The 260,647-nt window shown below is 39.0% G+C and overlaps 4 protein-coding genes and 4 long non-coding RNA genes across 25 annotated transcripts, besides 23 other annotated features; 4 read left to right on the top strand and 4 right to left on the bottom strand.

Annotated features, from left to right (window-relative positions):
* Nucleotides 20,374-20,875: an enhancer, noted in NCBI's record as "NANOG hESC enhancer chr8:86316751-86317252 (GRCh37/hg19 assembly coordinates)". NCBI's record gives its function as "activates a minimal SCP1, AML or CMV promoter by ChIP-STARR-seq in naive H9 embryonic stem cells {active_cell/tissue: H9 hESC(naive)}" and the evidence as "EXISTENCE:reporter gene assay evidence [ECO:0000049][PMID:30033119]".
* Nucleotides 45,532-46,132: a DNaseI hypersensitive site, noted in NCBI's record as "DHS-2; erythroid cell-specific; the nucleotide coordinates are approximate for this feature". NCBI's record gives the evidence for it as "EXISTENCE:in vivo cleavage assay evidence [ECO:0001075][PMID:1463458]".
* Nucleotides 45,532-47,446: a biological region, named in NCBI's record as "CA1 upstream erythroid promoter". NCBI's record gives its function as "regulatory_interactions: CA1".
* Nucleotides 46,465-47,256: a promoter, noted in NCBI's record as "SstI to +14 fragment for CA1-SspI-H2K (Ss) construct". NCBI's record gives the evidence for it as "EXISTENCE:transcriptional activation assay [ECO:0000170][PMID:1463458]".
* Nucleotides 46,677-46,974: a mobile genetic element.
* Nucleotides 46,846-47,446: a DNaseI hypersensitive site, noted in NCBI's record as "DHS-1; erythroid cell-specific; the nucleotide coordinates are approximate for this feature". NCBI's record gives the evidence for it as "EXISTENCE:in vivo cleavage assay evidence [ECO:0001075][PMID:1463458]".
* Nucleotides 47,003-47,440: a mobile genetic element.
* Nucleotides 47,093-47,323: a conserved region, noted in NCBI's record as "conserved_region". NCBI's record gives the evidence for it as "COORDINATES:sequence alignment evidence [ECO:0000200][PMID:8406018]".
* Nucleotides 47,284-97,789, top strand: CA1 (carbonic anhydrase 1). Of its 7 annotated transcripts, none has more exons than NM_001128830.4 (9): nucleotides 47,284-47,351; nucleotides 82,572-82,648; nucleotides 83,738-83,798; nucleotides 86,948-87,145; nucleotides 88,334-88,452; nucleotides 91,777-91,872; nucleotides 92,845-92,907; nucleotides 95,553-95,708; nucleotides 96,721-97,789. In NM_001128830.4, exons 3-9 carry the CDS (start codon nucleotides 83,762-83,764, stop codon nucleotides 96,835-96,837), a joined length of 786 nt encoding a protein of 261 aa, NP_001122302.1. In that variant the 5' UTR covers nucleotides 47,284-47,351; nucleotides 82,572-82,648; nucleotides 83,738-83,761; the 3' UTR covers nucleotides 96,838-97,789. The 7 variants fall into 7 exon arrangements, with proteins under 7 accessions (NP_001122302.1, NP_001122301.1, NP_001729.1 ...); NM_001128829.4 differs by lacking the exon at nucleotides 82,572-82,648 and adding an exon at nucleotides 75,512-75,586; NM_001738.5 differs by lacking the exon at nucleotides 82,572-82,648 and adding an exon at nucleotides 73,613-73,666.
* LOC124901970 (uncharacterized) lies at nucleotides 52,659-63,826 on the bottom strand. Its single transcript, XR_007060986.1, has 2 exons — nucleotides 59,819-63,826; nucleotides 52,659-53,256 (listed from the first exon to the last, which is right to left on the bottom strand). It is a non-coding gene; the product is annotated as an uncharacterized LOC124901970 (long non-coding RNA).
* Nucleotides 53,527-53,606: a silencer, noted in NCBI's record as "silent region_19337". NCBI's record gives its function as "represses an Ori minimal core promoter by ATAC-STARR-seq in GM12878 lymphoblastoid cells {active_cell/tissue: GM12878}" and the evidence as "EXISTENCE:reporter gene assay evidence [ECO:0000049][PMID:35858748]".
* Nucleotides 53,677-53,726: an enhancer, noted in NCBI's record as "active region_27595". NCBI's record gives its function as "activates an Ori minimal core promoter by ATAC-STARR-seq in GM12878 lymphoblastoid cells {active_cell/tissue: GM12878}" and the evidence as "EXISTENCE:reporter gene assay evidence [ECO:0000049][PMID:35858748]".
* Nucleotides 107,947-108,478: an enhancer, noted in NCBI's record as "NANOG hESC enhancer chr8:86229148-86229679 (GRCh37/hg19 assembly coordinates)". NCBI's record gives its function as "activates a minimal SCP1, AML or CMV promoter by ChIP-STARR-seq in primed H9 embryonic stem cells {active_cell/tissue: H9 hESC(primed)}" and the evidence as "EXISTENCE:reporter gene assay evidence [ECO:0000049][PMID:30033119]".
* CA13 (carbonic anhydrase 13) lies at nucleotides 141,324-179,939 on the bottom strand. The gene is made up of 7 exons (NM_198584.3): nucleotides 179,532-179,939; nucleotides 174,460-174,657; nucleotides 165,858-165,976; nucleotides 158,694-158,789; nucleotides 157,433-157,495; nucleotides 156,770-156,925; nucleotides 141,324-144,167 (listed from the first exon to the last, which is right to left on the bottom strand). Exons 1-7 carry the CDS (start codon nucleotides 179,566-179,568, stop codon nucleotides 144,048-144,050), a joined length of 789 nt encoding a protein of 262 aa, NP_940986.1. The 5' UTR covers nucleotides 179,569-179,939; the 3' UTR covers nucleotides 141,324-144,047.
* Nucleotides 179,135-179,244: an enhancer, noted in NCBI's record as "active region_27594". NCBI's record gives its function as "activates an Ori minimal core promoter by ATAC-STARR-seq in GM12878 lymphoblastoid cells {active_cell/tissue: GM12878}" and the evidence as "EXISTENCE:reporter gene assay evidence [ECO:0000049][PMID:35858748]".
* Nucleotides 179,605-179,684: a silencer, noted in NCBI's record as "silent region_19336". NCBI's record gives its function as "represses an Ori minimal core promoter by ATAC-STARR-seq in GM12878 lymphoblastoid cells {active_cell/tissue: GM12878}" and the evidence as "EXISTENCE:reporter gene assay evidence [ECO:0000049][PMID:35858748]".
* A 1,972-nt stretch (nucleotides 179,940-181,911) lies between the features above and the next one.
* On the top strand, nucleotides 181,912-202,970 carry LOC105375936 (uncharacterized). Of its 2 annotated transcripts, XR_929125.3 has the most exons (4): nucleotides 181,912-182,052; nucleotides 196,287-196,430; nucleotides 198,758-198,888; nucleotides 202,544-202,970. It is a non-coding gene; the product is annotated as an uncharacterized LOC105375936 (long non-coding RNA). The 2 variants fall into 2 exon arrangements; XR_929126.3 differs by lacking the exon at nucleotides 198,758-198,888.
* On the bottom strand, nucleotides 187,527-204,850 carry LOC124901969 (uncharacterized). 2 transcript variants are annotated; one of them, XR_007060985.1, is made up of 4 exons: nucleotides 204,272-204,850; nucleotides 200,102-200,442; nucleotides 195,197-195,312; nucleotides 187,527-187,678 (listed from the first exon to the last, which is right to left on the bottom strand). It is a non-coding gene; the product is annotated as an uncharacterized LOC124901969 (long non-coding RNA). The 2 variants fall into 2 exon arrangements; XR_007060984.1 differs by lacking the exon at nucleotides 187,527-187,678 and adding an exon at nucleotides 194,681-195,104.
* Nucleotides 198,980-199,479: an enhancer, noted in NCBI's record as "H3K4me1 hESC enhancer chr8:86138147-86138646 (GRCh37/hg19 assembly coordinates)". NCBI's record gives its function as "activates a minimal SCP1, AML or CMV promoter by ChIP-STARR-seq in naive H9 embryonic stem cells {active_cell/tissue: H9 hESC(naive)}" and the evidence as "EXISTENCE:reporter gene assay evidence [ECO:0000049][PMID:30033119]".
* Nucleotides 203,234-204,003: an enhancer, noted in NCBI's record as "H3K27ac hESC enhancer chr8:86133623-86134392 (GRCh37/hg19 assembly coordinates)". NCBI's record gives its function as "activates a minimal SCP1, AML or CMV promoter by ChIP-STARR-seq in naive H9 embryonic stem cells {active_cell/tissue: H9 hESC(naive)}" and the evidence as "EXISTENCE:reporter gene assay evidence [ECO:0000049][PMID:30033119]".
* Nucleotides 204,487-204,726: an enhancer, noted in NCBI's record as "active region_27593". NCBI's record gives its function as "activates an Ori minimal core promoter by ATAC-STARR-seq in GM12878 lymphoblastoid cells {active_cell/tissue: GM12878}" and the evidence as "EXISTENCE:reporter gene assay evidence [ECO:0000049][PMID:35858748]".
* Nucleotides 204,776-205,547: an enhancer, noted in NCBI's record as "H3K27ac-H3K4me1 hESC enhancer chr8:86132079-86132850 (GRCh37/hg19 assembly coordinates)". NCBI's record gives its function as "activates a minimal SCP1, AML or CMV promoter by ChIP-STARR-seq in naive H9 embryonic stem cells {active_cell/tissue: H9 hESC(naive)}" and the evidence as "EXISTENCE:reporter gene assay evidence [ECO:0000049][PMID:30033119]".
* Nucleotides 205,023-211,349, top strand: RBIS (ribosomal biogenesis factor). Of its 8 annotated transcripts, none has more exons than XM_011517528.4 (5): nucleotides 205,023-205,091; nucleotides 206,037-206,074; nucleotides 207,895-208,011; nucleotides 210,360-210,476; nucleotides 210,766-211,349. In XM_011517528.4, exons 3-5 carry the CDS (start codon nucleotides 207,898-207,900, stop codon nucleotides 210,835-210,837), a joined length of 303 nt encoding a protein of 100 aa, XP_011515830.1. In that variant the 5' UTR covers nucleotides 205,023-205,091; nucleotides 206,037-206,074; nucleotides 207,895-207,897; the 3' UTR covers nucleotides 210,838-211,349. The 8 variants fall into 8 exon arrangements, 7 of the variants coding, with proteins under 7 accessions (XP_011515830.1, NP_001093141.1, NP_001093142.1 ...); NM_001099671.3 differs by having other exon boundaries at nucleotides 206,037-206,161; NM_001099672.3 differs by having other exon boundaries at nucleotides 206,034-206,074.
* Nucleotides 205,037-205,166: an enhancer, noted in NCBI's record as "active region_27592". NCBI's record gives its function as "activates an Ori minimal core promoter by ATAC-STARR-seq in GM12878 lymphoblastoid cells {active_cell/tissue: GM12878}" and the evidence as "EXISTENCE:reporter gene assay evidence [ECO:0000049][PMID:35858748]".
* E2F5 (E2F transcription factor 5) lies at nucleotides 210,879-248,243 on the bottom strand. Of its 3 annotated transcripts, none has more exons than NM_001951.4 (8): nucleotides 247,743-248,243; nucleotides 223,141-223,250; nucleotides 222,142-222,303; nucleotides 219,177-219,220; nucleotides 217,908-217,972; nucleotides 215,988-216,255; nucleotides 213,193-213,240; nucleotides 210,879-211,644 (listed from the first exon to the last, which is right to left on the bottom strand). In NM_001951.4, exons 1-8 carry the CDS (start codon nucleotides 247,974-247,976, stop codon nucleotides 211,535-211,537), a joined length of 1,041 nt encoding a protein of 346 aa, NP_001942.2. In that variant the 5' UTR covers nucleotides 247,977-248,243; the 3' UTR covers nucleotides 210,879-211,534. The 3 variants fall into 3 exon arrangements, with proteins under 3 accessions (NP_001942.2, NP_001077057.1, NP_001077058.1); NM_001083588.2 differs by having other exon boundaries at nucleotides 213,193-213,237; NM_001083589.2 differs by lacking the exon at nucleotides 247,743-248,243 and adding an exon at nucleotides 237,601-237,732.
* Nucleotides 224,738-224,797: a silencer, noted in NCBI's record as "silent region_19335". NCBI's record gives its function as "represses an Ori minimal core promoter by ATAC-STARR-seq in GM12878 lymphoblastoid cells {active_cell/tissue: GM12878}" and the evidence as "EXISTENCE:reporter gene assay evidence [ECO:0000049][PMID:35858748]".
* Nucleotides 235,448-235,517: an enhancer, noted in NCBI's record as "active region_27591". NCBI's record gives its function as "activates an Ori minimal core promoter by ATAC-STARR-seq in GM12878 lymphoblastoid cells {active_cell/tissue: GM12878}" and the evidence as "EXISTENCE:reporter gene assay evidence [ECO:0000049][PMID:35858748]".
* Nucleotides 247,383-247,772: a silencer, noted in NCBI's record as "silent region_19334". NCBI's record gives its function as "represses an Ori minimal core promoter by ATAC-STARR-seq in GM12878 lymphoblastoid cells {active_cell/tissue: GM12878}" and the evidence as "EXISTENCE:reporter gene assay evidence [ECO:0000049][PMID:35858748]".
* Nucleotides 247,783-248,312: a silencer, noted in NCBI's record as "silent region_19333". NCBI's record gives its function as "represses an Ori minimal core promoter by ATAC-STARR-seq in GM12878 lymphoblastoid cells {active_cell/tissue: GM12878}" and the evidence as "EXISTENCE:reporter gene assay evidence [ECO:0000049][PMID:35858748]".
* E2F5-DT (E2F5 divergent transcript) lies at nucleotides 248,356-253,320 on the top strand. The gene is made up of 3 exons (NR_134311.1): nucleotides 248,356-248,566; nucleotides 252,925-252,959; nucleotides 253,080-253,320. It is a non-coding gene; the product is annotated as an E2F5 divergent transcript (long non-coding RNA).
* Nucleotides 248,413-248,582: an enhancer, noted in NCBI's record as "active region_27590". NCBI's record gives its function as "activates an Ori minimal core promoter by ATAC-STARR-seq in GM12878 lymphoblastoid cells {active_cell/tissue: GM12878}" and the evidence as "EXISTENCE:reporter gene assay evidence [ECO:0000049][PMID:35858748]".
* Nucleotides 253,321-260,647: the final 7,327 nt, after the last annotated feature.

Raw genomic sequence — 260,647 nt, 5'->3', positions numbered from 1 at the left:
AAACTAGAAATCAAAAATAGAAAGAAAACAGGAAAATTCACAAATACATGTAAGCTAAACCACACATTCTTAAACAACAATTGAGTAAAAGAGAAAATGAAAAGGGAATTTAAAAAATTATCTCAAGACAAGTAAAAATGAAAATATAACTTACCAAAACTTATGGGATGCGACAAAAGCAGTACTAGGAGGGAACTACTTTAACACCTAGTATTAAATGCCTATGTTAAAGGAGAAAGATATCAATTTAAAAACCTAGATTTATATTCCGAGAAACTAGAAAAATAAGAACAAACTAAACCCAAACTTAGCAAAAGGAGGAAAATGATAGAGTGATGTAAAATAGAGAATAGAGGAAAATGGATTGGTTTTTAAAAAGTTAAACAATCAACAAATCCTAAACTAGGGGGAGGAGCCAAGATGGCCAAATAGGAACAGCTCCAGTCTAGAGCTCCCAGCGTGAGCGACGCAGAAGACGGGTGATTTCTGCATTTCCAACTGAGGTACTGGGTTCATCTCACTGGGGTGTGCCAGACAGTGGGTGCAGGACAGTGGGTGCAGTGCCCCGTGCATGAGCTGAAGCAGGGCGAGGCATTGCCTCACCTGGGAAGCCCAAGGGGTCAGGGAATTCCCTTTCCTAGTCAAAGAAATGGGTGACAGACGGCACCTGGAAAATCGGGTCACTCCCACCCTAATACTGCGCTTTCCCAACGGGCTTAAAAAATGGCACACCAGGAGATTATATCCACACCTGGCTCGGAGGGTCCTACGCCCACGGAGTCTCACTCATTGCTAGCACAGCAGTCTGAGATCAAACTGCAAGGTGGCAGCGAGGCTGTGGGAGGGGCGCCCGCCATTGCCTAGACTTGATTAGGTAAACAAAGTGGCAGGGAAGTTTGAACTGGGTGAAGCCCACCACAGCTCAAGGAGGCCTGCCTACCTCTGCAGGCTCCACCTCTGGGGGCAGGGCACAGACAAACAAAAAGACAGCAGTAACCTCTGCAGACTTAAATGTCCCTCTCTGACAGCTTTGAAGAGAGCAGTGGTTCTCCCAGCATGCAGCTTGAGATCTGAGAATGGGCAGACTGCCTCCTCAAGTAGGTCCCTGAACCCCGAGTAGCCTAACTGGGAGGCATCCTCCAGTAGGGGCGGACTGATAGCTTACACGGCCGGTACTCCTCTGAGACAAAACTTCCAGAGGAACGATCAGGCAGCAGCATTTGCGGTTCACCAATATCCGTTGTTCTGCAGCCACTGCTACTGATACCCAGGCAAACAGGGTCTGGAGTGGACCTCTAGCAAACTCCAACAGACCTGCAGCTGAGGGTCCTGTCTGTTAGAAGGAAAACTAACAAACAGGAAGGACATCCACACCAAAAACCCATCTATATGTCAACATCATCAAAGACCAAAGGTAGATAAAACCACAAAGATGGGGAAAAAACAGAGCAGAAAAACTAGAAACTCTAAAAATCAGAGCACCTCTCCTCCTCCAAAGGAACGCAGCTCCTCACCAGCAGTGGAACAAAGCTGGACGGAGAATGACTTTGACGAGTTGAGAGAAGAAGGCTTCAGAGGATCAAACTACTCCAAGCTACAGGAGGAAGTTCAAACAAATGGCAAAGAAGTTAAAAACTTTTAAAAAAATTAGACAAATGGATAACTAGAATAACCAATGCAGAGAAGTCCTTAAAGGACCTGAAGGAGCTGAAAACCAAGGCACGAGAACTACGTGAAGAATGCAGAAGCCTCAGTAGCCAATGCAATCAACTGGAAGAAAGGGTATCAGTGATGGAAGACGAAATGAATGAAATGAAGCGAGAAGAGAAGTTTAGAGAAAAAAGATTAAAAAGAAACGAACAAAGCCTCCAAGAAATATGGGACTATGGAAAAGACCAAATCTGCGTCTGATTGGTGTACCTGAAAGTGACAGGGAGAATGGAACCAAGCTGGAAAACACTCTGCAGGATATTATCCAGGAAAACTTCCCCAATCTAGCAAGGCAGGCGAACATTCAAATTCAGGAAATACAGAGAATACCACAAAGATACTCCTCGAGAAGAGCAACTCCAAGACACATAATTGTCAGATTCACCAAAGTGGAAATGAAGGAAAAAACGTTAAGGGCAGCCAGAGAGAAAGGTCAAGTTACCCACAAAGGAAGCCCATCAGACTAACAGCTGATCTCTCAGCAGAAACTCTACGAGACAGAAGAGAGTGGGGGCCAATATTCAACATTCTTAAAGAAAAGAATTTTCAACCCAGAATTTCATATCCAGCCAAACTAAGCTTCATAAGTGAAGGAGAAATAAAATACTTTACAGAGAAACAAATGCTGAGAGATTTTGTCACCACCAGGCCTGCCCTAAAAGAGCTCCTGAAGGAAGCACTAAACATGTAAAGGAACAACCGGTACCAGCCACTGCAAAAACATGCCAAATTGTAAAGACCAAAAAGGCTAGGAAGAAACTGCATCAACTAACAAGCAAAGTAGCCAGCTGACGTCATAATGACAGGATCAAATTCACACATAACGATATTAACTTTGAATGTAAATGGGATACATGCTCCAATTAAAAGACACAGACTGGCAAATCGGATAAAGAGTCAAGACCCATCAGTATGCTGTATTCAGGAAACCCATCTCCTGTGCAGAGACACACAAAGGCCCAAAATAAAGGGATGGAGGAAGACTTACCAAGCAAATGGAAAACAGAAAAAGGCAGGGGTTGCAATCCTATTCTCTGATAAAACAGACTTTAAAACAACAAAGATCAAAAGAGACAAAGAAGGCCATTACATAATGGTAAAGGGATCAATTCAACAAGAAGAGCTAACTATCCTAAATATATATGCACCCAATACAGGAGCACACAGATTCATAAAGCAAGTCCTCAGTGAACTACAAAGAGACTTAGACTCCCACACAATAATAATGGGAGACTTTAACACCCCACCATCCACATTAGACAGATCAACGAGACAGAAAGTTGAAAAGGATATCCAGGAACTGAACTTAGCTCTGCACCAAGCAGACCTAATAGACATCCACATTAACTCTCCACCTCAAATCAACAGAATATACATTCTTCTCAGCACTACATCACACTTATTCCAAAACTGACCCCATAGTCGGAAGGAAAGCACTCCTCAGCAAATGCAAAAGAACACAAATTACAACAAATGGTCTCTCAGACCACAGTGCAATCAAACTAGACCTCAGGATTAAGAAACTCACTCAAAACCGCTCAACTACATGGAAACTGAGCAATCTGCTCCTGAATGACTACTGGGTACATAACGAAATGAAGGCAGAATAAAGATGTGCTTTGAAACCAATGAGAACAAAGACACAACATACCAGAATCTCTGGGACACATTCAAAGCAGTGTGTAGAGGGAAACTTATAGCATTAAATGCCCACAGGGGAAAGCAGGAAAGATCTAAAATGGACACCCTAACATCACAATTAAAAGAACCAGGGAAGCAAGAGCAAACACATTCAAAAGCTAGCAGAGGGCAAGAAATAACTAAGATCACAGCAGAGCTGAAGGAGACGGAGACACAAAAAGCCCTTCAAAAAATCGATGAAACCAGGAGCTGGTTTTTGGAAAAGATCAACAAAATTGATAGACCGCTAGCATGACTAATAAAGAAGAAAAGAGAGAAGAATCAAATAGATGCAATAAAAAATGATAAAGGGGATATCACCACTGATCCCACAGAAATACAAACTACCATCAGACAATCCTATAAACACCTCGATGCATATAAACTAGAAAATCTAGAAGAAATGGATAAATTCCTAGACACATACACCCTCCCCAGACTAAATCAGGAAGAAGTTGAATCCTTGAATAGACCAATAACAGGCTCTGAAATTGAGGCAATAATTAATAGCCTACCAACCAAAAAAAGTCCAGGACCAGAAGGATTCACAGCCGAATTCTAACAGAGGTACAAGGAGGAGTTGGTACCATTCCTTCTGAAACTATTCCAATCAATAGAAAAAGAGGGAATTCTCCCTAACTCGTTTTATGAGGCCAGCATTATCCTGACATCAAATCCTGACAGAGACACAACAAAAAGAGAATTTTAGACAAATATCCCTGATGAACACTGATGCAAAATCCTCAATAAAATACTGGCAACCCTAATCCAGCAGCACATCATAAAGCTTATCCAACTTGATCAAGTGAGCTTCATCCCTGAGATGCAAGGCTGGTTCAACATACGCAAATCAATAAACATAATCCAGCATAGAAACAGAACCAAAGACAAAAACCACATGATTATCTCAATAGATGCAGAAAAGACCTTTGACAAAATTCAACAGCCCTTCGTTCTAAAAACCCTCAATAAGTTAAGTATTGATAGGACGTATCTCAAAATAATACGAGCTACTTATGACAAACCCACAGCCAATATCATACTGAATGGGCAAAAACTGGAAGCATTCCCTTTGCAAACTGGCACAAGACAGGGATGCCCTCTCTCACCACTCCTATTTGACATAGTGTTGGAAGTTCTGGCCAGGGCAATCGGGCAGGAGAAAGAAATAAAGGGTATTCAATTAGGGAAAGAGGAAGTCAAATTGTCCCTGTTTGCAGATGACATGATTGAATATTTAGAAAACCCCGTCGCCTCAGCCCAAAATCTCCTCAAGCTGATAAGCAACTGCAGCAAAGTCTCAGGATACAAAATCAATGTGCAAAAATCACAAGCATTCTTATGCGCCACTAACAGACAAACAGAGAGCCAAATCATGAGTGAACTCCCATTCACAATTGCTTCAAAGAGAATAGAATACCTAGGAATCCAACTTACAGGTGATGTGAAGGACCTCTTCAAGGAGGACTACAAACCACTGCTCCATGAAATAAAAGAGGACGAAAACAAATGGAAGAACATTCCATGCTCACGGATAGGAAGAATCAATATCGTGAAAATAGCCATACTGCCCAAGGTAATTTATAGATTCAATGCCATCCCCATCAAGCTACCAATGACTTTCTTCACAGAGTTGGAAAAACTCCTTCAAAATTCACATGGAACCAAAAACGAGCCCGCATTGCCAAGACGATCCTAAGCCAGAAGAACAAAGCTGGATGCATCAGGCTACCTGACTTCAAACTACACTACAAGGCTACAGCAACCAAAACAGCATGCTATTGGTTGCTGTTTTGGTTACTGTAGACCAATGGAACAGAATAGAGCCCTCAGAAATAATACCACACATCTACAACCATCTGATCTTTGACAAACCTGACAAAAACAAGAAATGGGGAAAGGATTCCCTATTTAATAAATGGTGCTGGGAAAACTGGCTAGCCATATGTCGAAAGCTGAAATTGGATCCCTTCCTTACACCTTATACGAAAATTAATTCAAGACGGATGAACGACTTAAATGTTAGAGGTTAAACCATACAAAGCCTAGAAGAAAACCTAGGCAATACCATTCAGGACACAGGCATGGGCAAGGACTTCATGTCTAAAACACCAAAAGCAATGGCAACAAAAGCCACAATAGACAAATGGCATCTTATTAAACCAAAGAGTTTCTGCACAGCTAAAGAAACTACCATCAGAGTGAACAGGCATCCTACAGAACGGGAGAAAATTTTTGCAATCTACTCATCTGACAAAGGGCTAATATCCGGAATCGACTAAGAACTCAAACAAATTTACAAGAAAAAACCAAACAACCCCATCAACAAGTGGGGGAAGGATATGAAGAGACACTTCTCAAAAGAAGACATTTATGCAGCCAACAGACATATGAAAAAATGCTCATCATCACCGGCCATCAGAGAAGTGCAAATCAAAACCACAATGAGATACCATCTCACACCAGTTAGAATGGCAATCATTAAAAAGTCAGGAAACAACAGGTGCTGGAGAGGATGTGGAGAAATAGGAACACTTTTACACTGTTGGTGGGACTGTAAACTAGTTCAAACATTGTGGAAAATAGTGTGGCAAATCCTCAAGAATCTAGAAATAGAAATACCGTTTGACCCAGCCATCCCATTACTGGGTATATACCCAAAGGATTATAAATCATGCTGCTAGAAGGACACATGCACACGTATGTTTATTGTGGCACTATTCACAATAGCAAAGACTTGGAACCAACCCAAACGTCCATCAATGATACACTGGATTAAGAAAATGTGGCACATATACACCATGGAATACTATGCAGCCATAAAAAAGGATGAGTTCACATCCTTTGTAGGGACACGGACGAAGCTGGAAACCATCGTTCTTAGCAGACTATCGCAAGGACGAAAAATCAATCACTGCATGTTCTCACTCATAGGTGGGAACTGAACAATGAGAACACTTGGACACAGAAAGGGGAACATCACACACCGGGGCCTGTCATGGGTGGGGGGAGGGGGAGGGATAGCATTAGGAGATATACCTAGTGCTAAATGACGAGTTAATGGGTGCAGCACACCAACAGCACATGTATACATATGTAACAAATCTGCACTTTGTGCACATGTACCCTAAAACTTAAAGTATAATAATAATAAAATTTTAAAAAAATCCTAAACTAGACTAAGAAAAAAAAGAGAAAGTCTCAAATAAATAAAATTGGAAATGAAAAAGGAGACATTACAATGGATAACACAGAAATTAAAAAACTTCATAAGGGACTATTGTGAGCAATTACATGCCAACCAAGGAGTTACAAAACTGAGAAGAAATGGATAAATTCCTAGAAACATACAACCTACTACAACTGCATCAAAAATAAATAGAAAGGCTAAACAGACCAATAACGAGCAAGGCGATTGAATTAATAATCAAAAACCTTCCAAAAGGCTAGTGCGGTGGCTCACACCTGCAATTTCAGCACTTCGGGAGGCCAGGCTGGAGAATAGCTTTAGCCCAGGAGTTTGAGACCTGCCTGGGCAACATAGTAAGACCCCTATGTCTACAAAAACATTAAAAATTAGCTGGGTGTTGTGGTGCATGACTGTAGTCCCAGCTACTCAGGAAGCTGACATAGGAGGATTATTTGACCCCAGGAGGTCGAGGCTGCAATGAGCTGTGATTCTGCCACTGCACTCCAGCCTGGGTGACGGAGTCTCAGGCTTAAAACAAAAACAAAAACAAAAATCTTTCCAACAAAAGCCCCAAACTAAATGGCTTGGTAGGTGAACTCGACCATATATTTAAAGAAGAGGTGATACCAATCCTTAAACTTCCATGAAGTAGAAGAAGGAACAATCCAAAACTCATTTAAGAAACCAGCATCACTCTGATTCTAAAGCCAGACAAAAACAACACAAGACTATACTAGCAAACCAAATTCAATAGCACATTAAAAAGATCATGGAGCAGGATCAAGTGAAATTTATCCCTGGGATGCAATGATGGTTCAATTTATGAGAATCAACCAATGTAATACACCACAGTAGTAGAATTAAAGACAAAGGCCACGTGATCATCTCAATAGATGTGGAAAAAGCATTTGACAAAATTCATTATTTTTTCATGATAAAAAGTCTTAACAAAATAGGTATGGAAGAAGCTTACCTCAACACAATAAAGGCCATAGATGAAAAACCCACAGCTAGCATCATAATCAATAGGGAAATAAAGACCACATACGAAAAACCCACGTAATCATCAATGGAGAAATAATAAAAAAATTTTCTTGTAAAATCTGGAACAAGGCATGGATGCCCACTCTTACCACTGCTATGCAACGTATTACTGGAAGTCACAGAGCAATCCGGCAAGAAAAAAAAAGAAAAGGCATCCAAATCTAAAGGGAAGAGGTAAAACTATCTGTTTTCAAATGATATCTTTTATGTAGAAAACCTTAAAGATTTCACAAAAAAGCTATTCAAACAAATAAATGAACTCGGTAAAGTTGTAGGATACAAAATCAACATACAAAATTCAATGGGATTGCTATGCACCAACAACAAACTATCCAAAAAGGAAATTAAGAAAACAATATCATTTACATTAGCAACAACCAAAAAATAAAATACTTAGGAATTAACTTAAGCAAAGAGGTGAGAGACCTGAACACTGAAAATTATAAAACATTAATGAAGAAAATTTAAAATGACATGAATAAATAAAAAACACCTCATGTTCATGGATTGGGAGAACTAATATTGTCAAAATGTTCATATTACATAAGGTGACCTACAGATTCAATATAATCGCTATCAAAATTCTGATGATGTTTACAGAAATAGGAAACAAAAATTCTAAAATTCATATGGAACCACAAAAAGTCTTACATTTATCTGAACATAATTTTTTAATTTTAATAGCTTTAGGGGTAGGAGTGGGTTTTGTTTACATGGACAAATTGTGCACTAAAATCCCAGTTCACCCAATTCATGTACATTGTACCTAAAAGGTAGTTTTTCATCCCTCACCGCCTTCCCCACTTCCCACTTTCTGGGTTTCCAATGTCCATTACACCACTCTATATGCCTTTGTGTACCCATACCTTAGCCCCCACTCATAAATGGGAACATGTGGTATTTGGTTTTCAATTCCTGAGTTACTTCACTTAGAATAATGGTCTCCATCTAATTCCATGTAAGTTGTTGCAAAAGACATTATTCTGTTCTTTTTTATGGTTGAGTAGCATTCCATGATGTGGAGATATATATTATGCATATATATAATTGATATAATGACTTCTTTTCATTTGGGTAAGTACCCAGTAGTGGGATTGCTGGATCAAATGGAAGATTTACTTTTAGTTCTTTAAGAAATCTCCATATTATTTTCCATAGAGGTTTTACTCATTTACATTCCCACCAACACTGTATGAGTGTTCCCTTTTCACCACATTTATGCTAACATCTATTGCTCTTTAACTTTTTAATAATGGCTATGCTGGCTAGGGTGGTGGTATCTCATTGTGGTTTTATTTTGTATTTCCCTGATGATTAGTGATGTTGAGTATTTTTTCACCTGTTTCTTAGCCATTTGTATATCTTCTTTTGAGAAATGTCCATTCGTGTCATCTGCCCACTTTTTAATGGGATTATTTGTTTTTTTCGTGGTGATTTAAGTTCCTTGTAGATTCTGGATATTAGTCCTTTGTTGAATGCAAATATTTTCTCCCATTCTCTAGGTTGTCTATTTACTCTGATAATTATTGCTTTTGCTGTGCAGAAGCTTTTTAGTTTAATTTGGTCCCATTTATTAGTATTTATTTATTTATTTATATATTTATTTATTTATTTTTGAGACGGAGTCTCACTCTGTCGCCAGGCTGGAGTGCAATGGTGTGATCTCTGCTCACTGCAATCTCCGACTCCCTGGTTCAAGCACTCCTCCTACCTCAGCCTCTGGAGTAGCTGGAATTACAGGCACAAACCACCATGCCCAGCTAATTTTTGTATTTTTAATAGAGATGGGGTTTCACTGTGTTGGCCAGGATGGTCTCAAACTCCTGACCTCACGATCCGCCCATCTCAGCCTCCCAAAGTGCTGAGATTACAGGCATGAGCCACTGAGCCCAGCCTAGTATTTATTTTTGTTCCTGTTGCATTTGCTTTTGGGGGCCTTAGTAGATTCTTTGCCTAGGCCAATGTCCAGAACAGTTTTTTTTTAGGTTTTCTTCTAGAATTTTTATGGTTTCAGGTCTTAGATGTAAGTCTTTAATTCATCTTGAGTTAATTATTGTATATTGTGAGAGACAGGAATAATAGGGTGTCATTTTCCCAATTTATGTTTTTCTATGCTTTGTCAAATATCAGTTGGTTGTCAGTATTTTGCTTCATTTCTGAGTTCTCTATTCTGTTCTATTGGCCTATGTATCTACTTTTATACCAGTACTATGCTGCTTTGGTTACTATAACCTTGTAGTATAATTTGAAGTCAAGTAATGTGATGGCTCCAGATTTCTCCTTTTTGCTTAGGACTGCTTGGGCTACTCAGGCTCTTTTTTGATTCCATATGAGTTTTAGGATTTTTTTTTTCTAATTGTGTGAAAAATGATATTGGTATTTTTACAGAAATTACATTGACTCTTTAGATTGCTTTGAGTAGTATGGTCATTTTCATGATATCGATTCTTCCAATCCATGAGTATGGGAAGTATTTCCATTTGTTTGTGTCATATATGATTTCCCTCAGCAATGTTTTATACTCCTCCTTGTAGAGCTCTTTCACCTTATTGGTTAAGTATATTCCTAGTTTTTTTTTTTGTTTTTTGTTTTTCGTTTTTGTTTTTTGTTTGTTTGTTTGTTTTGGTAGTTAGTGTAAAAGGGGTTAGTTTTTTATTTGATTCTCAGCTTAGTTGTTGTTGGTGTACAGCAGTGCTGCTGCTATACATACATTGATTTTGTAACCTAAGACTTTACTGAATTCATGTATCAGATCTTGGAGTCTTTTGAAGGAATCTTTAGTGTTTTCTAGGTATAAGATCATATCATCAGCAAACAGAGATAGTTTTACTACCTCTTTTCTAACTTGGAGGTATTTTTTTGTCTTGCCTGATTGCTCTGACTAGGACTTCCTTAAACATAAAATTTGGAACTGTAAAATTCCTGGAAGAAAACATAGGGAAAAACCTTCTTGACACTGGTCTTGGCAATAATTTTCTGGGTATGAAAAGCATAGGTAACAAAATTAAAAATAGACAAGTGGAATTGCATCAAACTAAAAAACTTCTTCACAGTAAAGAAAATAACAGCAACCTATAGAATTGGGAAAATATTTGCAAATAATATATCAAAAATGTATTAATATCCAAAACATGTAAGGATCTCATTTAGCTCAATACCCCAAACACAAATACCCTGACTAAAAAATGAGCAAAGAACCTAAATAGACACTTTTCAAAAGAAGAAATTCAAGGGATCAACAGGCAAATGAAGATGTTCTCAACATCACTAATTATTAGGGAAATGAAAAATCAAAACCACAATGAGATAATTACCTCACACCTGCTAGTATGACTATTATAAAAAAGACAAAAGATAACAAGTGTAGGCAAGGATGTGGAGAAAAGAGAACCCGTTACACTGTTGGTGGGAATATAAACTAGTGCAGCCACTATGGAAAACAGTATAAAGCTTCCTCAAACATTCAAAATAGAAATACCGTATGATCCAGCAATCCCACTTCTGGGTATATATCCAATGAAATTGAAAACAGGATCATGGAGGGATGCCTGAATTCCATGTTTATTCCAGCATTATTCACAGTAACTAAGATATGGAAAAAACTAAAATGTCCTTCAATGGATGAATGGATAAGAAAATGTGATACACACACACAAACAATGGAATATTATTCAGCCTTTAAAAAAAAAAGAAAGTCCTGCTATTTGCAACAACACGAATGAAGCTAGAGGACATTATGCCAAGAGAAATAAACATGACACAGAAAGAGAAATACTGCACGGTTCTCAATTATACGTGGAATTTAAAATAGTCAAACATGTGGATGCAGAGAGGCCAAGGGAAGAAAGAAATGGGGTGATGTTGGTCAAAGGGCACAAAACTGGTACCTATATAAAGGTGACATGTTAATTGGCTGGAAAGAGACGATCATTTCACAATGTATATGTATATCAAAATGTCAAGTTGTGCAACTTAAATATATACAATTTTGTGTCAATAAAATTAGATCATCATGAAGTAGAGAATTTAAAAGACAAAAAACTCTTTAAATACAAAAAGTTTTTTTTATTTTAAAGATATTATTATACCTCATCTCCTAAAAATGGATAAGTCAGATAGAGCTATCATTCAAGTCTAAAGGCAACGTTTGCCTTTTGAATTCTGGGCAGTGTGTGTTCCTTTTGTTCTCAGGACGTATTTAAACCCTAAGGCTTTTTCTGTACATGTCCACTGAATTGGCCAGCCTTTATAAATGATTGTGAATCATCTCAAGGTTCAACAGGTGGGAATGGTTAAGAATAGTATAGATGCAAGAAATGAACAATTCAGTAAACACAATCCTTATGATAAAATTTATTTAATAAAATGAAAAATGCTTACAAAAAATAAAAGTAACATGCTCAGCATGCTACCTAGAATTTAGTAAGCATTCAGTAATTATTAACTTACAAAATAGAAATGTAAAGTAGATAAAATTCTGTTTGGGGTAATCAGCACCTAATCAAATGAAGATTTCATTAAAGCAGTAACAAGGACTGTTTTGTTCATAACTGTATGTTCAATACCTAGCCCAGTGCTTGACGGCAAGTAGGCATATATTAAATATTGTTGGAGGAAGGCAGGCAGGTAAGAAGAAGGAATGCAGGAAGAAAGGGAAGAAGGGAGAAAGGGAATTTCTGACAAACAGAAAGTGAATTGTCTGAAGAAATATCCTCTCTCATACCAAGGAGAAGGAATGGCTTCTGTTTAAGAATGTCTGATAAAAGACTGAAATGTATTGAAGATTTTTGAGATTATACAGAACCGAATAGGGATTGGAGAATGATTTGTATGCATGTGTTATGTACCTAAAATATGACACATATGTATAGAGTCTACTCCAGTGTGTGAGTACCTCCAAAATATGCCTCCACCGCTATCATCCTAGTCCAAGCTGTAGACATCCCTCATATGGACCGCTGCCATCTGTTCTGTGTATGACTAGAATGTGCTAAACTCCTCCCAGCCTCAGGGCCTTTCAGCATGCTGCATTCTCTATCTAGACTGATCCTGCCCTAAGCTCTGCACCTGCAGGTTCTTTCCCAACATTAAGGCTTCAGCTTAAAAGTCACTAGCACAGATTGGCTTTTTCTTACTATCCAATCTAAGCACATTCCCCCTCTTAATTTTTGAGAGTTGGTATTTATGTTCTTTCTTCCATTTATCAAAATCTATACTTTTTCCTTTGTCTGTTTCCTTGAATGAATTAATCAATTTATTTCTGGTCTGCCTGTCCAAAAGTTATTCTGAACAAGGAAATAATTTATTGAGGAAAAATACTATACTGCTCTTTTCTTCATCCAAAAACTTAAACTTTGTAGCAGGGCCTTCAAATTGAAATCAACCAGATATTTTCAAAACAGCATACCATAGAGCACCTGTTGGGCACTCATTCACTATTTACAGAAAAATAAAATCACCATGCAAGTCGCAGAAAAGTCCTTTGCCTAACACGAGTAAATACGGTAATTTCCATCCCTTACTCATTCCATTCTTTGGTAGGCATCTCCTAGCATGGCATGCATACTGAAATCTCAATTCAGGAATGAAAATCTGAAACCAAGCTATCTACTTTTGTGTACTCTGGCATTGTCTCATTTAAAATAATCCAAGAATGAAAATATGAGCTAAGCTGTTTGCTTTTTTAAACACTGAACGTGTCGATCCTGAAATTCCATTGGACAGGCATTTACTCTCCATGAAGATAAGAGTCCCTGTTGACCTTGAGTTACTCAAATGTCTTAACTATACAACACCCCTCCCCATATATGTATGCACTCTAAGCAGGTAGAATTCTAGCCAGATTATCTAACTGCAATCAACCTATTATAACACATTAAATAACATAGAGACCAAAAGAGTTTTAGGAAAGCAGTTAAGAGCTGAAGTTCTGAATTAGAGTGACCTGAGTTGGAAGTCTAGCTTTAACATTTACAACTCATGTATCCTTGAGAAAGTTACTCGGCCTGTCTAAGGCCTCAATTTCCACATCTATAAAATGGGAGTAATAAAATATTGTTTTTGTCAGACTAAATATGATCATGCATGTAGAATATTTTTATAACAGTTTTCTCAATTTATATTAGCTGATACTATAACAATAATGTTATAATTATTATTGGCTCTTTGAGCTCAAATGGATCTTGTAAGACATTGAGGCAATCTTCAATGAAGTTTCAGTAATATCTCTCAATTATTTAATAGTGTTCATATAGATTACTCTTGCATAATTCCCATGAAAAACTGCTCACTAAATTACAAAGTAGATTATTCCATTTTCTACAACTCCCAATTATCTGAAAATAATTCATGAACAGAAATTTGTCTCCCTGTCTTGTTTGAGTTTGAATTCTACTAAAGTAAATAGAATTGAATTAAACCATCAGCCCCAAGACATCCCCTTAAATCTTTGAAAATAGCTACTTTACTTCCCTTCTCCCCACTCCCACTGCACCATCCAGATCTTCCTATTCCAAGCTAAACACCCCCAGTCTTCACATGACACAGTTTCACTCTTCTGGTCTCTCTCTGAACATGCTCCAGTTTGTCAATATCCTTCCTAACAATAGCCACCCCAAACTGAACAAAATGCTTCACAATTTGTCAGACAATAGCAGTGACCAGAGTGCAATTACATTCCTTTTCCTAGACACTATATTTTAATGCAGGATAAGAATGCCTTAGCTTTTTTGGCTAACACCTTTGAATCATATTGAGCTTGCTGTCAATTAAAATATCCAAGTCTTTTTCATGTGAATTCCTGTTAATCCAGTTCTCCCTCAATCCCGTATTAATTTCAGCCCATAGTTCCAGTCTAATGAGATCTTTTCAAATCCTGATTCTTTCTTTGAGCATATCAACTATCACTTCCAGCTTTGTGTCAACAACAAATGTGGTCATCCTGCCCTCTGTCTTCATTTATGTTGTTGATAAGATTATCAAATGGGATCCAGCCATTCTCAGAGCCCTGTGACAACTCTGGGGATGTCCCTCAAGATTGAGATCAGTCCATGAGTTAACATTCCCTGCATTCAGTTATTCAACTCTTTGTGACTATCCGGAATTACATCATCACTCAGTTCCTATTCTTACCCACAAGCACGCTGCTATTGGAAGCATGCCATAATGGAACGTCATGGACTTTTCAGCCCCATATAATTTAGTTCAAATTCTTTGTTACTTTTTAGCTGTGTGACATCAGGAGAGTTATTTAACTTCTCTGAGCTTCTCTTGCCATATTTAAAGCATAATTTTTAATTAGTAGGCTAGTTCTGTAAAGAACTGTCATATTGATCTCTGAATCTCCAATAGCCAGCACAATTCAGGTACATTCTTAGTAAATTTCCAACAGATAATGAATTACTAAACAAGCAAACAATCAATGACTGGATCCAAATTACTTACTTAAATCATGATACATTGTCTATAGGTTGTTTCTCTAATCTGCTTGTCTAGTTTCCTTATGAAAAAATGGTAATAAATTATGTTAGTCAAGTTATTCTTAAGTGATTCATTGCTGGTTCCTAATAATCATCATACCTCTTCATTTTTTATTGGTACATAATTCATATATTATAAAGCATATTCTTTTAAGCTGTACAGTTTAGTGACTTTTATTCACAGAGTTGTGCAAACATCGCCAGACTCTAATTTCAGAACATGTCATCAGCATGAAAAGAAATTCTATACCCATTATCAGTCACTTTCCATTTCCTTTCTAAACCCCGAGCCTAGACAACCACTAATCTACTTTCTGTTTCTACAGATTTGCCCATTCTGGATATTTTATATAGATGAAATCACTTACTAGGTGGTCTTCTGCAACTATATTCTCTCACTTAGCATAATCTTTTCAAGGTTCATCAAGGACTTAGCATGTATCAGTACTTCATTTCTTTTTAGGGCCAAATAATATTCCACTATATGGATGTACCATGTTTTATTTAACCATTCATCAGTTGATAGACTTTTGAGTTATTTCCACTTTTTGGTTATTATGAATAAAGGTGCTATAATGTTTGCATACAAGCTTTTGTGTGAACATATTTTTCATTTTTCTTGGATGTATACCTAGTAGTAGAATTGGTGAGTCATATGGTAACTCTATATTGAACCTTTTGAAAAATGGTTTTTCAAAAGCAGCTGCACCATTTTAAGTCTTATCAGCAATATAAAAGGGTTCAAATTTCCCTACATCCTAGCTACCACTTTTTATTGTTTGACATTTTTATTATAACCATCTTAGTGAATGTGTAATGGTATCTCGTTGTGGTTTTTATGTGCATTTCCCTAAGACTAATGCTGCTGAACATTTTTCATGTGCTTATTGGCCATTTGTATATCTTCTTTTAAAAACGTCTATTAAAAGTAGTTGCCCATTTTTCTGTTGCACTGTCTTTTTTATCGTAAAGTTGCAAAAGGTCTTTTATATTCTGGATAGACTAGTCCCTTATTAAATATATGATTTGCAAATATTTTCTCTCATTCCATGAGTTGTCTTTTAACTTTCTTGATAGTGTCTTTTCAAGTACAAAAGTTTTCAGTTTTATGAAGTCTAATTTATTTATTTATTTTGTTGCTGCTCATGATTTGATGTCATGTCTAAGAAACCATTGCCTTATTCGAGAAAGTTTTGTTTTCTTGTAAGAGTTTAATAGTTTTTGTTATTAAATTTAGGTCTTTGATCTGTTTGGAGTTAATTTTTTGTATGTGGTGTGAGTGGTCCAGTTTTATTCTTTTGCATGTGGACATCTAGTTGTTCCAGCACCAATTTTTTGACATAACTATTTTTTTCTCCATTGAATATCCTTGGAACCCTTCCTGCAAATCAATTGACCATAAACTTGAGATTTATTTCTGGACTTTCAATTGTTTTCTAACGCTCTATATATCTGTTTTTATGCCAGTACCACATAGTTTTGAATACTGTAGCTTCACAAGAAGTTTGAAATTGGTAGTATGAGTCCATCTTTGTTGTTTTTCAAGATTATTTAAGCTATCTAGGTTTCCTGCACTTTCATATGCATTTTAAATTAAGCTTGTCTATTTCTGAAGAAAAGACAGCAAACAGCTGGAATTTTTATAAGAATTGCATTGATTATGTAGATCAATTATCATCTTAATATTAAATCTTGCAATCCATGAACATGGGATGTCTTTCCATTTATTTAGATCTTCTTTAATTTCTTTCAGCAATGTTTTAGTTTTCAACACACAAGTCTTAAACTCCTTTTGTTGATTTTGTTTGTAAATATTTTATTCTTTTTTATACTACTATAAATTGACTTTTAAAAATTTTCCTTTCAGATTATTCATTGCTACTACATAGAAATAGAATTAATTTTTGCATAATTATTTTGTATTTTTCAACTTTGTTAAGCTTGTTTATTAGCACTAGTAGCTGTTGTTTTGTATCTTCCCTAGAATTTTCTACTTATAAGATCATGTCACCTGCAAATAGAAATAGTTTTACTCTTTCCTCTCTGATTTGGATGCCTTTTATTTCCTTTTCTTGCCAAATTACATGGAAAAATCTCCAGTACAATGTTGAAAAGAGTGGTGAGAGTGAACATCCTTGTCCTGTTCCTGATTCTGGTGGGAAAGCTTTCAGGCTTCTACCATTAAGTATAATGTTAGTTGTGGGTGTTTTGTAGATGCTATCAGGTGGGGAAATTTTTTTTCTATTCCTGGTTTGTTGAATGTTTCTATCATGAAAGGTTGTTGAATTTCATCAAATACTTTTCCACATCTACTGAGATGATCATATGAGTTTTGTCCTTTATTTTATTAATATATTGTATTATGTTGATTCATTTTCACATGATGTAGCAACCTCACATTCTGGGATAGATCCTACTTACTTAAGTGTGTAATCTTTTTTTCTGTCTTTGGATTCAGTTGACTAGTAATTCAGTGAACCAATATTTTCCAAATGAACAAAGAATGATACTATGAAATCATGCATGGGTAAACAACCTATTTAAAGTACAAGATAAAATCCAAAGCCATGGATTTTAATGCAACAGAGTGTGGATAGTTTATTAATATGGTTTCAGATTCTACACTGGATCTAATATTTAGAAACCTACAACTTGTTGAGTGTTAGGATAATATCAAAAATAGCTACAATTCCATGAAAAAGCTAACAAAATTCAGTCAGTTCTGCTTTCACACAGAAAAATCTGAATTTGTGCAAGCCAGAAAACAAATCTGTTTTGTTTTGAAGGCCTGAATATTTTCCAAAGAGAACCATTAGGTGAATGCAGAACCCAAAAACTCCAGACACACACCTCATGAGGACATTGAGCCACATCATCTGCACTCAGTGTCACAATTGTTCCATGTGATTTCAGATCACCTCTTGCCACCCCTTTACAAAAACTTTCTAGCTACAAGCTTGAGTTTTAGGATAATATAGCCACAATTATATGGAAAAGCCCCTGCCCTAAAGACTCTTTCATTTTCCCATTTCCTCTTGGCTTATTATATATTTTTTCTCTCTGCTCTCATCTCTCTTCCTCTCTCCTTACCCTTGCTGCCTTGTTCTTTTATTCTTGCACACATGATGGTGGGTGAGGAAGCCAGTCAGGCAAGCCTGGTGGGAGTGGGAGTTCAGGCACCCACTTCCACAAGCAAACTTTAGATATTTTTCAAGGTAAAATACCATAAGTATTATAGTAGCCATTTATTTCTTAACCATTTAGAATGTGTAAACTGTGCTCCCGTTTTATTAGATTCCATTCTGTTTAATTAAATTCCTACCTGCTTTTTATGTGTCACTAAGTTTTTGAGTATTATCTCTTAAATCCTATTTTCTCATAAACCTTGTGATCTATTGTATTGGGATAATGTGACTAACATTAAATTCACCATTTAAGCAATTTTAAAACATACAATCCAGTGTCTTTTAGTATATTCACAATATATGGAACTATCACCACTAATTCCAGAAAATTCTCATTACCCCAAAAAGAAACTTCATACCTATTAAGTAGTAACTTCCAATTTCCCCTCCACTACCCCCTTGCACTGGCAACTATTAACCTACTTTCTATGAATTTCTTATTCTGGACTTTTTAGATAAATGAAATCATACAATACATCGACTTTTTGTCTGGCTTCTTCCACTTAGCGTAAAGTTTTCAGGTTCATCTATGTTTAGTATTTATTGGTACTTCATTCCCTTTATGACAGAATAGTATTTCATTGTATGAATATATGACATTGTGCTTATTCACTCATCAGTTCGTGAACATTTGGCTTGTTTACATTTTTGGCTATGATGAATAATGCTTCAGTAAACACTAGTATATAAGTATCTGTTTTGAGTCTCTCTTTTCAATTCTGTTGGGTATATAACTAGAAGTAGGATTGATTAATCAGGTACTAATGCTATGTTTAACTTTTTGAGGAGCAGCCAGACTCTTTTCCTTTCTTTTTTAAAAAAAATTATAGCCATCTTAGTGGGTATAAAGTTGTATCTCATTGTAGTTCTTATTTACATCCACATTCATAAGGGATTTTTATCTGAAGGTATTTTTTTGTTGTGATCTATCTTTCTAAGTTTGGTATAATGATATTATTGGCCTTATGGAATGCATTTAGAAGTGTTGTCTCCTGTTCCACTTTTTGGAAGATTTTGAAAGGGTTGGTGCTAATTATTCTTTAAATGTTTGGTAGAATTCACCAGGGAAGCCATCTGGCTCTGGGCTTTTCTTTGTAGAAAGTTTACCAATTACAGATTCATTCTCTTTACTTGTTATAGGTCTATTCACATTTTCTGTTTCCTTTGGAGTTACTTTTGGTAATTTGTGTCCTTCTAGGAGTTTGTCTGTTTCATTCAGGTTATTTAATTTGTTGGCACACTGTTGCTCATTGTATTATTTTATAATCCTTTTCTTTGTTCTACCTTTTACAATTTAAAGATCATTCTCCTTGTTAGAAAAGAATAGCTGATTGTTTTTAATTTATTCCCTTAAAATTTCATCAAACAAAATTTGTTAAACTGGACTACAGTTACTAATATTTATTGAATGATAAAATTTATGAATTTTTTACTAATGTTTATAAGCAGGTCCTTTTTACTGTTCTGTCCTTTTGCAGGCAGGCAGAAGGTGGAGATGGAAGTGGAAATTGCCTTTTTACAATATATGGCACATTGAAATCTGTTTGTGTGTCTCTCTTTCTCCATTTGAGAAATACTGATTCCCAGTATTTGTGTTCTCCTCCAGGATTTTCTGCCTTGGTCTTTTTATATCTGGGACATGCTTGCTGCCATTTTTGTATGTATCAAATGGAGACAGATGTGCCATGTCAGTAACATTTACACTGGGAAACAAAAAACAAAATGTTCCAAAAGCAACTTGACAAATAATTCACTCTTACTTTTTCTGGGTATCTGTTAAAATAAGAGTTTCATTTTTGGGAGAGCTCCACTTCACATTCTGCCAATGTTTATGCATGTGAGCATATAACTCAATAAATGTGTTGAATAGACTTCACATGTATAATTCCCTCCTCCTAGAAGATACCACCTCTTCTACCCACAATAGTTTATTCATGTGGGCATTCATTTATTGACTGATGCAAGAAATTTGTGTTGCCATATGCCAGGAATACAGAGGTGCACAATAAAATAAATGGACAGATGCACCTGTCCTCATGGAGCTTACGTTCTACTGAGGGGAGACAGACAATAAACAAAACTGATAGAGAAATTTGATAGCATATCAAAATGCAACTAGTGGTTTGGAGAAAAAAGGAAAAGAAATCAGAAGTGTGAGAATAATTTCACAAAGGGTGTTCATTTGCTTCCCTGAAAAAGTGGCATTTGCACAAATAACTGGAAGATCTTTTCATGATATGATTCCCCTGTTGAAACTGGTATCATTATAGGTTTCCTCCTTCAAAGTCTCCCTTTGACATGCAGCATCTGCTTTCCCGCCCCCTGTCATGCACCCCACTGTTTCTTATGTGCCGCTCTTCCACCTCCGACACTTCCATGCATACTTGTCCCTTTTCCAGTCCTCATCAAATATCTTTCCACTGTGCTTACTATGGAGGATGTGTCCTCCCAGCAGGAGAGACATTTGTTCCTCTAAGTGACATTTTAAAAAAGTATTTGACTTATATTGTGAGCCTCTTGTAATAGATATATGTCCTCTGAAGAATTTTCCCTTTGGGACGTGCTCTCCAAGTTCGCCTTTCTACATCTTCTTCACATGCTGCAATATATTCCAAAACAAGGTTGCCAATTTCTATTATTTTCATGTGGGTCATGATTCTCTACAGCTAGAGCAACCTGTCTTTTCACATGGCAAATAATAATAATAATTAAATTATTTTTAATTACTTAAAATGTTTTTAATTCCAGCTAATTTTGAAAAACTATTTAATTAACAAGTGTTAAATTCAATACTTTATATGTACAAATAGAAAGCAGCCTACCAGTTTTTGTTTTTAATTTCCTTAAGACAGACACCTCCTATTGAATTACCAAAAGAGTCCCTAAAATCAAAAACCTGGAGAAACCTGGTGTTCCTCCAGGGATATTTATATTATCTAAAGATATTTGTATTCAAGGATTTTGTTGTTGTTGTTAATGAGAAGTTTTATGAGGGTAAGATAAATTTTTAAAATTGTAGAGTAGGGCCGGGTGCGATGGCTCATGCCTGTAATCCCAGCATTTTGGGAGGCTGAGGCAGGTGGATTGCTTGAGCCCAGGAGTTCAAGACAGCCTAGACAACATGGTGAAACTCTATCTCTACTAAAAATACAAAAATTAGCCAGGTGTGGTGGTGCACACCTGTAATCCCAGCTACTCAGGAGGCTAAGGCACGAGAATCACTTGAACCTGGGAGGCGGAGGTTGCAGTGAGCCAAGATCGTGCCACTACACTACAGCCTGGACAACAAAGCTAGACCCTGTCTCAAACAAAATAAAACAAACAAACAAAAACAAATAAAATTGTAAAATAGGAGCATTCCAGAGGTTGAGTTATATTTTCTTTAGCGGGATGCAAGAGAAAGAAAATTATTTGTTGAGCACCTTACTAGAATTAAAGCCTTGTGATGAGTCTTACAATGACATAAAGAGTTGAACTTTAATGTCTCCATTTGACAATTGATATGACTGAGGCCTGAAAAGGTAAGTAACTTGCTCCAGGTCACAAAGCTATAGACCAGCAAAGCTGGTACTTAAATCTGGCCTGTTTGGCTCTAAAGACCATAGTCTATTTTTCTAGTAGTTGGTGTCATAATAGAACTCAAACTGGGCTCATCCTGAAGAGTAGTTGTTATAGAAATCCAAATTATAAAAGCTTACTAACCAAACAGAGAGTGACTGAGTTATGTGTGACTTGTAAAGTACATAAGGATAGTTAATTGAAGAACAATTAATACACATGAAAAAAATAAATGCATGATTAGTGACAGGAAAAGAGCCAAAACCCAGCCCCACCCCTCACCCACAAAAGCACAAAATGTTTTGCCTTATTACCTTATAAAATTATCTTTAAAACTTTTATTTTCACTATATTTTAGGAAGCATGACAAGTATTGCCAGTATATTTTAGGAAGCATGACAACTACACAAGTATTGAAATTGACATGGTGGTGAGAATTCAAAGTTGGTATGTGAATTATAATTCTAGTGCAAAGTGTACTGAGGGGAGTGTCTCTCCTTCCCTTTGCCAAAGTTGCAATTATCAAGCTGTTAACAGAGCCAGTTTCCCTCTTGGCTCATGCAGAGCACTGATGGGTTCCCATGGTCATGATCTCTACACAGAGTAGTTAGCTCTACTCTGAGAAAAAGTGTTGCACAACCACAAACAGCACTTTTAGTCTAGGCCAGACATCATAAAAGTTCACATCCCTGATAAAAAAGGAGACGGGATTGTGCAAGACAGCATGGATAATTTGGCATCCACAAATAAAGAAATCACTGCTGGGAAACCAGCTCAGTTGCTCATTTTGCTGAAAATTTGTTGTTAGTACAGTGGCCATGTAATTTATTATCCAAACCATAACTCTTGTGAGGGGGGCGTTATTAACAAATCCTCTGGGCCAGGCACGGTGGGTCACACCTGTAATCCCACCACTTTGGGAGGCCGAGGTGGGGGGATCACCTGAGGTCAGGAGTTCGAGACCAGCTTGGCCAACATGGTAAAACCCCATCTCTACTAAAAATACAAAAAAAAAAAAAAAAAAATAGCCAGGCGTGGTGGCAGGCACCTGTAATCCCAGCTCCTCAGGAGGCTGAGGCAAGAGAATCACTTGAATCCAGGAGGCGGAGGTTGCAGTGAGCCGAGATCATGCCATTGCACTCCAGCCTGGGAAACAAGGACGAAACTCCATCCCCCCCCAAAAAAAAAAGTCTGGATAACAGGCCTAAACTGGAGTTGCACAAACGAGTGAAGGACTTATATTACACCAGCTATTAGTATCATCTTTGCAAATGAGAAGACAAACATCTAAATGATATATATGCACTATGTAGTGTTACAATCTCCCTGGAATTGTTTCCTTTAAAAGAAGTCTCTGTGTTGGTCTCAGCTAGAATCAGAGCCTATTGTGGAGGTAACAGAAGTCTATGATTAAATGATCCTCAGAAAATGTTAGTGCGCTGCAAGCAAGAACACTTTTCCTGTTTTGCCTTTTGTCCTAAGAATATGAACTCCAAGACAAAGGGACTAATATAGAGAAACTAAGGCTTTCACTCTCTCACCTATGGTTTCACAGCATTTTGTTCACAATTAGGAACTAGAGCTTAGCAAGAACTGTTGCCATTTACCTTATTCTGTGTCTATCAATGAACAACTTAAGAAGAAAGATCACATATTACTCATCTCTGCAGCCCCAGTATTTAACACAGACCTACACAATGCATTTCTGTAAATGTACATACAGCAAATGAAAATGGTAGGATAAATTTTCTTAATCCTGAAACTATGGAATTTACTACATTGACTAACATTGAACTTGAAATAAATTTCCCAGCCGGGTGCGGTGGCTTTGTATTTTAGTTAAAATAGAAGAAAATTAGCTGGGCGTGGTGGTGTGTGCCTGTAGTCCCAGCTACTCAGGAGGCTGAGGCAAGAGAATCGCTTGAACCTGGGAGGTGGAGGTTGCAGTGAGCCAAGATTGCCCCACTGCACTCCAGCCTGGGCAACACAGTGGGACTCCATCTCCAAAAAAAAAAAAAAAAAAAAGAAACAAAAGAAAAAAATTTGCCTCTTGGTTTAAAAAATATACATTGAGTTTCAGGAAGACTCTTCTATGAAAATCTAAGAAAATCACTTCTACTTGGCTTTCATATGCAGATGTGAGAGTGAAAGCAAAGCATAGCTTTTCAAATTTGTTCCAATATGAGCAACTAGCTGAAAAGCAACCTAAACTTTGCCGGTTACTTGTTCAGTCTGTGCAGGGCCTTTTTGTTATCTCAGCTTTGTTGTACAGGCAAGCTATGACTTTTACCAGCTTATTTTTGTGTCTGCTAAGCAGAAATTATTGCAGCATTTCCTAAGATGCCTGGAATGGTAAATATTCTTTTTGAACTAATGCTGCCAGCCATACCTTTCTTTCTCTTCAGCTACCATGGAATCAGAGTTCTAAATAAAGAGCTTACATGTGTTTTCAAACAGCCAAATTCACCTCTGTTTATTTCGCCTCCAGGAATATTCTTTGGCTAGAAGCTCTGGGAGTTTCATTTACTGGTTGCTCAGTTAAGTCAGACAACGACATACTTCCAAGATGGCCTTTGGGAAGAATTCAAATAGAGCTGCTTCAAATTCTTTTTAGAAGTAGACAGGGCATAAATACATATATTTTTGAAAACAACTATGGAAGAGTTGTGGTATTATATCATTTTTGGAATGAAGTGGGATATAAATAAACAGATAACTAGGCAGAGTTCCATCCCAGATATTTGTTTACAAGGGAAAGGTTGGATCCCTCCAATTCATCCTCTTTATTGCAGCCAGTGTTACTTTCCTAAAGTGAGAAACTGATCCTGTCTCTGCTCTGCCTCCCATTCTTCCAAGCCTCTCTTCCTCTACCAGTCCACATTTCTTACCTCCATTTACCTGGGGTCCTCTATAACTTCCCAGACTCTCCTCTCACCAGTCACATGCACCTTCTATTCCTACGTGTGACATGGATTGATAGCGCAAATGACCCCAGTTCCCCACCCCTCCACACCCTTTGCAATGTGACTGTGCAGCAGTGACTTATTTTCCCCCTGTGAATCTGCACTGGCTTACTGACTTGCTTTGCCTTATGGAAGGTGATGGTGTGCTGGTTCTAAATCCAGTCCTCAAGGGGCCTTATGCTGTCTCTTAGAACCCTGCCTCCACGATGGAAACAAGTCCAGGCCAACTTGCGGGAGGAAGAGAGTTCACACAGAGCAGTGACAAGTCATCCTGACTGAGGCCATCTTAAACCCACCAGCTCCCAGCTTCAGGCCAGTTGATCACAGATTCAGGAGAGAACTCAGCTTAGATCAGCAGACTACAACCAGATCAGCAGAAGCATCCAGCCTACTCACAGATACACGAGAAAGAATGAATGATTGTTGTTCAGCAGCCAGATTTGGGATGGTTTTTTACACAACTTTTTGTGGCAAAAAGATAACTGATACGTATACCAAACTACCTATAGTTCCTGAACAAAAATATTCTTTCACCCTATCACTCCTTTTAAAGATGCTATTATCTCTACATGGAATAAGTCTCAATTCAGTCCATAGTCATTAATATGTCACCCATATGCCCCAGTGTTTTTCTCCCCGGGAATTTATCTGCCAGGGACAACCCTACCTGGATATCAAGATCTTGCAGCTTGGAATCCCCCGTCAAACCAGCAATAGTGTGGAGAACTGAAATCGCCCTTATTCCTCCTCCTCCTCTCTCTCACCTCACAGCTACTCACTCTCTCCTCTATGCTGCTTAGTACTTTGCACCTATATGCATTCTGGCAGTTGTCACATTATTTTGCATTTATTTTACATCTTTGTCTCTTCCACTGGACAGTAAGCTCATTGAGAGCAGAGACCATACCATTTATTTTGGAGTAGCCAGGGCCTGAGACAGGCACTGCTCACATTTGCAAGACTGCATTAATTTTCTACTTACTGTGAGTTTGTTTCTTATCAATGAATCTCTGTACTAATAAAAAATGGAAAAATAACTCAACATAAGTGAAGACAATATTTAAGTTTATATTCAATCAGGTGCTAGGCACTATGGTAGCATCAAGGAAATAAAAAATAAATAATAATTAAGTCCTTTATTAAAAGGATGGGTTAAGGTCATCATAAAGATTTGCGGGTTTGGGCCAGGTACAGTGGCTCATGCCTGTAATCCCAGCACTTTGGGAGGCCAAGGCAGGAGGATTGCTTGAGCCCGGGAGTTTGAGCCCACACTGTCTCTACAAAAAAATTTAAAAATTTATCCAGGTAGGGCGTTGTGGTGTGCTCCTGTAGTCCGAGCTACTCAGGAGGCTGAGATGGGAGGATCGCTTGAGCTCAGAAGGTTGAGGCTGCAGTGAACCATGATCATGTCACTGCACTCAGCCTGGGTGTCAGACAGACAGAGACCCTGTTTCAAAAATGAAAAGGAAGATTTGTGGGTTAGGTAACCCCCCACATGATTTGGTTTATCCAATTCTTACTTCATTCAGAAACCAAAAGGTATATGCTATTTGGAAATCATACATTTAAGAAGGAGGATATGAGGCAGAAAGGTTCAGGCAATTCTGTCTTGGCAAAAGTGTTTGATTCCTATATAGAATTCCTCTCAAAGAACAGATCTTATGACCAGGAGAGATGACTTGCTAAATTCATAAAGTGGATTAAATTTGTTTTAATATTACAATGTACTCTCTTCTTTTTTATGATAACCATGCTAGGCAGGTTATTTTGGATGTGTGGAATAAAGACTCTATCAGGATAGCTCAAGTGACAGGGGAATTATAAGAATTCTCAGTCTAAGGCTGACAGGACCTTACTTGAATAAATCTGAGGAAAGGAACCATAGGACAGATGTATCACAGGGAAGAGAACTAGAAAGGTGACAACTTATATGATTTGTCATCAGCAACAGGAATTCATATGCCATTAACTCAGCTCTGGTCCACCCCTGTGGTTCCACCCACCATTACTTCCTCTCTTCCTCCCTGCCTCAAGGTCTCTGTTTACACCTAAATTAGAAGTCTCATGACTTTGGCCCAGCCTGCCTCATGCCCTCTCTCACTGTGGCTGATCAACTTCTGCTCTTGTGTTAGAGTACTGATTCCTTGCATGTTTCTAAATTCTAATTGCTAAGAGAATAACATGATGGCATAGCTATTTCACATTTGGCTAAGCCTTCCCACATCAGGTATCCTAACAAGCTATGGGCCAGCCATGAGATTGGCTACCTTCCTCCTCTGGAAGGGAACACTGTGTCAGCACAAGACTGAAGAGTGAAATTTACACTTTCTCTGGGGCCTTTGATACATACCATTAGCTTAGCCTTTGTTTCAAAGACAAGAACTGTAACAAAAATTTTTAAGATTCTGATTGGTTGGCTTTTTCTGAAGTAGACTCTTTATACCAGCAGTTTTAGTTCACAGAGAAATTGAGCAGAAAGTATTATAAAAAGTCCTTGTATGCCCTCTGCCCCTACACGTGCACAGGTCCCCAGCTGTCAGCCTCCTTCACCAGAGTGATTCATCTGTTAAAATCAATGAATGCACATTGACACATTATTATCATCCAAAATCCAGTTTACATTAGAGTTCACTCTTGCAATTGCACGTTCTATGGGTTTTGACAAATGTGTGACATGTATCTACCATTATAGTACATTACAGAGTAGTTTTACTGCCCTAAAAATCCCCTGTGCTCTGCCAATTCATCCTTCTCTTCTGCCAACCCCTGGCAACCATTGATCTTTTTACCATTTCAATAGTTTTGCCTTTTCCAGAGTGTTGTATAGTTGATAGTTGGATCATACAGTATGTAGCCCTTTATATTGGTTTCTTTCCTTAATAATATGAATTTAAATTTCCTCTGTGGCTTTTTATGCCTTGATAGCTCATTTCTTTTTAGTGCTAAATAGTAGACCCTTGTCAGGATGTTCCAAAATTTATGCATCCACCTGCTAAAGGCACATCTTGGTTGCTTCCAAGTTTGGGCAATTATGACAAAACTGCTATAAATGTTCATGTACAGATTTTTGTGTAGACATAAGCTTTCAACTAATTTGGGTAAATACCAAGGAGCACAACTGTCAGGTCATATGGTAAGAGTACATTTAATTTTGTAAGAAACTGCCAAACTGTCTTCCAATTTGTTGACTTCAAAACGTTCTGCTCTCAAACACTAATAGAATTGGCAATCACATAAAATAATTTGGCTATGTTCTAATCAGACACAAAAATCCTCTTCTATTGCCTTTCTTACCTCTTCTTGTTCTTCACCACAATCTTCCCAATCTCCATACCTTACCTACCACCCATTTACCATCCAAGATGGGGATTGTAGAGAAAATGAGGCTACAGACTTGAGCCTCTTCAACTGCTTGACATCTCCTAGATGCAAAATTACTTGTCTCTTTGCCTCTTTGCATTATCTCCTTTCACTTTGTCACACACACACACACACACACACACACACACACACACTCCACAGCTCTCCTCCAACCAAACATAATCCATCCATCTGAGCTCTGAACCTCAATCTTACACACATACTTTTCTACAGTTTACTTTTTATGTCTTACCAATTTCCTTTTCATCTATTTCCTCTCAGCAGGTAAACAAGCTTACTTCACTTACATCTGAAAACAAGAAGCAAAACAAAGGCCTCCTATCACCCTGCCATAACTCTCTCTTCCCTTCTCTCTTCTTTCCTCTATAGCAGCAGTAGGTCTATCCTGTTAACTCAACTTGCTCCCTTACCATCCAGTTTTCTGTACCCGTTTTTGACTTTTTAAAACTTTTGCACCCCTACTCCTCTGAATTTGTGTTCTGTAAGGTCAGCAGTTACCTACTAAAAGCATAGCCTAATGAACACTTTTCAGCTTTGCTCTGGCTCTCTTCCCATTATTTCGAGTGCTTATTTTGACTTATTTCCCAATTTTTACCCACTCCTACCCTTTGATCTCATCTATTGATTTGGCTCTCCTGGCTCTCCTGGTTCCTATATATTTATGTTACAGACTCTTCTCCTCTTGCTCTTTCTTCTCCTCAAGCTTCCAAGACAGCTGCTTAGACCTAGCTGTGATCCTATAGGATTGACCTGCATTGCTGACACTCCAGCCTAGCACACCCAAGCCCCACTGATGGGTGGTAGGACACCTCAACTCTCTATTATCTCATCAGATTACTTCAACTCCCACTTACATACTAAAGAATCACAAATTTATGTCTCTAGCTGTCTCTTAGAAACATCCACCAGTATGTCTCACAAGAACTTCAAATTTCACACATCCCAAACTGATCACCTCATCTTAACTCCATATGTGTGTGCCTCCTCCAATATTCTCTTTCTTTATAAACGGATTTCTTGTCATTCAAACCAGTTGTGTTTTTGCTTCAGTAATGCTATGGTCTGAATGTATCCACTCAAAATTCCTATGTTGCAATTTAATTGCCAATGTGATAGTATTAAGAGGTGGGGCCTTCAGGAGGTGATTAAGGTGTGAAGGTAGATCCTTCAGGAATGGGATTAATGACCTTATAAATGAGGTACAAGAAAACTGTTAGCCTTTTCAGTCATGAGAGGACACAGAAAAGGCACTCTCTGTGAGGAACAGGCCCTCACAAGACATTAAATCTGCTGGTACCTTGATCTTGGACTTTCTAGCCTCTGGAACTATAAGAAAGTACACTTCTATTATTTTTATTACCTGGTCTAAGATATTTTGTTATAGCAGCAGGAACAGCCTAAGGCAAATAGTGTTAGTGCTATTGCAATTGTCTCCTATGATTTTCTCTAAACTCAACCCTCCCCAATTCATCCCCTAATGCACTGCCAGTTGTACACTAACAAACAAACCTGATCGACAATTTCTTATTCAGGAATCTTTGCTAGCCCTCTGCTACCCAAGGAATAAAGCACACACTGCTTGAAGGAAAGCGAGTCCTCCATTATCTGGCCCTTCTCTGCCTCTCCAGCTTCATCACTTGCCAAGGTCACTTTCACACTTTATGCTCCAGAAATATTAAATTATTTATAAATATGTGCTGTGGAGGACATTTGTCATTTTGGAAGCTATATTATTCAAACTCTAATATTTTAAAACCATACTAATTTTTTTAACAGGAAGAATGTAACATAAGAATTAGTTAAATGGGTGTTGGGGTCTAAAGAAGGCAAAGGTACAACTGAGGTGACACAGAGATAGTAACTGTGGAAGCATTTGCCACCTCTGTGCTTGGAGCAGCAAATGGAAGAGGTTGGCCTTATGAGAACCTGAAAGCTTAGGGAGAAGGCCCTGTAGAGTTGGAACCCAGACATCTAAGGAGAAAGGACAGCCCCCCTGGTGCGTTAGTAGCTCCTAAGGGAGTCACCACCGAGCTAAGACCCAGGTCACTGAAGATGGAGCACGGGCTGATTGGAGTTAGCCTCTCAGGGTAGGACGTGGGCAATTATGAGGTTGGTTCTTGGAATATGGGAAGAAACTCAAGACTGGAATCGACTGCCCCAGACAGGGTGAATAATCATTCCTGGGGAGAGCCTGACAGGCACATGGAGCAAATGAAGAAGGAACAAGTTTCTCCCCTCTCCCCTAGCCTTCTCATCTCCTTCTAGTGGCCCCCTATTGGCAGAATCTGACAGGGGGCCAATTGGCAATGGAGGAATGTGGTTCACACAGTCCCAGCCCCAGTGCCACTAAGCAGAGAGCAAAGAGACAATTGCTTAATAACCAGCATCCAGACAACTTTTGTATGAGAAGAAACATCAAGACTAGTAGAAAGTGGAGCCCTGCATCTCATCTGAAAGACGAAGGAGGTGGGAGGGTGCTACTCCCTTTCTGAGCTCCCTGTAGCTAGAGGACCTATGTTCAGCCAGAGAAAGGTCTCATCTGAGACATTATTCCTAGAGTGAATGATGCAATCAAGAGGGGACAGTGCAGAATTCATTTCAGTTGTGACTCTGGCAGCAGAAGAGTCTAATATTAAAGGGGAGTGGTCTCAGAACAGGCAGTAATGGTGACCAGCAACAGAGGGCCACTCATGGCAGGATTGCCAGTGGCGGCAGCCAGGGTCCATCTCTACCAGCTCTGGCCATCCAGTCTGTCCTGTTTCTTCCTTTATTATGAGTTTGGTTCTTTAGACTTCCAGAGGGTTTGGGAGCTACACAATATTCCTTCAATATATCACCTTTCTGCTGAACTAGCATCATTTTCTAATGCTTGAATATACATAGATATAAGTAATAATAGAGGGATCTGAAATGACTTTTTCCTTTTTCATGAGCCTCTATAATCCCAGGGTAGAGAAAAGGGCCTGTTTGCAGGCCATTTATGGACACACTTCTGTGTAGTTAGCTGATCTCTCTCTTCCCTTCCTAACCCTCATAGTGTTATTATTGAATGTGCTATTGTGGAATGCCCAATACAGGTTTTGGGCCACAGCCAACCGTGGGTGGCTCTGGAACCTGTCCAGGGCTGGCAGCTTCCTTCTCTTTTTTACAAATCTGATTTCTCGAATCTCTATGATACCCCATGCGGGAGGCTTCCTAGAGGACAAAGCTGGTCTCTGTGCCAGAACATGCGAGCATGCTCTGCAGGCTGCTGTAGAACAGAACTTAAACCTCTGCGCATTGACACTCCTAAGCCAGTGGGTTAAGAAGACTGATAGCCTTTGAAAAAGTCGTAACTCAGGAGAGAGTTCTAAGGAGCAAATGCCATAAGGACATTCACTGACCAAGCGCTTATTAAACATTTACTGTGGGCCAAGAACTCTGTCCCCCGCTCCCTATTTGACTTTGAATATGCCTAATGGATTCACCACCCTCTTCTTACTATGCTAGTGGTCTCTGCTTCTGATTTATCTAGGAAGAGCAGAGCCATCTATAAGACTGGTCAGAAGTGAGTTAGAGTTCATTTTTGCCCCTTCCAATTATGGAATCTATATCTAAGCTTACCAACCTTTGAGACTTGTTGAGAGTCTACCAGTCACAAAGAGACTCCAGAGGACTGAAACTAGAGAAATAAAGAAATTGTACAGGTTTTGGCAGGTCTTCTAGTACAAATTTTGTAATTTTATGAACAATAGTCAAAATCCTTCCAATATTATACTTTGGTGAATTTACATGGGATCCCATATAAATAGATGGTTATATTCACTTTATAAGTCATTCGCATCAAAAATATTTCTTGTATCCCAACCTAAAATGAAGCATAGAGTTACAGGAAAAATAGAGTTGACAACTTCTTTATTTGTTCCCTTTGCTGTCTCTAGAGCAGAGCTCCACAATAAATTTTTCCATAACTGAATTATAATAATGTATTTGCATTCTTGTCCCTTCCACTTTTCTGCACCTCATTGAGGACCAACTCAGGGTCTGATTCACCTTCATGTATCGAGCACTTGGACCTGAGTGTCTCAGTGCCTGAGACAATAAATGGTTTGTGAACACATAAATAAAAACATCTTGAGAAACAAAAGAGGTAAAGAGAGAACTACAGAAAGCTCACACATGGTGCAATTGGGGAACTACTGTAAGGTGAGTAGTAATGTATGAGATGATGGTCTGCATTTTTGAGCATGAGGGTTGGGAGAATTTCAGGTAAGAAAAAAAATAAACATTTAGGGTTAAAATGGTCTATGCAGGGTTTCATGGAAGAAAGCATTGAGGTGGACCTTAAAGGATAGGATTTGAAATGACAGAATAAAAGCATTTTTAGTAGAAAGGCAAATAATGCTATAAATGGAAATTCATAGAAGGTATCAATGATTGTATTATAAGTTTGCTGAGTAGAGTAGTGAATGAAAGGGGCTTTCTCTTGCTTGAAATCTCCCTCCACATTTTTTTTTTTTGTAAATAGTCCACCTGTTCTTCAAAGTAATGTTCGTAACTCACTCTCCTTCCTCAGCTGACCCAGACTGACTCTTGTTACCTCCCATAAAATTATTCCTGCACATTATTTTCTTGTCCCATTTGATACGTAAAGTATACTACAGTGAAATGGTGAAAAGAAAGTCCCCAAAATGGACATTTCAATATTAGCTCTTCAACTGACTGGTTTGGTGACTTTGACTAATCGTTAAGCCTCCCGGGGACTCTGTCTGTTAGACAATTTCTAAGATCCTTTGCAAAATAAGAGTCTAAAATTTGTCTTTTTGGCCGTTTGGCATCAAAAGGAGAAAATATGAGACAGAGCCTTCAGTCTGACCAGTTTCAGAAACTCATATGCATTTTCTAGCCCAATCCATGTCTTGTCCTGGTGGGGGAGGTCTTCTGTGGCCTTCTCTAGCTACACAAAGTATTCATGTAGAAATTGACTCTCAAGTCAGACTGCCTTGCTTTGAATTCAATGCTATTACTTTCTAAGTGTTTAATTTGGGCAAACTGCTTAACCTTACTATGCACAAAATAGGGCTATCAGAGTATCTACTCCATAAGTTTGTTGCAAAGATTAAAAGAGATAATCCATAAAGAATTTAGCACAATTATTCTCAAAGGACAAGCAGAATGAAGTGATTTTCTTCCTCTCTTCCAGTTTGCTGAAACACTGCTGCAAGAATCATGACTGCCCCTAGCAGCCATTTGAGCCATTAACATTGCTGTACCTGGCGTAGTATAAGCTGATCTTGCCCACATTCTTGGTCCTTCAACTTCCAAGCTAATTTCTAGGTGTCATTCAATAAGAAATGTTTAGCTTTCTCCACAGGTAGTGATGGTCAGAAGAAATAAGATTAACATATATATATTCAACCCTAGGTTCGAGTTCTCCCATCACTAAATGTAGGAGTGTTCCTGACATGTTCTAACGTTGTATTGCTCTATCTTTAAAGATCTTTGAGTTAATCAGTTTCTAATCAATGAGGCTGAGGCGTGGATGACTTAATTTTGTAGCAAAGAAAAAAACTGTACATTTCTTCAGAGACTAATGAACAAGGAAGTGATACTTCAGGACAAGTGAACAGGCATTGTGATACAAGAGGTACTGAATCTGGGGAAAGAAGAGATTTTTGTTCCCAAATGTGTGTGTTCCTTATGGAATTAAGATGTATTATATTTAGAAACACTTTGGAAAAATAAGATCTCATCCAGGTGTCAAAATCTAATTAATAGAGTTCTGCTCTCAGAAACAATTCAAAAGGAAGGGAGGAATATGTAGAAGGAGGGAGTTTCAGAGGGAGGGAAAGACCCAAGAGATGCTTGGTTTGTTTTTTTAATTTTTTAATAATTGCCTGAATAGAAGTTATAAACAGAAATGCTAGTTTCTGACCCAAACATATTTTAAATAATAAGATTTTCATGTATGCCTAGGTTCTAGAATCCACATTAGTATTTTAAAATCTGTAGAGTGAGTTTTCAAATCACTGTTTTAATGGCATCTCACTTAAAGAGGAGCAAACAGACTGAAATTTTGAACTAGTATGCTTCATCTTCAGTAACTTGTCAAGGAGGCACCCAGTAGGTAATGTGCGTTCTGGAAACTAAAGCCAAAACTGAGTTGAATTTGGTAAGGAAAAACGTTCTTAGCAACTATCCAAAATTAGCAAAGCGAAGTTTCATTTTCCTCAACCAATAATGGGAAAATGAATAAAAATAAACTATTATGCAAAAAAGTTCTGGAAAATAATAAAGTCATTTTTCCCAAATATAGCACATTTTAAAAAAATTGAATTCACCCTTTGAAAAAACACACAGGCTGAATGCAGTGGCTCACGCCTGTAATAACAGCACTTTGGGGGGCCGGGGCGGGTGGATCACTTGAGCCCAAGAGTTTGAGACAAGTCTGGGCAACATGGTGAAACCCCATCTCTATGAAAAATGCAAAAAATTAACCAGGCATGGTGACGTGCACCTGTGGTCCCAGCTACTCGGGAGGATGAGGCAGGAGGATCACCTGAGCCCTGGAGACTGAGGTTGCAGTGAGTCAAGATCGCATCACTGCCCTTGAGCCAGACCAACAGAAAGAGACTCTATCTCAAAAAAATAAAAAATAAAGAAAACACACAACTTTAATTCCTGAAACTTCCCTAATCGCCCTTCAATTCAATTGCTATTCAACTGATCAAAGAATACAAGTTTTATTATTTATAAATTCAGGAATATATGTTGCTTTATTGTGGTTGTTTTTTCATAATTATAGTGAATTAAATGAGGAAATATAGCTCTGGTGTTAAATATAAAATATTATTTTCATATTATATAGGAAACATAAACTTAATTCAATTCAGAATGAAGTACACACTTAAATATGTATGATTTCACATATGATCATTTTATTTTTAATAAGAATTTATATTCATATTTTACTTTTTTATATCTAAAAGTAATATGAAGCTGTTTGTTTATATCATCTCATAACTTAATATATGCATATTTATCTTACAAATTATATTCCTTATTCACACTCATCTTTTCTTCTTCCCCCGAGGAGAGACTGTATGTGAAGAAAGCATTAGAAGGAGAGAAGGAACAATGGCTTTTCAGGAAGAAGAGAAAGAAACCTGATTGGTAAGAAAAAAGCCCAGGGTGGGCTGGTGCTCTCAGCTTCCTATTGGAGAGGCACAGCACTGATTTCTAAGAAGACTTTGAGAGAGGGCAATTGTCAGACAGAAATTCCTATAGTCCTATAAAATAACCTGACATACAAATGCTGCAAGCATGTGTCAGAGTAATCATGTTGAGGTGAGCCAAACTTAAGACAAAAGATTCTAAAGAGGTGGTAGGTACATTAAAAAAAATAAGAATTTGCTTCCATAATTTCCCACTCAAGTTGCTTTATTTTTATTGACATCCGTATTTCTTCCAATTTGCTATTTGGTTTTTGTACAATTAACTTAAGGTGTTTTTGCCTTGACAGAATTTTTATGCAGTCGAATTCATCAATCTTTTCTTTTGAATATGGATTCTTAATCATAGTTTAAAAGTGTTTTCCTATACCTAGATTATAGAAGAATTCATCCATCCTTTAGTACTTTCACGGATTCTTTCTTTTTTTCTGTTTTTCATGTGTGAGAGGTGAGGAAATGATCTGACTGTGTCTTTTGTCAAAAGACTTAACTCTTTTTTAAAAATTTATTTTATTTATTTATTTTTTTTTTGAGACAAGGTCTCACTCTGTAGCCCAGGCTGGAGTTCAGTGGCATGATCTCGGCTCAGTGCAACCTCAACCTTTTGGCTCTAGCGATCCTCCCACCCTCGCCTCCAGAGTAGATGGGACTACAGGCGCATGCCACCACACCCAGCTAATTCTTTGCATTTTTGGTAAAGACAGGGCTTCGCCATGTTGCCCAAACTTGCCGGTCTCAAACTTCTGGGCTCAGGTGATCTGCCTGCCTTGCCTCTCAAAGTGCTGGGATTACAGGCATGAGCCACTGCACCTAGCCAACTTTCTTCTTTTCCCAGCAATTTATTTAAAAGTCTATCTTTAGTCCAGTAATTTGAGACATTACTTTCATTAATAGTAAATTTCCATATTTATTTTGATCTATTTCTAGACTTTTTATTCTATTTCACTAGTCTGTCTGCCTACTCATGTGACAGTACCACACGGTGCTAATTACAGAGGCTTTCTAGCATGTTTTAATAGATGGTAAAGAAAGTCTCCTCATAGCTTTTTTTTTCCAGTATTTTACTGGCTATTCTGGTTTTAAGATTGCATTAAAGTTATAAACTACCGTAGAGAGAAATGACATCTTTATGATTGAGTCATCTTACCCAAAATTAATGGATATCTTTTCTTTTTTTTTTTTTTTTGTTGTTTTTTTTTGAGACGGAGTCTCACTTTGTCGCCCAGGCTGGAGTGCAGTGGCGCGATCTCGGCTCACTGCAAGCTCAGCCTCCCGGGTTCACGCCATTCTCCTGCCTCAGTCTCCCGAGTAGCTGGGACTACAGGCACCCGCCACCATGCCCGGCTAATTTCTTTTTCTATTTTTAGTAGAGACGGGGTTTCACTGTGTTAGCCAAGATGGCTACGATCTCCTGACCTCTTTGATCCGCCCGCCTAGGCCTCCCAAAGTGCTGGGATTACAGGCGTAAGCCACCGCACCCAGCCTCTGTTCAGTTTTAAGTATTTATCTTCCTTTGCTATGTAAATGAAGTTTTCTGTATCATTTTATCTTTTAGCTGGCTATTTTTATTTTGTATATAAATGCTATTTCTACATATTAATTTTATATCCTGCTACATTACTGAATTGTTTTATTATCTGAGTCCATGGACATTCATTTGAAAGCTACATACTACACACATTCTGACAGATGACATTGTCTAATTGAGGATGCTGTACTTCGGTCAAGGGTATGTGATGTTATTTAGAGTTGAAGGAAAATAATCTACAACAATGTTGAGCCTTAAAAATCTGTTTGTTTCAAGAAGAAATCAGCATACTTCCTGATTTTAAAACGGTCTATGAAGAAATGGTAATGAAAATAGTGTGATACTGCTACAAGAATAGACATCTATACCAAATAAATAGAATTGAGAGTCTAGATATAAAACCATACATTTACAGAATGGACAAATGGAAGCCAGGGCCAGAAAGGAAATTATGATCTGCTGCATAGTTCTGATTTTCAGAAAGGGGCGAGCAAGTTGGCCGGGCGCGGGGGCCCACGCCTGTAATCTCAACACTCTGGGAGGCTGAGGGGGGTGGTGGATTACCTGTAGTCAGGAGTTCAAGACCAGCGTGGCCAACAGGGCAAAACCCCATCTCTACTAAAAAATACAAAAAATTAGCCAGGTGTGGTGGCCGGCGCCTGTAATCCCAGCTACTGGGGAGGCTGAGGTAGGAGAATCACTTGAACCCAGGAGGCAGGCTGCGGTGAGCCAAGATGGTGCCACTGCACTCCAGCTAGACAACAGGGCGAGACTCCATCTCAAAAATAAAAATAAAAAAGGAAAGAGCAAGTTGATCAGTTCCTGGCCACATAATCTTTTTATCTGCCACTAAACTCTTGAAAGTCTAAAAGAAATTTTATAAAAAAGGCTATTGAAGAATTTAACATGAATATTCCATAATATGCATATTTATGGTAATAGTTACAATTATAATTGTTCTAAATTACTTAAACTAGAAATATATAGTGTCTTATTAACATGTATTATATCAGATTTCAGGAGATTTTGTTGAAGGTAAGGAAAGAATTATGTGAGAATCACCAAATTTACGAACAAAATGAAAATTTGTAGGAGTTCTTTAATCTTTAAATGGACTCTGGCCTCAAAATTGTGATTGTGAAAAACTGCCATTCTTCATCAAATACTTGAGACAGAAAAACTAGTGAAGCACAAAAGTCATGCATGCAAACGTACAAAGTCTTTATATTTAAAAAAAAATAGTAGCCACAGTTTATTGAGAACTTGCTAGGTTCTAAGTGTTGTGTTAGTACTTTAAAACATTATATTACTGAAGCCTCACAAGCACCTAATGCAGTTGCTGTTTATAGTCACTACTTTACAGATAAGGAAACTAAATGTGAGAGGCAGTGGGAGCTTTGTCAATGGTCCACAACCACAGCTAGTCCATGGTTGAGCTTGTTACTTTAGCAGATGACTTGCTATCACATAGCAGGGCTCCCAATAATTAATATTTCTCAACATGTTACCAATGAATAAAATAACTAAAAATGTAAAATTGTGTATATAAAAGAGGAACATTTTCACCATATTGTTTATCTTAGGTTGCTTTAATTTATTATTTATCTTCTAAAAGATTTGGCTGATCCTTTTCACCTGTCTCTCTTTTGTCAGAAGCAAACTCAGTGTTATATAAAAATATGATCACATTTCCCAAAAGGCAAGGTAGTCAGAGAAAGCCAGTGATGATGATATGATACTGGACATTAAATATAGCCTTAAGCCAGACTTAAATTTCAGGTGGAGTCACTTGTCTGCCGAGAGAAATGCCATCATTGCTGATAAAGATTTTTAGACCCTAGCTTCAGAGTCCTGAGTTCTGAGTGATAGTTCCAAATGGTCAGTTAAAATCTGAGATCAGAGCCTAGTGTGAATTCTATCAAGTCATGGCACTGAGCCCAAGAGCAAGACTGATTGTACATTTGCAGACTTGGCAGCTTTTGAGATGATGATTTAGGGTAATCAACTTTCACCTCTTCCTTTCCTCTGAGATTTATGGAGAACATATTTAGTTTTGGAGGTGTTTTTGTTTTGTTTTGTTTTGTTTTGTTTTTGTTTTCTTACAGAAGAAGGATGCTTAGCTTTAGTGACACTCTAACTTCAGAACTAATTCAGAAAATCACACTAAAGTCTTTAATATGTTTGCATAATAACACATATTTAAAGCATTATAATTACAAAAAAAGTAGGATAAATCACCTTCTGGGTATTTATAACCAACTTTAGACTAAAGTAAAAGCTGAACATACAGTTTGCAAATTATTTAGATTCTCTGTTTCTTCCTCTGTGGTTTCTACCTGGCTTTCGGTTTGTTGTTAAAAGCTGCAAAGAGTAGAAGAAAATAGCTTTGCAGGTATTATTTTTAAAAAGAAGAGAACTTGAAGTTAACATGATTGCATTATAATTATTTATGGATTAAATTTTCTGTGTGCTGGTTGCCTATTCCTGCTAACCTCTGAAGAAGTTTAGAGAGACTTCATTGAGCATATATCTAAACTTGTGTCCTAAAATATAAATACATTTATATAAAGATGCATTTTAGTGAGCACACACATTCCCTTTAAGAAATCAACAGGGAAATCACTAAAATATATGGAAAAAAATCATTGGATTGAGTCAGGGTCCTTTTTTATTTTTGGTGACAAATGGATCAATAATCTCCAACATCAAGACTCCTACTGTCTTGATGTTGAAGCTTTTCCTGTCCTTTGAATGTCTGCCTCAGTCCTAAACCAATGCATTGTCATTACCCCTAACAAGTGCAGTTGTCTATGGCTCTCAAATATTGCCCAGGTCAAATTCTCTCAGCCTAGCTTGTGTCCTCTCTAGTGACCTTCAGCCAGCCTGGTCCTGGCATTTACATAAGAACAGGATATTAAAACATTCCCTGTGCATGTTTGAAGTTGATACTCACTGCACAGTTATTTCAGAAACTTTTTAGAACAACTGCTCTATCTTTAAAGTGTCTGCAGACAGGTGTCATAAATGGGCCATCCAAGAGTGTCAGAAACCATCAAAGCATTATTTGCAAAGTCAAAGCACTCTAGTGATGTTATTCATTGAACATAGTCTCAAAGCTTGCAGGTCATCTAGTCCAACTCTCTATCTAATTCAATAAATTCTTTCTCTAGCATTCGTGGAAGGGGGCCTGAGGGGAAAGAGCACACAATATTTGTGAAGTCTGAAGGCCTGGGCCTGAGTCCTAGCTCCAGTTCATTCTACCTCTGTGTAAGCAAAATACAAACCCTCTGAACCTCAATTTGCACATGTTAAGTACTTGGGTACATAGTAAGTGCTTAATACATAATTTTGAATGAATAAACATGACAACAACATTAGTCTCTCAAAGTTGTAATTTTCCAAATCATTCTCTTTCTCTCAACTGTGCTTTTGCATAGCCTATATTCTGCCTGGGATTGCCTTTGCACCATTTCACCTGGTTAACTAGTACCTGTCCAGAGAAATCTCTCCTGACAAGAGCCTCCTACCCCAAGCACCTGAAGCCTGTCTAAGGTACCCACTTTAAACATTCTGTGCTTATCGAATTAATCATGTGTTACAATCACATGTCTCTACCTATGTCTGCCTACCAGGCTGTGAGTTTCTTGAGGACAGGGACTATGTTTTATTCCTTTATTTATGTACTTTCTGCAGGTGCAGAAGGTCAAGTTAATCACATCTCTCAGTTCAGGGGAAATTGCCATTATTTCTGTGAAAGTCCCTTTCTTCTTTTCCCCCTTTTTTATATTACTTTTTAACTTATTCTTTTCTGTATCCCCATAACCATCTCCCATTTTTCTCCCCTGCACAAGTATCCATTATAATGCAACCATATGTATCTTTTTGTTTGCATGTATTTTCAAAATGAGCTATGTTGTTCTATATAGCTATGTCTTACTTAATTTTAATGAATTGACATATTTTTGTACCAACACTTGTTTCCTGACTGGCACATCTTTAATTTTCAATAAATGTCTGTGGAATTACAAAGGAATAAGTTTAAAATGTGGTCACTGAATTTACTGTGAATCTGGCTTAGAAAGAAAATTGTGAAATAAAGTATGTGAAATTGATGTACAAATAGCATATTACATTACAAGTGTTACTTGTAACTAGTAATCTTTTAGCTTTTTCTAATGTAATTTGAAGGGCAGGAAACTCACTAGCTCACAAGAGAGTACATGGTAATCTAAAACAGGGATCCTCAACCTTTTTGGCACCAGGGACCAGTTTCATGGAAGATAATTTTTCCACAGACCGACGTGGGGGTGGGAATAATTTTGGGATGATTCAAGCGGATTACATTTATTGTGCACTTTATTTCTATTATTATTACATTGTAATATATAATGAAATAATTGTACAACTCACTGTAATGTAGAATCAGTGGGAGCCCTGAGCTTGATTTCCTGCAACTAGAAGGTTCCATCTGGGGGTGCGGAGAGACAGTGACAGATCATCAGGCATTAGATTCTCATAAGGAGCACACAAACTAGATCTCTTGCATGCACAGTTCTCAATAGAGTTCATACTCCTATGAGAACCTAATGCCACTGCTGATCTGACATGAAGTAGATCTCAGGCATTAATGTGAGTGATGGGGAGCAGCTGTAAATACAGATGAAGCTTCCCTCGCTGGCCTGCTGCTCACCTCCTGCTGTACAGCCCTGTTCCTAACAGGCTAGGGACCTGTACTGTGACCTGTTAGATCAGGGGACTCCTGATCTAAAACACAAAATTTGCATCATTCATTCTTAATGAACCAATGCTGGCTCTTGGTGATTACCTCCATCTTTTGGTTTGTAATGTTTATGAGGGTATTTATGCACAGAAATAGTCTCTTAGTCTACAATATAGGGTTTTCTTTTCTTTCTTATTCTGTTTTTTTTTTTCTTTTTTTTTGTAATTGTGCTGTCTTGACCCAGTTTGAGGCCCTGGCTAAAGGCTGATAAATTCCCTTTCTCCAGCAGTTGAGTAATTCCACACCTTGAAGACTTTCCTTATCATGCTCTCACACTCACATCTGCCCTAATCTGCCCTGGGACCTAGCACCAAACAACTAGGGACAGTCCCTAAACCCCAGGGCCCACCAAAATTATTTAAATCATCCAATCCACAGAGAGCCTATGAAACCAAGCTAGCCCCACCCTGTGTGCCATACGTAAGCTGCCCCCTGTAGCTTGCAGTTACTCACTCAGTCCCCGACACAACTCCTGTAAGTGTCCACCATCAAAAGTCTTCAAATCTTATAAACAATTGGTGCTGTGAGCAGGAAGGTGTGGCCATGATTGTGGACTCTTGGGTAGCTCCTTGTGGGGCAGGGTGCAGGGTGTGAGGGTCTGCTCTTGGCTTACTCATTGGCTCCAGACCCACACCAGCACAACTAGGGATGTAACTGCTGCCTGTTGGTGAGCTGCAATTTAGCTGGTGCTGCTGTGCCTGCCGGTGGTTGCCAAGTCTCTCCGTATCCACATTCCTGTGTTGGAACATTAAAAATGATCATTGCTGACTGGCTAAACTCCAAAGCTATACACTAGTACAGCTGGGGCCCACCTTAGACCATTAGGAGTGATGAGCCACTTGAGCTGCACTTTGCAGGGTCTGCATTCCCCATGCTTCTGCTCATAGCCTGTGTTTGGCAGAAGCCTATTCCAGGAGTCTGTAACTTCTTTGGCAGCAGTGTTTCTTTATTATTATGGAGGGCAGAATCCTGTTTGTCTGAGTGTTTCAGGTAAACTCTTGTGGAGGAAAGTGTTGGTTGGGCTCTCCCACAATACAGAAATGGCACCCGGGTCTCATTGTCAACTGGACCAATTTAACCAATTACTATAAAGGAACTATAAAGGAACATAGAAATTGGTTAAATTGGAGGGCTTCCTACAGACTAATACTGGAGTTAGAGCCTCAGCCATAGATATATTAATTGGCAAACAACCTGACACCCTATTAACCATATGCACTCAAATCAGGCCATATGATTTAAAACCTGTGTACAGCAGAACCCCTCTCATCACACGTCTAGAAAAACCAGGGACTGTTGAGAGCTTTTATATTCAGCTGCCTTTATTTTTATTAATTTAATTTTATTTTAAGTTCTGGGACACAGGCGCAGGACATGCAGGTTTGTTACTTAGGTAAACCTGTGCCATGGTGGTTTGCTGCACCTATCAACCCATCACCTAGGTATTAAGCCCCACATTCATTAGCTATTTATCCTGATGCTCTCCCTCCCCCTGCCATCACCCCCCAGAAAGGCCCCAGTGTGTGCTGTTCCCCTCCCTGTGTCCACGTGTTCTCATTTTTCAGCTCCCACTTATAAGTGAGAACACGAGGTGTTTGGTTTTCTGTTCCTGTATTAGTTTGCTGAGGATAATGGCTTTGAGCTCCAGGATACAAAATCAATGTGCAAAAATCACAAGCATTCCTATACACTAACAGTAGACAAGCAGAGAGTCAAATCATGAATGAACTCTCATTCACAACTGCTGCAAAGAGAATAAAATATCTAGGAATACAGCTAACAAGGAAAGTGAAGGATCTCTTCAAAGAGAACTAAAAACCACTGCTCAATGAAATCTGAGAGGACACAAACAAATGGAAAAACATGCCATGCTCATGGATAGGAAGAATCAATATCATGAAAATGGCCAAAATGTCCAAAGTGATTTATAGATTTAATGCTATTCCCATCAAGCTACCGTTGACTTTCTTCACAGAACTAGAAAAAAACTACTTTAAAAGTAATGTGGAACCAAAAAAGAGCCCATATAGCCAAGACAATCCTAAGCAAAAACAACAAAGATGGAGGCATCACGTTACCCTACTTCAAACTATACTACAAGTTTACAGTAACCAAAGCAGCATGGTACTGGTACAAAAACAGACACATAGACCAATGGAATAGAATAGAGATCTCAGAAATAAGACTGCACATCTACAACCATCTGATCTTTGACAAATCTGGCAAAAACAAGTAATGGGGAAAGGATTCCTTATTTAGTAAGTGGTGCTGGGAGAACTGGCTAGCCATATGCAGAAAATTGAAACTTAACCCCTTCCTCACATCTTACACAAAATTAACTCAAGATGAATTAAAGACTTAAATGAAAACCCAAAAGTAAAAAAAAAAACAAAAAACCCTAGAAGAAAATCCAGGCAATACCATTCATAACATAGGCATAGGCAAAGATTTCATGACAAAAATGTCAAAAGCAAAAATTGACAAATGGGATCTAATTAAACTAAAGAGCTTCTGCACTGCAAAAGGAGCTATCATTAGAGCAAACAGGTGACCTACAGAGTGGGAGAAAATTTTTGCAATCTATCTATCTGACAAAGGTCTAATATCCAGAATCTTCAAGGAACTTAAACAAATTTATAAGAAAAAAAATGAACAACCCCATTAAAAAGTGGGCAAAGCCCATTAACAAACACTTCTCAAAAGAAGACAAATATGTGGTCAAGAAACATAAAAAAAGCTCAACCTCACTGATCATTACAGGAATGCACATCAAAACCACAATGAGATATGATCTCACACCTGTCAGAATGGTGATTATTAAAAAGTCAAGAAACAACAGATGCTGGCGAGGCTATGGAGAAATAGGAGTGCTTTTCCACTGTTGGTGAGAATGTAAATTAGTTCCACCATTGTGGAAGACATTGTAGCAATTCCTTAAAGACCTAGAACCAGAAACAGCATTTGACACAGCAATCTCATTACTGGGTATATACACCCAAAAGAATATAAATCATTCTATTATAAAGATACATGCTTATGTATGTTAATTGCAGCACTATTCACAATAACAAAGATGTGGAATCAACCCAAATGCCCATCAATGATAGACTGGATAAAGAAAATGTGGTACATATACACCATGGAATACTACGCCACCATAAAAAGGAACAAGATCCTGTCCTTTGTAGGGACATTTAGCTGCCTTTAATTGAGACTTTGATTGTACCATTCAGATTCTGGCACTTTGGTCCAATTATAGGAGTATTCTGGATGCCAGCATCTTTGCTAGCTGTGCACCCACAAAGCCTTTGACTTAAAAGACATTTGTGAATCAAGCTCCCAGGACCCAACATTGTATTCAAATTCTACAAATGACTCAGCCCCATTATAACACCACAGAGTCACAAAAATACAGCCCACATCAACCCTAGTGGGTATCCATGTGGGAAGGATACCCTAGTCCGACACTGCCCTAGCTCAAGACCATGCCATTAAAGATGACATGCCCCCTGCCTCCCAACCAACTATGGGCAGTGCCAACTACACTAGCACATGGAATGTCTTGCCATTCATAGGAGACCAGAGGCTCTTGGTTTTCCAGTAGCTGGTTACACTGCTGACTTCTGTTTTAAAAAAGCAAGACCCACAACACTGGAGTAACTTTCCAGACTTTACAGACACCTATAAAACTCGAAGTTCTGCTCTCTGTGATTGTAATTCCACTCTATACCTGGCTTAGCCCTTATGAGACCAAGTCCAATACCTCCCTAATGCTTCTAAGATTCAGGTTCCTGCTAATCCCACCCACTTCTCCTGCCTAAAGGGTAACCTGACTGAAGTATTCCACCCTGTGTGCTCTCCTAGGAGTAAAAGGAGCATCTGCTGGTCTCCGACTGTCAAACCATTTATTCCCTTCCATCCTCCTCGCCTTCCCTTTCTCATTGTCAGTATCCCTACTCCCACCCCTATCTTTTCCGTCCTAACAGCATCTTCTCCTCTTGCCCTCTAAAAGACTACGTAAGTAAAATTCAAACCCACTGCCCCAGCTTCTCTGATATTTATACAGACATCCAAAATACAAACACATTTGACTGAAGTAGGCTCTTCTGCACTGACTATCCATAACTCATCACCCTGCTTCCACATATCCCACATCACACATTTACCCAACTGATAATTGCCCCAGAGATGAAAAATACTGAGAAATGAAAACCACTTCCAAACGGCCTTTTCTTCTGTATTGGGGTGCCCCCTCATGGCAAGTGGCAACTGCACTCGTATTTCCTCAATACATACCACAGATGGGCTACCCAATGAACAACTGCATATTCTCACCATATGCCCAACAAAAGCCACTGTCTTCCTCCAGTCCCATTCTTTAGTAATTTCCCTTTACCTAAATCAAGGTACAATTTTCCAGTCTAATGGTAATGCCACAAAACTATATTGTGTCCCAACCAACAAGGGTGTTTATCCCCTCTCCTTTGCCCTTCCATTACTCTGAAACTGGAAGCCACGAGATGCATTCTGGCCTCTCTTGGCATTCCTATTTATATAAATGTTAATTATTCTTTCCCTACCCAGCCAAATGTCATTGATGTGCCACATTTGTACCTATAATACTGGGACTCACCACTGCTCTGGGACTTGCTGCGATGGCCACAAGGACCATTGCTTTAGCCCAACAGTCAAAAATAATTGATGCTACCCTACAAATGTCCAAAACTCTAGTATATCATATTTCTAAGTTACAGCAAATATTAGTCCTGCTAAACCAGGGAGCTTTGGCAAAAATGTTTTTTGACAGTAAATTTGTCCTTGATTATATATTAACTAGTCAAAGAGGTGTTTGTAACATTATTAGAGCTTCTTGTTGTAGGTGGGTTAACACCACCAATCAAGAGGTCATTCTAACAGAAAGCCTGGATCAGAAAACCATCACCCTAAAAAAACATGCCTTACATATTTAACACACTCTGAAATCCAGTCAAAATATGACTAAAGGCCCTTGCCATGACTGATGTATTCTCCTGGCCAACGCCAAACAAATGGGAGCCTGGTTACGAGTCAGCCTTCAGGGACTTGTCACATTTCTACTTGGTTTCTTCCTTGTTATTGTCATAATAAAATGTTTTCTATGCTGTTTAGTGCAACTTAGGCCCTATTCTGTAGAAGTCTCCTCTACTATTCAGGCCACTCAAACACCCCAAATAATTGAGTTCAAAATCGACATCAAGATATAAAGGAATCAGTGACTAAATATATTTCATATATGGTATTTTTATTGATTATTGTGCTGTCTTGACCTAGTATGGAGGCCTTGGCTAGAGGCTGGTCAGTTTCCTCTCTTGAGCAGCTGATTAAATCCACACCCCAACCACTTCCCTTATCAGGTTCTCACACTCTGGGGCCACTATGTACCCACTCTAATCACCACAGGGCCAGACATCAGACAATTAAGGACAGCGCCCATGCCCCAAAGCCCGCCAAAATTATGCAAATTATTCAAAATTATTCAACCTAGCTAACCCCACCCTTTTTGCTGTACATAAGCTGCCCATTCCCCCTCCAGCCTGTGGTACCCAGTCCTCAGGTGCAACCCCCTGCGTGGTCCTCTGTGGCAGCCTTCTCTCATTCAGAGCTGTAAGTAACAAAGACTTCTGCCTTTCATCTAGCTGAGCATTGAAGTGTTTTATCCGACTGCCAAAAGAATCTTTAAATCTTGTAAAATACAGTCCTACCTACATCTTAATTACTATTCAATGAATGAAAGCTGCAAAGCTTAAAAAACCTTTATAGTTTTTCTAAACCTTTTATATTTATCAAGCAGATCTCTGTAAATCTGTAAATCTGAAAAGGATAATATAAATTACCTTTTTTTTTTTTGAGACAGAGTCTCACTTGGCAGCCTAGGCTGGAGTGCAGTGGCACCATCTCTGCTAACTGCAACCTCTGCCTCCCAGGTTCAAGTGATTCTCCTGCCTCAGCCTCCCGAGTAGCTGGGATTACAGGCACATGCCACCACACCTGGCTAATTACTGTATTTTTAGTAGAGGGGATTTCACCATGTTTGCAAGGCTGGTCTCGAACTACTGACCTCAGGTGATCTGCCCTCCTCAGCCTCCCAAAGTGCTGGGACTAGAGGCGTGAGCCACTGTGCCCAGCCAATATAAATTACCATTTAAAATTATTCCATGACTAATGTTCAATTTGACGTTAATTCCCCTAAACAAATAATGCAATTGATAGACTTGGTTAATTAAGTTCCTTTAAATATTATATATTATATCAATTACAAATTTAGTCTACCTGAATCTCTCAAGCATTTCAAATGCCTGACACATTAGTATCTTTTATACATCTTGCAAGTTTATAAAAGGAGGGAGGGGGCTCTAATAATTAAAGCAATTCCAGTAAAAGTAATAAACCAAATTTATGCAGTAGTAAGTTATGTTCTCTTAAACATTCAAACACTGTGTATAGACTGAAGAAAATGCTCTTGTACTTTAAAATTGAAATTATATGGTTCATATATCTGATTTTCTAATATATCAGGTTATATTAAATGCTTCAAGTAACTTAACAAACAATCTTTCATAGGTTATCTCAAGGATTAAATAATTAAATTTCTAAAGTTAATACAAATGTGTTAATATTGTGGATTTGACTAACTTCAACATTCTTATAGTTATTTCTCTCTTCTCCCAGTATTGTAAATCCACTTATGCAAATAAAGAGAATAGATAGATGTATGATCTGATTGGGCTGAGGATACTGTATCAGAGAATCAAGGCCAGGGTTGAAGTGTCAGTTAAAGAATTTGAGAGAGGGTCAGGGACCTAATTAGGTACCACACATGCCCAGGGTGCCTCTACACGACCCGAAAGTCAATCTGCTGGGCATCTCCTTGAGGTAACAGAGCTTTCCAAATTCACACTGTTTCATGCAGTCTAGTATATCATGTGTACCCTTACCTAGTTTTATTTATTTATTTATTTATTTATTTATTTATTTATTTATTTATTTATTTTTGAGACAATTTCTCTGTCACCAGGCTGGAGTGCAGTGGTGTGATCTCAGCTCACTGTAACCTCTGCCTCCTGGGTTCAAGCAATTCTCTTGCCTCAGTCTCCGGAGTACCTGGGACTACAGGCATGTGCCACCACGCCCGTCTAATTTTTGTATTTTTAGTAGAGACAGGGTTTCACCATGTTGGCCAGGATTGTCTCAATCTCTTGACCTCTGATGATCCGCCTACCTCGGCCTCCCAAAGTGCTGGGATTATAGGTGTGAGGCACCGTGCCCGGCCCCCTTACCCAATTTTTAAAGTTACCTCTTTTATAACTTTTTTGTTTTTTTGAGACAGAATCTCACTCTGTCACCCAGGCTGGAGTGTAGTGGCATGATCTCTGCTCACTGCAACCTCTGCCTCCCGGTTCAAGCAATTCTCGTGTCTCAGCCTCCCGAGTAGCTGGGATTACAAGTATGCGCTACCACACCCGGCCAATTTTTGTATTTTTAGTAGAGATGGGGTTTCGCCATGTTGGCCAGGCTGGTCCTGAACTCCTAACCTCAAGCGATCCACCAGCTTGGACCTTCCAAAGTACTGGGATTAAAGGCATGAGCCACCATGCCCAGCTTCTTTTATAACTTATAACTGTGTAATTTGATAGTTGAAATTCCCTCTATAGGATATTATTCACTACTCGACTGAATTCAATCTCTTTATTGCCTGATTGGAGTCAACTTGCTTTTTACATGTTTTATATCCAGTTCAATATCAAGAATCCTTTTGTCATTTTATTGACCATTCCCTACGTGATTAACACTATCTACTGAATACTGTATCTCAGAATATTACCTACATTTGCATCAAGCTCATGATCTATAGCTCACCTACATCCACCATTCTATTTTTGAAATTTGGGATAGCATGTGCCAGGATACAGTTGTTCTGCCTGAGTCTTCACTGCACCTCGAGTTATTTTGAGGTTCATCCATCTTATCTGAACTTTCTCCGTGCTCTGGATTTTATTCCTCTCCAAGAGACACAAACTCATTTAGAGCATGTAGATCTTCCCTTGGGATGTTTCTGCCTATTTTATTCCTTGTTTCTATCATGCCAACATTTGTTCTAATCTTTCTATTTGTTCTAATCTTTTTTTTTTTTCAAAAGAAAAGGAAAAAAACAGGTATTTTATGGCACCACTGGTCAGTGTAGGGCGGGTGGGTGGCACATGGCATTAGATGTGCTAGTTGGGCAGAGCTGTGCTGTTAATTTTCTGAAAGTGGTAACAAAATACATAAAATAAAACAGTGCAATGCCAGGACAGGCCAGCATGCGATAGGTGAGTTCTTCCCTCCGAAGCCTTCTTTCCAGGCTGTTTCATGTGTCTTTCTTTAGTGTGTCCTTCCTGTCTAATTAGGTTTCTCTCATTGCCCTTGTCCTAATGTTTTACAATTATCTAAGGTGGAATAGCACAGTGGAGAGAAGCAAAAATGTTGGAGTGAGACAGACTTAGGCAGAGGTGGCAATATTGTAAAAATAATGATGCTTAAGCTGTAAGACCATTCATTGCTTGATTTACTTCCAAGATCCCAGAAGGGCACAAGAAATGTGTTCACACAATCATATGTTTTATATAAAATTTGCAAAAGATATTTAACCACAATCAGTCAACCCCATTATCATTTTACTCTGACTGTACGGCATCATATTTCCTGTATCAGGTGGTATTGGAGGGGCTGTGGGCATTTTTGAGACCCAAATGGGGAAAGTTGAGTTGAGAATAATTTTAGTTTGGCTTTAGTGGGTCATATTTATGTGGGTATCAGTCATTTCTGTATATTGATAATTTATTGCTAGCCATTCAGGGTAGCATCCACTATGCCAAAACAAATATGCAGGGCCAGAAGTCATATTGAAAAGTGAAAGTGTGCTTCCTAATGGCTCCCAGGTTCAGAAATTTGTAGGTTATTGAAGAGAAACAGATGGTGAAATGCACAGAGACAGAGCTAATCGAGGGAAAATAATTTCAATCATCCAGTGTGTAAAGCTGCAGGCAGAGAATTTGGTTTTAGAATTTGACCAGAAAACCTAGTTAAGACAGGTTCTCTCAGGAATGTATCTGATAATGTCTTACGTACGATTAAAACCACATCATATGTTACAAAATTTTTTTGATGAAAATAGTACAAAATTAAAGAATCCTGTGTATTAAGACACAAACCTATAGCAGTACTTCAAATGTGTGTGAAGTTTTATGAATCCCAGTATTAATAAGAACAAACAAAAATTTTAATCAACCATGCTTGAAATAAGACTGAAATATCTTTCTATTCTCTCTACAGAAAATAATATAAAATTTTTGCTATATGAAGAGATAATCCAGAATTATGAAATTAAAATATAGATAAAAGCTCTTAGAGGATTGTGTCTGGCAGTGGCTGAATATGAAATATTGTTTTTTAGATTTTGTGATATTTTTGATATTTAACTTTGTAAAATATTTGATTTATTATAAATCATTTTCTTGTTCTAAATAGATATTCACTTTTGTCACTAATTTTATTATTAATTTTGTATTCTTTTTGTGGTAAAATTAAATTTACTACTTTAAACATTTTAAGGTATACAGGTCTGTGGCATTAAGTACATTGACGTTGCTGTGCAACCCCCATCGCGCATCATCTCCAGAACTTTTTCATCTTTCCAAACTGAAACTCCATATTCATTAAACAATAACTCCCCACTCCTTCCTCCCCCGAGCTCTGGCAGCAATTACTCTATTTTCTAGCTCTATAAATTTGACTATTCTAGTTATCCCATATAAGTGGAATCACACAGTATTTGTCCCTTTGTATATGGCTTATTTCACTTAGCATAGTGTCTTCAATCTTCCTCCATATTGTAGCATGTATCATTTCTTTTTAAGGCTGAATAATATTCCCTTGTATATACAGTAGTCCCCCTTATCTGTGAGGATACGTTACAAGACAATACCTGAAACCATGGCTAGTACCGAACCCTATAAACACTATGTTTTTTTCCTTATACAAACACATCTATGATAAAGTTTAAATTATAAATTAGGAATAGGAAGAGATTAACAACAATAACTAATAATAAAATAGAACAACTATAACAATATATCATAATAAAAGTTATGTGAATGTAGTCTCTCTCTCTCTCTCAAAATATTGCATTGTACTGTACTCACCTTTCTTGTCATGGGAGATGCTGTGATGCCTCTGTGATGAGATGACAAGAGGTGAATGATGTAAGCATTGTGATGTAGCCATAGGCTGCTACTGACCTTCTGTATTTCTGAATCAGTGTAACCAGCCCTTTGCGGCGTGGTGTCAACTCATTTCTTGCTTGCTGAAGTCTTCGCAGATGCTCAGTGCTTTCTGGTGCAACTGGTGGTTATCAAAACATGTTTTCTATTCATGTCTTCCACCCACCCATTTAATGTCTTTTCCGTCTTAACGAAACACCCATCTTGCACTGTAGCTGTAACTTTTACAGTTTGAGTTGCAACACCAACACTAGCACGAATTTCTTTTTCCTCCTTCACAATTACCTGGATAGAAGATTTGTTCTTACCGTAGATCTTAGCAACCTCAGTATATGACTTTTTTCCTCTCCTTATTAAGCCAAGAGCTTTCAAATTTTCACTTAAAGGAAGGACTGATGGCTTCTCTTTGGCATATCCAAATTACCAGCATCACAAGTCTTGGGCTTTGGGGCCATTATGAAGTAAAATAAGGGTTACTTGAACACAAGCACTGCAACATGGCAACAGAAAATCTGATAACTGAGAAGACTACTAAGTGACTAAGGGGAGGGCAGCATGTACAGAGGCGATATGATGGACAAAGGGAAGATTCACGGCCCCATCAGGATGGAGTGGGATGCTGTGAGATGTCATCACACTACTCAGAATGGCATGCAATTGAAAACGTATTGTTTATTTCTAGAAGTTTCCATTTAATAATTTTGGACTGTGGTGGATCATACATAACTGAAACAGAGGAAAGCAAAGCTTTGGTTAAGGGGGAAACTACTGTATATATAGTACCACATTTTGTTTATTCATTCATCTGACAATAAACACTGGGTTTGTTTCCACCTTTGGAATATTGTGAATAACACTGCTATGAATACAGGTGTACAAATATCTGTAGAATCCCCTGTTCTCACTTCTTTCAGATATATACTCAGAAGTGGAATGCTGGACCATAAGGTAGTTCTGTGTTTAATTCTTTGAGGAATCACCATACTGCTTTCCACAATGGTGACAGCTCTTTACATTCCCACCAGAAATGCACAAGGGTTCTCATTTCTCCACATCATCGCCAACACTTGTTTTCTGCTGTATTTTTGTCTGGTTGGTTTTCTTTTTGTTTCATAGTAGCCGTCTGATGAGTACAAAGTGCATTCTTTTTTAAAGAGGGCCTCCCAAAAACCTGGGTCTTCTCTGTGCTCGCGTCTGAACTTTAGTTCTACCATGGCATATGGTCCATCGTCCATGATTTTGTTTCCTCGCTTGTAAAATGAGGATAAAAATAAACATGACTCTAGGATTGTTTTAAAGATTTGGTGAAATAATATATGTGAAACCATTAGCACGTAGTCTGCACTTAAAAAGTGGCAATCCCTTTCATTATTATTTACTTATATGTCTTTCTCCTGTACAACATTATGAGCTCCTCACTCATCTTCTGTCCTCAACACCCAGCATAGGACCTGACATATACTTGGTGTTTAATGGATGTTTGATGGTTGAGCTTAAAATCATCCATAGAAGACAGGCCACAATTCTTTTAGCCACAATGCATGTAGAAGTTCAAAAGTTCCTCAGTGAAGAGGAACTGAAAGTAAATATCAGAACCTTGCTGCTCTGTAATTCACTGAGTGCAATCCAGTCTTTATCAACACAGTAAAATCTTTACTGTTCTCATTCTCTAAAGTAGCTTCACTCACGCTCAGCAAATTATTTTATTTTTCTCATTAAGTTGTAAATCATATTACCTCTCCAGGTATTGCTTTAGACAAATATTTGTATTGGGTGGACCCTACCTGACTACTGCTGACAAGATTCTGGTGCACCAAAGGGCAAGGATGCTGCCCCAGCTGGGCTGATTTCTGCTTGGGTGTACTACACATGGCATTAAAGCCTGCAATATTCAGAGACCCCGTTCTTTGGGGGTTGCCTTAGGATTCATGAAAGCCCAGAAACTGTATTCAAAATTGTATGTGTGTATACGCACACACACCTGAGAATATGTGCACTTTCAAAGGAAACAAACCTAACTTTTATCATAATTTCAAAGGAATGCATGACCAAAAGAATTAAGATTAACAGACCTAGAAAGCCTAGGGCGCCAGAATCATTATCAAGCCAGAGGCTTACCTTTAGGAAAAGAAACAGATCTTGAAACAATTTGTGGTATGAGTTCAGATCTTTAGGGGAGCTAGAACCCCCAGTTACTAGGACCAAGGCACAGAATCAGCTAACCAAACTCCAAGGATGAAGAGTCATTGGAGTTGGCAGGGTAATTTAAATCTCCTTTAAACTCCCTCTAACTGCACATAAGTTAGATCCAGAATCTGTGGATCCATCCTAAAGATGGCAGTAGTCACTATAGCTGGGAGCTATTCAGAGAGGCATTCAGATATCACACTGTGTCATATGTTAAATGCAGACAACCAAAGGTGATAGAAGAATTATGACATCAAATTTAAAATTCCTAGAAGTATCCAGAATAGTATGCAAATGTAAATTTAACACTTCTAAGATCCATTTAAACACAATAATGGCAAATTATATTTTAACCTATTTTGTGTCTTAATCTGATAAGAAGAAATTTGAAATTGTGCATCTTTTAATACAGGACTGATTAAAATAATTTCTGAGAAAAGTCAATAAAAATAAATATTAGCGAGAAAAGAAAATCTAAGACATAAATTTAAAGTAGTGTATCTGTACATACTTATACTACAGGTTGTCATACATTTTGACAGCACTTGTCATTTTTAGAAAATTGAAATTACTTTCTATTTACTCTCTGTAAATAAAAAGCATCTCTACTGAGACATGGTTACTGAGTTCCATATTTACAGAAATGAGCTAGAATGTTTTAATCTCTAACTACAATAAAATCATCCAAGGTGATCATAAAGTTCCCATATCTCTTTCTAAAAAATAAAAATAAAATAGAACAAAGCCAGAAGATTTTAAAAGTTTTTTTTAAAAAACTCCAAGGTTTTAGTACTATTAAAAAATGCCTAAGTTTAGAGGGTTTTGATTCAATTTCCTCTGAATTTCACTCTTCCCATGATAACCAGTCACTACCATTTGTATCCCCAGAGGTTTGAATGAAGTCTGAACAAAGTTTACTTCAATTGATTTCCTGCCAATCTGAGATAGGCTGAGACTGTCAAAGTGAAGGAAAAACAGTACAAATAAACATATAAAATACAAGAAGCATAAATCTTTATGGGCTTATAAATTACAGGTATTAATATACAACAAACACTAGTTCTCTAGAACAGTCCTAACCTATTCTATGGCTGTGCCATCTAGCCCTTAATGACGGGGTTCAGCTTCAAAGACAGCTGGTTCAACTTCCCCCCCATTTCAGTTCCTGGCCTGATTCTGAAAGGTTTGGTGTCATGTTATTTCTCACTACAGAGGAAATAGTTTGCTAGACACATTAAACCCTAGGTAGCCAAATTCCAGGGATCTTAGTTGGTCATATATTACTTGGCTACTTGTTGAACTGTAATCCTATCCTCTACATACAAGTCCAGGACTATAACAGTTTCTTAATCATAAGTAAAAGTAATTTCCAATTAGTAAGAAACAGACTAACATGGGTAACAGGCGTAAGGGATGAGTGGAGAACATCAAGATTAACCCACCATAGTGCCAGGGTTCCCATTCATTTCCCCTTAAGGTAGCTATTTGGAGTATGCTTTTAAAAGAGAACCCTGTTCCCATGCTTTCTCTTAAGTACAACTTTTGCATCAACCAAAGATGGACTAGCTATTATGATGCAAAGGACCACGGGAAGCTGCTCTGGCTAAACATCTCCTTCTTGTTGGCCCTACCAGTCCACGGCATTTCATTGTTCAAAATGCATGTCTTTACTTAAGATCTTTGGAGTTTCAAATCACTATGTAAAGCAAAGATGTGACTAGAAGTTACCACATTAAGCTATTTTCTGTCATTAATGCTTTGATATGAATGTGTTTCAAGATGGTTAACTAGCCAAGGTTAGGCATTGAAAGTTGGAGAGATGCATCCTAGGCAAGCCGGGGTAATCTCCAAAGTGGGGTAACCAAGAGCATTAGGAAACTGAATTTGGAAAAGAGAGGGTAGCATGAAAGATGAAATCTGATATAAATAAGGGGGTAGCAGGGCAAAGCCATTTCACAGATCTGTAAACAAACTGCAATGCTGACCTCTGGTTTCCCTAACTAAGAGCTTTCACAAAGTAAACATGTTATTTAAAAATAATATCTCAAATAGCCATGCAGTTATGATGCGCAGTTTAACTGAGGTGGGGGAGATTCTCAGAGGGAAGAACCCAGAGATCAGGGTTCAAGGCTGGGAGAGAAATGGCTACTTCCTTGGAAATGTTCCTAGGTGTCCTGATCTGCCACTGAGCTACAGCCTTCAAACTCAAACTGCAAGGGAAGCTTTTTTCGAGCCTCCCTGGAAAAAACCCATGACCCCAAAATCCTTCCCTCGAAGCTCTATCCAGAGGCTTGGTACTGCTTCAAGTAGAAAATCTGATTTGGTTTCTGGGAAGGAGGACCTGTTGGAAAGTTACAAGATTGACGTGACAGTGACAAGTCTGGAACCTCCTGGCTCTGATGCACAGTGCTTGAACTCCCTTAGAAATGAAGCATTGCCCCCAAGATAGTATAAAGTTACAGTTATCTAAAGTTTTCTCTCTTTTTTTTACCTGTTTCTCTTTCTCCAAAAAAAAGTTTAATTTTAAGAACAATGAAAAATCAATCTTGAACAATTATAGGGAAACTCAAAAGAGCACACTGTGCATTTCAGCTACTTCAGTCACAATGAAACAATCATTAAAAAGATATTATGTTTGTTTCACACAAAGAAAATGTGAAAAAAAAAACACCTCCATATTGTTAAAGCAACATGTACCACAACTAAACACAGGTAGAATTTTTAAATTTTAAATTTGGCCAGGTGTGGTGGCTCACACCTGTAATCTCAGCACTTTGGGAGGCAGAGAAGGGCAGATCATGAGGTCAGGAGTTCAAGACCAGCCTAGCCAACATGGTGAAACCTCATCTCTACTAAAAATACAAAAAAATTACCCGGGCATGGTGGCACACTCCTCTAGTCCCATCTACTCAGGAGACTGAGGCAAGAGAATCACTTGAACCTGGGAGACAGAGTTTGTGGTGAGCCAAGATTGCGCCACTGCACTCCAGCCTGGCAACAGAGTGAGACTCTGCCTCAAAATAATAATAATTATTATTATTACTATTTTAAATTTAATTTAATTTTTTAATTTTAAAATTACAAGCGATTCATAAACATTCTGTCCTCTCTTCTTTCAATATTTTGTTTTTATTTATTGTCTAATATGTATAAGTAGCTGGAAAATTGTACAGCTCATATTCTTTTATAAGCAATGAAAAGAAAATAAGTGAGATTTAATACATATAAATAATTTTCTATTATTCTTTAATACTTTCAATTTATTTAATGCTTTTGTTTTATACAACATACAAAATACTACCGCAGCACATGTAATGTAATAGCTTAGTCGTAGTCTTACTTTTCAAAAAATTGTATATAATACATAATCTCAACCCCAGTATCAGATATCACTTGTGTACATCTTGCCTTTATTCCTATTCTTGCTTCTGGAAACCTTAGCTATTTCTGACAAAGGGTATACAAGGAATATTTCTAAAGCAGTGGCTCTCTAAGTGTGGTCCTCAGAGCAGCAGTATCAGCATCACCTGGGACTTGCTAGAAATGCAAATTCTCAGCTTCCATCCCAGACCTACTGAATCAGAAACTCTGAAGGTGAGGCTGGGCAATCTGTATTTTAACAAAGCCCTCTGATGCACAGAAATGTTTGAGAACCACTCGCTTAAAGGAACCACAAAGCAAAGATTTTTTACATGCTTCAGAACTTATCCCTAGCTTTGCTTTTCTCTTTCCAATCATTTAATTTAAATGTTTTCTCTTATGCCACAGAGTTGAGTGAAATTCCCCTGACTCCCTTGGTTTTTTTCAAACAAGTACATTTCTTTTCCTCTTAGGAGTATAATCATCATGTAGATTGTACAAAATAAAATAACTTCTCCATGTGTTCATCTGGTTAGGAGATTTCCAATTTTATAAGGCAATAAAATAGTATTCAAAAGGGGGCACAATAGCTATATTGACATGCCAGTAGACATGTAGAAACTATAGAAATCGTTCTTTTCCTCTTATAAACTTTTTTTATTGGTTAAAACAAGATTTTATTAAAATATTGGCTTATTCTTAAGGCAAGAATAATTTTAATTTTTAAAAAATTTTAATTTTTAAATTCTATAATCTGTCTCTGAAATTCTTCAGATTAATATCTCAAAATCTTATAAACTTTTAAATATGAGGTTAAGAAAAAATTTAAATAATTTTATTATAAAAATGATATATGTTCTTTGCAGCTATCAAACAATACAGATGTAAATCAAGTAAAAATTAACAATCTGTCATCTTTTAGAGTCATATTCTCTTTAAGGCAACAAATGTTACCAGATTGGTATTTCTTTCTAATCTCTCTTCACTGACTACATAAGTGTGCAGATGCAAAAAAATTTTATATGCAAAATCAGGATCATATTATGCCATTGCTCTTCAATTCACTTTTTACACTTAAAGTATCACAAATGCACTTGTCTAGTATCACTATTTAATTCCATTCCCGTTTAGGTTATTTTGAAATGCCTGCTCTTATAAACATTGATTCAGTTAGCATCCTTGCACATTTATTTCCAATTACTCTTGTTAATTTTTCAATTTCACAGACTCCTAAAAGTGGAATATTTGAATCTAACTCTATGTCCATTTATAATTTAATTAAGGGCTGCAAATGAATTATTGGAGTACTTCGTGCTTCCGCAGGAATATTATCAGTCTTTTGAATTTTGCCTCCCATTCCCATGGTCTCTCATTGTTTTGATCTATGTTTTTCTAAACAGTGGTCACATAGATGATCTTTTCTCACACTGTTGGCCATTGGCTATTTTGTGAGCAAAAGATCAAAAGTCTTCCTTGGAGGCTAAGGGAGAAAAGTGACCTTTTGAAGCTCAAGGTGAGAAACAGCATGATGGGTAGCACACAGTAACTCACACCTGTAATCCTAACACTTTGGGAGGCCGAAGAGGGAGGATCACTTGAGCTCAGGAGTTCAAAACCAGCCTGGGCAACATAGTGGGACCTCATCTCTACAAAAACTTAAAAAAAAAAAAAAAAAAAAGGGGAAGAAAGAGCATGGTGGGGCTTCTCCCCTCCTTAACTGTGTGGATTAACAATAGTTCTGCTCAAAGTTGCAGTTCCTCTCCAGGGCTGCTAGAGTTGGCCTGCAGAAGCAAGCTGTACATAGGACATTGGCAAAGGCAACTTTTCTCCAAAGACTGAGAGACATCTACTGGGTTTCATTGATTGCACCCACTCAGGGAGCCAAGGGTTCTGAGTTCCTTATCCCAGGGCAAAACATCAACCCTGTACCTAGAGGAGCCACTGCCCTCTGCCTGGGTCTATAAAAGCCTTCATTATTTTGGAGGTCCCTAGGCCTTCCTTATTCTACTGATTGACTCTCACCTGCAGGGCACTAGCAAGAAGGAGGGTGATGGATATGCAATGAAATTGTCATCTGTCCCAATATTTTGTATTTTCTTCATGTGTATGGCCACAGTTGTTCTCCCCGAACTTAAAAATAAATTAACAAGCCCAGGCTATATTGAAGGTGAAGAGAAGATGATTTTAAAATAAGATTTAAAAGGAATCAACCATTTATAAATTTATTTAGAATATAACACAAGCAAAGTGCATAAAATGATTTACCAGTTCTTCCAAATGCTCATTTTAAAGCAAAAGCTCTGTGACGAACGGGTGCAGAACACTGTGGCACAAAGTCCATATTTGGCTTCCCCAGCCTGCAATGTGAGAAATTCCTTTTACCATAATAATATTAGGGAGGCTCTGTCCAGCCAAGCAGTGCTCACTTTCTTAAGTCATAGAGGTTTATCATGTCAGGCAAAGTTCAGAATCATTTAATCTCACCTTTCATCATCCATTATGGTAGAGACGGAGCTACCTACTTCTAGATTTATGTGCCTGTAATTTTTTCATGTTGTTCTGAAATGAAGCGCCTGTTAAGTTTACTCCCCAGATAATCCTTTGTTTCTGGAAGTTCATAGAAGTCACCCTTTGTCATCATTAATGTAATATCGTCTCACAAGCAGGTATTATAACTCAATTCTGAGATTCCCTCACCCTTTTATATACCGGTGATGCCATAACTAATTGCTCTGCTTCATACAGCTCAGCTGTATCTCCAACCAGGGCCTGAGGCCTCCTCTTAAGCCCCTGCCCCATCTGACCACCCACCTCCCCATCTCATCCTGGACCTCTTGCCCACAGAGGGAGAGCAGAGGGCTGCCTCCAGAGCCAAGCGGCAGCTGTTGCTGCCAGTACCGTCTAGAAGCTGAGCACCCACACCCACCCTCAGCACCTTTCTCTCCACGTGCCCCTCAGCTGGCACTGCAGGGTGGATAATGCTCAAGTTAATTTGATACTCCCAGCCCTGTCAGAGTTATGAGCTATTAAAAATTGAAACTTATTTATTCTCCAGTTAGGTTTCACATTTCTGGTACTAAGACGAGGTCATATCTTAGGGAAAGAAATGGTATCTCTTTCCTGAAAATAGTGTACTAAGATTCTGGCACCTTTTCCAGCATAAGATTTTTCATAGCTCAGTGTGTATTATAGCAGTGTAGCTGATTAAAAATTCTGTTACTTTAGTTCCAGATGGTTTTTATTTTGGATGTGCTCAAAGTGTTTGTTCACCACATCACTAATGTTCTGTAGAAATAAATCGACAAAATAAGTCACTTGCTTATTCATTCCAATATTTAACAAAAGTGTTTGATTATCTACTGAAGAGAATGGAAGACTCCTAGGACTGATAAAATTCGGACTCTGATTTTAAGAGTCTTACTACCCATCTGGTGGAGAGACAAGTATACACATAAATATAACTACGGTTTGAATGTGAGTGCTGTCATAAGAAAGATGTAAAACAAACTCTATGGCAATGCAAAGATGAAAGACTTTATTCAAGAAATACCTATCATCTGAGATGTACTTTTGATGATAGGTTAGATTTTCACAAGTGGATATGTGTGTTTGGGACAAGAGTTGGGCATTTCACATTAAAGAGCAGCACATCGCAAAGTCTGAAGGTAAAGAGAGAAAGACACAGAATAAATTTGGGGTTAATAGCCAGGTGCAGTGGCTCACGCCTGTAACTCCAGCATTTTGGGAGGCCAAGGTGGGCAGATCGCTTGAGCCCAGGAGCTCAAGACCAGCCTGGGCAACATGGTGAGACCCTGTCTCTATTTAAAAAAAAATAAAATAAAAAAGAAAAGAAAGGAAAGGAAAGAAAAGAAATTTGGGGACAACATATAGTCCTGCTTTACAAAATAAACAGTATAAAGGAAACTATTGAAATAAAAATCTGGAAAAGTAGATCTGAGGCCCTTGCCTGCTAGGTGGTGGTGTTTGCCTTTTATGCAAAGCAATGGGAAGCTGTTGAAAATTCCCTGACCATGAATGAGCTGACTGGAACAGGGCTTCAGGGCTATCATTCTTGCAGTAGATCTTTAGCTGGATATGAGGGAGCAAAGGCTTAGGCAATGAGGTCAGTTAGGATGTGATTTGATGTCAGCAGGTAAGAGGCAATGGTGATGAAAGGAGAAGAAAGGAAAGAACACCAGAGGGGTTGTGAAGATAGAATTGGCAGCATTTACCACAAGAGCCTAAGGAAAGGGAAGGAGACACAGATAACTCCAAGCTGGTGGGCCTGGACCCTTACCTTTGATAAGGATGGCAACAGTAACCAACACACTGGAGGCAGGAAGGGAACAATCACCAATTCATTTGGAGGCAAGAAGAGCTCAGAGTGTGGGCAAGTCACTCAGGTGGTGCTCACTTTAGCAGAAAGGCTGTGTAGATGAGTGTTTAGTTAAAGAACTGACATTTTCACGGATATGCCTTGAAAGTATGTAAATCTGTATTTCTTAAATGGTTAGCAAGCGGAGCCCTCAACAGCATTTATCACCTGCATGAACAGAATTATTTATTGTGCTGTGCTCCTGTGAATGGTATTCCAGGAATTGGAAAGATGCGGGCAAAGTTTTGTTTTAAAATTAACTCTTAAAGAACTGGAATTTCTCTCATTAGTAGTAAAAGCAACAAGAGGTTGCCAAAAGCAAAAGTGTTGAGAAAGAAACATGTTCCCTTTACTTTTTCTTTAAATTATAAGTGAATGGGCATGACACAAAACAGCGACCATGATGACTAAGCAAACCTATGTAGACTTAACAGCCCTTATAAAATAAAACTCACATTACCCTGACTTTCTTTCGTGCTATTGTGCCACAAGGGAACTGAAGGTAAGCAGTTCACACAGATGACTATATTGATAATCATTCTGCCAAACTACACATCTTTAGTTTTTTTAATTGCTTCTTCTCAGGTATCTATTGCTAATATCAGCATTGATATTTTCATCAAAATAATATAAGTTATCTGCCTAAAAATTTCAATAGAATCAATAGAATCAATGGATGACTCTTTTCTGCTACATCAACTACAGCCAATTGAATGATATCCATCAATATCCAGAGAATGATATGCTTTAGTAATGAAACTATTCGTACATTGTATTATTTCAACCATCACTAACTCCCCTTGCTCTTCCCCTACGCACCACAATTATACTCCCAATTTTGCTTTTTAGAAAGCAAAATCCCTGAATCTTTTTCAGCTCTCAGTGAAGCTAATTTCCTTGAATCCCATCCCCTCAAAATATGCCAATTCAATTACACCCAGGGCCAAAAATCATCTTTTATTTCCAGTTTGGCCTGTTTCCTCCTCAATACCCCAGCCACCACCACCTTCAAACGCCACCATCACTAAATGAGTCCTTGAGAAGTTTTCCCTTGCTTCCTACCTGTAGTAGGCTAAATAATTGGCCCCAACAATGTCCATATCTTAATCCCCAGAATCTTTGAAAATGTCTTACACAACACAAGGGACTTCACAGATGTGATTAAATGAAGGATCCTGAGATGGGAGATTATTCTGATTCATCCAGATGGGCCTGATATAATCACAAAGATTCTTATAAGAAGGAGGAAGAAAAGAGGAGGGAGAGAAGATTTTATACTGCTCGCTTTGAGGATGGAGAAGGGATCATAAGCCAAGGAATGTAGGAGGCACATAGAAACTGGAAAAGACAACAAAACAAATTCTTCCCAGAGACTGAGAAGGAATGCAACCCTGCCAACCCCTTGATTTTAGCCCCAAAAACGTATTTTGGATTTGTGACTGCCAGAAGTGTCAGGAGAATAAATTTGTATTGTAAGAGGCTAAACTTTTGATGATTTGTTTCAGCAGCAGTAGAAAACTACTATATTACCTCTCTGTATGGTCTGCCATAAACTCAATACCATAAAGATGTGGATTGCCTGCCCAGAGAAGGTAACTTGCATGATCAATGGGTACCTTCAGATGATAGTAGCTGGTGAATTGGTGCTAATAGCGCTGGTCCAGTGAAGAAAGGATGAGGTGCAATCCACATGGAGTTTCCACATAGTAAGCCCCACTGAGTGTTAGACATCAAGCTCAATACTTCATGTCTGTTATTTTATTTTATTTTATTTTTTGACAGAGTCTTGCTCTGTCACCTAGAGGGCATCTCACATTGCACCCAGGGAATGCAGTGGTGTGATGGCTCACTGCAACCTCCACCCCCTGGGTTCAAGTGATTCTCCTGTCTCGGCCTCCCAAGTAGGTGGGATTACAGGTGGCTGCCACCATGCCCGGCTAACTTGTGTATTTTTAGTAGACAGAGGGTTTCGACATGTTGGCCAGGCTGGTCTCAAACTTCCGGCATCAAGCAATCATCCCGCTTCGGCTTCCCAAAGTGCTGAGATTACAGGTGTGAGCCATGGTGCCTGGCCACATCTGATATCTCTTTAACATTTTCTTCTTTATTATCTTTTTAAACGTATTTGACACATACAGTGCTTACCTTCTTGGGTATCTGGTGGTCTTCATGAACTCATTATTTGATGATTTGGAGGAGTCCTAAATCCCTAAACTGGACAATCTTTCCTTAAAGAGATCGATAGCCAGGGGTCATCAGCAACCATGAACCAGTTCAGCTCCCTTGAGAGTGTCTGAGCAGAAGAGTCACAGATTCAGATTTCCCCTCCCAGTGGCCTGAGCCTCAGAGTTATTACTGGCATCCACTCTCAGGATGGGACAACATGTGCCTCTAAGGTCCAGTTCTCAGTTTTGGGGAGTTTTGCTTTGTGTTTAGAGGGAAAAGGTGCATTTCCTGAAGGGATCAGTTACTTCTTGCAGAACCCACATTCCCTACAGGAGCGTGGTCTCCCCAGGGCCTGGTGGTTCTGCAAGAGAGAAATGGTGATGGCAGATGGTGGTGCACAAGTAGATGATTTAAATTATGTTTAGGAGGAAGAAGCTATTAAACTTGCTGCTGATTTGATAAATAGATTTTGTGAAAGGAAATATTCAAAGAGGACTCCTAGATTTCTTCCTTAAGAAACAGGGATGGTGTAATGCCATTTACAGTTACCGGAGATGAGAAACAAGAGTTATGCTTGTATCATTTTTAATTGTTTATTTATATATTTATTTATTTAGAGACAGGGGGTGTCGCCCAGGCTGGAGTGCAGTGCTGCAAACACAGCTTACTGCAGCTTTGACCTCCCAGGCTCAAGCAATCCTTCTGCCTCGGTCCCCCAAGTAGCTGGGACTACAGGCACATGCCACCACGCCTGGCTAATTTTTGTGTTTTTTAGTAGAGATGGGGTTTTGCCATGTTGCCCGGGCTGGTCTGGAATTCCTGAGCTCAAGTGATACTCCTGCCTTGACCACCCAAAGTGCTGGGATTATGGGCCTGAGCCACTACACCCAGCCAACGCTTGTATTGTTTTCTAAAAAGGCTTTACTGTTGAGTGCCCAGGCCATTTTAAAAATTTTTTACCTTTTAGATTGACAGGAAAAGGTCAGCAGTGCCTTTAATTTTACATTTAGGCCTACTTTCAGGGAAAATTGGTATTTCATCTTCTTATAAATAAAATCTGGCTGGCTTGATTTTTCTATTTAAGGTATGAAAAATTACTAGATATTTCAAGCAAGTTAGGGTTAGAGGAGGTAAAAGGCTACAAAATCTCATATTTTATCTTTCTAGAAGGATTTATGGAAGAAGGGCTATGGAATTTGTTCCCAAAGACTGGCTAACAAAGATTCAATGGGACTTGAACCGTTCTTTCTATATGTCCATAGCTTGCTTTTTCAGTGTCTGCTTTTTAACCAAATGCTACAACCAGAAAACGTAATTTGTCTAGAACATAAGCACATGTTTTCCATGGTTTTAGTCTCCTTATTGGTAAGGAATTTAGTCTCCTTATTGGTAAATCATACACAATACCAGTAAGTGGGTTTTAAGCCCTGGGACTCAGGTTTCAGGGTATCTGGATGTCCCAGGGTATATCAAAGAGGCCAGTGCACAGAGATAAGATACATGCCCACATTTTTAGGGGCATTAGTGGAATAAGCCTTTGTTATAATACCTACCAAGTTATCAACAATATGTGAAAGACTGTTGTGAGCAGCTTCTTCTGTGCTCTTGCACAAACAAAGATAAACAGAAAATAACCGTTTATGAAATTGGTCTTTTGTTTCTCCAGCTGCCCTGTCCTGTCTCACGTCATTTCCATGCAGGGCTTCCTTTTCATTCGAGGTTCAGTGTCTCTTCTTCCAAACCCTCTCCACCAATTAATACAAGAAGGGTCCTGATATCATCATTTACAAGTGGTTGAATCTTATTTTTCATTCGTTAGCAATTCCACGTCTTTCTATTTTTAAGAGTTACTTGAATTTCCCTAGGACTCATCCACCGAATGAAGTCACTGACTCATAGATCTGGCCTGCAGGAATAGATTCTCCCCATACTCCACTCCAATCAAAACCCACCATGTTAATTCTTGGATGTTTCATGTGCTCAGAAACAAGTCTGCTCATGTTCTTCCATCTGGCCTTCCAGTTACGGCCTTTCTTGCCTCAAAAGCTATTTTTAAAAGGCACTTCCTCTCTACCTTGGCTTCTGAAAACCATTAAGAGAATATGGCTTTGCTGAGTAGGGTACAGTGAGTAGGGTACAGTAATAAGTCTTCCCTTCCTTCAAACCTGTTAATTTCCATTGTGTTTAACATACAGTAACTTGACTTGTGTAAGGTTCTGAATGATTGTTTTCCTTTCTAAACCATCTCACACTACCTTCACCTGCTCACTATGCCTCGGCTCTGTTTCAGGTTTTTTGCACATAGAAGACCACCCAAAAACTCAGTGGCTTAGAGTGACAACTTTTTTTTCTTCTCACTGTTATGGGGTTGATGGGTGGATATTTCTGTTGGTTTTACCTGGACTTACTCACTGAGTGAATTTCAGCTGGGTGGCTGAATTTCAGCTGGGACAGCTGGAATGCCAGCACCTTGCTCTCCAAGCAGTATTTCCTCTTGAGGGAGACCAGACCAGGCAGGACTTTCTCACATGGCTCATCTGTGTTCTAAACAAGCACTTATCAAGCCTTCGCTCGTGTTGTTCGCTGATGTCCCATTGGCCAAATAAGTCATGTGGCCATGCCCTGAGTCAGTAAGGGAGGAGACTACAAAAGGGTATGGATACCAGAAGGCAGGATTCATTGGAGGCCATTAGCATCAACAAGACCCAAATGCCTTGTTTTATTTACTAGAATGCATCGGGCTCTTTTTTGCTTTAAGGTCTTTGCATAGTCTTCCTTTTAATCATTCAACAAATATTTAGGCACCCTCAGACACTGGACAAAATCCTCAGAGATCTCAAGAATCTTTCCTTCTAAAGAGGGGAAGCATATAATAAATACATGCAAAACTAGAAAAGATAATTTCAGACGGTTATAAAAGCTCCGAAAAAATAAACTGGGATAATGGGTAGAAAGTGATTGGCCAAAGTGGAGAGTGAAATGAAGTTTAGCGAGGTCAAGAAGGCCTTCTGAGGGGATGGCACTCCATCTAAAAGCTGGTGATGAGAAAGCACAGCAGCGAGGTGTCACAGAGGAGGAGTGTTCTGGCCATACCTCAACCTTGGTCATGGCTGTCCTGTCTCCTCTTGCCTTCCTCCTTGTAAGTAGCCCATTCCTGCCCTTACCACTGCCCACCTAGTTTATCCCTTTAGAAAATTCACCACAATTTTGGGTGATTTGCTGTTGATCCTTGTTTAAGTCCCTCATAAACTATAATGCTAATGAAGATAGAGTTGTTTCTGTATGTTTCTTGGATATTTTCATAGATCTATGCTTAGTTGACATTCAAAAACAATTGCTAAATGAATAAATAAATGAATTCACACAGTCACTCGTGCAGGTTGAAAGCATGACCACAGATGCTCAGAGTGAGACAAGTTCCTATGTCCAATTCCTCATGGGCCCAGACTACATTTGCCTGTCTCTCAGTTGGGACCAACCCACTATGCAAGTTCTTTCTACCCTCCTGGGGGTTTCATTTCAGGGGTTCTTTGGACTCTTTGGAACTTCCCTGACTCTGAGCTGAGAATAGTTGCTATCCCGTCCAGCCTAATAGGTTTCAATAAATGTTAAGTCCCAGAGACAAAGCTTTGGGGCCTTGCCCCTTTTCCCTTTAGGAAGTCTGCTGGAATTCATATACAAAATTTCTACCCCTTTTCCCTGCTACCTTCAAATTTGAAATAATAAAAAAAGAGATTTTATTCTATTTCATTAGATACCACCTCTCATGAACAATGATAGCAGCTATCAATCATACTGTAAGTACCAGGTAACTAGACACCTGGCCTATATTATCATTAACCCTCGCCACAATCCTGCAAGGTAGGATTCTTTTCCCCATTTTCAGATAAGGAAACAGAGGCTTATAGAGGTGAAATAATTTCCACAATAAATCCGAGGATTAAAAGGTAGATCAGGTGTTCAGGCCTACTTGAGTCTGGATCTGATGATCTTCCTACCAGACACGTTGCCTTTGTGTTGACCCGCTCCACATTGGGGATAAAAATACAGCTCCACTGTCTCTTATCTCCAGCTCTGAAATCCAAAAATTTCTGAAAACCAAAACTGTTCCTGAAAACACATGACCTGATGTGACCTGAACTCACCTGTGGGCCTAACCTGACCTGACACGAAGCTATTTATAGTCTTTATTTATTCCATGTACTATGACTATTCATACATTTGCTCCAAAAATAGTAATGTGTTCAATTACAAGGTACTCCCCCAGACCCTGATAAGGGCATTCATATATAATATTTGTGTTGTATTGCTTTCCAAAAATCTGAGAAATTCTGAATTCTGAAACACATGTGGCCCCAGGGTTTTCAGGTGTGCAACTGGGATTCTGTAATAATAAATTATGTTTGTCAATGGTTTTAGAGCTCACAAAGTTTTTAAGGGTTGAGGAAATTTTATTTTGTTTTCCTCTAGTACACAAAGAATAATTTAGGAGATTCATCTGCACCTTATTTTCTTACTCTTCCATAAAGCAGCTTTATTTCTGATTTCAGGCTATTAATCATACTTGATCCCAACAGAAGTCTCGAGTTATCTCTTCTTGCAGAAAGACATTTAGTTTTAAGATTAAGTAAAATGAAAAAAAAGGAAAGCACTTTTCAGAAGCGTTGGTATTCACTTCAGTTAAACTAATTTTAAATTTTTAATTTCCTAAAATAATGGCTTAGAATAGCACTAAAGTGAATATACTAAATGGATCCAACCATTAAAACGTATTCTAAAATTAGTGAATAAATATTTTTAAATGTAAGAAAATAATTATAATAAGAGTACCTTGCATTTATCAATTTGCAATTTATAAAACATTTTCACCTACCTGATCTCCTATATAATAATAATTATTATCATTATAGGAAAGTTGCCATTCACTGAGTGCTATCTTTTCATGAGACACTTTATATATACTATTTACTCATCCTCACAACTGTGTAAGGTTGTTATTGTTATTTCTGCCTCACAAACAAAAAAACTGAAGCTCAATGAGGCTGATATATTTGCTTCCAATTGTGCAAATAGAAGGTTAGAGTGAGTACATGAGAAAAGCTGTGTGTAGAAGGCATTTTCTTTTTGGTATTTTATTCTTACCAACATATGACAACATTCAATGTGTTTTTAATCTCAAGGTTCCTGATTGTCATAGAAAAAACTCTTGGGCTGGAGGTACAAAAAGTAGGATCAAATATCAACACTGCCACCCTGACATGGGACTTCTGGCAAGTGACAAAATATTTCAATTTCAATCTCCTCATTTGTGAAATGAAGGACGTTATATTCAGTCCACACGTTGTCATGGGAATTATGTCAAATACTAGAAGGATTAAATGCTAGTAAAGGAAGCCAAGAAAGTCATGGCAGGCTGAGGTTCTTGATCTTTCAATAAGAAGAAGAAAAAAAAACTAGACCTGCCATTTATCACTGATCAAAATGGCTTGGTTCACATAATAAGTTTAGCTTCAAGTTACATTAAAACAAAATAAATAAAATGCACTTAATCACTTTTTTAAAATAAAAAATATATACTTTTAAAAGTAAAAATTTAAATCTGGGCCAGGCACGGTGGCTCATGCCTATAATGCCCCTACTTTGAGAGGCCAAGACAAGAGGATCCCTGGAGCCCAGGAGTTCAAGACCAGCCTGAGCAAAATAGCAAGACTCTGTCTCTACTGAAAGTAAAAAAAAAAAAAAAAAAAAAAAAAGGAACTAGACATAGTGGCGTGCACCTGTAGTCCCAGCTGCTTGGGAGGCTGAGGTGGGAGGATCGCTAGAGCCCAGGACCTGGATGCTGCAGTGATCTGCACCCAGCCTGGGTGACAGAGAAAGACCCTGTCTTTTAAAAATTTGTTTTTAATTTTTAAATAAAAAATAAGTGCATAGGTACATTTGGTTGCTTTCTCACTAAGCTTTAAAGTTTCTTTCTTTGTATATTCACCTTCATACTTCAGTTAGAGAAAAACAATTTTGGGGTGATGTTTCTCAGTGTTCGTGTATACCAGTTCTTCCTTTGCAGCTACAGTTTTTCTCGCACAGCAGTCAGTGATCTCAGTGCCCTGACTGGCTGCATTTCTCTCAACCTCTGGTTCAAGCAGTCACTTGACCCTGAACTCAACTAGTGGTCAGTATCAGGCCATGAAACAGGGTGAGATAAGAGGGTACTGGAGTAGAAGCTGGGCTGAGCTGGCAGGAAGGGGATGGGCAGAGCAGGGACATACATCCTGACACAGGCAGCAGTCATTGGCTGTTACATAAGACCAACCACAGGTCAAAGGCAACGTCACAGTCTAGATTGGAAGACTGGGGCTAAGGTCCAGAAAGCTGAGTTGCTCCAGATGGCACAAGACAGAATGGAAAGCAGGCATACAGGTATAGGTTGGACATTCAAGCTAACCTAAATCTAGCTTCCAGAAAAGACAGGTTCATACATGTCTATTCCAGGATGTAACTAAGGTATGCTCCCTTGGTTTTAAGACTGTGCTCACAAACTTGTTTTCTCTCTTTATATCAAACACAAAAGTTGTCCTGGAGAGCTATTTATAAAGACAATGAGACTGCTCCTGCCTCGCCACCACCACACACACCCTTCAGTCAGAAGCTGGTTCCCCGCCTTGAAAGATCTCTCTTCTCTGTTGTCTCAGTGACTTCCACTGGTGACTCCACCTTGAATCTGCTATCAATCATGTAAAAGTCGTCCTTGTTCTATAAGCTATTTGCTTTCCTTTACTTTGTATATGTGTGAGGAAACAGATATTTTTTAGAGAACTCTAAAAACAGATCATCCCAACAAGATTTTGTCTTAGCACTTTTTCTGGAAGGAAGAATGGACTTCTCTGCTAAAAGGTGGTACTCTGGGGTGTATCTAAGAGATTAATTTCCTTCCATTCAACTTTCCCTTTAAAGAAAGCTGTCACCTTTGCCTCTCTCTAGATATGTTTTTCCTTATGTTAAAAAAAAAAGAAAAAAAAGAAAGAAAAATGGGCCAGGCACAGTAGCTCACACCTATAATCCCAGCACTGTGGGAGGCCAAGGTGGGTGGATCACTTGAGGTCAGGAGTTTGAGACCAGCCTGGCCAACATGGTGAAACCGCATTCCTACTAAAAATACAAAAAAAAAAAAAAAATTAGCTGGGTGTGGTGGCACAGGCCTGTAATCCCAGCTACTCGGGAGGCTGAGCTGGGAGGATCTCTTGAACCCAGGAGGCAGAGGTTGCAGTGAGCCGAGATCCACATCACTGCACTCCAGCATGGGTGACAGTGAGACTCTGTCTCAAAAAAAGAAAAGAAAAAAAAAAGTATGTATTACCTTTCCCTCCCTGTCAGGATAGTTATTAGAATCTAAGCAGTGAGAAGTCATTGAGAAGAACAAAAATCTATGTATTTATTTACAAGGTATTCATATTACTAGACCCCTTTTCCTGTATCCAGTAGCAGTCCTCTCCATATACAAGGAAATGTACCATTCATTTCAACTTTGTTTATAACAATGAGAAATAACCTAAATGCCCATTGATTGAGGAATGGCTAAATAAACAATGGCAAGCCATAAAAAAGAACGTTGCAAAGCCAAAAAAAAAATACTCTTTGTATAATGGCCAAATTCCAAGAAAATGAATTAAGGAAAAAAAGTAAAACAAAACATGTAAAACAAAAAGAAAAAAATTACTCTTTGTATAGTAATAGGGCCAAATTCTAATGTATTAAGGGGAAAAAGTAAGGGACAAAAAAAGCGTATACAGTATGTATTATTTGTATTTTTTTCGAAAGAGCAAAATAATACGTGCAGTTATACCCATGTATATGCATCAAATATCTCTTTAAATATATGAAATAAATTGATAACTTTGGTTTTCTCTGGGACAGAAAATGGGAGAAGATTGTTTTTTACTTTGTACCCTTTTATACCTTTGAATTTGAAACCACATGAACATAGTACCCGTCCAACAAAATTAAATTAAGATCATAAATAAAAATATCCCTGGGTGATTTTTCACAATGTGTGAGAAACTCAAGATGCAAATGCTACCCAAGTGAGCTGAATTGCAAGTCTATAGCGTCATGTTAGTTATTAGTGTGGCACAAGATTAATGGCTCATGTTCTTCTTGCTTTCACTTTTCTCCCGCTTAAGCCAGATATTTCTCCTCAAATTTTTGACCACTGGAGAGCACACAGTGCCCTTTGGTTCTGGCTCAAAGCAGCCTGTACTCTCCCCTCTGGGACTTGGGTCCTTCAGCAATATTCTTCCCAGGCCTAAACTCTCAGCCTCTGGTCTAAGCAGTCACTTGAGCCTGAACTCAACTAGTGGTCAGCATCAGATCATGGAATAGGATGGTGTAAGAGGTCCTGGATTAGAAGCTAGGCTGAGTTTGTGACCAGTCTGTCCAACTTGGCAAAACCCCATCTCTATTAAAAATACAAAAATTAGCCAAGCATGGTGGCACATGTCTGTAGTCCCAGCTACTTGCAGGCTGAGGCACGAGAATCACTTGAATCTGGGAGGCAGAGGTTGCAGTGAGCTGAGATCACACCACTGCACTCCAGCCTGGGCAACAGAGTGAGACTATGTCTCAAAAAAAAAAAAAAAAAATGGAGCTGAGGGCTGAGCTGGCAGGAAGGGGCTGGGCAGAGCAGGGGCATGCATCCTGACATAGGCAGCAGTCAGTGGCTGTGAAATAAGACCAACCACAGGTCAAAGGCAAGGTCACAGTCTAGATTGGAAAACTGGGGCTAAGGTCCAGAGAGCTGAGTTGCTCCAGATGGCACAGGACAGAATGGAAAGCAGGCATACCGGTATTGGTTGGACATTCAAGCTAACCTAAATCTAGCTTCCAGAAAAGACAGGTTCACACATGTCTATTCAGGATGTTACTAAGGTATGCCCCCTCAAATGGTTTTAAGCACTTTTCCTGCTGAGGAAGTAGAGAGAGGGAGCCAGGATTCTGCAAGTGCCACTTGTAACATGTAGCGGGGCCAAATGTGATTCTCTCCCCTCCCACACTCAGTGCTGTCTAGCCCAAATTTTACACCCTAAGAAGCCATGGATCATTGAGTTCAAAACATACTTTCTCCATCCACCCCTTGAGGTTAGGTTGAATGATTTGGATGCAGACCTGGTGTTTCAGGAGACAGGTTGGTGACATTAATGGTAATATGCAACTATGAGTTACAAAATCAACCCATAGCTAATTTCAACAACCAGAAGTTGTGGTGCCTGAGACAGTGCCCAACTGCCATGGTACCGTTTGTTTTGTTCCTTGTTCATATTATGATGAAGGGATTAAGTTGTGTTGGAATTAGCTTCATCTAGACACTGCAGTTCAAGTCTTTCATCAGTAGCTGCATTTTAATCCTACTGGGTTTAATAACAGTACTAAAAATCTTTATGGTATGTCATTTAATCATCGACCTTTGCATTACTTCAACAGCAGCCTTACAAGTAACAAAGAATAAATCCTGTGCTTGCCTCTAGGTTTTCCACAGAGGTAGTGAAAAGAACTGGATTTTCAAGTTCACTTTGCAAGAGGCAAGTAGGAAGGAGACTGAAAGCTGCTCGTAAATCAGTAAATCAGTTGCTTTAGGCCGGACACCTGCCCTGTCAGTCTCAGCTACATCCAAATGGAAAAATGGGTGATCTAGGATTACCCTCAGGCGATGCCAATGGCCAAGGCACTAAAAGGTCACATCTATTATTGCTGGCATTTCTTTCCCCACTGGGCTGTTTTTTGAGTGGATGTCATACTCATCTCATACAGAAGGCATGTCCATCATGCTAGAGCAGTGCTGTCAATATTAGATCTAATGAAATACACCCTATTTTTCTTTTCTGCAAACTTCATTATACCTAGCTGCCGCTAAAAGATGATTCCTTTTTTCCTTACTACTCCAACATTACATTTTAGGGACATGAATCCTTAAGCAAAGTTTCATTCGCCACCTCTGATTTTAAAGTTAAAATGAGTCTTTTAAAAACATTAACCAAAATAAATGGCACAGTGAGTGCCATACCCAGAAGTGGCTACATAAAGCCACTACATAAACAGTCAATGCTCCCTTGGAAGAAGTCACTGGCCTTTACTAATAATATCATGTTCATCAGCAAACAATTTGGCAAGTGTGTAGTATCAGAAGTTGGGGGAGGACTAGAAACACAATCTTAACACACAAAAATAAATGTGGATAAAAAAGTGTAGCAACAGCTGTTGCCAGCTGCAAGCAACCACGCAGTAAAATCCTGTCCAACTCTGCAGGGGACTGTATGAGGACTCTTGGAGCCTGAGACAGGAGTGACAAAAGATCGCATTGTAAGAACATCGAACGTGAACCCTGGCTAGCAAGCACCCCTAGGAATTACCAATAGGAGGAATTGAGAACATTGCCAAGAATTCATCTTCCCCAGATCGAATCACTGCATAAAATCAGCCCTATTTGTTCTAAGAAGTCCACATTCATAAGCTTCATTCTAACTGAGCTTGGTTCTTAGCCTATAAGGCCCATAAGAACTCCTTTGGACTCTGTGGATCTCCATTTTAAAAGCGTTATTGACTCGAACCTGGGGAGGTGTTTTTCCTGGAGTTCTTTCTCACCAGACTAGTTCTGGCTGCCTCCTGGGTGATGATGGAAAACTGAGGCACTTGCCAACATGTCATCCCCTCATTTTGCAACCCTCAGGCAGTTGCACAAAGGCTATGTGGAACTTTACCAACTAGTTAAAGGCAGAGTCCGGGACAGTCTTAAAGGAATTAGGACTATTACAATGTCCAAGTGTTGCATATTAAGGAACTCCATCACAGGGCCAGATAAACTAGGTGCAAGGCGATGCAATTAAGAGCCTTTCATTCAACACCTCTTCACTCATAACCCTGGGGTTTTGAAATGCAGCGCCTTTCAAGTCACACTTGAAAACTGTTGCCTAAGCAGCCTCTCCAGAATTTTCTGATTCCAGAAGCTAAAAGAGCCCTAAGAAACCACAGGAGAAGCTGCCCTGCACTCCTTCTGTGGGAGTCACTGAGGACAGAAGAGTTACGTGATATCAAACATCTTTAAGAGGCCTGAAAATTCTTCACTTACTTAGAGCTAAACCCATCTTAGAAATCTGCTTATTGTATATGTTTAGGTAACTCTCATTTGCCTGGAGCAACTTGAAAAAAAATTTTTTAGAAAGTAAAACAGGAAATTCAGAATAAGACATGGCCTTGACCAGCTAAATTAATTGCCCAAGTAACCTTTTGCATAAAGGAAACAGGATCAGGAAGGATTTCCATTCAAACCTTGCTATTTTGCCTTCAGGTAAGAGGACAGGATTCTTTTCTAAAATTTTGCTGTGAAGACCCTAATAAATAATTTTGCTTTTTTCTCCTCCCTATTCTAGAAATAGAAGGGAGGAGGACCTATTTTGTTCCATCCTGTAGGCTGATCCTTTACACCTAGGACTGGAAGAAATAAGGTAGATTTTTGTGGAAATGTAGAATATGCATTCACCAGCTACACTGGAATCAGGAAGCATAAATCACAAGTAGCTTGGTCTCTCCACAGAAATGTGGAAATGGTAGGCCCTGAAAGAGCCTCAGTAGGGATGCATGTGATAGCTTCATGAGCTGGGCAGGCTAGCTGTGGAGATGCAAAAACCACAGCATGCAGCATGCATTCTCTCCAAAGATAATGGTGGTCCATACCCCATCTCCAGCACCCATGGACAAAATCAAGCCAAAGTTATAGGGTCTGTTTTAGGGAAACTACAATGACTGTTGTGAGGTAATAGTTTCCCACACGACTAAACTCTTTTGTGATAATAAAGTAAAAAGTAATGAAAAAAAGTTACTGTTAGTTTGATTTTATAATTTATCATAGTGGGAAGAATTCTTGACCCAGAGTTTAAAGACTTGACATTCCACTTTTAACACTTTCATCTGACTTTGGACAAGTGGCTTAATTTTCTCATCTGTGAAAGCCTCTTTCTTCCTTTTGAAATGGAAATACTGATATTTGTTTTTCTCAGCCTCCGAACTTCTTAAAAGTTACAAATTAAGATCATGTGAGTAAAAAAAGTACAGGAGTAAAATGGTCTCATTCTATTGGGCTATTCTAAAAGAAACTATTTCTATTTCTTTCTTTAAAAGCACCTGTTGTGTCCTTAGTGTAGAGGCTAAAAATAAAAAGATTTTTTAAAAATCAGAAAGCACTTGTAATCATTCCATTTATTCCTTCCCCATTTATTAGAAAAACCCCGGGGTGAGGGGGTCAGATTATGTCCCTTGATTTCAAGGCTGATCAGCTAATGTACATCATCAAATCCTTAGAAGCTCAGACATAGCCTTGTGTCCTCCTTAACACCTGGCTGCATTAAAGTTTCAACCATAGCCCACAAAGTTTTCTATTAGTAGTAGCACACTCAGTAAAAAATAAAAGCCATCTTTTACTGTGCATCTGCTATGTGTATTAATCGTTAATCCTCATTTAGAAAATATTTTTAGGTATTTTATACTTATTAACCCAGTTTTATCATAAAGAAACAGCATTACTCAAAGAAATTGGGTTAGACAGATTTAAAAAATTTTACTGTTAATGCTAATTCTTAAAAATAACTGTGAAACAAAAGACAGTCTAGAGACTAAAGGAACGTTGTAGATACTACTTCATCCTCGTTACATGTCTTTGTTTACTCTTTTAAGATCAGTAAAGAGGACCTCTATAATGTACTTTTTCTGTGAAACCTGCCCTTGAGTAATGAGTCGTTCTGCAAATCATTAATTCAAATAGTGCTCTTGCCACTTTTCTTTGATAGATCTACTAAGACAAAGATCAGAGTAAATTAAAATGACAATCTCCTGCAGGCAACAACTGGTATTGCCAGTACTAGAAGGCATTTAGTTATTGTACCTGTCTTTACTTAATCATGGCTCTGACTTGAGCATTTGATTTAAAAACTACTGCAGAGCAAGTCACCACCCTGTATTTAGCATACTGACTTAATAATTAAAAGGGTATCACAAAAAATGAATGAAAAAAAATTTATTCACTGGAGTTAGGTACTAGTAAAAGCATTAAAAATTCAAGAAATCTTATGGGGGAAATCTAATTTAGAAAAACAGTGAGTAGTTTTTGAAGTGGCTGTTGAAGTGAATATTAATTCAGTATTCTTCCTAAAGGAGAAAGCATGTCAAGAAAATAGCATTTAGGATTTTTAAAAATGTTTGTAAAAGTCTACAAATATGTTTTTAATATATTACCTGGAAATGTTTGTTAAAAACATAGATTCCCAGGTCTTGCATGCAGAGATTTTGATTCAGTAGTGTTATAATTATACATCACTTCAGTATAAATAACTTTTGTTCATATAATCCAATGCCTAATAGGAATGCTTGATAGTGTCCTAATCAGGACCCGCCCTCTTCAGAGGTGGCTACTTAGCTATTTGTAGTGAAATCAACACCTAAAGTTTTGTTATTTACTATAAAAGATGTCAGAAAGAATTTTGTACAATTAGTGGTATCAAGAGTAGTAACTGAGAAGGAAAAATTTTCTGGACCCAGAAAATGTCTTGTATGAACAAGACATAGGAGTGGAGAAGCCCAGCACTCAAATGTCATTGATGGAGTATGTGAGGTCTAAGCCCCACTGAACTCAGCTGCCTGACCCAAAAGAGGTCTTGATGTCATTGATGTCTGTTTGGAGTGAACTTTTCATGCAAGGTGCTGGTTGGTGAGCCTCACTTGCGGCCAGCCCACCTGAAATTACAGGCAAGGCATATGACTATTTTCTGGCTGTTTGTTTATAACACATGTACACTTGGGAAATTTGATTGTTGAAGACTTGCTTTCACTGAAATACACCTCTTGGTAATTAGATTGTGAGGGTGGAGTCATCTAACTCCCAGATACCTCTAACAAAGCTACCAATACTTACTAAAAGAGCTTATTTGTTGATCATCTAAACTGGCCAAGACCATTCACAAAAATAAAGGATTGGTTGAGACACACACATTGTATTTTAATATCACTTCAGGTGACACTGAAGCAGGTGATTTACAAACCATACATTGGGAACCACTGGATTAAGAAAAGACATGTCATTACAAATGTATTTTAGAAATCTAATCTTTGATAAAAGGATTTAAGAGCTAAAAAAGCTGATTTCAGGAGTAAGAAGACATGTTTTTTTAACCTTAAAATGATTTTAGGTAGCTAGAACCCCCAAACAGATGAATGAAGGATGTTACTACAAGGTAATTAATAGAACTGACCTTCACCTCCCTTAATATTTACACTTGAGAACTTATCTCTTTTCATATTTACATATAGGATTTAGTTTAATCTACAGCAAACATGTATCTATGAAGCAAGTGTTTGAATTTCAGGCCACATGCAATATTTTCACTGTTTTGTTTTATATCATCATCTATTTGCCTGAGAGTTAAAATCAAACTCTTTTTTTTTTGAGGCTTATGTTGATCATTTATATTTGTGCAGAATTTTATTATTTATTTATTTATTTTGAGACGGAGTTTCACTCTTGTTGCCCAGGCTGGCGTGCAGCAGTGCAGTCTCAGCTCACTGCAACCTCTGGCTCCCGGGTTCAAGCGATTCTCCTGCCTCAGCCTCCCGAGTAGCTAGGATTACAGGTGCCTACCATCACGCCTGGCTAATTTTTTCTATTTTAGTAGAGACGGGGTTTCATGATGTTGGCCAGGCTGGTCTCAAATTCCTGAACTCAGGTGATCCACCGGTCTCAGCTTCCCAAGGTGCTGGGATTACAGGCATGAGCCACCATGCCTAGCAGAATTTTATGCTTTATAAATCATTAATGCATGTTATTTTCTTTTTAGGTGAAAAATGTTACTTAATAGTGTCATTATCTGTTCTATAAGACTCATTAATTTCCCAAACAGTTATAGAAGATAAGATACAAATAGTATGTTCTCAATTTTAAAAATAAATACGGGGATAGTACTATTAACTTGCCCAAGTTATCCATTCATGCAGTAGAAGAGATTCCTAATTATTAGCATAAAAGTTCACTAGATATTCTCTGAATATCAGTGTGTCTTTCTAGCCAGTAATTTCAATTAGCATGACAGTCAATGAGATATACTTAAAATTTAATATTTTCAAAAGCCTGAAATTGTAAGACACTGCGAATGTCTTTATGCTGTGTATTAAAATGATTACATATAAAGAGTTGACTTGGTTGTTAATAAAAAACACCCATTAGCAGATTTAACAACTGTGTTAAAAATAAAATGTTCCAAGACAGGAAATAAAAGGTTGAAACTTTTCTTTAGTTACAGCAATAAAAGCCATAAAAGTGATGGATTTTTGAAATTTATATGTCAAAAGTTCAAACTATATTTGAAGAGTTAGATTTTGACACTTACAAAGTGTCAAAAATTTGACACTTACAAAGATCAGTGTTCTCATTCTCCCAGTAATGACTGACAGACACAGACGGGTCACTTCATTCCTCCCATTAATAGAACTGAGAGGGGAAAGGCTTTTTCCTTAATCCAAAAACAAACATGAGTATAGCAAAGCTCATTCACATGCCCAAATATCAATGTACCACACAACCTGAGTTCAGATCAGTGCACTTGGGTAAGCATAGTCCCTGATAACATTCTGCTCTTCTACATCTTTAAAAATATACAATAGTTTAAATTTAAAATGACCATTTAATTATTCTCTCTATAAGTGTCTATTGAGCACCACTGTTTTCCAGGCATATTATAGATGAAGAGAACATGGTGGTGAAAAAAATGATCAAGGTTTTATCATATCATAGAGATGCCATTTTAGAGATGGTTATAGACATTAAGCAAGTAAATTAATTTCACAATACAAGCAAGATGTGACAAATGCTATGAAAGAAATAAGACAGAATGATATAATGGAGTGACTGGGAAAAGGAGGACATGTGAATTTGGAGTTCAGGAAAGTCATTTCTAAGCAGGAGATATTTGAGGCTATACAAAGGTCTGGGTACAGAGCAATCTGGACAGCAGGACAGCAAGCACAAAGGTCCTAAAATGGGAACAAGCTCGGTATGGATGGAGACAAATACAAACATTGGAAGGAATAAAGTTACCAACACAGCTTTGTTACAGGTGATGAGAAAGCCCAACTGAGAGAAAATGATAGCTGTGAAATCCAGATAACCCATCCTGCCACTTCAGTTGATTAATCAGAATTTCTAGTTGTCTCAATGCAGAAATGTCCAGGCTAATATCACCATTTTCCATGACCCACTTCTCCACTGGAAATAAGATTTATCTTGCCACCCCAAATGATACCATCTCTAGAGGGGCAGGGAATTTAGGAGGCAATGTGAGAGTCAGGCCAAATTTAATAGTCAACAATGACATTATTTTCACAATATATATTTCCTCATTTTAGGGAAAATATGAATCCCAGGAAAGCCACTTATTGTTGTGGAACTCTAAGCATTGTAGAGCAGCTCTGGCTTTTTGGAATTTGGTCCTGCCAAGGTGTGGATTTTTCCTTTCAGTGGCATTTAGCAGATCTCGTCCATAACTAGGCACGGATGGCACTCTTTTTCACTTTTTGTTCCTTTTATAGCAGAGAGTTATTTTCTAAGTACAAATTTAAATTTGAAACTCACCATAATTTATTTGCTTCCAGAAGAGTTCATGTTTTTGATTTTAAAATATTAAAATAAAAATTAGATGAAAAGTATCAAAGGAACTAGAAGAACAAAAGTTAAAATAAGAAATACTAAGGCTCTTAAATATAATTTAAAACTGATTTAAATAGATACTTAAAAACACTGAAGAAATGCTTTTTTGAAAAACATTTTAGGGTACTAAAAAATATTTAGTACCCTAAATTTAGTACCATTTAATTTAGAAATTAATTGGTGTTAATAAATAAATGTAATAATCTAATATACATAATATATGTATAAATTCAAATTATATATTATATACTGTATAATATATAATTATATTATATACTGTATATAATATATAATTATATATTATATACTGTATATAATATATAATTATATATTATATACTGTATATAATATAATTATATTATATACTGTATAATATATAATTATATATTATATACAGTATATAATATACAGTATATAATATATAATTATATATATAAATTTAAATTTTATATATATAAAATTTAAAAGTATATATATATATATATACTTTTAGTTTAGAAGAGCAGAGTCTGTGTAGATTAAACTCCTTCTTGGTAGGCAAAAGTAACCCAAAGATCATCCTGGAAAAGTATACTGGGAGGAAACTGTTGGTGAAAGTGAAGTGAATACAAAACTAAACATCTTGAATTTGGCATAGATTCAGCTGAGAGAAGCAAAATTTGTAAGCAGAAAAAGAAGGATAAAGGTAAATGGGAAGGGTGTTTGGACTTATAAAGGCTCATTAAACTTTATATCCTTTCTCTATATAATTTTCTGCCAGTACAATAACACACCCTGGGTACATAATGAAATAAAAGGTGATAATAGTTAGGGTCCAGTGTCATTCTGTGCCTAAAACTTTAAATAAATTGCCATTCCATATGGATGTTAAAGCATTCATGTGACAAATCATCACATAGTCGTGTAATGAAAGGGGGTTGCTGTTTTTCAAATTTGTTGATTAATAGAGTAGTTCAAGCTAAAGTTGCTTTTTACAAAGTATACAATATTAGGAGGCAAATTACCTGGCAGGGGGTAGCCTGCTCCTGTCACTCCATGAGCTTCCGGAGTGAAGTAAGCCCAAGGATGAAGCCTGACTCTTGGTCATCTTGAGCCAAACCAAGCTACATCACCTAATCCAATCCTCCAGAAAATAGAATCAACTGGAGGTCAGTGGACAATTGTTGACAGTGGAAGGCTAAGCAAATGTATTAGCTTTGGAATTACACAGATCTAGGTTTAAACCCTAGGCTTATGGGATATAAGCAGCCACTTGCAAGTTTTGTAACTCTGAGGAGGTGTCTTCACCTCTGTAAGCCTCAATATTTTTTTAATGTAAAACACAATTTTTTTCTTTTTCCAGAAACAGAGTATCACTATGTGGCCCAAGCTGGTCTGGACCTCCTAGGTGCAAGAGATCCTCCCACCTCAGCCTAAAACACAGATTTTAATGCCCAATTTTGTTATAATAAGAATTAAATAAGTTAATGTACGTAAAGTTTTTAGCACAGCAGTTGATCCCTGTTGGGCCTTCAATAAACAGTACTTTGGAAAAAAAAAAAGAATTCTCTTTTAAGCAATATCTTCTTATGCTTACTAAAGCCATAGAATGGGAGCTTGGGCCTCTTCCCACTCTGTGAATGTTCATGACCACAGCCCACTCTGCATATGAGACAACGAACCATCACTAACTGCAAAGGAGCAAACAACGTGTCTCCAGTCAGCCTTAGTGAAAATTGCTCCTGATCCCTCTCTTCTTTCAGGGGTTGCAGCAGCTCAGACAATCCTTACCATGTGAAAGGAGGAATGACTGTCATGGCATGAAAAAAGCATCACTATGGTAGCTTATTTTTCCGGTTTTCTTTTCTTTGAGCATGTTTAGAGCTTTGAACATGTAGAACTGGCCAGAGTCTGGCACATCCTAATCAGTTTTCTTTGCCATCCTGAAAAGTCCTGTGTACCTTCTCATCATTCAGTTGGCATCAGTTCTCATCTTGGTCCAGGCTTAACTTGCACTTAAGAGTATTGTGAGCATAGGAGGGGAATTAGTGTGGCATTTGGTGGAGGTACAGTGAAGAAGGGAACTGGATTAGGAGGCTGAAGTCTTGGCTTCTTGGCTTGTTGCCAGTTGTGGCAAAGTACCTCAACATCTCTCAATTACAAATGCTAATTCTTACTATATAGCATTTGTATGTATGTGTGATGGTGAAATAAAATAATAAGAAACTGGTTTATAAATTATATAGAGCTATTAAAAAATAAGACCTTTATTCTTGTAGACCTATTTGATGTATAAAATAAATATTGTGTTATATTTAACTTTAATATTAATAAAATCTTCTCCATTTATGAATTCCAATATTGCTCCAAAATGGACTTTATTCTTACCCTGTATATCTATAAAATGTATCATTATAAATAACATATATTACAAATGATTAGTAATTTAATTATCTGATTTTAAATTAACATTAAGATACTAGTTCAGATCAGCCTGTAAACACACAAATTATTTTCCTGATAAATTACTTTTGCATATATTGCTTAGGTAACTAACAAAGGTAGAGTTGGAAATCTTGAGTGTACAAAGTATTTTTCATTTAGAAAATCTAAAGAATTACATATTATAATATTAAGCCATATCTTCTACTAACATGAGTGAAACAGGACTTGGCTTTATAAAATCTAGGATCTGATAATTCTCTTTTACAATATAAGAAAATTAAGCAATTGAAACTAACATAGCCCTTGTAGAATTTTTTACAACACCTTTTTTTTAGATATGTGTACTTCCTGATAAGCAGAGATGATGAAATAATGGCCTATTAAAAGCAAGTAAGTTTCTATAAAAACGCCCAAGCAGGGATTTAAGGCATCTCCTGCATGCACAGTTGCAGTTAGTTATTCCAGGTATTATTTTTGTTTTCAGAAAAAGAAAACTCAGTAGAAGATAATGGCAAGTCCAGACTGGGGATATGATGACAAAAATGGTAAGAGTTCTCCTGTTTATATAGATCAAAATGATAACTTGTTCCCATTTCCAACAGAAAAGATATTAAGTATTTAAAATAATTGTACAGCTATAGGTTAATTGTTGAACTGTCTGCTTTAAATAATTATACTATCTTTGCATGTATTCTTAGCATTGTCTTTTGGGGCATGGCTGACTACAAAATATGTTTGATATATATATATACAGGCATACCTCAGAGATACTGAAGGTTCAGTTTCAGACCCCTATCATTAAGCAAATATCACAAGAAAGCAAGTCACATAAAATTTGGAGTTTTCCATGGCATTTACAAGTTATGTTTACACTATGCTGTTGTCTATTAAGTGTGCAATAGCATGTTTAAAAAATCTACATACCTTAATTAAAAATACTTTATTGCTAAAGTATGCTAGTGATCACCTGAGCCTTCAGAAGTATTAATTTTTTTTTCTTTGACACAGAGTCCTCTCTGTCGCCCAGCTAGAGTGCAATGGCATGATCTAGGCTCACTGCAATCTCTGCCTCCCAGGTTCAAGTGATTCTCCTGCCTCAGCCTCCCGAGTAGCTGGGACTACAGGTGCCCACCACCACGCCTAGCTAATTTTTTTGTATTTTTAGTAGAGATGGGGTTCCACCGTGTTAGCCAGGATGGTCTTGATCTCCCAACCTCATGATCTGCCCTCCTTGGCCTCCCAACGTGCTGGGATTACAGGCATGAGCCACCACGCCCAGCCAAGTATTAATCTTTTTGATGGTGGAGGGTCTTGCCTCAGTGTGGATGACTGCTGACTGATCAGGATAGTGGTTGCTGAAGGTTGGGAAGGCTCAAAGTTATCCATGACTTTGGAATTAACTTCTTTCAAACTCCTGTTAATGTTGATAACTTGACCTTCTCCCATGAATTACAAATGTTCATGCAGAATGGTGAATCCTTTCCAGACAACTTCCATTTCCTTTACTCAGATCCATCATAAAAAAAATTATTATCTATGGGAACTACAGCCTTACAAAGTGTATTCTTAAATAAGATTTGAAAGTTGAAATTACTCCTTGATCCATAGACTGCAGAATAGATGCTGTGTTAGCAGGCATAAGCATAACATCAATCTCCTTGTACATCTCCATCAGAGCTCCTGGGTGACCAGGTGCACTGTCAATGAGCAGTGATATTTTGAAAGGAATCTTCTTTTACTGAGGAGTAGAGCTCAACAGTGGGCTTGAAAATAGTCAGTAAACCAGGCTGTAAATAGATGTGCTGTCATTCAGGCTTTGTTGTTCCTTTTACAGAGCACAGGCAGAGTAGATTGAGTATAATTCTTAAGGGTCCTAGGATTTTCAGAATGTTAAATGAGTGTTGGCTTCAACTTAAAGTCAACAGTTGCATTTGACCCTAACAAAAGAGTCAGGCTGTTTTTAAAACTTTGAAACCATGCATTGACTTCTCCTCTCTAGCTATGAAAGTCCTAGATGCTATCTCCTTCCAAAAGAAGGCTGTTTTGTCTGCTCTGAAAATCTGTTGTTTAGTGTAGTCACCTTCATTGGTTATCTTAGCTAGATCTTCTGTATAACTGTCTGCGGCTTCTGTATCAGCACTTGCCACATCACCTCACACTTTCATGTTATGGAGATGGCATCTTTCTTTAAATCTCATAAACCAACCTCGACTAGCTTCTAACTTTTCTTCTGCAGCTTCTTTGCCTTTCTCAGGCTTCACAGAATTAAAAAGAGCTATAGCCTTGCTCTCATTAGGATTCGGCTTAAGGGAATGTGGTTGTTGGTTTTTGATCTTCTATCCAGACTATGCAAACTTTCTCCATATCAGCAATAATGCTGCTTTGCTTTCTTATCATTTGTGTGTGCACTGGTGTAGCACCTTTAATTTTCTCCAAGAACTTTTCTTTTGCATTCACGGCTTGACTAACTGGCACAAGAGGTCTAGTTTTTGGCCTGTCTCAACTCTTGACATGCCTTCTTCACTGAGCTTAATCATTTCTAGCTTTTGATTTAAAGTGAGAAACATGTGACTCTTCCTCTCACTGGAGTACTTACAGGTCATTGTAGGGTTATTAAACAGATTAATTTCAATATTCTTGTCTCAGGGAATAGGCAGACTTACAGAGAGGGAGATAGATGGGGAATAGCCAGTCAGTAAAGTAGTTAAAACACACACAACATTTACAGATTAAGTTCATCATCTTACTTGGACATGGTTTATGGTGCCACAACACTATTATAATAGTAACATCAAAGATCTCCATGATAGATATATGAACAATTAAAAAGTTTAAAATATTGTGAGAATTACCAAAATGTGACACAGAGACGTGAAATAAACACATGCTGTTGAAAATATGCCCCTAATAAGCTTGCTTGATGCAAGGTTGCTACAAATCTTCAGTTTGTAAAAAATGCAATATCTGCAAAGAACAATAAAGTGAAGCGCAATAAAATGAGTTAAGCTTGTATTAGAAATCTATTGCTAATAATAAAATATGTATGGTCTGATTCTATAGACTATGAGTATAGATCTATATTAGTAGTATTGACAAATACACTATTTTATAGTACAATATAGAAAAGGGGCCGGGTGCAGTGGCTCATGCTTGTAATCCCAGCACTTTGGGAGACCAAGGCAGGTGGATCACTTGAAGTCAGGAGTTCGAGACAAGCCTGGACAACATGATGAAACCCCATCTCTACTAAAAATACAAAAAAATTGGCCAGGCATGGTGGCATGCTCCTGTAATCCCAGCTACTTGGGAAGCTCACGCATGAGAATCGCTTGAGCTTGGGAGGCAGAGGTTGCAGTGAGCCAAGAGCGCATCACTGCACTCCAGCCTGGGTGACAGAGCAAGACTCTGTCAAAAAAAAAAAAAAAAAGAGAGAGAAAGAAAGAGAGAGAGAGAAAGAAGGAAAGAAAGAAAGAAAGAAAGAAAGAAAGAAAGAAAGAAAGAAAGAAAGAAAAAGAAGGAAAGAAAGAAAGAAAAGGGACATCTTCAAACACAGAATTTCTATTAATCTTAAGAGAATATCATTTAATACACTGAAATAAACCCTAATCTAATAAGCAAACAGGTAACTATACTCCTAAAACTTGGAATCAAGCATTTGATAAGACATTGATTTTACACGTGTTTGTCCTGGTAGGTCCTGAACAATGGAGCAAGCTGTATCCCATTGCCAATGGAAATAACCAGTCCCCTGTTGATATTAAAACCAGTGAAACCAAACATGACACCTCTCTGAAACCTATTAGTGTCTCCTACAACCCAGCCACAGCCAAAGAAATTATCAATGTGGGGCATTCCTTCCATGTAAATTTTGAGGACAACGATAACCGATCAGGTGAGCTGAAAGACCCTTCTGATATTTTTTTCTTACAGTCTACTGGGAAAATTTAAAAAATAGTGCTCGAGAAATATGACACCCATTCTAAGTCTTTTGTGCTTGTGTGCAGCATTGCTGTAATCTAGTGAGGCATCTTGGACTTCTGGAAAACGCCCAGGTGGTAAAGACAATTTTTGGAACTCCCAGCTCTCTATTTTCAGTCTTGCTTCTCAAAGTCACCATCACGTCTCTTCTCGTCATTCCAGTATCTGTATGCTCACTTCACTGTCTCTGAATAAACAGCATTTATCCAGAAAGGTCTAGTGAACCAGTCATTACAAATATAACAACTAAAAAGAAAAATATTTTCTAATTGGGATGAGTATGAATGAGCACAGTAGAAAAGAAAAACAAAGCAGTGACTGAATTATCCTTATACTCCAGAATCTAGAACAAATTTTGCTACAGAGTTAGCTTTTCATGAAGGTTTATTGAATATTTTATTAAATGACAATTCCATAAAACAGTTCTACTGATTTAAAATGCTAAATTTGTTTATGAGTTTCTGAGGCCTAAATTTTAGGCACCTTGGGACTATGTCCATTATTAATATTAGATTAGGTCTGGTATTATATGCATTTAACTAATATTATCATTGGATAGGCTCTCCAAACAAAGTTTTATAAGTGCCCCACTGCCCCACTGGTACTCTCTCTTGGTCCCTGGCCAGGGATTCTCAACAAAGCTGTCAAGATATACTTTTGTGTCTTCATCAGTTACACAGTAGGTGATGAATGGTTCATTACTCAAAATAAACTACTAAAGATTTTTGATGCATACTGTCTTTGTTGAAAGAATGAAGGAATAAACTTGCAAATTAAAGGAGATTCAAGGACAGCCCTGTAATGATATAATTCACTCACATTGCAATATGCTTTCTAGGAGTTAGAAATAGGTAAAATTGTAGCTCGTGTGGCTGGGAAATGTGTATAATTCATGGAATAGCTCATCAATGCCACAGTCAGGGGTGCACCATACATATGACTGTCATCCTCATGGATGTGGGGGAAAACAAGATGAAAGTTTAGGCACTAATGTTTGTTTTCACTTCTACTCAATACAATTTAGTGTTGGTTTATATTAAATGCAAAGATAAGCTAGAGTTTGTGGAGCATCAGGCTAACAATCGGTTCCCTTTTCTTCCAGTGCTGAAAGGTGGTCCTTTCTCTGACAGCTACAGGCTCTTTCAGTTCCATTTTCACTGGGGCAGTACAAATGAGCATGGTTCAGAACATACAGTGGATGGAGTCAAATATTCTGCCGAGGTAATGTAATTTAGTAAGTGAGAGATAATTACCCTGAGAGTACTCCCAGAAGCAGCTTCTCCCTTCTTTTCTAAGACAACATCATAATGACTCCAAAGGAATGGGTATTCCAGTAAGGAACTCCCAGTTTCCATTAAAATCAAGCACAGACACATAATGTTTGGCAAGAGAGAGAAAATTTTCATGTGGAAAGAGGCAGCTAAACTCCTGAGCCCAAGATTCACCTTTCCCTGAGAATGCCTCAAAAGCTGTTACCTTGATATCAAAGCTAGCTTCAAAGGATGACACTGCTCCTCCTTTAAAGCTGTAACCCCAAATGGAACACACCATCATTTCCTCTTTATTTAAACGTTCAAGTTTGGATACACCAGCAGTATCGTTGTGGCCAAGCCAGGACAATTCAATGAGACTCTACTAAGAGCTCGAATTTAACCACAGCAATGGTCACAGAACAGCATACACCTAGATGAGGGTCTAACCTTCCCTGGCTCTTAACCTGCTCTCACATGGAAGTTTGTGACTTATTTCAGGACATTATTATCTGTATATCCAAAGAAAAATGGAGACATGTACACCAAACTCTCAGCAGAGGGTCTGGGAGATTAAAATGTGAGAAATTTTGCTCTTTATTTTAGGTGTATGAATTATATAATACATGTGTACCCATATATGCAGGTTGACTTTTTAATTTTACTTTCATCAAATGAATTCTATAATATATATAATTTTGCAACCTGCTTTTTTTCTATTTACCCACTTATCATGACAATTTTTAAAAATCAGAAGATTGAATTCCACCTTTTTTACTGTCAGCATAGTATTTCATTTGGGTGAATGCATCAGAATTTATTTAACTGCCTTCTATTGATGAACAATCACAACATATGATTTTTGTTATATTGGTTTCTTTTGCTTTTATTAAAAAATGCTTCAGTGAATATATCTGTACATATATCTTGTGCACTAGTGAAAGTAATTATGTACGATAGATTTTTCCAGGGCAGACTGCTACGTTACAAAGTATATGTATCTTCTATTCTGATAGAACATCAGCAGATTGTATACAAATAAAACTTGCTTTACCTTGTGTTGTAAAGCATGACTAACACCTTTCAATGCTGCAGAAATCTGTTAATTGGGTTTTCCCCTCCATAAAATTGAAGGTAGATTAAAATTAAATGGACTAAGAGCCTAAATTAGTATTATCTTTTTGGAAGGATAGTTGGTAGTATCCAAGAAAACTAAATTAGTGACTCTCTCATCTAAATTGAGAAAAATCAATATAATCCATGCTAGATATTGAGAGACACTTAGCCACAAAGTTTAGCATATGATTAAATTCAGTTCAATAAACCTTCTTGAGATACCTATAAGACAATAGGTTTGAGAGGCAATGCAGCCTGTTGCTTAAGAATGCAAGTACCCAGCTGACTGCCAGGGTTTGAATCAAAGCTCGACCACTTACTAGCTGTACAAATTCAAACAAATCACTCTACGCTCCAGTATTCCTATATAGAGAATCTAGATAATATAGCATTAGTATCTATCTTAATAATTGTTGACAGCATGAAAAGAGTTAACCCATACAGAGCACACTTAGACCAGCACCTTTCATGTTGCATGTGCTGAATAATGTTACTTAACATTTCCGTAGAGACACAAGCAAACATTTTTCAAGCAGGGAAGTATAGGCATAAATTATTGTGATTAAATAAATATAGTAGCAAATGGCAGTATGACTATTCACAAAGAAGCATAGGAATACAGATGTAAGAATAATTAATTACAAGTAGGGACAGAATCTACACTGGCATGGTCAGAGGAAATTGCAATAAGTGATCCCTCTTAATATACTGTCTTAATCATTCTTTTTTCATTCAACAAATATTCACTGGACACCTACAATATGCCAGATACTGTCTTTATTTTTTGTCGTTATTTATTTATTTATTTTTGAGAAAGAGTCTTGCTCTGTTGCCCAGGCTGGAGTCCAGAGGCACGATCTCGGCTTACTGCAACCTCCTCCTCTCAGGTTCAAGTGATTCTCCTGCCCCGGCCTCCTGAGTAGCTGGGATTACAGGCATGTGCCACCACACCCGGCTAATTTTGTATTTTTAGTAGAGATGGAGTTTTACCACGTTGGTCAGGCTGATCTCGAACTCCTGACCTCGTGATCCGCCCGCCTCGGCCTCCCAAAGTGCTGGAATTACAGGCGTGAGATACTGTTTTTAAAAAGTACTTGCTATCAGAACTTGCATTTGATAGGGAAAATAAAAATTTCAGAGGAAGGAAGGCAGGAAAGAAGGGAGGGAGGAAGGAAGGAAGGGAGGGAGGAAGGAAGGGAGGGAGGGAGGAAGGGAGGGAGGAGAATAGGAAGAAGAGAGATTAAATAAGTGATATGGATAGAACTGTTTTGATTTGTGGTGGTTACTTTATATTGGATGATCAGGAAAGAATTATTTAAGGAGTGGCATTTGAGTTCAACCCTAATTCAAGACAAAAGTCTGCCATTTGAAGATCATGGGGAAGGAAATTCCAGAGAAAATTAGAAGCTAATGCAAAGGCTCAAAGTTGTGAACATGTGACGAAGTATAACCTGTAAGATGTGAATGTTGATAGGTGGGGAAAGCAAGAAATGAATGATAGTTGTTGTACTTATTGATTGAGCATTTAAAAACCTTATCCTAAGAAGGTAAAATTAAGCAGGTTTGGCAAGAAGGAAATCTAGAGTTCTATTTTGGCCAGATTAAGTCTGAAACATCTATTAGACATCCATGTAGAGATATCAAGAATATATCAAGAATACATATATACATACTTGGATGTACAAATCTAGAGTTTGCAGAGACGTTAAGCTGGAGATATTTATTTGAGAGATGTTTGGAAAGGGCACGAACGTGCCTGAAAGAATCTGTTCTTGGCCAAGACTCCCAGGAACTCCAGGAACCCTTTCTCATAAATTTACTATAAAGTACCTCATGTGAGAGAAAATTACTTCAATTATTTTCCCAAAAACTAGTTAGTCATATTTCCTGATCTTTTCAAAACAAAGAGAGATACATTTAAAGGAGTAATATTAAATAACAATATCGTAGGAAAGGACATTTTGCTTACTGGTTCCAGGTTTTGTAATCTCTACCTGGCACACAGATAACCCTTCCTACGAGTGAGAATGTAACTCTTCTAATCCACTGGATAAAGGTTCACATAAGTTTTATGTATCTAAGCCAAGATACATCATCATATGGTAACAAGTTAACTTATAACTTATCTTTTTTCATCACACTGGTATAAATAATTAATTAACCATAGTATCATTTTTAGCTTCACGTAGCTCACTGGAATTCTGCAAAGTACTCCAGCCTTGCTGAAGCTGCCTCAAAGGCTGATGGTTTGGCAGTTATTGGTGTTTTGATGAAGGTGAGTTACAGATAATTACACAGCTCTGCTTCCACTGTCTTACCAATTAGACCTCAAAATAGAAGGAAATAAGGCAACATATATTTTAGAATTTCTTATTTTAAAGTTTCCATTTAACCGATGACTACAGGTGAACAAATAGTTCCCTAGTATTTTATTGCTTGGTTTTATCTCTGCTTTTCCCTCTTAAAGAGAGAAATGAGTTTCAGGTGGAGGTGAGATAGAAATGTGTTCACAGGGAAAAAGGAATTTCTATTTTCCAGCTCTTCCAAATTCCCTTTCCTCTAAATTTCCTACATCATAGATTCTGAAATTTATTAATTTAATGTCTCATCAGGAAAGAAATATTATTAAATATTAATAAGGAAACCTGAAATCATAGATTCAGAAATTTATCAATTTAATATCTCATTAGGAAAGAAATAGTAAGAGAATTTTTTCTTACAAAGAATATTCAATTGATTTTTTAAATGGGAGATGTTGCTCAAATCCTCTATAGAAGAATCCCTGAAAAGTTCTATGAAAAAGTTATTATTAAATTGGGTATGCCCGGGTAACCAAGTAACTCTTGAAATTATAGCACTTCTACTTAACCTTTACTGAGCACTTACAATATGCCAAATACTGTAGTAATGAAAACTAATATAACAGACCAAAATAAGAGATTTGTTTTTGTGTCAGTTTTGATAAATTACTAGATTTTGCCCTGTATAACTTTGAACATATTGCCAATAATTAAGTTTAAATCAAACTTTTTGTTTGCTACTTTTATCTGTAGGTACATATTATAAACAATTTATAGAGTACAAAGGCCCTCAAAGACATACAGCTTGAAAAATCTCCCCTTCTAAAGCAGAGAGAAAATACCTTACCTCTTGTCAGTTGTTAATTGAAAAAAAATTCAAAATTTAGCTAAGCAGTGTTCGATTGATAATAATCTTTATCTCATACTTTATTTTCTTAAATCTCCAGGTTGGTGAGGCCAACCCAAAGCTGCAGAAAGTACTTGATGCCCTCCAAGCAATTAAAACCAAGGTAAACACACTAAATAAGTAGTTTAAATCAGAGAACAAGAATTTACAGATCTATGGAAATCATTTAATGAAGTATTAAAACTGGGGAGTAGGAAGGCCATAGTAAAAGCTACCAACTGAAAATCAAGGTGCTACTTCAATACTGCCTACCTCTGAGAAAGTCTCTAATGCAGGGAATTGTTTTGGTTTTCTGTTTTTCATAGTTATGGTTTATTTATTTCAGCAGAATATGGCCTGTAGAAAACCAGATTACATAGCCATTTAAATTTGCTTGAAAAACTATATCTAACAAAATTGTGATTTTCCATTTGATAAATAAAGATATCTCTAGTTTTTTAGCAGTAGAAAAATTCAGAAGTAAAGGGCATTCTTTTGAGATATGGTTGATATACAATCTTTGATAACCATAACTCTTGTCAACTCAAAAAAAATGGATTTTTTGATATATACAAACTTAGCTTTATTGTTTTAAAGGTAAGCAGTTAAACCATAAATCAGAGATTTGTCATGTTTTGCAGCATGGAGAACTGTCATATATTTGTGTAAAATGAATCTGATTTATGCTGATTCTAGAAAAGATTAAACTTAAATGATTGTCTTATAAAGTATAAATGACAGAGATAAAAAATAAGCCCTCAACTCAAGAGTTATCAAAAAAATATGAAAAGAAAATATAAGGAAATAATTAGTGAAGATAAAAGCAGAAAAGAATAAAATAAGAAAGAAAAATGATGGCCGGGTGTGGTGGCTCATGCCTGTAATCACTGCACTTTGGGAGGCCGAGGCGGGTAGATTGCTTGAGGTCAGGAGTTCAAGACCAGCCTGGCCAACATAGTGAAATCCCATCTCTACTAAAAATACAAAAAATTAGCTGGGCGTGGTGGCGCACACATGTAGTCCTAGCTAATCAGGAGATTGAGCCAGGAGAATCGCTTGAACCCAGGAGGTGGAGGTTGCAGTGAGCCGAGATTGTGCCACTGCACTCCAGCCTGGGTAAAAGAGTGAGACTCCATCTTAAATAAATAAATAAATAAATAAATTTTGAAAAGAAAAATGATGGCTAAGTAAGGGGTAAAATTTTATCAATAAATTGAAAAGTTGATTCTTTGGAAGAACAACAAAAAAGTCAGACTTTGGGGAAGCTGGATAAAGAGAAAAAAAGCCGTACATATAAAACATTATTAGAAATAAATAGGTTGTGACTAAAGATATAGAAGAAAATTTTAAGAGACAAAATTTTTTATAACATTATGCCAGTAAATTTGAAAATTTAGATAAAATGGATAATTTTCCAAGAAAATGTGAAATAAGGGAATTGACTCAAAAGGAGTTAGAATACCTAAATAGACTGAGAACCTAAAAGTAAATTTAAACAATAGTCAAAATGTATCTATTAAACAAAAAGACTAGGCCCAGACCACTTCATGGAAAAGGGTTACTCAACTTTTAAGAAACAATCATGCCAGTGTTAACTAAAGTGCCCAGATGAAGGAACAGACAGAAAACTTCCCATCAATTTAATGGAATCTGATACCAAAACCAGGTATGAAAACTACAAAACAGACAAACAAAACAAAAAACATAGGATAAACTTTCTTAGGAATATAGCTAAAGGAAATCCTAAAATTTATTATAACAAATCAAATTCAACAGTGTTTTAAAAGAGTAGTTTCTGAACTAGTAGAGTTTATCCCAAAAATACAAGAATGACTCAATATTAGAAAATCTTAAATTAATTCATTATATTAACTAGTTAAAGGTGAAGAAAACCTCATGATCAACTTGTTAAATGCTTAAAATCATTTGATAAAAGTTAATGCCCTTTCTTTAGGATGAAACAAAATGAAAGAAAACTGTCTGAAAACTTATTGAATTTGATAAAGAATTTACCTAGAAACTTGTATCAACATTTAACTTCATAGTGAAACACTTGAAGCATTTACATTTCAGTCAGGGACAAGACAAAAGTGCCACTGTGACCATCACAATTGAAAATTATAATAAGGGTCCTAGTCAGTGCAACAAAATAATGAAAGAGTACATATTATGATAGATATCGAAAGAGCAAAAACAAAACTATCATTATGTGCAGTTGATATCATCACTAACATCCACCTGAAAACTCCAGAAGAATCATCTAAAATACAGAATGCATAAAAGATTAGCATACAAATATCAGTATATTTCCTACACACCAGTAACAATCAGAAAAGACGATAGGAATAAATAGAATAAAACTGAAACAACCAATATGCATGTCAATAAAGATTTTTGCCATTGAAATAGAATCTGGCATCATTCCTAGAGAAAAAAATAAAAGCTTTATACTAGAAATTAAATATGTTTTAAAGATATAGATTGTAAAAAAGATTTTTGAATCTTTGCTTATCTGCAACCAAATGAAGAAGGAAGACGTCTTGGTCAAAAACTTACATATAACACATTTTTCATCTTTTTTTCTTCTGTTGATATTATTGTTTATATCCACAAACACGCCAGTCATGAAATACTAAATAGTAGAAAAATCAATGACTCTTAGCTAAAATCTCTAAATAATGTATAACAAGATAATATAGCATATATATGTCACATATATTCATATAAGTATTTTATATCATGCTGTAATGATGTATTCTTTTCTTCCAGGGCAAACGAGCCCCATTCACAAATTTTGACCCCTCTACTCTCCTTCCTTCATCCCTGGATTTCTGGACCTACCCTGGCTCTCTGACTCATCCTCCTCTTTATGAGAGTGTAACTTGGATCATCTGTAAGGAGAGCATCAGTGTCAGCTCAGAGCAGGTAGAGTTGTGAATGAATGGGAACTGGGAATGCGTAGCAGGAATATTACTTTAATTGATAGTATCAGTGAGAGAGATTATTATTTCAGTCAGCTTTGTGAGAAGTTCATTTTTCCTCCCAACTTAAAAATATTAATTTGGGGACATAGGTTTATTAAACTATCCAAAAATGCATTATAATACTTTATTTTGCCTTTATGCAGAAAAAAAATGACTCCCGCCACTCTTTCCTCCTTAATAAGGAAAAGTCCAACCTTGTTAAATATCTTCTTAAGCATTTCAGAAATAAAGGAAAAACTGTGACTGGACATTTCAATAAGACTTTGGGGAATTGTGGCTCCCAGCTGGCATACCTTGATAGTTGGCAAAATATTTTTGTTCCTTTTGTGGAGCTTAAACTTTTAAATATTCAACAAAATATCTCATTAACTGTTGTTAATAATGGTGATTATAGTAAGTATCATTCATTGCTCTACCATGTTTATTACGTGCCTTACATATGTTTTATTAGCCAATTCTCATAACAAACCTACAGGACAAGCATTGTAGCCTGTTGCTAACTGACATTTATTGAGCACATGCTATGTGTCAAGTATCATTCTAAGGGCTTTGCATGTATTAACCCATTTAATCTTCACAACAACACAGTGAAGTAAGTACTTATGGAAACTAAGGTACCAAGCTAATAAGTCGCTCGCCCAACGTACCCCAGCTGAAATTAAAAAGTTGATACTTTAACCCAGTCATCAATAATTAAATCAATAAAATAAAGCAAATAATTAAATTTGCTTTATTTAATTGATTTAATTAAATAATTAAATCAATAATTAAAGCAAAATGCCTGGTTCAAAGAAATGAATGTAAAGGATTTGGGGCTTTCTCTCTTCCTATTAGTGATATTACTGCAATTTCTAACTCAGTTTTCTAAATATCAGTGCGTTAGTAATCCTGTAAATAAAACGCTTTATGTAACTTTAAAAACTTTTTATTTTTAAAATATTTTATCCTTCTAGCTGGCACAATTCCGCAGCCTTCTATCAAATGTTGAAGGTGATAACGCTGTCCCCATGCAGCACAACAACCGCCCAACCCAACCTCTGAAGGGCAGAACAGTGAGAGCTTCATTTTGATGATTCTGAGAAGAAACTTGTCCTTCCTCAAGAACACAGCCCTGCTTCTGACATAATCCAGTAAAATAATAATTTTTAAGAAATAAATTTATTTCAATATTAGCAAGACAGCATGCCTTCAAATCAATCTGTAAAACTAAGAAACTTAAATTTTAGTTCTTACTGCTTAATTCAAATAATAATTAGTAAGCTAGCAAATAGTAATCTGTAAGCATAAGCTTATGCTTAAATTCAAGTTTAGTTTGAGGAATTCTTTAAAATTACAACTAAGTGATTTGTATGTCTATTTTTTTCAGTTTATTTGAACCAATAAAATAATTTTATCTCTTTCTTTCTGTTGTGCATTCAGTTTCTAAAACCATTAAGTTTCTACTCCATTTACATTCAAAAATCTTAAATACTTTACTTGCAAGAGTATTTTGCTTCAAATACAACAACCTAAGAGCAGCTGGAGATGAAATATTGGGAAATTCATTTGCTTACTCCTGAAGACAAAAATATAGCTGAGATGACCACTGGATTTAATATCGTTATGCTGGCCCAACATTGCTACCATTTGTGTTGTCTGTGATCAAAATGATTATCTTTTATATAGGAAGATGACGCTTCTGGATATTGCTTTCACTTCTTCTCCCCACGTTAGCAAGGACAATGCTTCTCTGCCATTATTACAACTAGTTAGTTTGCATGGAGAATCTTTACTTTAAAATTGGAAGAAAAGTCACAAGTGAATGGTTTATAAAAATGCTAAAGAAGTCATTCTTGCTTAGAATCATATAGAAACATCATGCAATCTTTTAGTCAGATGTGCGCTTCACCTTATGCTATTTTTATCTTTAATTGACACACAATAATTGTACATGTTTATGGAGTATAGTGTGGTGTTTTCTGTTTGTTTGTTTGTTTTTTGAGACAAGGTCTCACTCTGCCAGTCAGGGTGGAGTGCGATGGTGTGATCATAGCTCACTGCAGCCTCAAACCCCTTGGCTCAAGGGATCCTCCCACCTCAGCCTCTTGAGTAACTGGGACTATAGATGCCTGTCACCATGCCAGCCTAATTTTTAAATTTTTTTTTGTAGAGACATGGTCTCTCTATGTTGCCCAGGCTAGCAGTGTGATATTTTGATTCATGTATACAATGTGTAATGATCAAATCAGGGTAATTAGCATATCCATTACCTTAAACATTTATCATTTTTTTGTGCTGAGAATATTCAAAATCCTTTCCTCTAGCTATTTAAAAATATACAATAAATTATTGTTCATTATAGTCACCCTATTATGCTGTAAAACACTAGAACTTATTCCTCCTATTTTGCCGAAGCCATATCTACATCCAGAATTCTACAAATCCTGTGTCCAGTGTTTAATCTTGTGATTTACTTTAGTTATCTCATTTGAAGTAGTAAAGACCAAGCCCAATTGTTCATTTCTGTAAGTTTTAGTAAAATTACTTAAAAAACATTAAGCAGATTCTTCACTGCTCTAATAAGCCTTTCTGCAAAGGCTGTGTTTGTTTTACACCTAAAAACCATACTAAGAGACTTCTTTTGAAATATTTGACTTGGGGCCTAGAATTTAGGTGAATCCTCTTTATTAAAATGTAATTTGTTTTTATTTTATTTTTAATCAAAATTAATTTGTTTTTCTACACAAAGTTGGGAAATTTATAATTTATTAATTGAAAAAATAAATACAAATATAATGGAGTCAAGTAACACATTAGCTCTGCCCCCACGTGTAATCTCTAAATATAAAATATTTTATTTGCAAAGGAATCCAACTGTGTATGATACTCTATATTTGCCAAATATTGAGAAAGCCTGCAACACTTATACCTGGCCTAGGATCCTATTACTTCACATGAGTTGTATTGATAGGATTTTAATTATAAAGTTATCAAAGGCTCTCAAAAGGTGGGAGCCAAAGAAAGAGGGATATGAGCTTAAGTTGAGAAATACATTTGCAAAAGATGTTCATTTGAAAACATTTTCTGAAAAGAAATTAAACAATTTAGAAATAAGTTTCACAGGAAGGATCTGAAAAACACTTGACCTGATGGTCCATATATTTTTTAAGAAGGTTAAAATGGATTCCAGCATTTAGATATAAGTCTGTAAGTCTTATTATGGACAGGGCAAAGATGTGACAAAAAAATACATGATGACCATCAAACATTATCCCTAAGGCAAATGCCAAATGGGTAGCATGTTTCCCCTTACTGCCTCTGCCAGAATTTCATATATTTGGCAGAACTCATGAGATTCATTATGAATTTCTCTGAAGTAGCCAATAAAAACAGCTGTTGAGAGGAGGTATGTAAACTAGGCATTGGATCATCTGAGAGTGTAACTCATATGTGTCACTGACTCACCCTCCTCTTGTATGTCCTCATCCTTTGTCAACTTACATAAAGAATTTAAACATCCTGCAAGGATTCTCTGGCTTTTCCATGATGTTTGGCAGCTGACCTTCTTTATGCCACATCTATTGGCATCTAGAATGATAAGCCAGCTGGTGAGGCCCAGCGTGGGCTCTAGGATAAAGAGTGCTCTTACTGCATGCTGTTTTCTGCCTTTTCACTTGCCCTTCAGAAATACCCTGCTGTACCGTTATCACTATGGCACCCTTCTGCTGAACTGTGAGTCCAGGTAGACCAAAATATTTTCTATATTGTTCATTTATGTAAGGTTTAGCAAAATGACTCAAAATACATTAAATTCATCATAACAGGAATTAGGGCAAAGGAAAGAAAGAAAAAGAAATATCTTCATTAAATTTAATTTCCTTACATGACTCAAAAGAGCAGATATCTATTTACTATAACTCTAGGAACTCCCTATCCGTGGTCCTTCTCTGTTCTGTGGTGGCAGATTCCTACCAATATGTGATTAAAGCTATGAAACTTCTCTCCCTTACCAAAAATGTTACATAATCAAATATAGCCAAAATTTTGCACTGAGTCTTAGAATGTTTAGAAACTCAGCCTTTTGCTTCCTTCCCCATCACAAAGTCATTCCTGGACCTCAGGAAAAGATCCCTGCTCTAAACTATTTAAAAAGTTAAAAATGGACTCCAAGTCTCTCTTGATCTTGCATCCTAGTATAATATTTATTTTTGCTTTTCTTCCTCATCCTTTGTAACACATACCTACAAATGGTATGACAGTATATTTCTGGTATCATTCATGAATTATCTTTTTTTCCTTTCTCCTCTAAAAATATTACTTTGGGTTGATATAAGGTTTCATTGCAGAAGAGATATAAAAAGATTTTTTTTAAAAAGAGAACTCAAACCTTAGTGAATTGTTTATTAGTGGGTAATAAAAGATTACAAATGAGAATAAAAGGGCATAGAAGAGAAAGTTTGTTTGAGGAAGATATCATTGGATAAATAAAGGGCCAAAATCATTTTAAAAGCCATCAATATTCTCTGCATCCAAGACCATGAAAGCATAAGGAAATACTTATTTTATAAGCATTATCTTCTTGATTATCTGTAAACCCCAAATGTTTATTTACTCACTGATCTTCTGAGACACTGCACAGATTTTCTTATTACTCTTAATAGATTTACCAGTTTTTAATTTCAGTAGATACACATAGAGATAGGCAGACAGACAGATATAGCTACTGTATAAATGAGTATATCTACTTTGGCAAAATGGAACTATGGATGTAGGTATTTAACCAATTAAAAAATGGTAGCTGATTTTGTGTTCCTAGACTAAAAGCTAAGGAAAATAATGAATAGAATAAAAAGTATTTTAACAGAAGTATAACATGCTTGAAATAAATGTGGAGAAGTAGCCATAGGATTCTTGTACAAAAAATCTTGCTTTCAATAAAGAAGTAAGTTATAAGGAGTAAACTTAGAGTCTTAAAAATATGCACACACTCTCACCATGTACCAAAACAGTGAACTGGTGAACAAAGGGGTTGTGTTTGAAGACTTTAGAATGCTCAGATCACAAGTGCACTTACTAGATGTTGCGGGAAGTCAGGGACCCCAAATGGAGGGACCAGCTGGAGCCATGGCAGAGGAACATAAATTGTGAGGATTTCATTTTAATATGGACATTTATCAGTTCCCAAATAATTTCATAATTTCTTATACCTGTCTTACTTTAATCTCTTAATCCTGTTATCTTCATAAGCTGAGGATGTACATCACCTCAGGACCACTGTGATAATTGTGTTAACTGTACAAATTGATTGTAAAACATGTGTGTTTGAACAATATGAAATCAGTGTACCTTGAAAAAGAACAGAATAACAGCAATTTTTAGGGAACAAGGGAAGGCAACCATAAGGTCTGACTGCCTGTGGGATCAGGCAAAAAGAGCCATATTTTTCTTCTTGCAGACAGCCTATAAAAGGATGTGCAAGTAGAGAAGGTATCACTAAATTCTTTTCCTAGCAAGGAATATTAATATTAACACCCTGGGAAAGGAATGCATTCCTGGGGAGAGGTCTATAAATGGCCGTTCTGGGAATGACTGTCTTGTGTAGTTGAGATAAGGACTGAGATACGCCCTGGTCTCCTGCAGTACCAGGCTTACTAGGGTGGGGAAAAACTCCGCCTTGGTAAATTTGTGGTCAGACCGGTTCTCTGCTCTCAAACCCTGTTTTCTGTTGTTTAAGATGTTTATCAAGACAATACATGCACTGCTGAACTTAGATGTTTATCAGTAGTTCTGCTTTTGCCCTTTGCCTTGTGATCTTTGTTGGACCCTTATCAATAGTTCTGCTTTTGCCCTTTGTCCTGTTCCCTCAGAAGCATGTGATCTTTGTTAGACCTTTATTAGTAGTTCCGCCTTTTGCAGTTTGAAGCATGTGATCTTTGTACCTACTCCCTGTTCTTACATCCCCTCCCCTTTTTTATTTTATTTATTAACCCTTAATAAAAAACTTGCTGGTTTGAGGCTCAGGTGGGCATCACGGTCCTACCGATATGTGATGTCACCCCCGACAGCCCAGCTGTAAAATTCCTCTCTTTGTACTCTTTCTCTTTGTTTCTCAGCCAGCTGACACTTATGGAAAATAGAAAGAACCTATGTTGAAATACTGGGGGTGGGTTCCCCCAATAACTAGAGTTTTCTCACAATGGCATCTTGGATGCTAATCCCCTAACTATGAGAAGACAGAAATAGCATTTATGTTATAGAGGAACAAACTTTAAATGGCTTTATTTTTCTCTCAAAACTAGAGTATATCTTTCCCAAGTCATTAATAAACATTTTAATACCCCTTACAGGTAGAAGCATGTTATGCTATTTAGGTATGTTACCTTCTACTATGTTATTAGATGATCTAAATTGCCAGCAGAAGCAAACATTCACAACAGAATCACACTGTGCTAAAATAACATTTAGCTACTTAAAAAAATAGTTAGAACCTGATCTCACTCATATATCAAAATATATCCAAGATAGGTTAAATTTTTCAATGAAATCATTAATATGCTAGAAAATACATAAATATTTAAATAATATCTGGTAGGAGAATTTTATTCAAAGACACCAAAGGCAAACCCAGGAAATGGCAGAATAATGGATTGAACTGTGAAAAATTAAATATGTTGGTAAAAGCAGCAACAATAAAAAAATTTAATAAAAAGGAAAATGACAACCGGGAATAATGTTTCAATATAAATGGCATCCACAGGAACAATGTCCTCGCTATGTAAAAAGCTTTCACAAGTTTTAACATAAAAATTGAATTTCCAAGAGAAAATGTCAAGAAGACATAAAGAGGCAATTTAGTAAAGAAGAAATACAAATCATAAATAAATACATTTTTAAATGACCCAACTTAATAATCAAAGAAGTACAGATTAAAATAATGTTCTATCAATCTTTACATTCTTTAAATCAGTAAAGATTTTTAAATAATACACAGTGCTATCAATGATGCAAAGAAATAAGAACTGTCATACGTTGTTGAGAAGAGCATAAATTGGTACCATCTGTTCACTATTAATACAAAGGGTGTGTTCCAGAAGAAGTATTATAAAAAATCATGTAACAAAAAACGATAGGTTCAATGTAAGAAAAAAAGAGTTAAGTGGCAAAATTTTAAACTTGCTATAATAAGGTTCGCTTATCCATAACTTTGGCTTCAAAGGCTATGTAAACTTTTATTAGGTTTATGATCTTAAATTTACATTTTTATCCAAGACTGTTTCAAATGCCCACATCCAATGCCTATTTGATATTTCCATCTAGATGTCACAAGAACATCTCAAACTATTCAAAACATGGTTCATGATGCCCTCTCAAAGCTAGTTCCCACCAGCCCCACTGTGCACAGAGATGATGAGGCAGCAGGAGCTTCTTGTAGCTCAGGGGCTGCTTGGCATGGTGGAAATCCATAAAACATGGCCCTAATCAATGTCACCACTGAGCTCGATGTGACCCCTTCCTTCTAATTTTTCAAACGTAATATTTTTCTTATCATTATCCTCCTCTTTTTTTCTATTATCAAGAGCAGTGTTCTTGGACTAAACTTCGTATGTCACAAGCTACTTCCTACGTTTTTCTTTTACAGGAATGATGATACCTACCACATGAAGAAACAGATGTATTTCTAGTCCCAGTTCCATATTCCCAGGAAAAGGACCCCAGCTGGCTTGGATGGGACCCAGCTATGGTCCTATCAACTGTAGTTGGAAATGGGGTGGAGATCCCACTGAATTCACTGACATTTAGGAAGATAGGCTATAGGCTGCAGGAGCAGATGCAGCTTAGGGGCCATTGTGAACCAAGTGGAAACTTTAAAAAGGGTTACCACTTCTTTAAAGATGAGAGAGGAAAAAGACTGGGCTAGGAGTAAAGTTTGGTGAATCTAGGTAAAGTTTAGAACTGGGCTCATTTGAGAAAGACACTTCCAATTCTAAAATCTGAATTTTCCCTGAAATTTCTAATGGTAGAACCCTAGTATGTCAATTGAATATCAAAAACAGCCATTTCCTTCCACCCACCATATGAACTGAATAGCACGTCAGGAAGTTATTTTTATTTTGTAAATACTAGAGCTAATCATTAAGCCATTTCCAGGAAAATAAATCCCTATACTAATCAGAAAATTAACTGTGTTAGTCAGAAAATCAACTCAAAAAGAAATCTAAGCTTTCAGGTGGAACACGGATTAAACAGCAGCATTTGTTACTTCTGCAGAAATGAAGAGTCTCAGAAAGCTCTGCAGCTTAAATAACATGTAAAAGAATATAAATGGAAGTTCCTGGAAACATTTATTGCTTCCTTAGATAGCTAAGATTCAATGATAGATAAAGAGAGAAGTCGTACCTAGAGAAATATTTTAGAGTTGAGAGATCTCTCAGGAATTTATTTTCTTTCTAAAATTGGGAAACGATTTTTTTTTGTATTTTTGTACATTGGCAATGTTCAAGAAGGGTATATAAACTTTAAATTCCTTATTTCAGCAGAAATATAATTTTCTGTTGCACTGAAGGAGAAGTTAACAAAGACTCAATTCCAGAGACCACAGCCCCAAGCCAAGCATTAAGTGCTTGGGAAATGGCACCAATTTTATTAAAAACTTGGGAAATCCATAGTTCTGCCAAAAGGATAGCTCACATTTTGCTTTACTTTCTGATGATTTTCCTTGACATATTTTTCCCCTTAATTTTACTGGACAAAGCAAACAGAAACAGAAGCTCATCCATCTCCCCCTTCATTCTCGTCCCTATTTCAAGTCATTATTTCACTCTGAATTACTTACAGTGACTCTCAAATCTTTCACCTAACTGAGCCCCTGAGCTTTTGATAAAAATTTTACCTCCTCAGGGTCATCTCCCCTAACCAGAGTTGTCAGGCCCATCATTATGTTTTCTCACAGTACCCTGTGCTTCTCCTCAATAGTACTTAGTACAGTTATAATTTGTGTAATTACTCATTTAGCATTGGTTAATCCTGCTAGGCTGTAAACTCTATGAGATCAGTGATGGTGCGTGTTGTCTTCCTTTCTATATTTCCAGTAATTACACAATGTGTGATACATAGTAGGTGTTCAATCGACTTTTTTTAATTTTAATTTTAATTTTTTGAGACAAAGTCTCACCCTGTCGCTAGGCTGGAGTGTAGTGGTGCAATCTCAGCTCAGGACAACCTCTGCCTGGTTTCTCCATGTTGGCCAGGCTGGTCTCAAACTCCTGACCTCAGGTGATCCACCTGCCTCGGCCTCCCAAAGTGCTGGGATTACAGGCATGAGCCACTGCAAGCCTGGCCTCAATAGACTTTTGACAAATGAGTGAACAGAATTTCCTGGCCAGTAATCTATAATCCACAACTGACTCCCAAACCTGGGAAATAAAAATTACCTGAGGAATTTTGGGGGTTTTGTTAAGTACAGTTTTCGAAGTCACCTTAATATTCTCACTCTAGAGATCTGGGCTGATTGAGTATCTTTCTCAAAGATACTCAAGTGATTTTAGTAACCTGCTATGGTTTGCAGCCCTCCCCTTACCCCCATCTTTCTCTTTATCTCCTTACACACACACAAACACACACACGTACACACACATTTTCATGCACGCACGCACACACGGTTATGGCTCTCCACTGTCTTCCCAAGTTAAGTACAGATTCCCTAAAGTTCATAATATGTCTTCCATCTACCTTGACTTTGTAAGACTTACCTCCCACTTGTTTGTTATTTGTACATTAAGCCTAACAAACCCATTTGACATTCTCTAGACATATCTTGCTTCTCTGTCTCTATTCACGTTCTTCTCTTCTCCAATGGTCTCCTACTTCTTCAGTCAAAATCCTGGCCATATTTTCATGTTGATTTCAAATGCCACTCCTCTAGAAGGTTCCCACAGCTGGATACAAGCCTTTCCCAGCATAGCGCTCCCCCCAGAACATCAGATGAGCATCTCCCCAAGCTCTTCCCCTTTGTCAGGTTTTATAATTTTCACGCACTTGATTTCTCTCTTCTTTTTTTCTTGTTTTGGAGACCAGCAGGATTGAATTTGCATCAAGCAGTGTAGTTGATCTAGCTATTATAAGGCATATGATAAACATATAAAAAGACCCTATCTTCTTTTAGAGATAGGGTCTCACTCTGTCACCCAGGCTGGAATGCAGTGGTGTGATCATAGCTCACTGCAGCATCAAATCTGGGTTCAAGAGATTCTCCTGCCTCTACTTCCCAAATAGCTATATCTCTTCTTTCAGACAAGAGAATGCAAAAAGAGCAGATGAGAGGAAAAAAATAAGGAAGGCAGTGATTCATCTTATCACTCATGTTTGTATCTCTTGAAGAACTTGAGAAGTTAAAGCATACAGTGGGCACTCAATGTATTTGACTTGAACAGAGATGTAGCTGTTCTCACCATCAAAAATAATAATACGGGCTGGGCACGGTGGCTCACACCTGTAATCTCAACACTTTGGGAGGCCAAGGCAGGCGGATCACGAGGTCAGGAGTTCAAGACCAGCCTGGCCAACATGATGAAACCCTGTCTCTACTAAAAATACAAAAAATAAGCCGGGTGTGATGGTGGGTGCCTGTAATCCCAGCTACTCAGGAGGCTGAGGCAGGAGAATTACTTGAACCCAGGAGGCGGAGGTTGCAGTGAGTGGAGATCGTGCCACTGCACTCCAGCCCGGGTGACAAAGCGACACTCAGTCTCAAGAAAAAAAAAAAAAATAATACGTTGTGTGAAAAATCAAGCACAAAAAGCCAATATGACAGCTGATTTCTATGCAGGAAAAAAATTTAAGAGTAAATATACATTAGAAAAGTGATACTCTAATTCTATCTTTACTATTCAAACATTTACTAGGTATTTCACCATATGGAAAGCATTACATTAATATATAGCAGGTAAATGAATAAGACACTGATCCTATTAATGAGAATCTTACACATTCTAATTTTATTATATGTCTTTATTTTTTCAACCATTTACTATGCATTTACCACCTAGAAAGCACTACCCTCATGCTGCAAGGCATACAGCAATGAATAAGAATAGACCCTGTCACAAAGGACCTTACAATCCTATTGGGGGAGACTTAAATAACTGTAAGTCAAATTGGAATTAAATGCATACTATAATATGTACACAACCAAATGCTAGGAAGGCAGAGGAATAATGATTTAACTTCGACTTCCTGTTGCTATTTATCCAGCAAGGTTTTTCTACTGGTATATGAGCTACAAATTTGCCTCTCTTCCGGGATACAATCAATCTGCTCGACAAATTGAAATGCTATAGAAGGGTTTGAAAGCTGCTGTGGGCCGTTTCTCCTGGGATGAGGAATACGCGAAAAGAACAGGCCTAACTTAAGAAGAATAGATGTCATTGAAGAAAAACCATCTTGTCGTACAAACTAAAATACGTAAAAGATAATGCAACAGACAAAAAGTAGTAAGTCCATGCTAAAAATTCAGACACAAGATAATGGTGTGCCCTGGAAAAAAAGCCAGGACCAGCTTGATAATTCAGAATGTAGACACACAATCAAGAGTCCCAGTCCCAAAGCTGGGATTGAGGAAACAGACTTCAATTTCTGTATTTAAAAAAAAATAGATAAAAGTGTGTTATTGTCCATATTTTAGACAACCTTGGTTAACAGTTCCTGGACTCAGATACACAGAATTGGACAGAAGCAGTTATTAGAACCAGATCACATGGTCAATAGCAGTAGGAGGGTTGGGTAGGTGTGGAGTTCCCAGTTTTTAGGGCAGACTTCTCATATCCCTTTGTTTAAGCTCAGGTTATATTTTGGATTGAGTTTGCATCAAGCAGTGTAGTCGACCCAGCTATGAAAAGGCGCAAATAAAGAGGGCTTTTAAAAAGAGATATAAGAACAACATAGTCCCTTTGCCTGCCATTATCAGATTTCCAAGCCAAGTTCAAGCTACATTTATTATAAATCTGCCCCCGACCTGTTTTGAAAGGTTACTTGAAATCAAATAGAGCAAACCAAAACTAAAGTTGCGTTAGGTTAAACCTGATTTTAAAATAAATGATTCAGCACTTTAAAGAACAAAGGAAACATTCTGTGAAGTTATAATCTATTTGGAAAATTTGAAAAGGATTCCAAATGTTTCCCACTGGGCAATGTGGACAAAGAATCTTATGAAAGGTAACTGAATGGCAGGTTTTTTCTGTGTACAGAAAACTTATTGATGAGCATTGTACATTATATCACAGTTATCTATGACCTGACGGACCCATGAGATGAACTTGGACCCAAGGAGCTCATAATGGGAATGAACACAGCTCTGTAACAGTAACAGACCAGCTTCACTGAGAACTTTGTGGCACCACTCTGTTGGAATGAATCTTTTCTTAGTGGTAAGAATGTACCCACTTTGCAATTCAAAGTATTGAAACAATGTATGCAAATCAACCACAGTTAAGGGTATGTGATAGTGTAGTTAAAATGCTGGAGGCACTGGAAACGAGCAAACTTCACCCAAACATTTATTAAACAACTAAAATGTGCCACCCTCACGCAGACACCCAGCCTCTCAACTTATCCCGGATCCCTCTTAACTTCCCTCATCATCTCCAAGTCTACTAACTCATCATTATTAAAGTCATCCTTGCTTCTTGCAGGGATAATCACCACCCTAATTGGTGCCTCTGCCTCTATGGTTGCCCTTCTCTTAACTATACTCCCCCATTCAGGGTTCAAAATAATCAACTATTTCCCTGTATAAAACCCTTTAGGTTCCTCTTTGATTTAGGATAAACTCCGAGTTCCTTAAAATGGCTCTTGAGACCTCCGGGATGTGTCCTAACTTATCTCTCCTGCTTCACCTCGCACTACTCCAAGAGCAACCTGTGCTCCAGCCACACAGATGTGTCTGCAGTTCCCTTAACAGATTACATCACTACATACCTCAGTGCCTTTGCACAGTCAGTAACATGTCTCACGGTGCTATATCTTCTTCAAGACGCAACCAAATATCTGTCTCATTCTAAAAAATTCTTTGGTCCCATAAGAAATAATTACACAGACCCTTAGACCTAAACAAGAAGGAGACCGGGGCTAAACCCTGCACTTCAGAGGACCTCACACATCATAAACAAACAAAAATAAATTTCTTGAGGAACATATAAACATAACTGTCTTTTTGGAGCTGATGCTCAGACTGGCACAGCAGAACCCCAAACCCTAAATATCTGTTGTCATGACTAAAATGATTCAGGGCCCAAGGAAATACCTCTCTCCAAGTCTTTAGTCCTATGTCCTTGAAACAAAAGTCCACTGTGTCTGAACAAGGCAAGGTTTTGTGGGTTCTGCCACTGCTAATACTGGAGATGGAGACTGCTGCAGAGTATGGGGAGGATTTGAGCAGTAATAGCACGTAGGCAAGAGAGAGGCCACAGTAATCATTTTCTTCAAACAGCATATGTGCAATAGATTCTTACAAAATAAACTGTTATTTCCAGTTCTCAGAAGAGAGAGCCAAGTACACATTTCCTTGTCTATGTGCTCAAATTTATGGTTCCAGAGATACTCACAAATGAATGAGTATTCATAGCAGTTGCATATGGCAGCTGAGGAACATTTTGAAATTTTAAGCAATTCATATTCCTCTTAAATGTTCATGTAAGTTGGTCTAGATGTAACATGTGTGACACATCAATCCAATTGGCAACTAGATGGACACTGATTGCTAGAATTGGGAATTGTTTTATTTTTATAAAAATACTAAGTAATTAAATTTTCAAAAAATTGAATTATAAATTTCAGGTTTAACTAATTTTTTAAAATTTCTTATTTAATACTTTTATATCATACATTTTATTTTTAATAGATGATATAAAAATAAATTTTTTTAAAAAAATGAAAATGACAAATTTTTAATTATGTGTATTGTTTTATTTTACTTTATTTATTTATTGAGACAAAGTCTCTGTTGCCCAGGCTGGGTTCCACTGGCATGATCTTGGCTCACTGCAACCTCTGTCTCCCACGTTCAAGCAAGTCTCGTGCCTCAGCCTCCTGAGTAGCTGGGATAACAGGTATGCACCACCAGGTCCAGCTTATTTTTGTATTTTTAGTTGAAACAGGGTTTCACCATGTTGGCCAGGCTGGTCTCGAACTCCTGACCTCAAGTGATCTGCCCTCCTCGGCCTTCCAAAGTGCTGCGATTATAGGTGTGAGCCACCACACCTGGCACAATTTGATTTTAAAATGTTAAAATTATATGCATTGTGAACACAAGTATATGTTAGGTATTTACATTATTACTGTCAACAGTATACAAATTATGTAAAAATCTTGATTATAAATTATAATTCACTATTTTGCTAAAATTAAGGCCAGAAAAATATATATGTGAAATAAATAAACTTTATTTATGAATTATTTTATTACTCATCTAAACATTACCAAATATTCAATTGAATACACAGATTTATCCACGAATATTTAAATCAGTTGTATTTGACATTGTACTGACTTTTGGTCATTAAAAAACATAACTTTACATGTACTTTTAATTTTGTCATTATAAAAGTAGCTGTATAAAAGTTGATTTATAATGTTTAAGTTATTGGGTATATGCAATGTGTGTGTCCATGTGTACCTCTCCCACAGTCCCTCAAATGTGGAGGTTAGAACTTCCAATAAACTTTCTCTCCACTGTGCTTACATAGCCCACTGCACATGTCTTCTACATTGTATTATAGTTATTTGTTCACAGTTTTTTTTTTTACCACTAAACTATGATCTTGTCAAGGGTGGAGACGTCTTTATCTTTATAATCCAAGTGCCTAGGACATTTCCTGACACATGGTAGGAGTTAAATACCTTGGTTGAATTAATATACAAATAAAACAAGGAGCATTGTTTAAGAATATGAATTATTGGCTGGGTGCGGTGGCTCATGCCTGTAATCTCAGCACTTTGGGAGGCTGACACAGGCAGATTACCTGAGCTCGGGAGTTCAAGACCAGCCTGACCAAAATGGAGAAACCCCACCTCTACTAAAAATACAAAATTAGCCAGGTGTGGTGACACCTGCTTGTAATCCTAGCTACTTGGGAGGCTGAGGCAGGAGAATCACTTGAACCCAGGAGGCAGAGGTTGCAGTGAGCTGAGATTATGCCATTGCACTCCAGCCTGGGAAACAAGAGCAAAACTCCGTCTCAAAAAAATAAAAAAAATGAGTATGAATTATTGAGCCTAATGGCTCAGGTTGCTAGCCTGGCTCTGGTATTGTCTTTTAACCTCAAATAGTTATCTTAACCTCTCAGCCCCTTGGTTTCCTCATCTATAAAATAGATGTAATAAAATTGCCTACCTTACAAGGTTATGAAGATTGAAGTATTAAATGAAAAAATTAGTTAATATTTACAAAGACTTAGAACTGTGACTGCACATTGGGTAGTGTTTTCTAAATAAATACCTAAATGAAATCAAGCAATATTTGTTTAGACTTAACTAGAAATCATATCTTATTTCATCATCACATCAACCCTGTGAATTACGTACAATTATTATCCTTATTTTACAGATGAGAAAATTGAGGTTCAGAGAGCTCTAGCTGCTTCTGTAGAAGGCCACATAGCTGGAGAGTAGTAGCAAAGCCAGAATGAGAATTCCAATATTTGTGGAGGTGGTGGTTGAACCCTTAACTGCCAAATAAACTTTCTTTCAAGATACACTTTAAAGATATATATGTATACATAAATTATTAAAACAGGCACAGTGGCTCATGCCTGTAATCCCAGCACTTTGGGAGGCCGAGGTGCGTGGATCACTTGAGGTCAGGAGTTCGAGATTAGCCTGGCCAACATGGTGAAACCCCGTCTCCACTAAAATTACAAAAATTAGCTGGATGTGGTGGCACGTGCCTGTAATCCCAGCTACTCAGGAGGCTGAGGAAGGAGAATCACTTGAACCTGGGAGGCAGAGGTTGCAATGAGCAAAGATCGGGTGACTGCACTCCAGCCTGAGCGAAAGAGCAAGACTCAGTCTCAAAAATAAATAATTAAAACATAGTACTCTTTCTTAGAGCCAAATTATGTTTAATTTTTCCTAAGTTGTCATAATGTTCTAAAATTTTGAAGAAAAATGTGTTTTGCGTCTAAACAGCAAAACTGTAGATGAGCAATAAGTCAATAAAGAGTATATATTTGATTGCTTAATATGTCTAAAAGCAATGAGCATAAATATGTATGTCACTAGCCGTTAGAAATACAATATGCTCGTAAGTGACCTCAGATATTGCAGCATTTTGTAAGCACTCATATTTATTCTATGGTACAGAAAGTACATGAGAATTATAGATACCTGCCTGATTTTAAAAATTGAAATTAAATCACTTATCTCTGGTCATTTTTGGAGCAGAAACAATAACACTTCTTTCTTCCTGGAACAAAATATTACTAAATGACTTCAAAGGACTTGAGGGCATTTCCACTATATTTTATGTTATCAAGTTTATAAACGTTTCATGAGATGATCTCTACCCTCAAGAACCGTGTAATCTAATAAAATAAAATTAACGAGCACAGTTTCATAAGCCACACCTGTTAACAAGGCCAGAAATGACAGATTTAAGTTTACAAACCTCGGGATGTTGTGTAATTCTGTGTTTACCTAGGCAGGTTAAACTCGACAGTATAGTCAGAAAAACATACTAAGAAATAGATTAAATGGTAATGGAGGAATCAGCATGTAAAGAAAGATGGCAAATCTCTTGCTCCGCTGAGGCAAGAAAAGTACTTATAAGTAGATTTGATCAAGATGGCAATGTCATACTAGAAATGTCATAGATCTCTACTAAATCCATACAGAGACAATTAACTAACAGGAAAAAATGAAACAAGGCCAGGTGTGGTGGCTCACACCTGTAATCCCAGCACTTTGGAAGGCCAAGGCGAGCAGATCACCTGAGGTCAGGAGTTCGAGACCAGCCTGGCCAACATGGTAAAACCGCGTCTCTACTAAAAATACAAAAATTAGCTGGGCATGCTGGTGGGCGCCAGTAATTCCAGCTACTCAGGAGGCTGAGGCAGCAGAATTGCTTGAACTCAGGAGGCAGAGGTTGCAGTGAGCCAAGATCACGCCATTACACTCTAGCTTGGGCAACAAGAGCCAAACTCTGTTTCAAAAGAAAAAGAAAAAGAAAAGAAAAGAAAAAATTAAACAGGCAACGGGCTGCTAGCATTGAAAGAATAGATAATATGGACAGAGAGATTCCAAGATCACAGTTCCTGAAATGTAATATATTCTTCCTGCCTCAAGCTGTTGCCTTTGTATTGTCTGCACATACTTTGTACTCTTTATATAAATCCATTATATATTTCTTAATAATTCATTTGATGCACATAAGCAAAAATAGAAACATTAACTTTTAGGGTGAGCTATTAAAAAAAAAAGAAAAAAAGAAAGCAATAGATGTTCCTATGTTACTCTGCTTCCCAGCATGTATCACACTAATAATTACTAATTGACGTTTGAGATTCCCATGAGGTCAGGGACTTCATCATTTTATTATCATATTCTAACTGCTTTACATATAGTAGCTACTCAATAAACATTTGTTCACTGATACAGACAATTCATTTGTCAATAAGACAAGCTTGTTTTGTTTTTGTTCTGAGTGAAATTTTGTTGTTCTTAGGGGAAGGAAAAAGAAGCCGACTTATGGGAATAATATAAACAATGTCAACCAGAATTATAAAATCAGAATGCAAGGCTTACATAGACAATGCACTGGATTTTTTATTATTATTAACTTATAAAATCTTCCATTTCCTAACCTGTATTTATGGAACAAGTCCACTTAAAGTAATATGACCAGCAAAGAAAAGGATAGATAAGAGTTGGACAAGATGGGAGGAGGAAAAACTGGTTAGTGCAAAGGCTGACCAGTTTTAAAGGTTAGTGCGTTCTGAACATCACTTTCCTACTTGCAAATTGGTGATACTTTTTGAGGTATTCTGGAGCAACATTGTTTTTTACAGAATATTTTGAGGGACCACATATAAAAGACGAGATGCAGAGTTCATATCCAACAAATGTTTGTTGAATCTATTAAATAGAAATATTGTCTGGCCAGGCACAGTGGCTCATGACTGTAATCCCAGCATTTTGGAAGGCCGAGGCAGGTGGATTACTTGAGGTCAGGAGTTCGAGACCAGCCTGGCCAACATGGTGAAACCTTGTCTCTACTAAAAATACAAAAATTAGCCAGGTAGTGGTGGCACACACCTGTAGTAACAGCTACTCGGAAGGCTGAGCAGAAGAATTGCTTGAACCCGGAATGCAGAGGTTGCAGTGAGCCAAGATCATGCCATTGTACTTCAGCCTGGGCAACAGAGTGAGACTCTATCAAAAAAAAAAAAGAAAGAAAGAAAGAAGGAAAGAAAAGAAAAAAAAATTGTCTTTTAGAAGAGATACTTTTAAGAGAAAATGAGAAAGTTGTTTCAGGTTTAGATGAAAACTAGGTTATAGGAACCTTCAAGAACCCACTTAAAAGATATTGCTAAGGGATTTCCCAAATCCCTCTACCTGAAAAAAGTAATTCAATTGATTTTCTATTTACTGGGTTGAAGATATTCTTGCATACTCTTAACCTGACTGAGTAAATAACCCAATTCTTTGTGCATGGTTTCAATTTTTCACTTGTATTTATTTATTTTGAGACAGAGTTTCACACTTGTTGCCCAGGCTGGAGTGCAATGGCGCAATCTTGGCTCACTGCAACCTCCGCCTCCTGGGTTCAAGTGATTCTCCTGCCTCAGCCTCCCAAGTTTGGGATTACAGGTGCCCGCCACCACGCCCAGCTAATTTTTTGTATTTTTAGTAGAGATGGGGTTTCACCATATTTGTCAGGCTGGTCTCAAACTCCTGACCTCAGGTAATCTGCCTGCCTTGGCCTCCCAAAGTGCTGGGATTACAGATGTGAGCCATCGCGCCTGGCCTGTGGTTTCAATTTTTAAACATCTTTCTCGATCTGTGACCCAATGCTTTTTAGATCTTTTCTAATTTCTTTCAGGATCTTGTTAGTGGGAGTCTCCAGAGAAACAGACTTAGGGGTGGAACAACTGCTCAGCCTTGCCTGTCACGGGACAATGTTTCAGAAGTAACTTCAAAAATTAACTGTTGATCCAGGCATGGTGGTGTGCGGCTGTAGTCCCAGCTACTCAGAAGGCTAAGGCAGGAGGATCACTTGGTCCCAGGAGTTTGAGGCTGTACTGAGGCAGGAACATGCCTGTGACTAGCTACTGCACTCCAGCATGGGTGACATAGCAAGACCCCATCTCTAAAAGAAATTCGTTAATTTTTAAAAATCTGTATTTCACTCTGTAGTATAACAATTTGAAAATACAGTATTATTATTTTATTTATATCTTAAAAATGAATGTATAGATGAACTAAGGAATATTGAGTTCCATCCTTAGCACAGAGCATTATTGACAGCATAATTGGTGTTAGATCATCTGGTCCTGTGAGTCCCCATCATGCCTATAAACTATGGGAGCCAAGTATGTAAAATGTCAGTGTGGAAAATAAAATTGGGATGTTTTATTGACAAAGCAACTGAAAGATTATACCCTACTCAAATTAACCCTGAGCAAATGCCTTTGTAGGGCATTAAAGTCACCACAGCATTATTTGCTTACTTCCTGAATGAATAAGTCAACCATAAGAACAAATTCTGTTGGCAAGAGATAAATTCTTATCTAGCAAAGTTGTTAAAAGCTGGTAGTAATCACACTGAGCTCTGAATTTAGGTGGGCATTGTTGCACTGAATGCTCTGGCATGGAAACATTGCCCTGATAATCCCCGAGCTAAAAAAAAGATGCAGAACACAAAAGGCATCCCGACAGCGGGAACTGGCAACATGCTCCTTTCTGTGACCAAACCAGTAAGATGCGTCATTGCTGAACCATCTTCATCTCTAGTCTCACATCAGCATTTGCTGCCTCGTAGAATTGTATCTTGCTGGTCTTCTCTAAGGAGAATTTAGAATAGTTTTTTTTAAAGGACTCCCAGAATGTCATGTTACTGTTCTGAATATGTGAAGATAGGGGGGTATGATTCTGCATTTGTGCAGGGGAAGGAGCCCTCTTTATTACCAGAATTGTGAAGTTGCCACCATCTGATATTTTCCAGGAAGTATGGGTGAAGAGTGTGAGTTTATTGTATGAAAATTAGAAAATACAAATAATGCTTAAGAATGAATAAAGATCACCCTTAATCCTTCTGTCCAAAGACCACTATTGAGATATTGATATATAATCTTCCAGACATATATGTATGGATATATAGAGATAGAGAGACAGTTGAAGATACAGAGGTAGATATATAGATACAGATAGATATATAGAGAGATATACAGATTGATAAAAAATATATAGATAATTACAAATTGAGACCTTATTCTTCTGTAATTCACTTCTTTTGTCAATAATTTGTGAATATTCTTTCATGTGAATTAATAATTTCTACAATGTAATGAAAATTTATACTTACAATGACAATTTACAATTTAATGACAAAATAGTATTCTAGTAAATGGGTAAGCCATAATTTATTTAACAAATCTCTTTCTGTTGGACATTTAGATGGCTGTCAATTTTTTGATAGACAACTTTGTAGTAATCATCTTGCATAATATGCACATAAATATTGGCACATTGCTTTGATTTTTTTTCTTGATATAAATTACAGAAGGTGAAATGGCATGCATATTTTCAAGCTTCTGGTGTGTAATTTCTTTTGAAAGTTAAATCTGGTGTCACAGAGACAGTGAAATATGCTCTCCCATCATGGGGTCACTTTTGCTGTTGCTCAGGGATAACCAATCAAATATAGGATCTAAGATTTTAATAAAGAGCAACTCCTTGGGGAAAAAAAAAACATGATTTTTTTTTTCCTTTTGAGTGAAACTTCAGGTTTCCTAAATCTCACAGGCTAGTTTTACCAGATCCACTGGGCCAATGTACTGTGTAATTATGTCTGATCTACTGTGGCAGTTCAAGGCGGGCTGGGGAAGTGGATTTCCCATCCTTATCAGGGTTGCAGGAGCTACCTCTCTGCCCTAGAGAAAAAAAGAGGGGGCATGATCACCCTACCTCAAATGGGGTTTAGGGAATCCAAATCTATTTTCTCTCGATAATGAAGCCACAAGTCAGAGACATGATGACTTTGAAGCATGGCTCCTCCAGTGTTGGCTGATATTCAGAGTGTACCTGCTTTGCTGCTATCATTTCCTCCATTACTTTTCCATCCATACGCCCATGTTTTCTTTCCCTTACATAATTTTTACATTCCTTTATAGCCATATAACTCCTTATGTACACTGCTACCTTGCCTTCTTTTATATACCACATGCATCTCCCTATTGCACAAAATTGCTCCATCTATAGTTTCTTCCCTGTTCCTGAGTCTCTTCCTAGATGACCTGGCTCTCTAAGCTAGGACAAGAGCTAGAACACTAGTGATTGGGGGAAACCAGGGGAGTGGTAGTAAACATCCGAAAGTGATTTTACATGCACAAAATTAGGGAAAATAAAAAGACAGAAAGGATCCAACTTCAATGTTATAGAAAGATGACGTGAATGGTTTCTATTCATTGTAACCAAAATTCTCAGCAACGGCTATAAATGTATAAGTTCATTTACACAAAACCACAATAAGATACCATTAGATATTAACAAATAGTATGATGGTGTTGGGAAGGAAGTGGAGAAAGTGGAACCCTCATACGTTGCTGGTGGGAATTAAAAATAATTCAGCCATAGGAAAATAGTTTGGTAGTCCCTCAAAAAGTAAACACTACCATATGACTCTACAATTCCACTCCTAGCTAGCCAAAGAATTGAAAGCAGCATTATTCACAATAGCCAAAAGGGGGAAAAAACCCTACGGGTCCATCAACAGATGAATGGATAAACAAAATATGGTATGTGCATACAAAGGAATATCATAATACAGCCATAAAAAGGAATGAAGTTCTGGCACCTGCTAGCTACTACGTGGATGAACCTTGAAAACAAGCCAAATAAACAAGCCAAACACAAAAGGACAAATATTGTATGACTCCACTTATATGAAATATCTAAAATAGAGAAATTCATAGAGGCAGAAAGTAGATTAAAGGTTACCATGGGCTGAAGGAAAGGTGGAATGGGGAATAACTGCTAAAAGGTTACAGAGTTTCTGTTTGGAGTTGTAAAAGTGTTTCTTAACTTCTTACCTGTAGTTGCCTTAACTTCTTACCTGCAGTTTTTCTTATGTAAAATGGGAGAATACAAATCAGGATTGGTGTGAAGATTAACTGAAATATTTCATAAAGTGATCAGTAAATGTTAATTCTCAGCAATTAACTGAAACAGTGTGAATCAACTTCCACCATGAGAATTTGTCTGATCTGTTCAAGATTTTCCAGGCAGAGGCTGAAGATTTTATTTTCTCCTTATTCCAGAAGAACTATTAATTCCCTTCTATTAAGGCCCACTACTGAATGGGAGTTGCCTACCAACAGATCATTCCCATGAAGAGCCACAACCAGCTGTTCATTGCATCCTTGTTCTATAAGTTAGACTCAAGATGTCTGGTCAGGGATTTTTAATTATTATCACAATGCATTGTTGTATGCTTTCTATTGCTTCCATAACAGTTTACTACAAACTTAGTGGCTTAAAACAACACAACTTTATTATCTTATAGTTCTCTAGGTCAGAAGTTCTACACGGTTTGGCTCTTACTGCATGAAAAGCAATTGTCAGCAGGGCTCAGGTCCTGCCACCAAAAAGGTGGCTCTAAGATCAAATCTGTTTCTCTTTTTCAGCTTTAGAAAGGCCACTGGCATTCTTTGGGTCATGGCCCACTTCTTCCATCTTCAAAGTGCACACTCTCTCTGACCTTGCTCATGTCGTCACCATTCCTTTCTCCAATCCCAGCCAGGAAAGATTCTCTGCATTTAAAGATGTATGTGATTACATTGAGTCTACCTGGATGATCCAGGATAATCTCCCATCTCTAAGTCTATACCTTTATTCACATCTCTGAAGTTCCTGTTGCCATGTTAGGTAATATAGTCACAGGTTCTGGGGATTTGAATGTCAGCATCTTTCAGGGCCATTATTCTGTCCTGCACAATTTCAAACAGTTCAAAGATCTTTTATAAAAGGGAGGATATCCACCTTCGTGCAATGCCCATTCTGAGCATGTTTCTTGGGGCCTTTGTCCTATATCCATTCCAAAAAGCTCTCTCATCTCAGACATAATACCTAGTTTATATAACTCTTAGTGTAAGTCACAGTCTTTAATTATCAAGCCAAAACTTATCTTTACTGTCATTACCCAGGTCAACTTCTATAGACTTGTACATCATAGATGAACAGACTAATTTTTCAATGCGCCTATTACTCTTCTCTGCTAAATGATAGCAAAAGGCATCAGATTTTTTTCCAGAAGTTGTATTGAACTTCTGGAAAGCCAAGAGGAAAGAGAAGAGAGATAATACATTAATTTAAATGGTTCAAATTAATATCATAGAAGGACTGATAAATTGATAAATACTATTTTTATGCTTTGAATAGCTCATCATTGCTTTGCTAAAAATATTCATAAGAAACTCCTCTGATTCTCCACTACATCATGTATCTAGTAGTTTTGCATTTCTATAACTGGAGTCAATACTCACTCCCATATCCCAAAAGAGACAAACAGCACACCTTCTCCTATTGTAGGGCTGACATTTGTTTCCATCACATCTTGAAGGCCACCAATCTTACAGGATACATCATTATTCATTAAATTCAATGCTGTATTATCTTTCATAATCTTAAAATAACTCACTCTCAAGAAATGAGTAAAGAAAACTAATAATACAGATTTTAAAAATTCTAAAATGTCTCCAGGGTTCCATGCTAATTTAGAGCATCAGCTCTACAGAATGCAGGTGTTAACTGATGCCATTTGCTAGAAAAACATTTGATTTCCAAAATAGGATCCAGTTTTTTGAGTTGAGTTCATTTTATTTCCTCTTGGCTTTTTTCTTTTCTTTTTTTTTTTGGATGATTGAATGTTCTCCTGCCTGGAGGCAAGGGCTGAACTACCTGACCTCTTGAGGTCTCCTCTAGTCTTACCATTCTTTGCATCTGGATTTTCCTCCTTGTATAATAGAAGAATGATTGTTGTCTCTGCACACATTCTTTTACAGTAACCTCTGACCTTTATAAAATGTCAGTTGACTACCTCAGGTTTTCTCTTTACATGTCATGGTTCATTAATAACTGGGACACCTTGTCTCACTTGGCCAAACTAGAGGAAGACTCTAGCAAGCACTCACTCCAAGCCTACGAGAGAGGTTTATGCTGAAATCAAAGATTGATACAAAACTCTCTCCTGGTTATCTTGTCAAACTCTTCTTTATCTTCTCACTTTATCAGAAGGCCAAGGATGTTTATGGAGATACCACTGCTTTGCTGCTAGTAGTATGAATTCCTGGAATAGCAGAGAATCTCAGCTGGGTTCCGGCAGCAAAGGGAGCAGCTTCTCTGCGTTTGTGTGTATTCCTAGCCCACCATTCTTTTCCTTGGCAGTGCAGTCTACTGTGGGGGTGGCTGTCTCTGGTAGAAAAAAAAAGTCTAAATTCCAACACATTTATCAGAAATACCCAGGATTTATACCCTTGCAGTAGAGGAAAGATGACTTATTCTTAAACCTATTTTTTCTGAATAGTACAAACCAGAAATTAGATATACTTTATATGTTTTTCTACTTTTGCTTTTAAAATACCACTCTCCACCTTAATTTCATGCAGAAAGAAATCCAAATGTAAGCATATTTTTCTATTTTATAAAATAAATTGATGAATATTTCCATACTATATATCTATCTCCCTCACAAGATTGTGGGCCCCTTCAAGTCAGGGACAATGTCTTACTCATCTTGGATACCAGTGCCCATAACAGTGTCTTGTGTGTAGCAGGAACTCAGTAAAGGGTGGTCGAATAAATAAATAACAAATATTGCTAAACAACTATTATTTACTTTTTTATTAATTTAACAGTGACCATACCCATTTGTAAATGAACAAGTTTATTCCAAAGTATTAAACAAGCATCTCTTATGTGTCTGGCACTGCTATTTCTGGGGATACAAACATGTAATAGACACACCCTTGCTCCTAAGGAGCCCCAGTCTACCAGCATTGGGGGACACAAATACAAAGAACTGCGTAACAAGGTGGGCAGTGCTATGAACAAAACACAACAGAGCAGAGTTGAAAAAGCTCTTCGTTCTGCTCAACGGAGAGATAGCCAAAAAAGATTCAGATGCTATCTTTATGCTGGTCCTTAAAGGAGAGAGCAGTCTGCTTTCTTTCAGGAAAGGGAATTTCACAGAAGGGAAGAAAGCACGCACGAGAGCAAAAGAAGAGAAAAACAGAGCTGGCTTAGAGAATGGCAAGGTTGTCTGGAGAGATCGGAGCACAAGGGGGCTGGCCAGGGAATGGGAAAAAATGAGGTGGAAAAGGGGGTTGGAGCTAGAGAGTGAAAGAAAGCTCTTGAAGGCAAGAGTATGGGGTTTGGACTCTGCTCTGTTGTCAATGTAACCCTCATCAAAGGCATGTGGCCAGGGAAAAATACCACCAGCTCTGTGTTCTAGCAATGATGAGTATAGTGGTGAGGGAGTCAGACTGAATGAAGCAAGAGAGTTAGAAGGTTATAACAATAAAGGCCTGAACTAGGGTGATGGGTGTGAAGAAGAGTTTCTTCTTCCAAAGAGACCCTCATATCGCATACACAATTTCCAGGTTCCTTCATAGGATCTGAGTGTGAATGTGTGAAGTCAGGGTATCCTATGGCCCCATTAATCCAATCCCTACTGAATATAGAGCCAGGCCTAAAAGCCAACTTTTCTGTGCTAAAGGGTAAACATATGACTTTTAACAGTTAAAATCCTAGTGTCTTCTTGAACACATATTTAATAAAGACAGACATATTCTGACCTTGTTTGCTCCAACCTTAATGTTGGCATCCGTGTGACACCATAGACTGAATGTCTCTGCTTCATGAGAAGAGAGATTAGCACCAGCAGGGCAGTGTGTGACATCCTTCAACCATTTGCCACCACCCTGCCATGGGTGATGTCATGTGGAGGTGAGAAAATTGTACAATTGCTCCTTGTCTTCTCTGCTGAGCTTGCAGGTGGGTTTACATGTTCGACTAAGTAAACTAGCACTTTTGGATAGAAAGTAGCCTTAGCCTTCATAATATAAAGGACATTATAAATTACTCAAATCTGGCCGGGCGCAGTGGCTCATGCCTGTAATCTCAGCACTCTGGGAGGCCGAGGCAGGTGGATTACGAGGTCAGGAGTTCGAGACCAGCCTCGCCAAGATGGTGAAACCCTATCTCTACTAAAACTGCAAAAATTAGCCAGGTGCGGTGGCAGGCGCCTGTAATCCCAGCTACTTGGGAGGCCAAGGTAGGAGAATTGCTTGAACCTGGGCAGCAGATGTTGCAGTGAGCCGAGATTGCACCACTGCACTCCAGCCTGGGTGACAGAGCGAGACCCCGTCTCAAAAAAAAAAAAAAAAAAAAAAACTACACAAATCTGAGATTTACAAGCACAATTTACCAATGCATTATCCAGCTTATAAAAAGTGATACTAATTACCAAAATTGTATTAGAGCAACATACTTTAGAGACTCATTTCTTTTAATTCCCAAAAGGCAAAATAGTAAGAGTTATTGCTGGTAAGGGGTGAAAATATGAGTGATTTTTTTCTTCTCTTTCCTTTTTTCTTTGTCCTTGGTAATATGATATTTTAAAACCACTACCTGCAGAAAATAAATACATTAACATTTCCTCCAACACAGCCTTGTGAATAAGCAGCACTAATTAAATTCTGCCCTATTTAAATTTCAGAGTGAAGAAATCTTCTGGAAAAGTCTAGTTCCCCAAATTGCAGCCCCTCAAGGATGGCTCTCAAGATTCCAAGAGGACCAGCGTCTCTTCCCTTTTCTGTGATCCCTGAATAGCTTTTTAAATTGGCTCTTGAAGTTTTTTGTTTTTGTTTGTTTGTTTGTTTTTATCTTGATAGGCTTCTCATTCACAGCTAACTTTTTTTCTCACTAATTTTCCAGCCACCTACTACAGCACATTTTGTGAGCTAAAATTTGGTGCCACCAATCGGGCTTGGCCAGTCGGCCTCACCTGGAACACAGTAGACAAGCTACCTTTAAATTAGGATGATCCAAATACTCTAATTTACACTGATAGGTTTTATATTGTTTTATTTTTTGTCTTTTATTTGTGTAAGGTTTGTTTGTTTTTTCAAAGCCATCACTGTTGGGTTGCGGATAAACAACAAGAACACGTGCATTGCAATTGTAAATTGCCTTAGCCAGGGCAATTTGTCAATGCTGCTTAACATGCTTATAAACGTTCATACCCTCTGGGCCTAAATCAGTGCCTGGAAATTTAAAGTAAGGAAACAATTGAGAGGAAAAACAAAAATAGTGTGTGTATGAAGCTGCCCATAGCGATATTTTCTATAACAATAAAAAATGGAACTAACCTAACTGTTCATTAGAAGAAGTCTAAATTACAATCTAACTCGTGATATTTAAACTATTTTGACTATGAGATCCTTTCTTTAATGAATAGTATGCATACACTAAATATGCAAATTGATTTTAAATACTTTATTATTTAAAGAGCAATTGCTCTAGACAAAGCAAGAGGGTAGAGTTAAGAACCAAGACCGGCCTGTTTGTGCTCCTGACCTGTCTCCCTCCTGGCTCCAAACCAACTCTGAGAATTCTGAGGGCACTGTGGAGCACAACATAATTCCTGTTGTCACTAAAAATAAGTGTTCAGCCACATTAAAAAAGTATTTACAAGACAACATTTATAAAGTTATGCTAAATGAGAAGAGTGGAGCATGTGTACTATACATACATAAAACTATATAAAATATGCATAATTAAGAAGATCAGAAAGACCAATGGATAGATGTACATAATTTGCCTTATCTTACTATGTTGTTTTAGAAATATATAACTCTACTTAATGAAAACTTGTTTTATCAAACTTACTAACTAGCCCAAATGCTTTAGGTAATTAACCTGGCCTTCCTCAGCATTCTCATCTGTAAAATGGGAATAATTATAGTACCTGTATCATGGGGTTATAGTGAGCATCAAATGAATTGATTTGTGAACAGTGCTTAAAAGAGTGCCTCCAAAAATTTTAGCTGTCATTAGTAACATGATCATTGTCTTACACTCACTTGCAAAATGTTTGAAGTAAAGTGGGGAAATGAGAAAAATTTAGATTTATTTAGTTGCCCATCTCTTTACTCTTTTTGCTAGGCAAGGTAAATGCCCGCCCTGCTCCTGGTCTAAGACTCTCTGCAGCAGTCAGTCAACTACGGTGAACGGCGAGTATGTGTGCTTCTAAATCCTCACCATCACCTATCTTTTCAATACTTGATAAAAAGTAGTATTTCCCATCTCAAACTTCTAATGCAATTAACAAAATCAGTACAATTTGAAATTCCATTTCTCCTGCATATGTGCTGAATATGGGAATTTTGACTTTTAGTTATAAATTTGTATTAATCTGATGTTCTATACACATACAGACCAGGGGAAATATTTCAAAGAAGGCTTCAACATTTGAATAAATTGACTAAATATTTAATGGGAAGAAAAAGATCCATATTTACCTAATGTTATCCATCATGTAAACACAAGATCTGTAGGCCGTTTTGTCTCTTACTGTTTTTCTTCTTCCTGTTATTTAGCTGTTGGTTAACATCCCTTTTCCATCTCCTCCTCCATGCCTCTAATTTCTGGGCTGATTCCATTGTTTCAGCCTTACAGCAGAAGCAGCATCTTTTTAAATATAGTATCACTATTTATTTTTGTATCAACTTTAATTGGTTAAATCAGCAAACCATACTGGCTTAACTGATGTCTAAGTACATTGATTTAAGCCTTACAATTTCTCTAAGGCTAACTCACTTTTAATATAACATTTAAAGAAATGCACCAAGGCTTGTGTTCTTAAGAAGGTAATCTCTACTTTCCCTTCTTCTCCCACCCCCACCACCTTGTTTTTATTAGAACTTTTTTTTTAATTTTAAGTTCCAGGGTAGATGTGCAGGATGTGCAGGTTTGTTACACAGGTAAATGTGTGCCATGGTGGTTTGCTGCACCTGTCAACCCATCACCTAGGTAATAAGCCCAGCTTGCATTAGCTATTTTTCCTAATGCTCTCCCTTCCCCTACCCCATACCCCACTGACAGGCCCCAGTGTGTGTTGTTCCCTTCCCTGTGTCCATGTGTTCTCATCATTCAGCTCCCACTTACAAGTGAGAACATGCAGTGTTTGGTTTTCTGTTCCTGTATTAGTTTGCTGAGGATGATGGCTTCCAGCTCCATCCATGTCCCTCCAAAGGACAGGATCTCATTCCTTTTTATGGCTGCATAGTATTCCATAATGTATATGTACCATATATTTTCTTTATTCAGTCTATCACTGATGGGAATTTGGGTGATTCCATGTTTTTGCTATTGTGAATAGTGCTGCAATGAACATACGTGTGCATGTATCTTTGTAACAGAATGATTTATATTCCTTTGGCTATATACCTAGTAATGGGATTGCTGGGCCAAATGGTATTTCTGGTTCTAGGTCTTTGAGGAATTACCATACCGTCTTCCGCAATGGTTGAACTAATTTACATTCCCACCAACAGTGTAAAAGCTTTCTTGTTTCTCTGCAACCTCACCAGCATCTGTTGTTTCTTGGCTTTTTAATAATCGCCATTCTGACTGGCGTGAGATGGTATCTCATTGTAGTTTTGATTTGCATTTATCTAATGATCAGTGATGTTGAGCTTTTCCTCATATATGTGCTGGCTGCATAAATGTCTTCTTTTGAGAAGTATCTGTTCATGTCCTTTGTCCACTTTTTAATGGGGTTGTTTTTTCCTTGTAAATTTGTTTAAGTTCCTTGTAGATTCTGGATATTCGACCTTTGTAAGACGGATAGATTGCAAAAATTTTCTCCCATTCTGTAGGTTGTCTGTTCACTCTAATGATAGTTTCTTTTGCTGTGCAGAAGCGCTTTAGTTCAGTTAGATCCCATTTGTCAATTTTTGCTTTTGTTGCAACTGCTAGAACTTTTTTTATCCTCTGTTTGAAAAGTACTAAACATCAGCAGTGACACCTAGTGTCTGGACTGAAAAAAGGAATCTGGAACTACTAGATTGTTCTTACTTATATCTCCCCTGTTGATAGATTGTGCACATTCAAACAATAGCAGCTAACATTTATTGAGTGTGCCAGGCACTGCGATAATTCCTTTAGGTGCCTCATCCTGTATAAGATGCACAACAAATTTATTATATGGATACTATTATTATTCTCATTTTTATGAATTAGATAAGCAAGACCTGGAGATGTTAAGAAACTTGCCCTCCAGCCTGGGCAACATGGCAAAACCCTGTCACTTCAAAAAACTATTAGTCTAGTGTAGTGGTGGGCACCTGTGGTCCCAGCTGCTCAGGAGACTGATGTGGGAGGATCACTTGAGCCCAGCAGGTCAAGGCTGCAATGAGCCAAGATTGTGCCACTGCACTCCAGCCTGGGTGACAGAGCAAGATCTTACAAAAAAAAGGAAAGGAAAAGAAGAAACTTTTCCATTTTAACAAGCCATCGCACTTTATCCTCTGTCCTTCAGGTGAGAATTAGTACTTCTCTCATGGCCACTGCCCCTAATCTAAATCTAAAAATATGCGGAAAGTCATGCTCATATTGGGCCATAGGTGATTCAGTTGTGGGTGGGTAGGGCCAGCAATCCCAAAGGTGTATCCAAATGTTTTCTTATATGAAAAAGCAATAATCTGAGTTCTCTAGAAACTCAAGTCTAGAAAATTCTAATCACATTCCCATAACTTTTCACGAACAAAATAAGTGTTTTACTTTCTCTAACGCTAGGAATATCCTCTGAAGAATGGAGTCTTGTGTATGGATGACTGGGTAGATAAGGTACCACAGGGGAAAAAGCTAGACTGGGCAAGGTTGTAGATTGCTTTTAATGAAATCTTTGAGGCCTGAAGGCAGGGATGTGGTCTTGACCCAGCAGAAAACCTGGAGTTGAATAAGGAATGAAGAAAGAACACCAGCTAACCTTCAAAGAATCCCAACCTCACTGGGAATCTCGACAAGAATGGAGCGTGCCAAAGAGAAGGTCAGGGAGGTAAGATTAACACAGGGGCCCTTTGTAAGAAAGCTTTTGATTAAAAAGCTTTTAATTAATGGGTCTTTGAAATCCACTGGCTGATCAAAACTGCTGAAGACCCTTGATCTAGTCCATCCCACCTGCACAGAAGAACAGTGTTCACAGAAGAGACTCTATGCCACTTGTGGAAAACTTATAACAAGATTACACATTTATAGAAGTATAGGTGAAGAGTAATCCAACGTTCAAGCAGCCTTGGCATTAGGAAATTTTAATCCAAACCTGCTTTCACCCGAGGCCACTTCTCCTTATTTTATGCCTAGCAGAGGTAGACTGCAGAGGGCTGAGCACAACTAATGTTTACTGTTAATGAATACTTCTCTGCCTTCTCTTCCCTAGCAGCAGCAAAAGCAAGGCCCAGTGGATTCAGTTTGGGACCCAGAGGATTAACAATGCCCAGAGCAGGTGGCAGAGCTGCTCCCACAGGGAATGGTGGCCAAGTGATGCACCTGGAAGGTAGGAGGAGGAGAGAGGGAGGTGAGGACAAAAGAGAAGAAATTATGAGACACCAAGTGCAAACTGACTTGACTCACTCATTACCACAAATGAGACACTCTTTGGGAATATTTAGAAATAGTTAGGAGAGGGAGACTTCGGAAGAGGCTGAAATCTTGCACTAGCAGGTGGGAGTAAAGTAATGGTCATGGTGCCTCATTGCCTCATCCGCTACCAGGTAGTGCAAATCAGCCTTTCTGATGCGACACCACCACCTGGTGGTTAAGATGAGGAACAAGTCACTGCTGTCTCTGCACCTTCCTTTTTCCTTTTTTAGGGAGATGAATGCTCACATAATTGTTTTCTCTTAAGGCTTCTTTAATTCCTGTTAAATACTCCTTCTCCTTTACTGCATATTCTCCCTTTCAAGTACTGACCAGTTACTGCAAGAACATTTTATTTTATTCTCTCCATCCTCTCCCTCACTCCCTTTCTCTGTTTCTCACCCTAGCGTGTTGTTCTGGAAGACAAGGTGCCCGTAATGAAGAGACTACCTGAGTACTGGGAAATATGGCATCTATCATATTGTGAGTAACGATCTTCACTATGAATCAGCTACTTGAAAGTAAGATTTATATTGTTGAACATTGCATGAAAACTTTTAGGAGGATTTCAAAGTACTACTGAAAACAGTTTGTGAATATATGCATGTGCATAGGTGCATTAACGTCTTAAAAACTGCAATATCTTTTAAGCATTTTTTAAGGAACACCCATGAACTCAATATAACATAAAAGCTGACATATAATTGTAGATTTACACCCAGTCTTCTATAGATGCACACAACTTATCCAGAAAATTAAGGATTATATTGTCAATGTATACGTTAGTTCAAATGTGCATGAAAAAATATGCATTGGTTAATTAAATAAACACCTATTGATGTCTATCATGAGTCAAACATGGTTTAGGTGCTAAAAACTCTTGATTAACAAAATGAAAAACACTTCCTTAAGGAGGTTACATTCTTGTAAGACAGACTGATGTTTAAAAATAAATAATATTATGTTAATGATGTTGTAAATGACATGAAAAATAATAAATCAGAGTAAGGGGAAAGAAAGTAACAGGGCTGCTACTTAGAAAGTGTGGTCAGGGAAGGCCTCTTTGAAGAGGTGACATTTGAATGAATGAGGAAGTGATTCATATGAGTATCTGAGGAAGAGCATTGCAGGCAAAGAGAATATCCACTGTAAAGACTTGAAAAGGCCTGGCAGAGGAAAAACGAGGGTGTCAAGACTGAAGAGTGGTGGATGGGACAGCAGGAGAGAAGGGGGGCAGGAGCCACAAGAGCACAGATCACAGAGTACTCTATATGCCATCATAGGCACAGCAGATTTTGTTCTGAGTCATAGGAAGTCACTGCAGTGTGGAGCTCAAATGGAGTGAAGCACTCTGACCTGCTTTTTCAAAGAATCACCCTGGCCGCTGTGTGAACAATGTAGGGGGTAAAGAGTGGAGCAGAGAGACCAGCTGAGAGCCATATTTTAAGACTAGCATCCACAGGACTTGCTAGCAGATTCAATCTGGGTGTGAGCGAAAGAGAGTACAGAGATGACTGTGAGTTTTGTGTAGCTAGTGGTGCCATTTACTGAGATGGAGCATCCTTGGGAAGGGAAGGTTGCAGGCACAACAAGGGGATGGGAAGCAGAATTGAGGGATCTGGACATGCTAATGTTGACATGTCTGTCAGACATTCCATGGAGCAGTCTTATAGGCAGTTGGGTATATGAGTTCCAAGTTCAGGGGAAAGATTGGGAATGGATATATATATCTGATATATGCTGATATACACACACACATATATATAGTATATATATTTGAATATATATACATATATATGATATATAGTATATACATCTGAATATATATATACACATATATATGATATATATATACACACACACACACGTGTATATATATATGTATACATCAACCATGTTTTTAAATGTCATTTAAAGTCATGGGGCTAGAAAAAAAAATTACCCAGGAAGTAAGTGAAGCAGAGAGAGAACAGACCAGAAAGGGACAGCTGGTGAGGAGGGAGGAAACCAGGACATTCACCTCAGAAGGCAAGTGAAGAGACAGAAACACGACATATACCCATGTCTGGTAAATAATTAAATTCAGGATTAGGCATTCACTATTTCTCTGATTCCCTGTCAAGCACTGAAGAGGAATGGAAGTGGGCAAGGGTGAAAAAGCATAGATAAATTTTGGTTTTGATTTACAACTTAGTTACAAAGTGTTTCATATGTAAGCTTACCTACATGAAATTATTACAGAACAAGAGTATGTAATTAAGTTTCACCAAGTCATTTGAAAGATGCTACCTGACCTAATGATAAGCTGACACATTCACAAGAAATATGAACTGTCTACAGAGACTCATTCAAGCATACTGAAATAGATATAGCTGAGATCTTTATCTTAAAAAAAGGTTAAAATGGAATATGTCCTCCTAGCCTTTTCAATCTTACTGATTTTTAACAAGCATACACTTTCATTATATATGACAAAAAGTCTTTGCTTGAATACAAATGAAGTGTGTTCTCATAACAAATAAAACAAACAGAGCTCTCTTATTCTTCTTGGTTGAGAAGCCAGATTTGGATTTGCTTTTTCTTAATAAAGTCATTTACATAAAAGAATATTTGGAGCTGAAATTTCAAATTCTTGTGATGAGTGAGCAAGCTCAGCTGAAAGCATGCTTCTGGATGGCTGCAAAGCACAACAGAACCTTTCATTATTTGGGGAAGGAGGATTTCAAGCTTGTATTTATCCAGGCTCCAATTTCTAAGAGGAAAAACACAGAAAGTATATCCACTATACAGGAAATAAGAGAAGGAAATAGATGAGGGTGTAGGAATTGTTGTTTTATTTGATCTCAGGATGTCTGAGTGACAGATGGAATAACCCAGCACAGCATAGTCTTTATGCCAAGAGAAAGAGGCACTGCTAGATACACAACATTTGGGTGGCCCCTTGGGACCAGGGCTGCCGGAGTTTCATGGATCCCAAAGATTTTTATTATACAATAACCCTGAAAATTGTCTTTAAAAGTCATTATACCTGTAAAACCTCTACTTAGTCACAAAACTATGATTAGTCTTACTTATATTTATCTCAGTCAGTGCCTTCTGTCTGCATCCCTGTATTTCTCTTCTTGCTTTTCATCCTAGCTGGTTGAGAAAACACTGCATCTACCTGTATCAAATGCTAACACAGGTTTCCTAGAAGAAAATTCCTATGAAAATAAAACCAGATGAAATAAACAGATTATATTGAGTTTTGGGGGCTATGCTGTCTCATCATCTTTAATTACAACACTTTGTTTTCTTTTTATATATTCAATAAGTAGTTTTAAACAATATCATTGTGGCTGGGTGCGGTGGCTCATGCCTGTAATCCCAGCACTTTGGGAGGCCGAGGTGGGCAGATCACGAGGTCAGGAGATCGAGACCTTCCTGGCTAACATGGTGAAACCCTGTCTCTACTAAAAATACAAAAAAATTAGCCAGGCGTGGTGGTGGGCACCTATAGTCCCAGCTACTCAGGAGGCTGAGGCAGGAGAATGGCCTGAACCTGGGAGGCAGAGCTTGCAGTGAGCCGAGATCGCGCCACTGCACTCCAGCCTGGGTGACAGAACGAGACTCCGTCACACACACATACAAAAAAACAAATATCATTGTGTAGTCCTTGGGGGCTATACTGAGACTTTCCCACAAGAACTTGAGAATAAGTAAAATGAGCTTAAAATTTTATATTACATGTTTGCTCTCTCAGAGTTGGACTTTGCAATATATACCTTATGAATAAGAACCAAAATATAAACACACTCCTTAAAGGGCAGAGTGGCTTCAGATTTGAAAATCTTACTTGAGTGCATGTGTTAACATGTCCAATATAAGGAAGTGCCAACTAGGGAAATGGTGGATTTATCACAGAATAGAAAACTGAAAACCACAGAAGCACATATTGCTAGTTTATCCAAATATATTCCAGTGTTTAAGAAAACATTAGTCAACAGGCCAAGTATTTTAGTCCTTTTGGCAAAACTATACATATTTTGAAGAAAATGCTGGGAAGTACAGCCAACAAAATTCTATTATTATGTCCCACTTTGAAAATGATTCTTTAGACGAGTCGGATGTTTCAGACAATTTCTTTCTCCTATTTGTCGTATTTTTCTGAGATCCATACTCACCAAGTAAACATCTTATATAATTTGGTTTCCTGTATAGAGTGGACTTCCTAGTGGTGCTCAAGAAATATTCTTTGAATGAACGTTCATGTTTGATTAGTGTTCCAGCTAATGTAAGACTCATATCACTCATTATAAATTAATAACTTGACTTTTTAACTTATATTTCAGACTTGTGAACTCACTTATGGTAAGTCTGCCCATGAGAAAGGGACATCGTGCTGACAAATTATGTTTCTGATTTTGCAGAGCTGAGAGTTTGACTCTATACCTAGAGGACTTCATCAAACTCCTGAGACTCCCTAGGGAAATAGCCATCTGGTCTACTCCTGGCCACATATGCCTATTGCAGTGCTATAATCCAGCAAAAACAAACAAACAAACAAAAACAACCTAAAGTGTAACAAATCTGTCAAGATAGATTACTGCTCTTTTCCAAGAGAAGAGGGAAGAACTGCAAGGTAGGGCCTTGGAAATGTAAATGCCTACAGGTAGAAGAGAAGGCATGAGAAGAAGTGGGAGGCCAATACGTGTAAAAGTTGAGACTGGGAAAGAGCGTGGCAAAGAAACTTGAAGTTCATGGTCAGAATCATTCAGAAATACACAAGAAAATAGAAGGCACTAGGGACAGGTTTTCAAAACCGAATGCTTAGAACAGGAGGGGTGGCAGTTTGCTAGGAACAAAACTAGATAGGGAATTTTTGTGGATAGAACCCAGGGAACTGCTTGGCCAGGGCCTTAAGAGACTATACAGTAAATTGTTGAGACTTGAATTCAAGGAATTAACTCAAACACAATGAAAATTATATTGTCCCTTTAGCATCTAAACAGGAATTAACACAGATCCCTTGGCCTTGGACTTGATGGGAGGAAGTAAAGTGGCAAGGAAGAGATAACAGTAAAAGTGAGGAAAGGCCATAAAGGAAGAGGGAACCTAGAGTGCCTGGAATAGAGTGACGAGTGCTGTGTCTAATAGTGTGAGACAGTGTGAATACTATTACCTTTTGGTATCTAGGTAATATATTTGTGTAGGTGTATATGGTTTTATTACAGCATATGCCACTTTGCTCAGTAGAATTGATCACTACTTTAGAAGAAAGGAGTGCTGGGACGAACAAGTGGTAGGACACTGAATCATGGGGCTTGCTTTACAGGAGTGCTTTTTTTTTTTTTTTTTTTTTTGAGATGGAGTCTTGCTCTGTCGCCCAGGCTGGAATGCAGTGGCGCAATCTTGGCTCACTGCAACCTCTGGCTCCCAGGTTCAAGCGATTATCCTATCTCAGCCTCAAAAGTAGCTGGGATTACAGGCACGTACCACCACACCCAGCTAATTTTTGTTGTTGTTGTATTTTTAGTAGAGATGGGGTTTCACCATGTTAGCCAGACTGGTCTCGAACTCTTGACCTCAAGTGATCCACCTGCCTTGGCCTCTCAAAGTGCTGGGATTAAAGGCGTGAGCCACGGTGACTGGCCACAGGAGTAGTTCTTAATCCTTCTGGTCTCAGGACCCTTTTCACTCTTAAGAGTTACTGAAGATCTCAAAGAGCTTTTGTTTATGTGGATTATATCTGTTGATATTTACTGAATTGGAAATTTAAACAGAAGATTTAAAGTATTTCTTTATTAATTCATTTAAAGGTAATAAATGCATATAATGAATAATAAATTAGCATAAATAACAAATTTTGTGTAAATAATATTTTACCAGAAAAGGTATTAAAAAAAGAGATATTTACATTTTTTATAAATCCCTTAATGTCTGGCTAAATAGAAGACAGCTGGATTTTTACAGCTGTTTCTGCATTCAATCTGCTGTGATAGGCTGTTTTGTTTGAACTGCTTGAAGGAAATCCAGACACACAGATATGTAGCTTGAAAAATGGAGGAGGAAGTTAGTAGCTTTTTCAGATAATTGTGTATATTTGTCTTCAGTACTACACCAAAACCTAACAAGTAGTGGTTTTTTTTTTTTTTGAGAAGGAGTCTTGGCTCTTGTCACCCAGGCTGGAGTGCAATGACGCGATCACGGCTCACTGCAACCTCCGCCTCCCCGGTTCAAGCGATTCTCCTGCCTCAGCCTCCCAGGTAGCTGGGATTACAGCTGTCCGCCACTACACACAGCTAATTTTTGTATTTTTAGTAGAGACAGGGTTTCACCATGTTGGCCAGGCTGGTCTCAAACTCCTGACCTCATGTGATCCGTCTGCCTCGGCCTCCCAAAGTGCTGGGATTACAGGCATGAGCCACAATGCCCGGCCACAAGTGATGGTTTCTTAAAACCATATGAATAAACTTTATGAATAAACCACAGGAATAAACTTTTCATACTTGTTCCAGTAAAATCTATTGTTCTATATTGAATTTTGGATAGACAGATTTTTCTGTGCATGCCTGTGTAACATCATGCACTGGTCATTTAGAAAATATCAGTCCACCAAGTTGGGCATATCTTCAAAATGTTAACACAATTCATTATAAAATATCTCCCCCAGATCACATTTATTCAAATAACCAGTGGTCTAATTAGAAATGTCTCCATCCCTTGAAAAGCAGGCAAGCCGACAGAGGCAGATACAAACTTTCCAAAATCCAAATTTTCTCTTGAAAAATCTTATTTTACTATTGCCCACAAATACTTTAGCTTGTTTTTCTTGAAGTGACAAGCTCACTTTGTTCATTTCCAAGAAAATATTTGCCAATTACCCAAGCCTGAATATCCACAGTTTGTCAGTTTTTCTGTCAAATAAAAATGGTGCTCTACAAAAACAAAAAAAAAAAAAAAAAAAAGGCTAATTCAGTTTGCCATTCAGACACAATCACAGAAGTGCTTCCCTAAAGGTAATCGTCATACTTCAATATGCAGCAGAAGTTCTTCATTCGGGTTTTCCATTTCTTGACTCCAAATATTAAAAGAATGTAGACTCAGGGTTGGGATTTAATAAAATTAGTAATTTTTACTTAGGAACTAGAACATTCTTGAAAGACAATAACATTTTAAAACTGCGATTGGACAGTGGTGAAGACTACTAGTATTGTTTACTGCCACAGCCTTGATTTATGTAAGAAACCATCAACCCTTTTGTACCAGCAGTGCAAATGCCAAAACAGTTACTAAAAAAATGCAAATAACACTTGGTACTATTATAAAATAGTTTTGACCTCACTGACTCCGTGAAAGTGTCTCAAGGACCCCCAGGAGCTTGCCAATCCTACTTTGAGAACTGCTGGTCTACTGCACTGGCTGTGAAAGAAATTGTCCTAGTTGTCCAGATGATGGCAGCAGAAGATTTTACTCAGAGGAGAGATGCGCGAACCTTAGCCAGAACAAAAAAGGGCAACACTTGGTTAGAAATCCTGGGGAGGATGGGCGCTGTGCCTCACTTCTGTAATCCCAACAGGAGGCTGAGGCAGGTGGATCACCTGAGGTCAGGATTCAAGACCAGCCTTGCCAACATGGTGAAACCCCATCTCTACTGAAAGTACAAAAATTAGCCGGATGTGGTGATGTGTGCCTGTAGTCCCAGTTAATTGAACCTGGGGTGCAGAGGTTGCTGTGAGCTGAATTGTGGCATTGCACTCCAGCTGGGTGACAGAGTGAGACCCCTTCTCAAAACAAACAAACAAAAAAACCCGAAATCATCCTGGGGAGAAAGGTTACCTTTTTAGTCACAATGCAATCTACCCTGCCACATCTTGGAGTAATTTCACAATTGATAAACTGGCATGTCCTGAGGGAATGAATTGCTTGAGTTTTTAGATGAATAATCTATGGACACTTGCTATTTATTGAGGCAGATAGGTTGCAGGATATGCTCATTTTACTCGTGATCAGAGTGCTTATCCATGTGTTCATTCCTCAGGGTTTTCAACAAATACTTCTTGAACCACCTGCAAGGACAAGGTACTGTGAATAGCAGGCATGATCATTCCGTGCTGGTTGCTAGACAAGTTCAAAGAAGGCTAAGACAGATGAGGATGAAATCTAACAGACATGTCTCTGCCGTCTTGGAACTTGAGAGAGGCCAGCAACAGACAGGCCACAATGCTCAGAACCCAGTGTCCACATGTGAGTCCCACATGGGACACCAACAGGATTGGGTCATCCAGTAGCTCTGTCCTGCTGAAATGCCAAGTGTGCAATTCCAAGTTTAGCTCCTAGGTCTGACAATCCCTATTCTTCCTCATGCCAGTTAATCACTTTATCAAAGCATTAGCAGGAAAAAAACATTAAATCTTGTGCCTTATTGAAATGCTGACTCTACTTTTGGCTTGAGAAACATCCCTTAATTGAATGACAGTTATTTCCTGGAAACTCTGAATTATCTTATGAATTTCATTCTTTTCTGGCCTATTTCGAGCCACTTTTTCAGGCCTAAATAGATATTTGTTGCTTTTGCTGTGCAGAATATTTTCCCAGTCTTTGGGTCCTAGCCCCCATTTTCTTTCACTGCAGTGTCCCTCTCAACCCCACCACTCTTAGTCAGCTCAGTTATGAAAGAAGCTGACTCCCCCTGCTGCCCTGAGCCAATGTTCTCTCCATTGGCCATGAGGACTTGATGAAGGATGGACATGTGACTCCATCCAGGCCAGTGAGAATTCAAGCCAGACATTTTTTGAAGTCTTCAGACATAAAAGACCTCCTTTACCTTCTATAAGGTGTCTTATAGAAGGTGGTATAGGTACAGAGGTGCTGGCAACCATCTGACAACATGAGGGGAAAGTCTCACTGTTAATGGAGCCCACAGAAGTTGGGGGGCAGCCAAGAAGTAGAGAGACTGAGGCCTGATTGTAGGCCCTGGCTTTGCCATGATGAATGCCAGCTTTACCTTTGGACTTTTCAATTGTGTGAATCAATAAATTGAGGCGGGAGCCTCCTGCTCTTGCTAATCTCTTGGTTGCCTCACTGTCCTCTGTTTGGTTTCTCAGCATCTTTCATCACTTGTATAACTAATTGGTCAGGCATGGTGGCTCACACCTGTAATCCCAGCATTTTGGGGGGCCAATTCAGGAGGATTGCTTGAGGCCAGGAGTTCAAGACCAGTCTGGATAACATAGCAAGACCCCATCTCTATCAGAAAAAAAATTAGCCAGGCATGGTGGTATACATCTGTAGTCCCAGCTACTTGGGAGGCTGAGTAGGAGGATCACCTGAGCCCAGGAATTTGAGGCTGCTGGGAGCCATGTTTGAGTCACTGCAGTCCAGCCTGGGTGGCAGAGCAAGACCCTTCTCTAAATGAATAAATAAATAAATTATATTATTTGTTTTAGCTATTTTGAGCTGAGTTCCTATTATTCTCAAACAAAAGAGTCCTCACTGATACATGTCCTTGTCCCCAGACACTAGGCAGAAAACCATACAGGGAACCAAAGAACTCAATTTCTAAATATACCACACTTGGAAATCTTCATGCCTTTGTTTTTTTTCCAGAACTAATAATTTCTTCATTTTCTCCATGTTCCCACAGCACTTTATAGATGCCTAAAATTAAGAAAACTAATATTTTGTGTTGAGGCATTTTGTTTTTATATGTGCCTTGGAAGTTTTGAGCTGTTTAAGAGCAGGAATAACATCTTAATCATCTTTATATCTCTAACCCCTAGCATTACATTTAACATCTAACATGTCCAATACATGGTGGTCAAATAAAATTTACAGAGTGGGAGAGAAGTATGACATTGGTTTTCTCTCTCTGGAGACTTCCATCCCAGCATCATAGTCTTTTGTTTGACCTAATAATGGAGGTTCCCAGCGCTGGTGTCTTGGCTGGTCTTAAGCATGCGTGTTCTCAGATCCAATCCTAGACTTTTCCACTAATCTGTTCTGTATCACAAAGGGGATGGCCTTTCATGTGTCTGGCTTCTGGCAAGGTTTCATCCACGGGTACTGGTAGAAATTTAGTGGATACAACAAAGGGAGAACCCGGAGTATCTCTCCCCTCCTCTCTGCCTCAAGTAAGATCTTAGATAATAACTGTGTCTTTAAAAAAAATAACCAGATCCTACTACTCAGTCATACTTTCATTTCATCTTATCTGTTCCACAGCTCCTGGGCTCCAGGAACACTGCCTCCTCCTATGGAAGGTGGGACCTCCTGCTCTTGCTAATCTCTTGGTTGCCTCACTGTCCTCTGTTTGGTCTCTCAGCATCTTTCATCACTTGTATAATTAATCCCAAGTATTTACACCCTCTGTTTGGAATACTGAGTGGTTTCTGTCTTTTTTTTTGGAACCTGGCTGATACTATGCCACCTATTTTTTTTTAATGCCAGTATCATTTAATTATGTGTTTGTGTCTGGAGCCTTTAGACACATAATACAGTTATGTGTCTCTTCCATAACACAGTTATTTCCAGGAGTCCTTGTTAAAATACAAAATCTTTATGTAACATATTTTTCCTAAGTCATGCCTTCCATAAATAACTTAGGGCTGAGTTATGGTTCATCAAACCCACACAGTTTCTGCAACTCTCACTCTTTGAGCACAGCTAAGATAAACTGACCATTCTCTTCACCCAGAAGAGCTATATTGGAAGCAAATTCACTTGAAACAAGGAAGTTTAATGTACCCACTTTCTTCTGCTGGGTAATTCATTCTGGCAGAAGTGGTGAAGCAAGAAAATGTTGAAGATCTTCAGGCAGGAAGACTGCTGTCAGCCCATGACAGAGATGGGGGTCCTTGGTTGGTACAATTTCTCTTTAGGAAGGGAAAGACAGGTTTCTAGCCACACCAGAGAAATTGCCAATTAATTCAACTCAAAAAAGAGTGATTTCTATTCACCAAAATTGAGTATTTACTATACATCAGTCATGGTGCAAGGTGTTAGGGTACAGTAAGCATATAGGCAAAACTGTGAAGTGGTTCAAGTTCAGCTTGGTTATCCAAACACTCAGATCATTCACTCTTGTATCAAGCTAACTTTCCTTCTGTCAACAGTCTTTGGTCCTACCAAAACTTGACATATAAAGATCAGTTACACTCAAGTGCAAATCACTACTGGTAACTTGGAAAATTATCCTGAGTGGAGTTTGCATTTCAATGGGTATTGAAACCTTAACATAAAGGATTTAGTCTTCTTCAGTAAAACGTGAAAGAGCTTGGTGAGGTAGTTATCTGAGGGCCTGGATGCCTTCCCATCCTTTCAAATAAGACCACTATTTCTTGACCTATATTTTCTGCAGCCCCACTCAGAAGGTACTGAAAGCCTTTCACAAAATATCCCATTCCAATACCATTTTTGATAGAATGTGTGTGAGTAAAGCTACGTTCTCTGTAACCTTATGTTAGAAAAACAAAAAAGGACTTCCCTATGAACAGCTCAGCAAATATTTCAAAGCATACTCTTACTCTTACCCCAACCTCCCCTCCCCTTCTCTACCCCTCCCCTCCCCTCTCCCTCTCCTCCCTTCCCCTTCCCTTCCCTTCCCTTCCTGAAAATTTAGTCCAATGTCTATAAGATAGAGCCAAGCAAGGTGGACACTGCATGATGACAGGAGGGACAAGGCAGCCTAGCCCAGGACACCAGAACCCAAGCTGAGTGAGACAGGCATCTGTGCAATGTGTGGGTGAAAGGTGAAGTAGTAATGGGGTATTCGCTACAAACAGAAGAATGAGCCAAATCAGAAACTGTGTTGGGGATAATGGAAGCCAGGTTTCTCACTGTTGGAGAAGGAAATTACAAATATAGAAATGGAGAAAACTAGAATGAACACTGTAGTGCTGGATTAGAGTTAGAGATATGAGTGTGAAATCATGTTTTAATATAGATAAGTATAGACATGTAGATGTTTATATCTGCGTATACATTCTCAACCACTGTTTATCAAGAGGGCCTCAGAGTAGCAATGTTCCAATAGCAATGAGCTCACCCAAATCTTGGTTTCCTCAATACTATTTTCTACTAAAAGAAACCAGGGATCCTTGGTTCTAGGGCTAGGGAAAGAAAGGTATAAAATGAGCCAGGAACATAGGAAAGCTGCCAGAAAGTGAGGACATAGGGACATGACAAAAGGACACACAAGTCAGCTTGAAGGTGCTCCCGCTGGGCAAATCAACAAAAAATTTGAGCATCAGAATAAATAATAATAACAGATTACAGCCTGTTAAATAAAACAGGATCTCTAAATCTATGCTGGAAATAAATGAATAAATTACAGGTTTAATGAGGAACAGAATATTTATATGCTCTTAAAAGAATCCCTTCCCAACAAATATTTACAAAGGACAAAATAACTTTACAACAGAGACATCTAGCAGACACCATCTGATATAGTTTGGCTATGTCCCCACCCAAATCTCATCTTGAATTGTAGCTCCCATAATTCCCATGTGTTATGGGAGGGACCCAGCGGGAGGTAATTGAATCATGAGGGTGGTTTCCCCCATACTGTTCTCACGGTAGTGAATAAGTCTTAGGAGATCTGATGGTTTCATAAGGGGAAACTGCTTTTGCTTGATTTTCATTCTCTCTCTTGCCTGCCACCAGGTAAGATGTGCCTTTTGCCTTCTGCCATGATTGTGAGGCCTCTCCAGCCGTGTGGAACTGTAAGTCCATTAAACCTTTTTTTCTTTATAAATTACTCAGTCTTGGGTATGTCTTTATCAGCAGCATGAAAATGGACTAATGCACCATCTTAATCAAATGACAAAATGAACATACTCCATAAGAGCCAAATCAAAGTTGGGTGCCTGATTGCATGCAAGGAGAAGAGCACAGCATCACTTTTGTGGTATTCCTGCCAGCAACACATAATCTGAATCTAATCACAAAACACTGAACAAACTCAAATGGAAACATTCTATAAAGTAGCTGACCTATAATCTTCAAAAGTGTCAAGCTCACAAAAAACAAGGAGAGACTGGGAAACAAGTCCTAACTGAAGGAAACATGAAAACTAAATGGACAAGTTATTCTTGAATGGATTGGGTGGTTAATAATAAAGCCATGCTAATCTCATGGTTGTTTCAGCTGTATTATGATTATGTAGGACAATGTCCCAGCTTGTAGGAAATACACACTAAAGGTTGTGAAATGATGAGGAATCAGACTGGCAAATTACTTTCAAACAATTCAAGGGGAAAAACAGTTTTTTTGTACTGTGTATTTTTTCTCTGAGTTTGAAATTATTTTCTAAATTAAAAGTGTAAAATGTGGCTGGGTGTAGTGGCTTATACCTGTCTTCCCAGCACTTTGGGAGGCTGGGTCAAGAGAATCACTTGAGCCAGAAGTTCAAGGCCAGCCTGAGCAACATAGTGAGAGATTTTGTCTCTACAAAAAATACAAAAATTGGCCAGGTGTAGTGGCTCACACCTGTAGTCCCGGTTAACTAGGGAGGCTCAGTTGGGAGGATTGTTTGAGCCCAGAAGATCAAGGCTGCAGTGAGCCAAGATCATGCCACTGCATTCTAGCCTGGGTGACAGAGGGAGACCCTGTCTCAAAAAAAAAAGTAAAGAAGAAGTGTAAAATGCAATCTCATTGTGCGTAATGCGCATACATGGCCCTGACACAGTTGAAAGCTTTTCTCATTTTCTTTATTGTGGTTGAATCCAATTTAAATTAAAATATGAAATGCTTAACAATCATAAAATCAGTATTTGCTGTGGTAAACAAAAGAGATCTACACTAGTATTTACAACTCTTTAATTTGTTTAAAAAGGAGGCAATATAACCATTTTAACACATTTAAACCTTTTGCCTCTAGAAGATATATCAATTAACACACAATATTCAAGGAAATCAGTGCTGTATAGATATTTTTGGTCTATTAAGGTGCAATTTATAATACAGAACCAACACAATACTGAAGCAGAAACCATAAGTTACAAAGTAGTAACTCTCACAGACAGTAATTAGAACCCCTGTCCTACATGCCCCTCCACATATAGCAACTTACATTCTTCCAGAAAACAGGTTCTTTCCCTGACTAGGATACTTCACAGGTCTTTCCAAACTAAAGAAACACTTTTCCACTCAACACTGGTTTTTAAAAACCATTAGAACTTTTGGTTTTACAAGTTACAATTAATTAGTATTCCTTTAAAAAGAAACTATTTTCAAAAGACAATGTATTTTACTTGTTATATTAACTTATAGTGCATTTAATTTCAAGCAGAGAGATAATTACCAAAGACAGCAAATAAAAAATTTTTTAAATATTCAATTCATTAAATAATTGCTACAGATCAATCTTCTAAAAGCCTTAAACTAGACACTGAGGGGAAAAGAACATTGACCAAAGAATTAGCTTCACTCTTCAGGAGCTCATCTTATGCAACAGTATCCACCACTGTTACACAATTTACTGATATTCAGTTATTCTATCAACACGGCAGAATAAATTCAATTATTAAAATCTACATTCAAGCCAGGTGTGGTGGCTCACAACTGTAATTCCAGCAATTTGAGAGGCCGAGGCAGGCAGATCACTTGAGGTCAGGAGTTTGAGACCAGCCTGGCCAACATTGCAAAACCCATCTCTACTAAAAATACAAAAATTAGCCGGGTGTGGTGGCATGTGCCTGTAATCCCAGCCACTCAAGAGGCTGAGGCAGGAGAATCATTTGAACCCGGGAGATGGAGGTTGCAGTGAGCCAAGATCGTGCCACTGTACTCCAGCCTCAGTGACAGACTAAGACTCCGTCCAAAAACAAAAAAAAAACAAAAAAAAACTACATCCAGAGGAAGAGAGATAAAAGAAACAAATCTTCCAAATCAAGGAAACTCAGGTAAACTTATGTCAGAAGATGACAAAAGGGTAGCATGTGTTCAAGTCTTAAATGTGATTATTAAGTTAATGCTTAGTGTCCCTCTGTTTGTACCAGAAAGGGCAAAAGAAACACCACTCTTATCCTTCACCAAAAACAAACAAAAATAAAAGATAATAGGTTAAAATTAAGATCAAGCTCCACCTGACAAAATTAAGAGACTGAAGGACATGTATAAAAAGAAAAGTGAGTTTTGCCATGGAAATGAGTTGAAGGGTTTATGGACCCATTCTATATTTATATGAGACTGAAGTAATTTTTTCCACAAATTGACAGAACAATGACCCACACAAAATTGCTTCCTGCTTTGCTGCCAAAACACCAGGCAAAAACGGGCCACATGTTCATCATGCCTAAGGGCAGCTCTGACTGCACTGGTACTATGTCATATGTTAGTTTCAAACCAAGTTAATGTCATAAACTGGCAGGCACTGCATCTTGTCAATTATTAGCCAGTTCATTATTAACATTACTGAGTGAATATCATATATGGTATAATTCATTACAGTGTAAATAGCCATTTATATCCTGGGGAATTCCTCACCAAGACTATATGGAATATTTTTGATCAGTGGAGGAGACACATTAAGTAGCTTTATCCCATTGCCCTTAACTCTTATATTGTTCATTTTATTAAAGGTATCATGCAATGAGAGTTAGCAATATAATCACTGCAAAAATTATCCTTATAGGAAAACGTAATCTACTTTTTATGAACTGGAATAACAAAATATTAAGCAGAATCACTTGTTACAAAAAAAGCATCACAATCCTATCATTTGAGATATAAGTTTCCATCTAACATCACTGAGAGCTGTGACTAATTCAGTCTCTATGGCAAGGTAAAATTTTTAATACATTCTAAAGTTTGCAATGTTAACTATATTTTCACACAGGTTGAAGTAGACATATTTCATGGGTTTTAATATATGTCAAACAATGCTTACTGTGAATATCCATGAGTGCAAATAAGAGACAGATAAGTTAGTAAAGAGCTCTGGGTCAGCTGGGCTTGATGACCCATGCCTGAAATCCCAGCACTTTGAGAGGCAAAGGCAGGAGGCCTACTTTAGGGCAGGAGCTTGAGACCAGCCTGGGCAACATAGCAAGACCCTATTTCTTAAAAAAAAAAAATTTAAAAATTAGCCAGGCATGCTTGTGCATGCCTGTGGTCCTACTTACTCTGGAGGCTGAGGTGGGAGGATCACTTGAGTCCAGGAGTTGGAGGCTGCAATTAGCCAAGACTGTACCACTGCCCTCCAGCCTGGGTGACAGAGTGAGACTCTATCACTAAAAAAAATAAAAAAAAAAGAGAGAGAGATCTGGTTTTCTTTGTGACACTGAAGCTCATACTAAAATGTTTCCTATAAATTAGAATTCCACAAAAGAGTTGTTGGCAGAGACTTTTGTGCTTTGTTTTGTTTTGTTGTCTCTCCACAGCCATGTTTGGGGGAGTTCATTGGTGACAATTTTTAATGGAAAGAGGCTCTCACTTTGCGGCCCTTTAGAGGCTGTGGTGGGCGGTGATTGCTCACCAGAAAAGCTGCTGCTTCACCCTCCGCTGTGCACAGGAGACTGCGAAATTTGGCCAGCTGTAGAAGAAGAAAAGAGTTAGCTTCAGCATAGAAATTCCCACCAATATTAATGAATTACCCTGCATAAAGAAGATATATCTATAACCAGGAACAAAAAATACTGCAATGAAAATTTTCTGTTACATGTCATATATAATAAAGCAACTCTTTTGCTAAATTCTCATCACTGTACAAATACCTACAGGTTCCAAAATTAAATGTATAAGCATTTTTAATTTGAGACCAGCCTGGCCAACAAGAGGAAACATCTAGAGTGTGGTTTAAAGAGTAAATATTTAGAAATCAGAGAATGTTTTTCAATGTTTTTCAATCTATAAACACACATACATACATACATTTTATGACAAAAATGAACTCAACTATATATGCTGTTTTGAAACCTAATTTTTTCACTTAGTATATATCCTAGCCATCTTTGCATGCCAATACATATCAACCTACATCACTATTTTTTGTTGCTGAAAACTTTTCTATTATAAATATGTTTTATAAATTTTTAACAATCCCTTGGTGGTTTAATATCACTTATTAAGATTTAGTACAGGTCTAAAGTGAAGTTGGAAAAATTAAAACTAATTTTATCTTCTCAAAAATATGCACCAAAATTATACTGTCAATTAATAAAAGAAAATCTTTGGTGTTTATTTTGTTTTACTTTGATGAAGACAAATTATTAGGAATGAGAACCTACATTCTCTAAATTTTGTTAACCATCTAATCTCAGAGTCAACCAAATTCACATCCTTTAGGTTTTCATCAAATACCTGATGCCTAAAATGTTTCTTGTACAGTACTAACCAGGACGGGGGCAGAGGAGAGAGAGGTCCTTTATAAGAAATAGGCAACAGTTTATAACCATGCTCTATGGCAATAGGATCAACCATCATACATACAAGCAACCATGTTTTCCACATGTGATATTTTGAGGGTTTTATTTGTTTGTTTTTTGAGACAGAGTCTTGCTGTGTCACCAGGCTAGAGTGCAATGGCAGAATCTCGGCTCACTGCAACCTCCACCTCCCAGGTTCAAGCAATTCTCCTGCCTCAGCCTCCTAAGTAGCTGGGACTACAGGCACGTGCCACCGCACCCAGCTAATTTTTGTATTTTTAGTAGAGATGGGGTTTCACCATGTTGGCCAGGATGGTCTTGATCTCTTGACCTCATGATCCGCCCTCCTCAGCCTCCTAAAGTGCTGGAATTACAGGCGGGAGCCACTGCACCCGGCCATTTTGAGGTTTTTGTTTTTTTTTTAAGTACAGATATGGGAAGGAGACAAATGTTTACAACGTACTATTACTCATGTTTCATTAGACCAGATCATTATAGCTAAAACCACATGAGGCTGAAGAGAATCTCTGGTCAAGTCAAATAGCAGAGACTAATAAAATCTAACCTCTGAGACCATAGGAAAGATACCTAGCCTTCTGCAGATCATAACAATCCAGGTCTGTCTGGAGTGGTCATTCCAGATGGCTGTGCAGGAATTCTGAGTCCTGAATTACAGCATGGGTCCACAGGCCTCATCAAGCAACCTGCCTCCACAGTGATACCGCTGATTCTTCTGAAGACGTTGGCTTTATTTTTCTCCCACAACCCTAGCTCCTGCCCCTCTGGTAGTTCAACCCCTCTGGAACTTGATCATGGCTCCCTGTCCCAGCAGCACTTTCAGCTCACCAGTCTAGAATTGGATCTGACTTCAGCTCTTTCTCCGACCAGCCTGTGTATTTTGGTAAGAGTCCCTAGACCTGTCCTGGTATCTCGCCAAACCCCTTCCCCTTATAACTGGGTCTCACAATCATTTGGCCCAGCTAGGTCGACCCTGTATTTGCCAGTCCCCATTCAGATTTGTTTCTGTTGGCTCTGGGTGTCCTCCACTACTGCCCTGGCCTTAAAATGCACATCCCTGGCTGGTTCCCACCAGTCTTATCCCCTTATGTGGTTCCAGGCTTTATTCAAGCAGCAAAGCTGCTCCTCTGTCACTAAGGCTGATTCAGTACCTACAGGTTCCCAGTAGAAATGTTCCCAGTTCAGCCTTGAGGCTGAAGCAGGTATGACCTGTTTTGCTGGTTTCCTTGACTCTAATACTGAAATTTTAATTTCATTGTGTAGCAACTCCAATAAGCTAAAATACTCTTCTATGGTTCTGTAAACAGCTTTATGCCACTCTCATGCTCAAACCTCTTTGATAGCACTCCACTGCCTGCCAAAATTGAGTAATAATAAAAATAAGTTCTGTTATGGAACATAATGGACTAGGCACTGTGTTAAGTGCTCTCCATTACCTCAGTCAAAATACCCCTGTCAATAATACATAATTATCCCCTTTTACAGATGAGAAACTTGAGGGGTAGCTGAGAAGTTTCAATAAATAAGCCATCTTGACAAGCCATGCACTAACCACAGAGAAACTTGTTTTCTGTTTACTTATTTTCCCCTATCCTTTTAATTTACTTTTTATTATGTAAATGTTCAAAAGTACACAAAGGTAGAAAAAGCAACATCATAAATCACCAGGCATCCATGACCTAGCTTCAACACACAGCCAATTTTTCCATCCATTCTCCGACCAAAGCTCTCTTTCCATTTGCCATCCTACCCAAACTAGGCTATTTTTAAGCAAATTCCCAACATCGTATCATTTTAGTGGAAACATTTCCAAATACATCCCTATAATACATCACATTTCTAACATTTTGGTAGGTGCCCAAAACAAATGTGTCAGCATGGCTTCCAAGCCCCTTGTCCACTCAGTTCTAACTAACCTTCCTAGATGGATCTATTATGTCCACACGCATGTCTCACTCTAAGCCAGTTTTGGGAGGGGTGGTCCCAAAGCACCTGAATGAAAATACTTTGAGTTAATTCTTAAAAATTCAGATCCCTGGACCCTACCCCAAACTTGTGAATTGGAATTTCTAATAAGGCCCAAGGATTCACTTTTTTTTTTTTTTTTTTTTTTTGAGATAGAGTCTTGCTCTGTCACCCAGGCTGGATTGCAGTGGCATAATCTCGACTCACTGCAACCTCCGCCTCCTGGGTTCAAGCAATTCTCATGCCTCAGCCTCCGGAGTAGCTGAGGTTATATATAGGCAGGGGACACCACGCCCAGCTAATTTTTTTTTTTTTAAGTGAAGACAGGGTTTCGCTATGTTGGCCAGACTGGTCTTGAACTCCTGGCCTCAAGTGATCCTCCCGCCTCAGCCTTTCAAAATGCTGGGTGAAAGATTCTCCCCCGGGGCCTGAAAGTTTAAGGGAATGAATAACTTCCTCCCTCCTCAGGCCCAGTCCCAAGGTGCAAGGCCACTTGCTCCAGCAGCGTGCGTCAGCAAGATAGCATAAGCAGGAAGAGAGCTGGCTGGGAGACACATACCCTCTGAAGACTGAGAGGGAGGCCGTCCAGGTACTACGCAGCAGTCACGTCAGACTGGGACACTTCCTGTTTACAGAGAACTATAAAACCCCTGCCCCGTCCTCACTTCCGGCTGATGCCATTTTAGGCCTCAGCCCGTCTGCACCCAGGCGCTCATTAAAACCTCTTGTTGCTCCACACCACCTCGTGTGCTGTTGGCGCGCTCTCAGGGTTCGAAGTGATACAAGAGCGTTGCATCTGGTATCAGTACCCGCCCTACTGTCCACAGCAGCCCCTCTGAGCTGTTTTGAGTGTTATTGTGTCCGGAATTGGTGGGTTCTTGGTCTCACTGACTTCAAGAATGAAGCTGTGGACCCTCGCGGTGAGTGTTACAGTACTTAAACGCAGCATGTCCGGAGTTTGTTCCTTCTGATGCTAGGATGTGCTCAGAGTTTCCTCCTTCTGGTGGGTTCATGGTCTCGCTGGCTCAGGAGTGAAGCTGCAGAGCTTCCCGGTGAGTGTTACAGCTCTTAAGGCCGCGCATGTCTGGAGTTGTTCGCTCCTCCCGGTGGGTTCGTGGTCTCGCTGGCTTCAGGAGTGAAGCTGCAGACCTTTGCAGTGAGTGTTGCAGCTCATAAACGCAGTGTGGACCCAAAGAGTGAGCAGCAGCAAGATTTATTGCAAAGAGGGAAAGAACAGAGCTTCCACGGTGTGGAAGAAGACCTCAGTGGGTTGCCACTGCTGGCTCCCGCAGCCTGCTTTTCTTCTCTTATCTGGCCCCACCCACATCCTGCTGATTGGTCCATTTTACAGAGAGCCGAGTGGTCTATTTTGACAGGGCGCTGATTGGTGCGTTTACAATCCCTGAGCTAGACACAAAGGTTCTCCAGGTCCCCACCAGATTAGCTAGATACAGAGTGTCGATTGGTGCATTCACAAACCCTGAGCTAGACACAGGGTGCTGATTGGTGTGTTTACAAACCTTGAGCTAGATAAAGAGTGCCGATTGGTGTATTTACAATCCCTTAGCTAGACATAAAGGTTCTCCAAGTCCCCACCAGAGTAGCTAGATACAGAGTGTCGACTGGTGCATTCACAAACCCTGAGCTAAACAAAGGGTGCTGATTGGTGTGTTTACAAACCTTGAGCTAGATACAGAGTGCTGATTGGTGTATTTACAATCCCTTAGCTAGACATAAAGGTTCTCCAAGTCCCCACCAGAGTAGCTACATACAGAGTGTCCATTGGTGCATTCATAAACCCTGAGCTAGACACAGGGTGCTGATTGGTGTGTTTACAAACCTTGAGCTAGATACAGAGTGCCGATTGGAATAGTTACAATCCCTTAGCTAGACATAAAGGCTCTCCAAGTCCTCACCAGACTCAGGAGCCCAGCTGGCTTCACCCAGTGGATCTCGCACCAGGGCTGCAGGTGGAGCTGCCTGCCAGTCCCAGCGCCATGCGCCCGCACTCCTCGGCCCTTGGGTGGTCGATGTGACTGGGCACCGTGGAGCAGGGGGCAGCGATCGTTTGGGGAAGCTCGGGCCGCACAGGAGCCCACGGAGGTTGGGGGGAGGCTCAAGCATGGCGGGCTGCAGGTCCCGAGCCCTGCCCCGGGGGGAGGAAGGCAGCTAAGGCCGGGCGAGAAATTGAGCACAGCAGCTGCTGGCCCAGGTGCTAAGCCCCTAACTGCCCGGGGTCCGCGGGGCCGGCCCGCCGCTCCGAGTGCGGGACCCACCGAGCCCACGCCCACCCGGAACTCGTGCTGGCCCGCAAGCACCGCCCGCAGCCCCACTTCCCGCCCACGCCTCTCCCTCCACACCTCCCAGCAACCTGAGGGAGCCGGCTCCGGCCTTGGCCAGCCCAGAAAGGGGCCCCCACAGTGCAGCGGCGGGCTGAAGGGCTCCTCAAGTGCCGCCAAAGTGGGAGCCCAGGCAGAGGAGGCGCTGAGAGCGAGCAAGGGCTGCGAGGACTGCCAGCACGCTGTCACCTCTCATTATCAGTCTTTCCACTACGGAGGAAAAATACAACAATCCTTTACTTACCATACTTATATAGAAAAATCCTGTTATGGAACCTTGATCGAGGAATGTGTTGAATCGGGGAAAAGTTAATATAAAGTAAAAAATCTAGGAGTATCCGGTAGTCGTAATGGGACTATTTGTCCAAAAGGTAAGCAGTGGCTTTGCTTCACCACAATTGGACAATGGGGAGTAAAAACTCAAGTGCTAGAGGATACAAAGAGAGAACAGATTATAGCCAAAACAAAAGCCAACAACTCCCCTCCAAAATCACCCGTGGCATTTCCATCCCTTTATACAAAACTACAAGCAGACGTATCGCTTCCCAAGGCAGGAAAAAACCTGTTTGTAGATCTAGGAGAACGCATCGCCCTTACCATGAATGTGTCCAATTGCCAGGTATGCAGGGGAGCCCGTATGAGTCAACAGTGGCCATGGTAGGGGATAGACATTCCCCCTTACTTACTAGCATCCCAAAACTCCAGCCTCACTTTCACTCCTCAGGAATGCCCACAGTCCTGCACACTTCCAGTAACAGGGACGGTGTGCATATCCCGCAAGTGGAATGATAAAACTCATCATGCCTAGGTGAAAGCCCCTGTCACCAAACCCTAACAGTCAATGCCTCCACAGCAGAGGGGTGGCCAAAATTACCCCACGGAGCTTGGTCTCCTTCTAACTTAAGCTACCTCAATTATGTCTTGTCAAAAAAGGCCTGATACTGTACAAACACCACAACCCTTATGCCGCATACCCCAGCCTAAGTGCACTGTGGGACAATCCTATGAACACCAGCCTCCAATGGACTGCCCCTGATGGATTCCTTTGGATATGTGAAACCCAGGCATACTCATGGCTACCTTATCCCTGGCAAGGTACTTGCTTCCTAGGCACAATTAAAGCTGGATTCTTTTTACTTTCAAAGCAGGCAGGCAACACCCTCGGAGTCCCTGTGTATGATAACCTAACCAGAGAAAAACGATCCTTGGAGGTAGAAGGGAGCCAAAGATGGCAAGAGGACGAGTGGCGTCTGCAACACATCATCGAATATTACGGTCCTGCCACTTGGGCTGAGGATGGTTCATGGGGTTATTGCACTTCCACATATAGGCTAAATAGAACAATTAGACTACCAGCTGTTCTAAAGATAATCACTAACCAAACCGCCTCAGCCCTAGAAATGCTCTCGCAACAAAACCAAATGCTTGCGGCAATTTTTCAAAACAGGCTACCACTAGACTACTTATTAGCAGAAGAAGGTGGGGTCTATGGTAAGTTTAATATCGCTAATTGCTGTCTTAACATAGACGATAACGGAAAAGCGGTTCTAGAAATCGCTTCAAACATCAGAAAAGTAGCCCATGTATCAGTCCAAACCTGGAAGGGATGGGACCCAACAAACCTTCTAGGAGGGTGGTTCTCTAATTTAGGAGGATTTAAAATACTGGTAGGGACAGTAATCTTCATCATTGGGTTCCTCCTGTTTCTCCCCTGTGTTATCCCACTAGCCACCAAAAAATCCAGACGGTGCTCCTGCTACAGCGACATGATGGATACAAACCCGTCTCTCAAGAATACCCCAAAAAATTAAGTTTTTCTTTTTCCAAGGTGCTCACGCCACCCCTATGTCACGCCTGAAGTAGTTATTGAGAAAGTCATCCCTTTTCCTTTTTTCTATAACCAAATAGGAATGAAAGATTCTCCCCGGGACCTGAAAGCTGGGCAGGGGGTGAATAACTCCTCCCTCCTCAGGCTCAGTCCCAAGGCACAAGGCCACTGGCACCAGCAGTGTGTGTCAGCAAGATAGCAGAAGCAGGAAGAGAGCTGGCCGGAAGACACATACCCCCTGAAGACCGAGACGGAGGCCGTCCGGGTACTATGCAGCAGTTACATCAGACTGAGACACTTCTTGTTTACAGGAGACTATAAAACGCCTGCCTGCCCTGTCCTCACTTGGGGCTGATGCCATTTTAGACCTCAGCCCGTCTGCACCCAGGCACTCGTTAAAACAGCGTGTTGCTCCACACCACCTCGTGTTGTCTGTCGGCGCACTCTTGGGGTTCGAACCAATACAAGAGCCTTGCATCCCTGGGGGCAGACAGGCTGAGGCCTATGGCGTCAGCCCCAAGTGAGGATGGGGCAGGGGTTTTACAGTCCTCTGTAAACAGGAAGTGTCCCAGTCTGATCTGACTGCTACATAGTACCCGGATGGCCTCCCTCTCGGTCTTCAGGGGGTATGTGTCTTCTGGCCAGCTCTCTTCCTGCTTCTGCTATCTTGCCTGACGCACGCTGCTGGAGCAAGTGGCCTTGCGCCTTGGGACTGGGCCTGAGGAGGGAAAAGTTATTCATTCCCTTAAGCTTTCAGGCCCCGGGGAGAATCTTTCAGTGGGATTACAGGAGTGAGCCACTGCGCCCAGCCTGAGAAAGAGCTGTTATCCAGACTATATAAAGAACTCTTGCAAACAACCCAATGTAAAAATGTACAGATGATTTGAACAGATACTTAACAAAAGGAGATACATACATAGCCAATAAGCATACAAAAAATGTTCAAAATCATTGGTCACTAGATAAATGCAAATTAAAATCACACATGCCCACTAGAATACCTAAAGTTAGAAAAACTGACAATGCCAAATGCTTGCAGGGGTATGAAGCAACTAGAAATCTCATACGTTGCTGGTGGGAATTTAATATGACACAGCCACTTTAGAAAACAATATAGTAGTACTTTACTCAGCTGGGCACAGTGGCTCATGCCTGTAATCCCAGGATTTTGGGAGGCCAAGGCGGGCAAATCACTTGAAGTCGGGAGTTTGAGACCAGCCTGGCTAACATGATGAAACCCTGTCTCTACTAAAAATACAAAAATTAGCTGGGTGTGGTGGCAAGTGCCTGTAATCCCAGCTACTCAGGAGGCTGAGGCAGGAGAATCTCTTGAACCCGGGAGGTGGTGGTTACAGTGAACCAAGATCACACCACTGCACTCCAGCCTGGGCAACAAAGCGAGACTCCTTCAGAAACAAAAAGAAAAGAAAAGGAAACAATGTAATAGTACTTTACAAAATTAAACAAACATGAACTAGTAATTCTAGTCCTAGGTATTGACACAAGACATAAAAATGTGTCCACACAAAAGTGAGCAAATTACTCCTAATATCCATATATGGATTGCTATTATTCATAATGGCCAAAAATTAAAAGCAAGCCAAATGTCCATCAACTGTGAAATATATTTTTTAAAAATATAATATATCCATACCATGGAATATTACACAGTAATAAAAGTTAATGAAATGGGTCAGGTACCATGGGTCACTACCTGTAATCCCAGCACTTTGGGAGGCTAAGATGGGTAGATCACTTGAGGCCAGGAGTTCAAGACCAGCCCAGCCAACATGGTGAAACCCCATCTCTACTAAAAATACAAAAATTGGCCAGGCGTGGTGATGCATGCCTGTAGTTCCAGCTACTCAGGAGGCTGAGGCAGCAGAATCACTTGAACCTGGGAGGCAGAGGTTGTGGTGAGCCAAGATCTCGCCACTCCACTCCAGCCTGGGCAACAGAGCCAGACTCTGTCTCAGGAAAAAAATAAAATAAAATGGGTGAATCTTAAAAAGATTATACCATTAAAAGAACTCAAACACAAAAATCTACTGTATGACTCATTTAAATTCTAGTGACAGCACATCAGTTGTTGCCTAGGACTATGGTGAAGAAGGTGAAGGACTGCAAAAGAGCACCAGAAAATTTTTGGCTGAGATCTCTATCTTTTATTTATTTATTTTGAGATAGAGTCTTGCTCTGTTACCCAGGCTGGAGTACAGCGGCGCAATATGGGCTCACTTCAGCCTTGCCTCCCGGGTTCAAGTGATTCTCCTGCCTCGGCCTCCTGAGTAGCTGGGATTACAGGCATGCACCACCATGCGTGGCTAATTTTTGTATTTTTAGTAGAGATGGGGTTTTACCATGTTGACCAGGCTGGTCTCGAACTCCAGACCTTAGGTGATCCATCCGCCTTGGCCTCCCAAAATGCTAGGATTAGAGGTGTGAGCCACCACAGTGGTTGAGAACTATATCTTGATTGTAGTAGTTGTAGCATGTCTATATACAGTTACCAAAATCAGCAACCACACACTTAAAATTCATGAGTTTCACTGCATGCAAATATAATAAACAAAAAAGAGTTTTTTTCTTTAAAAGGAGAATAGAAACAAAGCCAAGTATTTTGCACATTGAATTTCAGCTAAGTAACCCAATTTTGATGATTTAGGATAACCCAAAGAGACTTGGCAAGAGAAGTTGTCCCTCCAGAGAAAATGACAGACTTGTCTTCAAAAGGATCAGAAAATAGTACATTTATCTGCTCACTGGCATGGCAGTTAAGAATTTAGTCCTCAATGAGTGACTCTGAAAGAGAAAAATGGACTTAAATCAAGAAAAAGAAAATGAAAAACATCTGATTTGCCCCTTAGGTCAAACTGTGACTTGGCAAGAAATTGTGGAGAAAACCCTAGGAAAAAATCCGGAAAACACTACACTTAGTATTCATATCTCCATAGGCATTTGTTGATTGTGACAGTATCTCAGACTTACCTTGTTTTTGATGAACTTGGCAGTTTTAACAACCTTGAGAATACTGACTAGTTTATAGAATGTCCCCTGACTGGGTTTTGCCAGATATTTTTTCATGGTTAGACTGGGACTGAATTTTTTTTCTTTTGCTTTATTCTTTAACTTTTAAAACCACCACAATATCAGATTTTAATAAATTGAATTGTTACTCAAATAACTTTCTCAATTTGGTTAAAAACTAAAATACGTGAAAGTGTTCCTACTATAGGAGATTTAAGTGAATGCTCCAAAGTGAATTAACAATCACATCAGAGCTCTAAAACATAGCTATTATTTTATATACTGCTCTGCATAAAAGCCACATTAATAATAGTAATCCATTGAGCCTCAAATAAGACAAAGTAGTGAATCCTCAGCTAGGCAGTCACAATTCCTAAACTTGCAGGTAGATATTTTTAATAAGGTTAACTTTATTTTTAAGGAACTAAACTATATATTTTGATATATTCTCTTCCAAATCACTGGTGGATTGAAAACAAAAAACGAAACTAAACAAAAAGTTATTTTCCAAGTGGCTTTAAGAAATAACAGTGTCCTTGAAATATGAGGGAAAACAGGATTCCCTTATTAACTACCTTGATGTTATAGTTTATTCACTCTTAATATTATTCAGTTCAAATTTAATAAAGAAATGTAAAAGTAAACCATTTAGCATGTGACAGGGAGAAAAATGAATTCCCTTATTAAGGACTCTGAATCAGTAACAGGTCATTTTTCTCATGATACAATGATAGAAAAAATTCACAGGAGTTTTCATGTCAGTCAAGCTCTGGATTTCTACATAGACCTTTGTAAAATGTTTTTAAAAAGTATACACTAGGTTATTATTTGCCTTTAATCCTAAAGACAAGGTCAACAAGGAGAAACACCCAACAGAAGGAAGGATGTGTTCAATGCCCCAAGGGGAAATGCTGCCTGAAATGATCTCGGTAAAGGTGGGCCAGCTCTGGTATCATTAGGAGGAAAAATAAACAGGTAGGCAGGTGGGCAAGCCCAGTACATGTGTACTTTATTAGCTGCAAAAATTACTAGACTGTGTTCTTGCTAAGATATTGCACCTAATGCAAAAAGAACAACAAAAACAAAACCAATGAAGAAGCACAGCATCCAAGAACACACAGCATCCACCCATCAGATTGGCCAGCCCCATGGTTCACACCTCAAGCACAGTTTCTGAACATTAAAGACTGGATATACTGGCTAGGTGCAGTGGCTCATGCCTGTAATCCTAGCACTTTGGGAGGCCGAAGCAGGAGGATCATTTAAGGCCAGAAGTGGATCACTTCAAGACCAGCCAGGGCAATAATGCAAGACCCTGTCTACACAAAATTTTTCAAAAAAAAAATAAGCCAGGCATGGTGGCATGCACCTGTAATTCCAGCTACATGGGAGGCTGAGACAGGAAGATGAATGGCTTGAGCCCAGGAGTTCAAGGTTGGAGTGAGGTATGGTTGCACCGACTCCACACCAGCCTGGCTGACAAACTGGATATCCTGAGTCTAGCAGACTCTTGGCCTACAGGGGAAGCTCCATAAGTATTTAACAGAAGAATGAGTGAGTAGATGTCTACACAGAAAGAACCTCCCTACAGCCTCTCTGCAAATGCTTAAGCATTAAGCCCCTCAGACAGCCCAACAAAAGTTTTTGTCAACAAATGCCAAAAGATCAACAATTCCTCCTCTCCCTCTCATTCCCCTCCCCTTTCTCTCTCTTTCCTCTTCTTATAATTATAGTAAGAACACTTAAATGAGATCCACCCTCTTAACAAAAAAAATTTTTTTTGAGACAAAGTCTTGCTCTGGAATGCAGCGGCATGATCCTGACTCACTGCAGCATCAGCCTCTTGGGTTCAAGCAATCCTCCCACCTCAACCCCTTGAGTAGCTGGGACTATAGGCATGCACACCACACCTGGCTACTTTTTGTATTTTTTGTAGAGACAAGGTTTTACAGTGTTGCCCAGGCTGGTCTCCAACTCCAGGGCTCAAGCGATCCACCCACCTCAGCCTCCCAAAGTGCTGAGATTACAGGCAGGATCCACTGTGCCCAGCCTACCCACTTAACTACCTTTTAAGTGTACAAAACAACAACTTCTTACACTTAGCAGGCACACATTTCTTAGGGCACTGCACCAATCACTGTCCTCAAGTTTCACTTGGAAATTTGTAGAAGCAGGTGTGGGGACTAAGGTCAGAAAGAAAAATGTCACCTTCTATAAGTAGCCGCTCTCTGATTTTTTTGTTTGTATCTCAGCCTGTTTATATCCCCATTTTTCATTTTTATCTCAGCCTGTTTATATCCCCATATCAAACAAACAGCAACAAACCAAAAGCAAATGATTATAGTGCTCAAAATGATGCTTTACTTTCATCAGTGTCGCTATGTACATTTCTAAGAAGTGGCAAATAAATCATCTAATCACAGGTCAAATACGAAAGGGACATAGGTCTCATCTAGCCCAACGACCCGTCTGATGAATAAAGAGAAAACAGACTTCAAAACACAGTAGAAATTAAGGGCAGGGTTGAAAAAAAAAAAAAAAAAGCCCAGTTTCCTCTGAGGGAATCAGTATCAACCTGGAAGAGATTATGTACCTGTTGAGAGCTGATGTTTATAGGTTGCTTTAAAACAATCCATGTGACACTCTCAAGAAGAGGTGGAACTGTAAGAGAACCAGGATATGTCCAGTAGTCCCAGGATGGTGGAAGCAGAGACAATAGGTCAAAATTTGTGAATCGAGTTTGTTTACCCTGGAGGATCAAAAAGAATTCCCACAAATTACAATGGGATAGCTCTACATAGACCTCAAAAAACATACATCCATGTACTTCCATTATAATTCCATAAACAATACAGAATATCTGCATCTAGAATTATGTAATATCTTCCTTTAGTATCTTTAAAAAAGCATCTACATCTTAAAAATTTTAGATAAAGTAACATATCATAGATTTATTTAAGAAGCATAAGGTTTGTTTTCATATAAGTGGTCCCTTAAATGTGTTACAATTAAAGGCTTACTCTGTAATATAATACCAGAGACTAATTATGCATAAGTATATTTATTCATGTTTATTTTAGGTAATTTAAGACCTTTACATTCAAAAGATAAGTGGTAATAGGTTACTTCTGCTTTTTTTCATCAAGTATGTTGCAAACTTCAAAGCAGGCAGCATATGTCTAAGTCTTTAAAGGAAGATAAGAGAATGTGGGAGAGAACAAGAAATATGTTAATTATTAACAGTAATTCATTTTACCTTTTCTTTAATGGAATCCAAAGTGTCAGTAATCTTTTGCAGTTGGGAATTAGGTTCACCAATCTAAAAACATGAAATTTCAAAAGAAATGGTTACTGTAGCAGATCAAGTCTGAATCACTCAATTTCAGCCACTATTTAAAAATTATTTTTTAAAAAAACCTTAGCCAGCACAGAACATACAGTGATTGTTCTACAACAAAGCTTCTCTTTTACCTGCCAGCCTTATCATGCCAGAAGGATCTGAACAACAAGATAATATTACAGGGTTCCTGTACTGAACTTTCAGCTTAGTCCCAAAACTAATAGAAACAGCTTAATATTTGTTAAGTTTTATCAGTGTTTAAGATGTAGGTTAACTTGAGAGAAACTTTGCATAAGACAGTCTAACAAATAACCTGCACTACTAAGCTAGATGTGACAGTCAGCCCCTCAATTCAAACGGACAATGGTGGCATCAAAATACTAGATGCAAACATCTCACACTTGCAGCCTAAAATGATTTGAGGTCCCAAATCAAGGGAATATATCATCATAAGCAAACTCATCATAAATTATAGATACATAAATGATCCTCTTTTCATTATTACAGGTGATCTGAATCTACCTGAAGGTTTTAAAGCACCCGGATCCTGCCGCAACCACCCCTACTTGGTGTCCAAAGGCAAGGAATTGTTGCCATCCGTGAAGCATTCTCTGTTCATGAGTTACAACACATGGAGAGTATGGGGTGTGACAAAGGGGCACACCTACAAGAATGTGGAGGCAGAGGGAGGTGAGAAGCCCAACCTGTTCCCAGGTATGATGACAATAATTGTCTAACCACATGTGAACGTTAGATTAAAGGAAATACAATAAAATTTTTTTAAAAACCAGTGAGCACATTGGGACAATATGTCATTGTGGTGAGACCAGTGTTTCAAGAATCAGGAGCTTGAACTTTATTCTGTCCTAAATAGTATACAATTAGGAAGAGCCCAGAATAAATGTTTTCTTCCAGTATCTCAGTTGTTATTTCTGCTACTATTCTTGATGTTGATGCTGCTATTGTTATTCACATAAAAATGATCAATGGACAATAAGAAGACTTATAAGACAATGCTCCTAAATGAATATATAATTTTTAAATATTCATTTCAAAAGGAAACTGCTACACCTAAAATGAATTTACTATTAAACAAGATGGTTGAATGTCTACTTCGTGACTGAAGCTCTTTCTTCAACAAGGCTGATCATTTAAAATGAAAACAGTAGATTCTCACCTGTAAAAACACTCCCAAGACAGCCAGTCCATCTGGTTCATGAGCTGCCTCAACAAAGCTGGGGTATTTGTCTGAATTCCAGTGAACAACATGGAGCTGAAAGGGAGATATACAACATAGTAGGAATGTTTTGTTAGACATCCTGAAAAACATAAATGCAAATAAAACATTTACAAATTTTCTGGTGCTGTACACTTATGTATAATGTATTTATCACAAGAATCTTGGACAGAATCCTCTTGTTTATTTTTGTCCAAAAGTGAAAGTTCATGCAGTGAAGGATCACAGTCACTTAACTAGTCTGTGGTCCACTATATTAAAGACTATATAGAATGCCTTGAGCATCCTAGCTGGACATGGTAGTACATGACTGTAGTCCCAGCTACTCGGGAGGCTGAGGCAGGAGAATCACTTGAACCCAGGAGGTGGAGGTTGCAGTGAGCTAAGACTGCGCCACCACACTCCAGCCTGAGCAACAGAGCGACACTTCATATCAGAAAATAAATAAATTTTTAAAAAAGCCTTGAACATCCTTCACAGCCCCTTCAGCCCTAACAAACTCCAGCTATTGCTCCCAAGTAACTGGAGGCTCCTCCAGGCCTTCCACAGATGAGACTGCAATGGAGCAGCCTCAAATCAAATCCCGGCTGGCAGTAAAGTCCATGGAAGAGGGCTGAGCTCACAGATGGGTGGAGAAGTCAACCTCCGACACAGTAGGTTTTCCAGGACAATCCCGCTACCAAGGACAGTGAGGCTGTTTCTAAAACTGTCCAGTTAAATGTTTACTACCTGTCATTTTAAGACTATTTATGGCTTGAAAACACAAAGTCTCCTTATGAGTAATCATGTAATCATGTTAAGTAGCATTCAAACTTTTTTATTAAGAGCATTTTTAATTGGCAAATCATAACTGTATACATTTATGGGGCACAATGCAATGTTTTAATATATGTATAAATGTGGAATGATTAAATCAAACTAATTAAAATATTTGTCATCTCGCACATAAAAATGCTTATCATTTTGATACATTTACCACGTTCTATGAATATGTTTAGATACTTTGCTGAGAGCAAGTTTCAATGGGGGAAAAAGAGGTAGAAAATGGGAGGGTAGCTGATGCTACTAAGGAGGGAGATAAAACAAGGGGGAAGGGAAGGAGGTGGGGGGCCTGGAACTCTGGAAAACAGACTTCACCCACCTCACAACTCTACTCATATGCAGCGGCCTTATGCAACACCTAAAGGTATCCTAAATGTTTTACCATTGCAAGCAATACGGTATCTCGAACACACCCACAAGTGTGAAAGATTTCAGAATAACGATAAAGGAGAAAACCACTTTGGGGGAGTCTTCCCCAAAAGGACAAAGTGAGACAGAAGCCAAAGGGCAATGCGACATGCCTAAAACATTTAGCTACAATCATAAATGGTGATCAAGCCATGGTGTCCAAGGACCTGATATGAGGGACTGACTTCAGACAAGATCTCCTTCTAATGAATCCCTTTTGTTTTATCAGGAAGGAAATACTTATGTGAGCCTTCATGCCCAAATCATCTTTCTAGCTGACTGTTACAGAGAGGATTTAGCATATTCAAATACATGTTTATCCCATCCTTTAAATATAACTTACAGGAAATTTATAGGAGATAAATATGTCTTACAGGAAATTTATAGGAGATAATTTCTGGATAGATAACAATTATCATAAACAGTCAACTATAAAACAGTGCATCATGCACAAACAATCAAGGAAGACTGTGCAATATAAAAGTAGATTCCTGTAGTGCCATGTTCCAAGTTGGTGTGAGATAGTTGGGGGAGGAAAGAAACCTGAAAACACCGGGTGATGAAACAGAATTCATTTGGCTCACATGAGACAGATGACATTCACTGTCAGGGAAGGGCTGATAAGGATGTTAAAATTGTTTTAAGTGGCTCTGTGCCAATGCACCAGTTCTCTCAGTAAGAGATGAGACCAAACAGAGAAAGATATAGAATGACTTCGTTAGGATCACAACCAGAACTGATTAAAAAATGAATGTGTAACTAAAGAGAGATGAATGGACATATATATATCCTATATATAACCATCCTTCTGCTAGTTAAAAGTACAACTATTTAAACTATGATGGGAAACTAGGCCAAGAAAATATTTTTCTTTCTCTCCTACACACCTTACTTAAGACTGGCAGCAATACCTTCACAGAGGAACTGATACCACTTCTATTAGCATTTATATTTTAATTAAAACAAAAAAAAAGCAAACTCACATTTCCTGACTAACAATGACAAGAGCAGTGATTTGAACTGAATGACAAGAAATTGTAACCACTACAAAAATGAAAATTAGATTCTTCTCTACTGGCAACTAATTTCTAAATAATATTATTAAAATTTAGCAGTTTCAAATTCCATATTAGTGGTATGCAAAATATACTGCCAAATACTATGCCAAAAATCCATGATGAATGTTGAAATCAGTTTCATTATTAGCTACATATTTAAAATGCTTGCTATATATTCTGCCTAAACTTTCATTAGATAAAGTTCCAAACACAGAATGGACGATTAGCCTAGTTTTGTAGACGCCTAACTTTTGGGATAAAACTTTTCTTGATTTAGATCACTTTAATCTCTCTGTAATATTATAAACCATCATATTAGGCCTAAAATTAAAGTTGTATATGTTGCAACTTTAAATGTCTTTTTTCTTTCTTTCACTTCTCCTTTTTACTCACAAGGGAACGTAACTTGATGATGGTCATGAACTTTGTACAAAAGTGGCTGGAAAAACTAATCAACTCCTTGGAATCACGGAGCTGAGCACAAAGGGGTTCTTTTGAACATGAAACCAAATGCAAGGACTCCCAAATGCCCCCATCTCCAGCCTTGACCTCTTCTTAAACTGGAAGTTTTTATCCAATAGCCTACTTGAACATGAGCCTAGAATGCCTAACAGACATCTCAAACTTAACCTGTCTAAAACAGAGAGTGAATTCCTCTCTGCAACCTGCTCCTTCCCAGACTTGCACATTTCAGTAAATGGCACCACCAGCCTCCAATATGCTTACATCGAAACCTTAAGAGTGTTTCTAAACTCCTGTTTTTCCTTCCTTCAATCATGACATCCTTTTCATCAGCAAACCCTATTGACTTTATCTCCCAAACATCATAGATTTGTCCAGCTCTCTTCGTCTCCACCACCCCCAGAGTCCAAATTACTGTCACTGCTCACTTGAATGACTTCCATAACCTTCTAGTTTTTCTCCCTACTTCAACATTTGCCTGACAGCGGCCTCCTCTCTACCCAGCAGCTAGTTATATTTTGTAAAATATAAAGCAGAACATGTCATTCCCCTGATCAAAACCTTCCATTGTCTTCTTCCCACTGCATTACAGATAAACTTCAGACTGCTTACAATGCCCAACAGTACCCGATGTGGCATGGTCCCTGCCTGCCTCATCAGGACAGAGCACATAACTTTTCCTTTCTCATTAATTCCAATCCTAATAGGCCAATGACTTTCTCCTCTTGAACATGCCAGCCTCACTCCTGCCTTAGAGAACTTGAGCTTGCTGCTCCCACTTCCTGGAAAGGTCTCTCTAGATTTTTCTCTTAATGCTTTCTTCTTATCAGTCAGTCTCAACTCATGTATCACCTCAAAGAAGCTTTTCCTAAGCCCTCAGCCACTCTACCAGATCACATGGTATTGTTCCCATCAAAGAACTTACCATGCACCATTTATTTATTTGCTTATTGTCTACCTCTCCCACCCCACCAAGCCTGAGGTTTGACCCAGACTTTCTCTATCTGCATTTCCTATCTCAACCTAGAAACATGGATCCTGCCCTCCCTCACTCTCAAACCCACCAATCGACAAATGCCACTAAAGCTGCCACTGCCAGCCAGCCAGCCTCTACCTGCACTCTCATTTATTGCCTGGAACTTTCCCCAAAAGTTTCCTCCAAAGCTCCCCTTAGCCACTCCTGCTTCCATCCAATCTATTCTCAAACAGTAGTTGAATTATTTTTGAAATGCAAATATCACCACTTCCCAATGGAAAGCCTTTCAGTGGCTTCCCATTGCACTTAGAATCACCTTCATAAACCTTACCAGGACTTACCTCAGTAAGATCAGGCCCTTCCCAGCCTCTCCAACTTTGCCTCTGACAACTCTCCCCTTCATTCTCCAAGCTCCAACTACACTGTTAAAGGCCATACTGTTTTTCAAATGTATGAGCCTCCTTCCCAACCCACATCCTCACACATGATTTTATGCAAAACCACTGCTGTCCCCCCACTTGACCTAGTTCCCTCCCCTTCAACCAAACCAGGTTTTAAGTTAAACCAGGTTTAACTTAAAACGGATGCCTATCCCACAGGGCAGCATTTTCTGACCTCAAATATGTGTGAGGCTGCACTCCTTTCAGGGTAAGCATCAGTAAGCTGTGTAAAGATTAGGAGCATGGTTGATTCTCAATGAATTCTTACTGAGTGAAAGAATGAATGAATATATAAGCCAATGAAATAAGAAGCAATCATCCCTCCTTGGCCTCCCAAAGTGCTGGGATTACAGGCATGAGCCACTGCACCCACCCTTGGAATTGTATACTGTTCTTTAATATGCATTCAAGGAGTTTCAGACCAGCCTAGGCAAGATGGCCAGACTCTGTCTCTATAAAAAATAATTAGCCAGATGTAGTGGTGCCCACCTGTGGTCCCAGTTGCTCTGGAGGCTAAGGTGGGAGGATCCCTTGAACCCAGGAGGTCAAAGCTACAGTGAGCCATGTTTGTACCATGGCACTCTAGCCTGGGCAACAGATCGAGAGCCTGTCTCAAAGAAAAAGAAAGAAAAAAGAAAATCTATTCCAAGCTTTATCCACAAAGCTTTATCTTTAAATGCTGGTGCTGGTCATAGTTTCTTTGTTAGATTCTCTCATTTAAAAACAAACAAACATATATATATATATACACTGGCCGGGCGCGGTGGCTCACGCCTGTAATCCTAACACTTTGGGAGTCCGAGGCAGACAGATCACCTGAGGTTGGGAGTTCGAGACCAGCCTGACCAACATGGAGAAACCCTGTCTCTACTAAAAATACAAAATTAGCCAGGCATGGTGGCGCATGCCTGTAATCCCAGCTACTCGGGTGGCTGAGGCAGGAGAAGCACTTGAACCCAGGAGGCAGAGGTTGCAGTAAGCCAAGATCGCACCATCGCATTCTAGCCTGGGCAACAAGAGCAAAACTCTGTCTCAAAAAAAAAATAAATAAAATACTGTTTGTTTAAAGCATGCATAAAAATGTATGTCTTAAAATATACTTAAAAATTCCAAGATGCTTCTGATTTGTGTAATATTTACCTGGAGGACTCATACTTAGGTGTCTTAACATGAATTGAGTCTCCAAGGTCTCCATGTGAAACAAAAGAAGGGAAAATAATTATCTGTAATGTTGTAAGTTGTACCTAAGTTTTTTAATAAGTGAAATTTGCATTATAAATTTTTTCCATTTATAAATACATAAGTGAACCAAAGGTTTTGGTCCTTTCCTTCACTGGTTTGCTTTAAAATAAATAAATAAATAAAAGATAATTATTTATTGCAGAACAACAACAACAAAAAAGTCTTTGTCTACAAAAATGGCCCTTGATCTGCAGGTAAAGACTCTGAGCCTCTGACATATGTCAGGAGGACCCTTTTCAGGAAACTACTTGCCAGCTGGCAGAAAACCTAAGCCTCTCTGAGTATGTAGTACTTTCAAGTTTATTAAAGTACAAGGTGTAACCACACACAGCATTTTGACCAATTTTCCTGAGTTGGTAAGGAAAATGAGAGACCAGTGATCCAAAGCAACCAATAATTAGTTCCGAGGGCGCTTTGGACATTTAGAACATGTTATATTCAGAACATAAAACTTTAGAAAGCAAACATGAAAACTATTTGGTAAATGATGCAAATTGAGACACCATACAAATTCAGCAGTCCCACTTTCTACCTTCTAGACAAAGTTTGTCCACCATCATAAAAAACTTTGTACGTACATTTTATTTCTCTACCCTGAGGACAGAGCAGGTTCCATACTCTAAAGCTACTTGGCCTCAAACACAAGTGATTTAGTGGCAAAGCAAACATTTCAGATGAAAACCTGAAAGGGCAGAGGTACATGTCAATGGAAGAGTGAAACTGGAAAAAAGTTCTGATTGTCGGATTTCTCTGAACAGCAGGGCTATACAGGGCATCTAAACTCTACAGCTCAGTAACCATGAGAACATGAAGAAAAATTGCACTTGCCTGATAACTTAGCTCTGTCCTGCCTAGGCGACTCAGAAACCAAATTATTTTCACGTGAATAGTATTGATTGAGTCATATAATTCACTTTCATCTCATGGTAAAGTTGGGTGTTAGTAATATTTAATCATATTAAACTTGAAGCTTATTATGCTTTGTTCTTTAACCAAAGGATTAAAAAAAGTAGAGCATTTTTTAATCCAGATCCTGCACAGAGTATTATTAGTGAATACAATTATAAGGAAAAAGGAGTAGAAACAACTCAATGAATGCTTTATTGTGTTATGATTTACCAATAAACTGAATAACAGATTTTTATTTTATACCTGTAAATATAGAGATAAAGTAGAGTTTAGAAGAGTTTGTCTTTTTTTTTTTCCTCAGTGAAACTTTGCCATTTACCTATTTAAATATTACCTATTTAATGTGGTCTTTACATATTAGTGGATATTTGTATCTGGATGAAATATGACCACATTTGGACTAAGACAAATGTTTCTTTCTCTCTCTTCTCACTGGCCTTTCAGTAGATAGAAACAATTTGTAATTTGATATCAGACAGATCTAGATTTAAACCTGTCTCAATGCTTCCTAGCTGGATAAATTACTTAATCTCTCCAGCAACCAGTTTACTTATGTCTAAAATGGGAACATATAACCCTAAGCTCTCAGGGTTGGTTTAACGCTTAGGAGGGCAACATCTGAAGCTCTCATATTCATAAACTCTCATATTGAATGAATAAAGCAGTTTCAGACACTAAGATACCTAATTGGCTCAGGATCTATTTGGAATCAGTAAAGTTGTCTCTGTACCCCTTAAATTCCACCATGTGGGAAAACTGTGAATCACAGATATGTCTTATGGCTTACCTCTGCAGCATAGCTCACTCCATCTACTATGTGCTCGGAGCCGTGGTCATCAGCGGACCCCCAGTGAAGGTGAACCTGCCGTAACCTGTAGCTTCCAGTGAGAGGACCACCACGCAGAACTAAACAACAACATGTTTTATATTGTTAGCAAGGAAAAAATATTTACATAAGCTGCTCAAACCACAACATCTCCCTGAATTACTCCATACATCCATGTCCTCCAAGGAATTTTTTACAAATGTGTCATTTGCTTTGCTGACAAGAATACCACTTTTAAATATGTGTAGATTGAAAATAGAACATTTTTAAAAGCTTAAAGCATCCACAATACAGATTTTTATGGAACACCTGGGAAATCGTAACAGACATACTGGTTAGAAAGGCATAGAAATTAGGACTTCTGAAAGGTAAGGAATGGTTGTGTTTACCTGAGGATAAGTCAGCCTGTCTGAATAAGGATGTGACATGCAGACAGGTCCAGTTTGAGCTTGGTAGAGCAGTGCAGCATTGTGGTTTGAGCACAGGCTTCAGCAGTTAGAAGGCCTACACTCATGCTGTCTTTTCCTAATTATGTGATCTTGAACAAACTCTAACTTCTTTTTTTTTTTTCCTTGAGACAAGGTCTCGCCCTGTTGCCTAAGCTGATGCAATCACGGCTCACTGCAACCTCTAACTTCTGGGTTCAAGTCATCCTCCCACTTTAGCCTCCCAAGTAGCTAGAACTACAGGTATGCACCACTACACTCAGCCCTTTTTTTTTTTTTTTTTTTTTTTTTTTTTGTAGAGACAGGGCCTCACTATGTTATCCAGGCTGGTCTCAAACTCCTGGCCTCAAGCGATCCTCCCAAAGTGCTAGGATTACAGGCATGAGCTACCACACCTGGCAACAAACCCTAACTTCTAAGCTTTATCTTCCAAGTGTAAAAACAAGATAGTAATGGGACCTCCTCCTAATGCTGTCATTAAAACAGAAGAAAAATTGAACACAAAGCACTTATTACTACCTGACACACAGTCAACACAATCAACACAGTTTTTTACTGTAAAAACAGGCAAAGCAAGCATACCTTTTGTCCTTAAATTCTATATTCTTGGGGAAATGTGAAATATAGGACAAAAATAATTTTTCAAAAATCTGTCATATCTTTGTCACTTTGACAAAGTACATTTGAGTAATTTCCTCAGTAAATATGATCTCTAAAACTATGACAATAAATCATATCTTAAGTATATAGAAAAGCTTCTTAATAGAAAACATAGTCCTAAATTGTCTCATCCTAATTAATCTTTATTGGGCATGTTTAAAGCATATGGGAGAATCAGGAAGCGTTGGAAGCTAAATATACCATAAGCGTTATTAAATTTCCATGAACAGGCCTGGCATGGTGGCTCACACCTGTAATCCCAGTAATTTGGGAAGCCAAGGAGGGAGGATCGCTTGAGCCCAGGAGTTCAAGACCAGCCTGGGCAACATAGCAAGGCCCCATCTTATTATTTAAATATAAATTTATATTTATATAAATTTAATATGTATATATTTAATATAAGTATATTTTATATATTTGATATTTAATATCTGTATACAGAGATATTATATATATATTTTTTGGCTGGGTGTGGTGGTTCACACCAGTAATCCCAGCACTTTGGGAGGCTGAGGCAGGTGGATCACTTGAGGTCAGGAGTTTGAGACCAGCCTGGCCAACACAATGAAACCCTGTCTCTACAAAAAGAAAAAAAAAAAAATACAAAAATTAGCCAAAAGTGCTCACTTGAACCCAGAAAGCAGAGGTTGCAGTGTTTTGGGGTTTGTTCGTTTTTGTTTTTTTTTTTTGAGACAAGGTCTCTGCTGCCCAGGCTGGAGTACAGTGGGGCTCAAACTTGCAGCCTCAATTAATCCTCCCACATCAGCCTCCCTAGCGGCTGGGGCTGGGACTACGGGCGCACACAGCTACGTCCAGCTAGTTGTATTTTTTTTTTTTGCAGGGATGGGGTTTCATCATATTGCCTAGGCTGGTCTCAAACTCCTGGTCTGAAGTGATCCTCCTGCCTCAGCCTCACAAACTGCTGGGATTACAGGTGTGAGCCACCACACCAGCCTTAAATTTGACTTTTTAAAAATTGTTGGTAATTTGCTAACCCTGGCCATTTTCCTAAACTACACTGTAGTCAGCTGTCTTGAATGACAAGCAAGCTGGCAACAGGATCTGTTTGCTCACGCATTTACTCTCTGCTAATTAGGATACAAATTCCTTTAAGGCAGAAACTGTTTTGGTCCCCTGTATCTCCAGTGCCCAGAGAGTACTTGAATCAATTAATATTACCAAGATAAAATAAGAGACCTCACCTGTTAAAGCACTCTTCCACAAACTTTAGTTTGTAGGGATGCTACTGAAGTTACCGGGAATCACTAAAAACTAAGTTCTTAGGACTAGTGAACCTGAGAATAATCACTTTATGGTAAACTTGTTCTCTGAAGTAAAGATACATGAACAGCACATCTGCAATTTGCTTGGAATCTAGAGAAACAAGAGCCAAGAGCACAAATCTGCCAGGATTATACCAAGACAAAGACAGAGAGGGAGAGAGAGAGAGAAACCAAAGGACACAGATGTTCCCACTCAGTAGGACCTTGTATTATTTAGGAAGCCAGAAGAACCTTCATTAAATCTGGCTTATTTTACTCAGAGCATATACACACCAAGCTACTCTCTCATTCAACAATCATTAAGAGCTTACGATGGGCTAGCAATTATTCAATACTAAATATGCAATGATAAACAAGTTTGTCCTTATCCTTAAGAAACTTAGTCTAGTGAAGGAAACAAATAATCATAATAGAGCTTTATATAATTGTCACATTGTCATAGGTTACCAATTCATTTCCTAGCTATCTTGGCTCCTGGGGGGATTATACACCTATGGTATGTCCACCTACTAAATCTTTTTCTGTTTGTTGTTTGTTTTTGTTTTTGTTTTAAGAATATATAGTGTAAGATCTTGTGAATAATTTGTTTGACTTCAGGCAGTTACCTAGAACTAGATAATGGAAGCATAACTGAGAAATTGGCATTTTCTAGAGATGAAAATTAAAGAACGATCACTGAATTCATCAAGTTACTGCTCTTCCTAGCAGGACTTTCTTAATCAGAAGACAACTTTCTTTTTGATATCTTTTTAAAATTTCAGCACACATATTTTATCCACAAAAAGAACACACACCATTATTGTTAGTAGTAGTAGTTACTAATTGTTATTGAGCGCCTACTATAATCCAAGAACTATTTCATTTATAAAATACAAAAATTAGTACCACAAATTTTTTAAAAATAAAGGTTCCAGCAATGAATAATGTTTAACTATTTAAGTGTTAAACGGCAAATATTAATTGATTTCTGGTGGTTTGTAATTTTATCGAGAGTTAATCTATGTATGCTAAGGCATCCCAATGCTATGTCATGGTATTTTCCATGTCTTTCCGTCATACAAGTTTTTTTTTTTTTTTTGTAACTTAAACACACATGTATTGAGCACCTACCATGTGCCAGGCACCATGCTAGGTAGGTAAGTAAGACATAGTTGTTGCTCATAGAGAGCTTTAGCTAAATGGAAAGACAGAGAAGCCAACTAGCAGTTACAACATAATGTGGAGAGTTCTGTGTTAGGAAAATTCCAGAATGCCCTGGGAGCCACAGCAAGGGTGGTAGGGCCTCAGGTGAGGTTCCCAAAGCAGCGAGATACTGTTTGAGTCCAGAAAGACCAGGAGCTCAGGTGAGAACAGCCTTGTCTTTCTTCTTCAAACTACTATTTCCCCTGTATATTACAGCCAATTGGAAGTCTTCCTAAAGAATTTCATGAGCCAGGCATGGCACAGTGACTCATGCCTATAATCCCAGCACTTTGGGAGGCCAAGGCGGGTGGATTACTTGAGGCCAGGAGTTCGAGATCAGCTTGACCAACATGGCGAAACCCTGTCTCTACTAAAAACGCCAGGAGTTCGAGACCAGCTTGACCAACATGGCAAAACCCTGTCTCTACTAAAAATGCCAGGAGTTCCAGACCAGCTTGACCAACATGGCGAAACCCTGTCTCTACTAAAAATACAAAAAATTAGTTGGGCATGGTGACGTGCGCCTGTAATCCCAGCTACTCAGGAGGCTGAGGTGGAAGAATCACTTGAACCCAGGAGGCAGAGGTTGTAGTGAGCTGAGATTGCACCACTGCACTCTAGCCTGGGTGACAGAGTGAGATCTTGTCTTAAAAAAAAAAAAAAAAATTCATGAGCTAGGCATGGTAGTGTGCAACCAAGTGGGGAGAAGCACTTGAGCCCAGGAGTTCCGGGCTTCAATGAGTTATGGCTGGGCAGCTGCATTCCAGCCTGAGAACAAAGAAAGTCAAGAAAAGAAAGAAAGAATGAGAGAGAGAGAGAAGAAGAAGGAGGAGGAAGGAAGGGAAAAATTTCACATCCACCTCCTCCCTTTTACTCCCTTTTGAAAGGATTTTTGGGTAGTTCTCTAAAGGTTTAACTATGGAGCATGGATGTGTCCAGCCAAACACGCCCTCCAAGAACTATGAGGAAGATTTCATGCCTGTGGTTTATTGACATGCCTGAGGTGGGATTCAGGGTTAATCCTGGTCAAAAATGGCTTCTTTACAAAATGGAAACTGTTTTATTCAAATTAATGTGGTTTGCTACAGAAAGTATCTTTGTGTTTTTTATAGTTTACCAAAAATAAAAAAAAAACAAAACCAAAAAAAAAAAAAAAACTTGTTTAACTATGGTGGTTTCTTCTTTTTAATTGATTTAATCTCCCAAATCACCATGAAACAATCTCTTTTGGTTTATCTTGAGAAAAAAAGAATAAGAATCATGACCCATATTTACATAGCTACTGTTTCAGAGGACTACAAAGTACTTTATGGATATTTTCAATTAATCCTGGTAATTTTATTGTGAACTAGATAGGAAAAGGATCTTCATTTAAAAGAAAGAGCACACACTACTGATGACTAAGTGTCAAATCTGGAAACATAAATTGATTTCACTGATTAACCCGAAGTAGAAGGAAAATGAAAGGAAGAGAAAAACAGAAGAGAGAGAGAGAGAAACCTGGGTTCTCATAGAGCAAATTAGAGTAGAAAATTTTTACACTATGAATGTCTACATTTATAAAAAATATACTTAAAGTTTTAGATGAAGTAAAATATAATCATTTCTCATTCTAAAATGAGGAATGGGTAGCTTTACTTTTTTTTTTTTTTGAGATGGAATCTTGCTCTGTTGCCCAGGCTGGAGTGCAGTGGCATGATCTTGGCTCACTGCAACCTGCGCCTCCTGGGTTCAAGCCATTCTCCTACCTCAGCCTCCTGAGTAGCTGGGATTACAGGTGTGTGTCACCACTCCTGGCTAATTTTTGTATTTTAATAGAGACAGGGTTTCAGCATGTTGGCCAGGCTGGTCTCAAAATCTTGACCTCAGGTGATCTGCCCACCTCGGCCTCCCAAAGTGCTGGGATTACAGATGTGAGCCACCACACCCGGCCTTATTTTTTTATTTATTTATCTTTTTATTTTCTGAGACAGCTTACTTTTTAAATGTTTGACATATTGTAAACAGTAACAAACTACACTTATGTGGTATAAACTTTGTATTTAGAAGACTTGGACACTTTTACAATATATCTATTACATTAACCGCAAGAGATGGGGTCTCCCTATGTTGCCCAGCTGCCCTCAAACTCCTGGGCCTAACTAATCATCCTCCTTCCCCAGTAGCGGGGTCTACCAGTGTGTGTCAGCATGCCTGGCTTAACCACTTTTATTAACATAGATTCACAAAACTGAGGGGTTGAAAGAAATATAGTTGAACATGTATATAAAAGGCCAGGTCCCTCCTTACTTGGCATTTCCTCCGAAAAGTTGAAAATACCATGTATTTATTTGTCTTTATGCATTTTTTACAATGCTTTGATGAAAATGTACTACTTAGGCCAGTGTGGTGGCTCCCAGCACTTTGGGAGACCGAGGCGGGCAGATCCCTTGAGCCCAGTAGTTCAAGATCAGCCTGGGCAATATGGCAAAACCTTTTCTCTATGAAAAATACAAAAATTAGCTGGGCATGGGAGCACATGCCTGTGGTCCCAGCTACTCAGGAGGCTGAGGCAGGAGGATTGCTTGAGCCCAGGAGGTCAAGGCTGCAGTGAGCCATGATTGCACCACTGCACTCCAGCCTAGGCAATGGAGCGAGACCTTGTCTCAAAAAAATAAATAAATAAATAAATAAATAAGAAAAAAAGGCTGGGCGCAGTGGCTCACGCCTGTAATCCCAGCACTTTGGGAGGCCGAGGCGGGCGGATCACCTGAGGTCGGGAGTTCGAAACCAGCCTGATTAACATGGAGAAACCCTGTCTCTACTAAAAATACAAAATTAGCCAGGCATGGTGGCACATGCCTGTAATCCCAGCTACTTGGGAGGCGGAGGCAGGAGAATCGCTTGAACCCGGAAGGCAGAGGTTGCGGTGAGCCGAGACTGTGCCATTGCACTCCAGCCTGGGCAACAAGAGTGAAACTCTGTCTCAAAAAAAAAAAGAAAAGAAAAAAAAACTTACTACTTTTATGAATTTGACAAATATGAAGAAGAAATGTGGTTGGGCTTATAATTTTTGCTAACAATAAGGCTTTACATAAATACAAGATATTACTACTAATCTAAATCTGGGCTCAATTAATAAGTAAAAACTTTCTTTCAATTAAGGATTTTTAAAAATTAACTATATTTTTTCATTAATAGAGCAAATACAGCATCATCCTGATCTTAGATTAAAAATAAAAACAATCTGTCAGAGGCCCTAAAAAGTGTTTCCAAATATGATTCTCTCTAATATTTTATCTCATCTTACATTTAAACTTGATACCTTGGGCAGAATCTCTGCTTGGGCAGTAGATAGTCTGAAGAAGGATTAAACATTCACTTCAAGAAAATGTTTTTTCATCACTTATTTAATAAATTAACAAATAATCTATAAGTCCATTATTTATTCATGGTGTGAAAGACACTATCCCAAGAACTAATCATTAAACGAAATGATTACGTGTTCTAGAAAAAAGTACTAATAGGGAATATACAGTAAAAAAGTTTCATATATTTATTTTTTTAAAAAAATTAAACTTCTACTTTCCCTCCCTTCAATGTCCATTGTTAGGAGAATGGTACATAAATTACGATACAAGCATAGCTAATACAATTCAACTTTTAAAATTATTTTACTTTTATTTTTATCTTTTGAGACAGGATCTTGCTCTGTCACCCAGGCTGAGTACAGTGGCACTATCATGGCTCATTGCAGCCTTGACCTCCTGAAGTCAAGCAATCCTCCTGCCTCAGCCTCCAGAGTAGCTGGGAGTAAAGGCACACCCCACCATGCCTGATTAATTTTTTATTTTTTGTAGAGATAAGTTCTCACTATGTTGCCCAAGCTGGTCTTGAACTCCTAGACATAAGCAATCCTCCCACCTCAGCCTCCCAAAGTGCTGGGATTATACATGTGAGCCACCACACCCGGCTGCAGTTTAGCTTTTTAAACAAGATATATTTTAATCTGGAAAGATGTCTATAAAATATTTTTAAACAAGAAAAAAATTCAGAGTTATATAGCATTATTCCAAATGTATTTTTAATAAGAAAATGCAAAACAAGGATGATACACATGTATGTATACATAACTAAGCACCGAAATATTATGGAAGAAATAACATTAGTTACTTCAGGAGAGACTGTGGGAAGAAAGAGACATTAATATTTGTTATATGTTTCCATATTGTTTCATTTACTATGAGTGGATATTACTTTGGCAATTAAAATAAGAGAATAAGTTTTTTTTAAACTAAACTTTTTCTATTAAAGCAGGTACTTAAATGGCATTATAGGTTTGCAAATAATGCTAAAATAATTACGGCTAAAACTTTGCAGAAACAAATCATGAAATATCTATAAAAACTATTAAACTTTAATATTTTTATAATGGTAAATGCTAAGTGAAGTTATAATAACAAGCTAAGGTCAATTTTAAATTATCATGCAACATATCCTTTTCCAAATACTCTTTATTATTTTAAGGTAAGATTATCTGAAGGTTCAAATATATAACAAGATATCTTAATTCACACGAAGAAAAATATGCTTCAATTTGACAAATTCCAGGTCTAGCAAAAACAAAACATGAAAGATTAGAGAGTGTATTCTGGGTGCGGTGGCTCACGCCTGTAATCCCAGCACTTTGGGAGGCCGAGGCAGGCGGATCACGAGGTCAGGAGATCAAGACCATCCTGGCCAACATGGTGAAACCCTGTCTCTACTAAAAATACAAAAAAAGTAGCTGGGTATAGTGGCGTGCGCCTGTAATCCCAGTTACTCGGGAGGCTGAGGCAGGAGAATCTCTTGAACTTAGGAGGCGGAGGTTGCAATAAGCCAAGATCGCGCCACTACACTTCAGCCTGGCGACAGAGCGAGACTCTGTCTCAAAAAAAAAAAAAAAAAAAGAGTATAGTCTAATCATTCAAACCCTTCATCCACCACCACACACACAAAAAAAGAAAAGCCAACCTGATTTGTTCTCTGTGTCATCAAAGTCAACATTGAAGGAATGGCCGCTGTTGCTGATGATTTTAGCTGAGCTTGGGTCATACTTGATACTAAGTGGTCGGAGGGAAGAGTCATATTTCACTTCTTTGGTTTTAATCTCAATTGGAGATTGCTGATCACCATCAGCAATAGGGAAAAATTCCTTCCAGTGAATAGGACCTTAAATATATAGGACCAAAAGAAAAGGATTAAATAAGTTCTTTCTTTCAACAAACATACATTGAGTATAACACACTGTGCTTGAAATTGAAGAAAACGCAAAGATTAATAAAATGAGATTCTCGTCCTCAGGACCTTGGCATCTAATTGTTTTTTTTTACAAGATTAGTTGTTTTTATTATAGATGTGGGAAACTCTTGGTGTGCCTTAAGTCATGTTCAGAATTAAAGTAACCCTTGTAGACAAGAGTCTGTAAATTTTATAAAATACTCTCCAAAGGTAACCTTCTACCAAACTAAAAACAATAATACAACTCATCATTGAAAACAATGACATTCAGTCTCAGCTCCAAAAATGAGCTATTGCTCCAGAGTTCAAGTTTGCAGATTGGAAGAGTCAAAAAAGCTGAGAAAGCCATGAAGCAAAGAAAGGGTGTCATTCTTAAAGATGCTGTGCTTACTTCTTTATTCTTCCTTCTATCACTCAATGCTATCGTCTAGTGTCACTCAGGCCTCCACTCAATTACCTGTGATGTGCAACAGGCATACCAAGGAAACACACAAATTTTTCACCTAGGATAATCCAAATAAAATGGCTGCACCACGTCAGGAAACGTAATATTGTTGATTATCTGCAGTAGAGTCAGATTGTAATTTATTTCTCTCTTTCTTCATTTCAGAAGGTTCTTCTATGGTTATTTTGCCAATGTTACATTTGAATTTCAACACAAGAGAAAGGTATCATCCTGGTCCTCTACTCAAAAACGTCAAAATCGTATCAAGTTCACAAATCAGACATGTTAGGGAAATTGAAACGAGCCAATCAGCTAACAGTTCCCTTTTCAATCCTCTTCACTTCTTTGGAAGACTCTATAAAGTCTTGCCTCTCAAAATCAGCAGCAAAGCTGTAGTTTCACGTAAGTTCCATGTCATTCTACAGATGTGAGTCACTTTATAGGTTATAGGTTCTTATTCTCTCTACTATTCCTGAAATTTATACAGCTATCACCACCTACACTGGGCTACTGACTAAGGTTTACCCACCTACTTTGCTAACCAATCTTTCACTAAAAATCAAGTACTAATTAAAACATCATAGCATGACAATTAATTAAACCTGTTACTAACGACAACCAAAAACATTTTAAAATGATAAAATTTAGAGTAATATTTAAAGAAATGCAATATATCACAATCATCAACAAACTTTAAAGCATAAAATTCTAAATCTTTTTTTTTTTTTTTTGAGACAGGGTCTTGCTCTGTTACCCAGGCTGGAATGCAGAGGTGTAATCTCAGCTCACTGCAGCCTCAACTTCCCAAACTCAAACAATCCTTCCACCTCAGCCTCCCAAGTAGCTAAGAGTACAGGTGTGCACCACCACACCCAGCTACTTTTATAAAAAACTTTTTTTTGTTGAAAGTCTCACTACAGGCTGGTCTCAAACTCATGGGCTCAAGTGATCCGCATGTCTCAGCTTCCTGAAGTGTTGGGATTACAGGCATGAGCCACCACGCCTGGCCCAAACTCTAAATCTGATACTGCTTACTATGCCTCATTTTTGCAAAAGAGAACTCACACATACATACATTCTTTCATATATGCTTCAGGCACAAAAAGTCATAGCATAAATATATAACTATACACTCAGCTTAAAAGATGTCATCTGACAAACTGGACTTCAAAGCCACTTGAGCATCAGAAGTCCTTGCTTAGAATGTATTACAGAAAAAGCCTTTTTTATTCAATACTTTCACCATCTTTCTGAGTACTTTTTCTATATATAACCTAGACTTTTTTCCCCCTTAATTCAGAAAAAGCCTTCTATTTCACTGCCACCAAGTAAGAGTTAACCTAACGAAAATTCAATTTCAAATGCGCAATGCATGTGTTACAATATGCAGGTGACATTCTTCCAATCAATAGAGTTGCTTTCTTCTCCTAATTGCTTTGCTCTCCTATTTCCAGTCATTTATAAACAGAACTATTTTAAAAAGAAGTCAAACCAAAATAAAATAAAAGTAATAATTGTTTGTATCACATTCCCAATATTATCTACTAACTACCATAGTCAGTTCAGTACCCTGCCTCTTAAAGAGGTCCCCTTTTTCAATTTTTCCAAAAAAAATTTCCTCCTCTCCTCCTTCTCCTTGTCCCCCCCATGACCCTGCAGGCTAGTCTGGAACTCCTGGCCTCAGGCAATCCTCCCATCTCAGTCTTTTGAGTAGCTAGGATTACAGGTGCAAGCCACCATAATTCTTTTTCTTTTTTTTTTTTTTTTTGAGACAGAGTTTCACTCTTGTTGCCCAGGCCGGAGTGCAATGGCGTGATCTCCGCTCACTGCAACCTCTGCCTCCCAGGTTCAAGCAATTCTCCTGCCTCAGCCTCCCAAGTAGCTGGGATTACAGGCACGCACCACCACGCCCAGCTAATTTTGTATTTTTAGTAGAAACGAGATTTCTCCATGTTGGTCAGTCTGGTCTTGAACTCCCGATCTCAGGTGATCCACCCACCTTGGCCTCCCAAAGTGCTGGGATTACAGGCATGAGCCACCGTGCCCAGCCAGCATAATTCTTAATTAGAGATATGTGGTGGTTGCTCAACTGATTTAGGAACTTTTAAATACCTACAGTGATATACACTTTTCAGTGATGTCACATTCGCTAAACTAAACTAATAAAGTAGTCAAAGGTTAGGGGAAGAATCCTAAGTTATTTGTGAAGGCAGTACCCTTTCAGGGCTTCAAGTCTTGATGTTTTATTTTATCAGTGTTGCTATTCCCAGCTTAAGTTTCCTTTTATCTGCTCAGTCACTGGTTTACCAATGTTTAAACAGAAAAAAAAAAAAAAACAAAAAACTTGCCTAGTTAGGCCCAGAGCTGTGGCTCATGCCTGTAATTCCAGTACTTTGGGAGGCCAAGGCAGGCAGATCACTTGAGGTCTGGAGTTCTAGACCAGCCTGGCCAACATGACGAAACCTTGTCTCTACTAAAAATACAAAAATTAGCCAGGCATGGTGGCTCATGCCTATAATCCCAGCTACTTGGTGGGGCTGAGGCTGGAGAATCGCTTGAACCCAGGAGAGGGAGATGGCAGTGAGCCAAGATAGTGCCACTGCACTCCAGCCTGGGCAACAGAGCAAGACTCATCTCAAAAACAACAAACAAACAAACAAAAAACTTGCCTAGTTAGTATATAATACATTTCCAATAGGATTTTCCCAATCTTTCTCTGAAGACCACACCTTTAAGTAAGGATGTGGTCTTCAGAGAGAGATCGCATCTAAAAGAAAGGAATGGCTAATTCCTAACAGAACAATTCCTAACAGAAATACAAAATCACTCCTTATTAATGGCTTTGCTAAGATGAATTTTTAAAATTGCTGAAATAAGCTTCATTCAGGTGAATAATTTCTAACCTACTAAAGAGTAATCAATATCCATTGATTGATTGATTGAAATACCCTTCTTCTTCCTAACTACCATAAAGGCGCAGTTGGGATTCAATGACTATTAAATAACTCCAATAAAAACGACTTCAGCAGAGAGGGAAATGAAAAAAGATTTGTCATATTTTCCCCCTAAACATTCACTGGAAATTAGCAAAATGTAAGATTATAATTATGGCCTTAATCAAGAAGAAATCTGACTATACACCTTTTATTATTAAAGTTATAAATTTCACCTGCTGCCATTTTTAAACTAGCATGTTTAAAAACAGGCTACAATTAGAAATTAAACAGGCTACAATTAGAAATAGAATTTTTCTGTTAGTTTGTGAAATTAAACTTTCTATAAAATTTGACCATTCTATACTGTTTAATCATGTACATGCTAATAGAAGGAAAGCATTATTATTCACAGCCTTAATTTTTTTCTTTATTATGTATTTACTTCTTAAATTGACAAAAATTGTATATATTTATGTGTACAACATGATGTTTTGAAATATATGCACATTGAGGAATGGCTAAACTAAGCCTTAATTTTGACAGTTATTCACTATAAGGCTTTTTGGTGTCACTGCGATTATTTCAAATAATTATTATTTAAACAATCAGTTCAGTTTAACGTAGGAACAAGAAAAAATGTTTTACTTTTGATAATGTGTGATATACAAGAAGAAAAGTGTATGTCATTATTATTTATCCTATTAATACATTTCTATCAATGAATTATAATTTCAGTAATCCTTTGCTCACCCTGCAAGGATGAGCGTGGAGAAGAAGAGTGGAGAAGTAACCCACAATGTAACTTAATTTCCCAGCGAGAACCTGAACCCTTACTAAAGTCCCCAGTAGTAGTCAGCCAACTGCAAATTGCTGTGGGAATATTTACAGTAACAACTATTAGGAAACATGCAGTATTTTGTTTGCCACGAAGCCAACTTAATCTTCAGTGTCACAATGCAAGTTAAGATTTCCTAAATATATTTTTAAAGATTTTCTATGATTTGTTTCTCCTAAGTGAATAGTGAGCTTAAAAGACTGAAAGCGAACTTGTCCTTATTTCACTGAAGTGTGTCATCAGACTTCTGATCTCCAAGCCTGTAATTGATACGTGGCTGTTACTAGGCAAAGTCCTTGGCTTTTCAGATGAAGGTGAACTCACACGTATGAACACTTGGGAGTTTGGGGAATCCTGACAGAGATAACACACACCAACGCTCACATCCACCACCAACAACCCGTCTACCCTGACAAGACTGCTCTCCGCTTCTCGCACTGGGCTCCCAGGAGTGCTGCTTAGTTTAAAGAGGAACCGAAAAAGTTTCTCAATGTGCGAGCCCAGTGTGTGGTCAGCGAGCGCCGGGGCGTCGCGCTAGTCCTCTCGTCCCCCGCACAAACCCCCCCTTGGATCAGGAAAAGGCGCTCACCGTTGTGCTCGCGGTATCCCCAGCTGAGCCTCGACATGGTCCCTCGGGGTGGAAGGAAGAGAAAGATGTGACTGAGCAGCGAGAAAGAGGAGGGAGCGGGGAGGGGCCCGGGAAGGAGCCTGCTAGGGCGGGACCGCGGGGCGCCGGCGGCAGGAGTGCGAGACCGTGAACCCGGTCCGGGGCGCTCCCGCCTGCGTCCTCCAGACGGCAGAGGCGTGCGGGGAAGGCGCCCGCGCCGCTGGCTGACTCCTGGGGCGCGAGTCTCTCTTAGTTTGGACTCGGGAATGAGAGATTTGAGTTAGAGGGAGAGACGGAGAGAGAAAGGTTTCCGGGGGGGATCTCCTGCCTTCTGAGGAGTCGTCACTCGGGAGAGGAAAGTGTTGCCTAGAGGACTTCCAGGAAGTGAATGAGTCACCAGAGCCTGGAACTGCCAGGCTGGGAGGTGGGGATCCCGGTGGAGGCGTAAAAGAGGTCGGTGATGGTCGTGGCAGTGATGATTACAAATACAAAACAATAATGACGATGGTAATCACCACCACTGAAAAATAACTACTTATTAAGGGCTTATCGTGGGCGAGGGTCTTAGCTAAGACGTGTACCCACGTTTTCCCATTAGATCCTCTCAGCATTTCCTCGAGAAACACGTGGCTTAAGTTAGAGACACTATGTAACCTGCCCCGGGTCGCTCAGCTAAAGCGGGCGGGGTCGCTGTTAGAGAGGACCAGCTCCCGGTCCTGGGCTGGCTCCATTGCCCATTCATCCTTTCCTTACCTCTTCTCACTCTGCAGGCTTGTGGCTTGGTGAGTGAGGAAACCAAAACCAGTTGTTGAGATTTGGTCCCAAAATTCTGCTGCCCTCCTGACCCCGCAAGAAGGGTTTTCAGGACATCTGCCCTGGATTCTTGGTGGGCTTGTTACCCTAGGACTGGAGTCAGAACTAGCTGCAGAGTCTTGAATTTCTGGCCTGGAGTCGTGAATGTTCTGGGTTCAAAGTGAAAAATAAAAATTGGGTACATGAACCACTTTCTACGTCCTTGTCTCGGGTCAACTGCCTCATATTTTATAAATCCAAGCAACCTCTTTGTAAGGAACCTAGTAAACCAATTTTCAGTAACTCGGATGATTTGGTATGTCAAGATGAATAATGCTCTTAACGTTCTAAGTAAGTATCAGTTCTTGACACCCAATAATAGTGGTTACATGAATGGATGAATGACTGAATAGACCAAAATTGTTAAAGAAATTTTGGTTGGTGGGTCTCAAATACTTCCCAAATTGTTACTTTTATTGCTTGGGTACACAGTTTGTAACCACCCAATGGGTTTACCTTGCCCACTGTCAAGACACAGCTGATTTATCAAGACAGGGGAATTGCAATTCATAAAGGGAAATTCACGTAGAGCCGGCTGTGCAGAGGACTGGAGTTTTATTATTACACAAATCAGTCTCCGCAAGCATTGGGGATCAAAGTTTTTAAGGACAATTTGGTGGGTGGAGGAGAGCCAGTAAGTCGGGAGACCTGGTTGTTTGGGTCAGAGGTGAAATCATAGGGAGTCAAAGCTGTCTTGCATTAAGTCAGTTCCTGGGTGGGGGCCATGGGATCAGATGAGCCAGTTTATCGAGCTGAGTGGTGCCTGCTGATCCATCCAGTGCAGGGTCTGCAACATATCTGAAGCACTGGTCTTAGGCTTTACAATAGTGATGTTATTCCCAGGAGCAATTTGGGGAGGGTCAGAATCATACAGCCTCCAGCTGTATGACTCCTAAACCATAATTTCTAATCTTTTGGCTAATTTGTTAGTCCTGCAAAGGCGGTCCAGTCCCCAGGAAAGAAGGTTTGTTTTGGGAAAGGGCTGTTATTGTCTTTGTTCTAAACTATAAACTATGTTCCTCCTCAAAGTTAGTTCAGCCTATGCCTAAGAATGAGTAAGGACAGCTTAGAAGTTAGAAATAAGATAGAGTTGGTTAGGTCCAATCTCTTTCACTGTTTCAATTATAATTTTGCAGTAGTGGTTTCAAGTTCCTTCTTGTTTAAATTCATAGCGCAGTCTATATAATTTTCTAAAACAGCAACCTAAGTATTGGCAACAATCAAATTACCTTTCATAGGAAACTAGTTAGGTCATCTGTAGAGCATCCATCATTCAATGGACTTATATATATATATATTTTTTTCAGATGGAATTTCGCTCTTGTTGCCCACGCTGGAGTGCAATGGTGCGATCTCGGCTCACTGCAACCTCCACCTCCCAGGTTCAAGCAATTCTCCTGCCTCAGCCTCCAGAGTAGCTGGGATTACAAGCATGCATTACTAGTGGCTAATTTTTGTATTTTTAGTAGAGATGGGGTTTCACCATGTTGGCCAGGCTGGTCTCCAACTTCTGACCTCAGGTGATCCACCCGCCTCGGCCTCCCAAAGTGCTGGGATTACAGATGTGAGCCACTGCGCCCAGCTGCCATTCAATGGACTATTGTCCATTTATAAAAAGAATGAAGATCTCCATGAGCAGAGCAGATATAAAGTGAGTCCTGGGATGTATTGAGGTTGCGGGAGCGGGGGAAGCAAAGGAGCAAAAGAGTGTATATAATAGACTGCATGTTTAAGAAAAAAATAGAAATAAGAAACTGCACACATATTTTCAGATTTTTACCAAAAAAGTAGAGAAAAAGCCATAAATTAATAAAAATAGTTCCTTATAGAGGATGAGTGTGAATGGGGTGGAAGTGTCAGAGGCAATGGAACCACAGCAACTCCATTCAAATCTTATTATATGCTAATTATAATGCATTCACATGCTAAAAGACACTCCCACCAGCCCCAGGACAGTTTACAAATACCATGACAACATTTGGAAATTACCCTATATGATCTAAAAGTGGGAGGAGACCTCAGTTCTAGGAAATTCCCACCCTTTTCCCAGAAAACTCATGAATAATCCACCCCTTGTTTAGCATGTAATCAAGAAATAACCATAAAAAGTAGACAACCAGTTGCCCTTAGGGCAACTCTGTCTATGGAGTAGCCATTCTTTTGTTTCTTTTTTTTTTGAGATGGAGTCTCTCTCTGTCGCCCAGGCTGGAGAGCAGTGGCACGATCTCAGCTCACTGCAACCTCCACCTCCTAGGTTCAAGTGATTTTTCTGCCTCAGCTTCCTGAGTAGCCGGGACTATAGGCGCCCACCACCACGCCCGGCTAATTTTTGTATTTTTAGAAGAGACGGGATTTCACCATGTTGGTCAGGCTGGTCTCGAACTCCTGACCTCGTGATCTGCCCACCTCGGCCTCCCAAAATGCTGGGATTACAGGCGTGAGCCACCGCACCGGCCCCTTTTTTTCTTTACTTCTCTAATAAACCTGCCTTTACTTTACTCTGTGGACTCAACCCAAATTCTTTCTTGCATGAGATTCAAGAACCCTCTCTTGGGGTCTGGACTGGGACCTCTTTCCAATAACAGAGGGAGAGGGATAAGTGAAACTTCTCAGTGTATCTTTTTGACTTTTAATCATAAATGTCGTAAATTAACTTTAGCCTAAAGCTGCCTCCTTACATATTTTAGTCCAGCTTAAAGTTTTCTGTGTATATAGTGAACTCTAACCTAACTAGATGTGTAAATAGACTGTAGCCCACTCTTGTGCCAATCACTGAATGTTGGCCAATCAAAGGCAGCCAACTGTTCAAACCCTGTTCAACTGAGGTAAACTTTGAGCTGTAACCAAACCAGCTGTTTCTGTACCTGACTTCCATTTTCTGTCCATCACTTTCCTTTCTCTGTCCATCAATCTAACCACACAGAAGGGCCAGAGTCTCTCTGAACCTATTCTGATTGGAGACATTGCCCAATTTGCAAATTGTTCTTTGCACAATTAAACTCTGTTCAATTTAATTTGTCTAAGATTTTTCTTTTAACATTGTTCTGCATTTTTAAAAAATAAATTTAAATTAAAGAGAATAAAAAAGCAAACCCTGAAATTGAATTCAAACAGAAACAATTAAAATTAATTGTATATTGAATTGATAATGTAACCATAAAGAAAAAGTTAAATAGCGTTCGACTATAGTACTTTGGCTATATATCCTTAGTAGGACATATAACATATTAAGAAGAAATGAAAGAAAATCTTGAACATTACTAGTAGGTTTGTTTTTGGTAGGATATTGGTGTTATGCTTCTGAAACCATTTTTTATTGGTTTGTTTGTTTGTTTTGAGATGTTGTTTTGCTCTGCCACCCAGGCTGGAGTGCAGTGGTGCAATCTCGGCTCACTGCAACCTCCACCTCCCGGATTCAAGCGATTCTCCTGCCTCAGCCTCCCAAGTAGCTGGGATTATAGGTGCCCACCCCCATGCCCTGGCAATTTTGTGCTTTTAGTGGAGACGGGGTTTAACCATGTTGGCCTGGCTGGTCTGGAACTCCTGACAAGTGATCCACCAACTTCGGTCTCCCAAAGTGCTGGGATTTACAGGCATGAGCCATTGTGCCTGGCTGGAAACCACTTGTGTGAAAATAGTAAGATAGAGCAAATGAACAAATATATTGATAATCTCTGGAAGCATGATTTTCATTCTGGTTTATACAAAATAGGAAATGACAGAAGCTAAGAAATAAACCCGTGGTGTTGCATTTGAACATTCTCTTCACTGAAAGATCCCAAGAACAATAATATCCCAATAATAATGAAGCTAATAAACCTTAAAATATATAGCCCTTCACTGAGGGACCACTTCTAAAGCCATATACTAATTTTATATTTGTAACTTTACATTCCTTTTCTTTAAAAAAAAAAAGTCCCAAAATTGTAGTAGCTTCAGGCTCTACAAATCTGAATCTACCCCTTGCTATGAGACACTGAAACTGCCCAATGGGTTCATCTTGCCCATTTCCTAGGCAGAACTAATTATTGATGAAGACAGGGGAATTGAAATAGAGCCAGCTAAATGAGTGACTGGAGCTTTTTTGTTTGGTTGGTTTTTTGAGACAAGGTCTCATTCTGTCACCTAGGCTGGAGTGGAGTGGTGCAATCACAGCTCACTGCAGCCTCCACCTCTCAGGCTCAAGCATCCTCCTGCCGCAGCCTCCCACGTAGCTGGGATTGCAGGCATGTGCCACCATGCCTGGCTAACTTTTTTTTTTGTAGTGGGGAGAGACAGGGTCTCACTGTGTTGCCCAGGCAAACTATGAGCCCAGTCAAACTCCTGGGCTCAAACAATCCTCTTGCCTTAGCCTCCTCCCAAAGTGCTGAAATTACAGGTGTCAGCCACCATGCCCTACTCAAAGTTTTATTATTACACAAATCAGCCTCCCACCACATTCCAAGGTTAGGGTTTTTCAAGAATAGTTTGGCAGGCAGGGGGCTAGGGAATGGGTGATGCTGAGTGGTTGGAAATGCAATTACGGTGGTGTAGAAAATGGTCCTCATGAGCTGAGTCCACTTTTGGGTGGGGGCCACAGAGGAGTTGCTGGTCTGGGTGGGGCCATCTGGTCATCATACATGCAAAAGCCTGAAAAAACATCTCAAAAGGTCAATCTCAGGTTCTACAATAGTGATGTTATTTATGAGAGTAATTGGGGAAGTTGAAAATGTCGTGAGCTACAGAACAAATAAATGGCTTTGGGAAGGGTTATTACCATTGAAATTATAAACTAAATTTCTCCCAAAGTTAGCTTGGTTCACACCCAGAAATGATCAAGGGCAGTTTGGAGGTGAAAGGCAAGATGAAGTTGGTTAGGTAAGACCTCTTTCACTGTTACAATTTTCTCACTATTATGATTTTTGCAAAGGTGATTTAAACACTAGCACCCAGATCTTGTTTCCTAAACACCATTCCCCCTTCGAAGGAACCAGAGCTATTTGGAGAAGTGACTAGTTTTGTTAGCAGCTGCGAACCTGTACAGGTCTACAACAACCTCAATTCTTGCCTCCTCAGAAGAAAGAATTTGACCAAGGGGCATAGGGCAGAGTGAAAGACCTAGGCAAGTTTTAGAGCAGGAATGAAAGTTCACTAACAAGTTTAGAGGGAACAAAAGGAAGTAAAGTACACCTGGAAGAGGGCCAAGCCAGCAACTTGAGAGATTGAAGTGCACTGTTTGACCTTTGACTTGGGGTCTTATACATTGGCATGCTTCTGGGGTCTTGCAATCCTTCTTCCCTGATTCTTCTTTGGGGTGGGCTGTCCGCAGGCATAGTGGACTGCCAACACTTGAAAGGGGCTGTATGCACAGTGTGTTTACCAAAATTGTGCACATGCTCACTTGAGGGGTTTTTTCCTTACCAGTTGAGTGTTCCTAAAGGAAGGTCATATACCAGTTAAACTCTGCCATTTGCCTCTTAGTGTGCATGCTTGAGACCACTCAACCAACTCCTGAGATCCTACTGGGAAGCTGCTGATCACCAACTTTAAGTGTTTCTATCTCTTGGGAGACTGCCTTTTCCTGATGCCAGCTGCAACCAATTATTATTTTAGAGAAGCAGTTTGATAACCGCCTGACCATCACCTGATGGTTGTCTGACATTCTTGGTTGGGGGGCAGTAGGGGCTCTCCTGCCCTGCTTAGGTCTGCTTGACTACCTACATAACAGTTTCAGGTCTAGAGCAGAGAAAGACTAAGATGAGCCTAGAACATATTTCTTATGCCAGAAAGCTAGAAAGCATTCAAACACACACACACACACAGACACATTCACACACACAGACACATTCACACACACACACATACACAGATACGCACAAATAAGGTAGCTTGAAGGAGGAACTGCTGACAAATTTGGGATAATTTGACCATCAAAAGAAATAATGATAGTAATAGATTATAACTCCCCACCCACCAAATATCCATCAGTGCATAGTGATGCTGAGAGAGAATGAGAGATCTTCTTTATGTCCACTAGCAAATACAGATGAAATGATAAAATTTTAAAACCACCATTTTTGCAAGGCCTATATAATCTCTGTATAATCTCTGATTCAGGCAAGGATCAGTAATGGGTACTAAAACTTCTGGATGAAAGGATATTGGGGAATAGGATATTCACACAGTCTAGGATTAAAAGAGACAAAAGATATGTAACAGCTAAATGCAATGTATGATACTTAATTAGATTCTAGGTTACATAAAAGCTGTAATAAATATTTGGGAGACATTTGGAGAAATTTAAATATGGACAGCATCTATGTGATATTATTAATTGATACTAATTCTCTCAGGAGTGATAATGGTACTGAGAATGATTTAAGAGTTCAACACTAAAGCTACAGGGCTGAAGTACTTTTTTTTTTTTTTTTTTTTTTTTTGAGACTGAGTCTTGCTCTGTTGCCCAGGCTGGAATGCAGTGGCGCAATCTCGGCTCACTGCAACCTCCTCCTCCCTGGTTCAAGCAATTCTCCTGTCTCAGCCTCCTGAGTAGCTGGACTACAGGCACACACCACCACGCCCCGCTAATTTTTCTATTTTTAGTAGAGACAGGTTTCACCATATTGGTCAGGATGGTCTTGAACACCTGACCTTAGGTGATCCACCTGCTTCGGCCTCCTAAAGTGCTAGGGCTGAATATCTTGATGTCTGAAACTGACTTCCAAATGTCTCAGTAAATAATTGATTAATCTAGCTGGAGGATATTTGGGAGCTCATGATAATATTCTTACTTTTTTTCCGTAGGTTTGAAATTTTTTCAAAAAAAAAAAAACAACTGAGGAAACAAACATCTTTTTACTTCTTCAAATCAATGAATCCATTAACTTACTAAATAACTTTCATAACTATTTGTGTGGTTTCTCTTTAACAAGGAGCCTCTGTCTCCAGGCTTACAACCATTAAGTGTAATCAAGTAAAAGAAGACTAACACTGGTTGGGCACAACCTGTAATCCCAGCACTTTGAGAGGCTAAGGCAGGAGGATTGCTTGAACCCAAGAGTCCAAGACCAGCCTGGGCAACACAGTGAGACCCTGTCTCTGCCAAAAAAATATATATATATATTAGCCAAGTATGGTGGCACCCACCTGTGGTCCCAGCTACTTGGGAGGCTGAGGTAGAAGAATCACTTGAGTCTGGGAGGTGGAGGTTGCAGTGAATTGCTTGAGCCCAGGAGACGGAGGTTGCAGTGAGCTGTGATCATGCCACTGCACTTCAGCCCGGGTGACAGAGTGAGACCCTGTCTCAAACAAAAAACAAAAACAAAAAGACTAACACTAACCAAATAACCCAGAAATGCTGACCCACGATATGGTCATCATCTCCACCTCACTCTTTTTTTGGTCAGTGGAGATGTGTGTTTTTTTTTCACTTCACTTTTGAACTGGTTAGATCCAATTTAAGCTCCCTTAAGGAACAAAATGTGCTGAAGTCCGCTCTCCTCTTCAATGACACTGTGTGTCATAATAAAGCAGCACTTGTAAATTACAAATCTAGCCATAAAAATATTTAATTAACACAGTAACATATTAAGGAAATATCAGAGTATAAGTTCATGTTGTTTTATTAGGGCATGTATACAGACTCTCCCTGAGATGCACATTTTTCCAGGTATTCTTTTTATTTATTTATTTATTTATTTATTGAGACAGAGTCTTGCTCTGTTGGCCAGGCTGGAGTGCTGGAGTGTACCCTCTTGGCTCACTGCAACCTCCGTCTCCTGGGCTCAAGCAATTCTCCTGCCTCAGCCTCCCGAATAGCTGGAATTACAGGCATGTGCCACCATGCCCGGCTAATTTTTGTATTTTTAGCAGAGATGGGGTTTCACCATGTTGGCCAGGCTGGTCTCAAACTCCTGACCTCAGGCAATCTGCCTGCGTCTGCCTCCCAAAGTGCTGGGATTACAGGCATGAGCCACCGCACCCAGCCCCCAGGTATTATTTTTAAAAACTCTAAATGTGAACCAAAGTAGCTATTATCATCTGATTTTTACCAAGCACGAAACTTAGATGAGCAAGGTTCCCCAGTCCCCTAGAGAGGCAAGCCACACAGTCAGGGACATAGCACCAGTCTGCAGAGTCCCAAGTCCAAGATGCTCTCCAATTTGTGCCCAGCTTCCTTTATTCATTGAGTCCTGTGATTTGTACAACCAGGATGTACTACCCACAAGAATGTCTTATCACTTGATAGCTTGTGGAGATTGTTGACTTTATGGAGCTGATACTATATGGGGTTTCGATTTCTTTATTTTCTTATTCCTAAGGTTATCCTAAGGTTAGTCTTACATAATGCAATCTCCCAAAGAGGAATTTGAGACTCAAAAGGGTTAAAGGACTTTCTCAGGTGACCAAGGTTTCACACCAAGATGAGGACTCTCAGACCAAAATTGAAAGGATAACTTCAATAAATCTCTTCCCCAGTCACCTCTCCAATGATAGCTTTCGGAAACTAGAGCCAAACATTTCTTTGTCCTATATTGTCAGATAAGAACACATTGCTAAAACCCAATTTCTACATTTTTGTTCTTTTGTTTAATTTTATACAGTTTTCTAATCGAAATTTATCTACACCCTATTTTGTAGTGTTTCATATCTTATTTGTGCATATTACAAAAGTAGGTAAAGTGTGAAAGAGAAAAAGGAAGCATCAAGACTATTTGAAAGGAAATACACTTGTATAAACATCAGATCAGTGTTGAAAAGTCCAGATAATTCATGCCAAAGTAATTCGGCTGTTAAAGAATTTAGTAGTTCCTTGGCCTAGAATGAATAAGTCAATGTCATTCTATTGCTGTCAACTCTTTGAAATATAACCACAGAGCGATATTAGGGGCATGACGGCATTCTGTCATCAGCTCTTGTAAGGTTTATCTATTCCTTTCTGTCCTCTAGAAAAGGAAGATTTGTTCCTTTTTTTTTTTTTTTTTTTTTTGAGACAGAGTCTCACTCTGTTGCCCAATCTGGAGTATAGTGGCACAATCTCAGCTCACCACAACCCCCGCCTCCCGGGTTCAAGTGATTCTCCTGCTTCAGCCTCCTGAGTAGCTGGGACTACAGGCATGGACCACCACACCTGGCTAATTTTTGTATTTTTAGTAGAGACGGAGTTTCACCACGTTGGCTTTGAACTCCTGACCTCAGGTGATCCACCTGCCTTGGCCTCTAAACGTGCTGTGGTTACAGGTGTGAGCCACCATCCCCCTGGCCGGACAGTTTGTTCTATGAAAAGCAGTACCCATATCCCCATCTCACCACCGAGGAAGGTGTGATTTACCCTCATTCCAAGAAATTCTGACCTGGTTGCCACCATTTCACTACTGAAAGCTTGCTGCACTAGCCCTATGTGCCTAGCAAAACCTTGCACTCTTGCCAAACATATAATATTTTATCCCTTACAGCCTCCATTGCCAACTCCATTCACTCTTCTTTATTATTGCCATCAGCATACTAACATGTTCTGGAATTTCTTCTCATTAGCAGGAAACTTTCTTCCTGAATTTACATTTTCCATTTGCTACCCACCCATGCTCTCTGGAATTCCTTGGGTTCTTCTTTCTATACTCAACTGTATTATGTATTAGTTAGGGTTCTCCAAAACCATGTATACGTATTGAGGGAGAAAATGAGATTTATTATTAAAAATGGCTCACTTCATTATGAAGCCTGACAAGTCCCAAGATATTCAGAGTGAGTAGGCAAGCTGGAGGCTGGAGACCCAGGAGAGCTGATGGTGTAGTTTCAGTCCAGAGCCCAGCAGGCTCAAGACCCCAGGTAAAGCCATTGTTTCAGTTTGAATCCTAGAGTAGGAAAAAGCCGATGCCCTATCCCAAAGACAATCAGGCAGAAGGAAGTTTCCCTTACTTGGAAGAGGGTCAGCTTTTTTTTTTTTTCTATTCAGGCTTTCACTGATTAGATAAGGCCCAGCTCCTTAGGGAGGCAGTCCGCCTTAGTCCATCTACTGGTTGAAATGTTAATGTCCTCCAAAAACACCCTCATGTAAACATCCAGAATACTGTTCTACCAAATATCCGAGCACCTCATGGCCCAAATTGACACATACAATTAATCATCACACCAACCTTTAAATTTGGGGGTTTGGGGCCTATAATCTCTCCTCTCTCTACACTCTCCTCCTAGGCCCTTCCATCAGTTCTTATGGAAGTAATCTACCTAGCTTAGACATCCATTCCAGAACTGTCCAAGTGCTAAGCATATATGTTACTTAAATTTTTGACTAGGTACACTTTAAAAACTAAAAAGGAAAGTGAAATTATTCTTAATGATATATATTATTTAACCTAATACATCAAAAATATCATTTCAACATTAGTCAATAAAAAAAAAAAAATTAATGCACTCATGCTTGAAATCCCAGCACTTTGGGAGGCCGAGGCAGGCGGATTGCCTGAGCTCAGGAGTTCGAAACCAGCCTGGGCAACATGGCGAAACCCCGTCTCTATTAAAAATACAAAAAGTTAGCTGGGCATGGTGGTGGGTGCCTGTAATCCCAGCTACGCGGGAGGCTGAGGCAGGAGAATCGCTTGAACCCGGGAGATGAAGGTTGCAGTGAGCTGAGATCATGCCACTGCACTCCAGCCTGGGTGACAGAGTGAGACTCTGTCTCAAAAAAAATAAAATAAATAAAAATTAATGAGTGTTTCAGTTATCAATTTATTGTCTTTCACGTCTAATTTTACCCTGCATTACCAGCTCTGTGATAATGAAGCTTTAAGCATTTCTTTTTTGCAGCAAGCATAATGTTAAGCTTTCTTCAGTAGAAGGTCATTGCTGGAGAAAGGAACTTCTCTTCCTGGTTCCTGAATGCTGTGTTTTTTGTTTTATTCTTGTTCCTGCTGGGCTGCTTTCAGCAGCCACATGTGGCCGTGTATAGAGACATCCAGGCACTCCGGCCCAGCAGCACACTCAAGAGTATGCAGTCTCTCAGTAAGCTGACAACCCTAGCCCTAACCCAGTGACCACCTCACTGCCCCTCCCAAAACAAACCCCACATACTCCAGGCCTCATGCCACCCTATTGGCAAGCAGATGCCCCAACTCCCTCTGCATACCTGCCCACCAGCCCTAGTCTGCCTGCACCCCAAAGAGTGTTTCCCATGGCCTCCTGACATGGACACTGTCCACTCTAGGCTATGCATCTGTCAGCCAGAGTTGTTCCCAATGCTTTGAGTCCCTCTGCATACCTGTAGTCTTGCACACCAGTCTTAGCCCACCTGTACCCTGTTTCTCGCTTGTCTAGTAACTGTGGACCAGCTCAGACCTGGACAACCCAGCAAACTTCTCTGTCATCCACTGGGTTGCAACCGTATCTTCTCCAGTGATCTGAATCCCTTTGGAACGGAGGCTGGCATCCAAGTTTGTCCCTCATTAGAAACTTCCTTAGCCTCGGGATATTGTTTAGAGTTATCTTTTACATCTTTATAGTTGCCCCATTATACTTAATAATTCTTTACAGTAAACTTTCCCTGTTCAAATTACTGTGTGATTTGTCTCCTGATTGGATCTTAACTGATACTATCATTTATCTTTTACCTTCTTTGTTCTTACAAAGAGTTCCAAATCTGGTGTACATTTTATTCTGACAGCACATCTCAATTCAGGGTAGCCACATTACAAGAGCTCAATAGCCATATGAGGCTAGTGGCTATTATGCTGGCGGCACAGCTCTAGATCTACTGAATTAGATCCAATGACTTCAACTTAAATTGTTCACATGGAATTATACAGTTTTTCCCTGTCCCAACTTCCCTGTCACATTTCTATCTCATCCAATGGTACCACCATCCACCAGATGCACAAACCAGAAACTTCATAGTCACATTAATTTCTGATTTTCTCTTTTTCTCTTCACCTCTAAGTTTTGTCAGTTTTAACTCCTAAGCAATCAGTTAATTTCACAGACACAAAAAAATACTCCACTATACTATAAGCCTAAAACAAAATTCAAAAGATGTATAATTTTAAAACAATCTGTATGCCCTTTCTTCCTAATCAAATTTTTTCTGCTTCTAAAAACGTATCAGGCTGGGCACGGTGGCTCATGCCTGTAATCCCAGCACTTTGGGAGGCTGAGGTGGGTGAATCACTTGAGCCTGGGCATTTGAGAACAGCCTAGGCAACATGGTGAAACCCTGTCTCCAAAAAAAAAAAAAAAATACAAAAATTAGTTGGGTGTGATGGCACAATCCTGTGGCCCCAGCTACTCAATGAGGTGCAAGGATCGCTTGAGCCCAGGAGATGGAGGCTTCAGTAAGCAGTGATCTCACCAGTGCACTCCAGCCTGGGCAACAAAGCGAGCAAGATCCTGTCTCAAAAAAAAAAAAGAGTGGCCAGGCGTGGTGGCTCACATCTGTAATCTCAGCACTTTGGGATGCCCAGGCAAGTGGATTACCCAAGGTCAGGCATTCGAGACCAGCCTGGCCAACAAGGTGAAACCCCATCTCTACTAAAAATACAAAAATTAGCTGGGCGTGCTGGTACATGCCTGTAGTCCCAGTTACTCGGGAGGCTGAGGCAGGAGAATAGTTTGAACCCAGGAGGCGGAGGTTGCAGTAAGCTGAGATTGCACCACTGCACTCCAGACTGGATGACAGAACAAGACTCTGTCTCAAAAAAAACAAAACAAAAAAACAAACAAAAAAACCCACCAAAAATGTATAAACAATTTGTGTAATAAGAATATGGCGAAACAGCCATGTCCATACACTATTGGTAGAAATGTAGAATATATGATCTTCTGGAAAAAAATTGGTAATTTAAATCAAGAATTTTAAGCGTATTCATAACTTTAGATCTTATTGATAGACACGCTGCCTGAGAAAATATTAAGAGATTCTGTCAAAGATTATTCAAACGGATGTTAATTACAGTGTATTTATAACAGAAAAAAGCTCTAGAAACAACAGAAGTGATAATGATAAGAAAAGGGTTAAAACAACTTATGTATATCAAAATGATATAATTTTTGAAAGACATTAAATGCCATATTTCCAAACTACTTATTAAAGTGTATATATATATAGATTATAAAATAGTATCTACACAGAAATTTTAATAAGCAATATAGTATATATGCCTAGAAAAAAAGATTGTAAAGAAATATATCAAAAAAGCTGGGGGCAGTGGCTCACACCTGTAATCTCAGCACTTTGGGAGGCCAAGGCAGGCGGATCACCTGAGGTCTGGAGTTCGAGACCAACCTGGCCAACATGAAGAAATTCCATCTCTACTAAAAATACAAGTTAGTGGACATGGTGGTGCATGCCTGTAGTCCCAGCTACACAGGAGGCTGAGGCAGGAGAATCGCTTGAACCTGGAGGCGGAGGTTGCAGTGAGTCGAGATCGCACCACTGCACTCCAGCCTGGGCAACAGAGTGCAACACTGCCTCAAAAATTAATAACAATAATAATTAAAGAAAGAAAGAATGGGCCAGGTGCAGCTCATGCCTGTAATCGCAGCACTTTGGGAGGCCAAGGAGTGTGGATCACGAGATCAGGAGATCGAGACCATCCTGGCTAACATGGTGAAACGTGTCTCTACTAAAATACAAAAAAATTAGCTGGGCGTGGTGGCAGGTGTCTGTAGTCCCAGCTACTCGGGAGGCTGAGGCAGGAGAATGGCGTGAACCCAGGAGGCAGAGCTTGCAGTGAGCCTAGATTGCACCACTGCACTCCAGCCTGGGCGACAGAGCAAGACTCCATCTCAAAAACAAAAACAAAAACAAAAACAAAACAAAACAAAAGACAGAATAAACTAACAAAAGCAAAGTACTTGCAATGACCTGCAGAACCCTATGTGACCCCCTTCAGCCGTGCTGCTTTCTGTTCATTAATCATGCCACGCTGTCTTCTGCTCTTGGCCTTTCTGCCTGGAGCACCTTCCCCCTAAATATCTGCAAGACCCACTCCTTCACCTCTTTCAAGCATTCTCTCAGTTTTTGACTGTCTGCTTTGGTCTGTGTAAACTCTGAAAATAACACTTTCAACTGAAACACAAAATCATAGTTGAGACTTAGATAGTTGAGAGTTTACATTATCAATTAAACTTGATAATTACAAAGCACTGCATCCTTTCATTTTTTTAAATTTAATAGCACACTGCCTTCTTTGCCTTTGCCAACTTTCTGAGTTTTAAATATGCACCTGCTAAATATTTCACAGTTCCTCTATTTTAACCATTACTTGCATTTTAACCAAGTATCATAAAGAGTGAAAAAGTACGACGCATGCCCTTGGAATATTTTTATTGTCTTTGTGACATGTATTTGACCATTCTTAACCCTCGAAGATTTCAAATGCAAGCCCTTCTTTGTGACTATAATTAGTTCAGGTTCAAGATCCCTAGGCATTTGGCCAGGAGATTATTCTAAATCAAATTTGCTTAATTAAATTAATAGTATATTTGTGGAGCACCTATCACATCCAAGAAGCAGTGCTACAAGAAGACGAAAAGTGTTCTTCTAGGTATATCTTGGCCATGCTAACAGTGACAGTGCTTTACAATAATTTTTAGTGTATGGCTACAAACCCTTGCCTATTTTTACATTTCAGGAAGTTTTATTTCATTCAGCAAATGCTTCTTTCACACCTCCTATGTCACAGAAGTATGTATTCATGAATGGAAATCCAAGGTGACTTTTTTTTCTGGGCCCTGAAAAGAGCACGAGAGAAAAGCATGCATAAAAGTAACATGGTATTTGAATACAGAAACCATACCATGAAAAGCTAAAGCCTGTGACTCACCTCTTGCAGCTTCATAGTAATCTACTGATGCGAGTCACTTTTCCTTCACTGCAAAGCATTAACCATCTCTTTTCATTCACTGGTTCTTACCCTCCAGATATTTCCAGGAATTTGACCTAGAGAGAAAGGTGGTGGATCCTGTTTATTCTGCTGCATTTTCTTATATAGGCTGTGTCATAAATTTTCATTTATAGTCTAGAAATAAATGCTCCTGTCATTAGGGGGTTAAAAAAAGATTCCCCATTTCCACAATCAATCATGAAAATGTTCATCTGATCGGTTCCTCATAAGAAATGTAGATTTCTTTTCCTTTCCTTCCTTCCTTCCTTCCATTCTTCCTACCTTCCTTCCTTCCTTTCCTCCCTCCCTCCCTTCCTCTTTTTTCTTTCATTATTTTGAGGCAGGGTCTTGCTCTGTCACCCAGGTTGGAGTGCAGTGACACAATCATGGCTTGCTGCTGCCTCAACCTCCCAAGCTCAGCTTCCTCCCACCTCAGCTTCCTGAGGAGCTGAGACTACAGGTGCACACTACCGTGTCTAACTAATTTTGTATTTTTGGTAGAAATAAGGTGTTGATATGTTGCCCAGTCTGGTCTCAAACTCCTGGGCTCAAGTGATCCTCCTGCCTTGGCCTCCAAAAGTGCTGGGATTACAGGCATGAGCCACTGTGCCTGGCCAAGAAATAAAAATTTCATTGGAAAGTAGCTCTAATATTTATTTGACCCATGAAGAAACTACACGGAAATGCAGACTGCATATAATTTTTATTGACTGTTTGTCATGCATTGGCTGCTCAGAGGAGCCATAGTGGGTGCACAGTCATCTAAGGATATCTATCTCCTCGTTCGGCTTCATCACTTATTTCCTGAACCACTACTTCCCTGCCTGCAACCATTCCTTCTTCTAAGCTACTTTCATGCAGCTAACAAAATTATTCCCTACAATAAGCAATCTCATGTGTGTTTTGGCGGGTGGGGTGTGGAGAGGAGGACAAGTCCTTCGTTGCCTATAGAATAAAATCTCAAACTCTGCTATCTGCTTCTCTGCCTCCCTCCCTTTCTCTATTCCTTTTTCCTTCCTTCCTTCTTAAGTCTAAAAGACATTAGGTCTTATAAGGAGGAGAGAGACGGCATCAGCCCACAGAAAGCAAGAGAGTGAACAGGGTGGGGAAACCACCTATTCAGGTGGCAGCACATGAAGATGGCCGCAGCCCAGGTGGATGAGAGTCCATGGGGGTAAGGAGGACACCTGCATGTCATGGAGGTAGGGGAAGTAGGTGGCAACAGTGAAAGAAGACTGGTTACATACAGGAAGATGAACCAAATGAGTACATATATTTCAAATAAGGGAGCCAGGAAAAAATGACAACAATGGAATGGTAGAAAACTAAAACCTTTGGTATTCAAATGAAATTAGAGATATCAGCATGAACTCATGGTGTGTACATATAGAAATAAATACAGTTGATGTGCCGTGTGAATACTGATAGATAGGTAGATAGACAAATAGTATGTACACACATGCATGTATTTCCTAGCTATGGTCACTGCAAAGACATGGAAGCATCAACTTCCCAGATCGTGGTTTCTTTGCTTTTTTTTTTTTTTTTTTTAGATGAAGTTTCACTCTTGTCACCCAGGCTGGAGTGCAATGGCGCGATCTCGGCTCACTGCAACCTCTGCCTCCTGGGTTTAAGTTATTCTCCTGCCTCAGCCTCCCGAAGAGCTGGGATTACAGGCGCCTGCCACCATGCCTGGCTAATTTTTTTTGTATTTTAGTAGAGACAGAGTTTCACCATGTTGGCCAGGCTGGTCTTGAACTCCAAACCTCAGGTAACCCGCCCACCTCGGCCTCCCAAAGTGCTGGGATTACAGACGTGAGCCACTACACCCAGCCCAGATCTTGGTTTCTTTTCTTTTTCTTTTCTTGTCTTTTTTTTTTTTTTTTTTAGACAGAGTCTCACTCTCTCACTCAGGCTAGAGTGCAGTGGCGTGATTTCTGCTTACTGCAACCTCCGTCTCCTGGGTTCAAGTGATTCTCATGCCTCAGCCTCCCAAGTAGCTGGGATTACAAGTGTGTGCCGCCACACCTGGTTAACTTTAATGTTTTTAGGGTTTTGCCATGTTGGCCAGGCTGGTCTTGAACTCCTGGCCTCAAGTGATCCACCTGCCTTGGCCTCCCAAAAAGTGCTGGGATTACAGGCGTGAGCCACCATGCCTGGCCCCAGATCTTGGTTTCTAAGTATCATTTGTCACCTAAAGGAACCAGGGCTCTGTGGAGAAATGACTGATTCTAAGATTGGCAAAGCACAGGTCCAAAATGAGCCTGGAATGCTTTGTTGTCCCAGAAAGTAAGGAAGTGGTCAAAGAATGGTAGGGATGGATCAAAATAGTGGGGCAGGTGAAGGAGCACTCACTGTACAAATCTGGGTAATATGAACATCAAAATAAATTATGATAATAAAAGACTATAGTGTGAAGCCAGGCGTGGTGGCTCAGCTCTGTAATCCCAGCACATTGGGAGGCTGAGGTGGGCAGATCACTTGAGGTCAGGAGTTCGAGACCAACCTGGCCAATATGTGAAACCCTGTCTCTGCTAAAAATACAAAAATTAGCAGGCATGGTGGCACATGCCTGTAGTCCCAGCTACTTGGGAGGCTGAGGCAGGAGAATCATTTGAGCCTGGGAGGCAGAGATTGCAGTGAGCAGAGACTGAGCCACTGCATTCCAGCCTGGGTGACAGAGGTAGACTCTGTCTCAAAAAAAAAAAAAAAAAAAGACTATAATCTGTTGAATAAGATAGCAACCTATGAGCTCATACTGATCTCAATAAATACATAGGTGGAGGAGAAAGCTTTTACTAGCAATAAAATGTCAACTGATGACTGCAGAAAAGAAGATGGAAATACAAAAATTAAAATTTGGCAATCATCATAGTAACAATTCAGCCAAGAAACATCAATATGTGTACCAAAACTAGTACATGAAAGTTTGATGAATAATGGGATATTTACATAGTTTAAACTGGCTCCTAAAAAAATACTGATTAAAAGAGGAGTAACTTTCTGGTTTTCTTTTTCTTTTTTTTTTTTTTGGAAATGGAGTCTCGCTCTTGTTGCCCAGGCTAGAGTGCAGTGGTGCAATCTCAGCTCACTGCAACCTCCGCCTTCTGGGTTCAAGTGATTCTCCTGCCTCAGCCTCCCGAGTATCCAGGACTAAGGTACGTACCACCATGCCTGGCTAATTTTTGTATTGTTTTTAGTAGAGATGGGGTTTCCCCATGTTAGCCAGGCTGGCCTCGAACTCCCGACCTCAGGTGACCCACCTGCCTCGGCCTTCCAAAGTGCTAGTATTACATGTGTGAGCCACTGTGCCCGGCCTGAGAAGGGACAACTTCATGGGAGAGAAACCTGATAGATGTTGTCTTAATGCAGTGATCAAAATTCATATTTCCCTGTAAAGGGACAAATAAAATCATGTACTAAGTAATAGGATGCAATGAAAGATCACAGCACTACTTTTCTGGTATTTTTGTCTGTCTTTCTCCCCATCACCCAAAACAGTATATACTAAATCTAATCATGAGGAAACAATAGAAAAAGAAACATTCTAAAACATTTCAAAAAATGATTGAACGGTTATTTTCAAAAGCGTCAAGCCGGGAAAGCCAAGGAAAGATTGAGGTTCTATTCAGGTAAGAGGTACCTAAAGAGACATGACAACCTGATGCAACACTTTATCCTGAATAGGATTCTTTTGTTATAAAAGATGTTATTGGGATAATTAATGGAATCCGAATGACAATTATGGATTAGATAGCAGTAATGTGTCAGTATCCATTTTTTGAGTTTTGATGGCTGCATTGTGGTTATGAGGGAGAATATCCTTATTTTTTGGAAATACTAAAGTATTTTAAAATACTAAAGTGAAATGAACCCTTCTTGGTTAAGGCCCTTCATTAGTTTATCTTACAGTCTCATCTTCAATAGCATCTCCACAACCCCATCCTCCGCCCATAATAGACCTTTCCCACAATCATAACATGTCCATCTCTGGGTCTAGGGCTTGCTCATGTTATGCTGTATGTATATGTGTATGTACACAGATATATGTATATATCTTTTTTATTTTTATTTATTTATTGAGATAGAGTTTTGCTCTTGTTGCCCAGGTTGGAGTGCAATGGCATGATCTCAGCTCACCGCAGCCTCTGCCTCCCGGGTTCAAGCAATTCTCCTGCCTCAGCCTCCTGAGTAGCTGGGATTACAGGCATGCGCCGCCAAGCCCGGCTAATTTCGTGTTTTTAGTAGAGATGGGGTTTCTCCATGTTGGTCAGGCTGGTCTTAAACTCCTGACCTCAGGTGATCCGACTGCCTCGGCCTCGGCCTCCCAAGATGCTGGGATTACAGGCGTGAGCCACCACGCACGGCCATATGTATGTATATCTACAAGGCCTTGCAGCTCCATTTTTGCCAGTTAAAATGTTTGAGTTTAAGAAACATCACTGTGGGGCATGATGACTCGCGCTTGTAATCTTAGCACTTTGGGAGATCAAGGCAGGAGGATTGCTTGAGCCCAGGAGTTCCAGGACAGCCTGAGCAACATAGTAAGACCTCATCTCTACAAAAATTAAAATTAGCTGGGCATGGTGGCACGTGCCTATAATCTGAGCTACTCAGGAGGAGGGGTGGGAGGATCGCCTGAGCCCAGGAGGCGGAGGTTGCAGTAAGCCTTTGTGTCTCCAAAAAGAGGATCATCATAACACTTCAATACTTGAGTATAAGTGTGCTAGAATCATCATAAAACTTAAAATTTTAGATAAAATTAAATCTGACTCTGACTTTCCCTTCTTAATTTGGCATAAAAATGTGATCTCAGTCTCAAGTATATGGAAGTGGGTGGCTTACCTAGTGCCCAGAAAATAGGAAAATTTCTCTGGTCTTCAATTCATCACAGTGGCTGCTGAGATGCTCAATGCCAAAGTCCACATTACATTTAAAGGCAGAAAACTCCATCCTTTCTGTGACATTTATTGGTGCAAGGATCTTATGCTATTGTTCCTAGGGCTGTGGTAGGGGGTGCCACAGGGATAGTCTCAAGCACTTGCAGAAAGCCCTTAACCGCCCTTTCCCCAGTAATTTCTCCAGTCTTATCTTCTCCTCTAGGATTAAGCCATTTCCTGTTTCACTTTCTAAGACGGATCCAGATGGAAATATCTTCTACATAACTGGGAGCTTCCATTTTTAGCCTGGAAGAATGAAAATTATTGATAATCATCAGATGAAAGGGAACCCAAACTCATGACATTAAGGTTTTTCTACCTTCTTGAAATGCTGGGAGGAAAAATTCATTTAAGCTGCCTGTGTATTTGAGTATAAAATAGCAATATTCTGAATAATACCACCATGCTGCTCAACTCTAATATAGGGATTGGCAATGTTTTAAAGTTTTAAATTGGTGGCTGGGTGTGGTGGCTTACACCTGTAACCCCAGAATCTGGGATGCCAAGGAGGGTGGATCACATGAGCTCAGGAATGCAAGGCCAGCCTGGGCAACATGGTGAAACCATGTCTCTGCAAAAAATACAAAAATTAGCCAAGCATGGTGGTGTGCACCTGTAGTCTCAGCTACTTGGGGGGTTGAGGAGGTGGGAGGATCGCTTGAGTCCGGGAGGTGGAGGCTGCAGTGAGCAGTGTTCGCGCCATTGCACTCCAGCATAGGCGACAGAGTGAGACCCTGTTTAAAAAAAAAATTAGGGCCGGGCGCAGTGGCTCATGCCTGTAATCCCAGCACTTTGGGGGGCTGGGGCAGGTAGATCACTTGAGGTCGGGAGTTCGAGACCAGCCTGACCAACATGGAGAAACCCCATCTCTACTAAAAATACAAAATTAGCTGGGCATGGTGACGCATGCCTGTAATCCCAGCTACTCAGGAGGCTGAGGCAGGAGAATCGCTTGAACCCGGGAGGCAGAGGTTGTGGTGAGCCAAGATTGAGCCACTGCACTCCAGCCTGGGCAATAAGAGCAAAATTCTGCCTCAAAAAAAAAAAAAATTAAATTGGTCAAGGCCTAGGTAATAAATGTTTTAGGCTTTCCAGGCTATGCGGTTTCTGTCGCAAGTACTCAGCATTATCATTACAGCATGACAGCAGACAGACAAGATGTAAACAAATGAGCATGGCTGTGCTGCAGTGACACTTTGTGGACACAGAAACATGAATTTAATAGAATATGCATGTGTTGCTATGTATCATTCTTATGTTGAGTTTTTCCCCATCTTAAGATGCAACTTCATTCTTAGCTCGTGGGCTATACAAAAATAAGTAGTGGGCTGGATCTGGCCTTTGGGCTGAAGTCTGCCAATTTCTGCTCTGAGACAATCAAATAAGAGCTTTAACATGAATGTTTCTGGAATTCGGAATTATCTCCACCCATAAATAGCATATTTTGTGCATTTATCATAGTTCTTACCACTTTCTGTCAAGAATCATTGTTCCCTGTGCATTTACAATCCAGATGATTGTGCCCTGAGAGATAGAAATGTGGTATGTACTTCCTTTGAGCACCTACAGAGCCTAGGTGTCCAAACTATTTTGACTTAATGAAACTGTGTGGTGGAGAGAAGAGATGGAGGTTAAATAAGTAAGAGAAATTATGGAGTATCATCTATACAAGGCTGGCTGTGTTCCCTTAGAGGACTATGAGTTTCATTATAGATGGTTTGTAATTTATGTGGTGTTCTCATTTTCTTCTTCTCCTTAATTATCTTTGTTTACTTGTTGAATTGCTTCCAAGACAATTATTTGAGGTCCAGGTCTGTATAAAGAACTCTGCATTGCCGAGTCTATCCCAGGAAAACTAAGGTTTCTGAAAGATTATTTTTCTATTTATGATTTTATTCATCTTTAAGATTGTTAGAAAAACTGGAAATTTAATTTTTGCATGTATTTTTAAAGATGAAAAATCTTTAAGCTATTTTCTTTATGTATGGTTCATTTGGAACATGGGTAAATATGGCTCTTAGAAAATTAACATGATCCTTTCTTTTGTTTTAGTAATACTTTATGCTTTCATGTTTTATATTTCACTAACTCTGCACAATAATCCTGTGAAGTAGGTAGGACAGGAGTGGAGTCAAGACTCTTTCAGGTTAAAGTGACTAAAAAATAAAATAAAAACAACCCAAAGTAGTTTAAGCTCAAAGAAGGTAATATTTTAGCTCAGGTACTTGAAAAATGAAGGGATGGATCTTTCTTCCATCTATGGCTGAATCCAAGGACTCAAATGATTGCATCAGAGTTCTCTGGTCTGTTCAGTTCTGTCTTCTTGTGTGTGTTGCTCTCATTGCAGGAAGACTTCTTCCAAGTTGCTGGAGGAGATGGCCACTAGTAGCCTTGATTTTATATCATCCCAGCACAAAGACACCAAATGCAAGAGACAGCATTTTCCACCAGCTCTAGCTGGAAAATCCTTAGAGGAGGACTGTAGTTATCAGCTCAACCAGGACAACTTGATCGGAGAAGAGTGGTTATCCAGAAAGGGATGCTGAGCAGATAATCAACGTTCTCTGAAGTGGGTATAATGACTATCTACATGCATATGGGAAAGGGAGGCACAGAGAAATGAAGTAACTTTTCCAAGATCACACGGTTGGTTGGTGGGAGAGGTAAACCAAAAACCCAGGCCTCCTCACTCAGACCTCTGCTCTTGCCTGAATAACCATGTTATTTCGCCACTTCAAAATAAAAGTGAGACCTACCAGTTTTCATAAACACTGTAATGTCGTTCTGTTACATTTATTTCTTTGCCTTCTGTATATATATATCAATAGCCTCACATTCAAAGAACCAAATAATTGTACCCAACTTATTCACCTCAGTATTTGTGAATAACTCTGGCCTTATAAAAAAGTCTAACGGTTTTCTGTTTTTGTTTTGCTCTTACACTTTATGGGCATTTTATACCAGCATTTTTAGGTGTTTTTAACAGGTGGATCGTCAGAAAGAATACAAAAGTTTGAATAAACATACATTGGCAAGCAATTATTCCTCTCCCCTTAGTATATTCTGTTCCTTAATTTTTTTTGTGATGGGCATAATTAAATGATTTATTGCAAAAATTGCTTATCTTTCTGTAAGCAGGCAAGTGCCTGGTTTGTTGGAAAGAGGACTTGACCAAGTGCTAACCAATGTGGATTTGCGAATTATCAAGTTTACAAAACCTTTTTAAAAACTGTTTTAAAAAAATGCTTAGTTTTACAAAACCGTCTGGCTTTGTCAATTTCTAGTTAGTTGTGTGGCTGCCAGCACACGGCTTAAACTCTGAACCTTAGTAGTATCATCACTTGCAAAACAGGAGTGGTTTTATCACCTTATTTTGAGCATAGTGTAGGCTGAAATCTTTTGTAAGCTACAAAATGGCATATAAATGTCAGTTTTACTGACAGAGCAGGAGCACCGTCATCTCGGACAAACACCGCCATTTTTAAGTTCCAGCTCCCTTTCTAGCCTCATGAATTTCAAGGAAATCACTTCTCTTCTAATTACAAGCAGATAGAAAGAGCAGTCAGTAAAACACAGATAAGACAGCTCAGGCAGAGTGAAGTAGGGGGAAAATCTCTTGGCTAACTACCAAACCTCACCCTCATACAATGAGCCCCAGTGAAACAGTGGGCCTTAATAAGCACATTCCTTTCCCTTCAGGTGTACTAAGATAGGGAAGCTAAAAGCAGACTTTTAGCTGCGGGTATGCCTGCAGCTGCAGAAAGATGTATGGGAACAGACACACAACTCTCCCTCCCAGATAAGCACAGCAAAGAGACACAGAAGCAGTCCAAGCCTCTGTTAAACTCTCCCACCCTGAATCCTTAAAAACTCTTAGTCTGTAAGAGAGTGTGGCTCTGACCTAACTTGGCCAGCTGCCAGTCTCAGGTTTATTTAAAATAAACCTGTCCCTGTTGACTATAAAGCCACCCTTCGTGCTTCTCTCCTCTATTTAATTCTTACATCTACGTTTGTTTGAAATCCAGCTTTTCCTATGACCTCAACAAAATAAATAGAGGCACATGTGAAAACTTACCTTTAATAGGGTTATTCTCTTGGAAGAATTGAGTCAATTTTCTTAAAGCAGAAAAACCTAGACGACGTTATGGGTTGAATGTTTTAAGTTCCTTGGTACCTGTTTTATTTGTATATTTTATACTGTGCCTGGTTTCTTGTGCCTTTGCAGTGCTGTCAAAAATTCTCTTTTTGAAACAAGGAAGCTGCAGTGAGAAAAACATTTCTAACTCGCAGTGCATTACAAATCTTCCTTTCGGAGATTATAGCTCTAGATCTTTTCCAACCTCAAGGCTCCCTCTACCGCCAGCCGAGCCCTGGAAACCACCCAGAGGTGCACAGCGCCTCCTCCTGGGAGAGTGGCAGAGTCAGCCGGGAGTCCGCGGCGGAGCGCTGACCTCCGGTGCGGCGGTCTTCACTGTGCAGTCTCAGAAGCACCTCGGGAAGTTTCTGCACAAGTACCCACGCCAGCAAGGGGAGACTTGGCTGGCTCCATAACGCCCCAAACTCGCTTGAGCTGAGGATAAGTCTGCAACACCGCGGAAGACAAGGGATGCTAATGAGACTGGACTTCCGAACCTCGCTCTATGGGTGGGGCTTCGCTTTTTCACTGCACCTTGCTCCTTAGACTTGGCTCTATGGGCGGGACTACGCCAGGTGGGTGGGAACTCACTCTATGGGCGGGACTTCCGCCTATGGACGGGGCTCCGTTCGGTGGGCGGAGCTACGGCTCGTGAGCGGAATCCTGACTGGTTCATCCTCCCCGGAACTTCCTAGACGCCGTACGTGCCAGATGGTGTTACCTGGAGCTTAAAAAGCTGCACGCAAGTGTTAAACTTCTGGTGAGAGTTTAATAAATTAAGTTTTCTGGAGGGCTGGCGTGAAGTTTGCAGGGGTCGGGGTTGGATTGGGCCGGTCTCGTACCGCTGTGGCCTGTAGGCTCGGTTCCGTCGCGCTCTGCCTCAGGCAGCCCTACTGGGTAGCAGGCCCGAAACCCCGGTGCTTGTTGGGCTTTCATCTCCTGACGGGGTCCCAGTTTTGGGCTGTGTCTTTCATGATCAGTTTCTACGTGGTTTTCAGAGAATTTCCCTCCACTCGCACACCCCCACTAGTGTATTACTTTCTCCACGAACCTTGCTCAGGTCTACAGCTCTAGTAAACCTCTCCACTTGTAGACTGTCTGTTCATGGTCCATGTGTATATTATAGGTAGTGTCATGTACAATATACCTATCATGTCTGTGTATGTTCCGTATATATACTGTCATTATTTATGTTCCATATATATTTTTTGTGTATAAAATATAGGTTCTCTACCACACGTGGCATATAGCAATTGATTTATACTAGATGAATGATTGGATTTTGGTTACTATTGTAATTATTTTATTTTAATTTTTATTTATTTATTTTTGAGACTGAGTCTCAGTCTGTCGCCCAGGCTGGTGTGCAGTGGCGTGATCTCGGCTCACTGCAACCTCCGCCTCCTCGTGTCTCAGCCTCCCGAGTAGCTGGGATTAGAGGCGCGCGTCACCACGCCCGGCTAATTTTAATTTTTTTTAGTGGAAACGGGGTTTCATCATGTTGGCCAGGGTGGTCTCGAACTCCTGGCCTCAAGTGATCCGTCCGCCTCGGCCTCCCAAAGTGCTGGGATTACAGGCATGAGCCACCGCGCCCGGCTTGGAATGATTTTAGAGTACTTCATTTGAGGGGTTTTATTATGTGTATTTTATTTTTTGCATCTTCTGTAATAACCATGTATTTTCTACTGCATTCTTTTTTAAGTAGGAGGAATACTGTTGGCGTTCAAAAGCATTGCTGTTTCAGTTAAGTAGTTCCTTAATTACTTACAATGTAGTAAGGCTACATTGAAGGAAGATATAAATTTCAGTCAAGACTACGACTGAGCAAAGGTAAAAAAGGAAGAATGTTCAAGGTGTCTGTGCAAGAGAACAGTTAGACCAGGCTGGCTAGAGCAGTGTTTATAGGGACGTAACAGGAGATATGTGTGGCAGATTTAGGGTAGATTCAGAGTGCCAGTAATATGCCAAGCCAAGGCACGTTGCCCCTTATACATTGGGAAAACTGTTGAAGGTTTTTAACATTGGGAAGGTCGATCGCATAGCTTGGTGCCAGATAGCCACTGTGCAGATGGCTTAAGCCAGGAGTTGGCAGACTTTCTGTTAAAGGTCGGACACTAAATATTTTGGACTTTGTGGGTCATAGTTATAGCAGGAAAGCAGCCATATCAGCATATGATTGAATGGACATAACTGTATTCCAATTAAACTTTATTTTTTAATTAATTAATTTTTTTGAGACAGAGTCTTGCTCTGTCACTCAGGCTGGAGTGCACTGGTGCAATCTTGGCTCACTGCAACCTTCGCCTTCCGGATTCAAGCGATTCTCCTTCCTCAGTCTCCCGAGTAGCTGGGATCACAGGCATGTGCCACCACGCCCAGCTAATTTTTGTATTTGTAGTAGAGACAGGGTTTCACCATGGTGAGGCTGGTCTCTGCCTTCGCCTCCCAAAGTGCTGGGATTATAGGTGTGAGCCACCGCGCCTGCACTTGGCCTCCAATTAAACTTTACTACAAGGACAGGTGCTTGGCCTGATTTGGTCCATGGGCATAGTTTGACAAACAGTGGTTTGAACAAATGGACCTAGGGACTTCAGCAGTAATCCAGTCCTGAACTAAGCAATACTATACCATTTTTTTGTATAGCTTTTATATTTATACATGAAGTGTAATATCACATAACGTTAGCTCTGATCTAGTCTGCCTGGCTGTAAGTCCTGGCATCTCCTGGTTATTGACAGTGTGACATTGGGCAAATTAACTTCTCTTTGCGTCAGTTTTTTAATTTTAATCTTTAAAATGGGGATAATAGTACTTCTTACAAAGGGTTGTAAGGAGTAAATGAGTTAAAGCACATAAGTGTAGTGCTTGTACATATAATAAAAGCTCAATATGTGTTAACTTAATATTTTAAAAATTATTCCTCATATACATTATTAAAGGCAGATCTGAGAGATGTTTTAAGGTAGAATTTACTGGCTTAATGCATCTCTAGCTACGGAGGAAAGACAGTATCCAACACTTCAAGGCAAGGGCCGTTCACATAGAGGTAATATGGAAGTCATAAAAGTAAATTAAGGGAGAGAGGGAGGTAGGAAATGGAGGATTAAGGACTGATTTTGATGGGATGCACAGGAGAGAAAGTGGGGAGAGTAAAAAGGAATAAAAAAGAAGTCAAGAAGGAGGCAGAATCAGTCTCTAAAGTATGATAGGAACCAGAATAGCATAGTAGTATATAGACTAACAGAAGGATGGGTGGTGAGGTACTGCTGAGAATAACAGTTATTGTGTTGATGATATTAGTGAATTCAACCAGCAGATATTAATTGGATGCCTCCTATGGGCCCATTACTGGGGATACAGGGAAGAATTAGATACATACTCTGTACTCAAAGAGCAGAAAATCTACTAGGAGTGAAAGACTTGGAAATAATATATGCACCAACTTTAAAAATAATCAAGAGTAAGATAGAATTTTTTAGATTTAATTGGTACCTTTAAAAACTTAAAATTGACTTACGGTTCATAAATGTGGGCAATTTAATTGAATTTATTTTCTTTTCTAGACAATGGCCAAGAACAAATTAAGAGGGCCGAAGTCCAGGAATGTATTTCACATAGCCAGCCAAAAAAACTTTAAGGCTAAAAACAAAGCAAAACCAGTTACCACTAATCTTAAGAAGGTGAGTATTAGTTAAGCACTCTGACTTTATTGTTTACAAGCAAAGTGTCATTGTAAGCTACTGAACAGCTGTATACTATTACTTTTTAAAAAGGTTCTTCATTTTTCCTAGAAAGGTAAGGATGGTTTCAAGCATTTGTCTAAAAAAATATAAAAAAAAAGGAAGAAAAATAACCTCCCTTTCTTGAAAACAAATGTTGAAAAGAAATAAACATTTTAACTACAAATGTGTGAAGCTTCAATTTAATAGTTTTACTGAACCATAGAACTCATTTAAAAACCATAGTATGGGAAACAGTTCTTATCTCTAAACTCAAATGTAAGAATGTATTAATAGAGGCAAGACATGGGATGTCAGTGAGCACCCATTCTTTTTCTCCTCAGTAATTCTTGTATCTTTGAAGACATCTGCAATTCAAACAAAAACCTGTAAAATGAAGATAAAAAATATTTATTGAAATGCACAATTTGAAAGGGGTTTCTTTTCTTTGTTTATATTTCAAAATACCTGAGAAATTTCTACAAGATTTAAGAAAAATTTTTAAGAAAATGTTTTCAAGTTTCAGTAGTAGATGGAGTCAGCTCTCCAGGACTCAGTTTAATTATAATAGTCCATAGAAATCTAACATTTCATCTTTCAACTTTCATGAGCTAGCGGAGTTAAGCTTTTTGGTTGAATAGTTTTATGATTTTATAAATGCTAAGAATGAAATTAAGCAGATGATGGGGGTTTTGGGGATGACAGTTTATATAGGACGGTCTTCATAGTTGACACATTGAAACCAAGACTAGAATGACAAAGAGCTAGCAATGCAAAGAGCTAGGAAGTGTTGGGAGTGGTGGGTTCGAGGCAGAGAAAAATAGCAAGTGCAGAGGCCCTGAGCTAGGGAAAAGCTTGGTGTATTTGAGGAAGATTATTTTATTTGGACAGGAGGTACTAGAACTTTTATATATGCCACCAGGTAGGATCTAAGAGAGAGATCTATGGGTAGGCTGCATAAGGTGCAAAGGAGGTAAGGGTTTTGAAGGAGAAATTGTTTGGCAGCAGCAACAGTGAAGAAGAAGAGCACCACCCCTACCTCTGTTAAACTCAAGAGGAGGACTGCGAGGGAAGCTGTCATCAGGGGTCTTCCATTAAGACAAGAAGGTCCAGGAAGGATTCAGAGACGTATTGTTATGTTAGAAGGGACTAAAAGTATTTGATCCAGGTTTCTTGTATAGATGCGGGATGACAGCACTGTAGCCTAGAAAGATTTTGGTCACTGTAAGGATACAGGAAAAAAGCAACTCAGTTTCTCTTACTCTCACTCTCATACGGTCACTCAACACTTCCAATACTAGATTTGTGGGGCAGTTCCCCCACACCTAACAATTCTGCAGATGAATCTTCAGCAGGCAGCAGCTGGGTGTCCTTTAATTAAAATCTGACACTGCTGACCTGGAGATAGCGTCAGATTCCACAGGTTGAGAGTTGAGTCCTAAGCCTCTCCCCAACTTCCAGTGACAATCACAAGTCCCAGATGTTTTACCTGTGCTTCTCACCAACCAGTTATAAATAAGTGTTCCCATGACCCCCTCCTTGGGTTTGATTAATTTGCTAGAGCAGCTCACAGAACCCAGGAAAATACTTTTACCAGTTTATTATAAAGGATATTACAAAGGGGACAGATGCGTAGCCAGATGGAAGAGGTGCAGAGGGCAAGGTACATGGGAAGGGGCATGGAGCTTCCCTGCTCTCTCTGGGCATGCCACTTTCTAGGAGCCCCCATGTGTTCAGCTATCCAGAAGCTCTTTGAACCCAGTTCTTTTGTAGATTTCCGGAGGCTTCATTATGTAGGCATAATTCATTAAATCATTGGCCATTAGTGATGGGCTTAACCTTTATCCCCACTCCTCTGGAGCAGAAAGTCCTAATCCTCTAACCCTGTGTTTTTATCTGACTAGCCCTCCTCCTGAAGCTATCTAGAGACTCCCAGCTACCAGCCATCTTATTAGCATTCAAAAGACACTCTTATCCCTCTTAATACAATGATTTAAAAAGCTGTATGACAGGAAATGAGGACAAAGACCAAATATATATATATATCTTATTATGAATCACAATATCACAGTCACATATTTTAGCCTTCTGAACCATAAGTGTGAGGCATAGCCACATAAATCCCATTTTTTAAAAACCAAAACTTTTTGTCTGTAATTTCCCAATAAGACTATAAGAATTTTTGAGTGAATTATCCCTAATTTGTTGGTAAGAGTTTTTAGATTTTAGATTTAACAGGTTAAGGTTGAATATATCTTATCTTTAATGGTTATGAGATCATAGATTAATGCTTTTTTTCTTTTTAAAAGATAAACATTATGAATGAGGAAAAAGTTAACAGAGTAAATAAAGCTTTTGTAAATGTACAAAAGGAACTTGCACATTTCGCAAAAAGCATTTCACTTGAACCTCTGCAGAAAGAACTGGTAAGCAGAAATCATTTGCTTTTTTTTATGGCTAACAAATTGAGGCTAATAAATTAAACTCCCAAGTTTTCAAAGCCTGTAAGTTGAGTGTAATTTTTAGTACTTGGCTCTCTAGTACTAGGCTCTATAGTATAAATAGCATATTCAGACTCTAAAACATTGTCAGAATATACAGATTGTTCTACTTCCAAAGATATGACTAGAAAAATTAAATTGAATAACAGCTTATATAAGTCATTTGTCTGCTATTGTTGTCTGTGTTTTTAAATATAATACTTTCTCCTTTCAGATTCCTCAGCAGCGTCATGAAAGCAAACCAGTTAATGTTGATGAAGCTACAAGATTAATGGCTCTGTTGTAATATACTGGTGATGCATCTAATTCTCCACAAAGACCAATAAATTGAATGTTTTATACAATTTTATTTTTAAAAATCTTGTTAATGTACAGGCATTGGCACATTTTAAAAACAAACTACATAAACAGATCTTTCCTATAACCTAGGAAAGTGGAATGTCAGAAGTCAACAAAATGTGATAAACTTAAAGTGCTAAAACAGAAGGCACTTCACAAAATCTGTTCACTGAAACAGTTATATATCCTCGTTTACATCCTTCACTTTACAAGTGGCAGTGAACGTCTGTTTGGATAGAAGGACATACAGAAATACAGGCAGTTTAGTGGCAGTAAAAATATAAGACAAGTAATGAGTCCTTGGCCAACTTGTTTTTGATGACCTGTAGTGTCCTTTAACTTTCCTCCTTAAGAAGAAAAAACAGAAGGATTCACAATTAGAAGAAAAGTTGAAATCCAGAATATAGTTACTTTTGGGAGTGGGGACGTTTGTGGATATTAAATCACTTATCCCCTAAAGCAATCAGAGCCCTTTGTTTTTATGGTTGAAGTTTTGTGAAGTAAAGAAAGTATTAGGGAAGAACACTTCAGAATCAGTGAACTAAAAAAGGTGTTACATTCATTATTTTAAATATTTAGGTTATTAAGAAGTCTAAAATGTTACACAGTTAGAGGTAGATAACAGTCCCAAGTTTCCATGGAATCTAATAATTTAGTATCTGGACATCAAACAGATCACAAACTCCTTCGTTATCATCTAAATTAAAGTTGTAGTCATCTGCCGGGGTAGGAGAAAGCCTTAAGAGAGGAAACACTGCGAACAAAAAACAAATTTAGTGTTAAAGATGGTTTCTACATACGGTTAATGATCTTTAACAAAATACTCTCAAATACATCATTCCAAATTAAAGTCTTGTGTAATGTGTATTTTGAAATATTCTCATTTAGTAACAATTTGTACATTGAATATTGATATTAGATTGAGAAACAGAAGTTAATTTTTTCTTTTTTTTTTTTTTTTTTTAAGATGGAGTCTCCCTGTTTCGTCCAGGCTGGAGTGCAGTAGCTCGATCTCGGCCCACTGCAAGCTCCCGACTCCCGGGTTCACGCCATTCTCCTGCCTCAGCCTCCCGAGTAGCTGGGACTACAGGTGCCTGCCACCACGACCGGCTCATTTTTTTTATTTTTTTATAGAGATGGGGTTTCACCATGTTAGCCAGGATGGTCTCGATCTCCTGACGTGATTCGCCCGCCTTGGCCTCCCAAAGTGCTGGGATTACAGGCATGAGCCATTGTGCCCGGCCTAGAAATTAAATTTTTTATTGGTTGAACTTATCACTAAGGTAATATAACTAAAAGGCACTAACGAGGCCAGGTGCAGTGGCTCATGCCTGTAATCCCAACACTTTGGGAGGCTGAGGCAGGTGGATCACCTGAGGCCAGGAGTTTGAGACCAGCCTGGCCAACATGGTGAAACCCCGTCTCTACTAAAAATACAAAAAGTAGCCAGGTGTGGTGGCAGGTGCCTGTCATCCCAGCTACTCGGGAGGCTGAGCCAGGAGAATCATTTGAACCTAGGAGGTGGAGGTTGCAGTGAGCTATCATGCCACTGCACTCCAGCCTGGATGACACTCCAGCCTGGATGACAGAGGGAGACTCTGCCTTAAAAAAAAAAAACAGAACACTAATGAAAGTGTTTTGTTTTCCACTTTGCAAACAGAAGAATGAACTGGACTTACAAAGTTTGCTGATGTTCTCTGCTTCTACATACATGTTTAGTACATCTCTAGTTACTATAACATTTGCTAACTTAACTGCTACCACTTCGTAGGTTTCTACTTTATTTGTTAGGTAGTAGGACTCTGATCCAAGAACTTACAGAAGGAGAGAAATTATTAAAGTAATTAGCATATTGTAGCTAACTGATATTTAATAATTTTTCAGGTTAGATGACAACATGGTTAATATTAATACTAATTCAGTGACTTCCCATTGGCAGCTTGAAATTGGCCTGGGTAGGGGTATTTACAAAGGCAGGTGTTCAGATCAGTTGCTTGATTTAGACAAGTTATTTTACTCTTCTTGGACCAGATCCTTCAGGAGTGGAAAGGGCTAACAGTTTATTTTCAATGAAGGTGAGAAGTATCCCCATATGGATTCCTTTCCCTCAAAATGCAAGCAAAGAAAAATAAATTCTGAAGGTTGCCTATTACTTACTGTAAGTGTTAAGGGAGAATTTTCATGAATCTTCATAGTAAAGCAGGTAGCAAATATATGTTCATTTCTTTTAAATCATGTTTCACTTATAAATTCCACAGAAGCATTACTGATAAGTGAGTTAGTAAAATTTTAACCTACTTACCGTCAGAAGACATTAACTCATCAATGATATCTCCACTAATAGATCCTGCTGGAAACAGTAATAAAGTTTTGTTATATTTCTGTTAACAGTAAAAGATACTCATATTTAAACACAAGTAGTCACAGCAGCAGCTTGACTGACATGCACATTTATTTAAAGTACTAGTACTTTGTGGACAGGTTGTTTTCATGAGCGCTTACTCTGTGCCTGGCATTACTTTTAAACTTCCAAACTCCAGACGAAGACCAAAAGACTCATTATCTGCCAGGCATGGTGGCTCATGCTTATAATTCTAGCACTTTGGGAGGCTGAGTGAGGTGGACGGATTGCTTGAGCTCAGGAGTTCAGACCAGCCTGGGCAACATAGTGAAATCCGTCTTTACAAAAAATACAAAAAAATTAGCCAGACATTCATGGCACGTGCCTATAGTCCCAACTACTTGGGAGACTGAGGTGGGAGGATCACTTGAGGCTGCAGTGAGCTGAGATCGCGCCACTGCATTCCAGCCTGGCTGACAAAGTGAGACCCTGCCAAAAAAAAAAAAAAAAAAAAAAAAAAAACAACAACAAACCTCATCATCATTCTACCAAAACTGACTCAGTTTTAGTCAGTAGTTTCATAATTCTCCCAGTTATTCAACCTTAAAACTTCAACATCACTTTCCATTCCTGTTAACTTTATCTCCAGATCTCACACATCAAATGTTATTTTGCCTACAGTGTTTCTCAAATCTGTTCGTTATTTCTCTTCCTGATCTCACTGTAATCACTGTTTTAGCCTTTTTATTTATTTATTTATTTTGAGACAGGATCTCGCTCTGTCACTCAGGCTGGAGTACATTAAGTGCTGTCAGGGCTCACTGCAGCCTTGACCTCCCAGGCTTGCAATCCTCCCACTTTGGCCTCCCTCCCCAGTAGCTGGGACCACAGGCACACGTCACAATGCCTAGCTAATTTTTAATTTTTTTTTTTTTTTTTTTTTTTAGAGATAGGGTCTCACTGTATTGCCCAGGTTGGTCTCAAATTCCTGGGCTCAAGCAGTGTACCTGCCTCGGCCTCCCAAAGTGTTGGGATTACAGGCATGAGCCCCACCACACTTGGCCCTTGTTTTAGCCCTAATGTTCTCTCAGTTGCATAACTGCAAACATCTACAGTTTCCATCGCTTCTGAATTCTGCTTCCCAGGGCCAAAAGCATCTTTCCTAATCATATTACTCCTGTGTGCACCATTATAGCTAATTATGCTATTTCCTTGGTCACAGATCTTCACTGGTTTATTGGATAAATGTCCTAACTACTCTGAAATTCAAGGCCTGCTCTAATGTAGCCCAAAATTACTTTCCTTAGTTAGGATTTCCAAACATGAAACCATAAAAACAGAATACTCACTTTTTAAAAACACTTTGTTGAAGCCAGTGTGTTAATTATGTCTAAGCTAACCCAGGTAAAACCCATGTAAAGCTTGCCTGCTTTATATCCTAATTAGATTGTAAGCTTTTTAAGGACTACATTTTCTTTTTTTTTTTTTTTAAGATGGAGTCTTACTCTGTCGCCCAGACTGGAGTGGTGCGATCTCGGCTCACTGCAACCTCCAACTCCTGGGTTCAAGCAATTCTCCTGCCTCAGCTTTCCAAGTAGCTGGGACTACAGGTGTGCGCCGCCACACCCAGCTAATTTTTGTATTTTTTAGTAGAGACAGGGCTTCACTATATGTTGGCAAGACTGGTCTCGAACCCCTGACCTCAGGTAATCTGCCTGCCTTGGCTTCCCTAAGTGCTGGGATTACAGTTGTGAGCCACCACGCCCAGCCAGCACTACCTTTTCTATTGTGCATCCTAATGGTCTGTAGTATAGACATATTTATAGGGGAAAGAAAGGAATAGATGTGGGCAAAAAGAAGCTAAAAAACATTCCATGTCCAGTTATATCTTGTTAGCGTCACTTTTAACCTGTGAAATCCCATTTTAGCAATGAGACACATCCTAGAGGTAAAATAAACAATTTGGATTATATACAATATAGTTTTAAATTATCTGCAATATGATGTCTATATTGGCACCATTCATTCATTCATTCATTCAGTAGTCACTGAGAGATTGCCTACCATGCTCCCTTTATTTGGAATCAGTAAGGTACTGCCAAATTAAGAGTTGTGCTCTCTACTCCTGATACCCAGTGTGAAATGTTTTAGCTTTTTAAAATTTCATAAATGAAACAAATGAGGAAAGTAAGATTTCCTACATAATTGGAGTTGAGACCATTTATCACTTCTATAAAACTAAGCTTCCCAAATAAAAAGTATAACAAAGAATATGGAGAAACAAGAGGCATAAGTCACTATGGTCCATACTTAAAGATAGTTGGAACATATTTTCTTAAAGGTAGTTGGAACATATTTCACTAATTTATCCTAGACTTACTAAGAGAGATAAAAGAACCTTACCAAGTAAACTTCAGGTAAAAGCTGAAATCTACATATGCCACAAATGGAAAATTCCACACCTGACCTTGTGATAGGCTGCAGTCAAGCCACAGTCAATATTTTGTTTCATGCAAAAATTAAAACTATTGTATAAAATTATATTCAGGCTATGTGAATAAGGTGTGTATGAAACAAATGAATACTGTGTTTAGACTTGGGTCCTATCCCCAAGATATGTTATTATGTATATGCAAATATTCCAAAATGTCAAAAGTGCTTGGGACATTTCTGGTCACAAGCACTTTGGATAAGAGAGCCAACCTGTTTTTATATTTCTCCCTCTCTAATTTACAAAAGAAAGGCTCTGAACCCACCTGAAGATATATCTGTAGCTGATGTCTGCTGCAGAGCCTGGCTTCTTTCAGAGACATGTTGCTCAGGCAGATTTTGAGTTGCCATGCTGGATTTCTGTGGAGTCACTGGAGTCAAGGACTGGGAGGAAGGCTGTGTGAGGTCATCAGGTGGGGGAACAGGAAAAACCACGGGCTTAGATGAACTCGACTCTTTATTTATAAGCAGCACATGGATAGGTCCTGAATGACTCTTTAGATTGATCTGGTATTTCTTTTGTCCATTCTGACCCTTTGAAGTTATTGGGTATAAACAAATGTATAATTATTAACATTTCTAGCTAACTTAAGACAGTACAATAAGACAGGCAAAGCTATTAGGGACTTACTAAATTCACATAACACAATAAAGTCATTAAGTCAAAACACAAAAGTAGAGACATAGAGTAGAATGTAATTTTGAGGGCTCTAAACCACTAGTTTCTAAAAAGTAAGCTTTTCACAAATACTGATCATTAGAAACTCTCTGTTGTAGAATTCTGGCAACCATCTGTTGTTACCGTGTGTGACTATATAATAGGTCAGGGCCCAGCAATGCTCCAGGTATTCTCCATATACAGGAAATTTATCCCCTGGAGTTGGCCACCACAGATCTGGTCAGTTCAACATGCTTCACAAATCAAACTCTTTTTTTTCCCATCTGCAAGCACAAAGACAACTAATTTCTCCTACTGAGAAATAAATATAACATTCTTCCAGCTGAAAAAGTAATCTGTATCCTGAGGCTTCAGACTCCAGTAATACAAATGCCTAAATGTAAACTTTTTTAATAAGCGGGTGGGGGAAGGAGGTAGATAATATAGTAATCTTTTTCTACTCCCTTTTTTGGTTATTGCTTTCAAATTAGTTTGTTTTTAAAAATCTGAATCTGAAAACGAAAATCATGAAACTCATAGAGTCAATAAATGTCTTTGACTTAATAAGCCAGACAATGTTTTATAAAAGACCTAATTTAAAGGAATTGATTGTTGATATGTACATTGAACTTTTTCCTCAGTGGCAATTTTTATATCAATTGTAGATGTGTTGTTGTTGTTGTTGTTTTGATACAGAGTTTCACTCTTGTTGCCCAGGCTGGAGTGCAATGGCGCGATTTCGGCTCACTGCAACCACTGCCTCCTAGGTTGAAGCAATTCTGCTGCCTCAGCCTCCCAAGTAGCTGGGATTACAGGCATGCACCACCATGCCCGGCTAATTTTGTATTTTTAGTAGAGATGGGGTTTCACCATGTTGGTCAGGCTGGTCTTAAACTCCTGACCTCAAGTGATCCACCTGCCTTGGCCTCCCAAAGTGCTGAGATTACAGGCATGAGCCACTGCACCCAGCCCAATGTGGTCATTTTAACTTATTTTTATAGATTATTGGCCATATGATTAGTCATTTCTTGACATCCTCTAACTTAAAAAATTCAAATTTAAAATAATTTAATCAAAATGTTAAATCATTTTAAATCATTTGGTTACTTGGGGATAGATATCTTAGGGATAGGACCCAAGTCTAAACACAATATTCATTTGTTTCATACACACCTTATTCACATAGCCTGAAGATAATTTTATACAATAGTTTTAATTTTTGTATGAAACAAAAATCACTTGATAAAGCATTCTGATTACTTTTTAAAAATTGACTTTGAGCTAAATGATATCAATAAATGACTAAGGATATAGCCAATAATCTTTAAAATCATTTATGATTCATTTAGTTCTATAATTTTACCAAGGAATTAAAGACATACAAATTCAGCTATCAATACTTTTAGATAAAAACTTGACTAACTCACAGTGTTTACACAATTAGCTCACATTCAGCTAAAGAAAATATCCTTCTTGAGACAGTAGATTCATTTTTCCCACTTATATAAACATAAGTTATCCTACATACCATTTCTGGAATGGGTACCTCCAGTTGTGTACCAGAAGGTGCCTGAATGGCCAAAAGTGTATCACCTGGTCAAAAATAAATATAAAAAGTTACATAAAATACTGTTGATCATGGAATACAGTGGCAAGAATGTGGGCTCTGGAATCAGAGTGTTTGGTTCAATCCCAAACTAGGTGACCTTGAGCTTTGATTTTCAATTCTATAAAATGGGGGATACACAACCTACTGCATAGATTTATTTTGAGGATTAAATAAGATAATACATGTATTAGTATTATACATGGGTTAGCTGTATGATTCTCATTAACAAATTCAGCTCAAGTTGATTTTGCTTTGACTAAGACTCCTGTAAAGTCTGAGATTCTTAAGACCATTTAGCCTCAAATAACACTGTTCATTGGACTGAGGATAGTGGAGATTAGGTATGAGACACTGAAATGTTGAGCTTAAATGATTTTATTATTTTTGAAGCCAAATTCTACAACAAATCTCTGTTGAGTTGCAGATTAACAGAAGTCTCAGCAAACTTCCTTAAAAAACTCAGGAAATACAGTGGTAAAATAGAACAATAGTCCTATACTTATTTCCAACATAGTCTTACATAGAAAGTCAGATTCCACTTGATGAGGTACTTGGCAGAATCTTTTTAAATAGGTGGATAATACACATAAATTTAAATATGCACAATTTCATTTTACTTGTGCTATAATTTTGGGAACACACGTCCCCCCATTTTAGTTATATTAATAATTATAATTATTAACATGATATTGTTATTTTAAGGAGAAAACACAGGGGCAGCAAATTGCATAGGAATAGGTTTCCTGGTTATAAGATGGATTCACCTAATTCTTTCCTTATGGTTTCTTTGAGTTTCATTTGAGACCAGCATACTTGCATATAGTTTGATAAACAATGCTGATGAGAACCATGTTCTAGTTCAAGTTTGGTCACTAACTCTGTGACTGTGTGACAATGAAAGTTGCTTAATCCCGCTCTGATTTAGCTTGCCCTCTGTCCCTGTCCCCTTCCCCTTCCACACACAGTTGATCCCTACCAGTGGAGCTAATGAACTGAATGCTGTGAAAAGCAGCTATTCTCATGAAAACAGAAACAAAAGCAGTCTATCAATACACGGCATGGTGGAGTGAGACACAATGCCCACAACTTCTGAAAATAATGACAGGATGAGGACACAGGGAATTCTGAATCACCCTCCACTAAATAGGTTGAGAGGAAGAATGCAAGGAAAAGTCTAATGGTACTTACCATTAAAGCAATTACAGATGTCTTCATGAGTTACATAGGAAAATGTACTGTCATAGGAGTTAAGGAACGACATTTATATCAAGCCGTAGGCATTTAAATTAAGGTAATACATCTGAAGGTCAAAATAACTAAATGACCATATGCACAGAGGGACTGCCACACATGGACAGACAAAAAAAGAAGTCTAGTCTAGAAAGGTAAAGACAAAGGAGTTCCCATCCTTTGCTCTTAGAAGAAGCCATTCTGATTTTTGTGACATTTGAGGACCCTTAGGAGAGAGATGGAAAGCAGTGCACATTCTTCATGGAGGCAAAGGTTTCTGGGGGAAGGGAATGGATGGGGAAAAGGAGGCCATCAGCAACCATATCAGCTTCCACATCAGGAATTTTCTGTGATCGTTGTTTTTTGTTCTTGTATTAAATGGTCAGGTATGGCCACAAGAGGACACAGAGGATTAAAGAAAGGCTCAGAAAAACAAAGTATTATACTCATAGGTCCTAGTGACGGGAGGCAAGGCAGGCTACTCAGGGCCACATGGTTAAGACAACAAGGTGGTCAGGAGGCAGAAGACAGGAGCAAGGGGAAAGCATTAGCCCAGAGCTTTTATTGGGGTTTCCTTGGGAAAAGAAATGCAGGGTGGCTGGGCATGGTGGCTCACGCCACCCAGCACTTTGGGAGGCCGAGGCAGGTGGATCACTTGAGGTCAGGAGTTCAAGACCAGCCTGACCATATGCACAGAGGGGCTGCCACACATGGACAGATAAAAAAAGAAGTCTAGTCTAGAGATGGTGAAACCCATCTCTACTAAAATACAAAACTTAGCAGGGCATGGTGGTGAGCACCTGTAATCACAGCTACTCTGGAGGCTGAGGCAGAAGAATTGCTTAAACCCGGGGGGTGGAGGTTGCAGTGAGCCAAGATCGCATCACTGCACTCCAGCCTGGGCAACAGAGCGACTCCATCTCAGGAAAAAAAAAAAAGCAGGGTGGGGAGAACACTACGATTAGCTAGTCTGGATAATTTTGTTTTGTTTTATTTTGAGACGGAGTTTGCTCTATCGCCCAAGCTGAAGTGCAGTAGTGTGATCTTGGCTCACTGCAGCTTCTGCCTCCTGGGTTCAAGCAATTCTCCTATGGCCTCCCTGGTAGCTGGGATTACAGATGCACATTGCCATGCCCAGCTAGTTTTTGTACTTTTAGTACGGACAGGGTTTCACCCTGTTGGCCAGGCTGGTCTCAAACTCCTGACCTCAGGTGATCCGCCAACCTTGGCTTCCCAAAGTGCTGGGATTACAGGCGTGAGCCACTGCATTTGGCCTAGTTTGGATAATTTTGGTGGGCTCTAAGCTATGCAGGTAGTCCCCCAGTTGTCTGGTACCTGACCCTGGGATGATTAAGGCAGAGGAATATTGCCACCTGGGGTGTATGGACTGGAGAGAGGAGGTCTGGACCTTGACTGGTTAGTTTATATATCAAAGGGATGCTCCTGGCTGAGCCCATGCTGTTTCTTTTTTTTTAATTTTATTATTATTATACTTTAAGTTTTAGGGTACATGTGCACAACGTGCAGGTTTGTTACATATGTATACATGTGCCATGTTGGCGTGCTGCACCCAATAACTCGTCATTTAGCATTAGGTATATCTCATAATGCTCTCCCTCCCCCCTCCCCCCACCCCACAACAGTCCCTGGTGTGTGATGTTCCCCTTCCTGTGTCCATGTGTTCTCATTGTTCAATTCCCACCTATGAGTGAGAACATGAGGTGTTTGGTTTTTTTGTCCTTGCGATAGTTTGCTGAGAATGATGGTTTCCAGCGTCATCCATGACCCTAAAAAGGACATGAGCCCATGCTGTTTCTAAGAAGTGGCTAGTCCCAGGATGGGCAGTCTCTCCTCAGCCAGAAAGGTTTATGGAGATGTCAAAATACCATAATATACAGAAAACTTTATATATATCACACATAACCATGGTTGGGGCAATGGGAATGGCCAGCATCTCGTAAAGCAGGGCAGCGAAGTCCAAGATAAAATAGATTAATGGCTTTTGAATTTCAGAGCTCCACAGAACACAGCTTGAAAACTCCCATTGTTCTCAAACTGTTAAGGGGCTCTGATCCATACAAAGGAAATAACAAATGAGATCATGGACTTGTTCACCAAATACATGAAAATGTGAAAAGTAAATTATATTGTATACATTAGTCAAAATTTCATGAGGTGCTACAAGGTAAAATGTGGTTAGTTTCTTTAAGAGTACAGGTAAGTTCATAAACTAAGAGAATCACAGATACCTGAGAGAAGACGGTGGTTTGTAAGAAACACATGGATATGTGTTTTTATATATATAATAATGTTTTTATATATTATATATAAATATATTTTATATATTATATATGATATTATATGTATTATATATAATAATGTTTTTCCCCCAATATATATTGTTGATAGGCACACACGACTTAGACCCCTGTTCTCCAGTAGGAACTATTTTGGGGTTCATGTTAGGCAGAAAGTATCAAGGATTGATTGTGGACACATCATATCTCATCTTTAAACGAAAAATTTTCAAAACTTTGAGAGCTGCTGAATTTTATACTTCAGAACACTGAACATAATTATTTAAAAATACAAATGTACTTAACAATGGCTTCTAATATTCACAGATTTCCTAAGCACACTGGCTAGCATACTGCATTCTATCAATTGGTAGACCAAAAGTTGGCTAATCTCTTTTTCCCCCTCAGTGCAACACAGGAATAACGCTAACGGATCTGTACTATATAACTTAAAAAGGTAACATTTAGAAAATATTAGTATATAAGAATATAATAAAATTAAAATGTCATATTTACTTATAAAACTTAACTGTCTAAAAACAAAGTGAATGATCTTTAGACTGAAATGATTTATACATACATATTCCAAAGCTATATGTATATGCATAACTTATTTAAAAGGATATCTATTATTAATGGAATCGTCCATCACATTTTTGATGCTTTGCTGTAGCCACAACTTCTGCTGATCAAGTTCTCTTTCCTTCAGTTCTAGATCTTCAATTTCAGCTTTAAGATATCTTAATCTATCTATGACTTCTTTAGTATTACAGCCAGCACCTACACCTCTTAAAAACATATGAGAATTAATATCCTCAGTATCAGATCTAGGTTAATATCACTTAATTTTTACTGTAATAAAACTGACTTATTTAGTAATATATTCAAGACAGAAGTCTTTACACTCTTAAAATCAAGCACTAAAATCCTTAAAAATTTTAAACACCATACTTCTTGCTTAGAAAATTTATTGACAAGAACAACCAAATTACAAAAATTCTCAATCTTCCCTACAGTGTTTTTTTGTCATCTGGAAGGCCAGACTGGTTGGTGACTGGGTACCAAAAGAGTGTGCTCAGCAGTCACACCTAGCAGTCTCAGGATGTGACTGAGGTGCTGGTAAAATAAATTACAACATTTTAATGTTTTGGTGGAATTTTGGCGAAAACAAAACAAGACAAAAACTATGGTCAAAGGGGACACATTAGAAGAACAGAAATTGTTACATTCAAACGTATAACCAGGCCACAATTAATGACAACATGCGTTTCAATTAATTACTATTTACAAAGTACAAATTCCTATGAAAGTAGTTCTTGCTCTCAAGGACAGGTAAAGAGTTAGGAAGAGATTAATACAAGACAGTATGCAATGTGTGCCAAATGAGTAATAGCTTGAGGGAGAAAGTAAGATTTGAATTTTAAGAGCGAAAACCCAATATCCAAGAGAGCAAGGGAACACCCAACACAGGAGTGACACAGAGGCCCAGAAAGGTGTGTTCAGGGAAAGCTGAGGGGCCTGACTGAAATAGAGGATTTGGGAGATAGAAACATTGGGAAGGTCAAATTTTACAGAGCACTGAGAAGAAAAAAGGTTTCAGAAGAGGGTGCTGGTTTGTAACTTACTTCCACTGGATACTGTTTTTTGACTTTTTTTCAATCAAGTCAATTCCCTCTAAGACATTGGTGATATCATAAATTCTCCTTTTTTGCCTCACAGCCAAAGTATCAGCAGCCTGTTCAGGAAAGACAACGAGAACAGTGAAATAAAGGGCAAGTCATATTTTAAAGCCAAAAAGGGTTGATTATTAAATCCACAACAAGTCCAATCTCAAATTTGACCCACTCAGTTGCTTGGGGACAATAGCTGAGCATGTTCAAAGCATCTCCCAAACACTGCAAATACCAAAGAAATTATTCCATTTAAAAGCTAGCAGATGTTGGAACAGAAAAAGAAATTAAGGTCATGACACAAAGCCTGCAAAAATAAAAGAACACAATAAGAATACTTTGTGTCACCTTATGGACTAATCCTGAGGAGGAGCTACTAATTGCCTATCCATGTCACCTCCTATCTTATTTCTCTGTTCATAAACAGTCTCATCTAAAGATGCATTACTTATTTTTTAAAATTTTAAAGAATTACATCTCAGCAATTTATTTTGGTAATTAAGACACTTGGAAATTCTGAACTATATGCACACTTATAATACCTTGAAATAAATATCTACATTTTTAAATTAATAACGAAAACAGAGGAATGAATCATGCCATCCTAACACAAAGCATAAAATCAGCAAGAAATCAGAATCAATAGCTCAAGATTGCACTAGCAACTATTATACAAAAACTTGGTAGCTGCATTCACATTAGATAAGATCAACAAAACAATATATGCTATCATGTTATGAATTCAACAAACAATTCCTCTGATTAGTTCCAATTCACATTTTTGATGTGTGTTCCCAAAAGAACAAAGAGAACCTCAAAGAAGTTTTCAGAGTGGATTAGACAATAGCCTATTTTGAATGTGGAGCCACATTTTAAGATCCATGGTAGTTACAAATATTTGTGTCTCTACTGACAATTTTCAGCACATTATCTAAAATATCTAAATGAACAGGATTTAGCTTCACATAATTGCTAACAGCTCTCCCAGCTTCGCATAATTGCTAACAGCTCTCCCAGAGAGCATCACTACTTTCTTGATTCTGTGAAAACCTAGCTCAGCACAGTGTTTGCAATCTGGACCTGCCTTCCCCCCAGAGAAGGTGCCACTGACAGCTATATTCACTGTACAGGCATTTGGGATCTTAAGAGAAATGTCAGTTCTCTCAGACACATTTTTTTGTATGTGCCACCAAAACCCCCAGGTTACTGCTGTCCCATCATTCAGGTCTTCCTCAAGAAGGGGATTCATGCCTCAGTGGACCAGGAGAATAAGCAGGATGTGGCAGAAGAAGGAAAAGCAGGAGAGTGGGGCTCTTTGTTCCCCAACTCTAACTTGGCACTGTCCCTTCTAGAGAACCAGAAAATTAACAGCAGGACTAGCCATGGTTTGTTTCATTGATACCTTCTTCCCTTGTACTTAGCAATTCCCTTCTTGTTTTATCGACCTTCACAGAATTTTTACTCTTGACTTCGAGGCTGTTTTTATGAAGAGCAATACACGACTGCAAAGTTAACGGTACAAATCTGAAGCTGAGGTTTCATTTCTCACTTTCCTCTCTCTAGAGAAGTAACTCAGAGAACTCCAAGCCATGGCTCTGTGTTACTGGTATCTATGTACTCACACAGAAAAGCATTCACAGCCATAGCAACAGCACTCTGGTTTTGGTATCAGAACATGTTTGTATGAACCAGACCACAAGATCTAGCTTAGGTCATTAGGCAAAGTGCCATGAGATTTAATTTTTAGCTCAAAGTTTTAAAAAGGTGTCTTGTTTATCATTTATATTTATTACTGCTTAACAATCACAACATTTAACCCCTAGTTTCTAAAACTAAACATTATTTCTCAAATACTTTACTATTTAAGTATGTAAACATATAAATGACTAACATGTACAGATCATATGTAAAAGAATCTCCAGGAGGGTTTTATTTTAGAAAGTCCCATCATTCTTTTTTTTTTTTGAGACAGAGTCTCCCTCTCTTGCCGAAGCTGGAGTGCAGTGGTGTGATCTTGGCTCACTGCAACCTCCACCACCTGGGTTCAACTGATTCTCCTGCCTCAGCCTCCCAAGTAGCTGGGACTACAGGTGTGTACCACCACGACTGGCTAATTTTTGTATTTTTAGTAGAGACGAGGTTTCACCATGTTGGCCAGGCTGGTCTTGAGCTCCTGACCCCAGATGATCCACCCACCTCGACCTCCCAAAGTGCTGAGATTACAAGTGTGAGCCATGGCACCCAGCCAGTCCCATCATTCTTAAGAAGTTCTGAAGCTAAACACACTGAGATCCAGTCCCAGGGCTGCCACTTCCTATCTTCAGCTGGCCTCATCGTAAGCTCACTAAGCCTCATTTCCTTTTTCATAAAATGGTATAACATATACTGAAAGGAGTATTGTGGGAATTAAACTGGATAATCTTACCGCAATGTCTACTGTATAGTGATTACTTAAATGTTGGCTAGTCAGCCTCATCATCAAATACAGGTTGAAACGGATCGTGGGTAAGACTGTGTTTAAGATTGGTTAAAGTTTGTGTGTATACAGATTTACCTTGTTTTATATAGTGTTTGAAAAAGTTGTGTGTGAATTCTTTAAAAACTAATTTGGGGCTTTAATATCTAACAGAATAATACCATGAATCTCCACCACCACCACCACCACCACTATCACCACTACCTTCCTCCATTCATTTAACACCAAAATGTTCCAGGCTTGGTTCTGGGTCTTAAAGATATAGATGTGACAGAACAAAGTCCCTGCCCTCAAAGAAGAGAGGGAAGTTAATAATATACAAATAATTATGTTTGGAGAGAATGCAGGCAAGAGGAAGGTGCTATATCAAATAGGATTTTCAGGGAAAGAGCTCTCTGACAAGGTGACATCTGAACATTTGAATGGAGTAGGAGACCCCTGTGAATGTTTGGTGGTAGAGCATTCTGGGCAGAGGAAGCAGCAAGCACGAAGGTTCTGAAGTGTGAGGGGTGCTTAGCTTCTTCAAGGAGAGGCAGGCAGGCCAGTGTGGCAGAATAATGAGAGGGAAAATGGAAAAAGGAGATAAAGACAGGAAAGGAGACCAACAAGATGGCGATGGCAATAATCCATGCAGGAGATGGTAGTGGCTTGGATGGAGGGGTAGCTATGAAGATGGTGAAAAATGTTAACATTCTGGATATATTTTGAAGGTATGGCAAGCAGCAGGTCCCTAGAGAGGAATCAGAAATGACTTCAGTTTTTGATAAGAGCAATTACAAATAAGGTATACTACAGAAGGAACCAGTTTGGAGCACTGGAAATAAAGAAACTGGCCTTGAACCTTCTGACATCCACAGGGAGAAAGCAAGACCACTGGACACGAGAGTGTGTGCTTAGGGGAGAGATCCAAGCTAGAGATATAAATTCAGTAGTCTTCAGCGAATAGACAGTTTATACCACAAGATGGAATCCACTAGTTTGACATAGGAGGTGAGCATATAAGGGAAGGTTAAGAACCAACTCTGGGGAAGTTTAAGGTCCAGGAAATGAGGGAGCAACCTGCCACTGAAGTCAGAAGAAAATCAGAAAGTGTGGGGTCTTGGAATCCAAGGGAAGAGAGTGTAAGAAAGTGTGACCATATCAAGTATTGCTGTCAGAGCAAGTTAGTGAGAACTGATCAGTGATTTGCCTTTGGAAAGATCATGGGTGACTTTGATCAGAGCTGTTTTGGCAGAGAGGTGGGGCTGAAAGTCTTAATGGAGAAATTTCAAGAAAGAATGGAAAGAAAGCTAGAATAGACAACTCTTGAAGAGTTCTGCTGCAAAGAGGTAAGAAGAAATGGGGCAATATTTTTAGGGAACTGTGGGGTCTCCAGGAAGTTTTTTTTTTTCCTTTTAAAGATGGGAGCTATTTCAACATGTGAGTATGCTGATAGGAATGATCTGGTAAAGAAAGAGGAATCATTAACAATGCAGAAGAGAGAAGGGATGACTGCTAGAGGTGGCAATAAGTAGGGAAGGCAGGATGTGAATTCAATAAGTGAGGACTGTCCTTAGATAATAACAGGGCATATTAATAACTGAAGTCCAGCAGAGTACCTGGGTACAGATATAGGTACATTAGTAGACCAGGTAGGGAGAAAGGTTAGACATTTCCTTCTGGTTGATTTTTATTCTCTCATCAGCACTGGGATCGGGGAGAAAGGAAAGGAGCTATTAATGGTTGAGAGGAGAGAAGAAAGTACAAAATATTCATATAAAAAAGCAAGACAATAGGTAGCATGGAAGGAACGCTGGACAGCACTACTGGCCCCTTTGTAGTTGGTGATCATGAATTTAAAGTGAGACCTATCAGCATTATTTTGCATTTTCCTCCAGCCCTGGACAGTTGCCTGGGTACAGACAAGGGGTAGGTGGAGAGCAAAGCAAGTCACCATTCCCAACCCATGCTTGCCACTGTAACTGTTGAATAAGTATATATATTTCTTAATCACATTTACTTTAAAAGGCTACATTTACTCTCATAGGATTTTACCTATACAGCCATAAAGGAAGCATCTAATTGTATCACATTAACTCAGTTTACAGAAAAAAACAAACAAAAATATTCCTCTGAAAGAATTAGATCTCCCTTCCAAATATTAAATCCTGTTCTAAAAATATGATAAACAAAGGTGAACAAAGCAATGTCTATAGGTGGAACAAAATTAAAGTCTGCAATGCTTCTAAGAGGTGCTCAAGACAAATGAACCAGGAAAGCTGAGATAGGTAGTCCATAAGTGCTAAAAACGGCTTTAATAATCATGAGGCCACGTCCCTTCATTTGAACAAATGAGTCCACTAAGACCCAGTGTTAACTCTGGATAGGGAGAAACATTATGTGGTAGCTTTATTTGAGTTAGGATTAGCTAAGGCTCATTGGCTCAGGCTTGTTCTTCTGATGGACCATGATGTTGTATTAAAAAGGCTAATATCAAAACAATAATAGGAAACATCCTGTCTTTCAGGTTCTTCACCTGCAAAGCAGGTACTTTATTTGCTGTCTTCCAAAATCACAAAAGTCAATACATATGCACTCAATAGTTTAGCTACTGTGATTCAGAAACGAACACTATGATGAAGCAGGCCAGAATCCCAAAATAAAAAATGTGCAACAGAAGTACTATATAAAACCAATCAGTTCCACTTGAAAAGAAGATGGGAAGGCCCCCAACTGATGCTCCAAAATTGCCTATATTTTAATGAGAATTAAAATAAAAACTGAAAGAACTTGCTTTCAACTGAGCCACATGGTACTTTATGTTGATCTATTTCATGATGAGGTTTGGACTAATTATTACTTAATTTTAAACACTGTTAAAGATAATTTATATCTTTAGATGTTAATGCAGAATGTTTTATTTCAATCCACAATTAAGAGGAACCTTTTATAAGCCAGTAACAGGATAATTGTGTAATAGAATCTTACAGAGACATTATCTAATTTAATGCTCATGGCAGCTTTAGTGTTCTCCCTGTTATACTGGAAACAGATCCACAAAGCTAATGAATGATCAAGGTGGAATTTAGCATTAACTGCATATTCATAAATACATTTGTGGTAAAACATTTTTAAATGGACTTATATGATTTCAAATGACTTTAAATAAATTTGGTACACAGCCAAAAGTTTCCAAGTTATATAACTGCATTGAAGAAGCAATTCAAATAACAATGGTCTACAGGAAGTTTCATATCAAGTGTATAAAATGGCCTGAAAAAACAGAAAGATCTTAATTTCCACTTATTATTGAAAAATAATAAACAGTAACAAAAAATTGCATACATGTCTAAAGCTCTGGGATTGTGACCAACACTTTATAGAATGAGGTTTAAAAAATGAAATAGTACCTAAAGTAGACAAAATGTTATAAGAGATAGAAAAATGAGAGATTACTTAAGGTGGGAGCAAACAGGAAATAGTTCCTGGAGGTGGCCACTATGTGTTTTCAATGGGTCTGTAAGGGCTACCAAATCAATAAGGAAATTAAATATAAAAGAATAAATAACTTACTTTAAAGACGCAAAGCGCTCCCTCCAGGAGCCGCATGTTTCAATTCCCAGTCACTACTCTACCACAAGGAAATCTCTCCTTAAAAAATCTTCAGGGGTCGTCTTGTCACTCCAAACTAACTGCTACTGTATTTGATATTTTTGAAATGCATAAGCTTTAAATTTTTAAAAAAAAATTTTTAATAAACTTTGTATAAACTTTTAAAAAAGGAAATTCATTTCTATTGTCTTACCAACAGAAATCATCAAAGATGACTCAAATGAAAAAAAGATATTTGATAAAGTGCCTATTTAACTAGGACAATAATGCTGAACCTCAGAAACCTATAAATTATTAAGATCTAGAGACTGCTTGCCTACATTTTCAATTGCATACTTTGAAAATTCTCTTGGCCGATGCAGTGGCTCATGCCTGTAATCCTAGCACTTTGAGAGGCTGAGGTATGAGGATTGCTTGAGCCCAGTAGTTTGAGACCAGTCTGGGTAACAGAGAAAGCTCCCCATCTCTACAAAAAAAAATTAAAAAAATTAGCCAGACAAGTTGGTACGTGCCTGCAGTCCCAGCTATTTGGGAGGCTAAAGTCGAAGAATCACTAGAACCCAGGAGGTTGAGGTTGCAGTGGGCCATGACTGCACCACTGCACTCTAGCCTGGGTGACAGAGTGAGACCCTGTCTCAAAAAGGAAAAAAAGAAAAAATAAATAATAATTCTTTTAAGTATTAACTTCCTAAAACAGGAGAAAGATTAAGTGTGAATCTGCTATTCTATTACTGAGATTTGCACCTACTTTTTCTTTTTTTTGAGACAGAGTCTTGCTCTGCTGTTCAAGCTGGAGTGCAGTAGCACAGTCTTGGCTCACTGCAACCTCCGCCTCCTGGGTGCAAACAATTCTCCTGCCTCAGCCTCCTGAGTAGCTGGGACTACAGGTGCATGCCACCACATCTGGCTAATTTTTGTATTTTTAGTAGAGAGGGGGTTTCACTATGTTGGGCAAGCTGGTCTCGAACTCCTGACCTCATGATCCACCCACCTCGGCCTCCCAAATTGCTGGGATTACAGACGTAAGCCACTGTGCCCGGCCTCCATATTTTAACCTCACCCTGTCAGCAACACAGCATAAAGCTTAGGAACATGGGCTCTGAGGTAGACCCCACTTATTAGCTGTGTGGCCCTGGGCAAGCTACTTAGCCTCAAATTCCTCATCTGTAAGATAACTATGAAGATATTGTTGCTGTGAGGATTAAATGAATATAATATTTGAAATAGAAGAGTGTCTGGCATAGCCGGGTGTGGTATTAAATTCTACAAAAATTTTAAAAATTAAAATAATAATAATAATAATAAATAACAGGGCCAGGCATGGTGGCTCATGCCTGTAATCCCAGCACTTTGGGAGGCCGAGGAGGGTGGATCATGAGGTCAGGAGTTGAAGACCAGCCTGGCCAAGATGGTGAAACCCTGTCTCTACTAAAACTACAAAAATTAGCCATGCGCGGTGGCAGGCGCTTGTAATCCCAGCTACTTGGGAGGCTGAGGCAGGAGAATCACTTAAACCTGGGTGGCAGAGGTAGCAGTGAGCTGAGATCGCACCACTGCACTCCAGCCTGGGTGACAGAGTGAGACTCTGTCTCAAAAAAAAAAAAAAAAAAAGAGAAACAAACAAAAAAACAACAAAGAGATAAACCTAAGTTAATCAGAAAACTAAGTTATACACAAAATTTCATTGCTTAAAGGATAACGAATGGTGTCAGGAACCTAGACTTGTCATATTCAAGAAAAATGTACTAGACAGAATCTACTAGAATGTACATGGATTTTAAAATAATCTAAAAAATTCTGAAGAAATTATAGTGAATATGAACTATGATTTGAGTTTACCCTAACTTTCATGTTAGCTGTCTTCATTAACTGCCGAATAGCCCATTCTCAAAACTGATTAAAACTCCCAAAATTACTGGGCACACACATACACAAACATACATGCATATACAGCAAAATGTCAAAAATTTCCTTCATGGGAACTTATAAATGTTACATATATAGAAGAAATAAAAAGATTAGACTATCTCAATAATTAAAACATAGAAAACATAAAACCACAAAATAAAACACGGACAAAAGATAGAACTCACAAAAACAAAAAAAGTTACCATTCTTGAAAAAGTTTTCAAACTTTTAATGAGTTAATAAAGGAATAATAATCAAAGGAATACACACCAAAACAATAAAAATGTGTCTATATGAAGGCTTATACATGAATTCATAGCGGTATTCATAACAACCAAAACTATACATTTAGTAGAGTAAATGTATTCATAAGCAAAGTGTGGTACATCCATAAAACAAAACACCACTCGGGGAGTGGAAGGAATGAACCATTGGTACATGCAATAATATGAATGCATCTCAAAAACATGCCAAGTGAAAGAAGCTAAGCACAGAGTACCTACGGTACGACTTCACTGACGTGAAACTCTAGAAAAGGGTATTCTAATTCACAGGAAAAAAAGCAGAGCAATGATTGCTTGGGATTGAGGATGAAGTTGAGGGCTGACTGGGAGGAGGCAAAAGGGAACTGTTTGGGGTGATGAGAATGTTCCACATCTGGTTGAGGTGATGGTCATTCAGGTACAAGTATTTATCAAAACTAATTTAACTGTTCGCTTAAAATAGGAGCATTTTATTGATTGATTGATCGATTGATTGAGATGGATTCTCTGTCACCCAGGCTGGAGTGCAGTGGCATGATCTCCACTCACTGCAACCTTCACCTCCTGGGTCCAAGCAATTCTCCTGCCTAAGCCTCCCAAGTAGCTGGATTACAGGCACCCACCACCAGGCCCAGCTAATTTTTTTATTTTTAGTAGAGATGGGGTTTCACCATGTTGGCCAGGCTGGTCTCGAACTCCTGACCTCAAGTGATCTGCCCGCTTGGCCTCCCAAAGTGCTGGGAGTACAGGCATGAGCCACTGCACCTGGCCAGGAACATTTTAATATATGTAAAGTATATATATAAAGTTGACTGAAAAAAAATACTATTCATTACTTTTCAAATTTGTAAAATATAAAAAAAATTAGAATACCCAACATTTATTTTATGTATGTATGTATACATGTATGTATCCATCTCTCTATGTATCTGTCAGTTACCCAACAAACACTTCAATGTAGCATTTACTATGTGCCAGATACTGTTTAAGTGCTTTAAAAATAAAAACTCATTTTGATAACTTCTTTAATCATAACCACCTGTGGTAGGTAATATTATTGTCCCATTTTTGGAAAAGAGGAAACCAAGGCTGAGTAACTTGCCCAAGGGCACTAAATATTGTAAAGTCAGGACATAAACTCAGAGATACCATGCTACTTCTGATGCTGTGAGATGGTTGGTCACAATCATATGCTGCTACTGGACTGAAAACTAATTTCATCTTTTTGCAATTTGACAACATTAAGTAAAGGACTTAAAAACTATTATTATGCTCTGCTCCAGTAATTCTTTAGTATAAACTGTCTAAAAGCCCAAAATGTTTTCTGGAACATTAATTACCTCTGTTACTAAAACCAGTGGACACTATTAAGTCCTGTTGCATCCTCTGTAGCACTCGACACTGGTTGGCTACTCCCTCATCGTTCTCTAGTCTTGGTGTTACCATACCCTCAGACTTTTCTCTTGTCTTATTTTCCCTTTCTTCTGCCCTCTGCTACTGAACTACTAGTGTTTCAGAGTTCCATTCTTGTTCCTCTTTTTGCTAAAAACCATTTTCCTTACATAAACTTCATAAATCAACCATATCCAAGTCAAACAGGAAGCCCTCAACTTTATCTTGGGTTCCAAACCTATAATTCCGATAGGCTGCCAGAGACCTACCCTAGGATGTCCCACAGGCATCTTATTCATGTCCAGAACTGAATTTACCATTCCTCTCAATTCTTTCTCCCTTTTGATAACTTCTAAGTGAAAATCACCACTATCTACTCCATTTACCAAGCCAGCAATATGGCAGTCATTGATAATTTTTCCTATTCCCATAGACTCCGCACCAGGTTCTGTCACTTCCACTTTCCTATTCCCATAGACTCAGCACCAGGTTCTGTCACTTCCACAATGTGAAGTCACCAGAATCTCTCCATTTCTTATTGTCCCTGCCTCTAACCTAGTTTAAGCCTGTAAATCTGCTTGCAATCCAATATTCTCTTCACACAACAGTCATCTGATTTATAGCCTCTCAAATGTACCCACATGTTTCTCTACCTCTTGGCTCTGACATACACTGTCTTGCTGACTAGGAATGTCCTCTCACTTAACTCAAAACTAATAGCTATTTGTTGAAAGCTTATAATGGACTGGCTGGGTCAGCATTGGTAACACAGAAGACAGTCCCTGGCCTACAGCGAAACATGGGCAAACAAAGGAATAAATAATTCCATATTGTGATAAAGGATAGTAAGGCAAAAACCCAGGCTGCTGAGAATAAGCAGGAACCTACTTCAGTCACTTCAGATTAAGGAGAGTCAGGACAAGCATCTGTATACACTGTATTCCCTTAGTTTCCATTGCTAACTGTCACAAATGACCAGAAATGTAGTTGTTTAAGACAAAACAAAATTTTTAAATAAAATTGGTAATTAAAAATCATATATATTGTTTACAAAATGTTGTTTTGATATATGTATACATTGTGGAATGGCTAAATCAAGCCAGTTAACATGCTTTATCTCACATACTGATCATTTTTTTTGTGTGTGGTAAGAACACTCAAATTCTATTTTCTTAGCAATTTTCAAGAAGGCAATACATTGTTATTAACTATAGTCACCACGATGTGCATTAGATCTCTCAAATTTATTCTTGTCTAACTGAAATTTTGTATCTTTTGACCAACATCTCCCCAAGCTCCTGGTAACCACCATCCTATTCTTAGATTCTATGAATTTGACTATTTTAGATTCTATATATGAGATCATGTGTCTTTCTGTGCCTGGCTTATTTGCTTAGCAAAATATCCTCCAAGTTCTTCTATGGCGTCAAAAACTGACAGGATTTCCTTTTTTTTTAATGGTTGAATAGTAGCACAAATTTATTATCTTATAGTTCTATAGATCAGAAGTCCAAAATGGATCTCACTGAGCTAAAATCAAAATATTGATAAGGCTGTGCTCCTTCTAGATGCTCTAAGGAAGAATCGATTTCTTTGCCTTTCCAGCTTCTAGAGGCTATCACACTTCTTGGCTCATGACCCCTTCTTCCAACAGCAGAAAGGTCATTTTCAAGCTTCCACCTCTTTGGTTCTCACTCTCTTCTTCCTTCTTCCACTTTGAAGAACTTTTTGATTACAACAGGCACAGCCAGATATTCCAGGAAAAATCTCCACATCTTGGCTGGGCACGGTGGCTCATGCCTGTAATCCCAGCATTTTAGGAGGCTGAGGCGGGCAGATCACTTGAGGTCAGGAGTTCGAGACCAGCCTGACCAATACGGTGAAACTCCATCTCTACTAAAAATACAAAAATTACCTGGGCATGGTGGTGGGCATCTTTAGTCCCAGCTACTAGGGAGGCTGAAACAGGAGAATTGCTTGAACCCGGGAGACGGAGGTTGCAGTGAGCCGAGATCACACCACTGCACTTCAACCTGGGTGACAGAGCGAGACTCCATCTCAAAAAAAAAAAAAAAAAAAAAAAAGGAAAAATCTCCCCATCTTAAAATCAGCTGATTAGCAACTTTGACCTTAGTTCCCCTTTCCTATGTAACTGAACATATTCACAGGTCCTGGGAATTAGGACATGACCATCTTTGAGGGACCACTGTTCTGCCTACAAAAACATCTAAAAGAAGGAAAAAAAAAAACTAAGACCAGACGGTTTGGAGAAGTGGCCAGTTGTGTGTTTGTGTATGTGTGGTGCAGTGGTGGTGGTGGGGTGTGTGTGTGTGTGTTTTCACACACGTGCAGAAGTCCATTTCAGGCAGCAGGAAACACCTGTGCAGCAGCCCTGAGGCAGGAGGAGAGGGCATGTGAGAGTGCTGAAAGACAGTCAGTGAGACTGGAGTCATCTAAGAGGGAGTGCATAGACGAGGTGGCAGAGGAAGGAGGGCCAGACTAGGCAGGATCTTGTAGGTGTCTGAACGTTGTTCTAAGTAGAGGTATAATATAACCTTAAATTCTTAAATTGTATATATATTGATGACATCTGGCTTTTGAGTCCCGGAGTTCCTAGGTCAGCTCCCAGCTACTCCCTGAAGCGTAAGGCTCAGGTAGGTGCTTCCAAACACCCCTCACAGTGTGAAAAGCGTGGAACTGCCCATTTCTCTGACTTTTTCTGATAATTATAATCTGGAAGCTACTAAAATAAAGAACAACGGGGCACACATTTGTGAATACATATTCATTGTATGAAATAGGAAAAAAACATAAAAACTTATATACCTACTAATAAGAATGGTTAATTCTGGGTAATGTGACAGATCAAAATTATGAAGACATTATAAATCATGTTTACAATTTGGAAAAAGAGGTTGGGTGCAGTGGCTCATGCCTACAATCACAGCACTTTCAGAGACTGAGGCGGGTGGATCACTTGGGGCCATGACTTTAAAACCAGCCTAGCCAACATGATGAAACCCCATCTTTACCAATACACAAAAATTACCCAGGCATGGTGGTTCACACCTATAATTCCAGCTACTTGGGTGGCTGAGGCAGGAGACTCGCTTGAGCCTGGGTGGTAGAGGTTGCAGTAAGCCAAGATCTCACCACTGCATTCCAGCCTGGGTCACAGAGACTCTGCCTCAAAAATAATAATAATAATATTAATAAGTAGGAACAATAAACATTTGATCTCAGCTATAAAAAGTTGCAAGAAATGGGAAATACTAAAAATTGTTGACAGTGGTTCTCTGTGAGTGGTTGCATACTGGGCAAGTTTTACTCTAGAGTATATTAACCTTTTCCCAAGCTTTCTACTGATACTTCAGTAATTGTATTTTAGGTTGGAAAAGGAACATCAGAAAGTATATCCTCACTTTCACAAAAATATTAAGATGTAAGAGGAAACTTACTCATAATTGAGGACAGTCAGTCTTTACTGGTGAAATTAAAACAATGATTTATTTAGGAAGGGATGGAGCAAGATGGCAGAGTAGGACGCTTCAGCAATTTTCCCCAGCAGAAACACCAATTTGAACAAGCATCCATACTATAACATACCTTCACAAGAGCTAAATAAGCCATATAAGAGATTACACTATCTGGTTGCAGCACAATAATAAGAAAAGTCACATTGAAGAGGGTAAGAAGGGCAGTTTTATATTACCCCGTCATCCTTCCCTCAACCCTAGGAAGCACAGCAAGGAGAGAGACACCATACCTTTAGCTCCAATGCTAGGATTGCCAAAGTAAAACCTAACACTGGTGAGACCACCACAACCCCATGTTCCAGGCTAGTGCGCATAGACTGAAGCTCTAGATCCAGCCTGGTGCCAAGCAGGATCACATAACCCGAGGCTTCAGGCTTTCAAGGCAAACTCAATCTCTGGGCTGCACCAATGCCAGGCTGATGTCAGCAGTCCAGGGCTCTGGACAGCTCACAATACCAGGGATATCTCAGTGAACTTTGGCTTCAGATTGCACCACTCCTGTGCTGGCCACATCTGCCAAAAGCTTCTGGCCTGCCTCAGTGCTCAAAGTGCTGAAAGAAACCCTGCCAGCCAAGAATACCAAACCCCACAAAGCTGTCCTTCAGAAATGAAGAAGAGATAAAGCCTGTTCCAGAAAAACAGAAGATAAGGGAGTTCATGACTACCAGAAGTGTTTTACAAAAAATGGTAAAGGGAAGTCTTCAATCTCCAAAAAAAAAAAAAAAAAAAGGATGCTAAGGAGTAACACAAAACAATCTGAAAGTCTAAAACTCACTTAAAAGTAAGTACACTGACTAAAGATATAAGCAATTTATGCAGCATCATCACAGAATTAAAGTATTCTGGATTTTGTGTAAAAGTTAAAAGACAAAACTATTAAAAATCATAGTAGCTGCAATAATTTTTAAGCAATAGACGATATAAAAAGATAAAACTTGTGACATCAAATATTCAAAATGTGAGGAGGGGACTGGAATAAAAGCATAGAGGCTTGTTAGGTTTCTTTTTGTTTGTTTGTTTTTGCGATCAAACTTGTTATCAGCTTAAAATACCGCATTGTAAGATATTTTTTTGTAAGCCTCATGGTAACAACAAAGCAAAAACCTATAGCAGATACATAAAAAGGCAAGGAATCAAAACATACCACTAGACAACAACATAATTTAGCCACAAAAGAAGATAGAAAGAAAGGAAGAAAATATCTACAAAACAACTAGAAAACAACAAAATGACAGTATTAACTACTTACCTATGAATGATAACCCTGAACGTAAGTGGATTAAGTTCTCCAATAAAAAGGCAAAGTAGTTAAATGGATTTTTAAAAACACTCAACTTATGCTGCCTATAAGAGGCTTGCTTCACCTGTAAGGACGTAGACTGAAAATGAAAGAACAGAAAATGATACTCCATGCAAATAGAAACCAAAAGAAAGCAGAAGTGGCTATACATATATCAGATTAAATAGATTTTAAGTCAAAAACTATAAAAAGATACAAAGGTCACTATATAATAATAAAAGGGTCAATTCAGCAACATGAGATATAACAGTTGTAAATATGTGTGAACCCAATATAGCAGCACCTAAATATATAAAGAAAACATTAATAAATCTGAAGGGAGAGATAAACAGTAATACAACAATAGTAGGGGATTTCAACAGCCCACTTTCAGTAATGGACAGAACGTAGAGACAGTAAATAAGAAAATATCAAATTTAAACTATACTCTAGATCAAATGAACCTAACATCCATCCAACAGTAGAAGAATACACACGCTTCTCAACTGCACACAGAACATTCTCCAGGTTAGATTATATATGAGGCCAAAAAACAAATCATAACAAATTCTAGAAGACTGAGATAATTACAAGTATCTTTTCTGACAAAATCATTAACAAGAGAAACTACAGAATATTCACAAATACATGGAAATTTAAAAACAAAAAACATGCTCTTAAACATCTAATGAGTCAATGAAAAAATACAAAGGGAAACTGAAAAATATCTTAACAAATGAAAATGGAAACAATATAACAAAATCTATGGAATACAGCAAAAGCAGTTCTAACAGGGATTTTTTTTTATGCTTGGATTGTTAGAGAAAACTAAGGAGGAATTTATATATATACACACCATATATATACCTTACATATATATATACCATATATATACACCTTATATATACACACCATATATATACACCTTACATATATATACCATATATATACACCTTATATATACATATCATATATATACACCTTATATATACCGTATATATACACCTTATATATACCATATATATACCTTATATATATCATATATACACCTTATATATACCATATATACCATATATATACCATATATACCTTACATATATACCATATATACACCATATATACCTTACATATATACCATATATATACCTTATATATACCATATATACTTTATATATATCATATATATACACACACACCATATATATACCTTATGTATATACCATATATATATATACCGTACATATATATACACACACACATACACACACCTTAAGTTCTGGGGTACATGTGCAGAACGTGCAGTTTTGTTACATAGGTATACATGTGCCATGGTGGTTTGCTGCAACCATCAACTCGTCACCCACATTAGGTATTTCTGTTAATGCTATCCCTCCCCTAGCCCCCCAACCCTGAACAGGCCCCACTGTGTGATGTTCCCCTCCCTGTGTCCATGTGTTCTTGTTCAACTCCCACTTACGAGTGAGAACATGTGGTGTTTGGTTTTCTGTTATTGTGATAGTTTGCTGAGAATGATGGTTTCCAGCTTCATCCATGTCCCTGCAAAGGACATGAACTCATCCTTTCTTACGGCTGCATAGTATTCCATGGTGTATATGTGCCAGATTTTCTTTATCCAGTCTACCATTGATGGATATTTGGGTTGGTTCCAAGTCTTTGCTATTGTGAATAGTGCCACAATAAACATACGTGTGCATGTGTCTTTATCATAGAATGATTTATACTCCTTTGGGTGTATAGCCAGTAATAGGATTGCTGGGTCAGATGGTATTTCTAGTTCTAGATCCTTGAGGAATCACCACACTGTCTTCCACAATGGTTGAACTAATTTAAACTCCCACCAACAGTATAAAAGCATTCCTAATTCTCCACATCCTCTCCAACATCTGTTGTTTCCTGACTTTTTAATGATCGCCATTGTAACTGGTGTGAGATGGTATCTCATTGTGGTTTTGATTCGCATTTTTCCAATGACCAGTGACGATGAGCATTTTTTCATATGTTTGTTGGCTGCATAAAAGTCTTCTTTTGAGAAGTGTCTGTTCATATCCTTTGCCCACTTTTTGATGGGGTTGTTTTTTATTGTAAATTCGTCTAAGTTCTTTGCAGATCCTGGATATGAACTCTTTGTCAGATGGGTAGATTGCAAAGATCTTCTCCCATTCTATAGGCTGGCTGTTCATTCTGATGATAGTTTCTTTTGCTGTGCAGAAGCTCTTTAGTTTAATTAGATTCTATTGGTCAATTTTGACTTTTGTTGCCATTGCTTTTCGTGTTTTAGACAAGAAGTCTTTGCCCATGCTTTTGTCCTGAATGGTATTGCCCAGGTTCTTTTCTAGGATTTTTATGGTTTCAGGTCTTACGTTTAAGTCTTTCATCCATCTTGAGTTGATTTTTGTATAAGGTGTAAGGAAGGGCTCCAGTTTCAGTTTTCTGCATATGGCTAGCCAGTTTTCCAACATCATTTATTAAATAGAGAATCTTTTCCCCATTTCTTCTTGGTGTCAGGTTTGTCAAAGATCAGATGGTTGTAGATGTGTGGTGTTTATTTCCGAGGCCTCTGTTCTGTTCCATTGGTCTATATATCTGTTTTGGTACCAATACCATGCTGTTTTGGTTACTGTAGCCTTGTAGTTTAGTTTGAAGTCAGGTAGCATGATGCCTCCAGCTTTGTTATTTTTGCTTAAGATTGTCTTGGCTATGCAGGCTCTTTTTTGGTTCCCTATGAAGTTTGAAGTAGTTTTTTCCAATTCTGTGAAGAAAGTCATTGGTAGCTTGATAGGGATAGCATTGAATCTATAAATTACTTTGGGCAGTATGGCCATGTTCATGATATTGATTCTTCCTATCCATGAGCATAGAATGTTTTTCCATTTGTTTGTGTCCTCTCTTATTTCCTTGAGCAGTGGTTTATAGTTCTCCTTGAAGAGGTCCTTCACATCCCTTGTAAGTTGGATTCCTAGGTATTTTATTCTCTTAGTAGCAATTGTGAATGGGAGTCCACTCATGATTTGGCTCTTTGTCTGTTACTGGTGTATAGGAATGCTTGTGATTTTTGCACATTGATTTTGTATCTTGAGACTTTGCTGAAGTTGCTTATCAGCTTAAGGAGATTTGGGGCTAAGACGATGGGGTTTTCTAAATATACAATCATGTCATCTGCAAACAGAGGCCATTTGACTTCCTCTTTTCCTGTTTGAATGCCCTTTATTTATTTCTCTTGCCTGACTGCCCTGGCCAGAACTTCCAACTCTGTGCTGAATAGGAGTGGTGAGAGAGGGCATTCTTGTCTTATACTGGTTTTCGAAGGGAATGCTTCCAGTTTTTGTCCATTCAGTATGATACTGGCTGTGGATTTGTCATAAATAGCCTTATTATTTTGAGATATGTTCCACTGATACCTAGTTTATTGAGAGTTTTTAGCACGAAGGGCTGTTGAATTTTGTTGAAGGCCTTTTTGCATCTATTGAGATAATCATGGGTTTTTGTCATTGATTCTGTTTATGTGATGGATTTATTGATTTGCGTATGTTGAACCAGCCTTGCATCCCAGGCATGAAGCCAACTTGATCATGGTGGATAAGCTTTTTGATGTGCTGCTGGATTTGGTCTGCAGTATTTTATTGAGGATTTTTGCATCGACGTTCATCAGTTATATGGGCCTGACATTTTCTTTTTTTTCATTGGCCCATTTGGTTTCTTCAGAGGCCTCGCTCCTTGGCTTACAGATGATCACCTTCCTGCTGTGTCCTCACATGGTCTTTCCTCTGGGTGGCAGCATCTGAGGCATCTCTTTGTATATCCAAATTTCCCCTTTCTCATAAGGACCCCAGTCAGATTAGATCAGGTCACAGCTTAATTTTAGCTTAATTATCTTTCAAAGGCCCTATCCCCAAATACAATCACATTCTGATGTATGGAGGTAAGGCCTTCAACATATGAATTTTGGGGGACACATTTCAGCCTATAACATCCATTAAGCAACAAATTCCATTCTGTTTTCCCTCAACCCCTGGTAACCACCCTTCTACTTTCTGCCCCTGTGAATTTGACTACTCCAGGTACCTCACGTAAGTGGAATCATACAGTATTTATCTTTTTGTGACTGGCTTATTTCACCTAGCATTATGTCCTCAAAGTTTATCATGTTGCAGCATATGTCAGCATTTTCTTCTTTCTAAGCCTGAAGAATATTCCATTGTATATATACCACATTTTGTTAAGCTACTCATCTATTGACGGACATTAGGATTGCATCCACATTTTGGCTATTATGAATGCCACTGTTATGAACACAGGGGTATACATACCTTCTTGAGGCCCTGCTTTCAATTCTTTGGGTATACACCCAGGAGTGGAAGGGTCCTGAGAATTTGTAAGCATGCACTAAAGTTCTCGCTGTCCTACCCACATATCTCTCCTTAGGCTAATTCTACCTTAAAATGTTTGCCTGGTATTACAAACTAGGGTCTTTTGTTGTCGTTGTTGCTGTTTTTCGAGACGGAGTCTTGCTCTGTCACCCAGGCTGGAGTGCAGTGGCGTGATCGTGGCTCACTGCAAGCTCCGCCTCCCGGGTTCACACCATTCTCCTGCCTCAGCCTCCTGAGTAGCTAGGACTACAGGCACCAGTCATCACACCCGGCTAATTTTTTTGTATTTTTAGTAGAAACGGGGTTTCACCGTGTTAGCCAGGATGGTCTCAATCTCCCGACCTCGTGATCTGCCCGCCTCGGCCTCCCAAAGTGCTGGGATTACAGGCGTGAACCACCGGGCCCGGCCAAACTAGTGTCTTCAATTATTTATTTATCCCAGGATGTATCTAAATCAGGCTCATAAACGGGTATGCATCAGGGACCTGTCAGATAAGACGCACCATACTTTATCACATTAATTCAGGTATAATTCAGGTAATTTATTAAGTTAAAGAATTATAATAAAAGAGATAAGCAATCTTCATCATGCTTAAAAAAGCTCATACTGACACCAAAATGGCAAATAAAATGTAGAACTTTAGTTATAACTTACATTTAATAGGAATTTTCAAAACAACATACAGATACATAGTCATGACTATCTTAACAGTTGTTCAAATTCTTAACTGTGAACAAGTGAAATCCTAGTTTAATTTATGCAATAATACAGAATATGTCACCAATAGCTTCATTTTCAGGAGCACAGTACCTCCTTCTTTTCCACCTTGGGCAGAGGAGTAAGAATAATCATGCATTTTTCCATGCCCTTATGCAAATGGAAACCTACCTACATACATTTATTTTTGAAGACTACTGAAAGATGGTATAACATAGAGAATAACAATAAATGGTCTAATTTCAAATCTTAGCTCTCACTTTCTACTGTACAACACCAGGCAAGTTATCTAACCTATCTTGGCCTACTTAACTAGCAGTTTCTTACGCTGTGAAATGGGGCTGTTCTGCCGAAATGTTCACTGTTGTTAAGAGGATAACATTAGCTAAAAACATGTAAAATGTTTTGCATATGGTAAGCTCTTGATGTATATTAGCTATTAACAGCATAAACTGGCAAACCACGTAGCTTGAAATAACCATGATATAATTTCTTATCTCACTGGAATAAAGAAATAATAACTATCCCACCTCCACTATTGTAAATGAGACTATATGGTGTAGGTGAAGCTGCAGAGATAATGAATAAACTTTCCTCACATCACTTTCAATGTCTTTCTATTGCTTCCTAATTGTTAAGTTATACTACAACAGCTTTATTAAAATTGATTTTCTATGTTGAGCCATGTTTTTTTTTTTTGAGACACAGTTTCGCTCTTGTCGCCCAGGATGGAGTGCAGTGGTGCGATCTCGGCTCACTGCAACCTCCGCCTCTTGAGTTCAAGCGATTCTCCTGCTTCAGCCTGCCAAGTAGCTGGGATTACAGGCGCCTCCACGACGCCTGGCTAATTTTTTTGTATTTTTAGTAGAGACGGGGTTTCGCCATGTTGGGCAGGCTGGTCTCGAACTCCTGACCTCAGGTGATCTGCCCGCCTCGGCCTCTCAAAGTGCTGGGATTACAGGCGTGAGCCACCACGCCTGACCGAGCCATGTTTTCAATTAGTTATATTATTAAGAAGAAATGGCCAGGCGCGGTGGCTCACGCCTGTAATCCCAGCACTTTGGGAGGCCGAGGTGGGAGGATCACGAGGTCAGAAGATCGAGACCATTCTAACACGGTGAAACCCCACCTCTACTAAAAATACAAAAAAAAAAAAAACAAAACTAGCCGGGCGTGGTGGCGGGCGCCTGTAGTCCCAGCTACTCAGGAGCCTGAGGCAGGAGAATGGCGTGAACCCAGGAGGCGGAGCTTGCAGCGAGTGGAGATCGCGACACTGCACTCCAGCTTGGGTGACAGAGTGAGACTCCCGTCTCAAAAAAAAAGAAGAAATGTGTCACTAAGATACAACCTTACGTTCTTATTCTCCAGCAGCATAAGATAGAAAAGAAATAGCATCTATGTGGTCTAGGATACTTTATGATATCCAAAATATTTGGATATTTTACTTGAAGTTTGATATACTTTTTTATTCTTTGGGATATTCAAAAACTGTTTCTTCAAGGCCGGAAGCGGTGGCTCACAGGGGAGACCAAGGTAGGCAGATAGCTTTGAGCTCAGGAGTTCGAGACCAGCCTGGGCAATATGGCAAAACCCTGTCTCTACTAAAAATATAAAAATAAGCCAGGCATAATGGTGTACGCCTGTAGTGCCAGCTACTTGGTAGGCTGAGGCAGGAGAATCACTTGAGCCCGGGAAGTGGAGGTTACAATGAGCTGAGATTGTACCACTGCACTCCAGCCTGGGCGACAGAATAAGACCCTGTCTCAAAAAACAAACAAGACCGGCCGGGCGCGGTGGCTCACGCTTGTAATCCCAGCACTTTGGGAGGCCGAGGCGGGCGGATCACGAGGTCAGAAGATCGAGACCATCCTGGCTAACATGGTGAAACCCCGTCTCTACTAAAAATACAAAAAAAATTAGCCGGGCGTGATGGCGGGTGCCTGTAGTCCCAGCTACTCGGGAGGCTGAGGCAGGAGAATGGCATGAACCCGGGAGGCGGAGCTTGCAGTGAGCCGAGATTGCGCCACTGCACTCCCGCCTGGGCCACAGAGCGAGACTCTGTCTCAAAAAAAAAAAAAAAAAAAAACAAGACCAACCAAAAAACCATATATATATATATATATATATATATATATATATATATATATATGTATAGTTTCTTTAACTGCGTTTAAAAGTCAAGTGTATAACTTAAAAGTTTCAAAAAAATTATGCTGAAATATGCCCCCACCAAAGTAAGAATACAAGAGAAAATGTGTCTTTATAATTTCAAATTAGAGGAAATTTATAATTGTCAGTGTGAGTCCATCTTTAATATGTATTATCAAACATGTCTTAATGGGCTGGGTATGGTGGCTCACGCCTGTAATCCCAGCACTCTGGGAGGCTGAGGCAAGCAGATCATTTGAGGTTGGGAGTTCGAGACCAGCCTGGCCAACATGGTGAAACCCCTTCTCTACTAAACATACAAAAATGAGTCGGGCATGGTGGCGGGCACCTGTAATCCCAGCTACTTGGGAGGCTGAGGCAGGAGAATCGCTTGAACCCGGGAGGTGGAGGTTGCAGTGAGCAGAGATCTGCCACTGCACTCCAGCCTGGGTGACAGAGCAAGACTCAGTCTCAAAAAAAAAAGGCTTTAACGATCTTTTACTATGGTGTATAATAAGAAATATCATTGGAAAGATTTCAATGTAAGATTTTTGGCCGGGCGCGGTGGCTCACGCCTGTAATCCCAGCACTTTGGGAGGCCGAGGCGCGTGGATCACAAGGTCAGGAGATCGAGACCATCCTAGCTAACACAGTGAAACCCTGTCTCTACTAAAATTACAAAAAAATTAGCTGGGTGCGCTGGCGGGCGCCTGTAGTCCGAGCTACTCGGGAGGCTGACACAGGAGAATGGCGTGAACCCGGGAGGCGGAGCTTGCAGTGAGCCCAGATCGCGCCACTGCACTCCAGCCTGGGCGACAGAGCAAGACTCCGTCTCAAAAAAGAAAAAAAAAAGATTTTTACATATATAAGTATATATAAATAAATGAAAAATATACGTAAAATACATAAAACATATGTTTTTCATACATATATATGAAAACTAAAGACATTCAAACTCTTTTCTAGGAGTATGAAGTCATTAATATAATGAGACAGTGTTATTGTAGAAACCTTTGAATTTTTAGGAGAGTTCCAGAATGAATAAAGCAATTATTGTCATGAAATACCAAACTTTACATCCTACTCACTGCCTCTGTGACTTCTGTAGGGCAATTATATAGCCACAGATGAAACAGGAGGAAGCTAAAGAATTTCAAGTCAAGAAAGGGCAAAGTTCCACCATATCCTGAGGCAAGCTGAGGGAGAAGCCCTCAAAGTCCAGCCGTCAGAGTTCAGTTTTACCTGGAAAACCCCAAACTTCCCTGATTTTCTTACACCAAAGTCACAGGCTACAGCTGAATTTCTAGATTTTGAACAGCAGTTTGCCACCTGTGCTTTGTAACATTCCTGGCTTTCTCTGATAACTTCATGACTTCCTGTGAAATTCTTTAAACAGAATCCATTTTAATTCACTACAATTTAAATACTACACATGCCATAAATCACTTTCAGGGAGAGAAAGGAAGAAGGGGCTGTGGTGGAAAAAAGAGAACAAGGAATTTCCAGAGGTGGGAAAAAAATTCCAGGAATAACATATCAAAAAGAAAATAGTAGAAATTACTTACCAAAATGCAAAATATGTGCAGCATGCCTCAGTTGTATGAAGTTGAACAATTTAGGTAATTCAGTTCAACAATCACTGATTGAACACCAACTACATCCAGGGAAAGGAGAGGGCACTGAAAAGATCTACTTCCCCTTGGGCTACACTGGAGGAGGGCCTCTAGCAGAAGAGTTGGCCCCTGCAAGTCTTGGTCCTTACATTCAGGGAGCTGCCACTGCTTTATGCAGAGCCTTGAGGATGCAGTGACACTCTCAAGCCAGGTAAGGTGGTCCAGGCACTCCCCTGGGAGCTGGGGCCAATCCTCCAAGTAAGGCCACATTTAGGGAGTCAAAGGGGATTTGCAGTGATTATTGGGCAGTTAGTGTTTTTTGTTTGTTTGTTTCTAAAACTTTAGTTCTTAAACTTCGCGCGGAGTGACCACATTCTCATTATCCTGAGCGCTGTTGAATTCTTCCAAATCCTTCCTAGATCGGTTAAGTCATTCTGTATGACAGAACAGCTTTTGATGCCTGCTCCTGTTTGAAAAATCTGAACGCTGTAAAGGACGACGCAGGGAGAGAGTTTACTGAGCACTTCCACCTCTTTGGGTGAAAGTTGTAAAATATCCCCTTTTCGTGTGACAGCAGATCTCACTTTTGGAAACCCATGACACATGCCAAATGAAGTCACAAATCAAATACCCCTCCTAACTATCAGGGTGATGAAAGAAGTGCACAAGGAAGATTTAATACTATTTTATCGGGGAGGGGCGTGGAAAGAAGTACTCTTTTTTTTTTTTCTTTCATCTGGTAGAGATGGCAGACTGGGTTTTGTTTTTCCTCCTTTTTATTTAAACTACAGGAACATGGTTCCAACTGGAATCGCCTATTAAAACCATCCATTCTTAACAGCAAAATCGATATCCACGGTGTCTCCGGGCAAAGCGCCCGTTACCCCGTGAGCCTCTGCCACAGGTGGACGCAGAGCAACAGACACTCGGTTACCCTCAGGTCCCTGCGCCCGGAGACAGAAGCCACGCGGGCGCGCTCGAGGTCCTGGGCTCTTTGTCGAGAGCCCAGCGTGGCGCCGGGCCCCATTGGTTACGCGTCCGCTCGGTGCCATCCTGGTCCCTCGTCCCTCCCCCATCCCGGCGTCCACGACCCGGGCGCAGGCCACATGGTCCTCGGATTGCCCGGTCCCGGGTCCCCGCAAGGCGCGTCTACACCACGCCGCTAGACCCACGCGGCGAGGGGCTGGGCTTCCCCGGGGGCCACGGGTTCCGAAGTCCGCCCCCGTCCCCGCCTCCGGAGCTCACCGCTTTGAGATCCAGAACGCCGTCCTTGGCCTCCTGCAGCAGCGACACGAACTTGGTAGTGAGCAGCCCCAGGCTCTTCTCGTGCCTGCTGCTGCCGCCCCCGGCGCCCCCGAGCTGCGGCGGCGGGGGCGGCTGCGGGGCTTGCGCCTGCGGAGGCTGCGGCGGCGGCCGCTGGCCCTGCCCCTGCCCTGCCGGCGCCTGCTGGCCCGAGCTCGCGGGCTCTGCCGCCGCCATCGCGTCCCGGCCCCGCGGTGGTCGGGCCCCCGCGCACTTTCGCTCGCCGGCCCCGCCCGCGGCCACCTGCCGGGTCGGCTCCGCTGCGGCCGCTTCCCCGCCCGCCGAGAGCGGTAGTGCGGGTCGCTGGCTGCTGCAAACAACAGGTGTGCGGCGCCCACGGGAGTCTGGGCCGCTTGTCACGCCGGGCCTCCGCCCCCTCCCCAAGCCCGGGGAAGCGTGAATGAGGCCCACGACCGAGGGGGGAGGGGTGGAAACGAGGAGAAGGGGCTGCGAGGGGTGGGGACCTGAGTTTAAATGGCAGGAAGTGACGCCGCCGCCCGCCGTTGCCTAGAAACACATTTTTCTGTAGGAAGGAGGAGCGCACGAGGAGGAGGAGGGGTGTTGGCGCGTGTGTTTCACACTCGCCTCCCTGGCGTTCGCGAGCTGACCCGAGGAGTGGTAATCTCACGCGGCAAAGCAGGGAGGAAGAAAAAAAGGAGACAAAAGAAAAAAAGACTTTTATCTGGGCAGAAAGTCACAATGCCTAGCGGCCAAACGTTTGTGAGCGGTGAAGTTGGTTGACTGCTCAAGTTTGCAGAGCTTCAGCAGTAGGTTACTTTCTCTGGACGGTTTCTGCTATCTTTGCTCTTTTCGAGCTCTAGCATCGTTTGCAAATATTTCAATGACTTGGACCAAGTGCAGAGTTTTACTTCATAGCTCACCCTTTTAGATTCGGAGTACAGAAAAAGGCATCGTGGAGTTTTAGGGTTGGTTTTCATCAATCCTTTCCAAGGCCTTTACTTTCTACATGGAGAAACGTGTAGAGGGAGAGGTTGTGAATTGCCAAAGACATGCCGTTAGATTCCAGATCTCCTGTGTTTGACCAAAGTTCTTGACCAAAGTTCTTAATATCTTATTTGAACCAAATTATATTGTATTTGGAATATTGGGTAGCCACAGGCCCTTGGACTTCAGTGATATTCCAAACTATTGATGGCAAATGACATTATGGAGATCTGAGTAAAAGAAAGTCGTTGGGATTTTTTCCTCATTATATTACAAACTCTTGAGAATCCAGACTAAATTTTAAATGACTTGTTGTCACACTCAACACTTTGAATATAGTAGACAATAAAGATTAGGCGAATGAGACCAGGCGCGGTGGCTTACGCCTGTAATCCCAGCACTTTGGGAGGCCGAGGCAGGCAGATCATTTGAGATCAGGAGTTCGAGACCAACCTGGCCAACATGGTAAAACCCCGTCTCTACTAAAAATACAAAAATTAGCGGGGGGTGGTGGTGCCCGCCTATAGTCCCAGCTACTCCAGAGCCTGAGGCAGGAGAATCTCTTAAACCCAGGAGGCAGACGTTGCAGTGTTGCAGTGAGCCGAGATGCCACCACTGCACTTCAGCCTGGGCAACAAAGCAAGACTCTGTCTCAAATAAAAAAAAAAAAGATTAGGTGAATGAAAATTCTATATGGCAATAATTAATCAAGAAGATTTCATGCAAGAAAGATTTTGCTTAATTTTAAGTAACAATAAACTAACAAAAAAGGTCACTGAAGCGACATCAAATACAACAGCATTAACTAGTAAAGCTGAACACACCATTTATAACACATCATAGGCACAGAACTTTATAACCTTTATTAATAACCTATTCATAATAACCTTTATTTTAATCAAATCTATAAACAAAACTTAAAATTGAAAATCTGAAGTAAAACATGAAAAATTCAGTTGATACAACCATTTTCCAACAACCTATCCAAGAAAGGCTATCTTTATTTGATTTGACATGGGACACATCATTGACAAGTTTTGCAAATTTATTTTATTGATTATTGTCAAGTAGTATTTCTTAGAACATACTGAATTAGGAAGATTCTAATTTGTTTTTAACTTTATAACAGAACATTGTGTTATATGTGCAGGGACAGGAATTAATAACACTAAATGTATTAATATTTTTAAAACTTACACTTCTATGGTGTCTTAGTTTGAGAAAGTACCATAAACTGGGTGACTTAACGGAAATTAATTTTCTCACAGTTCTGGAGGCTGCAAGTCGACGATCAGGAGGCTGCCATGGCCAGGTTGTGGTGAGGGCCCCCTTCTTGGCTGTCAGATTGTGGCTTTCTCATTGTGTCAAATGGCAGAGAGAGAGAGAAAGACAGACAGAACAGAGACAGCATAAGCTCTCAGATTTCTTATAAGGGCACTAATTCCATCTGAGGGCTCAATCTTCACGATTTCATCTAAACCTAATCACCTCCCAAAGGCCCGAGGGTTAGGGTTTCAACATACAAATGTTGGGGAGATATAGTTCATCCCATGGCATGTAATCATATTTTATAGTAGCTATCTTGGTAATTTTTAAAAACAATATTTTTTAAATTTCAGCTTTAAAAGGTTTTCTACAAAGCAATTATATTATTAGTGATTCTAAAAGGTCAATTAACAATTTATTTTGCACTGTTATTTGTGTTTTTCACAATGAATTTTTTATCTCTTTAGATTGCCTGGGGTTCAATTAGAAATTATTCACAAATTAGCAGCCATTTTAATTAGCATTCAAAATCTTATGTCTGTCTGAAGAGCTAAAAATCGCTTATACCAGTGGTTCCCAGACCTTAGGGGAAAAAATCATCTACAATGTTTGTTAAAAATCTAGATGCTTGGATCCAAACCCCAGGGATCAAATTAGCATTTGATATGAGAATATGACCTGTGAGTCCACATTTTTCACAGTTCAGATAATTCTCATGCACAACATAGTCATTCTTTGAGAAACGCCAAATAGCACAATGAAAAATAATGCAATATATATTTTTCCTAAAAATCGACAAAAAACAGAGATTGATAATGCAAAAGTTTTTTAAATATTGCTAAATGTTTTTAAAAATTCTATTTTTTAAAAAAACTAAGAAACATGATTTTTTAAAAGTTATGATACAAATAATGTTTAAGAACATGATATTGATCAGTTTTGTAATTTAACTTTTATTTCTGTATCCTTTTGACTATAAAGGAGATAACTCTCAAAAGGCTGTAAATTCCTACATCAGTTCTTTGTGCCATTTCTGACAAAGGCTTAAAAATTATTTCCAACAAAAGTCAAAGCTGGCTGAGTGCTCACGCCTGGCTGGGCACTCACGCCTGTCTGTAATCCTAGCACTTTGGAGGGCTGAGAGAAGAGGATTGCCTGAACCCAGGAACTCAGGACCAGCCTGGACAACATGGCAAAACCCCATTTCTACAAAAACTACAAAAATTAGCTGGGCGTGGTAGTGCACACTTGTAGTCCCAGCCACTAGAGAGGCTGAGGTGAGAGGATCACTTGAGCCCAAGAGGTCAAGGATGTAGTGACCTGTCATCCTGCCACTGCAATCCAGCCTGAGTGACAGAGTGAGAATCTATCCTAAAAAAAAAAAAAAAAAAAAAAATCCAATTGAACTAAACTATATTTCATTGACCTATAAGGGTAATAAATGCATAACAGTAATCCTTCATTAAATTCAATTTACGCTGATTAGTTGGGTAGATACTATTTTCAATTATAATATTGTTTATATGCCCCTGGTTAAATTTTCTTTTTTTAAATGCATTTTGGAAGTGCAGCTCCTTAGCTAGTTCAGGACTAAGAAGGAAGGCTTAAATATTTCAAAACAGAATGATTTCTTAGTCCACAGCTCATTAAACTTATAGTATCTAACATTTGTGGAATTTCACAAATGCCATTTTTATAGAGATTCAGGATCAATTTAAAATATGCACAGTTTTGTCATAATCTGGTAGTTAAATATTTAAGAAAATCCAACAAAATTTTACTTGTTTATTGATGATGACAGACTGACTTTTTTTTTTTTTTTTGAGATGGAGTTTTGCTCTTGTTGCCCAGGCTGGAGTGCAATGGCATGATCTCAGCTCACTGCAACCTCTGCTTCCCAGGTTCAAGAGATTCTCCTGCCTTAGCCTCCCTAGTAGCTGGGATTACAGGCATGCACCACCATGCCCAGCTAATTTTGTTTTTTTAGTAGAGGCAGGGTTTCGCCATTTTGGTCAGGCTGGTTTTGAACTCCTGACCTCAGGTGATCCACCCACCCTGGTCTGCCAAAGTGTTGGGATTACAGGCATGAGCCACCATACCTGGCCATGCAGACTGATTTTTTAAGTGCATTAGCCCATTCGGTGATCATGAATGGTTGGAACTTTAGACTCTCAGATGCCCTTTGAGCTAACAAATCTCCATCAAAAGACTGCTACATCAACCCTAATACCTTCTTCTTGTAATCTAAGTTAATGAAAATAAAATACAGTTTTCCATTTTTCCTTTCAAAACCTTGCAACATACAGGCCAGGCACGGTGGCTCACACCTGTAACCCCAGCACTTTGAGAGGTCAAGGTGGGTGGATCACCTGAGGTCAGGAGTTCGAGACCAGCCTGGCCAACATGGTGAAACCCTGTCTCTACTAAACATACGAAAAATTAGCGAGCATATTGCCATGCGCTTGTAATCCTAGCTACTCAGGAGACTGAGGCAGGAGAATCACTTGAACCTGGGAGGCAGAGGTTGCAGTGAGCCGAGATCGCACCATTGCACTCCAGCCTGGACAACAAGAGTGAAACTCCGTCAAAAAAACAAACAAACAAACAAAAAACCTTGCAACATACAAACATCTATCTTCTGCACTTTCTATGTTAAAAAAAAAGATATGTTTCAAAGATTATGAATCTTTTTATTATGATAAACAACAACATTCTTTGCCCACTCATGATATGCTTGGTACAAAACTATGAGAGAAAATGCATAGACTTTGTCTTCAGAAGTTTGTATCCTATAAGTAGAAACAGGAAATGCAGATTACTCTCAAGCATACATAGAAATATAATTCATACACTAAAGAGATTTCAAGTTTTATTTAGCAACTTGTACTCTACCTTTTTGCAAAACTTTATGAAGATTGCATCACTAAAGAGAGCAAGCACACAGATTTGGTAAGTTCAGTAATGTTTACAAAATAATAGGTGATGCATGCCAACATTGTTAATACTGAGATTAGGAGGGGCTTTCCAGGACTTAAGTTACAAATCAATGTTCTCTTCACCACTATTCAGGAAAAAAAAAAATCTGACGATCAAAGAAGCCCCTCCTCACACTACCAAAGGTTTAAAGACAACGGAAAAAAGTGGTATAGACAGATCCTCAAAGCCTCTCACCATGTCCTATTCTCAATGAGACATAGCCTAAGAAAACGGAATCTAAAAGCAAGACAGATACATTACCAACAAATACAGTAGTTTGTAGATGAAAACAAAAAATGATTTAACAAAAATAAAATAATCCATTGAAAGCTGATACGGGTTTGGATGTTTTGTCCTGTTCAAATCTCATGTTGAAATGTGATCCCCAGTGTTGGAGGTGGAGCCTGGTGGGAGGTGTTAGAGTCAGGGAGGCAGGTCCCTCATGAGTGTCTTGGTGCCCTCCTAGTGGCAATGAGTGAGTTCTCACTCTGAGTTCAAAAGCTGGTTATTTAAATCAGCCTGGAATTTCCTCCTCTCACTCTTGCTCCATCAATCGCTGTGTGACACAATGGTTCCTCTTGCCTTCCATCATGACCAGCAGCCTCCTGAGACCCTCACTAGAAGCAAATGATGGAGCTATGATTGCACAGCGTGTAGAATCATGAGCCAAATAGCCCTCTTTTCCTTATAAATTTTCCAGCCTTAGGTATTCCTTTACAGCAACAAAAATGGGCTAACACAAAAACTATGGCACTGCAAGAGCAGACTATGGCAGGGTGCAACTGGGTAGGAGAGAAGAAATCATAACCATGAAGCATGTTGAAAGAATTGTCTAATAGAGGTAATATTGCCAGGCTGTGATTGAAATCCTAGAAAGAATTCAAAGATTCTTATAATGTTGGACCTAGACCCCCAACTTCTCAAGGTTGTAGAAACAACTATTTCATTAGGTTTAAATAAAAAGATATTCCAACAGTTTAAAGAAATGGAGAAAAAACAAATTGCATCTATAAATCACATGCTTATTTAATCTGTAGTATAATGACTGCAGTTGGTACATTCCTTGAAGGAAGACAAGGCAAAATTTAGTCTAATTGCAGATGTAACGACTTTTCTTCTAAATTTCACTTTTACAAAACCTGGTAAGAGCCCTTGTGGAAAACTGCACAGCAACCCCTTGGTGGAAAGAAACTGATACAGTGTATTCCTATGGGAAAATAATGTTTTGCTTGGGTGAGTCTCAGATAAGACACCACAGATTGATGCCCCTGTAATTCATTCTCAGTATGTGTATAAACCAGAGAGAGGGTGCCTGCTACAGAAAGGATTCTTTTCATCTCTTTAAAGCCTGAACATATGCTCAACAAGACTCTGGGGCAAGGATCAGTGTGTTTATATTTGATTCTTGCCTTGGTTTCATAAGTTCTAATAAGGAGGTGTTTGTTTTGCATTGTAGGTGGTATCCCTGTATGCCTGAACCAGCAGGTCTTTCAGGAAGTAAGAACTGGGTGAGAGATTTTGGTAAAGCGCTCTAGGAAAGATAAGGTATGAGCTATCTGATGGGAAGAAATTAGATCAGACTGGGACTTATATCCCAAGCTGTGACAATAAATGTTGGGAATACCAGCATGACTGGGACATAATTAAAGAACACAGTCAGATTCTAGGGACCTTTTAACAGCTGTATTAGATTTATGAACTCCAGAGGAGGCACATTGACAAAAATGGTGGTTACATCCACCACACTGCATGGAATGTATAATTGTGAGTCAAGCCTTAGGATTAGGCATAGTGAATGAGACCCCTTGTTCTCCCTCTCTCCACCAATATTACCAAGGAGTAGCAATACTATATCTCCAAAAGAAGTTAAAAAATAAAGAAGATAATTAGGGATCGCCATTAGAGTTCCATTCTATCTCTTTTGAATCCTCCAGTTATTTATGATCATCCCATAAATCATAAATTAGGTGGGATATCAAGACTTCTTAATGGAAATCTACCAACTGAGTTAAGTAGTCACAATATTGGCATCTTTACTCTCCTACACCTGGAACATGTGGATTCATCTACTATTTGTCAGAGATTTATTTACTGGGACTTGCAATGGTGATATCAACCTAAGGATATTTACTCTTTTTTTTTTTTTTTTTTGAGACAGAATCTCACTCTGTTGCCCAGGCTGAGGTGCAGTGGCAGAATCTCAGCTCACTGCAACCTCCGCCTCCTGGGTTCAAGTGATTCTCCTGCCTCAGCCTCCTGAGTAGCTGGGATTACAGGCGCGTGCCACCACGCCCGGATAATTTTTGTATTTTTAGTAGAGATGGGGTTTCACTATATTGGCCAGGCTAGTCTTGAACTTCTAACCTCAAGTGATTCACCCGCCTCGGCCTCCCAAAGTGCTAGGATTACAGAAATGAGCCACCATGCCTGGCCGGGTATTTACTTTTATCCATTCCACTGACAATATTTAATGTTAATAGAGTTTAATAAAGGAAGCTAGCAACTTTTCTTTATCCCCTAATACCTCAACAAAAAAAGAAAGGGGTTAAACTGTTATCCCCCCAAGAAACTCCGGGTCTGGCCATGTGAGTGACCATACTGGGATCCCAAGGGATGACAGCAATAGACTTTTTTCTAATTATCTTCCAGAATGTTAAACCGGAAACTGTTTCCCTAACATCTCAATCTTGAAGGAGCTCAGCAGTCTTGGAGAGAGCATATCTTGACTTTGGGAATTTGGTGAGTTGTATGCACAAGCTGGAAAATAAATGCATAAACATAAGTACATAACAGTACATAAACTGAAAGACTAGGGACTTTGAGTTGAGATACTTTTATTTATTTATTTAGAGTCTCGCTCTGTTTCCCAGGCTGAAGTGCAGTGGTGGGATCTCAGCTCACTGCAACCTCCACCTCCCGGGTTCAAGCAATTCTCCTGTCTCAGCCTCCCAAGTAGCCGGGACTACAGGTGCCTGCCATCATGCCTGGCTAATTTTTGTATTTTTAGTACAGACAGCATTTCACCAGATTGGCCAGGCTGGTTTCAAACTCCTGACCCCAGGTGATCCACCCGCCTCAGCCTCCTAAAGTGCTGGGATTATAGGTGTGAGCCACCACACCTGGTCTGAGGTACTTTTAAATCAAGATTTTGGATTAAAGGATAGGATGCAGAGTAGGCAGCCCTTCTTGGAACCCATGACCCAGACAGCCAAATGATTTGTAAAACCTCTGCCATCTTTTGAATAATCTCTAGACAAACTGCACGCACACGCATACAGTATGGGTCAATATAATGCCAACTTCCCTATCACACAATGACCTGAGCTGCCTATTATGAACTGAGGGCTATCAGCACCTCTTTCTCACAGATAAGTGAACCTAATACTTTGTCAGGAAATAGAAATAGAATATTCAAGATTATATAAATGGTAACTAAGTTTCGCAGAGTGTTTGCTACCTTAGTGCACAGTAAGGATTCCACAGGTATCCTCATTTGTACATATCCATGTGATATTAGAGAACTACTCATTCCCTCCAGTAGGCTGAAGTAGATATAGATTAAACAGCAATAGAGAGTGCCATTGAGAATGCCACAAGGAATCCTGGATCCTTATCTATTTATGGAATATAGCTAATATTATAGCTAAGTGGTCAGAACTGAAAAATTAGGAGTTTTAGGAATTGGTTCAGGCAAAAATTGGACTCATTGTCAGATCTTACTCAAATTCATGTGTCACATATAGACGGATACCTGAAAAATAAAGGATAGGAAGCATATAAAATAATACTGCCAATTTGGCATTGCCAAATACAGATGAGTACAACTTAACCCGAAGTAGATGCTATAACATTAATTTATCTATTGTAGTTTTGAAATAGTTCCAAGGATGGATGATGTGTTAATAAGGATGGCCTAGATTATGTTACAATAACAAATAAGATCTCACATCTCAGAAGCTTAAAATATCATCATCTGCAGTGAAAACGTATTGACCGGAACTAGTTGCATGGACCCACCCAACCACAATGGTGCCATGAAATGTGCCTCAAATGGAACGAAACTCAAATACTTACAAACAGCACTAGTGATGGCATGTTTGTGAAATGAGATGGCATAGACACTGTTGTGGCAAATCACTTCAACTACCAGCAAAAGAAGTCAGACTTAAGGAATACATCAGTGAGGTAAACAGGCAGAATTTGCTAAGAAAACTACATAGGAGCTCGCCAGCAGAGAGGCCTATAAAGGTCTTATCTAGGGTAGATATTTAATAAGAATTTTAGTTTTCATACTCAGTGATAAGATCCATAGCTGAAGTAAACTGCAGAGAGCTCTAGGCCGTTGCTACTCAAACTTGAGTGTAAATCCGTCACCTAGTGCATTTGTTAGGACTGTAGATTCTGGTCGGGTGCGGTGGCTCATGCCTATACTCCCAGCACTTTGGGAGGCAGAGGTGGGCAGATCACTTGAGCTTAGGAGTTCGAGACCAGCCTGGTCAATATGGTGAAACCCCATCTCTACTAAAAATACAAAAAATTAGCTGGATGTGGTGGTGCAGGCCTGTAATCCCAGCTACTTGGGAGGCTGAGGTGGGAGAATCACTTGAACCCGGGAGGCAGAGGCTGCAGTGAGCCAAGATGGCGCCACTGCACTCTAGCCTGGGTGACAGAGCAAGGCTGTATCTCAAAAATAAATAAAAGTGTAGATTTTTATTCAGCAAGTCTGGGGTGGTGCCTGAGAATCTGCATAACTAAGAAGCTCTCAAGTTATGTAAATGCTCCTGATTTTCTGATCACACTTTGTTTTGTTTTGTTTTTCTTCAGCTTTTATTTTTAGTTCAGGAGTACACAGGAGGTGCAGGTTTATTACATAGGTAAACATGTGCTGTGATAGTTTGTTGCACAGATCATCTCATCATCCAGGTATTAAGCCCAGTATTCATTAGCTATTCTTCCTGATGCTCTCTTTCCACCTGATGGCCCTCCTCCCCCATAGGCCCCGGTGTGTGTTGTGTGTTTTTCCCCACCATGTGTCTATGTTTTCTTATCATTCAGCTCCCACTTATAAGTGAGAACATGCAATGTTTGGTCTTCTGTACCTGCATTAGTTTGCTGAGGATAATGGCTTCCAACTTCATCCATGTCCCTGCAAAGAACATGATCTTGTTCACTTTTATGGCTGCATAGTATTCCATGGTGTATATGTACAATATTTTCTTTATCCTGTCCTATCAGCAATGGACATTTAGGTTGATTCCATGTCTTTGCTTTTGTGAATAGTGATGAAATGAACATAACATATGCACGTGTCTTTACAATAGAATGATTTATATTCCTCTGGGTGTATACCCAGTAATGGGATCTCTGGGTCAAATGGTATTTCTGCCTCTAGATCTTTGAGGAATCACCACACTGTCTTCCACAATGGTTGAACTAATTTACAATCCCACCAATAGTGTAAAAGCGTTCCTTTTTCTCCACTTCCTCACCAGCATCAGTTGTTTTTTTTTTTTGACTTTTTAATAATAGTCATTCAGACTGGCATGAGATAGTATCTCATTGTGGTTTTGATTTGCATTTCTCTAATCTCTGACCACACTTTGAGTAGCCAAATTCTAAGCTGTTACAACACACCATTATGTTGTTTTTCCAGAATACTGCTTCTGGTTATAAACTCTATTAAAAGAGCAGGCTTATAAATGGGGAATCAAATCACAGTATTATTTGTACTTACTGCCAATGGGATCATGGGATGGTATACTATAGAGACATGAAGTTTCAAAAGCCAAAGAAATTAACACTGGAAAGATTACTACCCATATTATAAGAAGTAGAACATGAATTAAATCAAATATACTTTCAGATCTTAATTTCAATTAGGACACTAGTGTTCCTTCAAAGGGTAAAAATCTCCCTGGATACCATTTTCTTTCTCCCTTGAGCATTTACATGGATATGAGACAATATTGAAATGTGGAAATGCTAACAGTGTATCAAAATGGGACTCAAAACCTGGTGATACAATAAATGTTGTGGAGGAACAGAGAGGATAGAATGGAATAGAATTGACTAATTCTATAAATACTATTTTAAAGTGGAATGCAGAAGAAATTTGTAAGCAATATGCCTAACTGCCCTCTGCAACATCTGAAGGCATTTGGAGGGTGGTTGTCATAGCTGAACAACCATTCCAAGAAAATATTTCATGAGGCCGGGCACAGTGGCTCACACCTGTAATCGCAGCACTTTGGGAGGCCAAGGCAGGAGAATTGCTTGAGCCTCAGAGTTCAAGACCAGCCTGGGCAACATGGTGAGACCTCATCACTAAAAATAATTTTAAAAAATTAGCCAGGCATGGTGGCATGCGCCTGTCGTCCCAGCTACTCAAGAGGCTGAGATGAGAGGATCACGTGAGCTGAGGCGGCTGAGGCTGTAGTGAGCCAAGATCATGCCACTGCATTCCAGCCTTGGTGACAGAATAAGACCCTGTCTTAAGAAAAGAAAAGAAAGAGAGAGAGAGAGAGAGAGAGGAAGGAAGGAAGGAAGGAAGGAAGGAAGGAAGGAAGGAAGGAAGGAAGGAAAAAAGGAAGGAAGGAAGGAAATATTCATCAAACTCTAAAATATTTACAAAGTGATATTCTTGGGTGAAGGAATTCACCATCAGGAAACAGTACCATTTATACTAAGAAAGCAAGAAACGGTCTAAAGACTTAGATGGTACAAGTAGCAGGGCAACATATATTGGAATAACATATGAGAGAGCAACTGAAGTGATAAAATCACCAAGTTGAGTGTTTCTATCATTCTGGAGGGCTAAAGTAGTGGTCTTCTAACAGGAAAGTACTTCCCACTTTCACTCCAAAGGTTTGTTCTTGGGTAGTGTACTTGTTCCCAGTCAACAAAAATTTCAATGGTTTAAATGCAGCTAGGTATAAATTGCCATAACCTTGAAACAGATTCCAGGTGGAGTACAGTAAGTTGCCTATACATTCTGTAGTGGTGGCTTAAGTGAAGCAGAAATGTTATGTAAAATATGTAGAAATAAAGATTCTAAGTTGGTATTGTCTTTAAAACATCACTTTGTAGATTGTTGGCAGTCAAAGTGGACAAAGAATGGGTGAACTCTAAGTATTGCACTGGATTACTGGATTATCATCTAGAGGCTGATGAAAAATACATGGCTTGACCAAATATAGTTGGCCACCAAAGGATAAAGCGTTAAAAGATAACAATGCTGACACATTTAATCCAGAAAGGCACACAAAGGTACAAGTTCTCATTGATAGTTAGCTTGACAGTGCCTATTGTGGACAAGAAACTATTAAGGAGGAGGAAATGCACCATAACCATCTACCACTAGCAATATGGCCAGAGATGATACTTGATATCTCATTTATCTTAGTGGTTCAAAGAGGAAATCCAGGTGGTCCTGGCCATCCAAGTCAGCCCATTCCGTTGATACAGGTGTTTCAGGTAGTACAGATTGGGGAGATACTTATTGCCAGGTGTTATTTTTAAGTTATGGCTTCCAGAAATTATCAGCATACTACTAACCACATAGGATGAGTTTGGAGGTGTTTCCTCCGTCTCCACTTTCTAAAAGACTTTAGGTAGGGACTGGTGTGATGGCTTATGCCTGTAGTCCCAGCATACATACTCCC

This window comes from Homo sapiens, chromosome 8 (genome assembly GCF_000001405.40).
Source record: "Homo sapiens chromosome 8, GRCh38.p14 Primary Assembly".
NCBI lineage: Eukaryota > Metazoa > Chordata > Mammalia > Primates > Hominidae > Homo > Homo sapiens.
This window is presented reverse-complemented; position numbering and strand designations above follow the sequence as displayed.

Excerpts from the sequence above, each read along its gene's own strand:
- CA1 (NM_001128831.4), top strand. The coding sequence starts at position 83,762 with ATGGCAAGTCCAGACTGGGGATATGATGACAAAAATG. Across the intron at positions 88,453-91,776 it reads GAGTCAAATATTCTGCCGAG|CTTCACGTAGCTCACTGGAA; the intron begins GTAATGTAATTT and ends TATCATTTTTAG. Across the intron at positions 91,873-92,844 it reads TTATTGGTGTTTTGATGAAG|GTTGGTGAGGCCAACCCAAA; the intron begins GTGAGTTACAGA and ends TTAAATCTCCAG.
- CA13 (NM_198584.3), bottom strand. The coding sequence starts at position 179,568 with ATGTCGAGGCTCAGCTGGGGATACCGCGAGCACAACG. Across the intron at positions 165,977-174,459 it reads TGACACAGAGAACAAATCAG|TTCTGCGTGGTGGTCCTCTC; the intron begins GTTGGCTTTTCT and ends GTTGTTGTTTAG. Across the intron at positions 158,790-165,857 it reads GAGTGAGCTATGCTGCAGAG|CTCCATGTTGTTCACTGGAA; the intron begins GTAAGCCATAAG and ends TCTCCCTTTCAG.
- E2F5 (NM_001951.4), bottom strand. The coding sequence starts at position 247,976 with ATGGCGGCGGCAGAGCCCGCGAGCTCGGGCCAGCAGGCGCCGGCAGGG. Across the intron at positions 217,973-219,176 it reads CATCTGTAATTGCTTTAATG|GTGATACACTTTTGGCCATT; the intron begins GTAAGTACCATT and ends ATTTTTGACCAG. Across the intron at positions 216,256-217,907 it reads AGGTACCCATTCCAGAAATG|GGTCAGAATGGACAAAAGAA; the intron begins GTATGTAGGATA and ends ATAACTTCAAAG.
- RBIS (NM_001099673.3), top strand. The coding sequence starts at position 207,898 with ATGGCCAAGAACAAATTAAGAGGGCCGAAGTCCAGGAATGTATTTCAC. Across the intron at positions 208,012-210,359 it reads TTACCACTAATCTTAAGAAG|ATAAACATTATGAATGAGGA; the intron begins GTGAGTATTAGT and ends TCTTTTTAAAAG. Across the intron at positions 210,477-210,765 it reads AACCTCTGCAGAAAGAACTG|ATTCCTCAGCAGCGTCATGA; the intron begins GTAAGCAGAAAT and ends TTCTCCTTTCAG.